At 38.4% G+C, this 288,358-nt stretch overlaps 5 protein-coding genes, 3 long non-coding RNA genes and 2 pseudogenes across 11 annotated transcripts; 3 read left to right on the forward strand and 7 right to left on the reverse strand.

Moving 5' to 3' along the window:
* Nucleotides 1-26,637: 26,637 nt before the first annotated feature.
* On the reverse strand, nucleotides 26,638-50,615 carry ADH4 (alcohol dehydrogenase 4 (class II), pi polypeptide). 2 transcript variants are annotated; one of them, XM_054485403.1, is made up of 9 exons: nucleotides 50,522-50,615; nucleotides 49,003-49,104; nucleotides 47,865-48,006; nucleotides 45,387-45,474; nucleotides 42,931-43,162; nucleotides 37,920-38,180; nucleotides 32,186-32,321; nucleotides 31,574-31,712; nucleotides 26,638-29,437 (listed from the first exon to the last, which is right to left on the reverse strand). In XM_054485403.1, the coding sequence occupies exons 1-9, from the start codon at nucleotides 50,537-50,539 to the stop codon at nucleotides 29,413-29,415; spliced, it is 1,143 nt and encodes a 380-aa protein (XP_054341378.1). In that variant the 5' UTR covers nucleotides 50,540-50,615; the 3' UTR covers nucleotides 26,638-29,412. The 2 variants fall into 2 exon arrangements, with proteins under 2 accessions (XP_054341378.1, XP_054341379.1); XM_054485404.1 differs by lacking the exon at nucleotides 50,522-50,615 and adding an exon at nucleotides 49,486-49,575.
* Nucleotides 38,121-44,404, forward strand: LOC134739540 (uncharacterized). Its single transcript, XR_010126319.1, has 2 exons — nucleotides 38,121-40,219; nucleotides 42,396-44,404. It is a non-coding gene; the product is annotated as an uncharacterized LOC134739540 (long non-coding RNA).
* Nucleotides 50,616-65,907: 15,292 nt separating the features above from the next.
* On the reverse strand, nucleotides 65,908-67,751 carry LOC129034575 (proliferating cell nuclear antigen-like; annotated as a pseudogene).
* Nucleotides 67,752-67,806: 55 nt separating this feature from the next.
* On the forward strand, nucleotides 67,807-213,626 carry LOC129035188 (uncharacterized). 2 transcript variants are annotated; one of them, XR_008502133.2, is made up of 9 exons: nucleotides 67,807-68,027; nucleotides 115,030-115,104; nucleotides 180,371-180,501; nucleotides 198,864-198,937; nucleotides 199,171-199,406; nucleotides 201,045-201,165; nucleotides 203,308-203,376; nucleotides 212,791-212,978; nucleotides 213,278-213,626. It is a non-coding gene; the product is annotated as an uncharacterized LOC129035188 (long non-coding RNA). The 2 variants fall into 2 exon arrangements; XR_008502134.2 differs by having other exon boundaries at nucleotides 67,910-67,928.
* On the reverse strand, nucleotides 113,304-130,396 carry ADH6 (alcohol dehydrogenase 6 (class V)). Its single transcript, XM_054485411.2, has 9 exons — nucleotides 129,972-130,396; nucleotides 127,013-127,114; nucleotides 124,462-124,603; nucleotides 121,304-121,391; nucleotides 120,964-121,180; nucleotides 119,550-119,810; nucleotides 118,328-118,463; nucleotides 115,596-115,734; nucleotides 113,304-114,916 (listed from the first exon to the last, which is right to left on the reverse strand). Exons 1-9 carry the CDS (start codon nucleotides 129,987-129,989, stop codon nucleotides 114,892-114,894), a joined length of 1,128 nt encoding a protein of 375 aa, XP_054341386.1. The 5' UTR covers nucleotides 129,990-130,396; the 3' UTR covers nucleotides 113,304-114,891.
* Nucleotides 137,829-138,430, reverse strand: LOC129035187 (rRNA-processing protein FCF1 homolog; annotated as a pseudogene).
* On the reverse strand, nucleotides 188,969-203,357 carry LOC129035183 (alcohol dehydrogenase 1A). Its single transcript, XM_054485406.2, has 9 exons — nucleotides 203,268-203,357; nucleotides 199,949-200,050; nucleotides 199,226-199,364; nucleotides 197,096-197,183; nucleotides 196,779-196,998; nucleotides 194,707-194,967; nucleotides 192,502-192,637; nucleotides 191,783-191,921; nucleotides 188,969-188,998 (listed from the first exon to the last, which is right to left on the reverse strand). Exons 1-9 carry the CDS (start codon nucleotides 203,283-203,285, stop codon nucleotides 188,974-188,976), a joined length of 1,128 nt encoding a protein of 375 aa, XP_054341381.1. The 5' UTR covers nucleotides 203,286-203,357; the 3' UTR covers nucleotides 188,969-188,973.
* Nucleotides 213,627-218,168: 4,542 nt separating the features above from the next.
* Nucleotides 218,169-233,591, reverse strand: ADH1B (alcohol dehydrogenase 1B (class I), beta polypeptide). Its single transcript, XM_054485405.2, has 9 exons — nucleotides 233,205-233,591; nucleotides 229,856-229,957; nucleotides 229,117-229,255; nucleotides 227,289-227,376; nucleotides 226,972-227,191; nucleotides 224,897-225,157; nucleotides 223,026-223,161; nucleotides 222,316-222,454; nucleotides 218,169-219,528 (listed from the first exon to the last, which is right to left on the reverse strand). The coding sequence occupies exons 1-9, from the start codon at nucleotides 233,220-233,222 to the stop codon at nucleotides 219,504-219,506; spliced, it is 1,128 nt and encodes a 375-aa protein (XP_054341380.1). The 5' UTR covers nucleotides 233,223-233,591; the 3' UTR covers nucleotides 218,169-219,503.
* Nucleotides 233,592-235,890: 2,299 nt separating this feature from the next.
* LOC129035189 (uncharacterized) lies at nucleotides 235,891-273,246 on the forward strand. Its single transcript, XR_008502135.2, has 3 exons — nucleotides 235,891-235,987; nucleotides 267,198-267,266; nucleotides 269,903-273,246. It is a non-coding gene; the product is annotated as an uncharacterized LOC129035189 (long non-coding RNA).
* On the reverse strand, nucleotides 252,288-268,444 carry LOC129035185 (alcohol dehydrogenase 1C). Of its 2 annotated transcripts, XM_054485409.1 has the most exons (10): nucleotides 267,887-268,444; nucleotides 267,158-267,232; nucleotides 263,554-263,655; nucleotides 262,812-262,950; nucleotides 260,972-261,059; nucleotides 260,655-260,874; nucleotides 258,582-258,842; nucleotides 256,372-256,507; nucleotides 255,356-255,494; nucleotides 252,288-252,570 (listed from the first exon to the last, which is right to left on the reverse strand). In XM_054485409.1, the coding sequence occupies exons 2-10, from the start codon at nucleotides 267,173-267,175 to the stop codon at nucleotides 252,546-252,548; spliced, it is 1,128 nt and encodes a 375-aa protein (XP_054341384.1). In that variant the 5' UTR covers nucleotides 267,176-267,232; nucleotides 267,887-268,444; the 3' UTR covers nucleotides 252,288-252,545. The 2 variants fall into 2 exon arrangements, with proteins under 2 accessions (XP_054341384.1, XP_054341383.1); XM_054485408.1 differs by having other exon boundaries at nucleotides 252,291-252,570; nucleotides 267,158-268,420.
* Nucleotides 273,247-288,358: the final 15,112 nt, after the last annotated feature.

Consider the following 288,358-nt stretch of genomic DNA (forward strand, 5'->3'; position numbering starts at 1 on the left):
TCTTTTCCCTATTGCAGATATATTGTCTATTTTCTGGAAAGAGACACTTGCATTTTTGTAGTACCTTGTTTAACAATAATAAGCAAGACTTTAGGTTTCTGGTCTGACATGTAAGGAGTTTAGAAGTCATCACTCCATCCTAACAACAACTAAAAAGCTAAACAAAATGAGAAATTAACAACTCTTGTTAGAGCTGTAAGTGAAGTGGGATCACAGAGAAAACAGCTTCCCCGAAATTAGAGACACAGATGGGTGGATTCAAAGAATCACAACTTACCATAGAAACACACTTTTGCAGGAACCGTTACTGGAGTAGGAAAGTCTGAGCTGTAACTGATGAATTGCCAGAGGCTCATTATGGATTAGTTTGAGAGTTAAAGATTCTTGGGGCACCCAGTCGTAGGGGGGCTTTCACACTTTTGTGAGTTTTACCTCCATGAATTCTCAGAGAAGATCAGAGAAAAATCCCCAATTGCTTCCTGCATGAGGAGTGTAAAAGGAATTATTTTGAAAAATTCTAGGGCGTTTTGTTCTTAAAAAGACTTGCCATCAAGAGAAACTATTTTACCAGAGCCTAGTGTACTGGGATTTTTACAAGTGGTTAACTGACCTGGGGGAAAGGAAATACCCAACTCCAGCTCCCTCTAGACATTCTGTACCACCTAAGGGGGTGAAAAAACAAACTGAGAACTGTGAAGTTTACAGCCTAGAGACACAGGCTCACTAAAAGACTGAGATAAAATGGTAGAACTATAGGACACTTTCCCTTCCCGTATATCTTACCACTACATTATTTACTGCAATTCCTTTGACCCAGTATATTATATCCGCCTTTCAATAAAAAATTACAAGGCATATTAAAAGGCAACATAGTTTGAATGGATAGAGCAAGCAGCGGAACCAAACCCAGGGGATGACAGGGATGTTGGTATTATCAGACCATGAATTTAAAACAACTATGATTAATATTGTTTGAAATGCTTGTTCCCTGGTGCCGTAAAGAAATAGTACTTGAACATAAATTTAATTTAGTAAGGCCATTTTTACTTCTGCAGAAAGGGTACACTGGCCAGCAGTTTTGCCACAAGAGTACACCAAACAAAGGAGACAGAGTCATTTATAACCTAATGTATCCACCCTACTGCTGTGTCCAGTTTCTATTGTCTGGAATGGGACCTCACATTCCGTATTTGTCCTGACTGGCTAGCAACTTAGAACTTTTTAAAAGAGGCAAAGGTAGAGGAGAACAAAGGAAGGAGGAGGTAACTTATGGAATGCTGAGAAAGGTAAAAACACTTTTAAAAAGGAAGAGGAACAGGCTATGACCTAATGCTTGCTTCGACTAGTATAAGCATGCCAGGGCAAATATTTAGGAGCACAGGTCTTTGAATAAGTTTTTCTTCTAAGAGAAGTTACCCATTTATTCCTAATTAGATGGGGAGGAAAGTCTTTGAAGAGGAACCTCTACTTTATTTTTTACAGTATGCTAAGGGCTTTAATGGGAAAAGTAGACAACATGCAAGAACAGATGGATAATGTAAGCAGAGAGACGGAAATTCTAAGAAAGAATTGAGAATAAATGACATAAAAAATACTGTAACAAATGAAAAATGTCTTCGATGGGCTCATTAGTAGACTGGATGTGACTCAGGAAAGAATCTTTGAGCTTGAGTATATGTTAATAGAAACTGTCAAAACAAGAAAGCAAAGAGAAGAAACCAATAAATGGAACAGGGTATCATATACATGTATGGGAGTACCAGAAAGAGAAGAAAGCAAAAGGAGCAGAAGCAGTATTCGAAGCAACTATGACTGAGAATTTCCCCAAATTAAAGTCAGGAAACAAACCACAGATCCAGGAAACTTAGAGAACACCAAACAAGTGTTCCTTCCAAAACAGAAAGCACAAAGCCCACATGGGTTCACTGATGAATTCTTCCAAACATTTAAGGAAGGAAATATACCAATTTTCTACAATCTTTTTCAGAAGATAGAAGCAGAGAGAATATTTCCTAACTCGTTTTATGAGGCCAGCATTACTGTAATACCAAAGCCACAGACATTACAAGAAAAGAAAACTACAGACCAATATCCCTTATGAACCTAGATACAAATATCCCCAACAAAGTATTAGCAAATTGAATCCAACAATGTATAAGAATAATTACATGCCACAACCACGTGGTATTTATCCCAGGTATACAAGGCTGGTTCAACATTAGAAAATCAGTTAATGTAATCCATCACATCAATGGGCTAAAGAAGAAGAAAATCACATAATTATAGCAATAGGTGGAGTAAAAAACATTTCACAGAATTCAACACCTAATCATGATGAAAACATTCAGCAAACGAGTATTAGAAGGAAACTGTCTCAATGTGATAAAGAACATCTACAAAAAGCCTGCAGCTAACATCATACTTAATGGTGAGAAACTAGATTTCCTGCTAAGACTAGGAACAAGAGAAAGGTGTCCCATCTCACCATTCCTTTTCAACATCTTGCTGAAAATCCTACCTAATGGAATAACACAAGGAGAAGAAATAAAATGTATACTGATTAGAAAGGAAGAAATAAAACTCTCTTTGCTTACAGATGACATTTATCTATTTGCAAAATCTGAAAAAATTGACAAAAGTCTCCTGGAACTAATAAGTGATTATAGCAGGGTTGCATGATACAGGTTTAACACACACATTTCAGTCATTTTCCTATATGCCAGCAATGAACAAGTGGAATCTGAAATTAAAAACCCAATACCATTTACATTAGCATCCCCAGAAATGAAATGCTTAGGTAGAAATCTAACAAAATATATACAGGATCTGTGAGGTAAATTACAAAACTCTGATAAAAAAAAACTAAATAAATGGGGAAATGTCTCATGTACATGGATATTCTGAAACAACATTGTCAAAATGTCATTTATTCCCACTTGCTCTATAGATTTAACTAAATCCCAATAAAAAACCCAGCAAATTATTTTGTGGATATTGACAAACTGATTTCAAAGTTTTTATTTTTATTTATTTTTTGAAGTACAGCATAATTTGTTGGAAAAGAAAAAAATGGAAAGTTAAGTGCAGAATACAGTACAACCTGAGAGAGATATTCCAGGGCGGGCTGCTCATAAGAGTGAGACAGTGTGGATTGTTGCTGGAGAAACCCTGTTATGGGAGTTTTGCATTATTATTATTATTTTTATTATACTTCTAGGGTACATGTGCACAACGTGCAGGTTTGTTACATGTGCGTACATGTGCCATGTTGGTGTGCTGCACCCATTAACTCGTCATTTGCATTAGGTATATCCCCTAATGCTATCCTTCCCCCCGCCCCCCACCCCACGACAGGCCCTGGTGTGTGATGTTCCACTTCCTGTGTCCATGTGTTCTCATTGTTCAATTCCCACCTATGAGTGAGAACATGCGGTGTTTGGTTTTCAGTCCTTGCGATAGTTTGCTGAGAATGATGGTTTCCAGCTTCATCCATGTCCCTACAAAGGACATGAACTCATCGTTTTTTATGGCTGCATAGTATTCCATGGTGTGTATGTGCCATATTTTCTTAATCCAGTCTATCATTGTTGGACACTTGGATTGATTCCAGGTCTTTGCTATTGTGAATAGTGCCGCAATAAACATACGTGTGCATGTGTCTTTATAGCAGCATGATTTATAATCCTTTGGGTATATACCCAGAATGGGATGGTGGGGTCAAATGGTATTTCTAGTTCTAGATCCCTGAGGACTTGCCACACTGTCTTCAACAATGGTTAAACCAGTTTACAGTCCCACCAACAGTGTAAAAGTGTTCCTATTTCTCCACATCCTCTCCAGCACCTTTTGTTCCCTGACTTTTTAATGATCACCATTCTAACTAGTGTGAGGTGGTATCTCATTGTGGTTTTGATTTGCATTTCTCTGATGGCCAGTGATGATGAGCATTTTTTCACGTGTCTGTTGGCTGCATAAATGTCTTCTTTTGAGAAGTGTCTGTTCATATCCTTTGCCCACTTTTTGATGGGGTTGTTTTTTTCTTGTGAATTTGTTTGAGTTCTTTGTAGATTCTGGATATTAGCCCTTTGTCAGATGAGTAGATTGCAAAAATTTTCTCCCATTCTGTAGGTTGCCTATTCACTCTGATGGTAGTTTCTTTTGCTGTGTAGAAGCTCTTTAGTTTAATTAGATACCATTTGTCAATTTTGGCTTTTGTTGCCATTCCTTTTGGTGTTTTAGATGTGAAGTCCTTGCCCATGCCTATGTCCTGAATGGTATTGCCTAGGTTTTCTTCTAGGGTTTTTATGGTTTTAGGTCTAACATTTAAGTCTTTAATCCATCTTGAATGAATTTTTGTATAAGGTGTAAGGAAGGCATCCTGTTTCAGCTTTCTACATATGGCTAGCCAGTTTTCCCAGCAGGATTTGTTAAACAGGGAATCCTTTCCCCATTTCTTGTTTTTTGTCAGGTTTGTCAAAGATCAGATAGTTGTAAATGTGTGGTATTATTTCTGAGGGCTCTGTTCTGTTCCATTGGTCTATATCTCTGTTTTGGTACCAGTACCATGCTGTTTTGGTTGGTATAGCCTTGTAGTATAGTTTGAAGTCAGGTAGCGTGATGTCTCCAGCTTTGTTCTTTTGACTTAGGATTGACTTGGCAATGCTGGCTTTTTTGGTTCCATATGAACTTGAAAGTAGTTTTTTCCAGTTCTGTGAAGAAAGTCATTGGTAGCTTGATGGGGATGGCATTGAATCTATAAATTACCTTGGGCAGTATGACCATTTTCACGATATTGATTCTTCCTATCCATGAGCATGAAATATTCTTCCATTTGTTTGTATCTTCTTTTATTTCCTTGAGCAGTGGTTTGTAGTTCTCCTTGAAGAGGTCCTTCACATCCCTTGTAAGTTGGATTCCTAGGTATTTTATTCTCTTTGAAGCAATTGTGAATGGGAGTTCACTGATGATTTGACTCTCTGTCTGTTATTGGTGTATAAGAATGCTTGTGATTTTTGCACACTGATTTTGTATGCTGAGACTTTGCTGAAGTTGCTTATCAGCATAAGGAGATTTTGGGCTGAGACAGTGGGGTTTTTTTAGATATACAATCATGTCATTTACAAACAGGGACTATTTGACTTCCCCTTTTCCTAATTGAATACCGTTTATTTCCTTCTCCTGCCTGATTGCCCTGGCCAGAACTTCCAACACTATGTTGAATAGGAGTGGTGAGAGAGGGCATCCCTGTCTTGTGCCAGTTTTCAAAGGGAGTGCTTCCAGTTTTTGCCCATTCAGTATGATATTGGCTGTGGGTTTGTCATAGATAGGTCTTATTATTTTGAGATATATCCCATCAATACCTAATTTATTGAGAGTTTTTAGCATGAAGGGCTGTTGAATTTTTCAAAGGCCTTTTCTGCATCTATTGAGATAATCATGTGGTTTTTGTCGTTGGTTGTGATTATATGCTGGATTACATTTATTGATTTGCATATGTTGAACCAGCCTTGCATCCCAGGGATGAAGCCCACTTGAACATGGTGGATAAAGTTTTTGATGTGCTGCTGGATTTGGTTTGCCAGTATTTTATTGAGGATTTTTGCATTGATGTTCATCAGGGATATTGGTCTAAAATTCTCTTTTTTTGTTGTGTCTCTGCCAGGCTTTGGTATCAGGATGATGCTGGCCTCATAAAATTAGTTAAGGAGGATTCCCTCTTTTTCTATTGATTGGAATAGTTTCAGAAGGAATGGTACCACCTCCTCCTTGTACCTCTGGTAGAATTTGGCTGTAAATCTGTCTGGTCCTGGACTTTTTTTGGTTGGTAAGCTGTTAATTATTGCCTCAATTTCAGAGCCTGTTATTGGTCTATTCAGAGATCCAACTTCTTCCTGGTTTAGTCTTGGGAGAGTGTATGTGTCAAGGAATTTATCCATTTCTTCTAGATTTTCAAGTTTATTTGCGTAGAGGTGTTTATAGTATTCTCTGATGGTAGTTTGTATTTCTGTGGGATCGGTGGTGATATCCCCTTTGTCATTTTTTATTGCGTCTATTTGATTCTTCTGTCTTTTCTTCTTTATTAGTCTTGCTAGCAGTCTATCAATTTTGTTGATCTTTTCAAAAAACCAGCTCCTGGATTCATTGATTTTTTTGAAGGGTGTTTTGTTTCTCTATCTCCTTGAGTTCTGCTCTGATCTTAGTTATTTCTTGCGTTCTGCTAGCTTGAGTGTGTTTGCTCTTGCTTTTCTAGTTCTTTTAATTGTGATGTTAGGGTGTCAATTTTAGATCTTTCCTGCTTTCTCTTGTGCGCATTTAGTGCTGTAAATTTCCCTCTACACACTGCTTTGAATGTGTCCCAGAAATTCTGGTATGTTATGTCTTTGTTCTCATTGGTCTCAAAGAACATCTTTATTTCTGCCTTCATTTCATTATGTACCCAGTAGTCATTCAGGAGCAGGTTGTTCAGTTTCCATGTAGTTGAGCGGTTTTGAGTGAGTTTCTTAATCCTGAGTTCTAGTTTGATTGCACTGTGGTCTGAGAGACAGTTTGTTATAATTTCTGTTCTTTCACATTTGCTGCGGAGTGCTTTACTTGCAACTATGTGGTCAATTTTGGAATAAGTGCGATGTGGTGCTGAGAAGAATGTATATTCTGTTGATTCGGGGTGGAGAGTTCTGTAGATGTCTATTAGGTCTGCTTGGTGCAGAGCTGAGTTCAATTCCTGGATATCCTTGTTAACTTCCTGTCTCATTGATCTGTCTGATGTTGACAGTGGGGTGTTAAACTCTCCCATTATTATTGTGTGAGAGTGTAAGTCTCTTTGTAGGTCTCTAAGGACTTGCTTTATGAATCTGGGTGCTCCTGTATTGGGTGCTTGTATATTTAGGATAGTTAGCTGTTCTTGTTGAATTGATCCCTTTACCATTATGTAATGGCCTTCTTTGTCTCTTTTGATCTTTGTTGACTTAAAGTCTGTTTTATCTGAAACTAGGATTGCAACCCCTGCCTTTTTTTGTTTTCCATTTGCTTGATAGATCTTCCTCCATCCCTTTATTTTGAGCCTATGTGTGTCTCCGCACGTGCGATGGGTTTCCTGAATACAGCACACTGATGGGTCTTGACTCTTTATCCAATTTGCCAGTCTGTGTCTTTTAATTGGAGCATTTAGCCCATTTACATTTAAGGTTAATATTGTTATGTGTGAATTTGATCCTGTCATTATGATGTTAGCTGGTTATTTTGCTTGTTAGTTGATGCAGTTTCTTCCTAGCCTCAATGGTCTTTGCAATTTGGCATGTTTTTGCAGTGGCTGGTACCGGTTGTTCCTTTCCATGTTTAGTGCTTCCTTCAGGAGCTCTTGTAAGGCAGACTGGTGATGACAAAATCTCTCAGCATTTGCTTATGTGTAAAGGATTTTATTTCTCCTTCAGTTGTGAAGGTTAGTTTGGCTGGATATGAAATTCTGGGTTGAAAATTCTTTTCTTTGAGAATGTTGAATATTGGCCCCCACTCTCTGCTGGCTTCTAGACTTTCTGCCGAGAAATCAGCTGTTAGTCTGATGGGCTTCCCTTTGTGGGTAACCCGACCTTTCTCTTTGGCTGCCCTTAACATTTTTTCCTTCATTTCAACTTTGATGAATCTGACAATTATGTGTCTTGGAGTTGCTCTTCTTGAGGAGTATCTTTGTGGCGTTCTCTGTATTTCCTGAATCTGAATGTTGGCCTGCCTTGCTAGGTTGGGAAGTTCACGTGGATAATATCCTGCAGAGTGTTTTCCAACTTGATTCCATTCTCCTCGTCACTTTCAGGTACACCAATCAGACATAGATTTGGTCTTTTCACAAAGTCCCATATTTCTTGGAGGCTTTGTTCATTTCTTTTTATTCTTTTTTCTCTAAACTTCTCTTCTCACTTCATTTCATTCATTTGATCTTCCATCACTGATACCCTTTCTTCCACTTGATCAAATCGCCTAAGGACTTTTCTGCATTGGTTATTCTAGTTAGCCATTTGCCTAATCTTTTTTCTAGGTTTTTAACTTCTTTGCCTTGGGTTCAAACTTCCTCCTTTAGCTCAGAGAAGTTTGATCACCTGAAGCCTTCTTCTTTCAAGTCGTCAAAGTCATTCTCCGTCCAGCTTTGTTCCATTGCTTGTGAGGAGCTGCATTCCTTTGCAGGAGGAGAGGCACTCTGATTTTTGGAATTTCAGTTTTTCTGCCCTGTTTTTTCCCCATCTTTGTGGTTTTATCTACCTTTGGTCTTTGATGATGATGATGTACAGATGGGGTTTTGGTGTGAATCTCCTTTCTGTTTGTTAGTTTTCCTTCTAACAGTCAGGACCCTCAGCTGCAGGTCTGTTGGAGTTTGCTGGAGGTGCACCCCAGACACTGTTTGCCTGGGTATCAGCAGCAGAGGCTGCAGAACAGCGGATATTGGTGAGCAGCAAATGTTGCTGCCTGATTGTTCCCCTGGAAGTTTTGTCTCAGAGGGGTACCCGGCCATGTGAGGTGTCAGTCTGCCCCTGCTGGGGGGTGCCTCCCAGTTAGGCTACTCAGGGGTCAGGGACCCACTTGAGGAGGCAGTCTGTCCATTCTCAGATCTCAAGCTGTGTGCTGGGGGAATCACTACACTCTTCTAAGCTGTCAGACAGGGACATTTAAGTCTGCAGAGGTTTCTGCTGCCTTTCGTTTGTCTATGCTCTGCCCCCAGAGGTGGAGTCTACAGAGGCAGGTAGGCCTCCTTCAGCTGCGGTAGGCTCCATCCAGTTCGAGCTTCCAGGAGGCTTTGTTTACCTACTCAAGCCTCGGCAATGGCAGGCACCCCTCCCCCAGCCTCGCTGCCACTTTGCAGTTTGATCACAGACTGCTGTGCTAGCAATGAGCAAGGCTCCGTGGGTATAGGACCCTCTGAGCCAGGCACATGATACAATCTCCTGGTGTGCCATTTGCTAAGACCATTGGAAAAGGGCAGTATTAGTGTGGGAGTGACCTGATTTTCCAGGTGCCGTCTGTCACCCCTTTCCTTGGGCAGGAAAGGGAATTCCCTGACCCCTTGCACTTCCCAGGTGAGTCAATGCCTTGCCCTTCTTTGGCTCACACTCAGTGTGCTGCACCCACTGTCCTGCACCCACTGTCCAACAATCCCCAGTGAGATGAACCTGGTACCTCATTTGGAAATGCAGAAATCATTCGTCTTCTATGTCACTCACGCTGGGAGCTGTAGACTGGAGCTGTTCCTATTTGGCCATCTTGGCTCTGCCCCCTAATTTTTACTCTTAAGTAAAGATTATTTTGGACTGAGGTACTCACTAAGTGAAAGTAATTCATCATTTCAGACTTTGTTACAGGGAGGTGATTATGCACTGAACATAGTCAAACATTTCAAAAATTTGAAAAATATTTTATAAAACTTACAAGAAAGGAAGACATGTACTGGATGAATTGAAGGAAGAATTCATAAAACCATATGTGTCTGCTTCATATTGAGGGAAACCTTTTTTTTTTTTCTTTTTTTAACCTCTCAGCACTAGTTGACATTGCTTGGCTACATACTCCATTAGAGACAGCTATGGCCATAGCTTGTGTGAATTGAAACAGGAAATTGTCTATAGTGGAGGCAGTCACAGATGGGTTAGCCATGAGGGAGTCAGAAGTGGTAGAACTAATTCTAAATACTGAGATTCCATACTGAGAGGTACCAAAGCTACCCAACAAACTCTTTTCCTCTTGGGAAACACACATACACATGACATAAAAATAAGGTAGGCATTTAATTTATAGCTGTAGATCTCAATAGCATTGTGCAATTTTTCCTGTTACTTTTCAAGACCCACACATATCACAGTATAGGGAGGTCAGAGACTCCTCAGGGCAGCTCTACAATTCTGAAGCAGTACGTTTCTTTTATATTTTTGTAGGTAATGATTTGTTGTAAGTTATCCATAGTTGTAAGTAACCTGAGCATATGTTTTCCTTGATACTATGGAGAACTTGACAGGTTGGAGAAATACAAGGTATGATTTCATGATTAAACATAACAGGAAATTTAAATGGGACTTTACATATGATCTCAATTTAGCTAAGAACTCAAGGCCAAGCTATACAGGCACCAAATTACCCCCACATTCTAAAGCAAGGGGCTAGACCACCTTGTGTAGGACATGCTAAGAGAGAAATCGCTTCTGCCAGCTTTAGCCTATCTCCTGTCTCTCATCTATATAAGGTGAGGCAAAGAATTCATGGGGAAGGGTGGAAGTATTTGGAAGTGAAGATTTCTTTGGAGATAGTTGTCAGTATGCTGTGTTTGCCCTTCCCGTCTCCACAGTGAGGGTGGTGAAAGCACTTCCCCTTCATCTGAAGCCAAGAGAAGAAAACTGCTCAGAAAGCTTGAAATGTTTTCTGTGGAATCTAGAAAATTCAAGGTCTGGTTTGTGAAAGAAAAAAATTAAGGCAAGAAGCTGCTGTCTTACTCTACTTTCTGCTGGTATAACAGAATACCTGAGATAACAGCATTAATTCATTCATGAGAGCAGAGCCCTCATCCTCTAATCACCTTTTATTTTTATTTTTTTGAGACAGCATCTCGCTCTGTCACACAATCTGGAGTGCTGTGGTGATTGTAGCTCACTGCAGCCTAGAACTCCTGGGCTCAAGTGATCCTCCTGCCTTAGACTCCTGAGTAGCTGGGACTACAGGTGTGTGCCACCCTGCCCTGCTTCTAATAATCTCTTAAAGATTCCTCCTCTTAATGCTACCACAATGGCAATTAAATTTCCCCATAGTTTTGGAGGGAACATTCAAATAGTAGCATCTAGCTAGAACAGCCTATCTGTTGGCAGAATGAAGTAGAGCAGTTTAGTGGGAACAAGGATACAAGTGTATTTTTTATGGACAAAATACAGACTCTGGAAAGGATACAGTTGTGGATCATCTGGAAAAGAACTTCATGAAAGAGATAGATGCACAGATGGATAGTGAAGGTCACCCTGGTGAAAGCCAAGGACTGAATGCAGTCTTAAATGGCCAGTTGTGGAAAGAATCATCCTTATAAAAGAATTGAGATAGGAGATCTCTAATAGAGGAGGAGTTCTTTGTGAAACCCGCAGAAATCCCCCAACTCAAAAAAAAAAACAACATAGTATCTAAAAGGTAGGGCACAAATATCAAATTGCAACTGTACTGGCCATATGCAATGTAGAGCACCAATATCAGATCGCAACTGTACTGGCCATATGCAATGTAGTCTTTTTCTCCAGGTTTCCCCCCTCTTCTAGGCTGGACAATGGAGGAAGCTTGAAATAGTAGCTGACAAGTGGTAGAAGAGATGGAGCAGAGAAGCAAGAAGAAGCGACTCCTCACTCCTTCACCAGGGTGGATTTGCTGGTTTGAAGCAGACCTGAGCTGGGAGAGGGGAGACGTGAGAAGTTTTAATTGGATGAAATATTTCTTTAGACTGATCTATACTTTTTTCTTTATATCTAAAATTCACTGGAAGAGCTATGAAATCTGTCCAAGATTTCATTCAGGTCAGGAAAAACCAAAACCAAAACCAAAACCAAAACCAGTGAGTTTATAAAGGAAGTTTATGGTGGATTTTTAAAAAAATTATTTTGATACCTGACATTGGGATATTCTCCATCTTATGAGTCTGAAAATATTTCTTCACAGCCAGGTAATACACACATGACTCAGATGCCACCAAAGAAGTATGTGTCCAAGACCTCAAGTTGAAAGCTGTGGACTGCAGAGGGACTCTCTGGTGAAGTTGTTGCAAGCATGATTAATTTATTGGGGCAGCAATGGCAGTCAAGCCAGTGGTGGTATCCTGTGTCCAGGAGTGGTATTGGTGATTCAGTTTGCAGCCTCTGAGGTATAAGGATAAGGAAAATGGTGACCAGATCAGTTTTGCTGCCTCAGATTAGACATAATTTCAAGCTGTATATCTCTAATTCTCCTAATAATTCTATGACCTACACGATATCCTTTAAATAAATGACTTGTCATTTAAAATAATTCCGAATTGATTTCTGTGACTTGCAATGAAATCAATAAAAAAAAAATACCGGAGTATTACTAAAAAATAGACCACCAGGGAAAAGGGTCAATCTGGGATTAATTTTCTGACCTGGTTTAGGCTGAAGGCAGTGATAATTCAGATGACTCTAAGGGTGGAGCGGCTCTAGACATGCAGGAGTGGAAAAGTTAATTAAAAAAAAAAAAAAAACAAAACTCTGACTTCCTGAAAGGAAATAAGAATTAAAGGCAAGGCCTTAGAGACAATAGGGTTATTGCCGTGGAAGAATATTAAAGTGCATGAGCTATTCAAAGTCTGTAAGTTAGGTGGTTACTTCATTAAAGTGCTGGGCAGTTTAGTTAAGGAGAATGGTAAGCTTAAAATTTCAGGTTCTTGGCTTATGGTATAAACTGAAACCTAAGGATGTTTTATGACATTAATTTCTTGAAGCCATAAGGTTAAACTAGCCAGAAGCCAAATTAAAAGTTTGAGCCTGTAGGTTTCCAGCTATAACACTGATTAAATTCATAGGAACAAGAAAGATCTCTTAGGTGAAAACCAGGGCATTGATTGGGAAATAATAGGATCTCAAATATTATAATGGGTATATATTGAAAGATTCAAATGTCCCTCAGATTATCCTGAACTCCCAGTCTCCACTGATCTTTCTTTGCCTACTGAAACATTTTCTTTTGCCTGTCTGATGAGGATGTCACTGCTTGATTTGAGGACCATATAAGGACCTTGGCTGAGCAGCGTCCCTGTAAGGGGAAGCCAATTTCCTCATGTCCTGTTCACTTCCATCTCTCATTGTCTTCATGCCTATAATTATAGTCAGACTAAGCAGTAAGGGGGCAAGTTGGAAGGAGAAGGGTTAAATACCAAAATAATAAGTATTATATTTTGCTGATGAATTCTGATCAAACTCTGACCAACTCTTGTGAAAATGAATTCTGTGGGTGCTAGGGCAAGTGGGGAAGGGCATAATTTTAGATCAGGCTAAATGGGTCACGATGGGTGCCTTTGTTAGAAATTCTGTATTGATCACACTAGCTCAACAAACATTAGAAGTTAAAATTGTTTGTTCTATTTATAGATAGAAATCCAAGCTCAAAAATGATCCATGTTCAATGAAATTGAGATGCCAGATATTTCTTTAGATAATATAAAAGAAGGAATACAAGGACACAGAGAGAGGAATGTAGGGGGAATTTATCATGTGCTACATGCTTACCTAACCCACATACTATGTTCCTTGAGAGAAGCCCAGAAAATAAACTTTCCAACAAGGGATTGAGAAATAAATTGTCAAGGGTGGGGGCTTTGGTTCATTTTTCCCTGTAGGTTGGCGGGGGATGCTTTGGTTGAGATGGGCTTCCTGATTTCAACCAGGATACCAGATACTGGGGTGGTAAAGGCTTAGTAGTGAGGCAGGAGAAGCCAGGTAGGCATGATCGCTATGACAGGTAGCTGGAGTAGTTTGGAAAATAGTATTATCTGATCTACTGCAATTTTTGGAGGTGGCAGTGGAGGTACCATATGTATCAATTAGATTGTTTTGCCTGAAAATAATAGAAATTTGAGTAAAAGAGGCTTAAAAAATGAAGATTTATTATTATTATTATTTTGCAGTTGCAAGATTTAATAGAGTGAAAACAGAGCTCCCATACAATGGGAGGGGACCCAAAGGGGGTTGCCCCCCAAAGGGGGTTGCCCACTCCTGGCTCGAATGCCTGGAGTTTATATCCCAATCATTGTCCCTCTCCCTGTGCCTTCAGGTGATATATGATTTGACTATGTCTTTACCTTCTGCTCTAGCCTAATTTGTATTTTAGTGAGCCCTCTTTACTACCTGAGTGGTTGGGTGTGAGCTGAATTACAAGCCCTGTGTTTAAAGGTAGGTGTGGTCACCTTTCCCAGCTAGGCTTAGGAATTCTTAGTTGGACTAGGAAATCCAGCTAGTCCTGTCTTTCAGTCCCCCCGTCAACAGGAAAGCCCAAGTGCTGTTGGCAAGGTTGGCTGACAACCACTCTTAACTGCTTCCTGCTGAATTGGGGTGTAGTAGGGGTCGTGCAGTTGAGATTTCCTTGGAAGGGGTGCCTTCAATGTCATTAACATCAGAGCATGGGCTAGCAGGCTGGAAGGGGTCCATGGTAGATCTTACTCATGGACTGCATCAGGGGCTCCATTTGAAGAACTATTTGCAGTTTTACAGCTTTGATTCTGGAAGAGACAAACTTAACAAGGAGGTTAAAGATACAGGGATTGAAATGTATGGCCTGAAGTGCAGAGGATTATTTCTTTGGCACACTTCACAGGCCCTGACTATCTGCTTTATAGTTTTGAAAAGGCCTGGTTCAGTAAATAATGATTTGGCCATCTGACGGGTGCTATCAATGCCTAAGTGAAAGGCTTGGTGAAGGGTTTTAAGTAATTTCCATTGGTTAGCTGCAGGCAGAAGTATTTTTCCTTCTTCAGTGGCTAGCCATCCTGAGGGGAGGAAACTATGTCCTTGTGAAGTTCCCCATTCGATTTCTTCTGCTGAGTACTGGGGCTTGGTTTCCTGGAGGGGATTACCCCATACTAGGGGTCCTTCTATAAGCTTTTCTAATGGAGGGTCCTGTCTTGTGGCTCTTTTTGCTTCAATATCCGCTTGGCAGTTCCCTTCTATTTCCCTTTCCTTTCTGATGATCCTGGCAATGTAAAACTGCCACATCTTTAGGTTTCTGTACTGCCAATAATAATCTCCTAATGGCTTCCTGATGTTTGATAGGTGTTCCCTTGGAAGTTAGGAATTCCCTTTCTCTCCATATTGCTGCGTGGGCATGGAGGACTAGGTAAGCATACTTAGAGTCTGTATATATATTTACCCTTTTTCCTTCTCCTAATTCTAGGATATAATGGCCCCTGCTTTTGCTAGGACGTCTCTCCCTAACAAAGAAGTAGAGCTTTCAGGCATAATTAGAAAGGCCTGTGAAAAGAGTGAAGTTCCCCAGTCACAACTTAGTGGCTGGGAGAAGTATCTAGTGACTGGCTGTTCTAGGACCCCTCAGATAGTGACAGATCTGGAGGACAGTTGTCTGGGACAGGAAAGTAAGACTGAGAAGTTCACGCCAGTGTCCAGGAGACAGTTAACGCCCTGGCCCTCAATGGTCAAGCATACCCAGAGCTCTGTGAGGGTGATGGCATGGGCTGGCACTTGCCCTGGGAACCCTCAGTCCTGCTGCTGGATCATCTGGTTAGTGGCTTCTGACTCAGAGGACCTTCATCCCCTGGGGCAGTGGGCCTTCCAGTGATTCCCTTGACATAAGGGGCATGGACGAGGGGGTGGCTTATTTCTATTTGGACAACCTTTTTTAAAGTGTCCTTGTAGACCACACTGGAAGCAAGCCCTAGTAGGCATTCAGTTTGCCCAGGCTTTCCCTTTTTCAGAGCCTCCAAAGTCTGCTTGCCTGAGGGCCATGACTAAAGCAGTGGGTGGCCTTTTTTGTTTTATCCCATTTGTCCCATTTTGCTTGCTCCTCCTGATCTCTATTATAAAAAAATTGAGGTTGCCAAGTTCAATAGGGTTTCTAAGTTTTGCTCCAGGCCTAAGGCAGGCTTTTGAAGTTTTTTCTAATGTGTGCAACTGACTGAGTGATAAACGTATCCTTTAAGATTAGTTGGCCTTCAGTAGAGTCAAGTGACAGAGAGATATGCTTCCTCAATGCCTCCCTTAGTCTCTCCAGAAAGGCAGTAGGATTTTCTTCCTTTCTCTGTGTTATAGTGGACATCATTGAATGATTTATAGGCTCCTTCCTAGTTTTCCTTAGTCCTTCTAGCATGCAAGTTAGCAAATGTCTGCAGCACCAATCTCCATGTTCTATTTCTGTGTCCCAGTGAGAGTCTACACTGGGAACTGCCTGCTGGCCTGTGGGGAATCATTCCCTTTCCTCCGTTGTCATCCTATCATTGACCTGACTGAGATACCAGAGATCACCAAACTCTTGGGCTGCAGTTATGGCAGCACTTCTCTCATTTGGGGTTCGTGTCTGATCTAGCAGTAACATTATATGTCTCCATGTCAGATCAAAGGATTGTCCTAACCCTTGTAAAACATCAATATAGCCATCAGGGTTATCTGAGAATTTACCAAGGTCTATTTTAATTTGCTTCAAGCCTGAGAGGGAAAGAGGTACATGCACTCTGACTGGGCCAAATTCTCCAGAATACATCTTAGGAGCTTTTTTGCCTTGCGGGGAACATTTCTCATCTGAAAAAAGAACATAGGGATGCCAGCACCCCTAGTCATTTTCTGATGAGCCTTAGTCCTAGAGCCTTCTCTATCGTCCTAATGTTTATTCCTTTCCAGGGTGTGTAACCACCCATGGACCTCTGCTTATTGGATTAGTTAACGTTCACTGATGTAGCAGTCCTGCACCCCTTTTCCCGCCTTTCTTGACCACAAAGAAAGTGGTCCAGGCTGCTGGATTCTAGTGGTCCTTTACCAGCATGCCCAACATTGCCTTTGTGCTCAGGGGTGAGTCCTAGAGCTGGGCTGGGTTCCTGAGTATTTCATAACAACCCAGTTGCCCCATCAAGATGCATTCCCATAAACAACAGTTCTTATGCAAATTCGTTTCAGAGAGGGTGTAGGTAACCTTTTGAGTCAGGATTGAGATGCAGTTTTTTGATTCTGTGATTACTTTAAGGCTTGGCCGAGTGCAAAGAGCTCACACGTTTGAGCAGACCAATTATTAGGCAATTTTTCTAACTCTGCTTCTACAAGAGTTTCCCTATCAATTACTGAATACCCATTGTGGTTTTTTTTCTCCATCACCTGGGAGGAACCATCTATTGTCCTGTTCTGAAGGGAGTTCCTCCTAGGTCTGGTTGGAACTTTGTATGGTAATTAAGATTTAAATCCCCTTTTAGGAACTCTGCTGGGTTAAGGGAAGTTTCAGTGGTTAATGTTAAATCACCTTTTTCTAACAGAATAGTCCTATACTTTAAGATTTTTGAGTCAGTAAGCTACTTTTTCGCTTTTTTTTTTTTTTTGACAGGGTAGTTCTCAACTGGTGAGGTGTGTTCACAATGAGGTTTTCTCTAAAAGTTATTTTTCTACTTTCTTCTGTTAGCAAAACAGTTGCCGCTACAGATTGAATGCATTTGGGCCATCCGCAGGTTACTGGGTTAAAGATTTTTAATAGGAAGGCTATGAGTTGTCGGTGGTCTCAGTGTTTTCAGGCTACGCCCTTGTTTACACTGACAACAAGGTAGTATTGAGTGTTATAGGGTCACGAAGAAGACCTTCAATTATCAATTATAGTTTCAAATTTACCCTGGCTTTTAAAGGAATAGGGCACACTGTTTTTTCTTTACTACTTCTGTCTTTCTCTTTCTTTCTCTCCCTGCCTCTCTTACCTGCCCCCCCACCTCTCTGTCTATCTCTCTTCTCTCTGTCTCTCTCCTCTCTGTCTCTCTAGGTGGATTTTGGAAACACAGTGGAGGGAAGTTCAGTTGTTACCCCCATTTGCCGCTATAGGATTATGTGCCTCCCTTTAATTTACTCAATTCATTTTCATCTTGATATATTGTGTTGTTGTAGACCCAGTTCCAGTTGTTAAAGTACTGGGTTATCAGTTCTAAGGCCCTGGCAAGGGTGGTGGGGAACAGGTCCCACATAACTGTCCATGTTGAGAGCTGTATGCCTAAATTGGGAGGGACACCAGGGATAAGACTCCCTGGATTCATAGCCTAGGTGCCCAAGGACACAGTGTAGAGCTTCCTTAGATCCCTTTAGAGATACAACTTGCTCTAATACTTGGGAGAGGAAGTGAAAGTCTGAAGCATTAGTTTCTAGGAGGCAGGGATTGGAGGAAGTAGATTCAGAAGTAAGAAGAATTTTTGGGCTACACTTTCAAGAAAGTTGTGGTTGGGACCCAGGAGGTATGGGTCAGAAGGAGAGGTAGGGGCGCACGCATGGGCGACTGTTGAGTAGAGACTTCTGGCTGCGCCATAATCTTGACCGTCCAATGCTGGGAGTTTGGGATGACAGCTTTCTGCCTCTAGTCAACCCTCAGCTTCCCCAGGAAAATTGTGAAAGTGGAAGCTGGTTCTAGGCAGACCAATGCTCCCAACCCAGAAAGGTTGGGGGTTGTTAGAAAGCCTTTTCCCAGGAAGCCTCACACCTGAGTCTTAAGTCCAGTGGCCACGCTAATCGTTTTTAACTGGCTGACAGGTGCCTGGTATTTTCCTCCAATTCTAAGGAAGGATAGGACAGAATAACAAGCAAATTATTGCTCACCACTTTGAAGAATCCCTGTATGGGCCACCAAGTATTATGGGTGGGTCTTTGTTCTTAGAGCTCCCAAGATGGTGATGGGCCACTCCCAAGATGGTGGTGAGCCACTCCCAAGATGGCAGCAAACCTTTTGTTCTCTGACCTGGGGTTCTTGGCTTCACGGATTCCAAGGAATGGAACCATGGGCCATGTGGTGAGTGTTATAGCTCTATTAGAAGCCGTGGGTCACGGAAGAGAACTGTGGAACCCAGCAACTAGTGTTCAGCTCGATTAGGACGAACCTGGGCACTTAGCTGCGCAGGAACAATGGCGAGCCTTTAGCCCGATTGGGAGTGGCAATGGGTGCCTCACTGGATCAGAGGCGCAGCAGACACTCTGCTGGATCTGGAGGGGTGAAAGTCAGCAGTGGGTCTGCGATGGCAGGAAAGAGCAGTGGTGGACGGCAAGCGAAAGCTCAGCTCAAGCCATAACAAATACAGACCAGAAGAGTGTGCAGTTGCAAGATTTAATAGAGTGAAAACAGAGCTCCCATACAATGGGAGGGGACCCAAAGGGGGTTGCCCCCCAAAAAATGAAGATTTATTATCTCACACAACCAAAAGTCTAGAGGATGTTGATAAATTCTCCTTTTCAATGATGCCAGGTCCCTAGATCGCTTCTCTGCCATTTTCTTGTCTTTCTCATCATAGTTGCAAGACAGCTGCTGCAACTCCAGCCTGTCATGTTTTTACATGATAGCATCCAAGGACAGGAAGGAAAGAGTCTTGTTTTCACCCTTCCCTATTCCTTCCCCCGCTTTTTTTTTAATAAAGAGGGAAATGGCTCCCAAAAGTCCTCCAGCAGACTTCCTTTTATGTCTCATTCACCAGAACTGAGTCACATGTTCATTCCAAATCAGTCACTACCAACAGGAATAGAATTAGACTAATCATGGATCATCTCCTGGAGCACTGGGAGAGTCCCATCTTCCCTGAGCTCATTATTGCCTGTTTCCTGAACAGAATTGGGGTTCTCTTTCTAAGGGAGAAATGAGGAATGGCTGATGAATGGGCAATCAGTGTAGGGAGCCTCCTTTTGGGGAAGTTCTCACCTATTTATAATGTAACTTAAAAGACTTCCAGCTTTGAGCAGAGCTTAGAGCAGAAAAAGGCTCTTTAGCTGGCCTAAATTGTCACGAGAACAACTCTGATGCCTTCCTTTTATGGAATAAATGGTTTTCTTTTCTTTTCTTTCCTTCTTTCTTTTTCTTTTTTTTTTTTTTTGCGACAAAATTTTGCTCTTGTTGCCCAAGCTGGAGTGCAATGGCACTATCTCAGCTCAGCTCACCACAACCTCCGCCTCCTGGGTTCAATCAATTCTCCTGCCTCAGCCTCCCGAGTAGCTGAGATTATAGGCATGCGCCACTATGCCTGGCTAATTTTGTATTTTTAGTAGAGATGGGGTTTCTCCATGTTGGTTAGGCTGGTCTTGAACTCCTGACCTCAAGTGATCTGCCTGCCTCAGTCTCCCAAATTGCTGGGGTTACAGGTGTGAGCCACCGTGCCCAGTGGGAATGAAAGGTTTTTAAGCATCTGTGGCAGGTGTTGAATGTAACCTGTGGGAAGATCCAATAATAGAAGCATGATGGAGAACCTTGAGTTTTAGAGCAAAGTAATACTCGTTTCAGTCCTGTTGTGATTAAACGCCTGGCTATGAGACACACTAGGTGATTGTGCTACCTGAATTTCTCACTGTGAACTGGGTATTACCTGATCCACAGAATTATAAGGCTGGACATGCCCAGGAGAATACTATTATCAAGTGGAAGTGATATATCTGTGCTATCTGAGTGGGCTCTCTCTCTCTCTCCCTCTCTCTCTGTGTGTGTGTATATATATGTGTATATATATGTACACACACATATATATATACATATATAAACTGGATCCAAGCAGATCCCAAAGGTGCTGGGCAGTTAACTCACACTCTTCCTTCACCTCCTCTCCTTGGGGGAATTTCCTATAAGCAGTTCAAAGAGCATGAAGAGAATTACAGCTTGGTTTAGAAATGCTCTGCCCAATATCCTGGTAGTTGGTAGTGGCAGACTTGGAAAAATCTTGCTGGGGTATAGAACTTCAAGCATTATATTTCTGTGAGCGCTTTTGGACAGGAATGAAATTGCCTGAAGTAAAGACTTACATTGACTTATGGTAGTAATTCATGATTTGGTCAGATGATCAGGGACTTTGAAGGAATATGATTGTAAGATTGGTAACAAGGAAATCTGGAGTAGTAGTGTGATGGACCTTTTGTAATGGTCACTGAGTGAGGAAAATTATGTTCCATGTGCTTCTGACCAAAAGGTCTGATTTTGCAGGACATTCTCAATAATTAGGTGAACAAGATGACCACCTTGGGGATGTTTTTGAGCAGGGCATCCAACTGCTTGCTCAGTGGGCTTGTAAATGTAGTGGCCATGGATATAAGCGTGGTCCCAACATCATAGATATTTTCTTGTCAAGGCTGTTCTAGCTCAGCCACTGCTGAATACCAGATTAAGAAGTAGCACCACCAACCCTGGGTCCCCAGTAAGGTATAATAACTCAAGGGGACTAGACAGTTTCTATGGGACAAGTTGGTCACATTTGATCTCTTTCATCATGGAGCAGGCAGAAATTTGTTCTCACTGGGACCAACACTTACTCTGGATATAGAATTGTTTTCTGGCTCTGTCATGCTTCTACTTCTACCATCATCCATGAATTTATTAATATAAATTGAACATAGACTCAGACTCTGAGACTTAAAAAATTAAGGCATAAGCTTTAAATTATTCCATTATGCATGTAGGGGGAAAGGAAAATGCTAATGATTTTCTTTTAACTTAGCAGAAAAACTAAAATACTGCTTAGAAATACAGAGATGTATTCCTACAACATTATTCCCAGGTCAAAACCTTGTCAGTAAGACAATCAGAATTACAGATTGTTTTTGGAGGTTATTTTCACAGGACAAAGCAACACTTTCTAACACTTTGGAGTCTTATAAGACATTTTGGTTCAAATAACATTTACAGAGAATGGATTTCTTTTTAGCAAGGAACAGAAGGTGTTCTAGTAACAGTTATGAATATTCACACAGCTCCATATTGCTGAGGAGAACAAATGGATATTTTTTGGAACATTCTTAATTTATTACCTTATCAAATCAGATTTTTTGAAATAGTTAATGATGCAGAATTGTATTTCTCTTTTCATAGCTGCAAGGAGAAGGGACATCTTTTTTCTCAGACTTCTTTGGTTAATTATAAAGACTTTCATTTTTAAGGCCAGCTTCTGAAATTTTATTAGCTATATTATAAGCAGGCCTATAGAAAATAATTTTATTGGCAGAAATGGAGAAAGTGATAAAAAGTTATTTAATACCAAAACATAGGATGATATTGTTTTTCTTCTATATTATTAAGTACCTTGTTTACCTATAATTTCTTTCAAAAAGAACTTGAAACTTCAGAGAAGATAAATGGTCTATCCTTGGGTTTTTAATTTAATTTAATTTTATTTTGAGATGGAGTCTCTCTTTTGTCACCCAGGCTGGAGTGCAGTGGCGGGATCTCGGTTCACTGCAAGTTCCGCCTCCCAGGTTCACGCCATTCTCCTGCCTCAGCCTCCCGAGCAGCTAGGACTACAGGCGCCCGCCACCACGCCCGGCTAATTTTTTGTATTTTTAGTAGAGACGAGGTTTCACCGTGTTAGCCAGGATGGTCTCGATCTCCTGACCTCGTGATCTGCCCACCTCCGCCTCCCAAAGTGCTGGGATTACAGGGGTGAGCCACCGCGCCTGGCCTATCCTTGGGTTTAAAGTTATAGAATAATAGTGCCTAAGAGATATGAAAGAAAAAAATTAAAAAGTAAAGTTATATAATAAGAGCAGTCTGGTTTAATAGCATTTCAGAGTGGATATATTTAGGAATTTTATAAAGCTCAATATTTGTCAACAATAGGAGATGGCTGGCAAGAGAATACATAGAGACTGCATTTACTGGCATATTTTTCCAAATAAGGATGTTATTCAGACTGTATATAGAATATTGAGTTTAAGTTATACTTAGAGACATTTAATTAGGAATAAAGAGGACTTGGTGGTAGTGGGAAGAGTAGGGGAGAGGCATGCCAATTGTCTTCAACTCTCCAAGGGACTGGGCTTATTCTGTGTTACTCCAGAGAGCAGAACTAGGAAGGCAGAGCTCAGCTTTAGCCATAAGGAAGAAATTGGCCTGTGTATGTGTTAAGCCCAAGGTTGGCTGACCTGCCAGACATATTTTAAAAAGTGATTTCTTTATTGCATTTGGAGTTGGAAACCATCCATGTTTCTTCACCCAACTTTTTACTTTGAAAAATTTCAAGATTTCAAAATTTGAAAAATAGGACCATAGACATCTCTATGTCCTTCACCTAGGTGTAGCAATATTTTTTGCCACACTTACTTTCTCTCTCTCTTTCACACACACACACACACACATATTTTTTGATGAACCATTTGAAAGGAAGTTGCAAAACTCATGAAATTCACCCCTATCTTCTTCAGCAAGTATCCCCTAAGAACAAAGACACTTTCCTACTGTTCCCATTCATCCTTAAGATAATGTTCAGCTTGCAGGTGCTATGATTCTCATAAACCAGTAAGAAAAATAGTGCCTGTTTTCCCTGTAATACAGGATTCATTCAATAAAGTTCTTGCCTGTCACAAGGTGCATTGCTGGAGGCCTGCTCTCTGCAAGCCTCTCAAAGAATATGAAAATAGTCCTGCCCTCAAGAAGCTCATCAGATGAAATAATATGTATGAAAATACTTAAAATGTCAACTATGGTATAAGTGAAAGATGCTATTTTATCTCTTTGCAAATTCTTTTTCTCAAAGAAAATAGGATTTAGCAGATGGAAAAACGTAAAAAAAAAAAAAAAGAAACAAAACAAAACAAAACACCAGAGGGCACTATAGTAGCAGTTGTAGTAGCATTTGAAAAGCAATGTTTGAAGGCATTATAAATATATCTTAAAACTGCATTATTTTTTCTTCTTAGAGTAATATACTGTGATTGTATTGCCTTTTAAATTCAACTATTGTGCACCCTATTAACTGGTGTTCTTAAATATTTGTAATAATTTCAGACCAAAAAATAAGTTTTTTTTTTACGTAGACCCATGTATCTTATTATACTGAACAATATAATTTTTTTCCTGAAAATTTAATACTCTTTAACATACTGAAGGTCCATGGCTTATATGCCTTGGACAGATTTCCAGTGTTTGGTCCAGAGCATTGGGGGAGGGGGAGCAGTAATTCTGATGAAGTGTTTAGAACAAGGGAAGGTAGATCATCCATCAAACCTTTAAATTACCACTTTTTGTTTTTTTCCTTTGGAGGGGTCAAGTTCCATTCCAGTTTTATTTCACTGGCTTAACTTTTAATTTGTGTTGCCCCTACTCTTTCAAAAGGCAATATTCTTTAAGTGAAGAATGAATATGAGAATACTCAGGAAAAGTGGACAACTGTCAGTAGTTTACAAACTTTTAAAAATGCCTTTGAAGCATAGTTCTTAACTGGAGGTTTTCTACATATTGCCAATGGCATCATTGATGTATAATTTTTGTTTTCTCTGGAGTATCATAGAGATTCAGCATTCATTCCTCATTTTGAAAGAGATATATTTGAGCAACTTAGGCATTTGGTGTGCATTTTGAAAAATTATACTATAGGCCAGGTGTAGTGGCTCATGCCTGTACTCCCAGCATTTTGGGAGGCCAAGGTGGGCAGATCACCTGAGGCCAGGAGTTCAAGACCAGCCTTGGCAAAATGGCAGAAACCCATCTTTACTAAAAATACCAAAGTTAGCTGGGGGTGGTGGCACATGGCCTGTAATTCCAGCTACTTGGGAGCCTGAGGCAGGAGAATCACTTGAGCCTGGGAGGTGGAGATTGCAGTGAGCAGAGATCGTGCCACTGCCCTCCAACCTGGGTGACGGAGACTCTGTCTTAAACAGTAACAACAACAAACAAAACAAAACAAAAATTATACTATACATTACTAGGAATTTCAACTGGGTGCATGGAGGAGAAAAAAAGCCTCTGTTGCTGAAGGAATGATGGAGGTGAAGCCTTAAACTCCATACATCTCACTCTGGGGTTTCTCAGTTTTATTTTTGCTTCTGCGGCAGGGTCTTGCTCTGTTGCCCAGGCTGGAGTGCAGTGGTGCAATCACAGCTCACTGCAGCCTCGATCTCCTGAGCTCAAGTGATCCTCTTTCCACCTCAGCCTCCCAAGTGGCTAGGACTACAAGCACACACTGACATGCTCAGCTATTTTTTATTTTTACTTTTGTTTTTAGTAGAGACAAAGTCCTGCTATGTTCCCTAGGCTGGTCACAAACATCTGAGCTTATGCCGTTGTCCTGCCTCAGCCTCCCAAAGTGCTGGGATTACAGATGTAAGCCACTTTGCTCAGTCTCATTGATTTTACGTATAATTATAACAGCTCTGCCAAGGATAATCAGAATTTTTTTTTGAATCACAGAACTAGATATGAAAATTAGAAGACTGATAGAGACAGGGACATTTACTGCAGCAGTGATTGCTCAGAGAGAGACGGGGGGAGGAGAGAGAGACTGAGACTACTGAATCACAATTTAGCATAAAAATTAATAATCATAATAATATGTACAAGAGACAGGGAAATACTGGATAGAAGAAGGTAGTTCTCCAGCAAAGGCCCCACCCTCAAGCCTGGAGACCCTCGGCCCTAAGTGGGAATGGGCATTTCTGTTTTTGTGCCCTGAAAGTTGCCTTTTGACTTGCTATGCCCCCCCATCTGGTACCCATATGAACTCTGAACCTCAGGCTCCAGAAGCAGATGAGCAGATGAGGAAATGAGGAAACAAGCAGATGAATGGCAGAATGATGTGGCAGAGAAAGAGAGAAGAGGAGGAACATCTAAACGCCAAGAGGAGTTAGGCTGGGGGCGGTGGGAGAGGAGTTTGGCCTCTGGATGGTCAAACTCCAGGGGAAGATAATCTTCCCACTCCATCCCCACTTCCAGCTCCCCATCCATCCTGCTGAGAGCCACCTTCACCACTCAGTAAAACCCTGCATTCATCCTTCAAGTCTGTGTGCAACCTAATTCTTCCTGGATGCTGAGCAAGAGCTTGGGATACAGAAAATTGTCACACTGGCCCTCTGCCCTTGCAAAAAGGCAGAGGGTCCATTGAGCTGGTTAACAGTTATGCCGTCTGTGGACAGCAAGGCTAAAAGAACCTTGTAACACTGGGGCTGCAGGCACCCACCCCTGGACACTACTGTGGGGCCGGAGCCCAAAGCACTCGCCCTGACTCCTGCACCTGCAAGTCTGCATGCTCGCCTTCTTGTCAGGGGTTTGAGCAATGGTGACTGAACAGGCGAGTCACACCCCTGTTGCACATCCTGTGAGGGGGATCAGGGAACTCTCCCATTTCAATAATGACTATTCTGAGTTGCTAAGATTAGATTTGGGATTATCTATTTAGGAAAAAAAGGAAATATAGGAAATGTTTTGGAAAAATTCCATTCAAAAGGGTGAATATAAACTATTCAGACATGAGGATAGACTTTTGTTATCAAGCAACGTATATTTATTGACCATCTCTGATAGAGGGATGGATTCAAAGATTGTTCTGCCTTCAGGGATTTTACAAACATGTACTTGAAAAACTAGCAGTGGAAGCGGCGTGTGATAGGATTTTGATTAAAAACACCGAGCATCAAAGGAGATCAGGGAGTGAAAACAGCTTTGTGGCTGCAAAGATCTGAAAAACAGGTGGGTCTGAAATGGAATCTAGAAAGGATTCACTGAAGCAAAGGAAAGGAGGAAAGGGATGAGGAGAGAGAAAAGAACTGATATAGGGAATTGCATGAGAAAGGCCAACAGCCTGTGGGGTGCATTTTAGTCCCACAATGCCAACAAAGAAAGCATTTACAGATAAAGTGTCTGGCTTCCATTTCTAATGAGAGAGAATCTTAAATAAGTAAGAATATAAGTTTCTACTTTGAGGTATTAATTACTATCCTTTCAGCCAAAACTTTCAAAGATGTTTATCTTCTCTCAGAATTCAATATGTGGTAAATCATTTTAAAGAAAACTGATAGGTTTCAGAAATTGCTCCAAGGTGAAAGCTAGTCTTTATTACTCTGATCTAAATTATTATATATCTTACCTGTTTTTTTTTCCTTCAACTTTTATTTTAAGTTCTGGTCCAAGGTGAAAGCTAGTCTTTATTACTCTGATCTAAATTATTATCTATCTGATCCTTTTTTTTTTCCTTCAACTTTTAAGTTCTGGGGTACGTGTGCAGGATGTGAAGGTTTGTTACATAGGTAAACGTGTGCCATGATGGTTTGCTGCACAGATCAACCCATCACTTAGGTATTAAGACCAGCATCCATTAGCTATTCTTCCTGATGCTCTCCCTCCTGCCCCCAGGACAGGCCCCAATGTGTGTTGTTCCCCATGATGTGTCCATGTATTCTCATAGTTCAGCTCCCACTTATAAGCGAGTACATGTGATGATTGTTTTTCTGTTCCTGCGTTATTTGCTGAGGTTAATGGCTTCCAGCTCCATTCATGTCCCTGCAAAGGAAATGATCTCATTCCTTTTTATGACTGCATAGTATCCCATGGTGTATATGTACCACATTTTCTTTATCCAGTCTATCACTGATGGGCATTTAGGTTCTATGTTGTCCTTTTAAACTGTTCACTGTAACATCTTGAGTATAATAATTTGAAACTTTCCATTTTGCTATTTTTATATAAATCTTTTTATCTGTTAAATCTTATAACTATAAATGTTTACTTACATTATTTTATAAATACATCAATTTTTGTAACTTTTAATTGACTATTGAAAATAGCATTAATTAGTGCCAGTTACAGATCAATAACATTACAGATCATTAAACTCAATTACAGATCATTAAACTCAACATTATGTGTTGTAAAAATTATGAAAGATCACTGATCATTAGAGAAATGCAAACCCAAACCACAATGAGATACCATCTTATGCCAGTCAGAACGGTGATTATTAAAAAGTCAAGGAACAACAGATGCTGGTGAGGTTGCAGAGAAAAAGGAATGCTTTTACACTGTTGGTGGGAATGTAAATTAGTTCAACCATTGTGGAAGACAGGGTGGTGATTCCTCAAAGATCTAGAGGCAAAAATACCATTTGACCCAGCAATCCCATTACCAAGTATATCTCCAAAGGAATATAAATTATTCTATTATAAAGATACATGAACATGTATGTTCATTGCAGCACCATTCACAATAGCAAAGACATGGAATCAAACCAAATGCCCATCAATGATAGATTGGATAAAGAAAATGTGGTACATATATGCTATGGTATACTATGCAGCCATGAAAAGGAATGAGATCATGTCCTTTGCAGGGACACGGATGGAGCTATAAGCCCTTATCCTCAGCAAACTAACGCAGGAACAGAAAAACAAATACTGTGTGTTCTCATTTGTAAGTGGGAGCTGAACAATGAGAATACATGGACACATGGTGGGAAACAACACACTAGGGCCTATTGAGGGGGGTAGCGGGAGGGAGAGCATCAGGAAGAATAGCTAATGGATGCTGGGCTTCATACCTAAATGATGGGTTGATCTCTGCAGGAAACCACCATGGCACACATTTACCTATGTAACAAATCTGCACATCCTGCACACATACCCCAAAACTTAAAATAAAAGTTGAAGAAAAAAAATTATCAAAGATGAAAAGGCAGTTATTTTATAGAGATAGAAACTTTCATATGTAGAGAGTAGATATGCTTTTATTCTTTTTAAAATATTCACTTAAATAGATTCTGCTATCTCCTTCCATGTGATTGCAGTTAATGATAGAGTGGGGCCAAGAGAAAAGAAATTAGCAGATGTTAAAAAGAAAATTATTTAGCAACTTATTTTTAAAAAGTAACTTGTGGCTTATTGGAACACAAAGTATATAATAATGTTTTATGTATACATATGTGTACATATTTATATATATTTATATATATACACACATGATCACAATTACTATATATTTCATATATATAGTGTGTATATATATAGTGTATATATGTACACATATATGTGAAATATAGTGATTTTTTCCAGTAAAAATCTTTTTATTGTGGGAAATCTTTTTCTTTTCTTTATTTTTATTAAAAAATTTTTTTATTTTAATTTTTGTGGGTATTAGGTGTATATATTTGTGGAGTACATGAGATGTTTTGATATAGGCATGCAATGTGTAATAATCACATCATGTAATATGGGGTGTCCATCCCCTTAAGCATTTATTTGTGTTACAAACAATCCATTATACTCCTTTAGTCATATTAAAATGTACAATTAAATTACTGTTGACTATAGTCTCCCTGTTGTGCTATCAAATACCAGGTCTTATTCATTCTTTTTAAAAATTTCCAACTTTTATTAAGTTCCAGGGTACATGTGCAGGATGTGCAGGTTTGTTACATAGGTAAACATGTACCATGGTGCTTTGCTGCACAGATCATCTCATCACCCAGGTATGAAGCCCAGCATCCATTAGCTATTCCTCCTGATGCTCTTTCTCTGCCGACTCCCTGCCATCAACAGGCCCCAGTGTGTGTTGTTCCCCCTCATGTGTCCATGTGTTCTCATCATTTAGCTCCCAGAAAATTTTCAACATAGACAAAAGTGGAGAGAAAAGTATAATGAAACTCCATGTATTCATTACCCAACCTAAAAAAATTATAAACATATGGCCAATCTAGTTTTATTTATTATTTCTTCATTCCCCACTTTCAACTTCCCAGAACTAATTTTAAGCAATTTCTAAAGATGATATGATTCTATTCATAAACACTAGTTATTATTATTATTTAACAGGGAATATTCATGTATATAACAAGTACAAAGGCTGTAATATTTAAAGCTCTTTTATGTTCCCATATTAAATGTAAATATTTGTTTAAACTCATGGCTTTCCTTGTTTCATAAAATTAGGTAATAAATTAACCAGGCAGGTTCACATTCAATCAGATAGTATTCCAAATTGCTCCTGGCATCTTCAAAAGATGAGGATGGTTCGGATGCTGTTAATAACAATAAAACATTGATAAGTATAATTTTCATGATAAATTTAACCAAAGCTCACAAATAAGTTTTGCCTTTTCATTTCAGGATCTGGTCTTTCTTTATAGACATTCACTTTATTAAGCCTAATTTCTTTTATCCTGTCATCCTCTTCCATTCATGGTGTTAATAATGTTTTATGCATGTGCTAGTAAACTTGGGGGCAATTGAGGACCCTCACTCACCTTAGGCAGTGTCCTTGTTACTCAGTGGTGCTGTTGAGGAGAATTAGAATGTACTAAGGAGGGAGTCAGGTTTTAGTGTTGGAATAGTCACTGTTCTCAGATCTCCTATAGCTGAGGGCAAAGTTGAGCATCGCAGGAGGGAGTGGGCATCAAAGTTGGTGTGTTGGGATGCTACTTTTTAAGAACCCAGATGTTCTTATTTCTGGATAACTCCAACATGTAGACACAAAGAGGGGGATAAGCCTCAAGGACAGAGCAGTCCTTATCTCAAACATTACTGCTGGAACTGTGGAACCCCTGCTATCAGCAGGGTGCTATGCATAAATGTTTTCTTCACCCAGGACTGGAAGACACCCCTGCCTGTGGGAGGAGAATCTCTGTGTCCTTTCCTCACTCTGGGGCAGGATCACTATACCTCAACAGGCTAGTCAGTCATTGTATCCCATCCCCTTCCCCCCACTTCCTTGCTTCTTTGCAGTTGGGTGGTAGGAGGGCCTGCCCTCTCTTGTGCTTCCTGTGCCCATATGGTGGACACACCTGAGGAGGCCTCTCATCATGTGTGTCTCTGCCTTTCCCATTGCCTCTACCTTCCCCATTGCCACCTTTCCATCTGTGTGGGCAGTCAAGTGGTATTCTCAGTGGGCCAGAGAAGGAGCAGGAGGCCTCACTCTGGTGTCTACCCTGAGGGTGATTACCAGGGAAGCCTCCTTGGAGAATGTGGGAGACTTGCCCATAAAGCAATGCAGCATTTTCCACCTGGCTGCCACTTAGCATGCCTTATGGGTGTATTCCATAATTGAGAATTCTAGGAGAAAAAGTTTGTGTTAGAGGATATGAAGGCTCAAACCCCACTCCAACCTCTATCTCCTAACTTGAGGTGTATTCCTTATGGGGATATTGAGATTGTATAATACATTGCAGGGCTTATATACTAAGTTTACATGGTATAGCTTAAAAAATAATGCTTGTATTTTCTTTTTATTGAACTTCCCTTTGATATGTTATGACTGACACGTTTGCAAATTGGGGAGTTCATGTCAGTGGGGATATTTCCTCAGGTTTCTTCCCCAAGAAGTAGTCTGGGTCCTCACACCATGAAACTATCTTCTTCTTCTGCAACATTTATTCCCTGCTTCAAATCCCAGTTATTTTAATTTTACTTTAGCCTTTTCCTCCTCTCTTTTGTTGTATCTTCTGTTTTCTTCTTGGTCCTGCATCTCCTCTATGTAACATTGTTCCTAATGTTTTTGACCTTTGTTTCTATTGATCAAGGCTGTGCTTGAACATTTTACCTAGAATCATTGATCCTAGTCTTACTAATCTCCCAACCCCTAAGAATCTTCCAGGTGGAACATTTCTATACATCATTTCCTGGGATCCCTGACATGGGAGCACTGTATAACTAAAATAGTGGATCAGAAGGTATCTTAGAGGAACTCCATGACAAGAGAATGAGACAGTTGGAGCATCCTTTACATGTCTGATCCCTGCCACATAGCCATGGTTTTCACCCCATTCTGATTGTGAAGGGTCTGGGGTAGGCACTCTGTGTCAAACTGCAGAACACCATGGTGCTAAACTCAGGGGTACACTGTACTAGAGGGATCTAACATTATACTACACAGAAACCTCTCTTTCTAGGGAGCAGCCCCAACTGAGTTAATGGTTTGTGAAATGGAAATTGTATCAATTTATACCACCATTCTATATTGTAACAGTGTACAGATGTGCATTATTGAAATGGAAGCTTTTTCCCTCTGAAATGGCCACTATTTAATCTTTTAAGCACATCTAGTACCTGGGATGTGGAAAATGTCAGAAAAAACAAGCTGGTTAGTTCTTAACATAAAAAAAAAAATAGAATCATTGTAAACGTTTTTTAAATCATTCAGTCATCTATTAGTAATGTACCTTTTTCCTTGGTTCATTAGGTCAAATGCCTCACTGATTTTGTCAAAAGGCAGGGTATGGGTCACCAATGCATCCAGATTGAATTTCTTATTCTTATAGTCAGTGACCAGCTTTGGGATAGAATCTACACTTTTCCATCCTGTAATGTGGACAAAATGCAAAATAAAGACATGGCATTTGACATGAAGTAGTTTAATCAGCATTTGCTGAACGAATGAAATTATTAGGTCAGATTTGGTTTGCTTCAAGTAGATTAAACTCCTTCCATCTTTAATTTTCTGTACTTATACCTATTTTAAAAATTTTCTTTATAAGAAAAATTTAAGATTATTTTCCACTCTATATAAGAAATTATCTCAATTAGGTCAATGTTTATTTTTTGTTCCTCCATGTTGGTTCATTCAAATGCAAATTAAATTTCAATTGCAAATTATAATTACCTTTTATATAAATTACTTATAAGTAATTAATAGTTTTTATGTAGTATTTGGATATGCTCTAGGGATTCAATGGTTGAATAAATTATTTTTATTTCCTTTCAATAATCTTCACTCTAAGAATTTCAGAACTACTAGGAAAAAAATTTAAAGCTATGAAGAAAAAAAAACTGACCACCAAAGAATGTTCCATTTATAGTACGGCCGATTATTAGCTCTTCTGGAAAAATAGTCAATCCTTTGCTACCAGCAGCTACTCCAATGAAAGTACATGATCCCCAGCCTGCGGTTGTACAGTCCAGGGCTGCTTTCTGTGATCGAACACAAAAGAATACTTGAGTCAGTGGAAAAGTAGAATATGAACTCCAGTGTGGGAATGTACAATGCTTAAGAAAACAATTAATCCAACTCTGCATGTGAGATAATGGGATTCAAGCTAATGACATCATAGTATCATTGTAGATTGAGCCTTGAGGGTCCAGTGTTCCATTACAAATAGAATGTTCAGCACAGTCCGGGTGCAGGTGACTCATGCCTGTAATCCTAGAACTTTGGGTGGCCAAGGTGGGTGGATCACTTGAGGCCAGGAGTTCGAGACCAGCCTGGCCAGCGTGGCAAAACCCCGTCTCTACTAAAAATACAAAAATTAGCTGGGTGTGGTGGTGCCTGCCTGTAGTCCCAGCTACTTGGGAGGCTGAGGCTGGAGAATTGCCTGAACCCAGGAGGAGGAGGTTGCAGCGAGCTGAGACCACACCACTGCACTCCAGCCTGGGTGACAGAGTGAGACTCTGTCTCAAAAAAAAAAAATTATTAGTAAAATAAAAATAAAGATGTCTAAAAAATCAGCATACATTTGTGTGTAAGTAAATAAGTTTTATATTTGCCTCTGCTAAATGTTTAAAGTGTCAGGGTTTGGCACAAAGGTTGTGAGACTGTAAACCCAGCCAAATCTATCATTCTGTGACTTTTTTTTTTTTTTGACAAATAAGACTAATTTAAAATTGTTAGGTCAATAACAGCAACTGAATCACCTAATTTATCAGCAAAATACCTATGTTTTTAACCTTACAGTTCTTACTTAGGTTTTCACCTAATGTTTAGACTTTAAAAATAGTTAACAAGGGCCAGGCATGATAGCTTATGCCTGTAATCCCAGCACTTTGGGAGGCCGAGGCAGGTGGATCACTTGAGATCAGGAGTTCAAGACCAGCCTGGCCAACATGGAGAAACCCCGTCTCTACTAAAAATACAAAAAAGTAGCCAGGCATGGCAGCATGTGCCTGTAGTCCCAGCTACTCAGGAGTCTGAGGAAGGAAAATTGCTTGAGCCCAGGAGGTGGAGGTTGTGGTGAGCCAAAATCGTGCCACTGCACTCCACTGGGTGACAGAGTGAGACTCCATCTCAAAAAAAAAGTTAGCAAGGAAATAACTTTAAATAATGGCTAGTTCTGCATAATATCTCAGTTATCAAAAGTTATCTAGATAACTATTAAAAATGAAAAAGTGTATGTAAATGAAATAAATGCTTATAAGTGGACTTTTTGTGTAATATAAAATCTGAAAATTATTTTAAATTAAATAATAAATGCTGGATATGTGAGTCATTTACAATTAAAAAATTATGATATAGGAAAACATGTTTCTAAAATTGTGAAATGATTTCATCTATAAAATGCTTACATCTAACAGTTCAGGATTTCTTGCTTTCTAAGTTTTCATGAAAATTTAAGGTGACTAGGAATAAGAATTCTAATTCATATATAAATATATAATTGTATTCTCTTTTTTTTTGAGGCAGTCTCAGTCTGTTGCCCAGGCTACAGTGGAGGGGTGTGATCATAGCTCACTGCAGCCTCAACTTCCTGGGCTTAAGTTATTTTCTCACCTTACCCTCCCAAGTAGCTGGTACTATAGGCGTGTGCCACTACACCTGACTAATTTTTGTATTTTTAGTAGAGGTGGGTTTTTGCCATGTTGCCCAGGCTGCTCTCGAACTCCTGCTCAAGCAGTCTGCCCACCTCAGCCTCCCAAAGTGCTGGAATTACAGGCGTAACCCACTGTGCCTGGCCTGTATTCTTATTAAAGAATAATTTTATATAATTTGGAGATTATTTTAAAGTTACTTACTTAAAAAGATAAAAAAAGTAAGTAGGGGAGAGAAATATAAAGTTATAAATATAAAAATGTATTTTTAATAAAAGGGTTATTAAAAAAGAATAATTTCATAAAAAAAGAATCTTATGGTAAAATCTTGTCCTAAAATAAAATGACTGATTATTTAAAAAGAAAAAATTAGGATAAGTCAAAAGTCCAAGCATGTCATAGATCATCTGTGTAAGTCATAATAAGTTTCATGAAGAGGAATTTATAAAAAGATTTTGTATGTGATTAAATTTGCTGTAATTAAAAGAGGATTATTTAGAATAGTCTTTCTAAGATTATTCCCCTATGTTAAAACAAAGTTTCTTTACAGTATTGATTTTCTCTTAATAAAATTAAAAGAAACTTAACTTTTAGTTTTATAACATGTTTCTTTTGAAAACTTCTCAAAATCATATGTCAGTTCAACTTTTGCCAAGTCTCCCTGCTTTCAGATTTGTCTCCCCTTGGGCTGAGATAACTCTTTTCTTTAGCTTTTTCATCAGCTATTATAAGTTTTTTTCCTCCAGTTCTAACTATTCTTATGGCCTGATACTAAAATGTTTTATCTTAAAGGTCTAGGAGTGAATGTTTTCCTTCAGTACAACTTGATTCTGTACTCTTGGCTTTTCTTGATATGTTTAAATTTTTCAATATAACCAGAAAATTTCTCATGCAGTTACTAAGAATTATGTATTCCCCTGCTGTACTCATAATCCTGAACACCCTTTTCCCATGTCTGATTAAATTCAAGCACTTTGCCCATCAGGTTTATTGAAATGGGCTTCCCATAAGGAGAAGCAGTCATGCTACCAGTTTTTCTTTCCATTTCTGGTAACTGACTCAAGAAACAACATTTTACATTTTATCAAAATAATTCCCATGTTGTCTATATTAGGTTTTTAATTTCTTAAAAAAACAGGGTTAAGGTTTTTACATCCATATATCCTCATGTATTGCCTTTAAAGTCTTTTGATGATCTATTTGGCTAAATAAGTAACTATTGTTTTACAATGACCTGTGGTTCTGTTTTAATCAAATGTTTTGAGGCCTTTAACATTTTTGACAAACACTTTCAAAATTAAATTCTAAATTAAGTCTCTGACTTATTGCTGGGGCTTATCAAAGCTCTAAAAAATTAATCACTGCAAGATTATAAAATCTTTCTACAGCTTCCAGTCAGGTCATAGACTCCAGTATCACTACATTCAGCTCCTTAAAAGGGTCCTTAGCAGGTGTTAGTAAACAATCCTTGTGCTGGTAAGCTACAGGGTGTTGACCCTTGGTTTAGAGGGTTAGAGGTCATTGAAACCTAGAAACATAGCTTTTCCTAGCTATAGAAACTTTTGGTGGGAGAGTAGGTGACTCATCTTTTGGTGATTAAATAAATCCTTCTCTTTCCATTTGGATTCTCTAATGTAATTCTGTTCCATAATTGAAAATGACTTTCATGGTATAATAAGTCAGCTTAATAATAGAAGATGCTAACTTTTAGGTCAGTGGTTCTCAACTTGAGAAATTAATTTTTAAAATGTTGTCAGTGGGCCCCCAGCACACAAGAATATCCTGGGTTTGGCCCATTCATTGGTATTAAAAAAGCAACAAAACAACAAAAAACCCCTCAGGAAATTCTAACATATAGCTAGTGCTGAGAATCTCTGTACAAGAAAAATGTGAATAGGCTAAATTTTAGTGTTTGTAAAAAAAGGAGCCACGGGAAGAGGAGTGATGGATGTGGCATGCTGCAGACTGCAGGTACTAACATGAATTCAAAAGCAGGGCCTGAAGCCTTGAACACAGGTGAGCAGTGCCAGATATGGAGCCCTTAATGCATGCATTTTCAATAACAGCTAATGTTTATTGCATGCTTAGTACGTGCCAGATCCTGTTTTCAGCAATTTGCATATATTATAATGAAACTGTTCAGAGAAGAATGACTGAGGAACAGCAGCCTGTGGCTCTCATCATAAGTCTTCCTTGGTCTCATTCTCTTCTGAGGAATACACCAGTCATGTAAGAACCAAGGGGGAAGAACCAGCACAAAATTTGCTTCTGGGAAGTATAGAATTTTATGGTTTATATCTTGCCTAGAGGAGGGCTTGGGAGCTAGGCTGAGTGAAGGTGTAAGTAAAAGGAATAACATCACAACTACTACATGGCTCTCACTAATGAAATAAGAAGAATCTATAGGCACATAATTCAGTTGATGAATTCTTTGGTCATTTCATTAAAAACAAAAACAAACAAACACAAAACAAAACTCCCAAAATCTGCTTAGTGTCTTTGAGTAAATACACATTAGGTGATTATTTGCTGATTCTCTGGAGAATAAGGCTGGGCACTCCAGTAAGGTAACTTTTCAGTATATTGCCTGTATGTTGTAGCTGGTTCTTTATGCCACTTTTTGGAGTAAAATAGACAGGCCAGCTTCATAGGTGTGCAACCAGTGCAGTCACTGAGGGCACTGTAGCCTGTCCTGAGTCGAGAAGAAATCAGAATGATACAACATTGTAGTGTTCAGGAAAAAAAGATGATTTAAATTTTGTGGTGTGTTTTTTTTGAAATATAGAAAATTTCAAATGTGTAATTTGGACTAATTTTGCAGCCTATTTATTGAGATCTGATGGACAGAGCTGGGCTGTGTGCAGGTTGCTAGCCTTTCCCTGTTCTACTTTAATATGGGAGCGAATGTGTTATAGCTGGTAGGAAACACCAGTCACCCTCTCTTATTTCCTCCTCTAAATCTGCCTTTTCTATGTTTTTTTTGTGGGGGGAGGGCTCACTTCTCATAAAACACAATTCTTTTAAAATGTTCATTTCTAAGTTTTCTCTTTATTTTTTTGCTGCATTTCATATAGAAGAATGAACAAATATTAATAACATTAATATTAAAGACTAATAGAAATAGTTATTTACACATTAATAAACATTACTTACAATAGATTATTATATAATGTATATCTAAGTATTAACAAATGTTATTGTTTATTATCATCTGTAAATATGTTAATATTAACACATTAATAAACATTACTTACAATAGATTATTATATAATGTATATCTAAGTATTAACAAATGTTATTGTTTATTATCATCTGTAAATATGTTAATATTAAATATAACAACACATGCACATATTGTTTATTAATTTTAAATATTTATTATATGCTGTTATAAAAAATATATTCTACATTAACAAATATTAATATTAATAATGTATATAATGCATAAGATAGCTAAGCAAAATAGCTGTTTATTCCTATGTATGCATTGCAGTTAATTCATCCCTTAAACTTTTGCTAAAGAATGCTGTCTAGTTAATGCACTTGTCATTTTATTTGATTTAATAGTCAAAAGGAACATTAATTAAAAATGAAAAAACCCCTAAAATTGTCTCCAAGGAATAGGAATTGGAATTATCATAGAAAACAAAATTAGAAAATATTGTCTCCAGACAAATAATATTGAGCTTTTTAAAGGGATCTCAAAAGAAAAATCAACATCTACAAATAATGCTGGTATGGCTTCTTATCACAAGAGAAGACTGAACTCACCAAGATAGTACTGGCATTTGGGGGGACACATTCATGGGCATTGAAGGAAATGGAGTATAGCTGAGGGAATGGGAAATGATTTGTGGCTTGTAGTTCTACTACCCTGTCATCCATTTGGAAGTACCAAGTACCATAATAAACATAACCCACTTTCCCCTATTATTTGACAGCCAAAGAATACATTGAAAATATGATCCAAGAAAAAAATATACATACCATGGTTTCAGATCCACCTGCACAGTCAAGGGCAAAATCCACACCTCCCTTGGTCAATTCAATGATAACCTCCTGGATCGGTTTATGTAAGTCTCTAGGATTGAGGCAGTCAGTGGCTCCCAGGGCTTTAGCCTTCGCAAACTTCTCACTGTTGATGTCAATACCTATGATTCTGGAAGCTCCTGCCGCTTTACAACCCATTACAGCAGAAAGACCCACACCTCCTAGGCCAAAGACAGCACAAGTCGAACCAGGGGTGACCTGCAAGCAGGAAAATTATAAAGTAACTTCTAAAGCAGCCAGTCCCACTTTTTTTCTTTTAAGAGTCAGGAGGAAGTGGGGGCATGAACATATGAGTTAAAGACAGCCTGCTATTAAACTCTATGATATAGCCAATGGAGGAAATCTGCCAATGTGAAAATGGATGCATTACTACCTAAATTTGGAGAATTATTTAGTGTTCATTAAGATTATAAGAAACAAACCCAAGTAAAAATAATTCCCTTGTTTTACTTTTTCCCTTCAGTGTTATCTGAACAAAATTTGAACACCCACACATTCTGAAGGGTTTATTGCTTTCCTTTTAAAATTGGATCACTATTAATTTGACATCTATATTTTGAATAGGCCTCATTTTGTTGTATTAATATTACAGTGATTTACTTGATCACTGCAAATCACCAGTTTCGAATGAAGTCCAATTTGTTTTGCATGGCATGAAAGGATTTTTATTGTCTGACCTCTGTTTACTTTCCAGCTGCATCCCCATGATATTCCCAGTACAAGAACTGCGAACAGATTGTTGCACTTTCTTCTCCTCATGCCGTAGTTGACGCTGCTCCCTCAGACTGATGTACTTTTCACCTTATTTTCTTTAATTAAAGTATAACCTATACTCCTAGGCCTGACTTCGAGGACATTCTATGAAATTTTTCTTGATTTTTCAATCAGAAATCAATGCCTGTCTTTCTGCTTTTCCTGTATCATATAATTTATAACCTGCCTTGATTGTGTGTGTATGTGTGTTTCTTTAAAAGACTGTAAATTTTATGAAGGCAGAAACTTTTTAGATTCCACATTATTATGAAAGAGTCTTCTGTATATTGAGTCTTTAATAAATATTTGTTTCATTGCATTAAATGGAAATAATAGCTAAGATGGTAAGAAAAGATGCTGTAACTGGAATATGTTATTCTACAGACTAGTATAGCGATAGAAAAATACTACATAGAGAGATACTTAATATTTCCTAATGAGGATGCAAAGCTGTTAGGATTAAAACATAAACAAAAGGAAAAGAGAAAATCTGCTCAAGGTAAGTATTAATACATTCTAAATTGGAAACAAAATTACTAAGCAACAGGTAAACTGCAATATTTTCCTTATTTACTATAATATTAGGTATACACACCCCTGGCTTTTGCTACTCAGAGGAAATAATAAATATGTATATATATTGCAAATAGTAAGAATATTGTTCTTATGATGGCTTCTTTACTATAATGTTGTGGCATGTGTTCAGTATGATTCTCAATATATTTCTCCAGAGTCTCAGTTAAAAAGAGCCTGTGAGTCTCTTAGGAAGTGGAAATGCATTTTTCCCATTGCAGCAATGTAACTAGTAGTTGGATTCTCAGGCTAGCTCACAACAATGTGTAAATATAATATGCTGCATTACTTGTATTATACAACTGGACCCCTGTGTGTAAAAGTGCCTTTGCTTGCAGAACTTAGGTGGGGTCACTATAAATTGCCCCCACAATTTGCAAGTAGGTCTACACACAGTAGATGATTATCTATCTGCAAGTACCACTGTTAGAGGACATTTCCACACTTCCGAAGGTCTCTATGTAATGTTGTTTAATTGGCAGTAAAGGATACAAGCACATCAAAAAGAAAGAGGGGTTCTGGTGATGCTGGTGTGTTCTCAATAATTATACAGAGAGGTTGCTTCACTTTTCTTCCCAGAAGTAAGTTAAATTTTACTAAAGCTCTTGCCTTTTGGGCAGAATTACTGATACTTCACTTTCCTTAATTTCTTCCTATCAGATTCATTTCTCTCTGAGCATCTCATGAGGTGGCTTAGCAGCTAGAATCTCTTCCTTAACAGTGGGAAGAACAACTCCTGGAAATTTAGGTGGACTTTGACTGGATTTAAAAGAAAGCTGTACAATTCCACTTCTGTATATACACCCAAAGGAAATGAGATGTGTATATCCATGTTCAATGAAGCATTATTCACAATAGCCAAAATGTGGAACCAATCCTTAAACAAAAGGAAAACAGAAAATCTGCTCAAGGTAAGTTTAATACATTCTAAATTGGAAACAAAATTACTAAGCAACAGGTAAACTGCAATATTTTCCTTATTTATCAATAATATTAGGTATGCACACCTCTGGCTTTTGCTCCACGAATAGATGAATAGATAAGAAAAATATGATACATATACGCACAATGGAGTACTAATTATGCTTTAAAAAAATGAAAATCCTGTCATGGTGAAAACATGGATGAACCTGGAGGACATTATGTCAGGTGAAATAAGCCAGGCACAGAAAGACAGACACTGCATGATCTCACTTATATGTGGAAAAGACAAGCTCACAGAAGCAGAGACTAGGATGGTGGTTACCAGAGTCTGGGGGGATAAATGAGGAATGAGAGGATGTTGGTCAAAGGATACAAAATTTCGGATAGAGAGGAGGAATAATTTCTGGAATTTCATTGTACGCTATGGTGACTATAATTAATAATAATGTATTGTATATCTGAAAATTGCTAAGATAGTAGATTTTTAATGTTCTCTCCACAAAAAGATAAGTATATGAAGTGATGGATACTTCGCTGTATCCATGAAGTGATGGATAAGTATATGAAGTGAATTATTATCTTGATTTAATTATTCTACAATGTATATATATATCAAAACATTAATTGCACTTCATAAATGTATACATTTTTTCAATTAAAAATAAATAAGTAATTAAAAAAGAAAGCTGTAGCTGAATCTCTAGTGCTAATGGCCCTTAAAAGGACTGGAGTAGTAGAAGAGGATGGACTGCACGGAGCCCAGCAAAGGAAGACTTGAAGAGTGATACTTCTTCCCTAAGTCTCTAGCGCCATACAGCAGAAAACAGGCTTTGACTGCCATGTGCACATCTGCTGTCAACTCCACCCAGCTACTAGTACCCTTCTCTGATTGTAGTTTGGTTTCTAATACAATTTTTAAATTTTTTTATTAATGAGTAATTGCGTGCGTAAATACATTTTTAAAGGGAGATAACATGCTGATAGCAAAGGGTAGCATTTTTGTCTATGTGGCAGATAAAATTCTCAATGAAGAGTCATACTTTGGTATCTTGGCTACTAGATCAACCTCTTATTGTAGTGAGGCTGGCTTTGTTTCCTTGACACTGAACAACTCTAGGTAACCTGATAAAAAGGACTTTCTGGATTACAAAGCCGAGGACCAGGCCTCATCAGGATGTTTTATGCACCTGGTTTTATTTATTCATTCGTTGAAAAATTATGAAGCTCCTATTATGTGCCAGGGACAATTCCAGGTTCTGGAACTATCACAATGAACAACAGAGAGTTCTTGCCCTCAAGGAACAAATAGTACAATAGGACAAAAAAATAAATGGGAGATTTCTCTATAGTGTGATAAGAATGAAGACAGAGGCTGGTGGTGGCTCATGCCTGTAATCCTAGCACTTTGGGAGGTTGAAGTGGGAGGACTGCTTGAGCCTAGGAGTTCAAGACCAGCCTCGGTAACATAGGGAGACCCTGTCTCTATAAAAAATTAAAAAAATAGCCAGGCATGGTGGTGCATGCCTGTAATCCCAGCTACTTGGAGGGCTGAAGTGGGAAGTTCACTTGAGCCCAGGAGGTCAAGGCTGCAGTGAGCCATGATCATGCCACTGCATTTTAGCATGGGCAACAGAGTGAGACCCTGTCTCAAAAAAGAAAAAAATTTGGGGTGAAAACTGGGAGGGATACCCAAAGCATGGCTGAGAGCCTGAAGTAGATCTCTGAGAGGAAGTGATAAGTGGAGTCAGCCTGAAGGAGGTTGGGCAGTCTTCTCTGCATTGTTGCTGGAAGCCAAGCGTGGAAAGCCTAGAGACCACAGTGACTGAAGCCTGGAGACTCAGAGTGGAGCCAAGGGAACAGTGCACGGTGGAAAGGGAGAAGTAGGAAGTCACTGTAGCCTACTGAGGAATTTGAGCTCATCCTGAGGGAAAAATGAAATAATGCAGTAAAAATGAAATAATGCAGGAAAAGTAAAATCTTCAGACTTGTTTGAAAGATCACTCTGGCTGCATTTTGCGGTTTTGAGTCAGGAATAAAGATTGATGTCAGGGAGGTTCAGATAAGCAGATTGAGATGGCCAATTGTGAGATCCCTCTTTGATATCTCTCTAGTTCTAGATCAGATGCTTTGTAAGAGTTTCTAAATTCTAACATGGGATTCCAGGGACACATCGGGTCAACATTACGGCTGCTACCAGAGACCCTCCTTTGAAGCCACAAAGGGACATGATGAGTAGCAGAAATGAATTACTACTGATGGAGGAAGATAAATCTGTAGCATCAGGGAGAAGACAGGGGTGGTTGTGTGAAGATGGAAGTGAGTTTCTGTCATTTTTGTTGCCCTTTGACTGAGTCAGCTGTCTTAGGATAAGCATTCATCCTTAGGAGACATATTTAAGCAGGCTGTATTTAAATCAGGGAAGATCTATAACCTAATATGTTAGTATAGTATAAGAACATATGCTGGGCCAATTATATGTAGGCTACTGGGCCAGATGTTTTACATATGTAATATGATTCAATTATCCTCATAAGTATTTGTAGTAGATATTATTCTAGAGGGATTAAATAACTTGCCTAAAATCACAGAGGTAATAAATGACACAGCCACAGTTTGAAGATAACTAACTCTAGTTCATCTGTATCACACTGCCTCCTAGTAACTTCTGTTTTACACAAACTGGTGTTTAACCGTTTACCTTGGCATTGTTGATTGCAGCCCCATAGCCAGTTGAAAACCCACATCCAAGCAGACAAACTCTCTCTAAATTTGCATCATCATCTATTTTGGCAAGATTGATATCTGACACCACAGTGTACTGAGAGAATGTACTGATTCCAAAGAAATGGTAAACTGGTTTTCCTTTGCAGGTAAACCTGCTGGTTTTGTCTTCCATTAGTTGTTGATCACTAGCAGGACTTTTGAGATTACTAGAAAATTAAAAAAAAGAGTGATACAAATAAAGAGAAGTTATAATAAATGGAACACTGATCATTTTCCTACAAAATATGTTGAGCATTATATATTTTTGAGGACAATTTACAAGACAGAAAAATTAGGGAAACAACAAGACTTTTCACAAAATATAGTTCATTGGATAACAGCAGATTTTAAAAATAACAACAACAATTTTTAAAAAAGTGACAGGATGTCATTTTGTCACTCAGGCTGGAGTGCAGGGAACAATTTTTTTTTTTAGATGGAGTTTTTGCTCTTGTTGCCTAGGCTGGAGTGCAGTGGCACAATCTCCGTTCACCGCAACCTCCGCCTCCCGAGTTCAAGCGATTTTCCTGCCTCAGCCTCCCGAGTAGCTGGGATTATAGGCATGCACCACCACGCCCGGCTAATTTTGTATTATTATTATTATTATTTTTGAGATGGAGTCTTGCTCTGTCACCCAGGCTGGAGTGCAGTGGCGTGATCTCAGCTCAATGCAACCTCCGCCTCCCGGGTTCAAGCAACTCTCCTGCCTCAGCCTCCTGAGTAGCTGGGATTACAGGCATGCACCACGAGGCCTGGCTAATTTTTGTATTTTTAGTAGAGATGAAGTTTCATTGTGTTGGCCAGGCTGGTCTCGAACTCCTGACTTCACTATCCACCCGCCTCGGCCTCCCAATGTGCTGGGATTGCAGGCATGAGCCACCGTACCCGGCCAGGGAACAAACTTTTATTGAATGCTTTTGTGTACCAGAAATGCTTTTAAGGGCTTTACGTGTATTAACTCTTAAACATTTTTATTGTGGAAAATTTGAACATGTATAAAAGTAGAAGGAATAGCATAATGAACCCTTATGTGTCCATGTCCCAGCTCCAGTAACCATCAACTCATGGCCAGTCAGGTTTCATCTATTATTCCTCCACAATACCTGCTCCCTCCCCCACATTGGAATATTTTGAAGCAAATCCCAGATATCACGATTTCATCTGTAAAAACATTATCATGTATCTCTAAAGGATTATTTTAGGTCCACATTTTTGTTGTCTCTTAATTATCTTAAATTATAGATCCCTTCTCCCTCTCTTTTTCCCCTTGCAATTTATTTGTTGAAGAAATTGAATCATTTGTCCGATAGAGTTTTCCTCATTCTGGATTTTGCTCATAACATTCCTGTAATCTGGTTGAACATATTTCTCTATCTCTGTATCCCCTCATAAATTAGTATTTTTGATCTAAACACTTGATCTGATTCAGATTTTATATTTTTTGTGGTAATACTTTATAGGTGGTATTGTATATTTCATTTGGAATATCTAATTATCTCTTTTTATAACATTTATTAGAAAGAATTTATTGGTATTGCCTAAATCCATTATTTCATTAAAGCTTTGCAAAAAAAATTAGTTCTTTGAATATCTAGAAGAAATCTATGAAGCAGGAATTATTTTGCTCCTCATTTTATAGATGAAAAAATTGAGGCACAGTAATAGATGTAAGAGTAGTACAGTTTTAGCTTCTTAAATAACTGCTTTCAATTAGTGTTAAGGATGAAAGGATCCTTCTGTAGTCTCAGTAAAGCAAAAACAAGATGATTAAGATTTTAGACTCTAGAGCCATACTGCCTGGGTTAAAAACCTGGCTCTAAGACTTATAACTATGCTGCCTTGGAGTAAATTACTTTACTGTGCCTTATTGTATCCCTCTCTCATCCCTGTAGAAGTAGCTATTATTCTGAATTTGGCGTTTATTATTTCAGTGATTTATTTATGCTTTTACTACATATACAAATAACCATAAGAAAGTACAGTATTGTTTTTGTATATGACACTTTACTAAATATTCCTTCAGCAATTTGCTTATTTCCCTTAACATTATGTGTGTGAGATTATTTTATGTTAATACATGCAGCTCAAGTTTAGCCATTTTTATTGTTGTGTAGTAGTCCATTGTGCTACTACATAGCAGTTTTAAAATTCATTCTCTTTCTGATGGACGTTTGTGCTGTTTTAAATTGCTTACTCTAATAAACAGTGTTACAAAGAACATTCCAGCACATGTTTCTTTGTGTGCACTTGCAATAGTGTCTTGTACACACCTAGGATTAGAATTAGTGGGTAGAAGGTTGGCACCTCTTCAAGGCCATTTAGGTAATGTCAATATGCTTTCCAAAATATTCATTCAAATTTATACTAATACTAACAGTGTAGAGTGCTTACCTGATTTTTCCACACAAATTTGTGAGTGGACTCAGACAAAACTTGCATTTTCTACATAGAGGTGCATAAAGTGGAATTACTTTGTCACCTAGAAAGAAAGGCCATATGTTGGATGGTGCCTAAGATGTTACTTACAGCTTCTACCAGATAAATCAGTGGAAAACACCTTTTCTTTATAGTATACATTTTATATTCAGTGGAAAGTATAGGCGGCTACAATATTTCATTACCTTACAAGACTGCAGATTCCCCAAAGTATTGCATATATTGTATTTTTTTAAAAAATTACTCTGCTAGACAGTCCAGCAACAAATCTGTGTTGATATCATCAGATACAGAACTCTGGGACTTTGCTGTCATTGCGACTCTCTGCATCATGACTGTTGTGTATTACATTTCCAAACACCATGTATGAAACATAACATCCTTAGATAATAGGAGAGGTAAACAATTATAGGCTAGGTATAAACTTTATATCATTGCCATGTTTCACCTTTAGATTCACTTTCAAATTCCACATTTTTCCACTTTTTAATAAATTCCAATTTCATAGTGACTTCTGTGCTTTGATGCCTGAGGTCTAATGATGATAATTCACATTCCTTCAACATTTAATACATACCACGCACCATTATAACTACTTACATGTATTATTTCAGAACTTAATTCTCAGAACAACTCTTTGAGATAAGCCCTATTTTTATTCACACTATAGAAAACAGAAATCTGAGCTGAATCACAGAAAAGTGACATAACTGGCCAAGATCACATAGCCAGTAAGTGGCAGAGCTGGGGCTAAAGGGATTATATTGGCCAGACTCCTTCATTGACACAAAATTTTGGGAAGCAATTTGTTTGTACAATCTTTTTTGGAATGGAAAGATACGAATATACCTCTAACTTTGGAGCATTCTCATTAAAAGAGAAAAGAGTGGCATGGTTCATCTGGCCTGCCAAATGAGGATTACATAGCCCATATTCCAGTATCTGGAAGATCTGTTGTAAAATGTGGACTAAATAATTTCAGCTATTGACGTGCTTCATTTAGGGATTATCTTTATCTTACAAACTTCCAAAAAGACACTTCAGCTAACATTGACATATATATAATATTTCTCGTTAAAGCTACCTCTAAGTCCTCATTCTTTACATAGTTTGCTGTTAATATTAAAATAGTTTGCTTTTTTATGTAGAAGTTGTTATAACATGTCATTAAAAAACCTTTTATTTTACACTAGGTGCAGTGGCTCACATCTGTAATCCCAGTGCTTTGGGAGGCTGAGGTAGGCAGATCACCTGAGGTTGGGAGTTCAAGACCAGCCTGGCCAACATGGTGAAACCCTGTCTCTACTAAAAATACAAAAATTAGCCAGATGTGGTGGCTCATGCCTGTAATCCCAGCTACTCTGGAGGCTGAGGCACAAGATTTGTGTGAACTCGGGAGGTGGAGGTTGCAGTGAGCCAAGATTGTGCCACAGCAGTCCAGCCTGGGCAACAGAGTGAGACTCTGTTTCGAAAAAAAAAGTCTGGGCAAGGTGGCTCATGCCTGTAATCCCAGCACTTTGGGAGGCCGAGGTGGGTGGATCACCTGAGGTCAGGAGTTCGAGACCAGCCTAGCCAACATGGTGAAACCCCATCTCTACTGAAAATACAAAATTAGCCGGGTGTGGTGGCACATGCCTGTAATCCCAGCTACTCAGGAGACTGAGGCAGGAGAACTGCTTGAACCCAGGAGGCGGAGGTTGCAGTGAGCTGAGATGGTGCCACTGCACTCCAGCCTGGGTGACAGAGCAAGGCTCCATCTCAAAAAAAAAAAAGGAAAAACAACACCTTTAATTTTAGATTTAGGGGTACATGTGCAGGTTTGCTATATAGGTAAACTTGTGTCATGGAAGTTTGGTGTACAGATAATTTTGTCACCCGGGTACTAAACATAGTACCCGATAGTTATTTTTCTGAGCCTCTCCTCCCTCCATCCTTCATCCTTAAGTAGGTCTCAGTGTGCCTGTCATTGCCCTATTTGTGTCCATGTGTTCTCATTATTTAGCTCCTACTTGTAAGTAAGAACATTCAGTATTTGGTTTTCTGTTCCTACAATAGTTTGCTAAGGATAATGGCTGACAGCTTCCATATTTCTGCAAAGGACATGATCTTGTTCTTTTATAAGGTGTCATTTGTTAAACATGGAAGTTTCAGTTAGAGCTAACCTTGTAACTTTGCTTCATGGGACAATTTCTCAGTGCTATATGTAAATAAAGTGACCACATTTCCCAGATTTTATTAGACAGTTCTGATTTCAAATATTCTGTCCTATTGCTAGACTGTGATAAATTGTGTCTCTCAGTTTTACTTTGGAAAAGATGGTCCCCTTTTGTAAACAGAGATCAATTATAGCATGCCAAGCCAGGACTCTGTCAAGAATTATCTCTGAAATATTGTGACATTTCCATTTTTTCTGAATAAAATAAAATAAAATACCTGGTTTGACGTTGGTCACTCCTGGCCCAATACTTTCCACAATCCCTGCAGCCTCATGGCCAACGATCACTGGGAAAGCTAGGCCCTCAAATTTAGAATCGATAACAGTGGCATCAGTATGGCACAGGGAAGTGGCAATGATCTACAAGGCAATCACAGACTTGAATTGTGTTTCTGCAACTATATTATTGGGGTGGATGTTACATATAATATTAGGCTTGATATCATTTTAAAACTTTATAAGACTTCTAGAACTCAATAAAAGAATCACCTTTTGAAAAAAAGAACCAATAAAAATATACTAGGTTAGATTTTTTCCTCTTATAATTCATCTTTGTTTTCTACCTTTTGCTGTTGTCAGAAAATCATAAAAGAGACAGGATTGGCAATTATTGCCTCCAGGAGAGGAAAAAATAAAAGGTAATAGGGCTTATTGAAATGAAGTTGAGGTAATATACCTTTTACAGTTGAGAGAACAATAGCAAATCAAGGATTGTCTGAATTAATTACCAATGTATACCTATATTCTTCTTTAAGGTTCTGTCAGTGAGGATGTCCCATTCACTGTCATGTACAGACTCTTAATGTGGGGGTCCTCAGGGAAAATATAAGCCTGGTCAGCTTGGGAAAAATGGGGAAATTGTCCAAACTTGCCATCGGTGATCTCACTCCATTCCATGCACTCTCTTCTCCCTGTGACCTACTCCTGTCCCTTCCTCTGGATACCCAGGACCCTTCGGCTGCCTAGGGCAGCACGTCAGGTTTTTTCTTCTGTCTTGTTTTCCATCAAATTCTCTGTCTTCCTTTTAATAACACTTTCAAATAATTAGCAATTGGAAAGCAAAAACAAAACCTAACTAATTCAAATCCAAAGTGAATTCCTTTGTCTGATTCTTAGGGTAAATGATTAATGTTAAGATCAATTAAATTTTAAGCCCATTATTTGAAAATTACTAAAATAATGGATGATTTATTCCTTTTTGGGATAATGCCTGTTTTTGACTGAACCTAAAAATACAACTTCCCTGTACTAGAAACTCCAAGGCCTCTGAATCATAGCACAGAGGACTGACCTGACAGAAGCCAGGTCTCCACTTGGGGTCTTGTCTGTTCCTATCCAAGGAAAGTCTCCAGTTACCTGAATGCGAACTTCATGAGCCTTGGGGGGAGCTACTTCAACCTCTTCAATGCAAAGGGGCTTGCCTGCTTCCCAGGCGATGGCTGCTTTGCATTTAATAACCTGAAAGAGAGAAAGAAAAGGAAGAAGGAGATAGAGAGAGATTTTCACAGGGTTGGGGGTGGGAGAGAGGAGATGAGAAAAAATTAGAATATATTGATACTGTAATTTCATGACAAAGAGTTAAAGAGTTTGTAGCTGGATCTTATAGATATTATTTTAAAGACAAGGGATCTTAAAGAAAAATAAGAAGTTGAATTCTACATTATAGTTATTACATTTTTTATTTCTTGAAAAAAATAACAGATGTATTAAAGTTTACCTTGATATAATGCCTCAAGTTTTCCCCTCTATAACAGAGAGGATAGATTTATAGAGTTTGAATAAGGTAGATGGCCTATAAAAATCTATTGAGTGAACTGTTTGAAATCAGCTCTGAATTACCTGAGTCAGATAATTGCTGGAGAATAGGTGTGTTTTACATCTTTGCAACTCGAAGTGTGGTCCTCGGACAAGCATTTATTCACATCACTTGGGAATTTGTTAGAGATGAAAGCCCTGCCTCAAATCCACTAAATCAAAATCTGCATTTGAACAATATCCCCAGAGAATTCATTAAAAGTCTGAGAAATGAGGCTTACATCATTACTAAATTTATCTGTAGGATATAAATTAAATAAAAATTTCATCTAATTGTAAGAATTTGGGTAAAGATGAATGAACAGAAATTAAGTATTTAGGATTCTATAATCCCAATTTTTTCTAGCCTCAAATTATATTTTTAATTTCAAATATAAGCAACATTGAAAGAAAGTAGAAAAACAAACCTATAATCTTCTGTTCTAACACTACTATGCTTACATTTGGTATACTTTTCCCAAAGTCTTTGACCACATGAATATCTATTTTTCAATAGTTACCTAATTTTGAATTATGTTTTTGAATATTATTTATTTTGTTTCAAATGAAGTATATATTAATTACAGGAATTTTCAAAATGCCAAGGCCTATCAAGTTTTTAAAGACAAAAAATAAAATAAGATTCATCTGTAAGCTCATCACCCACTTTATGCTTTTGATGCAAATTCTTTGAGTATCCCCAAATAAGATACATTGTCCATAGTATTTTGTAATATACTTTTTCTACTATTAATATACTATGAATATTTTCCTATATTCTCCTGCAACATTATTTGTAACATATGCATATTCTATTTTATGGTTACAGCACAGTTACTTAAATCTCTCTTCTTTTGGCCATTTAAATAATATTAATATTAACTGAACACCCTTGTAATAAACATTTTGGCAATCCACAGTTCATTTCCCTAGAATAAGTTCCTGGCATAGGGGCCACTCATATCCTTTTGATCAACTGTAAGTCACTGCTTCCTGAGTTCCTGAAGGAAGCTTCTTTTAGCCAAACGTACAAAGACACAGAAAAGCACAAACTGAACAAAGATAAAGCTTATTTGCTTACTTTGCCATTGGTGCCCATTTTTCTTTGGGAAACTGTGTTGGAAGTTTCTTTCTGAGTTAAGAAGGCTTCAAACTCCCACTCAGGGAGTTCTGTGTCCTATAATGAGCTGTTTTTGAATAAATACCGTTCATGTTGCTTAATTCTCCAATCACTTTTTCTCCTTTGTTGCTGTAATTAACAGCCCTGCCAGCCTCTTACCACATCATTTGTACTACTGGACTTCAGCTGCAAACCCCATTGCCCCCAGTGAGCTCCAAGATTTTTTAAATTCTTTTTTCTTTTATTAAAAAATATAAAATAATAGAGAAAAGCCCATTAAACATATAAAGATGAATTAACAAATAATTATGAAGTAAAAAAAATTTCTACTCCTCAGAATCGCCCATTTAACTTACCTGTTCTTCTCCTTCACAACCCTGATAATCACTTCCTTGCATATTTAGTGGTTTACTACCTATTTAAGCTTCTCTATCCAATAGTTTAATCTAGCAAAGCCTTTTTGAGAATGGAATCATAGTGTATGTATTGTTTCATGTCTTTTTTCTCCCCTCTACTCTATGTGAGAATCATTCACATTGCCTGTGGCTATAGCTTATTTTCATTACTCTAGAATATTCCACTGTATGAATTGAACATAATTTATTCATCCATTTTCCTTTTTGCTGTTTTTTTTCTCTTTGCTTATGATGAATTAGTGGTTACATACAAATTCTTTTCATGTACTTGGTTGCACATATGCTTGAGTTGCCTTAAAGAAAATTCAGAACTGATATTCAGCCAGTACCCACTATGAAGGCCATGCCAATTATCAAAATATTGAAATATTTTTATTCAGCTTGGTAAAAAGTCACTATCCCAAATCCCCAAGTTCCCCTTCAACTCTGTTGCAGCCCTGCGGGCCCCTATTTAGTCACTGCTAAGGAGCTACTCTTTTTGTCCCGCCTGATGTGTGAGTCCATCAACCAGCCCTGATGGTTCTGGGTCTCTGGCTGTCCCCCCAAAACAGAGTAGTCCCTGGATCCCCAGTAGATAAGTACCTAGTGTCCATCTGACCTCCTGTGGCTGTGGCCACCAGTGCTGTGGGTCAGAACTCCCCTGGAGTCACATGTGTATGGCCATTTGTGAGAAATGGAGTTTCCTGTCTGTACTGGTTGTTAAATATTTTTTGACTAGTAGTGGAATTAAAGTCTTCAACTTTAATAGGCAAGGCCAAGGAATTTTACAGAATGGCTTCACCTACCAGCAGCAGTGTATGAGAGTCCTTGTTGCTCCACATCCTCACCCATGCTTGGAATTGGCAGACTTTAAAAATCTTCTTAATCTGATGGTGCGTAAAGATATCTAATTGTGTTTTTAATTTGTATTGATCTGATTATTAATAAGGATAAGCACCAGTCCAGTACTGGAGTCAGCTCATATTGATTTTGTTGTGCTTATTCTATTAACTACTGAGAGATGTTTAGAAATCATTATGTTTACTCTAATTTGATCATTACACATTGTATGTGTGTACTGAAGTATCATAGGTACTTCACAAATATGTACAATTCTTTCTGTACATATTAAAATTAAAAATAAAAATGAATAAATAACAATAAAATTATTTTAAATAATAACTAAAAATAAAAAGAAACAAAAATACATCATTATTATGAATTTGTTAATTTCTGATAGTACTTTTTTTTACTTTACATATCTTGAAGCTTTATATTACGTGCATGCAAGTATTCTGTGTTCCATGTGTTTTAAGAAATTTAACAACATTTTTACTATCTTTCCCTGGCAGTGTGTTTTCATTGTCTACATTATTTCTTTTAATAGTCCCCTAGTATTCCACCATCTCTTAAATATTTCAGTTGTTCTATTAAACTTTTGGAAAGCATAATTTATACTCTTTGTTTCCACTTTTTCACTAACCACGTTTCACTCAACTCGTTTGATTTCCATCTCTTTGTTCTATTGAAACTGTTTTCCCCAATGCAATGCATGAGTTTTTTTCAGTTTGCTCTGATTGGAACATCTACTGTGGCCAACGAACTCCTTTTATTTCCTGAAGGTGCGTCTCCAGGTTCCTATCTTGCATCCCCACTCTTTCTATTTGGATATGGTCTTTTTCCTTTTTGAATCTCTGTAGCACTCATGTTTGCATAACTCTTCAGGCTTATACCTAAACAGGCAAATGAAGCAAAGTAAGTTTTGCTTCATTTTGTCTCGTGTTCTGTTACTTGTGCCTTTTTTGACAACCTGTTTCCTACCTGTAGCCTCCTTAACTGTAGAGATTGTATTTTATTTACATTTCATATCCTGAAAAGTATACTTCAAAGCCCCGAAAAAATACTAGGTGATTACTAAATGCTGGTCAAATTGAATAATGACCTTGGAAACACAATTGGAATTAACACTCTTTTCTGAATGCTTGATATGCTCTTTTCTGAATGCAGATATCAAGCACTTTGATAAACTTCTTTGAAGGTAAAGATGGTCTTTTCCTTTCTATAAATATCAAAGGACCTGCTGAGAATTGTTTTGAGAGGAGAAGGGAGAAGAGGTTTCAGAATAGTAAATCCTGGGCATTTGAATGTGAGGGCTTCTCCTAATGGAAAAAAAGAAAATCATGGATTCTTCTTATGAGAATGATTTTACCTTTTGTGACTTTTCATTTTTGGGCTTCTAGATGTTTTCAAAATTCCCAATGTTATATATACCTTTAGAAATATAATTTCTCTTCCATTATATTAGCATAAATAATAATATTTTATAATATTCATCATTCTCAACTTGAATACCCAAATAGCACATTTGAAACCCAAGATGATTCAAATTGAACTCGCTGGGTTTCTGCACCAACCATTCCTTTTTTTTTTGAGAAAGAGTCTTGCTCTGTCACCCAGGCTGGAGTGCAGCGGCGTTATCTCGGCTCATTGCAAGCTCCACCTCCTGGGTTCACGCCATTCTCCTGCCTCAGCCTCCTGAGTAGCTGGGACTACAGGTGCCTGCCACCACGCCCGGCTAATTTTTTTTTTTTTTTTTTTTGTATTTTTTAGTAGAGACGGGGTTTCACCTTGTGTTAGCCAGGATGGCCTTGATCTCCTGACCTCGTGATCTGCCCGCCTCGGCCTCCCAAAGTGCTGGGATTACAGGCATGAGCCACTGTGCCTGGCCTCCTTTCTCCTTATTTTTAAAATAATTGTTTATTTTCTACATCTAATGACATCTCTCCTAGATTCTAAAACACTTTCCTTTTCATGTTAAAATCTCTGTAATCAGTTGCTTCTTACTATTGATGGCATGTCATAGTTTAATTGGCAGCATTTTTCTTTCATAATGGTACATAAAATTATGGCATATCTGACAATCGATGTCTTAGCCCTCATAAGGTAGAGTAGTTGTAAAAATGTATAGATTGCAAATCCTCAGCATTTCACCCATTTGTCTTTTTTTTTTTTTTGAGACAGAGTCTTGCTCTGGCACCCAGGCTGGGGTGCAATGGTGCAATCTTGGCTTACTGCAACCTCCGCTTCCCGGGTTTAAGTGATTCTCCTGCCTCAGCCTCCTGAGTAGCTGGGATTACAGGTGTCCACTACCATGCCCAGCTAATTTTTGTATTTTTAGTAGAGACGAGGTTTCACCATGTTGGCCAGACAGGTCTCGAACTCTTGACCTCAGGTGATCCGCCCACCTCGGCCTCCCAAAGTGCTGGGATTACAGGCAAGTCACCATGCCTGGCCCATTTGTCTTTTTCACCCTATACTTCTACATTATGGTTCATTTCCTCACTGTTTCTTTTTTTCCTGTTTTAAAAAAAATTGAGATAAAATTTACCATTTTAACCATTTCAAGGTGTACAACTTAATGTTTTCAAAATATATTTACAATGTTATGCAACTATCACCACTACTAGTTCTAGAACATTTCTTTTTTTTTGAGATGGAGTCTTGCTTTGTCACCCAGGCTGGAGTACAGTGGTGTGATCTCGGCTCACTGCAACCTCTGCCTCCTGCGTTCAAGCGATTCTCGTGCTTCAGCCTCCTGAGTAGCTGGGACTACAGGCACCCGCCACCATACCTGGCTAATTTTTGTATTTTTAGTAGAGACAGGGTTTCATCATGCTGGCCAGGCTGGCCTTGAACTCCTGACCTCAGGTGATCCACCTGCCTCGGCCTCCCAAAGTGCTGGGATTATAGGCATGAGCCACCATGCTCGGCCAGAACATTTCAGTCACCCAAAAGAGGCCCCATATGTGCTAATTCCTCCTTCCATTTAGCTTCTGGCAACCACTAATCTATTTGCTGTTTCTATTGATTTGCCTATTCTGGACATTCCTTGAAAGGGACTAATAATGCTGGAGAGTGCTGAAAATGCTGAAATGCTGAAAAGTGGTGGACATGTTAGGGCAGCAGGAGCCTAGGAGAGCCAGAGTAACATCATTTTCAAATAAGCTCTATCTTAAAACTAGCAAGGCGTATTCCTTGCCAGTCATGACCTATGGTCCTAAGATGTTTACCACTAAGGAAGCAGCTTGGTAATGCCTGCAAGGACAAACTCTTGCAACAGAAAAGTCCAGATGTTACAACACCTATAACAATATATGCTTTCAAGATATAGTTATGCTTCGATGGACTTACACACTAAGATATCAAGGATAGTTTTCTTTAAATCAATAGAATAATACATTTAGTCATGCTGTCAGCCCACCTGCACATAGGCACAGCTTAGTTTAATGTTTACATAGGCAAGACCCCTATATAAGAAAAACTTAAAGACAGTGCATTCCTCTGCTTTCATTTTGAGGATGCTTTACTGGGTGAGAGAGTGGCTTTCAGTAAACTATCTCTTCTCACAGAACTCTGAGACTTACCTTGAATTCCTTCCTGTGTGAGATCCAAGAACCTTTTCTTGGGGTCTGGATCTTGAAAAGACCCCTTTCTAGCATCATCTTCTGGGGACACTATAAAAGGACCTTGAGATGTGACCTAATGCCGAGGAAATTCAGTCTGCACAACACTCATTGGCCCCTCTGGTAAGTTGGGTCCATCTGGGTGTCCTCTATTAGGTTTAGGCAAAGCTGATATTCAGGTTAGAGTCTAAGCCCATGAGGTTAGAGCCCCTGGGGTGTAATAAAAATGGAAGTAGCCTTGCAAGATCTTTGCCATTGTGTGCTTTGGATTAATCCACCTGATCCCCTTTGCCAGGTATGGAAAAGCTATAGTTCTCATCATTTTCCAGCTTGATGCCTTTGCTTTTACTGCAGCTCTATGCTGGCCTTGTATGGCTGGCCCAGAGCTTCACTACTTTCACTTTTCATGCTTGCCATCTGATTACCACATCTGAAGTTCTTTGTTTCTCTCTTTTCTTTCTGCCTGTTTTGAATCTGCTGTTACTAGGCTACTGGCATTGAGATAAAGCTTATTGTTCAAAGTTACTTGGAGATTTTGTTTTTCTTGTAGAGATCAACCAGTTCTGGCTAAAATGTGAACATTAGAAACTCATTTGAAACTGAAGGAAAAAAAAAGGCGAAAAAGCCCTTTAAAAAAAAAAAAACCCAAACCCCCACCAAAGACCACTTTACCCAAAGTTTTGGTTTACATCTTTCCTTGGATTACTTGTTGGATGTCTGGGTGATTTCCAATTAAGAAAGTTTATGATATGGGAAAAGATGTTTCTGAAATTGTGGAATGGTTTTATCTGTGAAATGCTAACATCTGACAAATGTTTCAGGATTTCCTGCTTCCTAAGTTTCTGGATTCATGGATGAGTGAGTGACCTTTGCTGTCCCTTCTCTTCCCTTTCTTGTCCCTTTTCCTTTTTGCACTCTGCTTAGCCTTCTGAACCCAAAGAGACACAGAGATACCCATGTTCCTTTTATTCCCCAGGGATTGGGCGTTAGGGGTCCCTGGTTGTTGGATCCTTTGGGCCACGTCTGTGGAGGAACCTGGAGTTATGGGATCTTCCAGGTCGGCTGCCACCCTGTTGGGCAGGGTTTTTCAGCCTTTAGGGGTCTAGGGTTGCAATGTCTCCCTGATGGATAAAGTGTTTGAGGTACAGAGAGATATTTGTCAGCACCTACTGCTTCTTGGTCCCCCTTGTCCCTTTTTTCTGTTGCATACTTGCTGTCTGGGCCTCACTAGTGATGGATGTCGATCTATGCTTGCATGCCCTGAAGTTAATAGCTATCATTTTCTTTCTGATCTTGATGATTTTTGTTCTTTGGGTTATTTAATTTGGCATCTCTCTGGACAGGATTGGAGAGAAAAGCCTCCTGGGATCTAGTCTTATTGAGAAAAAGAATCATTTTGTCAAATTCAGAAGTTATCTAAAGGTCAACTCAAATTATGAACTTGAAAATGATTACTTATGAAACAAAGTGAGAAAGAACCAGTAAGTAGGGAAGAGAGAGAGAGACATAAAGATATGGATATGAAGATATATTTTTTGGTAACTCAGGTTATAAAGAAAAGAGAATAATTTTGCATGAGAAAGGAACTTGTATGGTAAATTTCTGTCCTAAAATAAAATGACTGATTAAGAAAAAGGGAAGTTTAGGACAAGTCAGAAAGTCCAAGCTTGCTGTAGCTGGTCTGTATAAGTTGTGATAAGCTTTGTGAAAGGGAATTTATGAAAGGAATTTTGTATGTGATTAAGTTGGTTATAATTAAAAGGGAATAACTTATAATACTCTTTCTAGGGTTAGTCCCCTATGTTAAAACAAGATTTTCTTAAGGTGTTGATTTGCTCTTAATGAAATTGCAAGAAATTTTACTTTTAATTTTATAATCTGTTTCTTTTAAAAATTTCTCAATCATGTCTCAGTTCAACTTTTCTGTGTCCTGCTGCTTTCAGCTTTTTCTCCCCTTGAGAAAGCCTGAGATAATAACTCTCTCCTTCAGCATTTTTGTTAGCTCCTGTAACTTTTTTCTTCCGGTTCTAACTGTTGTTATGGCCTAATGCTAAAATGTTTTATGTTGCAAGTTTAGAGAAGCAATGCTTTCCTCCAGTATAATTTGATTTTGTACTCTTGGCTTTTCTTGATATGTCTAAATTTTCAATGTAATCAGAAAACTCATGCTCTTCCCAAGAGTCACATACTCCCCGCTCTACTGATAACCTTGAACATACCTGTGTCTTGTTAAATTCAAGCACTTTTTTTCCCATCAAGTTTGACTTCCAGACTATCTAAGTGAGCTTCTCACAAGGAGAAGCAGTCATATTGCAGAAGTTCTTTTTCGACTTTTTGGTAACTGACTTAAGAAACAGGATTTCGTATTCCTATGTCTTTATTAGGTTTTCAACTGCTTTTAAAAAACTTGCGATTTAAAAGGGCTGAAGTTTTTACATCCATATGACCTTCTGTAGGTTCTCTTTAAAGTCTTTTAATTACCACTTTGGTACATGAGTAACTATTATTTTACAGTGACCTGTTCTTCTGTTTTTATCAAATGTTTTAAGCCTTCATCATTTTTAACAAACTTCTTCAAAATTAAACCCTAAATGAAGTCTGACTAATTGCTGGGGATTATTAAAGCTATAAAAACCAATCAAACAAAGTTATAAAATCTTCTTACAGCTTCCAGTCGGGTCATGGACTTCATTATCACCATCTCTAGCTCCCTTGTAAAAGGTTCTTATCAGGTACTATTAATTAATCCTGTGCTATTAAGTTACAGGGCTTTGACTCCTTAGTACACATATGTTATCTAAAGAAGGCACTGACTCATGCAAGTATCTGACATCAAACTCAAGTTAACCAAAGCCTTGTGTCTGGACCTGGGCAAAGGCAACAGAGTAAACAGCTTTCATGAAACACAGGGACAGGCCTGTATAAATAACCATTAAGATTTATTTAATAATTTTGCCTTTACCTGAAATCATCCTTATGTTTTGTTTTACCTCCAGAATTTGAAACTATTAAATCCTGCCAGGCCCAGAGACTATCACATGAGATTGTAAAGGCTGATTTTAAGGAGTAAAATTAATTCAGACCCTCCAAATCAAGGATGGTACACAGATTCCTAAATAGCTGAACAAAATGCTGTGATTTGTATAACTAATTGCTAAAAGCCCAGATTGCAGTAGGTTGACGCATAGAATTTATAGATAAGTCAATTTTGTAACTTTGCTTTTTGGCTTTTGGTTTTGGGATTTATTTTGCTTAAAAGAGGTTTCAAGGTTAATGAGTGTCTACTCACTTCCATTCCCATCTGGCCTAGTGCATTAGTTGGCTATAAGTCTTTTGACTCTAAGTCCCCTAGCCATAGAGTTTCCACCAAGGGCCATGATGGATCTGGGACAGATAACACATCTTTGGGACATGATAACACACATTCAGCATCAATATGGGACAAAATAAAAGCTTGGCATACCTTGACAAAAAGGACGGAATATAAATGTAAAAAAATAAAATAAAATCCTAAGACCCAACAGAATGGACCCCTCTCTTGATAAAAAGAAATAATAATAATAATTTAAAAAGCCTTTAAAGTGTAGTTTAGGCCATGAAGGGAAGCTGGGGGTCACATATGTCTCACTATACATCTCCCCCACCTGGAATTCAGGCACAATCGACGAGCATTAACTTTGAAATAGTGATCATAAGATTGACAGAACAGACCCTTCCTTTTTTAGGTATTTATTTATTTATTTTTAAAATTTTGATAGTTTTTGGGGAAGAGGTGGTTTTTGGTTACATGGATAAGTTCTTTAGTGGTGATTTCTGAGTTTTGGTGTACCCATCACCTAAGCAGTGTAGAGTGTACCCAATATGTAGTCTTTGGTCCCTCAACCCCCTTTCACCCTTCCTCCCAAATCCCCAAAGTCTTTCTCATGCCTTTGAGTCCTCATAGCTTAGCTCCCACTTATCAGTGAGAACATACAGTATTTGGTTTTCCATTTCTGAGTTACTTCACTTAGAATAATGGCCTCCAACTCCATCCAAGTTGTTGCAAGGGCCATTATTTCATTTTGTTTTATGGCTGAGTAGTATTCCATGGTGTATATGTTCTACATTTTCTTTATCCACTTGTCAATTGATGGGCATTTAGGTTGGTTCCATATCTTTGCAACTGTGGATTGTGCTGCTATAAATGTGTGTGCATATGTCTTTTTCACTACTGACTTTTTTCCCTTTGGATACTGGGATTGCTGGATTGAATGGTAGTTCTACTTTTAGTTCTTTAAGGAATCTCCACACTGTTTTCCACAGTGGTGGTAGTAGTTTACATTCCCACCAACAGTGTAAAAGTGTTCCCTTTTCACCACATCCACACCAACATTTATTACTTTTTCATTTTTAAATTATGGCCATTCTTGCAGGAGTAAGGTGGTATCTCATTGTTTTTTTAAAATTTTTATTTATTATTATTATTATTTTTGAGACGGAGTCTCACTCTGTCACCCAGGCTGGAGTGCAGTGGTGTGATCTCAGCTTACTGCAACTTCTGCGTCCTGGGTTCAAGCGATTCTCCTGCCTCAGCCTCCCGAATAGCTGGGACTACATGTGTGTGCCACCACACTCAGCTAATTTTTATATTTTTAGTAGGGATGGGATTTCACCATGTTGGCCAGGCTGGTCTCAAACTCCTGACCTCAGATGATCCACCTGCCTCGGCCTCCCAAAGTACGGGGATTACAGGTGCGAGCCACCGCGCCCAGCCAGAAAAGATTCTTTATGGCAATAAGATGTCAAATTATAAGCAGGATCTAAGACCATGCCAGGTAAGGGTTAAGTCTCCACCCCAAGTAAACAATGTCATATGTTACATGCACGTTCGTTCAATATACATGCATCAGGACCACGTCCATAGATATTCATAGCTCTCCTGTTCAATGAGGGGACTTAGTCTTATGAAAAACTTGGAAAGAGGGAATCCCTCAAAGATTACTTACAACCCAAATGGAAGGGCCCCTATCAGGTTATTTTTAAGCACCTCCACTACTGTTAAATTTCAGCTGAATGACTAGCTGAGTACACATGTCCAAAATTAAACCTGTTTCTTATGAGTCCCTGCAGGCACCTGAGAAAATCACCACAACCCACGCTTGCGAACCCCTAGGAGACCTAAAGCTGTGGTTTTAGAGATAAACAGATAAGTAACATTCCTACTCTTTCCTATAGGTACTCAATATTCTTAACAACTCCCATCCCACACAGGTTTGCATCCCCAACAGATACCTATGGCTATGTGGTCACCCATTAGATCAGCCTATAAAAGACTTGTTTCATTTGATATTGTGAAACCCATGGTTATCAGTGTATATGAAAATGTTTGGTTCAGGGGTCAGTGTACAATATGACAAGCAAAGTCCTCTAATATACGGTTATATAACATCACTCACCTGAGAGCTAAGTGGACAATTGGCCGTATATTGGCTGGAGTTGGAGCCCCAGAGGGAAAATTTGCCTATTATTAGGCAACTCTTCAAAACTTTACTTCTTCATTTCTAAACACTGTCTCATAAAATGGGGGATGCTTTAGATGAATTAAGATTAGCACTAGATTACTTGTTGGTTGAAAATTAGCACTAGATTACTTATTGGTTGAACAAGGAGGAGTGTGCACCATAATCAATATAACCTGCTGCAGTTATATAAACATCTCAGGTCACATAGAAGAAGATATACAGAAAATACATGAACAAGCTGTGTGGTTGCATAAATATAACCAAGGCGCCAATCCCAACTGTATCTGGTCAGCCATTAGAAGCACCCTCCTGAGTCTCACTTGGTTGTTGCCCTTCCTAGGACCTTTGATAGTTGTCTTATTATTAATCTTTGGCCCTTGCTTGTTTAAATTCTTGGTAAAGTTTGTGTTTTTTAGATTACAACAATTCCACATAAAGATGATACTGACACAAAGCTTCCAATCCATCACATCTTCTGAACTGGGAAATAAAGACACCCTGCCTTTAGGTGTCTTTAGATCTGGATCAGGCATCTAGAGATTTTTATTCCTCCAATACTTGGCAGGGTCTATGCCCGTAGACTCATCAGGATACCATGTAAATGAGGACCTCCCTTGGTACCCCAGAGGCCAACTGTAGACCCTTGTGAGAAAATCCTGTCCCAAAAATGAACATCCACTGTCAGCAGGAAGAAGTTACAGAAGACCAGCCTTTGCCCTTATGATTAAGGGTCCTCTTGTAAGTAGAGAGGGGAATGTTAGGAAAGCAGGAGCCTAGGTGATCCAGAGTGACACCATTTTAAAAGAAACTCCACCTGAAAACTAGCAAGGCATCTGCACACATCTGGTTAGCAAGTATATCCTTCTGTAACTGGAATAAAAAGCGTTATTTTAGAATATGCCTATAGTTCGTAATGATTAGCCGAGGGAAAAAAAGTTCACATTGGTGTAGGAAAAGTGCCCTAATGGTCATGGGTAATAATGGGACAGTGGTTCTGGTCAGTGATTTGATGGAAGAGGTGTAGATAATATATTGTTGTAAATAATAAAAATAAAAAAATTGTTGTAAGTAATAAAAATAAAATAATATTGTTGTAAGTAATAAAGTAGGAGAAATATTTGGTCTTTTGCTTTTGGGTTAGTGCAACAGTAGTTACCATTACTTGGAGGAGAAGATAGAGAAGGACAAGAATAGGCTTGAATAAGATGAGTGAGAAGAGAGAAAAATTCTGTAAGTGGAGATGGCCAGGGAACACCAGGGCAGCAGAATCTAACTCTGAATTTAATGCTGTTGTCTGTTCATATTGCACTACACTGTAATCTCCCTATCTTTCCTAAACCATCGGCAAAGTCTGCTATCCACTAGGGCCTTGGGTCGGTGGTGCTTTGGGAAATACCAGAAGAGGGAAAGTACGGCAAATGTGCAGTGTCACAGAATGTAGGAGGAAAGCTGGCCAGTGGGATGATTAAAACAATTTCAGTGGGAGTGGGAATTCAGACCATGTAAATGGTCTGAATTAAGAAAATTTCAAGAAATAAAAAAATGTTTCTAATGAGCCACAGTGAAAGCTCTTTATGATTTCTTTATAGAGGCTCTCTAGTGCTTGTCCTCATTTCCTGAAATCTCATGTGTATCTTACTCTCCTGGTGCCTGCCTCAAACATTCACTGTAGCAATTATATGAGCAGCCTGGAGAATCCCAATCCCAGTGGTCTCGCTCCCTGGATCTACTTTCTCTTAAAAATCATTCCCCTAAGTTTCCGTCACTTGGTTGAAGTTTAGTAGATATCTCCACATCTCCAGCTAGAACAGCACCAGAATTTCAGGACTAGAGCAATAGAGTCTGATATTAAATTCTATATCTATCTATCTATCTATCTATCTATCTATCTATCTATCTATCTATCTATCATCTTCTACAGAACAATTTGTGGGATAGTAGCTTTGGGGTCCCAGATATAGGATGGGCCTGGTCCTCCATGCTGGTTCTCCTGGGTGATATTTCTGTTAGTTTGAACAGTAATCACACTTTTATTACTGTTTCATCTTTTTTTTTCATTCTTAGACTAATTTTATCATGTGTATAAAACATACACACACCTACATCTCAAGAATAAACGTTAATCCTTGAAAAATATGTGGTCTAAAACTACATTGAGGAGAGAAAGAGAGGACACTTTAATTGCCACATGATTACCACGAGGTCACCACACAGCTTTCACAAATCTACAAGTCATTCTATTTAGGCTGAGTCAAGTTCTCCCTTGGGCCAGCCAGAGTACAAATAATGGAGCAATTTGACTCTTCAATGACAGATCTCTGATTTCCAGAAAAGAGACTTTGAAATACCCAATTCTAGTAAATATGCAATTAAATTTCCAGCTAAATGACCTTTGCTCCTGTAGTCTTCATCTTGGGGAAGGGAAAGAAGAAGTCTTATTCTGTTTAATAGTTTGATTTTTATAATAGGGTTTGTCTCTGTTATAATTCTTATTTGATATTTAAAATGTTAGCTAAGAGAAAACTTCTGTTTGTTTTTATTTAGTGGGAAGAAACTAACCCTCAGTGAGTGCCTAGTTAACATCAGGCACTTTGTACACATAATCAGTTTAATCTTGACCACAACCCTGTGAGGTAAGTTTTATGTACCATATTAACAAATAAGGCAACATGCTTACCCTGTTTGATCTTTTCAGTGTTTGTTAGGGAAGCGGAGGTTTGATTTGAAGTCTGTTTGATTACAAAGTTCACGTTTGCTGTCAAATTGCTGATCTGGAAAGTTTTAGGCTGTTTGATGAAATTTGGGCTTTGTAGTCTCCCCTCTCTTACTGTTATCTGTAAATCGAACTTTGAGAAATTGTTCAGTTTTATGTTTGAGAGATTGTTTACATTTGAGATTTTGTACTGTTATTGTTGTAAAGTTGTTACTCTATGGGATTACTACTCTAGGTCATAGAATGCAGGAAAAATGTTTTTTCATCATTAGATGAGTATCTGTGAGTCAACAATTCATACTAATATAATTATTTTAGTATTGAGATACCAGGCAAATATAACTTTTCTGTATTACTCAGATTTTACTTAAACATTACCTCTTCAAGGTGGGCCTCCCTAAATCTCTCAGACTAGGTCGGGGACCCTGAGTTACAAGCCATCTATACTTTTCCTTCATAATACTTTAAACTTTTATTAATACTTTCAAAATTTGGTGGGCTCACTTTTATCTCAGTTTCATCTTGCGATTTCTCTGGGATGAATATAACATGCAAGACTGAAGTGCACTTGCAGAATAGCAGGGAAACATCCACAGAATGGACCTGAGCTGCCCTGAGGCAGGGTCAGTGTAATGGGTTATTCCTCAAGAAAATGAAGGTCAGAGACTGGAAGATAATGCAGAAAGAGACACTGAGTTGTCAAACATCACGTATGTTTTATTGGATATTAATGAAATACGAAATGAGTGATCATATGTCAAACACCTTCACATTCTGCTAGTGGTAGAAACAAAGCACAATCGTCAAATCAAATAAAAAAACCTAAAAGCCAGAGAACATAGCTCTAAAGACAATGAATGCCATATTTTCTAAAAGGCTTAGTATAAATATAAAAATATCTAAGTATTTTATACACACACATTGCTATTTTAGTATTTACAGTTCACCTTAGGACTGTACTTTCAGAGTTCATTTCTACAGTTCGTTACAGCTTACCTCGAAAACTAAAATGTGCTTTCCAATCTAAAATAAGTCTACCTTTTCATTCTGGCTTGGAACAGCCAATAATCTTTTTCTAATATTTACCACAATTTGTAATCATCTATTATTTGTGTGTTTATGTGTTTAATGTCAATTCCCCTTATAAGACTGTAAGCTCTGTGAAGGTAAGGACCGTGTCTGTTCTGTTCAAATCATGTACACAGTGCCTCCCTACTAATAATGCCTGACCTACTGTCATTTTATAGACTACTTGTTTACTGAATGTTGAGTGACTAGAGCCAGGAATGTCTGCACACTGAGCCAGCTTGAAATAATGACAGAATAAATTTGGCCTCTGTAGCATGAACGTTAATATTGCTTAAAAACCTTTCTTGTTGGCCGGGCTTGGTGGCTCATGCCTGTAATCCCAGCACTTTGGGAGGCCGAGATGGGCGGATCACGAGGTCAGGAGATCGAGACCATCCTGGTTAACATGGTGAAACCCCGTCTCTACTAAAAATACAAAAAATTAGCCGGGCTTGGTGGCAGGCGCCTGTAGTCCCAGCTACTCGGAAGGCTGAGGCAGGAGAATGGCCTGAACCTGGGAGGCGGAGCTTGCAGTGAGCCAAGATTGCGCCACTGCACTCCAGCCTGGGCAACAGAGCAAGACTCTCTCTCAAAAAAAAAAAAAAAAAAAAAAAAAGAACAAAAACACTTTCTTGTTAAAAATCGTTTCCTTTAATCTTAGATCTGCATTTAGTCATTGTACGTTTTGCAGATCCATGGATGATTCTGCGTTTAGTTCTTTGTGAGACTGCCAGAAACTCCCAGAGGCTGGATCTATGCATAAAGAGAGGCCATTGGAGAGAATGTCTACTGAATTGCTGAAGACAATTGCTACTGAGAATAGATCGTAACTTAGGAAGAAACAATTCAGTACCAAAAGAGTAATTGGAGGCCTTCTGAAAAACACTAATAAGGTACCTCAAGACTTGTAAATGCTAGATAAAAATAGCATGCCGTTGAAGAGTTTTAAAGGCTGAATTTTACATTGTGCACATGTACCCTAAAACTTAAAGTATAATAAAAAAATTACATAAATAACGTTTGTTATAGATGTAAGTTAGGGTGGTTTTGATCTATCTTCCCCAGGTAAATAACTGTGTATAATTATCTTTTGATAATGACCAGCAGGTCTTTACATTCTTCAGGTTTTCTCTTCCAGATGTATGTACTATCTCTTGGTCTGTAGATGGCACTCTAGCTATCAGGATACCATGAAAAAAATCTGGGATATTGGAAAGGGCACATTTATTTTTGAGGTCATCAGGTGCTCAATGCAAACCAGGGTTGAACACTTAAAGATGTCCAGTAGCTGCTTGAAGATTTCCTGATAAAGAGCTACAAGCACCATGTTCTGCCAGCAGTCATAGGCACTTGGATTTTCTCTCTTCAGATTTAGCTCTTTCTCCTTTTGTCAAACTGCCTGGACAGAGATGCAATTGCTTCCTGGTCCTAGAGTCTGTCCACTGGCCTCAACTTTCTAGTTGTTATCTCCCCAGAGATAATATGAGTTGTAATCTTCCAAAGATGCTAGATGTCTAGAATCATTTCCAGAATGCTCCCTGGACCATCATAAAAATAAAACACCTGCTAATTCTCCCCAGGACTCAAGTCATGCCTGTTCATGTATCTTCCATTCAATTTGCAGCATATCTGTGGTTTAGGACAGTCTTTCTCGAGTGATCCACAGTGAAGGATGACTTTTTGTTTGTTTTATTTTCAGTGTATTGTGGACTGGTACTTTGTGTAAAATATAATAAAATTAGTTATTAGAAATGTGAAATCGTAAATAAAAACAGACATACAAAATACAAACTGCATTTTTTATTAGTAGCTTCAAAAGACAAAATTACTCTGCCAATGTGCTATAGTAGTTTCTTTTTTGACATTTAAAATTCAGATTAAACTTTATTTAAATCAGAAACACAATTTTTAAAATTGCATTTAGAGTCAAGATCCCTTTTATAACCCTCTTGCTATAAAAATCAGAAGGAATATTTGTAAGTAAAGCAGATATCTCTCTAGGTTAATGAGACCAGATTTGACTTTGGATTTTGTACTTTAAACAGATTCTAGAAGATAGACGAAAAAATATGTTATTTACAGAAAACAGTATCTACCTGTGTATTTAGAGGCATAAATTTTTTGATGGAAATGACTTCAGTACACACTGGAATCTCAGAAGCAATTTTCAAAGAGCTTAGTTTTGTTTTCTTGGATTTTAAGAATTTCTAAAATCCTTTTTCATCATCAATTTTGGGAGCCAAATAATACTTTAAATGTTCCATATCTGGCAATCTTATACTCTACAACAAGGGGTGCATCTGCAGACATACTGAGTGTTACTGGGAAGAGAGAGTGGAGTGCCTGTTATAAAGAAATTTAAGTACCTTAGTGCAAAAGTTAGCTGAACTGGCACATTCATCATTATGGCAACAGCCTCCTCTTCTTTATTGTAATTACTTGTTTGTGACAATGTTTCCATGTCCAAGTTCTCCATTTGCAGAAAATTTCACTCCATCTTTTGGACAGGAAATTATAACAGACTCTCCAATATGACTGAGATCTTGGCATATATGAACAAATTCACTAGAATGCATCTTTATTTACACAGCTGTACTCTTGTTCTGGAATTTCAAGTTGCTCAACATCTAGAGTCATTAACTTCAATTCATAGTCTAAAAGTTCTCTTGATTTAGTGCTTCAAATTCTAGCACCAAGAGGTCCATGGTTACCTTCAGCCCTCCATGTAATGATGTCTTCACTGCCATCGTTGTATTTTAGCATTTTCGACATGCTGGTGAGGCTCATGCTCATGGCTAGGTTGTGGTCACAGTGGTATGTGTTGAAGCCCTGGTCACACAGGGTGAGCTGCACTAAGGAAATGTGTGATACTTTCATGCTGTGTAGGTTCACCTGCTTCAACTGTTGTCCCAGCAGGCCTCTCTCTCACGTTGAATAGGGCTGACTGTGCAACTAATAAGATGTTGTGGAGATGACAGTGTGTGACATCTGAGGCTAGGTCATAAAATACATTGTGACTTCTCACTGTTTCTGGGAGAAGTCAGCTTTCATATCACAAAGACACTCAAGCAGCACTATGAAGAGGTCCAGGTGGTAAAACTGAAGACCTTCACAAACAGCCAGCACTAATTTACCAACCAAATGACGGTCTTTGGAAAACATATCCTCTGGCCTCAGGCAAGTCTTCAAGGACTACAGTCCCAGTCAACCTTTCACTGCAACCTCATGGTAAACCCTGCACTAGTACCATCGAGCTGCTCCTGAATTCCTGACTCACAGAAACTGTGAGAGAATAAATGTGGTTGTTCTGGGACACTAGGTTTTGAGGTAATCTGTTATGCACCAATAGATAACAAATAGAGACCAGAACATAAATCAATACATTACTTCCATCTGCGTGATAGGTGTTATGATAGAAGTAGAATACAAGGTGTGGTACAGACAGAGCGTATCTGAAGTAGTAGCCTGTTGTCTTAGTCTGTTTTGTGCAGCTATAGTGGTATACCACAGAGTGGGTAATTTATAAAGAACAGAATTTTATTCTCTCACAGTTCTAGAGGCTGGCAGGTCTAAAATCAAGGCACGGTCAGGTTAGGGCTCAGTCTCTTTGCTTTCAAGATGGTGCCTTGAGCACTGCATCCTCCAGAGAGGAGAAACATTGTGTCCCCACATGGCAGAAGAGCAGGAGAGGAAAGGAGACAAATGAGAATTGGGCTTACCCTTTTATAATAGCATTAATTAATTCATGAAGGTGGAGCCCTCATGAGCTAAACACCTCCTTTTAGGTTCTATCTTCCAACACTGTTGCTTTGGAGATTAGGTTTTCAACAAGTTAGCTGAACTGGCTCATTCATCTTTATGGCAACAGCCCCTTCTTTATTATCATTACTTGTTTGTAACAATGTTGCCACTTCCAAGTTCTCCACTTGCAGAAAATTTTACTCCATCTTTTGCACAGGAAATTGTAATTTTGGGGACATATTGAAACTATAGCATCTACCAAATTAGTAATTCTACCGAGGCAATGCTACAATTCAAGTTTTCACATTTTCCGCAAGCCTGTTATAAATTAGTACTTGTTGATTACAAAATAATCAGCAAAATACAAGTATTTATTCCTTTGTACATGGAAGCAACCAAACACTTTTTTTTGGTATGAAGGTCTACAAGTGATGACAATCTATATTTGTCTTCCTCGTTAAGTACATCTGTAACCAAGAGGGTGGACTCTTGAATTCACGTTTCTCTTTATTTTTTCAATGTTGAGACAGTAACCAACAATACATGTGGCCAAATGAAAAGCTTTCACATAAAACATTTCAAAAATTTTTAATTCATTGATCCTCTCCTTCCCGCACCCCCAATAAATTTTTTAGTAAACTGGGATGCCTCCTCATTCACAGAATGAAGGACCCATGCTAGCATTTGGGTTACTTTGGTATCAATGTCAGCTCAGACTCTGCATCTGAGAGTTCCTTAAGGATATGGGTATTTCTGACCAGGTGTGGTAGCGCAGACCTGTAATCCCAGCACTTTGGGAGGCCAGTTTGGGAGAATTGCTTAGGGTTCAAGACCAGCCTGGGCAAAATAGCAAGATCCTCCCTCTACAATAAAAAAAATTAGCCAGGCTTTGTAGCAAGTGCCTGTAGTCCCAGCTACTTGGGAAGCTGAGATGGAAGGACTGCTTGAGCCCGGGAGTTTGAGGTTGCAGTGAACTATGAATGTGCCACTACACTCTAGCCTGGGTGACAGAGTGAGACCCTATCTCAAAAAAAAAATGATAATAAATACAAGTATTTCCCCTTTCCCCATATATAGTAATACTGGTTTATCAGCCTAGGGAAGGTCTGAGGGAATTGATAGTGTATACAATTACTGTGTGTTGGGTTCTTTCTGCAGAGGATCCAGCCTTGCTTCAATTGATGGGCTCTGGATTTGAGAACTGGCTTAGGTTTGGAAACTGGATAGAGAGATTATAATTTTCTGTTGCGGCAGCTGACATCAGCCTTTGGCTCACCCATTATTGATCTTTTGGGTGTGTAGGTCAGGCAGTACCCTCATCCATCTTAGCTCTAGACATACCATGATCTATTAACCATCACTACAGATCTGTGTACATCACAGCCCCCTGGTTTCCATTCAACCTTTGTTATCTATTTGGATAATTACATCTACCTTGCTCCTGATGGCTAAGTGGTGCCTCCTGGCCTCTGCTGTTTCATAATCTTATCATCCCTGAATCCTAGGGGCTTCCCTACCATTATCCCTGGTATACAAAGCATAGACACTGCCAAGCCTCTCAATGAGGCCAGTGCCCTTCATCCCCAGCCCTTGCACCACTTTGCATTTCTTATTGCTTTAGTAAAAGGGGTGTCCCCTTTTGATTCTCTTGAGAAACACAGTCATCTTCTGGATTTTCAGGTCTTATATGATAGGTCCAGTTGAACATTCCCACCTCTCTGAGCCTCTTGAATTCTTCCTTAGCACTCTTCCAAAGCAGTTCTGGAATCTTCACCTTATTTGTTGTAGGCCATAATTTCCCCTCTGCCCCCAATTTTAAAGGAGCTATCCCAGTAGCACAGAACTGATTCCAGGTGTCTTTCTTGGGGTACTACTTCCTCAGTTGCAGGAGATTGCCCCGATTTCAACAACCTCTCCCTTATATTCTGCTCCCCTGGCTAAGCATGCTCATGATTGATATCTAATATGGTTTTTCTATTCCTTCAGGTACATATGAGTTGGGTCCTACAGTGACTTTTTGGTGAACTGTTTCCCTAGTCAAGCTGAGATTTGATTGTTGACCTTATTTATTGGCCTAGAAACCATGTGGGGACATGAGGACATATCCTGAGGAGGATAACATCATCTTTTATTTTAAAAAACATTATTTTAAATTTTTTATGGGTGCATATTAGGTATACATATTTATGGAGTACATGAGATATTTTGATACAGGCATACAGTGTGTAATAGTCACCTTAAGGTAAATAGGATATCTATCACCTCAGGCATTTGTCATTTCTTTGTGTTAGGAACATTCAAATTCCACTCTTTTGGTTATTTTAAAATATACAATAAATTATTGTTGACTCTCCTGTTGTAGTTTCAAATACTAGATCTTATTCATTTTATCTAACTATATTTTTGAGCCTATTAACCATCTCGGCATCCTCTGCTACTCTTTCCCACTACCCTTCCCAGCCACCGGCAACCATCATTCTAATCTCTATTTCCATGAGTTCAATTGATTTAGTTTTTACTTACCATGAATCAGTGAGAACAAGTGAAATTTGTCTGTTTTGGGCCTGGCTTATTTCATTGAACATAATGTCTTCCAGTTTCATCTATGTTGTGGCAAATGACAAGACTTCATTCTTTTTTATGGCTGAATAGTACTCCATTGTATATATATATATATATATATATACTCCATTTTCTTTATCCATTCATCTGTTGATAGACACTTAGGTTGATTCCAAACTTGGCTACATTAATAGTGCTGTGATAAAAATGGCAGTGCCGATATCTCTGGGATATATTGACTTCTTCACTTTTGTGTATATACCTAGCAGTGGGATTGTTGGATCACATGGTAGTTCTGTTTTTAGTATTTTAAGGAAACTCCACACTGTTCTCTATGGTGACTGTACTAATTTACATTGCCACCAACAGTGACCAAAAGTTCCCTTTTCTCTACTTCCTCAACAGAATTTGCTATTGCCTGTCCTTTGGATAAAAGCCATCTCATTGAGGTGAGATGATATCTCATTGTACCTTTGATTTGCATTTTTCTGATGATCAATGATATTGAGCACATTTTTATATACCTGTTGGCAATCTTTATGTCTTATTTTAGAAATGTCTATTCAGACCTTTTGTTTATTTTATTATTTGTTTAATTTCTATTTTTTAAAAATATTTTTATTTCAATAGCTTTTGGGGAACAAGTTGTTTTTGGTTACATGGATGAATTATATAGTAGTGAATTCATTTTTTTTTAAATGAGAGCAAATTTATTAAGAGAGTACAGGAATAAAAGAATGGAAACATGGGCTGTTCAACTGAGTATACTTTTAGTTATTTCTTAATTATATGCTAAACAAGGGGTGGATTATTCATGAACTTCCCGAGAAAAAAGTGGGAAATTCCTGAAACTGAGGGTTTCTCCCTTTTTTGACCATTTAGGGTAACTTCCTGATGTTGCCGTGGCATTTGTAAACTATCATGGCACTGGTGGGAGTGGCTTTTTAGCATGGTAATGTATTATAATTAGTGTATAATGAGCAGTGAGGACAACCAGAGATCACTTTCAACACCATCTTGGTTTTGGTGGGTTTTGGCCAGCTTCTTACAACAGACTGTTTTATCAGCAAGGTCTTTGTGACCTGCATATTGTGTCAACCCTCTGTCTTATCCTGTGACTAAGAACACCTAACCTCCTGGGAATGCAGCCCTATAGGTCTTGGCCTTATTTTACCCAGTGCCTATTCAGGATGGAATCTCTCTGGGTTGAGACTGGCAATCATCTGACATATTCCCCCCCTCCCTTTTACAAAAGAACCCTTAATCCTAACGGTTTTTCAGGGACAAAGATCCATCTTCTGTAACTTCTTCTTCAGGCTGAATAGGGGCAATGATATTCTTGCCTAACTATTGGGATCTCTTGTATTTGAGGTAGAGAGGAGCTCAGTCACAAGGCATCCATATGCTGAGGGTCATTCATAACTCTGAATTCTGACAAAAGATGATATCTGGAAGATTAATAAATGTTCAGTTTAAGAAAACATTGAGTAAGCTTATCCTGCATTCCTACACAAAGAGTACAACAGCAATATATTCCACAACAGTAAAGCAAATAAGCAAAACTATCCCAAATAAACCAAATGAGAAGGCTTTCCATGAACTGAGCAACTGTTGAAACCAAGCTGATATGGGATTGCTAGCTAATTCTAATATGTGCCCAGAACTAGAATATTGATCCAGGTTTTTACATTACCCATCCCTCTTGTTTCTTTTGAGCAGCAGCCAGAGATCACTGTTGGTTTACGGGAATAAGCAGAGTCAGTCTAAAGTGCAGAAAAAAACCTAAAAAACAACTGATGAGACTAGAATGTATTATAATAACAGGTGTGCCATAGTTTTTGAAACATAACTTTTCTCTTTCCAGTCTTCCATTTTTACTAAAGACAAATCATAATAGGACCGATCTGTTTGCAAAAATAAGCTTTAGACTTATACTTGGCCTGATTATTTGTATAAAGTGCAGCAAGAAGAATTATTTGCCACATAGGGTTTTAAAATTAGCTTTGATGGAGCTTTGTTCCATAAAAGGAATATCAGATAAGACTTTTTTTTTAAAGCAGAACCCAGCCATGGGTTTGTACTATCAAATTCCTATACTTTAAAGGTAAATTTCTCTCCTCTTCAGATCCCAAGATAACTTGGGGCTCCTGGGCCTGTCAGAAAGTGACATTCTCCACTTACCACAGGTCAGGATCACTGTACAGGGATTGTGTAGACAAGGTATGAGGCTAGTTTTCCCAAGCGTTTTTTATTTGCTCTGTAAGTCAAGTTTGATTCCTTATGAGTCTCCAAGTTCATTATAGCACTCTGTATGCCTTCGTGTATTCATAGCTTAGCGTCCAGTTATAAGTGAGAACATATGCTATTTGGTTTTTCATTCCTGAGTTACTTCACTTAGAATAATCAATGGCCTCCAACTCCATCCAAGTTGCTGCAAAAATAAATTATTTTGTTCCTTTTTATGTCTGAGTAATATTCCACAGTGTGTATATACCACACTTTCTTTATCCACTCATTGGTTGATGGGAACTTAGGTTGGTTCTATATCGTTGCAATTGTGAACTGTGCTGCAACAAACAAACACATGCAGGTGTCTTATTCCTATAATGACTTCTTTTCCTTTGGGTAGATACCCAGTAATGAAATTGCTGAATTGAATGGTAGATTGACTTTTTTTTTAAAGACTCTCCATACTGTTTTCCATAGTGGTTATACCAATTTACATTTCCACTAGCAGTGTATAAGTGTTTCCTCTTCACCACATCCATGCCAACGTCTATTTTTTTTTGACTTTTTTTCACTTTTTAAAAAATTAATTAATTAATTAATTAATTAATTATTATTATTATACTTTACATTTTATGGTACATGTGTGCAATGTGCAGGTAAGTTACATATGTATACATGTGCCATGCTGGTGCGCTGCACCCACTAACTCGTCATCTAGCATTAGGTATATCTCCCAATGCTATCCCTCCCCGCTCCCCCCACCCCACAACAGTCCCCGAAGTGTGATGTTCCCCTTCCTGTGTCCATGTGTTCTCATTGTTCAATTCCCACCTATGAGTGAGAATATGTGGTGTTTGGTTTTTTGTTCTTGCAATAGTTTACTGAGAATGATGATTTCCAATTTCATCCATGTCCCTACAAAGGACATGAACTCATCCTTTTTTATGGCTGCATAGTATTCCATGGTGTATATGTGCCACATTTTCTTAATCCAGTCTATCATTGTTGGACATTTGGGTTGGTTCCAAGTCTTTGCTATTGTGAATAATGCCGCAATAAACATACATGTGCATGTGTCTTTATAGCAGCATGATTTATAGTCCTTTGGGTATATACCCAGTAATGGGATGGCTGGATCGAATGGAATTTCTAGTTCTAGATCCCTGAGGAATTGCCACACTGACTTCCACAAGGGTTGAACTAGTTTACAGTCCCACCAACAGTGTAAAAGTGTTCCTATTTCTCCACATCCTCTCCAGCACCTGTTGTTTCCTGACTTTTTCATGATTGCCATTCTAACTGGTGTGAGATGGTATCTCATTGTGGTTTTGATTTGCATTTCTCTGATGGCCAGTGATGGTGAGCATTTTTTCATGTGTTTTTTGGCTGCATAAATGTCTTCTTTTGAGAAGTGTCTGTTCATGTCCTTTGCCCACTTTTTGATGGGGTTGTTTGTTTTTTTCTTGTAAATTTGTTGGCGTTCATTGTAGATTCTGGATATTAGCCCTTTGTCAGATGAGTAGGTTGCGAAAATTTTCTCCCATTTTGTAGGTTGCCTGTTCACTCTGATGGTAGTTTCCTTTGCTGTGCAGAAGCTCTTTAGTTTAATTAGATCCCATTTGTCAATTTTGGCTTTTGTTGCCATTGCTTTTGGTGTTTTAGACATGAAGTCCTTGCCCATGCCTATGTCCTGAATGGTAATGCCTAGGTTTTCTTCTAGGGTTTTTATGGTTTTAGGTCTAACATTTAAGTCTTTAATCCATCTTGAATTGATTTTTGTATAAGGTGTAAGGCAGGGATCCAGTTTCAGCTTTCTACATATGGCTAGCCAGTTTTCCCAGCACCATTTATTAAATAGGGAATCCTTTCCCCATTGCTTGTTTTTGTCAGGTTTGTCAAAGATCAGATAGTTGTAGATATGTGGCATTATTTCTGAGGGCTCTGTTCTGTTCCATTGATCTATATCTCTGTTTTGGTACCAGTACCATGCTGTTTTGGTTACTGTAGCCTTGTAGTATAGTTTGAAGTCAGGTAGTGTGATGCTTCCAGCTTTGTTCTTTTGGCTTAGGATTGACTTTGTGATGCGGGCTCTTTTTTGGTTCCATATGAACTTTAAAATAGTGTTTTCCAATTCTGTGAAGAAAGTCATTGGTAGCTTGATGGGGATGGCATTGAATCTGTAAATTACGTTGGGAAGGATGGCCATTTTCACGATATTGATTCTTCCTACCCAGTTTTTTTGACTTTTTAATAATGGCAATTCTTGCAGGAGTAAGGTGGTATCTCATTGTGGTCTTAATTTGCATTTCTTTGATGATGATTAATGATGCTGAATATTTTTTATATGTTTATTGGCCATTTGCATATCTTCTTTTGAGAAATGTCTATGTCACTTGCACACTTTTTGTTGGAATTGTTTGTTTTTTCTTATTGATTTATTTGAGTTCCATGTACATTCTGGATATTAGTCCTTTGTGGATAGACGGTTTGCAAATATTTTCTCCCATTCTGTGGGCTGCCTGTTTGCTCTGATGATTATGTCTTTTGCTGTGCAGAAGCTGTTTAATTTAATTAGGTCCCATTTGTTTATTTTTGTTTTTGTTGCATTTGCTTTTGGGGTTTTAGTCAAGAATTCTTTGCCAAGACCAATATCTGTTGAGTAGCTTGTAAGCTTTTGGGTCTCAGATTTAAGTCATTGATCTATCTTGAATTGATTCTTGTACAAGATGAGAGATAGGGATCCAGTTTCATTCTTCTACATGTGACTAGCTAGTTTTCCCAGCACAATTTACCAAGTAAGGTGTCCCTTCCCCAGTTTGTGTTTTTGTTTGCTTGAAGATCAGTTGGTTGTAAGTATTTGGCTTGATTTCTGGGTTTTCTATCTGTTCCATTGATCTATGTGCCTACTTTTATACCAGTACCATGATGTCTGTTAACTATAACCTTGCAGGATACTTGAAGTCTGGTAATGTGATGCTTCTAGATTTGTTCTTTTTGCTTATGATTGTTTTGGCTATTTGGGCTCTTTTTTGGTTCCATATGAATTTTAGAATTGTTTTTTCTAAGTCTGTGAAAAAAATGTTAGTATTTTGATGGGAATTGAATTGAATCTGTAGATTGCTTTGGGCTGTAAGGTTATTTTCACAATATTGATTCTTCCCATTCATGAGCATGGAGTGTGTTTCCATTTGTTTATATCACCTATGATTTCTTTCATCAGTGTTTTTTGGTTCTCATTGCAGACATCTTTCACCTCCTTGGTTAAGTATATTCCTAAGTATTTTATTTTATTTTGGCAGCTGTTGAAAAAGGGATTGAGTTCTTTATTTGATTATCAGCTTAATTGTTGGTGTATAGCAGTGATAGTGATTTGTGTACATTGATTTTGTAGCCTGAGAGTTTACTGAATGTTTGTCAAATCTAGTAGTCTTTTGGAGGAGTCTTTAGGGTTTTCTAAGTATACGTTCATATCATTGGTGAACAGTGATAGTTTGACTTCTTCTTTTCTGATTTGGATGCCTTTTATTTCTTTCTCTTGCCTGATTGCTCTGACTAGGACTTCCAGTACTATGTTGAAGAGAAGTGCTTGTCTTTTTCCACTTCTCAGGGAAAATGCTTTCAGCTTTTCCCCATTCAGTGTAATGTTGACTGTGGGTTTGTCTTTTATTGGCTTTTATTACATTAAGGTATGTCCCTTTTATGCCGATTTTGCTGAGAGTTTTAATCATAAAGGGATGTTGGATTTTGTCAAATGCTTTTTTCTGCACCTATTGAGATGATCATGTGATTTTTGTTTTTAATTCTGTTTATGTGATGTATCACATTTATTGACTTGTTTATGTTCAATCATCCCTGCATCACTGAGATGAAACCCACTTGATCATAGTATATTATCTTTTTGATGTGCTGTTGTATTTGTTTAGCTAGCATTTTGTTGAGGACATTTGCATCTATGTTCATCAGTAATATTGATCCACAGTTTTCTTTTCTCATTGTGTCCTTTCATGATTTTGGTATCAGGGTGATACTGGCTTCACAGAGTCATTCAACAAGGATTCTCTTTTTCTCAGTCTTTTAAATAACTTTAATAACATTGGTACCAATTCATTCAATGTCTGGTAGAATTCGGCCATGAATCCATCTGGCCATGGGCTTTTTCTTGGTTGGCAGTTTTTTTTTTTTTTTTTTTTTTTACTGATTCAATCTCTCTGCTTGTTATCGGTCTGTTCAGGGTTTCAATTTCTTCCTGATTTAATCTAGGAGGATTATATGCTTCCAATAATTTATCCATTTCCTCTAGGTTTTCTAGTTTGTATGCATAGAGGTGTTCATAGTAATCTTGAATGATCTTTTATATTTCTGTGGTGTTGGTTGTCATGTTTCCAGTTTCATTTCTAATTGAGATTATTTGAAACTTCTCTATTTCTTCATTAATCTAGGTGGTCAATAAATTTCATTTCTCTTTTCTCTTTTCTTTTTCTTTTTATTATTATTTTTTTAAGACAGAGTTTCATTCTGTTACCCAGACTGGAGTGCAGTGGTGTGATCTTGACTTGATCTTGACTTGATCCACCTCCAGGATTCAAGCAATTCTCCTACCTCAGCCTCCTGAGTAGCTGGGATTACAGGCACCGACCACCACACCTGGCTAATTTTTGTATTTTTAGTAGAGACAGAGTTTTGCCATGTTGGCCAGGCAGGTCTCAAACTCCTGACCTCAGGTAATCCTCCCATCTTGGCCTCTCAGAGTGCTGGGATTACAGGTGTGAGCCACCATGCCCAGGCAATTATGTTTTTCTTTTCAAAGAACTAGTTTTTTGTTTCATTTATCTTTTGTATTTTTTTCTTGTTTCAGTTTCATTCAGTTCTGCACTGATCATTGTTATTTCTTTTCTTCTGCTAGCTTTAGGTTCAGTTTGTTTATGTTTCTCTAGTTCCTTGAGGTGTGATGACAGGTTGTTAATTTGTGATCTTTTTGATGTAGGCATTTAGGGTGCTATACATTTTCCACTTAGCACTGCTTTAGCTGTATTTTAGAAGTTTTGAGAACTCGTGTCATTATTATCATTCATTTCAAAGAATTTTTAAATTTCTATCTTGATTTCATTGTTAACCTGAATATCATTCAGGAGTAGATTTTTAAATTTCCATGTATTTGTATATTTTTGGGTGTTCCTTTTGCAGTTTCTTTCTTTATTTTTTTATTATATTTTAAGTTCTAGGGTACATGTGCACAACGTGCAGGTTTGTTACATATGTATACATGTGCCATGTTGGTGTGTTGCACCCATTAACTCATCATTTACATTAGGTATATCTCCTAATGCTATCCCTCCACCCTCCCCCAATCCCACGACAGGCCCTGGTGTGTGATTTTCCACTTCGTGTGTCCAAGTGTTCTCATTGTTCAGTACCCATCTATGAGTGAGAACATGCAGTGTTTGGTTTTCAGTCCTTGCGATAGTTTGCTGAGAATGATGGTTTCTAGCTTCATCCATGTCCTACAAAGGACATGAACAAAGCCTTTTTTGTGGCTGCATAGTATTCCATGGTGTATATGTGCCACATTTTCTTAATCCAGTCTATCATTGATGGGCATTTGGGTTGGTTCCAAGTCTTTGCTATTGTGAATAGTGCCGCAATAAACATACGTGTGCATGTGTCTTTATAGCAGCATGATTTATAATCCTTTAGGTATATACCCAGTAATGGGATGGCTGGGTCAAATGGTATTTCTAGTTCTAGATCCTTGAGGAATTGCCACACTGTCTTCCATAATAGTTGAACTAGTTTACAGTCCCACCAACAGTGTAAAGTGTTCTTATTTCTCCACATCCTCTCCAGCACCTGTTGTTTCCTGACTTTTTAATGATCGCCATTCTAACTGGTGTGAGGTGGTATCTCATGGTGGTTTTGATTTGCATTTCTCTGATAGCCAGTGATGATGAGCATTTTTTCATATGTCTTTTGGCTGCATAAATGTCTTCTTTTGAGAAGTGTCTGTTCATATCCTTCACCCACTTGTTGATGGGGTTGTTTGTTTTTTTCTTGTAAATTTGTTTAAGTTCTTTGTAGATTCTGGATATTAGCCCTTTGTCAGATGGGTAGAATGCAAAAATTTTCTCCCATTCTGTAGGTTGCCTGTTCACTCTGATGGTAGTTTCTTTTGCTGTGCAGAAGCTCTTTCATTTAATTAGATCCCATTTGTCAATTTTGGCTTTTGTTGCCATTGATTTTGGTGTTTTAGACATGAAGTCCTTGCCCATGCCTATGTCCTGAATGGTATTGCCAAGGTTTTCTTCTAGGGTTTTTATGGCTTTAGGTCTAACATTTATGTCTTTAATCCATCTTGAATTAATTTTTGTATAAGGTGTAAGGTAGGCATCCAGTTTCAGCTTTCTACATATGGCTAGCCAGTTTTCTCAGCACCATTTATTAAATAGAGAATCCTTTCCCCATTGCTTGTTTTTGTCAGGTTTGTCAAAGATCAGATAGTTGTCGATGTGTGGTATTATTTCTGAGGGCTCTGTTCTGTTCCATTGGTCTATATCTCTGTTTTGGTACCAGTACCATGCTATTTTGGTTACTGTAGCCTTGTAGTATAGTTTGAAGTCAGGTAGCATGATGCCTCCAGCTTTGTTCTTTTGGCTTAGGATTGACTTGGCAATGCGGGCTCTTTTTTGGTTCCATATGAACTTGAAAGTAGTTTTTTCCAATTCTGTGAAGGAAGTCATTGGTAGCTTGATGGGGATGGCATTAAATCTATAAATTATCTTGGGGAGTATGGCCATTTTCACAATATTGATTCTTCCTATCCATGAGCATGGAATGTTCTTCCATTTGTTTGTGTCCTTTTTTATTTCATTGAGCAGTGGTTTGTAGTTCTCCTTGAAGAGGTCCTTCACATCCCTTGTAAGTTGGATTCCTAGGTATTTTATTCTTTTTGAAGAATTGTGAATGGAAGTTCACTCATGATTTGGCTCTCTGTTTGTCTGTTATTGGTGTATAAGAATGCTTGTGATTTTTGCACATTGATTTTGTATCCTGAGACTTTGCTGAATTTGCTTACCAGCTTAAGAAGATTTTGGGCTGAGACTATGGGGTTTTCTAAATATACATTCACATCATCTGCAAACAGGGACAATTTGACTTCCTCTTTTCCTTATTGAATACCCTTTATTTCTTTCTCCTGCCTGATTGCTCTGGCCAGAACTTCCAACACTATGTTGAATAAGAGTGGTAAGAGAGGGCATCCCTGCCTTGTGCCAGTTTTCAAAGGGAATGCTTCCAGTTTTTGCCCATTCAGTATGATTTTGGCTGTGGGTTTGTCATAAATAGCTCTTATTATTTTGAGGTATGTCCCATCAATACCTAATTTATTGAGAGCTTTTATCATGAAGGGCTGTTGAATTTTGTCAAAGGCCTTTTCTGCATCTATTGAGATAATCATGTGGTTTTTGTCTTTGGTTCTGTTTATATGATGGATTACGTTTATTGATTTGCATGTGTTGAACCAGCCTTGCATCCCAGGGATGAAGTCCACTTGATCATGGTGGATAAGCTTTTTGATGTGCTGCTGGATTCGATTTGCCAGTGTTTTATTGAGGATTTTTGCATTGATGTTCATCAGGGATATTGGTCTAAAATTCTCTTTTTTTGTTGTCTCTGCCAGGCTTTGGTATCAGGATGATGCTGGCCTCATAAAACGAATTAGGGAGGATTCTCTCCTTTTCTATTGATTGGAATAGTTTCAGAAGGAATGGTATCAGCTCCTCGTTTTACCTCTGGTAGAATTTGGCTGTGAATCCGTCTGATCCTGGACTTTTTTTGGTTGGTAGGCTATTAATTATTGCCTCAATTTCAGAGCCTGTTATTGGTCTATTCAGGGATTCAACTTCTTTCTGGTTTAGTCTTGGGAGGGTGTGTGTGTCCAGGAATTTATCCATTTCTTTTAGATTTTCTAGTTTATTTGTGTGGAGATGTTTATAGTATTCTCTGATGGTAGTTTGTATCTCTGTGGGATTGGTGGTGATATCCCCTTTATCATTTTTTATTGCGTCTATTTGATTCTTCTGTCTTTTCTTCTTTATTAGTCTTGCTAGCAGTCTATCAATTTTGTTGATCTTTTCAAAAAACCAGCTCCTGGATTCATTAATTTATTGAAGGGTTTTTTGTGTCTCTATTTCCTTCAGTTCTGCTCTGATCTTCGTTATTTCTTGCCTTCTGCTAGCTTTTGAATGGGTTTGCTCTTGCTTCTCTAGTTCTTTTAATTGTGACGTTAGGGTGTCAATTTTAGATCTTTCCTGCTTTCTCTTGTGGGCATTTAGTGCTATAAATTTCCCTCTACAAACTGCTTTGAATGTGTCCCAGAGATTCTTGTATGTTGTCTTTGTTCTCATTGGTTTCAAAGAACATCTTTATTTCTGCCTTCATTTTGTTACATACCCAGTAGTCATTCAGGAGCAGGTTGTTCAGTTTCCATGTAGTTGAGCGGTTTTGAGTGAGTTTCTTAATCCTGAGTTCTAGTTTGATTGCACTGTGGTCTGAGAGACAGTTTGTTATAATTTCTTTTCTTTTATATTTGCTGAGGAGTGCTTTACTTCCAACTCTGTGGTCAATTTTGGAATAAGTGTGATGTGCTGCTGAGAAGAATGTATATTCTGTTGATTTGGGGTGGAGAGTTCTGTAGATGTCTATCTGGTCCACTTGGTGCAGAGCTGAGTTCAATTCCTGGATATCCTTGTTAACTTTCTGTCTTGTTGATCTGTCTAATGTTGACAATGGAGTGTTAAAGTCTCCCATTATTATTGTGTGGGAGTCTAAGTCTCTTTATAGGTCTCTAAGGACTTGCTTTATGAATCTGGGTGGTCCTGTATTGGGTGCATATATATTTAGGATAGTTAGCTCTTCTTGTTGAATTGATCCCTTTACCATTATGTAATGGCCTTCTTTGTCTCTTTTGATCTTTGTTGGTTTAAAGTTTGTTTTATCAGAGACTAGGATTGCCACCCTTGCTTTTTTCTTTGTTTTCCATTTGTTTGGTAGATCTTCCTCCATCCCTTTATTTTGAGCCTATCTGTGTCTCTGCACATGAGATGGGTTTCCTGAGTATAGCACACTGATGGGTCTTGACTCCCTATCCAATTTTGCAGTCTGTGTCTTTTAATTGCAGTATTTAGCCCATTTACATTTAAGGTAAATATTGTTATGTGTGAATTTGATCCTGTCATTATGATATTAGCTGGTTATTTTGCTCATTAGTTGATGCAGTTTCTTCCTAGCATCGAGGGTCTTTACAATTTCGCATGTTTTTGCAGTGGCTGGTACCGGCTGTTTCCTTCCATGTTTAGTGCTGCCTTCAGGAACTCTTGTAAGGCAGGCCTGGTGGTGACAAAATCTCTCAGCATTTGCTTGTGTGTAAAGGATTTTATTTCTTCTTCACTTATGAAGCTTTTCCTGTTTGGCTGGATATGAAATTCTGGGTTGAAAATTCTTTTCTTTAAGAATGTTGAATATTGGCCCCCACTCTCTTCTGGCTTGTAGAGTTTCTGCTGACAGATCAGCTGTTAGTCTGATGGGCTTCCCTTTGTGGGTAACCCGACCTTTCTGTCTGGCTGCCCTTAATATTTTTTCCTTCATTTCAAGTTTGGTGAATGTGACAATTATGTGTCTTGGAGTTGCTCTTCTCGAGGAGTATCTTTGTGGCATTCTCTGTATTTCCTGCATTTGAATGTTGGCCTGCCTTGCTAGGTTGGGGAAGTTCACCTGCATAATATCCTGAAGAGTGTTTTCCAACTTGGTTCCATTCTCCCTGTCACTTTCAGGTACACCAATCAGACATAGATTTGGTCTTTTCACATAGTCCCATATTTCTTGGAGGCTTTCTTCGTTTCTTTCCTCTGTTTTCTGTAAACTTCTCTTCTCACTTCATTTCATTCATTTGATCTTCAATCACTGATATCCTTTCTTCCAGTTGATCGAATCGGCTACAGAAGCTTGTGCATGCATCACGTAGTTCTCGTGCCATAGTTTTCAGCTCCATCAGGTCATTTAAGGACTTCTCTACACTGATTATTCTAGTTATCCATTCATCTAATTTTTTTCAAGGTTTTTAGCTTCTTTGCTATGGGTTCGAACATCCTCCTTTAGCTCGGAGAAGTTTGATTGTCTGAAGCCTTCTCTCAACTCCTCAAAGTCATTCTCTGTCCAGCTTTGTTCCATTGCTGGTGAGGAGCTGCGTTCCTTTGGAGGAGAAGAGGCACTCTAATTTTTAGAATTTTCATCTTTTCTGCTCTGGTTTCTCCCCTTGTTTGTGGTTTTATCTTTCTTTGGTCTTTGATGATGGTGACGTACAGATGGGGTTTTGGTTTGGATGTCCTTTCTCTTTGTTAGTTTTACTCTTAACAGTCAGGACCCTCAGCTGCAGGTCTGTTGGAATTTGCTGGAGGTCCACTCCAGACCCTATTTGCCTGGGTATCACCAATGGAGGCTGCAGAACAGCGAATATTGCAGAACAGCAAATCTTGCTGCCTGATCGTTCCTCTGGAGGCTTTGTCTCAGAGGGGCACCTGGCCATGTGAGGTGTCAGTTGGCCCCTACTGGGAGGTGCCTCCCAGATAGTCTACTCGGGGGTCAGGGACCCACTTGAGGAGGCAGTCTGTCCATTCTCAGATCTCAGACACCATTCTGGGAGAACCACTACTCTCTTCAAAGCTGTCAGACAGGGACGTTTAAGTCTACAGAAGTTTCTGCTGCCTTTTGTTCAGCTATGCTTTGCCCCAGAGGTGGAGTCTACAGAGGCAGGCAGGTCTCCTTGAGCTGCAGTGGGCTCCACCCAATTAGAGCTTCCTCACCGGTTTGTTTACCTACTCAGGCCTCAGCAATGGTGGGTGCTGCTGTAGTTTATTTCAAGTTTTTTTCCACCATGCCTGGCTTCATTTTGCCAATCTGCAAAGATACTTGATATAATTTTGATATTTTAATATTTATTGAGACTTGTTTTGTGGCCTATCATATGACCTGTCTTGGAGAATGTTCCATATGCTGATGAGAAGAATGTATATTCTGCAGTTCTTGGGTAGAATGCTTTGTAAATATCTGTTAGGTTCACTTCTTCTAGAGTGTAGTTTAAGTCTGTTGTTTCTTCATGGACTTTCTGTCTCAATGATCTATCTAGTGCTGTCAGTGGGATATTGGAGTCCCCCATTATGATTGTGTTGATGTCTACCTCATTTCTTAGGTCAATTAGTAATTGTTTTTTTGAATATGGGAGCTCCAGTGTTGGTGCATACAGATTTAGGATTGTAGTATCTTCTTGTTGGAATGATCTTTTTATCATTATATAATAATCCTTTTAGTCTTTTTTTGGTTGTTGCTTTAAAGTCTGTTTCATCTGATATAAGAATAGTTACTCCTTCTCACTTTTGGTTTTCATTTGTGTGGAATATCTTTTACCATCCCTTTACTTTGAGTTTATATGAATCCTTATGTTTATGTGGGTTTCCTGAAGATAGCAGTTATTTAGTTTGTGATTTTTAAAGTCAATTCTGCCAACTTACATTATTATTATTATTATTATTATTATTATTTTTTTTTTTTGAGACAGGGTCTGGCTCTGTCACCCAGGCTGGAGTGCAGTGGCAAGTTTATGGCTCACTGCAACCTCCACCTTCTGAGGTCAAGCCATGCTCCCACCTCAGCCTCCTAAGTAACTGGGACTAAAGGTATGTGTCACCATGCCAAGCTAATTTTTGTATTTTTGGTAGAGACGGGGTTTCACCATGTTGCCTAGGCTAGTCTTGAACTCCTGGGCTCAAGCGTCTCACCTGCCTTGGCCTCCTAAAGGGCTAGGATTCCAAGGGTGAGTCACCATGCCTGGCCTCATTCTGCCAATCTGTATCTTTTAAGTAGAGCATTTAGGCCATTTACATTCAATGTTAATATTGAGATGTGAGGTGCTGTTCCATTCACCATGTTAATTTTTACCTAGATACTTTGTTTTCTCATTGTATTGTTTTATAGACCTTGTGAATTTTCAGGAGGTTCTATTTTGGTGCATGCTGAGCTTTTGTTTTGAGACTTAGAACTTCTTTTAGCATTTCTTGTGGGGCTGGTCTGATAGTAACAAATTCACTCAGTGTTTGTCTAAAAATGACTTTGTTTTTTCTTCATTTATGAAACAGTTTTGCTACACACAGAATTCTTAGCTGACAGTTATTCTGTTTAAGGAGGTCAAAGATAAGTCCCCAATCCCTCTGGCTTGTAAGGTTTTTGCTGAGAAGTCTGCTGCTAGTCTGACAGGTTTTTCTTTATAGGTTACCTAATGCTTTTGTCTCACTGCTCATAGAATTCTTTCCTTCATATTGACTCTAGATAGCCTGATGACTATATGCCTTGGTGATGATGTTTTTGCAATGAATCTCCCAGGAGTTCTTTATAATTCTTGTATTTGGATATCTAATTCTCTAGCAAGGGCAGGGAGGTTTTCCTCAATTATTCCCTCAAATAAATTTTCCAAACTTTTTGCTTTCTCTTCTCCCTCAGGAACACCAATTATTTTTAGATTTGACCATTTTACACAATCTTATATTTCTTCATGACTTTGCTCATTTCTTTTTATTCTTTTTTCTCTATTTTTATGTGACCGTGTTAATTTGAATGCCTTGTCATTGAGTTCTGAAGTTCTTTCCTCTCCTTGTTCTAGTCTACTGCTGAAACTTTCCACTACATTTGGTAATTCTGTAAGTGTGTCTTTCATTTCCAGAAGTTCTGATTGGCTTTTCTTTAACATATCTATCTCTTTGGAAAATTTTTTATTTATATCCTGAATTTTAAAAAAAGTTTCTTTATATTGGTTTTCACCTTTCTGTGTTATCTCCTTGAATAGCTTAATAATCAACCTTTTAAATTCTTTATCTTGTACTTCAAAGATTTAATCTTGGTTTGGATTCATTGGTGAAGGGCTAGTGTAATATTTTGGGGGTGTCATAGAACCCTGTTTTGCCATATTACCAGAATTACTTTTGTAGTTCCTTCTCATGTTGGTAGACTATTTTTCATGATTATTCTTGAATTTATTTTTGCTTTGATTGTTTTTTTTTAAATTTCTTTTTCCCCCCCTAAGGTTGTGACTTTAATGTTTATAGTTTACTGTAGCATAATTTGGCTCTTGGTGCTCTCAGGGGTGAAGACTGTCTATGAGTTACTTAGTTACAGACCGTCTTTGTATGATGAATTTCTCAGATGCTGGTTGTAGCAGCACTGTGCTCAGTGTGTGAGCAAGTTCACTGTCTCCTATACTGTTGAAATGGCAGAGGTCTCTTGAAGCTTATCTAATTCTTCCATGTTGTACACTTCCTTATTTATTAATTTTTTTCCCACAGTATTATATTTACTGGGTTGAATAGTTCAGGCTTCAGCCCAGTAGGGGAACTTTCCACAGGTGAAAACCAGCTGTGTCTAAAGCAGGTGGGTAAATGCAATACCTAATGGTGGGCAGAGGTCCCAGACTTGACAGATGTGACTGGGGGAGCACTCAGTGAAACACACAGAGGTCTTCTCAGAGAGAAGGACTGGAGCCACTTTACCTCCCCTGCCAGGCCCACAGGAAAGTTATTCACCTCCCAGATACACTCCTGACCCAGTGTTCTGGCTATTCAAATCAGAGAGGTACCTCCTTTCATCTGCAGGAATATTGATGTTCCAAGTGGAGAGAAACTGTGACTCTGCCTCCTGTGTAGGCCTGCATTTGGAGGGTGCTCCTCCTGTGGTGATGCAGTCACCTTGAAGTGTTCCAGAGAAGTCTGTAGGTGCATCCATACCGATCTCTTGTGAGAAAAGCCCCAGCTGTATCTACAGTGGTGGATAAGGGGAAAAAGAAATCTTCTCCAAGACTCTTCACGAGCACCAGGGCTGCCTGATTGTTGAGGTGGAGCTGCAGACTTTCCCTGCTGAGCCCAGTACCGCCAAATGTGCCTCTGCTGAAAGAGACTTCCCGCCACCGGAAAGATTTGGGACTCAAGGCCTGCTGTCTGTGTTCTTTTGTCTCAGGCGATGTTCCTTGATATGGTAAACTTCTCTTTCCTCTAGGAGTAGAAGTCCCTGTGAATGCTGTTGCTCCAATGGGTCTAGCTGCCCATTCCAGGCTGGTGCTGGGGAATGTCTGCAAGAGGTCTAGAGGTATGACCTGTCATCAAGTCTCCCAGCAGTGGGTACCAGTACTAGCTCTGTTGGGGGTGCCAGAGGAGTGACATAGACTCTGTGAGTTTCCTTGTTTATAGATAGCCTTAGTGTGTTGGCTTTCTCAAATGTTGGTTGTAGTAGTAATGAAGAGTTCATGTGGACAGACTCAGGGCCTCCTGGTTAGCCAGAGTGCTGCAGTCAGTGGTGATAGCTGAGGTCATGCACAAGTTTTATCCTTCCTGGGTGCAATGTTATTCTACCTTGAAATGCTGTAATGCTGTGTTGATTGGCCTCCAGCCAGGAGGTGGCACTTGCAAAAGAACAGCAGTTGCTGTAGTAGCAGTGGGATTTTTGTTTGCCTTATGTTACCCAGGAGCAGTAATCTGGTTTTTCATGTGATAGATAGGGCCATAAAGCTTCCAAAAGTTTCTATCCTTTGTTTTAAGCTACCAGGGCTAGTGAAGGGGGAAAGTGAGGTTGGGGCTGTGTCAGGCAGGCTCGTGCTTTTACTCTCCAAGTGTGGAGCAGCCCTGGTGTGAGTTGTGGGGTGGTTCTCTGGCTACTGGGATAATGTTCCAGACAGAAGCATTACTGCTTCTGCTGCACAGAAGTGTTTGTGCAGGGAGTGGGGAGTAACAGATGCCAGTAAACCTCATCTAGCTCCTCAGCACTTGGTAAGCCACATCTCAGACCCGCAGTTTTCTGCTAGCAGCAGCGAGCTAAGTTCCAGGCATCTATGCTCAGAACTCAAGACTTACCCAGCTGTACACTTTCCCAATGGAGAGGGCAACCATGGCTTTGAGGCCTTGCCCCTCCCAGTTTTCCCACAGAGCCAATGTGTCTAGCTCCTGTGTTCATGGCTGCAGTACACTTGCCACTTGCCCCTTGGTTCTGTCCAAGGGAATTCTTCCCCACTTGAGGTTATATTGTGAAATTCGGTTGACAGCTTCTTTCAACCAGTGACTACTGCCTGAGTAACTTGGCAGACTTCCATGAGGTCTCCTATGAGGCAAAATAAGGAGTAGCTTTCCCCAGTTTGTCCTGGACACTGGGAATAAATTGAAGGATCTTTCTGCTGCCATTTCTACTTTTAGTTTTCTCACTGCCCCCTAAATGAGTTCCAGTGCTGAGTAGCACTAATGCCTTCCCTCTTGGCCTGGATTTCCAGTTTCCCCAGTGGGGGTGTATATCCTGGAGGCAATCTCTCAGTCTCTCACACTCTGGAAACTTACAGTTTTCCACCTGGCTCGTGGTGTAGGCTACAGCCTGTCACTTCTTTTAAATAATCTATGAATTTCAGTTTCCCTGTTAAGTTCCTGCACTGCTTCTTGGAAAACAGTTCACAGCATGAACATCTGCACACTATCATGTCTTTCCAAGTGGAAGAGGCATGCTAACACTGCCTCCAATCTGCTATCTTGGAAGACAAAAATCTTTTGCCCATTTTAAAATTAGATTATTAGATTTTTTTTTCTATTGAGATGTTTGAGCTCCTTATGTATTCTTGTTATTAATCCCTTGTCAGATGGAGAGTTTGCAAATATTTTCTCCCATTCTGTGGGCTGTCTCTTCACTTTGTCAATTGTTTCCTTTGTCGTGCTGAAGATTTTAACTTGATGTGATCATTTCTGTCCATTTTGTTTGTTTGCCTGTGCTTTTGAGGTACTACTTAAGAAATTTTTGCTTAGACCAATGTCCTGGAGAGTTTCCCCAAAGTTTTCTTTTGGTAGTTTTGTAGTTTGAGGTCTTAGATTTAAGTCTTTAGTTGATTTTGATAGATTTTTGTATATGGTGAAGATAGAGATCTAAATTTATTCTGCTGCATATGCATATTCAGTATTTTTGTTGTTTTTTGAGACACGCTATCACTCTGTCAGCAAGGTTGGAGTGTGGTGGTAGGATCATGGCTCATTGCAGCTGTGACCTTCCGGGTGCAAGTGATCTTCCCATCTCAGCTTCCTGAGTAGCTGGGACTATAGGCATGCACTACCATGCCCAGCTAATTAAACAAAAATTTGTAGAGACAGGGTTCCACACTGTTTCCCAGACTCATCTCTAACTCCTGGGCTCAAGTGATCCTCCCACTTCAGGCTTCCAAACATTTTTTTTTTCTTTTCAACTTTAATTTTAGGTTCAAGGGGGTACATGTGCAGGTTTGTTACATGGGTAAATTGCATGTTGTGGGAGTTTGTTATACAGATATTATATTATATTATATATTGTACAGATAATTATGTCACCCAGGTAAGCAGCATAGTACTGATAGGTAGTTTTTTTATTATTATGCTTTAAGTTCTGGGATACATGTGCAGAATGTGCAGGTTTGTTAGATAGGTATACATGTGCCATGGTGGTTTGCTGCACCTATCAACCCGTCATCTAGGTTTTAAGCCCAGCGTGCTTTAGGTATTTGTCCTAATTCTCTCCCTTCCCTTGCCCCCAACCCTCCCACAGGCCCTAGTGTGTGATGTTCCCCTCCCTGTGTCTATGTGTTCCCATTGTTCAACTCCCAGTTGTAAATGAGAACATGCAGTGTTTGGTTTTCTCTTTCTGTGTTAGTTTGCTGAGAATGCTGGTTTCCAGCGTCATCCATGTTCCTGCAAAGGACATGAACTTATCCCGTTTTATGGCTGCATAGTATTCCGTGGTGTATATGTGCCACATTTTCTTTATCCAGCCTATCATTGATGGACATTTGGGTTGGTTCCAAGTCTTTGCTATTGTAAACAGTGCCACAATAAACATATGTGTGCATGTGTCTTTATAGTAGAATGATTTATAATCTTTTGGGTATATACCCAGTAATGGGATTACAAGGTCAAGTGGTATTTCTGGTTCTAGATACTTGAGTAATCACTGCACTGTCTTCCACAATTGTTGAGCTAATTTACAGTCCCACCAACAGTGTAAAAGCGTTCCTAGTTTTCTTCATCCTCTCCAGCTTCTGTTGTTTCCTACTTTTTAATGATTGCCATTCTAACTGGCATGAGATTGTATCTCATTGTGGTTTTGATTTGCATTTCTCTAATGGCCAGTGATGGTGAGCTTTTTTTCATAGATTTGTTGGCCACATAAATGTCTTCTTTTGAGAAATGTCTGTTCATATCCTTTGCACACTTTTTGAGGAGGTTGTTTTTTTTTCTTGTAAATTTGTTTAAGTTCTTTGTGGATTCTGAATATTAGACCTTTGTCAGATGGATAGATTGCAAATTTTTTCTCCCATTCTGTAGGTTTCCTGTTCATGCTGATGATAGTTTCTTTTGCTGTGCAGAAGCTCTTTAGTTTAATTAGATCCTGTTTGTCAATTTTGGCTTTTGTTGCCATTGCTTTGGTGTTTTAGTCATGAAGTCTTTTCCCATGCCTATGTCCTGAATGGTATTGCCTGGGTTTTCTTCTAGGATTTTTATGGTTTTAGGTTTTACATTTATGTCTTTAATCCATCTTGAGTTAATTTTTGTATAGGGTGTAAGGTGAGGGGTCCAATTTCAGTTTTCTGCATATGGCTAGGCAGCTTTCCCAGCACCATTTATTAAATAGGGAATCCTTTCCCCATTTCTTGTTTTTGTCAGGTTTGTCAAAGATCAGATGGTTGTAGATGTGTGGTGTTATTTTTGAGGCCTCTGTACTGTTCCATTGGTCTATATATCTGTTTTGGTACCAGTACCGTGATGTTTTGGTTACTGTAGACTTGTGTAGTTTGAAGTCAGATAGCGTGATGACTCCAGCTTTGTTCTTTTTGCTTAGGATTGTCTTGGCTGTATGGGTTCTTTTTTGGTTCCATATGAAATTCAAAGTAGTTTTCTCTAGTTCTGTGAAGAAAGTCAATGGTAGCTTGATGGGAATAGCATTGAATCTATATATTCTCTATATTACCTTGGGCAGTATGGCCAATTTCACAATATTGATTCTTTCTATTCATGAGCATGGAATTTATTATTATTATTATAGTTTAAGTTCTAGGGTACATGTGCACAACGTGCAGGTTTGATACATAGGTATACATGTGTCATGTTGGTTTGCTGCACCCATCAACTCGTCATTTACATTAGGTATTTCTTCTAATGCTATCCCTCCCCCAGTCCCCCACCTCCTGACAGGCCCCAGTGTGTGATGTTCCCTGCCCTGTGTCCAAGTGTTCTCATTGTTCAATTCCCACCTATGAGTGAGAACAGAGCATGGAATGTTTTTCCAATTGTTTGTATCCTCTCTTATTTCCTTGAGCAGTGGTTTGTAGTTCTCCTTGAAGAGGTCCTTCACCTCCCTTGCAAGTTGTATTCCTAGGTATTTTATTTTCTTTGTAGCAATTGTGAATGGGAGTTCACTCATGATTTGGTTCTCTGTTTGTCTATTATTAGTGTATAGGAATGCTTGCGATTTTTGCACATCAATTTTGTATTTTGAGACTTTCCTGAAGTTGCTTATCAGCTTAAGGAGTTTTTGGGCTGAGATGATGGGGTTTTCTAAATATACAATTATGTCATCTGCAAACAGAGACAATTTGATTTCCTCTCTTCCTATTTTAATACCCTTTGTTTTTTTTCTCTTGCTTGATTGCCCTGGTCAGAACTTCCAATACTATGTTGTATAGGAGTGGTAAGAGAGGGTGTCCTTGTCTTGTGCCATAGGTAGTTTTTAAAACCTCTCCCTTCTCCCTGTCTATACCCTCAAGCAGGTTCTGAGTCTATTGTTTTCTTCTTTGTGTCCATGTGTGCTCAATATTTAACTCCTCCTTATAAATGAGAACATGCAGTATTTGGTTTCTGTTTGATGAGCATCTAGATTGATTCCATGTCTTTACTATTGTGAATAGTGCTGTGATGATCATACAACTGCATATGACATTATGGTAGAATTTCTTTGGATATATACCCAATAATGAGATTGCTGGGTCAAATAGTAGTTCTAAGTTCTTTGAGAAATCTCCAGACTGCTTTCTGCAGTGGCTGAATTAATTTACATTGCCACCAGCAGTGTATACGCATTCCCTTTTCTCTGTAATCTCTCTAGCATATGTTATTTTTTGAATTTTTAATCATAGCCATTCTGACTGGTGTGAGCGGTATCTCATTGTGGTTTGATTTACATTTTCCTAATGATTAGTGCTATTCAGCATTTCTTCATATGCTTGTTGGCTGCATATATGTCTTCTTTTAAAATGTCTGTTTATGTCTTTTGCCCACTTTTCTATAGGGTTGTTTGTTTTTGCTTGTTGGTTTACATTCCTTATAGATTAGGATTTGGATCTGGATATTAGAGCTTTGTCAGGATGAACTTCATTAAATGAATAGTTTGCAAATATTTTCCCTCATTATGTGGGTTGTGTGTTTACTCTGTTGATAGTTTCTTTTGCTGTGTAGAAACTCTTTAGTTTACATAGGTCCCATTTGTCAATTTTTGTTTTTGTTGTAATTTTTGTTTTTAGCATCTTTGTCATGAAGTCTTTGCCAGGGCCTTTGTCCAGAATGGCATTTCCTAGGGTTTCCTCAAGGATTTTTATAGTTTTAGGTTTTACAGTTGAGCCTTTAATTCATCTTGAGTTGTTTTTTGTATACGATTTGAAGAAAGGATCCAGTTTAATCTTTTGCATATGGCTAGCCAGTTATCTTGGTACCATTAATTGAATAGGGAGTTCTTTTTCCATTGCTTGTTTTTGTCAACTTTGTCAAACATCAGATGGCTGTAGGTGTGTAGATTTATTTCTGAGCTCTCTATTCTGTCTCATTTGTCTATGTGTCTGATTTTGTATAAGTACTATGCTGTTTTAGTTACTCTAGCTCTATAGTATAGTTTAAAGTTGGGTAGGGTGATGATTGCAGCTTTGTTGTTTTGCTTGGGATTGCTGTGTTGGTTAATATTAGGGGTCAACTTGATTGAATTGAAGGATACTTAGATAGCTGGTAAAGTGTTTCTGAGTGTGTCTGTGAGGGTGTTTCCAACATTTGAGTCAGTGGACTGAGAGAGGAAGACCCACCCTCATTGTAGGTGGTCACCACCCAACTGGCTGCCACAGCAGCTAGAACAAAGCAGGTGGAAGAAGGTGGGATAAGCCAGCCTGTGAAGTCTTTCATCTTTCTCTGTGCTGGATGCTTCCTTCCATTCTTCCTGCCCTTGGACATCAGACTTCAGGTTCTACAGCCTTTGGACTCTTGGGCTTACACTATTGGTTTGCCAGGGGCTCTCAGGCCTTCTGCCACAGGCTGAAGGCTGCACTGTTGGCTTCCCTACTTTTGAAGCTTTTGGACTTGGACTGAGATAATACTGGCTTCTTTCTTCCTCAGCTTGAAGATGGCATATTGGGGGACTTCATCTCATGATCGTGTGAACCAATTCTCTTTAATAAACTCTCTTTCATATATACATATATCTTATTAGTTCTGTCCCTCTGGAAAACCCTAATACAATTGCTTTGGCTATTCAGGCCCCCCCTTTTTTGGTTCCAAATGAATTATAGAATGGTTTTTCTAATTCTGTGAAGAATGTCATTGGTGGTTTGATAGGCATAGCATTGAATCTGTAAATTACTTTGGGCAGTTTGGCCATTTTAACAATATTGATTCTTCCTATCCACAAGCATGGGATGTTTTTCCATTTGTTTGTCATCACTGATTTCTTTCAGCACTGTTTTGTAATTCTCATTGCAGAGGTCTTTCACCTCCATGGTTAGCTGTATTCCTAGGTGTTTCATTTTTCTTGTGTGACTCTTGTGGATGGGATTGTATTCTTGCTTTGACACTCAACTTGCATAGTGTTGGTGTACAGAAATGCTACTTGTTTTTGTATGTTGATTTTGTATTCAGAAACAACTAAAGTTGTTTGTCAGATCTACAAATTTTTGGACAGGAACTGTGTGGTTTTCTGGGTATAGTATATCATCTGCAAACAGATTGTTTGACTTCTTCTTTTCTTCTTTGGATACCTTTTATTTCTTTCTCTTGCTGATTGCTATGGCTAGCACATCCAGTACTATGTTGAATAGCAGTGTTGAGTGTGGGCATTTTTGTCTGTTCTGATTCTCAATGGAAGTGCTTCCAGCTTTTGCACATTCAGTATGATTTTGGCTGTGGATTTTTTTTTTTTTTTTGAGATGGAGTTTCACTCTCGTTGCCCAGGCTGGCGTGCAATGGCATGATCTCAGCTCACTGCAACCTCCACCTCCTGGGTTCAAGTGTTTCTCCTGTCTCAGCCTCCCAAGTAGCTAGGATCACAGGCATGTGCCACCATGCCTGGCTAATTTTGTATTTTTAGTAAAGATGTGGTTTCTCCATGTTGGTCAAGCTGGTCTTGAACTCCCAACCTGAAGTGATCCACCCACCTCAGCCTCCCAAATTGCTGAGATTACAGGCAGGAGCCACCATGCCTGGCCTGGCTGTAGATTTGTCATAGACAGTTCTTATTATTTTGAGGTATGTACCTTTAATGCCTACTTTTTTGAGGGTCTTTCACACAAAAGGATGTTGAATTTGATCAAAAGCCTTTTCTGCATCTATTGATGCTGAGACCAGCTCAGGCGGGGAGACCCTAACCCAGCAGTGCTAGAGGAATTAAAGGCACACATACAGAAATATAGAGGTGTGGAGTGGGAAATCAGGGGTCTCACAGCCTTCAGAGCTCAGAGCCTCAAACAGAGATTTACCCAAGTATTTATTGACAGCAAGCCAGTGATAAGCATTGTTTCTATAGATTATAGATTAACTAAAAATATTCCTTATGGGAAACAAAGGGATGGGCCGAAATAAAGGGATGGGCTCTGGCTAGTTATCTGCAGCAGGAGCATGTCCTTAAGGCACAGATCACTCATGCTATTGTTTGTGGTTTAAGAACGCCTTTAAGTGGTTTTCCGCCCTGGGTGAGCCAGGTGTTTCTTGCCCTCATTCTGATAAACCCACAATCTTTCAGCATGGGCATCATAGCCATCAAGAACATGTCACAGTGCTGCAGAGATTTTGTTTATGGCTAGTTTTGGGGCCAGTTTATGGCCAGATTTTGGGGAGGCCTGTTCCCAACACATCCCCCTTCTTTGATTTGCAAAGTGATAAAAGCAAAGACAGCTTTGTCACGGTGAGCTACTGCTTGCAGGAGTCAGGATCCACATCTGCAGACTATACAAAGACAAACAACACACATTAAAAACACAATCATCATTGAAATCACAGAGCTTCCAAGTGTTTTATCCATTTTAATGGGTTGCTAGCTGCTAATCTGTCTGCAGCTCCTTCAAACATTCCAGTTCCTGGCATTAAGGCCAGGTGTGCCTGGGATGCTTTAAATATTTGTTCTTTTAATTTTGCAACATCTAAAGACAAGTTTGTAGAGTTTCCTTCTAGATTTTCTTTATTCTTTCCCAAATTTTGATCTTATTAAGAGCTATTAATAGTTTCCACAAATCTTTATGTTTAGTTCCTACAATGGGCCATATCATTTGAGATTGAGGTGCCACTATACCGCCATGGTTCCAGATAATAGAAACTCTTGCCATACTTCTTACCATTTCTACCGTCTGACGATTTTGTTCAGACTAGCTGAACATAGTGTGGCCATGGCATGCAGACTGAGAGGTGCAATTCAGGCTAAACATCCTCGTAGGGGACCAATCAATAATAATTCCTAGGAATCATTGTGCAGCACCTCTGCCTGTTTTGCAATCTTCCTAAACAAGTACATTCATTTTTTTCTGGCCAGGTTCAATTTTGTTTACAAATAGGTTTTTGAGAGCAGTATGCCTTAATTATAGGAGCAGATTTATTATGATAAATACTGAGATCAGAAAGCATTTGTAACTGTGTCATAAAGTGATTACATCCAGGCATTATTGCCAGCTAATATAGATAGATATGACCAATAAGTATAATTGTTCTCTGTGTCAGCCCTTGTTGAAGGAATACACATGGCAATGGTGATCACCGCTATCATAGCTACCATTAAATTGCTCATTGTGACTGGTTGTCCCACTTTCCTCAGGTTTTCTTCTGCCGTCTGTGACAGCTTCTTGATCTGTCCCCAGGTTGGTGGTTGTGTTCAACAGGTATCGCTTGTGACAGTTGGGGTCCTCTTCAGCGTCAGTCTCGACATGGCTGCAACTGGGGGGTCCTTGGGATCCTCCTGGAATCTCTTCCTCAGCATCTGGCTCATGATAAGGTTTCAGGTGTCTTGATGGTATCCAAATCAGCTGTTGATTTTGGCCTGGAGAAACACAAGCATAACCTCTACCCCAGGTTATTATTTTACCTATTTCCCAACTTTTTGTTTTCAGATCTCTCCACCAAACCAGTTGTTCTGCTTCTGTTTTTGCAGCTGGTTTCTGTAGATGCTGTTCAGCTGCTGATAATGTCTGGCCTTTAGGCAGGCTCAAAAAATTTAAAGTTAACAATGTTAGATTCAATTGTATATGGGCTGTCCCATAATCCCTGTTTCTCCCCCTTTTTTGTTTTTGTCATCAGTTGTTCATCTGTATGAAATTGTAACTGAGCATTTTCAATTAATTGTGTGGAATGAACCACATATGAAGAATCAGAAATCACATTAACAGGCATATCAAAAGCAGTCAATACCTCAATTACAGCTACAAGCTCCGCTTTTTGAACTGAAGTATAGGGCGTCTGGAAAACTTTACCTGTCGAGCCAGAATAAGAAGTTTTGCCATTACTAGACCCATCTGTAAAAACATTCTCAGCACCTTCAATTGGTTTAAATTTAGTAATTTTAGGGAGAATCCAGTTAGTTAATTCCAAAAATTGAAACAGTTTCATTTTTGGAAAATGATTATTGAGAATTGTTCAGTAACCAAGTCCTCTAAAGCCTCCAGTTTCTCTTTACTCAGTGGCCATTGTTCTATCCAAACTGGCTTATCTGTTAACCATTTTAAAGGTATAGGTTCTGGAGGCTTAACAATGGCCGCCATAAAAAATGATATCCTAAACCTTGGCAGGAACTTTGTCTTTCTGCTTGAAGTGGTTCTTTCAAACCTTGCAAATTTTTTCCTAGTCCCATACCAGAGAAATACCCCATTTCATGCATCATATGTTGACTTTGAGGGCTATATAATTGTTCAGGAATTAGAACTTGTGCTCCCCATTGTTGTAATAAATCTCTCCTCCATAAATTTGTAGGTACAGAAGTTATAATTGGTTGAATAGTCCCAGGTGGTCCATCAGACCCTTCACAATGCAAAATATAACTACTTTGATATACTTCAGAGTCTTTACCAACTCCAACTATGTTAAAATGAGTGGGTGGAATTGGCCATGCAGACGGCCAGTGCTGTAGAGAAATGATTGAAATGTCCATTCCTCTATCTACCAAACCTTTAAATTTCTTTCCCTGAATAGTTATTTCACAGGTAGGATGTTTATCAGTAATTTGATTTACCCAATAAGCTGCTTTGCCTTGTTAATTTGTGCTTCCAAATCCTTCTGTTCATTTAATTTCACTTTTCCCCATTCCCACATATGACACAATAAGGAGTTGTGCTATGCATTCTCCTGGCTCTCCTTTCCTTGGAACAGAAGTAGATATAACAGTTTGAATTTTGCTATTGTAATCTGAGTCAATGACTCCTGTTTGTACTTGTACCCCTTTTAAACTTAAACTAGACCTTCCTAAAAGTAATCCTATCATTCCTGCTGGCATGGGTCCACAGACTCCTGTTGGGACCTTTTACAGGGGTTCCCCAGGCGGAAGGCTCACAGCTTTTGTGCAGCATAAATCTACTGCAGCACTACCAGCTGTGCTGGGGGACAGATATTGTATATGGGTGAGGGAATGGCCTGAGCTGGAAATACCCCAGTTTGGAATGGGGCCCGGGATGGGCCCCTCATGGTGTTTCCTGAATTTAAAAGGAAAAGGCTCAAACGTAGCTATAATATTTCCTGTTGATCAGGTGGGTGTGTTCTAACAGAGAACTGCCTGCCAAGCCTCTAAATCACCCTCTCATCTAGCTTGCTGAATTCCTGCCTGAACAGAACTGAGAGTGGTCACTTGAGGCACCACTCAAACAGTCACTGGGGCAACTACTTTTTGCCTATTGTCCTCCGGTGGTAGGTGAGGCCACTCTTTCTTCAAGATAATAATGAGGGGGTGCAGAAGGATAGGGATAAACCTCTCCCCCCTTTGCCACTTTAGCTTTAGCTGGCAAACAAACCTACTCTGTCACTTCTTCTGTTACTTTGTTATACTCTCCTTTCCCCTTATTATTAGTGTGAAAAGGTTCCAAGGTGGAAAGAACCAGAGCCCACACTTGTCCCATTGTTACCCTGATGCTTCTGAGCTCCCCTTCTTACTCACCATGAGGATTGCTTTAAGAGTACTCGGGTGTCCTCCAGCTTAGTTCCATGTTCTCCAACCATCACTCTGGCGACCCTTCAACCTGGATGCGAGCCCCCATGTATAGGTGCTGCTTGCTGAGACCAGCTCAGCTGGGGAGACTCTAACCCAGTGGCGCTAGAGGAATTAAAGACACACATACAGAAATATAGAGGTGTGGAGTGGGAAATCAGGGGTCTCACAGCCTTCAGAGCTCAGAGCCTCAAACAGAGATTTACCCAAGTATTTATTGACAGCAAGCCAGTGATAAGAATTGTTTCTATAGATTATAGATTAACTAAAAGTATTCCTTATGGGAAACAAAGGGATGGGCTGAAATAAAGGGATGGGTCTGGCTAGTTATCTGCAGCGGAGCATGTCCTTAAGGCACAGATCACTCATGCCATTTTTTGTGGTTTAAGAATGCCTTTAAGTGGTTTTCCGCCCTGGGTGAGCCAGGTGTTCCTTGCCCTCATTCTGGTAAACCCACAAGCTTCAGCGTGAGTGTCATGGCCATCACGAATATGTCACAGTGCTGCAGAGATTTTGTTTATGGCCAGTTTTTGGGCCAGTTTATGGCCAGATTTTGGGGGGCCTGTCCCAACACATTGATATCATCATATGGTTTTTGTTTTTAGTTCTGTTTATGTGATGAACCACATTTATTGATTAGAATAGGTTGAACCAGCCTTGCATTTTTTGGATAAAGCCTACATGATTGTGGCGGATTACGTTTTTGATGTGCTGCTGGGTTTGGTTTGCCAGTATTCAGTTGAGGACTTTTACATCTATGTTAATCAGAGTTATTGGCCTGAACTTTTCTTTTATTGTTGTGCCTCTGCCAGGTTTTGGTATCAGAGTGACCCTGGCCTCATAGAATGAATTAGGGAGGAGTTCCTCCTCCTCAATTTCTTGGAATAGTTTCAGCAGGAAGGGTACCAGCTCTTCTTTATACATTTGGTAGCATTTGGCTGTGTATTCATCTGGTCCAGGGAGGTTGTATAAGGGGCCAAATGCAGCAACTTATCCTGCACTTTAGAAGAAATATCTTGACAGGCTCCACACCACCAGGCCTCTAGAAATTTTTACTGAGGTAGAAGTTTCCTGAATTTTAGTCAGATTTATTTCCTATTCTCTGGCACACAAATGTCTCACCAATAAGTCCAGTGTGTTGCTACTTCTTGCTCACTGAATCCAGTCAACCTAATGTCATCAATATAATGGACCAGTGTGATATCTTGCAGAAGCTAAAAGATATCAAGGGCTCTCTGAATAAGGTTATGACACAAAGGTAGAGAGCTGGTAAACCCCTGAGGTAGGACAGCAAAGGTATATTGCTTGCCTTGCCAGCTGAAGGCAAATTGCTTCTGGTGGGCCTTATGGACAGGAATGGGAAAAAAAGGCATTTGCCAAAGCAATGGCTGCATACCAGGTATCAGGATATGTGTTAATTTGCTCAAGCAATGAAACTACAGTTTCAATTGTGTCACCCCAATTGGAGTCACCACTTGATTAAGCTTGCAATAATTCATTGTTATTCTCTAAGATCTATCTGTCTTCTGCACAGGCCAAATAAGAGAGTTGAATGGCTATGTGGTGGGAATCACGACCCCTGCATCTTTCAAGTCCTTGATGGTGGCACTAATCTTTGCAATCCCTCCAGGGATGTGATATTGTTTTTGATTTACTATTTTTATAGGTAGAGGCAGCTCTAATGGTGTCCATTTGGCCTTCCCAGCATAGTAGCCCTCACTCTACAAGTCAGGGAGCCAATTTGGGGTTCTGCCAGCTGCTAAGTATGTCTATGCCAATTATGCATTTTGGCACGGGGGAAATGACCACAGGATGTGCTCAGGGACCCACTGGACCCACTGTAAGTCAGACCTGAACTAAAACTCTATTAATTACCTGACCTCCATAACTGCTACTTTAACTGGAGGACCACAATGATATTTTGGGTCCACTGGAATCAACATCAACTCAGAGCCAATGTCCAGTAGTCCCTGAAATGTCTGATTATTTCCTTTTCCCCAATGCAGTTACCCTGGTAAAATGCTGGAGGGCTCCTTGGGGAAGGATGGGAGAAAGATTCACTGCATAAATTGTTGGTAATGTAGTGGGGTCCTTTCTTTTTTTTTTTTTTTTTGAGATGGAGTCTTGCTCTGTCACCCAGGCTAGAGTGCAGTGGGGCGATCTCAGCTCATTGCAAGGTCTGTCTCCCGGGTTCATGCCATTCTCCTGCCTCAGCCTCCTGAGTAGCTGAGACTACAGGCGCCCACCACCATGCCCAGCTAATTTTTTTGTATTTTTAGTACAGATGGGGTTTCACCATGTTAGCCAGGTGTGGAGTCCTTTCTTAAGAAGACCTGGCCTCCCTACCTCTGCCTCCTGGGTTCAGGCAATTCTTCTGCCTCAGCCTCTCGAGTAGCTGTGATTACAGGCATACTGTGGCCACCCTGATTGGCTAACGGGGTTTCTCCTTGTTGGTCAGGCTGGTCTCGAACTCCCGACCTCAGGTGATCCACCCGCCTTGGCCTCCCAAAGGGCTGGGATTACAGGTGTGAGCCACCATGCCCATCCTGGTTTTAATTTTTATCTTAAATTTATTTTTAGTTTTGTCTTTAGAGATAGGGTCTCACTCTGCTTGTAGTGGTAGAATCAGAGCTCACTGCAACTTCAAACTCCTGGGCTCCAGTGATCCTCCCTCTCCAACCTCCCTAAGTAGGTGGGAGCAAGTTTGTCCAAACCTCAGTCCACAGGCTGCATAAGATCCAAGACAGCTTTGAATGCAGCCCAACACAAACTTGTAAACTTTCTTAAAACATTATGGTATTTTCTTTCCAATTTTGTTTTTTCTAGCTCATCAGCTGTTGTATTTTACGTAGAGATGGGGGTCTCACTGTGTTGCGAGGCTGGTCTCCAACTCCTGGCCTCAAGCAATCCTCCCACCTTGGCTTCTCAATGTGCTGAGATTTCAGGTGGGACCACTCTCAGCCCATTTGCCTGTTAATGGGTATTTGCATTCCAGGTTTTTTTTTTTTTTTTTTGAGACAGGGTCTTGTTGTGTCACCCAGGTTGGAGTGCAGTGGTGCGATCATGGCTCACTGCAGCCTCCATCTCCCAAGCTCACACGATTGTCCTTCTTCAGCCTCCCTAGTGGCTGAGATTGCTATGTATTTTTTTATTTTTATTTTTTATTATTATTATACTTTAGGTTTTATGGTACATGTGCGCAATGTATTTTTAGTAGAGACAGGGTTTCACCATGTTGCCCAGGCTGGTCTCCAACTTCTCGCCTCAAGCAATCCTCCTGCCTTGGCCTCCCAAAGGGTTGGGATTACAGGCAATTACAAATACAGTTGCTATGAACGTTTGTGTACAAGTCCTTCTGTGGACATGTGCTTTCATTCCTTTTGAGTAAATACCTAGGGATGGAACATCTGAATCACATGCAAATAACTATATGCTTACCCTTTTAAGAAACTTCCTAAGTTTTTTCCAAAGTGGTTGTACCATTTCATATTCCCAATAGTGTATGAGTTTCAGTTGCTCTATGTTCTGACAAATTCTTGGTATGACTAGTCTTTTGGAATGTACCATCAAATAGGTAGGGTATGTTGTTGAGGTCTTAATTTGTATTTTTCTCTTAATCTGTATTTCTCTAATGACTAATGATACTGCACATCTTTTCATGCCCTTATTTGACATTGATATATGGCTTCTTTGATGAAGTGTCTCTTCAAACCTTTTGCCCATTTGTTTTTTGGGTTATTATTGAGGTATGAGAGTTCAAAAAATAGACACTCTGGATATAATTTTTTTTTTTTTGAGACAGAGTCTTGCCCTGTCGCCCAGGCTGGGGTGCAGTGGTGTGGTCTCGGCTCACTGCAACCTCTGCCTCCTGGGTTCAGGTGATTCTCCTGCTTCGGCCTCCCGGGTAGCTGGGACTGCAGGTGCCTGCCACCATGCCAGGCTAATTTTTGTATTTTTAGTAGAGACGGGGTTTCACCACCTTGGCTGGGCTGGCCTCGAACTCCTGACCTTGTGGTCCACCCACCTGGGCCTCCCAAAGTGCTCGGATTGCAGGCATGAGCCACTTCACCCGGCCTGGATACAAATTATTTACCAGGGCCCAGCGTGGTGGCTCACACTTGTAATCCTGGTGCTCCGAGAGGCTGAGGCAGGTGGATTGCTTGAGTCAAGGAGTTTGAGACCAGCCTGGGCAACATGGGGAAACTCCATCCTCTATAACAAATACAATAATTAGCCAGGCATGGTGGTGCACACGTGTGGTCCCAGTTACTAAGGAGGCTGAGGTGGGAGGATTGCTTGAGCCTGGGAGGTCAAGGTAGTAGTGAGTCGTGAGCATGCCACTATACTCCAGCTCTTTTGAGACACAGCGAGACCCTGTCTAAAAAAAAAAAAAAAAAAAAAAAAGAAAAGAAAAAAAGAAAAAACCAAAACACAAACACATTCTTATCAGATATGTTGATTTGCAAATAGCTGCTTCAGTTTTTGGCTTGTCTTTCCATTCTCTTTCTGGGGCTGCAGTGAGCTATCATACTCCTGGGCTCAAGTGATCCTCTGCCTCAGCCTCTCAAGTAGCTGGGACTGCATGTGCATGCCACCATGCCTGACTCAAATATTTTTGATGCTGTTGTAAATGCTATTTTAAATTTCAATTTCAGATTGTTCATTGCTGGTATACTACAAATGCAATTGACATTTGTGTATTGATTTTATGACCTGTAGTCTTGGTCATTTATTTGATCTGATAGTTTTTTGTAGATTTTGTGCCAGAGTTTTCAATAAATAAAACAATAAAACCAGTTTTACTTAAAAAAAAAAAAAAAAAAGACCTGGCCTCCCCTTCATTCAAGAGGTTCTGGGTCTGTAAACTGGCCCAAGTCTGGAAATTGCTTGAGGGGCTGTGATTCTCTGTTTTTATAACTCAAATTAGTCTTTTGTCCATTCAATCTGAAAGTTTTCTGCTTATATAAATTAAGTAGGAATGCAGTAGGTTTCCTATCAATTTTGCTTCTAGGAAAACCATGATTAATTAGCCAATGCCAGAGCTCTACATGAGGCAGACTATTCTGATTGCTGCTTTGCCTTTGCTGTCGATTACAGTAGTTACGCACACCTTGTCTTTGATGGTTGAGTGCCACCACTTGGCCCCTGCCACCTCGGGATCCAATTATTCCCATTGTATTTAAATTTTGTAGTTGAGTGACTGTCGATCCCACTGTTAGATCTGACATACAGTGAAGAGCAATCACAGGGCTCTTCAAGGATGCAAGTGCTATCCTCACAAATCTATTTCACAAAGCATTGGTTACAGGTATATCTTCTGCACCCTCCCAGTTGGGATGAGTAGATCTAAAGTGACTAATCCACTCCACCATCCCAATTTCTGTGAGCCTTTTGATCCCCTCCTCTACATTAAACCAAGGGAGATCAGGCATTTCCAGCTCACTCATAGTGGGCCATCTTTTAATCCATATTTCAGCTAACCAAGCAAATAAATTATTAGAACTTTTTTAACTCCCCAAGCTGCAACATTAACTGCAGAATCCCTACTTAGTAGGCCCAAATCAATAAATTCAGCCTGACCCAGTGCTATGTTCCTTTCACCATTATCCCACACCCTTATTATCCATTCTCATGCCTGTTCTCCAGATTTCTGCTTATATAAATTAGAAAACCCAAGCAGTTGTTTTTGAGTGTAGTGCACCTCCCCATGGGTCACACTCAACCTTACCTCTAGGGCTCTGCTGGGACTTTAGTCTAATTATAGGTCTAGAAGCAAACAGGGGTGTTGGGGGTGGCTCCTGAGGTGAATCAACATTATCTTGCCTGGCAACTGCTTCAAGGGAGGCCATCACTGTTGCCTCAGGCAGTGCAGGGTTTATCTCTTCAGACAAAGGTGGAAAGGCTGATGGCAGCATGGGTTGCGGAGGAGTGTTGCCACCACTGGAGATGGGGAAGCTGTTTCTTCTGGCAAAGAAGGTTCATCAGAGTTTACCAGCTCAGTGTCCCCAGCTTCATCACAGTCATCCCACACATCCCCATTCCAGTTTCAGGGTCTCATTCTTTTCAAATCAATGCCTTCACTTTAACAGGAGACACCTGGCGGGGCTCTGCATGCACCTATCATTGCAGGTCAGTCACTCGCATGATAAGAGCTTGTGTCTGTTTTTCCACAATTTCAGCTATTCTCTACAGGAGATAAGACTCTCAGGGCAATCTTAGCAGATTTGAGGCTCAGTATCTGCTTCTGATGCCTGGAGTTAGAACCCCTGAGTTCATCATTTTCTTTCTTCACTCTGTCCAGTGAACTTAGGAGCAACCAACCAACTTCATTGTGTCTCTTGGTTCTCCACATATAGTCAAAGGTATTACTTGTAGAGTCACTAAACTCCTTGCCTCTCATGAGTGGTGAATCAGTAGTGTCAAATGCATTTATTTTGCATAACTGTCTAAACGGTTCATACCAAGGACTACCAGTATTCTCCATACTATTAGAAGTACAGTCCTTAGCATTTTTGGGTGTAATTGTATTAAGCAGCCAACTCCAGAAATCCCAAAACCAATGAAAGAACTCCATCCTTAATATTCTGTTCCTCTAGAACCACTCCTGGTACCAAAATCTGTATTAGTTAGGGTTCTCTAGAGAAACAGAACTAATATGTAGGTATTTTATACACACACACACACACACATATATATAGGAGTTTATTAAGAAGTATTAACTCACATGATCACAAGGTCCCACAATAGGCTGTCTGTAAGCTGAGGAGCAAGGAAGTCCGTCTGAGTCCCAAAGCTGAAGAACTTGGAGTTTGATGTTCGAGGGCAGGAAGCATCCAGCATGGGAGAAAGATGTAGGCTGGGAGGCTAAGCCAGTCTAGTCTTTTCACATTTTTCTGCCTGCTTTTAAATTCTGGCCATGCTGGCAGCTGATTAAATGATGCCCACCCAGATTAAGGCTGGGTCTGCCTTTCCCATCCCACTGACTCAAATGTTAATCTCCTCTGGTAACACCCTTACAGACACACCCAGGATCAATACTTTGCATCCTTTCAATCCAATCAAGTTGACACTCAGTATTAACCATCACACTGCCTTTTTCTATTTTTCATTTGCTCGGTTGATTTCTCTCCATCTTTTTACTTTGAGCCTCTTCTGTCTTTGTATGTGAGATGAGTCTCTTGAAGACAGCATATAGTCTAGACCTGCTTGTTTGTCCAATTTGCCAATCTGTGCCTTTTAAGTGGGGTTTTTAGCCCACTTACATTCAAGGTTAGCATAGATAGGTGGAGATTTGATCCTGTCATTGTGTTGTTAGCTGGTTATTATCCAGACTTGATTGTGCAGTTGGTTATAATGTCAATTGTCTATGTACTTAAGTGTGCTTTTTTGGTGGCCAGTAATGGTTTTTCATTTCCATATTTAACATTCCTTTAAGTACCTCTTGTAAGGCATGTCTGGTGGTAACAAATTCCCTTAGCATTTGCTTGTTTAAAAATAATCTTATTTCTCCTATACTTATGAAGCTTAGTTTCGTTGGATATGAAATTCTTGCTTGTAGTTTCTTTTCTTTAAGAATGCTGAATGTAGGCCCCCAATCTCTTCTGGTTTGTAGGATTATTGCTGATAGGTTTGCTGTTAGCCCAATGGGCTTTCCTCTATATGTTATTTGCCCCCTTTTTCTAGCTGCCTTTAATTTTTTTCTTTTGTGTAAACCTTAGAAAATCTGATGACTATATGTTGTATTATTTAGTTCTAGCACTGCTATAAAGGAATACCTGAGACTGGGTAATTTATAAAGAAAATATGTTTAATTGGCTTATGGTTTTATAGGCTGTATAGGAAGCATAGCAGCTTCTGCTTTGAGGGATGATTAAGAAAACTTACAATCATGGTAGAAGGCAAAGTGGGAGGGAAGCATGTCACATGGATGGAGCAAGAGGAAAGTTGCAGGGGATGTGCTACACATTTTTAAACAACCAGACCTCATGAGAAGTCATTCACTATCATGAGAACAGGACCACGGGGGAAATCCATCCCGATGATCCAATCACCTCTGATCAGGCCCCACCTCCAACACTGGGGATTAAGATTTGACATGCAATTTGGGCAAGGACACAGATCTAAACTATATCATTCTGCCCCTGACCCCTCTCAAATATTATATCTTTCTCACATTTTGAAATACAATCTTGCCTTCCTAACAGCCCCTCAGAATCTTAACTCATTCTAGCATTAACTCAAAAGTTAAAGGTCCAAAGTTTCATCTGAGACAAGGCTAGTCTCTTCTACCCATTAACCTGTAAAATCTAAAACAAGTTAATGATTTCCAAGATACAATGGGGATACAGGCATTGGGTAAATACTCCTATACCAAAAGGGATAAATTGGCCAAAAGAAAGGAGCTACAGGCCCTACGTAAGTCCTAAACTGAGCAGGGCAGATATTTAAATCTAAAAGCTCCAAAATAATTTTCTTTTGGCTCTATGTCTCACATCCAGGTGGGCTCCCAAAGCCTTGGGAAGTTCTGCCCTTGTGGCTTGCAGGGTTCAGCCCCTGTGGCTAGCCTAGCTATGCTGTGACTCTTGCAAACTTGTAGAGGTACTGCCTTGGTGGTCTTAGATAACTGCTGGGAGAATTGTCTACATTACCAGGCTGAGTCTCTTGTTATCTTCCCCTACTTTTTTCCAAACAGTCTCTCTTTGTGTACCAGGCTGCCTAGAGTTGGGGCAGGGGTTATGCAATTACTCCTTTGTCCACCACAGGTGGGACTGTGTTGGGTCACACCTGAAGCCAGCATGGTACTGAGTCTTGCTCAAAGCCCATGGTGACTATTTCCTGGCTACTGCTGATGCTTTTTCAAGGCCCTGGATCTTTTTAGTCAATTGGTGATGAATCCTGCCAGGCCTAGATTTTTCTCTTCAGGGCAGTAGGTTCCCTTCTGGCCCAAGGTGGGCCTAGAAGTGCTGTCTAGGAACTAGGACCTGGTATCAGGGACTTTATACTGATGAGTCTGTTTGGTGCTTTATTTTACTGTGGCTGGGTTGGTACCCAAGTTGCAAGACAAAGTCTTTTTTACTCTTTCTTCTTTCCTCAAGCAGAAGGAGACTTTTCCTGTGGCCACCACAGCTGGAACTGTGCTGGGTCATACCCGAAGCCAGCACAGTCTGGGTGTCACTTAAGGCCTATGGTGACTACTGCCTGGCTACTACTGATGTTTATTCAAGGCCCAAGGACTCTTTAGTCAGCAGGTGGTGAATCCTGACAGGCTTAGTTTCTTCCCTTCAGGGTAGCATGTTCCCTTATATACATCTAGAGGTGTCATATGGCAGCTAGGGCCTGAAATTGGGGTCTCCAAGATCCTGTTTGATGCTTTATTTTATTGTCCCTGAGCTGACATCCAAGTTGCAAAACAAAGTCCTCTGTACAATTCCCTCTTTTTTCCTCAAGCAGAAGGAATCTCTCCAGGAGCTGCAAGCTACATTGCCTGGAGTTGAGAAGTGGGGTGACATAAGCACTCCCTTGGCTGCCACAGCTGGTGTCTTACTAGATTATGTGTACCCCCCTAAGTCCACTGGCTTTAAGCCCAGCACAGTACCTAGGACTTGCCCAAGGACTGCTGTCTTTGTGGCCTATATTTCCTTTCAATTGACTCAGAATCCTAGGGCACTTTAGCCTGCAGTGGTGGGGATAGCCAGAACTTAGGTTTCTGCTGCTGAGATGCAGGCTTTCTCTCTGGCTAGGGCTTGTCCAAATGCTTCCTCCATGGGCTCTGGCTGAATTCAGCCCTGTGTTGTGTTCAGCTGTGACAGGGCAGCAGTGAGTTCCAATGCACAGTCCCACAATCACTTCAACCTCCCTCACACAAGCTCACAAATATTCTCTCCGTGTTGCCAGGGGATGGGGGAGAAGTGGTGAAGGCAATATAAGACTGTCTTTCCTACCTTCCTCAGTGCCTCTTTCCTTGATATGATGTCAAAACCAGGTACGGTAATCACTCACCTTGTTTTTGTTCTTATGAAGGTAGGTGTTTTCCTGTATGGATAGTTGTTCAACTATCCATTTTTTTGGCATTTCTAAGGGTGGCATTCCTGAAGGAGGGGTGATCACTGGAAGGTTTTGTTTGGTCATCTTGCTCTGACTCCTCTCTGGTGCCTTTCTGTCTTGTGACCCATTCACCTTAGGAAGGATCCACGTGCCATCTAGGTAAAGAGAGACTGCTATGCTATAGCAAGGGGGAGTGGGCCACTTCTTTAGTCCTAGAGGGCTTGGAAGAATCTGGGGTTCAAGACTCCCAAAATGATCCCAGTTGAGTTTCAAGATTCCACTCTTTCTCTATTAGGACCCTCATTTTAGTTTCAGAGATTTGTGGGGGGACTGTAGAATAAAATTTCTCTGCAATGTCTAATCTCATGATCAAATCCCAAATATGATTTTCAGCCTAATCTGTCCTCTGATTGTGGGAGATAAGGGAAAATTTAAATGCTGTCAAAGAGGTCTCATGATTTTCAGTTATGCCCCTAGTTGGTTATTGGCTGACTCAAGACTGCCATTTTTTTTCTTCAGCACATTGGTCACACTTAAAAATAACCCACTAAACTCACAGTCCTTGTAATTACCATTACCATCTTATCTCTCAAGTACTCATGATAGCACATAAGGTAGTGCATACCCTTCAATCTGCATTCCATCCCAACTCACCATCGGTGAGACATTGATGTAATTGTGTTACAACAGCCTGCTGAGGGGATTCTTAACCCGCTTATCACCATGCATTAGTTATCTATTGCTTAGCAGCTTAAAACACACATTTGTGTTCCCAAAGTTTCTGTTGGTCAAGAATCCAGGGACAATTTAGCTGGTGGTTTGGTTCAGAGTCTCTCACAAAGCTGTAATCAAGTTGTTGTCCAGAGTTGCAGTCATCTCAAGGCTTGACTCAAGAAGAATCCACATTCAATTTTATACACCTGGTGTTGACAGGCTTCAGAAAATCAACTTCCAGGCTTACTCAGGGCTCTCTCCAGGGCAGCATCTGGCTTCTCCCAGAGATAGTGATCCAAGGAGAAACTCCCCAAATGGAAGTCATGGTCTTTTTATAATAAGAGTTCTAATCTTAGAAGTGACATTCTATCATTTCTGCTGTTAAAATTGAGTCAATAAGTCCAGTCCACACATAAAAAGAAGGGATTATGTACGGGCATGAATACCAGGAGGCGGAATCATTGGGGACCATCTGGCCACGACTTGCAATGGTGTCCTTTTGCCATCTTGCTGGCAAGTGATCCAGTTTCAGAATCCCATCCTTAGGCTCTGCTTTCTGCAACTACTTCTGGTACTACTTTCCTAGTTTGAGCTCTTTCAGAAGCAGGTATTGAGACAAAAATTATACTTCTAGTGATTCTACTAACAAGCAGAATGGGACCCCAATAGGGATATGGGGAAGGAGATACAAAGAAGGAAATACTGCCAATAAGAGTGCATTAAAAAATTATGATAAAATGTATGTAACAAAATTTACCATTTTGACATTTTTTAACAATTTTGACAGTTTGGTGGCATTAAGTACATTTATGTTGCTGTGAAACCATCACACCACCCATCTCTAGAAATTTTTTTTACCCAAACTGAAATTTCCTGTCTATTAAACACTAATTCCTAACTCTCCCCTCCCCCTAGCCCCTGGAGACCACCATTCTACTTTTTTTTTCTATGAATTTGACTGCTCTAGGTACCTCATGTAAGTGGAATAATATAGTATTTGTACTTTTGTGACTGGCTTATTTCACTTAGCTTAATGATATTAACATGTCACTTAGACATTATGCTAAGTGAAATAAGCCATCCATGCCATAGCATGTGTCGGAATTTCCATCCTTTTTAAGGCTGAAAAATATTTTACCATATGTACACACCACATTTTGTTTATTGGTCTGATATGATTTGGATCTGTGTCCCCACCCACATCTCATGTCGAATTGTAATCCCCAGTGTTGGAGATGGGGCCTGGTGGGTGGTGATAGATCATGGGGGTGGTCCTTTTTGAATGATTTAACACCATATTCTTGGTGCTGTTCTCATGATAGTGAGTGAGTTATTGCAAGATCTCATTGTTTAAAAGTGAGCAGCACCTCTCCACCCCCTGCTCCTGCTCCTACCATGTGAGATGACTTGCTCTCCCTTTGCTTTCTGCCATGATTATGTTTCCTGAGCCTCCCCAGAAGCTCAACAGATGCCAGCATCATGCTTCCTGTATAACCTGTATAGCCTGTGGAACTGTGAGCCAATTAAACCTCTTTTCTTTATAAATTACCCAGGTGTTTATTTATAGCAACTCAAGAATGGACTAATACACCATCTATCCATCAGTTAATATTTGGGCTGTTTCTACCTTTTGGCTATTGTGAACAATACTGTTATAAACATGGGTATAAGAGTACATTTTAAAACTGCCTACCAAAGGGGGCAACTAGAGTTTAATCTCATGGAAAACTCTCTGGCCTTGTTTATTTTGTAGAGACTTCTACCAGTCACTTGTGGAGGGCTGCTTGGTGGGGTATAAATTCCCTAGGTCTTCTGGACTGTTTTAACAGAAGTAGGCAGATCAATCTTCTATAGTTCTGGCAAAAGCCCTCAGACATGAGAGTGCTGACACCAGCAGCTGAAAGCTAATGGGGCACAGAGAAGTGGTAAGGTCCTAGGAATATGGATGAGGTACTGATGGCAGCAGCTACAAGAACCTTTCATGTAACTTGTACTCACAGCCATTGGCTTTAGATGCAAAATTTTTCTCCTTAATTGCACCTTAATACACAGCTTCTCAATTGTGCCTTAACGCACAGCTTGTCAATTATTTTTCCTACTTCCAGTCTCTGTCCTCTTCATACTATCCTCCACAGTGCTGCCAAAGGCATTTTTTTTTTCTTTTTGTGAGACAGGGTCTCGCTTTTTTGCCCAGGATGGAGAGCAGTAGTGTAATCCTGGCACACTGCAGCCTCCAACTTCTTGGCTTTAGGTTCTCCTACCTCATCCTCCCAAGTAGCTGGGACTAGAGGCATGTACCACCATGTCTGGCTAATTTTTTTTTTTTTTTTTTTACTTTTTGTAGAGAACAGGTCTTGCTATGTTGCCCAGGCTGAAAAGTCATGTTTTTCTGAAACACAGATTTGGGCATGCCAATCCTTTCCTTGAAAACCTCTGTAACTATCCCTGGTCTATAGAACTAAATCCTTCCCCCTCTTCATTGTTTGGTCCAGCCACACCTCTCTCTCACCTTTCTCGTATACACCATCACAGACCATACTCTTTCACCAACTTGAACTTTTCTCATGCTATTACATAGGCTCGCAATATTCTTTCTCCACTTGGCAAAACCTGATGCACCCATTGAGGCTCAACTCGAGGTTTCCTTCTCTGTGTGTTTTTCTCTAATCTCTCCTAGATAGGACTAATTTTTTCCCTCTGTTTATTGGTTGATTGTTCCTCTGACATAATAGTTACTATATTGCATTTTAATTACTTTCATATATGTGTCCCTAGATGTCAAGCTGTATGAGTCTTCAATACTATGTACATTACTAAATAAATGTTGGTTGAGTGAGTGATTAGTTAAGAGACTATCAAAGCTCATCAAAAAGGCAAAAACAAAACAAAACAGAGAACGAAGTTCATACTTTTGTCAGTCCCCCAGTGATTGGTCATCTGGCTTATGAATGATGTTAGAGAGAAATAAGTGGGAGAAATCAAATTCTTTTGAAATTATTGTGTAGGCAAATGTCAAATTTTCACCACTAGAGAGAACCCTAGTGTTAACTTACAACATTTAATAGGAAACTGAGGGTGTGTATAGGATTTAAAACATTTTCAGAAGCTTGTGCCAATACCAATATAAAGGCTTCGTTGTGAATATGTAGGAGCTGATGGTTCTCACTTGAAAATTATCAGGGAACATTAACTCTCAATGTCTGGTAGTGCATATTCCTGGTGGTGCAATAATGGGCTTTTGCATGTACCTTTTGTGTTAGTATGGGGCATTTATATTGCATGGACACTTATTATTTTATTATTGTTGGGTGATAGCCTAGAATGTAATTATTCTTGTTCTCAGGTAAAAATATGAAAAACTTAAAGCTTCTCATTATGCAGGCAAAAGCTGTAAAAAACTGTAGCTCTCCCTGAAGGCTGGACTCTTATAGTGTGGATCTGGAGTTAGGTAAACATTGCTGAAGTCCATAAACTGCCCCATGTAGTGACTGTCTAGGGAAGTGCAGTGACAGGGATTGGAAAGAAAGATTTTACTTTGTGCTTCGAACAAGACACTTAATGTGGACAAAACAGTGGGATTTAGAGACAGTTCACAGAGTCTATTCACAGAGTTTACTGGGCCTGATAGGATTCAAATGTGGGCTTGAAGCTGGCAACAACAGTGAATGGTTATACAGTGATATAGATAGTCTCCAGTACTTGGTAATATGTTTGATTGTATATTAACAGGAAGGAAAAAAAGTTCCTGCATTTGTGATAAAATTAGGTGAATTTTGCAATGAACTACAACATAACAAGACATTCAAAGTGGTTTAAGGAACCGAGCTTTATTGGAGCAAAGAGTGTGGACACTGTTTACAACAAAACATTTCTGGGAAAACTTGGATTTCCCAAGACCCGAAGACTCCGCCAAGTTCTCACTGTTAGTAAGGTTAATTTGGGGGCAGAACAGGAGCATGCCTTAGCTGCTGTCAGGAAATAGAAGAGCAGAGCAGATTTGGGCATGGAGGCTCCAGCTCAGACTTGGGAAGATGGAGAAGAGCCATCCCAAGTCCAGAGTGAATAGGTTTCATAGCACCCATCTCCTCTATTTGAAAGAAGCAGGCCCCTAAAGGGAAACACAGGATGCCCAACTCATGAGAATCAGACTCTTATGAGAGTCCTTTGATATCATGTGAAAACCATGACGGGAGAGAGAGATTGAGGGTGCAGCCCACCTTCCTGGCCAGTGTTAAATCAGGAAACTATTTTGTTTAGATCAAAAAATGATATTCCATTTTTTGGTCTCCCAAGGTCAGCCAAAGTTTGCTGACATGCAGGGGCCCCTGTGTGATCTAGTGGGAGCCCAGAGCTAGGGGAGTCCAGCTGGAGCAGGAGAGTCTGCAACTAGGAAGGGAACTCTTGTTGTGTGTATGAGGGTTGGTAATAGGCTCTTTTTGTACCAAGAGGAAAGGAAGGAAGTCATATCTCAAGAGGGCACTTAACCTTGGTCCTGATTCTAGGAGAACTAAGAGGGGCTGGGGCAGAAAGTCAAAGGGTCAGGGTAGAAGGATTGGATGCCACAAAGCATTACTGGGGCTCATTTTCCCCTAAGCCACTTCTTGGAGGAAAAACTCCATGGGACACATTAGTAAGAAAGTATACAATTATTCCTGTTTTATGTGAAGATTCGAATAAAAAACAGTTTTGTTGTTTAATATTACAACCGCTTTGTAGGAAGTGTGGATCCTGGTAAACGATCCACCTCATGTATGATGACTCCCCTCACCCCTTTTTTTTCTGCTGGATCCCTAGGTGGCTTAGTTATGAAGATGGGTACTATGAACTGCTGATAGTCAAATCATCCTGACCAATTGAAGAATAATTTGAATTTCCTTTGGCAATCCAGGAGAGGAGAGATTTGTGCCAAGGAGATAGGAGAAATGAGCATTTGAGACTGGGTTAACTTGATTCAGGTTAACCTGAATCTTCAATAAACTCATTAACGAGGAGTTTTGTTTCTTTAGAGTAAAATGGCAGAGTTTCATGTCTAGGCCTGTGAGAGAGACATAGTGTACAAGAATATAAATGTCCACAGGTAGAGGAACTATGAAAATGGGAGCATCTTGCATTGACCTTTTATGTCTGAAGGATGAGGAGTTGGGTGATTCAAGTCAACCGTAATCTAGCTCTGAAAAGGAGGCTGATCCTCGGTGACACTGGGTTACATAAGAACAATTTTGATGAAATGGTTAGGTCAGAAGCCAGATATAGGTCCACCGCAGAGTGAATCAGAAGTCAGAATATAGAAATGGGATTGAGTGAATAATTCTTCTAAATCATGAAAATTACATTGAATGCCATTGAGTTGGTGAAATATCCTTTGGGTCTTGCATATATTATATTGTACTTAAAGTAACAGGATACAGTGGATACTGAAAAAAAGAAGAAGAGAAAAAAGGTTGGAACATTTTTAGAGCAACATTTGTGTTTTGGATTTCAAATTCTCACTTTGTAGAGCAGTAAACTAGATTTTTTTTCTCTTTAGGTGAAAAATGAGAAGATTAAATAAGCCATGGGAAGATTTTTAAAAAAGACATGAAACTCCAAGGGTAAAAAGTAGGTAAGCAAGCTTATACTCATGGGGGAATGCCAATTTCTGGGTTATGGCTGGTTTCTGTTTTTTGGGCCAAAGATAGGATTCAGAATTTGGAATCCTATGAATAATTCCTCTTCTCCCCCAAAGTAGAACAACAAATACAACAATGGCCTATTTGTGAACTACATTCTTATGTTTTTAAACTTGAGCTACAATTTTACAAGCTGACTTCCATTAATGTGTCACATAAAAAAAAAATCCATATTGGAAATAAATGCTAATGGCAAAGGTAATGGTAGGTGAACACTTAAATACTTTCAGGATTATGTATTTTATTAGCTAGAAATAAAACAAAATGCAGAGGGGAAGGAGATGCTTTACAAATTCCTGAAAGCCTCTTCAATTATCTGTATACAGCTTCTGCAGCAGGGACGACCCTTCTTCTACTCCCAAGCGAATACACCCTTTCTCTTGGTCTCAAACACACAGACATAAAATTTATGTGGGCAGTTTACCATTTTCCAGTTTTCATTAATTCAACTGCTTCATTGATTTTATCAAGATTCAGAGTGTGAGTAATTAGTGGATCTAGATTCAACTTCTTTGCCATATAATCAGCAACCAGTTTAGGGATGTGCTGTCTGCTCTTCCAGCCTGGAAATACAGATTAATGATGAATTTTATACATGAGGCTTCATTATAAAGGAAAGGTCATTCACAGTAACTGCTGAAGTTGTTGGCTTTGACTGAGAAAATCTAAGGCTGTCCCGTTTACTTGCCTCAGTCATCAGGAGAATGCCTACCCCAACCACACACCTTATGTAGAGGGTTGTGTTCCTAAAGGAGACTTCTGGTACTACAAAGGAGAATTAATTCAAAGCAGATAGAATGTGGACCTTGCCTTGAGGTGTTCCTGGTGTCATGTTGCAATCTCTGGGGAGCAGTGAATCTATATCTAATGTATAACAAAGGCCAAGGTCTTGGGAATCATGAAAAGAAGGAATTCAGATGTTAAATATAGCACATTTTTTTTGTGTGTGCATTCCCTCATGTGTATGTTTTGATCTGCTGCTTCATAAGAGTCAAATAGCTTAAAGGAAAAGAAGAACTCTCACTGTGGCAGCGGTCCCAGTGAAAGCTCTTGGGAAAAGAATGTGTACAAAGCAATATAAGAATAAAATGTTCTTTCTGGAAGTAAGAATTGCACAAGCAAAGATGGAGTTAGCTAAGGTAAGATAAGTTTAGCATTGTATTTTCTCTATTCCCGTGATTTTCAAGATATGCATTAAATTTAGCACTGTGCTAAGTGCCACGCTCAGTGAGTTACCACACAGAATTTGGCAGTCTGCTCATTGGTAGAATGGGTGGGTGTGGTGTAATTGTGCAAAGTGTAATGTGGCATAATCTGCTCAGTGTTCTATGCAGATTATTCTGTGATAGGATCTTTTTTTTTTATTATACTTTAAGTTTTAGGGTACATGTGCACAATGTGCAGGTTAGTTACATATGTATACATGTGCCATGCTGGTGTGCTGCACCCATTAACTCGTCATTTAGCATTAGGTATATCTCCTAATGCTATCCCTCCCCCCGCCCCCCACCCCACAACAGTCCCCAGAGTGTGATGTTCCCCTTCCTGATCCTATCTCTGATAGGATCTTGACAATTACTTGCTTTTCTTGGTTCTAGCTTAGGTTAGGCTCCCCAACTCATTCTCCAAACTACCGCAAGCTCTTCTAATAGATTTATTTTTAATTTGAGTTTGTTTCTGTTACATGTAACCAAGAATTCTAATTACTGTTCTATGTCATGACATGAAGGGCCAGTGTATATTTCTATTTGTTTTTATATTTTGATTGGTGATCTGATAAAGCATTTTTACATCTATGTCAACCCTCTGCTTTTTTTCTTATTTCAACCAAATGACATAGGAAAGAAAATTCTAGGACCACAGACGGGACTAGGCAGTGTTTCTCAGCAAGGGCACTACTGGCATTTTGGGTAGGGAACATTCTTTGTTTTGCACATTGTAGCAGGTTTAGCAGGACTGTCCAACACCCGTTAGATGCTATTGTTGATTGAAAATCATTGAACCAGAGGACTGTACTATTTGTGGAATAAACTAATTTACATTAATGATCACTGTATGAGTGCTAGAGTGGCCAGTGAATTAGTTTCATTCACTGAGGGTTTTAAGAATATTGGTAATCTTATTTTTACAAGACTTAGCTGAGTATGTGTATTTTGAATTAACATTATCATCTATAAATACAATAGAGAGAAATGGCAATGGATGTATTCAATGATCTTAAATAGAGGAACTGAAATTACAGTTCCTCTATTTAATAGATTATATATATAACTGGATTATTACTTTTTTTTTCTTGCTGGTCCTGCCATGTATCTACTCTTTATAAATGAATTAGGTAAGGCTTCTAATATCTGTAATAACATGCTGCCATAGCTTCCTTGGGGACTACAGACAGCTCACTTGTGCAAGTAATTCAGGCACTCCTCTAATTCTCATCTCTTTTTGCCCAGGCATTCAGATTGCCCAGAGTTTCTGGATAAATACATTTCTTCATAAATTTCAGATTTCTTGCTTATGAGCCCAGAATCTTAAGCAGGTTTATTTAATTTAGTTTGTCTTCTACTTTTTCAATAAAATACTCTTCTAAAGTCTATAAAAATGTTCCAGGACAGGTAAAAAACAGAAAATCAAAGGATTCTATAAGATATTTTTCCTCTGGGTAAAATAATTCTTATTTTTTTAATCAATAGTATTTCTTTTAAATCAAGAATCCATTGTGTTTAATATATTTGAGTTGGTAGCATGACAACTCATTTGTTTGGGATAAGATTTTACATGAGTTGAACAATGACAACTACTGGCTAAGTATATTCTCCAAAGAATCCCAGCTGGCAGGTGTATAATTTTGCTGAAGTATAGTTATAGATTACAATATTGCCTTCTTTTCAGTTTAGAGTTTGCTTTAAACGTTGGACACTGAATTCTTTACCAATCAATTAAGAAACCTCTTCTCCGTCTTTGCATGAGAGAAAGCTTTCCAAGAGGCACTAGATACACCCACTATCCATCCCTTTATATTGGGTATTCATATATTGAAAAAAAATCTGTAATATAAAGCTGTTGTTTTATGTCCTTTCTTAAGCATTTATGGTACATTTTTCTATTTCCCACCTTCACCTCCTCAGGCATTTCCACATTTCCCTGCTTCATCCATACCTCCAAAAACAGAACCCTTCAAAGAACGTCCTGAGAAGAACAACTGGCCACTGATTTTGAGTTGAACACTGGCAGGCAACAGCCCAACAACCACACAGACCCCATAGCTCTCATTGCAGGAGGCGAGGGCAGCTGCCTGTTAGAAAGTGATGCAATACAGTATGGGGGTTAAAATATGTATGTGAGGATTGAGCCTACGTCTTAATTTCAGCTTAACTCCTAAATGGTCTATGACTTTCTTTTCTGATTCTCCCTATTCTCATTTGAAGTAACATTTATCTTGTAAGAATGCTATGAAACACATATAAGACGTTGTATGTTGCCTAGTATAGTACCTGGCAATTTAGGACTCAATAAATGGAAATAACAAAAATGAAAATAGTAAAAACATCCACAGTAGTGATAATAATAAAAATAATTTTTATAAAAATTATTACTGATGCAGGTGGCTGGTAAGAATTGACATTTTTCTTTTAGACATCTAAGAAGACAGATATTTATATAATAAGATGATAGCAAAGTGAGAAACAGACACCGTTACATTCGTTATGTTCAAAGGCTATTTCTCAGAGTAAGAGTGTGAGAAAGGTTATGCTGTATCTTCTTACAGATAAAGGAATTTATGTATGATGAATCATGAAAAGATTTTTTATGCAGGGAAAAGGGCCCAAGTTGGAAGAGGCAGTTGTTGAGTTTCCATACAGCTGACTAGAAGATAGAGCCATGCAACCTAATAATACACTATTTCTTCAAATCCCCAAAGAAAACAAGCCGCAGATTTTTAAGTAACTTCCCCTCACTTTCTATTCTTTTGTATAAACCATGTTTAGCCAGAAAAACCACCACTTTTTTTCCCCTTCATTTTTGAAATGAACCCTTTTAATCATGACTAGTAAATATTTTTCTTGGAAACTTATCTCAGATCTGACATGAAAGACAACTGAAAGTGAAAAGCACATTGATTTATAAGGTCATTAATCAAATTTTAACTTTATCTTTTTAAAACTTCTGGCTTTGAAATTATATGAAAGTTCTAGATTTAGTATCTGGGATAGTGAACAAATTTGTAGGAGTACACAGAGGGCACCAGCTGAGATGTCATAGAACACAAGGAAAATTAAATAGAGCAAAGTGGAGGGAATTTTAAAAAGCTCATTCAACTATAATCTAAAACGATGACTGGTAAAAGTATTGGTAATTTTCACTCCAGAGGATTACATACCAGAACGTCCAGATTTCCAATGGCCTCAAAGCAGAAGTCTATACCAGCATCTGTCATATCAAATAAAACTTCTTGAATGGGTTTCTTTAAGTCCTGAGGGTTGAGGCACTCAGTAGCACCCAATTCCTGTGCCTTCTTAAATTTCTCCTTGTTGACATCCACTCCAATGATCCTGGTTGCTCCTGCCGCTTTACAACCCATGACAACAGACAAGCCGACTCCTCCCAGGCCAAACACAGCACAGGTAGAACCTGGAGTCACCTAAACACATACAGGCAGAAAACCCAGAAAACAAAAAGCAAAGTGAACATACACCTTTACTCGGTTGGGAAGGCTAAGTCTATATGCATGTATTTTTTAATGATTCATAAGCAAATGATGTTTACATACATAACATATTATAACTAGAAAGTTTTGATTTTTCAAAAATATTTCTAGATATGGAATACTCTTGTCACAGGAACAAAAAACTACCTGAAAGTAGAGTTTCAAGTCCCAGGAATTAGTCTGAGTAGTAGTTTAAATGAATTTTCATTGAATCTTAAGACTTACTTGACAGTGTATTTAATTCCAGATATTTTTGAGTTCTTTAAAATTATCTCTATCTTCCTACAACCATTTCTCTCTGCCTCTCTCTCTCTCTCGGTATCTGTAAATTTTTCATTACTTATAGGGTCAATGCCTTGTGAAGGCAAAGGCTTTTTTTTTTATTGAGTACTGTCCTACATAGGACTAATTTAAATAATTTTTTTTCCATTCTATCTCTCAGTATAGTATTGGGACTGATGGACACTGGAAAATTCAAAGTCCTAAAATTCAACGGCACCTTTAAGAAGGGAGCCGGGAAGGTTTGAGTGATGTTTTAGAAACAAGAGTTCAATAGCAGCCCATTCAGCCAGAGTGGGATCCCCTGGTCAATCTGTCTAATGTAGTAACACCTACTTCATCACTTGGTTCCTTTACTCTCCTTTTCTTTTTATTAGCATTTATCACTACCTAATATATCATGCAATATAATATTAGCTTCATGAGTTTTGTTAGCTGCTGAATTCTAGCACCTGGGACAGTGAATGGCTCTGAAAATATTCGTATAAGGAAAGAAAGGATAAACTGGAATATGAAAGGCCACAGAGTCATGTTGTAACTATGTTAGATTTAATTTCCAGTAATTCCTGATCTTTCCACTTGTGAATGGTATCCAGACTTAATCTGTCATTTACTACTCACCAAGAGGGAATGGGAAAAATGTTGAAGATGGTGTGGGATGACTAGGTAGATAGCAGAGAACTCAAGGATGTTTGGAGTCAGGCTTGGGATTTTTCCTTTGGTATGATAAGACATGACCAAGATGCAAGAGGCCTTTCAACTCCATATCCCAATAATTCCCTTCCAAATGGGTATAAATGCCCCTCACCTTGGCAGTATTGATTGCAGCACCAAACCCAGTGGAAAAGCCACAGCTAATTAGGCATACTTTCTCCAGAGGAGCGACTGCATCAATCTTGGCAACTGAGATTTCCTTTATCACTGTGTATTCACAGAAGGTGCTGGTATTACCAAAGTGATATATTGATTTTCCCTTGCAGGTAAACCTGCTGGTACCATCAGACATCAGTTGGGTTTCTGACTGTCTTTTATAGACAAAACAAAAAACAAAAAACAAAACACAAAGTTTATTTTGAATTAGAAAGCTTAGATCTTCTCCAAAGAAAGTGAATTAAGTTTTCAAAAAGAAAATATTAGTAAAAACTTACTTGAATTGTATACAAAAATTGCCCTCAGAATTCAGGCAAGAGGTACATTCTCCACACTGTGGCAGAAAGAGTGTGATAACTTTGTCACCTAAAAGAGCAAAATCATGTCTTATTAACATATTATTTTTTGAAGTAAAGAGATAGCTGTCTTTCAGGATTTTGACAGCAAGGCACCCAAGAAGAAATGACAGCTGAGAATTATTTCCACATTCAATTGTGCTTGACACCACAAAGAATATCAAATACTTACAAAAAGAGAGAATGTCTTTAGCATCTGGGCCCAGCCCTGGGCTCAGTGGCTGAATCTTGAGGAACTGGCCCCAGATTTGCCTCTTTTGTAAGCTCGTTTTGGAGTATGAAATGGTTTTTTGTCATATATCCATTCAGTCAAGTCTTATCTCTTCTTACATTTTCAACACTAATTTCCTCTCTCAGGGATTGAATTTAAAATAGTATGGATATCACATACTCACAGAGTAAGCTCTGGATTAGGGAGAAAAAAATTGCTTCTATGCTATTCTCTGTTTGACATCAACCCTTTCTTCTTGACCTTAGAGATCAAAGGTAGGCAAATTTCTCTAGTAGTGGTCAAAGTATCAGGACATGATTAGAAGAGCTTGCCTGTGATGTATTTTACTGGCTGCCCCCATGGTCTAACACTGTAAACCAGAGAAATTTGTTTTATACTTTTAGTTAAAAACCTTATTAAGATTTAGTTTCTTCTATTTTATTTATTTTTATTTTTAAAACAGTAACACATACATACGGTAAAAATTTAAACTGCACAAAAGTGAAAATTATCACTCCATTCCCCAGTTCCCCATCTTAGAGACAGGTACTCTGACCAGTAACCATGATATTTTTCAGCACTGTAACCCCTTTAAAAATGCAAAGGTAAGCATGCTATCTATCCTGGTTTGGGCCTAGCTTTTTTACTTAACACTGTATCATGGAGCTTTCTATTTTAGTACATATAGTGCTCCATCATTAACCAGTGCCATGAACACTGATAGATATTTAGGTTGTTCTTTGTTTCTCTCCACCCCAACACTAAAACCAATAATGCAATGAGTATCTTATTGTAGACAGAGTTCTAAAATGCCCTCCCAAAGATATCCTGCACAAATCCCTAGAAACTGTGACTATGTTGTGGTGTCATGCCTGTGAGTATGTTATGCTACATGGCAAGGGATACTCCGTAGATGTAACTAAGGTTACTAATCAGTTGTCATTAAGATAGGGAGATTATACTGAATTATCCAGGTGGACCCAAGGTAATCACATGAGCCCGCAAAAGAAGAAGAGCAGAGGAAGGCAGAAGAGGAAGTAAAAGTGACTTAACACCTGTGGAAGGATTTAGTGGGCCATGGCTGCTTCGAGGCTGGAAGGTGCCACAGAAGAAGTGTGAGCAATTTCAGGGAGCTGACCACTGGTGAGGAAATAAGGATCTCAGTCCTACCGCCTCAAGGAATTGGATTCTGAAAACTACTTAAATGAACTTGGAAGTGGATTTTTCTCCAGAGGCTGCAGATAAGGACCCAGTTGTCTACTCCCTTGATTTTGACCTTGAAACGTGAGCAGAAAACTCAGCCAAGCCCACTCAGATTTCTGACCTATAGAAACTGAGATAATAAATTTGTGTTGCTTTAAACTGTTATATTTGTGGTGATTTTTTCCAGCAGCAATAGAAAATGAGTACATGAACATATATCTATGGAATAAGTTTCTAGAATTGAAACTGTTGTGTCTGAGAATATATACATTTAAATGATATTACATATTGCTGCATTTAGAGTTGAGCAAATCTACATTCCAAACAATAAGATATGAGGGAGCTGTCTGCCTATATTCTTGTCAACTCTATATATTATCAAACTTCTTAATCTTTGCCGCTCTGCTAGGGAAAAAGTGTTTTTTCAATGCATTTTAAAATTTTATTGTAAATTGACAAATTATATATTTATGGGGTACAATGTGATATTATGTGTATATAATATGGGATGATTAAATCAAAGTAATTAACATGTTAAACACTTGAAGACTTATATTTTGTGGTGAGAACATTTGAAATGCATACTCTTAGCAATTTTGAAATATAGTATAATTGATTATCAACTGTAATCACCATGCTGTTCAATAGATCTCAAAAAACTTATTTTTCCTATCTAGCAGAAATGTTATACCATTTGACCACATCTCTCCATTTTTCCCACCCCTAGCCTTTTAAAATGTTATTTATTTTTAATATGTCTGAGGTTGGGCATATTTTAATGTGTTTAAAAGCATTCATATATATATTTCTTTAAATTAGACATGTATTTTGTTTGCCCATTTTTTTACTCAGCTTTTAAAAATTGCTTTTAAAGAAATTATTTCTATATTAAGAAAATTGGTCCATTGTCATACTGGGTTTTGACTTTTGGGGTTTTTTTTAAACATGCAGAATCTATGTAATTTTTACGTTGTCAAATTTATTATATAAATATCTATTTTACATCTTCTGGGTATTTTTTTGTATTGATTAAAATTTCCTTCCCTCCTCCGAGATAATACAGTGTTCTCCCATGTTATTTTATAGTACTTCTATGGTTTTACTTTTCACATTTAATTTTTAGATGCATGTATAATTTTTTTATATAAAGAATGAGATGGCAACCCAATTTACTTTTTTAGCCTGGATAACTATCTGGTTGTTTCAACACAATTTGTTGAATAATCTGTTTCCACTCTTGAGTTTGAAAGACAAACCTCATGCTGCATTAACTTCTTATGTTTATTTGGATTCAATTCTGGACTGCTTCTTTATTTGGTTCCACTAATGTGTTTGATTATGTATCATATGCCTCATTTAAATAATTGTTCAATAGTTTACCGCAGTCAACCTTTTTTTCATAAATTTTTGTCTCATTTGTACTTTCAAGTCCAGGTTCAGTGCATTCTACTTCTTGTTTTTCTTATTTTCAAAATGTAAATGCAAAGAATACAATATATTTAGTATTTTATGTAACTTACAAGTAATTATCCCTCCTTTTCTAAGAAGTTGGCAACATTTCACCTTTTATTTCACTTGATCCTGACATACTTAAGGGGTGCTTATCATTTTCTTGATGTTGGTTCCAAGTTGTTGCTGTTTCCTATTACCAGGTGCTAATTCCTACCTGGTTTCACTGTGCTTACTCCTTCTCCAATACTCTCAACGATTCCAGCCCCTTCATGGCCCAAGATGGTGGGATACAAGAGGTCCAAGTGTTTACTCCCCAACACTTTCATCTCTGTACCACACAGTCCGGTGGCCACAACCTGTATGGAAGGCAAAGAGTACTGCAGTTCCTGCTGTTTCAGATAATGGTGTTTTAGAGTTGTTGACTGTAAGGCTTTTTGCTAGTTTGATTTTCTCCATTTATACACTGCATTCATTTCTTATCAGTTTTAATTCTAGGGAAGGGTCAATAATAATTTGTTAAAGCAATGAAATATTTTTCATTAGCTGATTTCAGAATCAAGATCATGATTGAAAATTTACTGGGGAGGGTGGGTAGAATGGGGTCAGAAGAGAAGCTGTAAAATTGCAGTGTGACTTGATGTCTGAGGTCTCAATTGGCTTCACTGATCTTGCAGATGGAAGTGTGGAGGAGAAAGACTGACTATAAAAATAAAGGAATTGAGCTGAGTGCAGTGGCTTATGCTTAAAATCCCAGCATCTCGGGAGGCTGAGGCAGGAGAATCACTCAAGGGCAGGAGTTTGAGACCAGCTTGGGCAAAATAGTGAGACCCACATCTCTACAATAAATAAATAAATTAGCCAGGCATGGTGGCATGCACCTGTAGTCTAAGCTGCTTGGGAGGCTGAAGTGGGAGGATCACTTGAGCCCAGTAGTTCGAGGCTGCAGTGAGCTATGATTTTGTACCACTGCACTCCAGTCTGGGTGACAGAGTGAGACCCTGTCTCTAAAATGAAATGAAATAAAGAAATTGGAACACAGGAGGCAAAGGAATAATGTTTCCTATTATAATTTAATTAAAACCTTAATTTATTTTACAAGTGAGCTTTATAGTTTTGTTATTTGTACAAGTCATAATCCCACTTTATTGTAAGTTAGCCAGACAGTTTAAAATGAAGGCACTCCAGAACAGTGGTTAAGAGTTCAGGAATGAAATACTGGCTCTCCCCCTTCTCAGCTGTGTGAACTTGGGGATACATTTTTCTTTCTGGGTCTCAGTTTCTTCATTTCTAAAATAAATATGAAGTTTCCATACACATAGCCACACATTCGCATGCACACACTCTTTAGTCAAGAAATGAAATATATTGAAATTTGTGCATGTAAAAGGAGGATTATTGGAACAACACCATAAAATTGCCTGAATTGCCTGCAATCCAACTGTAGAAAGTGCTATCAGACCTCATAGACCTAGACATTTACCAAATAGTCATTCTCTTTATCTCTTTACTTTGATTCAATATGGGCATAGTTGCATTCACTTATTATTCTCTGCAGATTGGCTTTCTCCATTTATTTTGCTGATCATGGTTAAAAACAGTTACAAGTGATGAGTCTGCCCAACCTCACCATTGCCTGCCATCACTTACTCTGCTACAGTGCCCATATCTTGGTTCAAATTCACTGGTGAGAGATTCAGATGTGTAGCTTGTCTGATAATGGTTGAATGTCTTTGAGTGAGGGTCCAAACCTGGTTGCATGAGTTGTGACCCTGTGGGTGGGGAGTGGATGTGGACAACCCAATAGCTCACTGCTTACTCCATAGGGGATGTAGGATGGAGAAGGCTCTCTGAGAAGAAGGCAAGAACTGTGCAGATGAGATGACTTAGAAAATGACTGTCTCTTTGTAATCTGTCATTAAACTGTACTTATTCTTTATTGTTATAATGAAAATAATAACAAAGGACTCTGAACTGCAAGTCAGGTAAACTATTTTCTAGTTTGGAGGAGGCCTATAGAACCATCTGGAGACAATTTAAAAACTTTCTGTGTCCAGGCTGCACCCCAGACTAATTAAATCACAATTTCAGAATTTCTGGGGATGGGACTTGGTTATCAGCATTTTTCAAAGCTTCCAGCTGATTCCAAATAGGTAACCAAGGTTGAGAAAAACTGTTCTCATCTTCTGCACTCAAGCAATCTTCCTGCCTCTGCCTCCCAGAGTGCTGGGATTACAGGGATGAGCTATCACGCTCAGCCGAGAAAAATTAGTCTATATTTTTACTCTTCTAGCTGTGTGACCAGTCACTAAACCGCAGCTGGCTTCAGTCTTCGCATCTGTAAAATATTAGGTATCCCTAAGGCCCTTCCAGCTCTAACTTGAGTTTCCAGATTCAGAGATGATTTGTCTGTAATCAAACAATTTTTATTCAAAATATTTCAAGACAAGTATTATGAATGATGCCATAAAAATTTACAAGTACAGATTAAAATAGGGTTTGAGGGTAGAATTTTTTAAAATTAATAATTAGTACAATACCTGTAAATAAGCCTGAGTTTTATCCTTTGGGCAGTTAGCCTATGCTTTACCTCCGTAACCTTTTATCTGGCTGGATTTAAAAATTGATGGAAATGTTTAATGAAAAAGAAATACAAAGATATGTAGTTTTATTATTTTTTTTTCTGAGTTGAATATCCTGATAAGATATATAACTTACAGTAAGAAGCTCCGGCTTTTGGCTTTTGGTGTGATTTTTTTTTTTTTTACCTTTATGCGAACTTCCTTTGCCTTTGGTGGGGCCACTTCTACCTCCTCAATAGAAAATGGTGCACCAGGCTTCCAGAGTATGGCTGCTTTGCATCTGATAACCTGGGAAATAGAATACAGGGGCAGAAAGAGAAACTCCTTAAGCTTGGGAGTTGGAAGATTGCTATATTAGTGATTATAGAATCACTAAATTGGATTAGTCCAATTTTCTGCACTCAAGAAAAAAAAAGAATAAATATATGCTGAAGGTAGTCTTTCTGACCCCAATTTAAGTTTTCTTGTACTATCAGCCTCTGTATTCAAATTAGTTTTGAAAATACCAACTATATTTACAAAATGTAACATAACCAAGAGGATAGATGTTATACTTCTAAAGATTTTAATTAAAAAAATTGTGCCTATTGGCCAGGCACGGTGGCTCATGCCTGTAATCCCAGCACTTTGGGAGGCCCAGATGGGCGGATCACCTGAGGTCAGGAGTTTGGGACCAGCCTGACCAACATGGTGAAACCCTATCTCTACTAAAAATACAAAAATTAGCCAGGTGTGGTGGCCTGCACCTGTAATCCCAGCTACTCAGGAAGCTGAGGCAGGAGAATCGCTTGAACCTGGGAGACGGAGGTTGCAGTGAGCCGAGATCATGCCACTGTACTCGTCTGTCGACAGAGCGAGACTCCATCTCAAAAAAAAAAAATTGTGCCTATTTATGGGGTACATGAAAAATTTTGTTACATGTATATAACGTGTAGTGACCAAGTAAGGGTATTCAGGGTGTCCATTATCTGAGTATAATACATTTTTGTTGAACATAGTGATCCTACTCTGGTATCAAACATTGAATTTATTCCTTCTATCTTATTGTATGTTTGTACTTTTTTTCTTTTTTTTTTTTTTTGAGACGGAGTCTCGCTCTGTCTCCCAGGCTGGAGTGCAGTAGCACGATCTCGGCTCACTGCAAGCTCCACCTCCCGGGTTCATGCCATTCTCCTGCCTCAGCCTCCCGAGTAGCTGGGACTACAGGTGCCCGCCACCATGCCTGGCTAATTTTTTTGTATTTTTAGTAGAGACGGGATTTCACTGTGTTAGCCAGGATGATCTCGATATCCTGCCTCCCAAAGTTCTGGGATTACAGGCGTGAGCCACCACGCCTGGCCATGTTTGTACCTTTTCACCCACTTCTCATCATCCTCTCCACTCACCCTTCTCAGTCTCTGTTATCTATTTTTCCACTCTCTACCTCCATGTGTTCAAACTTTTTAGCTCCCACATATGTGTAAGAACATGTGATATTTGTCTTTTTGTGCCTGGCTTATTTCACTTAAGATAATGATCTTCAGTTCTACCCCTGTTGCTGCAGATGACAGGATCGCATTCTTTTTTATGGCTGAATAGTACTCCATTGTGTATATGTACCACATTTTGTTTATCCATTCATCCGTTGATGGATACTTAGGTTGATTCTATATCTTTGCTATTGTTAATAGTGCTGCAATAAACAGGCAAGTTCAGGTATACCTTTAATATACTATTTTCCTGTGGGTAGGTACCCAGTAGTGAGATTACAGATGTCACACTTTTTATATTACTATGAATAAACTGGCCTGGTGGCTGTTTCAGGGTAGGAATGGCATTACAGTGTGGGAGTTATTTGTGATCCTAAGCATGGGAAAAATCAGTTTTGGGGTGGAAGGGTGAGTTATGGAGCAAGGAATGGAGGCAATCATCAAATGGTGTCTACTGGCAGATTGAGGTTGGAGAAGTTGTTGTTGGCAAGGTAGTTCTTAAAGGTTCTGATTTCAGGCCACCACTGTTGTCACTATAAATTCTCTTTCTGTGTGGTCTTATCTATTTTTGCAGATTCAACCACTACCTTTATGTGAGTAATCTATATTTATGGGACATATTTCTCCCTAAGTTATAGGCTAATGTATTCATTTGCTGTTTGAAGGTACTGGAGGTATCTTAAACTCAACATGTTAAAACATGAACATATCATTATTTCTTTTTCCCATCTCCACCTTCCACCATGCACTAGTGGAAAAAACACTCAATATATTCGTCCCTCTGCTACCTCTATTTCAACTAGCAGCCATGCAATGTGTTCACTCACCCAAGATAGAAACCTGGGAAGTAGCCTCAATTTTTCTGTCCCTCAATCTTCACAGTCTAAATTTTTCTGGGATATGTCTCCTTTTCTCCACTCCTGCTAGTACTGAAAAGCTTTCTGCTTTATCTCTTTCTTGCTTTTACCACCTTCGAAATCACCCTTTATACCATTGCCATTTGAAATATAATCCTAATCACACCAATCTCCTATCTAAAAATGATGTTGTTACCATTTGCTTACCTGGATCCGCTGACATCAGGATTTTCTCTCTGTCAGTCTCTCCAACCTTATTTCCTGTCACTTTGTGTTTCAGGCTTTACCTTTCAGCCCCCAAACATATTCTGAAGCTTCTGGCATGGGATATTTTCTCAGTCTCTGTATTACTCCTTATGTTGTTTTATCTGCCTGCACACACTTCTCCTTTACCTGGTGAATTCATATTTCTCCAGTGATTTCCCCTTCGGTATCACCTCTGGGAAGCCAAACTAGGTTATGAGCTTTTCCTTGAGGCTCCCATTCTCTTTCTCCTTTACTATCCTTGTATATTGCTTTATAATTGCTCTTTTATAATTATTGTCTCTCTGTGAGATCCTTGGAGAAGGGGATATATCTTTGACTCTGGAAATTCTGATAAAGGGCTTGGACATTACTTATTGAAGAGACGAGAGAACTGAGGAAAGTCAAAAGGGAATTAAGGAAAAAGGAGAGGAGGAGGAGGAGAGATACTATGATTATGACGGCCTCTCACCTTTAGGAGCCCAGAGACTAGCTGGGCAATGAGATGTTGGTAAAGAGATGAGCACACAAACTGAGAAAGATATGACACAACATAAAGAATAAGACTGCACCTACTTGGCCTGTAGTACTCATGCTGATTTTCTCCACCACAGATGAATTTATTGAGAAAGGGAGATCCTGTTGCAACTTTCACTGTAGAAAGTACAAAGGTACACAGGTGACTGGTAGATCAGAAGGCTGGATCCTGAGCTTTCTCTGTAGTCTGGTGATTATTAAACAGGAAAAGCAGGCTGTCCTGCTGCTTGAGGGAAGTTCCTAAGTGTAATCTGAAACAGGCTCAGCTCAGTGAAAGAGCACAAAAGGTGAAAATACAAACTATTTTTTTCTCCTTTAATCAAACAGGTCCCCTCTTAGTATCCACTTTTTCGAGTTTTAAATTTGGACGTTTAAATGTCCAAACTTAAAATTTCTAACAGATTGTATAAAATTGTTTCTTTTCTGTTGTTTTCAAAATACAAAAATAGTCATATTTGTCTCTAAACTTGAGTAATTCTTTCGGGTTTCTGAATGTAGGCTGCTTGTTGACAGATTAGGATGGTATCAGATTTTCTCTAGTAGTTTATCAAGAGCTCCTCACTCTTTGGTATGCAGAGCTGGTTACTCAGAGGAAGTGAAACTAATTTGCATACAGGGCCTACCAACTTGGATTTGGACCTCAGAAAATCTCTGTGTGTGGACCTGGGTCTTGACCCAAGGCCCAAGGATCTTGATGAAGAATGGAGATAAAATACATTTCCAATAAAAGGCAACACCAGTGGGCAGGGTTTAGCTAGAAGACAAGAGAGAATAAGTAAATGCTTGTTCTGTGTCAAATAATACAATCATATGATTTTTCATTTTTAGCATGTTGATATGGTAGATTACATTGATTAATTTTCAAATGTTGAACCAGCCTTGCATACCTGGAAAAAAATCACACTTGGTGTATCATTCTTTTTTATATATCAGTCACTGGATTCACTTTGCTAACATTCTGTTAAAGATTTTTGTGTCTATATTCATAAGAGTTATTAATGTTAGTTTTCTTCTTTTTTTGGCACCATCTTTGGTTTTGGTGTCACAGTAATACTAATTTTATAAAATGAACTTGGAAGTATTTTCACCTCTTCTATTTTATGGAGGAGATTGTGTAGAACTGTTATTTCCTTTTCATTTTTTCTTTTTAAAGATAGGTTCTTGCTTTGTCACCTAGGCTGGAGTCCAGTGGTGTGATCATAACTCATTGCAGCCTCAACTTCCCAGGTTCAACTGATCCTCCCACCTCAGCCTCCTGAGTAGCTGGAACTACACATGTGTGTCACTAAGCCCAGCTAATTGTTGTATTTTTTGTAGAGGTGGGGTCTCACTATGTTGCCCAGAGTGGTCTGGAGCTTCTGGGCTCAAGTGATCCACCCACCTTGGCCTTCCAAAGTGCTGGGATTACAGGCATGTGCCACCATTCCCAACCTATGTTAATTCTTTAAGTGTTTGGTAGAGTCTCCTTTTTGAGATGTCTTAAGTTATAAATTAAATTACCTTAATAATTATAAGGTTATACAAATAATCTTTTTCCTATTTGATGAGTTTTCATAGTTAGCAATTTTGAGGAATTGGTCAACTTTACCTAAATTGTCAAATTTATCTGTGTAGAGTTGTTAATAGTGTTATTCCCTTATTATCTTTTTGATGTCTGCAGTGTCTGCAGCCATATTGTTTTATTCTTTTTTTTTGAGATGGAGTTTCACTCTTGTCACCCAGGCTGGAGTGCAGTGGTGCAATCTCTGCTCACTGCAACCTCCGCCTCCCGGGTTCAAGTGATTCTCCTGCCTCAGCCTCCCGAGTAGGTGGGATAACAGGCGTCTGCCACCATGACCAGCTAATTTTTGTTTTTTTTTAGTAGAGGCGGGGTTTTGTCATGTTGACCAGGCTGGTCTTGAACTCTTGACTGCAGGTGATCCACCCGCCTTGGCCTCCCAAAGTGCTGGGATTACAGGCATGAGCCACCACGCCAGGCTGTTTTATTCTTAATATTAGTTATTGTGTCTTCTTTTTTTCTTAGTTTATTAATTTTGTTGATCTTTTCAGTGCTCTTGTTTCTTCAATTTTTCTTTTCTGTTTCATTAATTTCTGTTGTTATTTTTCTTATTTTCTTTCGTCTATTTGTTTTGGGTTTATTTTGCTTTATTTCTTTTGTTTATTTCTGTCTGGGAACTGAGAGAAAATGTATATAACCTAGATTTCTGAGAACTTAGAGGCCTTGCTAAACTGTGATTTGGACAATGGCTAGGAGTTAATGAGACATGGAATTTGGTGGGGTTGGGGTATGGCATGGGTGGGTTCCAAAACAAAGAACTACAAGTGTGAAGGCTCAGAGAAAAGAGAGCCTGAGATCATTCTTTGAGGGGCAGACTTTGGGGGAAGCATTGAAAGGACCTCAGTGTGATTGAGGCATTGAATTCAAGGGGTGAAATGACAAAATGTGAGTATAACATAGAAAGTTGATGTAGAGAAAGGAGTCGCAGGCTGGGTGCAGTGGCTCACACCTGTAATCCCAACACTTTGGGAAGCCTAGGTGGGCTGATCACCTTAGGTCAGGAGTTTGAGACCAGCCTGGCCAACATGGTGAAGCCCTGTCTCTACAAAAAAAATACAAAAATTAGCCAGATGTAGTGGTGCACCCCTATAATCCCAGCTATTTCGGAGGCTGAGGCATAAGAATCGCTTGAACTCAGGAGGCAGAGGCTGCAGTGAGCCAAGATCATGCCATTGCACTCCAGCCTGGGTGACAGAGTGAGACTCCATTTCAAAAAAAGGAAAGGAGTAGTTGAGAATCCAGGAGAATCTGCTCAATTGGTAACTGGCTATGTAATTCTGGAAAGTCACTGTACTTCTTTGGGTCTTGATTTCCCTCTCCATAAATGAAAGAGGCAGTCAAGTGATTTCAGAGCTTACATCAGCTCATATCCTATAAATGCTAAGTTCAAGAGGTTCCTCTAACAAATGACTTCTGTTTGTGGGGTGGAGTGGGTTAATACCATTCTTGCCTAAGAGTCTTTGCATAAGCTCTGGAAGCTTGGTCTGCATTTTTTTCTTCCTCTCAGGGAATTTTATCCCAGATCCTCTATAGCACATTTTATTCTGTTACCACACATCGTGCTAATGTTACAAAGGCAGTATTAATGTTTTACCACTGGTGCCAACATCAAATGTTCCTAAGTCATAAAAAAAAGAATTATCAAGTCAATTCCAATAAAGTGTATTTAAACAGAAGCAGTACTTCCTGATAGCTATTTCAGCAATGTAAATTGCATGAGGTCTTTGTGAATAAGTTAATGAAAAAAACCTTCTTCCAGGGTTAAGTTCTGGAATTAAGTTTCAAGGTAGGGATAATACTGTTCAAAATAAATTTCTGGGGCTCATTAGTAGTCACTACCTATTAGTTATAGTTAATGTGAGTGGTAGAAATGGCAGATTTTCTGTTCTTTTTATTGCTTCTCAACTTTGCAAAAGTGGCCATTCCATAAATAAAAGCATGCTTTCCATCAAATTATTATCAATACCTATCTCATCTCCTCAGATAATTAGATTTACTCTTTGCATTTACCCCAAAACTTTGGTGACTTTGGTCTTTAAGTATTTTTGAGAATTAATTTAAAAAATGCACGATAACTGTATGTGTTTTCTTTTTTTTATTATTTATTATTATTATACTTTAGGTATATCTCCCAATGCTATCCCTCCCCCCTCCCCCCAACCCACAACAGTCCCCAGAGTGTGATGTTCCCCTTCCTGTGTCCATGTGTTCTCATTGTTCACTTCCCACCTATGAGTGAGAATATGCAGTGTTTGGTTTTTTGTTCTTGTGATAGTTTACTGAAAATGATGATTTCCAATTTCTTCCATGTCCCTACAAAGGACATGAACTCATCATTTTTTATGGCTGCATAGTATTCCATGGTGTATATGTGCCACATTTTCTTAATCCAGTCTATCATTGTTGCACATTTGGGTTGGTTCCAAGTCTTTGCTATTGTGAATAGCGCTGCAATAAACATACATGTGCATGTGTCTTTATAGCAGCATGATTTACAGTCCTTTGGGTATATACCCAGTAATGGGATGGCTGCGTCAAATGGTATTTCTAGTTCTAGATTCCTGAGGAATCGCCACACTGACTTCCACAATAGTTGAACTAGTTTACAGTCCCACCAACAAAGTGTTCCTATTTCTCCACATCCTCTCCAGCACCTGTTGTTTCCTGATTTTTTAATGATTGCCATTCTAACTGGTGTGAGATGGTATCTCATTGTGGTTTTGATTTGCATTTCTCTGATGAGCATTTTTTCATGTGTTTTTTGGCAGCATAAATGTCTTCTTTTGAGAAGTGTCTGTTCATGTCCTTTGCCCACTTTTTGATGGGGTTGTTTGTTTTTTTCTTGTAAATTTGTTTGAGTTCATTGTAGATTCTGGATATTAGCCCTTTGTCAGATGAGTAGGTTGCGAAAATTTTCTCCCATTCTGTAGGTTGCCTATTCACTCTGATGGTAGTTTCTTTTGCTGTGCAGAAGCTCTTTCGTTTAATTAGATCCCATTTGTCAATTTTGGCTTTTGTTGCCATTGCTTTTGGTGTTTTAGACATGAAGTCCTTGCCCATGCCTATGTCCTGAATGGTAATGCCTAGGTTTTCTTCTAGGGTTTTTATGGTTTTAGGTCTAACGTTTAAGTCTTTAATCCATCTTGAATTGATTTTTGTATAAGGTGTAAGGAAGGGATCCAGTTTCAGCTTTCTCCATATGGCTAGCCAGTTTTCCCAGCACCATTTATTAAATAGGGAATCCTTTCCCCATTGCTTGTTTTTGTCAGGTTTGTCAAAGATCAGATAGTTGTAGATATGCGGCGTTATTTCTGAGGGCTCTGTTCTGTTCCATTGGTCTATATCTCTGTTTTGGTACCAGTACCATGCTGTTTTTGTTACTATAGCCTTGTAGTATAGTTTGAAGTCAGGTAGTGTGATGCCTCCAGCTTTGTTCTTTTGGCTTAGGATTGACTTGGTGATGTGGGCTCTTTTTTGGTTCCATATGAACTTTAAATAGCTTACCAACCAAAAAGATCCCAGGACCAGATGGATTCACAGCCGAATTCTACCAGAGGTACAAGGAGGAAGTGGTACCATTCCTTCTGAAACTATTCCAATCAATAGAAAAGGAGGGAATCCTCCCTAACTCATTTTATGAGGCCAGCATCATCCTGATACCAAAGCCGGGCAGAGACACAACCAAAAAAGAGAATTTTAGACCAATATCCTTAATGAACATTGATGCAAAAATCCTCAATAAAATACTGGGAAACAGAATCCAGCAGCACATCAAAAAGCTTATCCACCATGATCAAGTGGGCTTCATCCCTGGGATGCAAGGCTGGTTCCATATAGGCAAATCAATAAATGTAATCCAGCATATAAACAGAACCAAAGACAAAAACCTATGATTATCTCAATAGATGCACAGAAGTCCTTTGACAAAATTCAACACTCCTTCATGCTAAAAACTCTCAATAAATTAGGTATTGATGGGACGTATCTCAAAATAATAAGAGCTATCTATGACAAACCCACAGCCAATATCATACTGAATGGGCAAAAACTGGAAGCATTTGCTTTGAAAACTGGCTCAAGACAGGGATGCCCTCTCTCACCACTCCTATTCAACATAGTGTTGGAAGTTCTGGCCAGGGCAATTAGGCAGGAGAAGGAAATAATGGGTATTCAAGTAGGAAAAGAGGAAGTCAAATTGTCCCTGTTTGCAGACGACATGATGGTATATCTAGAAAACCCCATCGTCTCAGCGCAAAATCTCCTTAAGCTGATAGGCAACTTCAGCAAAGTCTCAGGATACAAAATCAATGTACAAAAATCACAAGCATTCTTATACACCAACAACAGACAAACAGAGAGCCAAATCATGAGTGAACTCCCATTCACAATTGCTTCAAAGAGAATAAAATACCTAGGAATCCAACTTACAAGGGAGGTGAAGGACCTCTTCAAGGAGAACTACGAACCACTGCTCAAGGAAATAAAAGAGAATACAAACAAATGGAAGAACATTCCATGCTCATAGGTAGGAAGAATCAATATTGTGAAAATGGCCATACTGCCCAAGGTAATTTACAGATTCAATGCCATCCCCATCAAGCTACCAATGACTTTCTTCACAGAATTGGAAAAAACTGTATGTGTTTTCTAACCTTTAACTTAGTTTTTCTCACAAACACTGTTGTGAAACATTGTGTTAGCCTGATGCTTTGAATATGAATACTTGCAATTTTGCTAAATTCTCAGCATGTTTGTCTTTTCTATAAAGGTGCAGTTTCTAATCCACTGTTAGCAATGTAGGGGTGTCTTTTGCCTTTCTAGGACTGGTGATGGATGGATTTCAATACTCCCTTGCTATTGGTGACTGATGGAATGCACCCATTTGAATACCGCCTGGGTGTAGGAGTCAAATATTTAGCTAAAGATTTTTAAAGATAGCTAATTAAAGGTGAATTTAAAAATTCTAGAAATGTATTTGATTACATTGTTATAGAACCCACAACACTAGTCTCATTTGCTCTCATCTCAATATACATAGAGATACAGGTGGTATCACCAAGCTGGAAAGTGACTTTAAGGTCAAGCAAACCAACATCTATATTTTTCAGATGCTTTGGAGCTCTACTGATTTCAGCCAATCCACTCAGTGGACACTAATAATTTCAACTGAAACTATTGTTGATTTTTGTCAGTCACTACTAGGTGGGGTCTCATAGCAATATCATATACTTAGGCTCAGGAAAAGCAAGATCATATGCTAGGGAAACCTAGTTGTTTTTAGACGTAAAAGTTCTTGCACTCTAATTTAATTAGATTAAAAATATACTTTGCAATCAAGACCTTTAAACTCACTATTCTACTCAAACACAGTGTGGTCCTTGCAAACTATATTGTTTGCTATTTTCTGTATGCAAATTTTATTTTCTGTTCTATGGATTCTTGTCCCAATTTCTATGATGCTTTTCACCTAGAAGTTTGCGTTATAGATCTACAAGCTCCCAAGGCCTAGCTGAGTGGTGTTTTCCCAGCTCTATCGAGTTAGTAATGAGGTCCCCATGCCCTGAATCTTGAGTCTTAGCTTTTCTGACCAGACATCACATCCAGCCCTCTATTGTAGTTATGCAGCCATGTAGCGCCCTAAGCTCCAGGACTGATCCATCAACAACCTGAAGACAGTGATTACATTCAATTTTGTTTTTCCAGTTGTCTAGAATAGAGTCTTGTTGTTAGGCACTTAAGGAATGTATGCTGAATAGAAATACTTCTGAAATGTCAAATAGTAAATGCTTGATTGAAAATAAACCCTTAGAAGTAGCACACATTGTAGCTTTTCCTTTTTTTCCCTAAAAAGATGCAACTAATTTTTATTGTAAATTGACAATTTATAATTGTATAAATTTATGGGTTACAAAGTGATGCCATAATTTGTGTATACGGTGTAGAATAATTAAATCAAGCTAGTTAACATATACATCACTTCAAATATTTAACATTTTTGTAGTGGGTCCATTTGAAATTTAATGTCTTAGCAATTTTGAAATGTCTAATCCTCTATTATTAACTATATTCACCAGCCATACAACAGACCTCAAAAAAGGGAGTAAAACAGATCCTTCCTGTCTGAGATTTTGTACTCTTTGATCATCATTTAAAATTTTTAAATGAGACAAAATACCAATTTCAAAACAGCATCAAAAAGTGAGTGTATTTACCCATACTTAGCTCATAATAGAGAGCATGGGTGAATAGAATAATAATTCATGGTATTGCATGTTTAATGACCTGGCAGCAAGAGAAAGTTGGTAGAAGAAAGGCAGAAGAACTTTGTCTTGTACGTATTAGAACTGAGGGGCTCCATAATCATCTGGCATCTGTTCAATATTTTATCTATGGTAAGAAATGCACATGATTACCAACGCTTGGAATCTTATGTATTCATCTTTTAAGGTCCAGTCAGTCATGGCCACAATGTAACACTGATGATGCTGAATCAGTCATCTGCTAAGCAGTCATCTGCATAGGTTCCTTTGTGTGTGCATGGTCATTGTTCAGATCTTGGATCTTGGCAATCTGTAGAATCACTTGACACTTCTGCCCCAATTTCTCAATTTCAGCCATTACACAATCAGTTATACAAGGAATACACTTGGCATAGAGACAGCCCATCATTGACTGTATGTACTAAGTGCAGTTTGGCTTTAATGGAAAAGTTGATAAAGTTGGTATCAACAAAATTACCAATGTGATAAAGTGGGCCCAGCTGTGTAATTTATTGGAAAAATAAGCAGGACGGGTGTTGGAGAACTTCTCTTTCCTTTAGCATGCTGAGATCTTTCTTTTCTTTATTTTTAGGTTTTATTCTATCCTTTTCTTCAAGCCTCTGATCTCTGACACTAAGTATTCACTTCATGGTCACATGCTTCCCTGTTTCCTTTTGCTTCTCTATGCTCACACCACACTCTTGTTTCTTCCAGAATCCCACTGTAGCTTGTTAGTTTTGTAGGTAGCTAATTAAGATATAAGTTTTCTTTGTCATATCTACTAGCACTCAATATAATAACAAAGACAATTTTATTATAATATACTTTGGTAGCATGTTTTCTTTCATTGGTCATTTTTGTTTTCACATTTGGTCTTCATAGAAGTCTCTCAAAAGATGTGGTATCATTATCTCCATTTTATAAATGAGGACATGGGCAAAAGGCTGAAGGCACCTCACAACTGACTCAAAGCTCTTTTTTTTTTTTTTTCTATTCTCTAAACCATTTCCCACAACTGCTCAGTTTTACACTTAATCTGAGCCCTCTCATTTTTCATGAAACTTCAGGTAAAAGTCACATGTATAAGATCTCTCACATAAATTCTTCACACACGCACACACACACACACACCACTCATGCACAATCACCAATGTCCACCTTGGAGCAATTCAAATGCCTTGCTGATTCTTTCAAAAGGAAACATATGGATTATAAGTGCGTCTTTGTTTATTTATTTATTTATTTTTGTTATGTAGTCGGTTATCAGTTTAGGAATAAGGTCTTTGGTTTTGAACTCTGTAGAAAGAAAGGTCAACAATAACAGAACCTGAAAAATATCAAAACCAATCACAGAATCCAATGAACTATTCATTCATAAAGTTGGCAAAAGCATTCATGGTAAATGGTAAATTTTGATCCTTTTCCCAATTACCATCAGTGAGGCAATTTATTGCATAGTAGAATCCAGTTGCTGCTCAGGAGTATTAAAATCACCCAGTGTCATAGATGAGCCCTGTATACGTGAGCCTAGTGGACTGTCAGAGCAGACCCAACACTGTCATGATGGCAGCCCATCAACCCGCAGCTCTCCATGTCTTCAGGGCACTAACAATTTCCTGTAACAGCATACTTTCCCGTGGTCTGATTTGAGTTACCGCATTCTCCCTTCTCCTTCTGTATGTATCTGCTTCACAAACCTAACATTTCAACCTCAGAAATGACTCTCTTTAGTTCTATAGCACTGTTGTGGAGAGTGGTGGGGTAGAGTAGTTGTAGCAGGTGCTCGCAACACCCTGCCAAGATCCCATTTATTATTTGATCACCATGATTAAGGCAGGGATTGCTTTATTCACTTTTGTAACTTTGAGGAAGCTGAGGATTAGAGAAGTTAAATATTTTTCACTGATGTATTAATCATGTTTATTTTCTATATATTATGATGCTTTGATATTTTGGGACCTTGGGGAGCTGGGGAGAGATTGCTCCTCCCAAGGTTAGTGATTTTCTAGAGTTACCAATCAGATTGCTGAGAGCATACATTTGTCATGTGAACCAGCCAATCTGGAGTCCATATACCCGCTTCCACCTGTCTCTTTTTTTAAAATCTTTTTTTAAACCTTTTTTTAAAAAGGTTCCAATTGTTAGGGACATTATCCTCCTTCCCTAACTCACCATAGTGCCAGTTACTAGAAAGCAAGGGACCACCTCATATATTCCAGAACAAATGGAAATTACTCAAATTATCTAATCCTAATTTATTTAGCTTGCCTGCTCTGTCTTGATTTTTTTTCCTGTGAAAGCCACAATAAAGACTCAGACCCATGCTTTCTACTACACCTCTTTTGCCTCTTGACTGGCCCCAGTGCTTTGCTGTGTGGCTCCGCATGGTGTGACATGCACCCTCCTGTTGGGAACCATAAGCCATAAGCTCTTCTTTCAAGGTAGCTGTGTGTGTGTCTGTCATCTTACCATACCTGATTAAAACAAATCCTGGGTATATTTTAAAATACTGATGGATTTCTAGAAAGTGACAAGGCTGAACCTAGAACCTGAGTTTTTATATTCCTAGCAGAGTTCTTCATAACTCATTTATAAAGAATATTATGTTCTTTATAAATGCCACTTAAAATTTAATTTAAGGTAATTATACGATGTTAAAATAAAGTTAAAAGTTGAGGCCGAGTGTGGTGGCTCATGCCTGTAATCCCAGCACTTTGGGAGGCTGAGGCGGGTGGATCACCCGAGGTCAGGAGTTCAAGACCAGCCTGATCAACATGGGGAGACCCTGTCTCTACTAAATATACAAAAATTAGCTGGGTGTGGTGGTGCATGCCTGTAATCCCAGCTACTCGGGAGGCTGAGGCAGCAGAATCACTTGAACCTGGGAGGCAGAGGTTGTGGTGAGCTGAGATGGTTCCATTGCACTCCAGCCTGGGCAACAAGAGTGAAACTCCATCTTAAAAAAAAAAAAAAAAGGTTGAGCTTTTTTTCCCCCACATTCTAAAGTGCCTTTATTCTGTTTGCCTTATTCTATTTGATCATAAGCAGCCTTAGCTTTCTTTCTGGGTTTGGTGGCCTCCTTGAGGGTTGTCAGGGCCCAGCTGCCCACAGCTTCCTTGACCATCAATTATGAGGCAGAAATGCTGATTACAACTCTGCCCAAATTGCTGATGCTGCTGTCATATTTTGAGTCCTATCCTTGGCTTTTTGATGACCTCTTCCTCTCTCCTTTATATGAGAATGGAATTCAATGTGATGTTGTGGTTTTACCATCTAGAAACATCAGAACAAAAGTGTGTTCAGGATCTTTATTATTATTATTATTGCTAAATTCAGTAGTGTTTCCATTGTTGAAATATACCACAATTTATTTACCCATTAACCTACTGAAAGACATTTGGGTTGTTTTCTGTTATTAGTGGTTATGAATAAAGCTGCTATAAACATTCATGCATAGGTTTTTGTGTGAACATGAGTTTTCAGTTCACTTAGCATTGTTGGGTCATATGAGAAGTGTGTGTTAAGCTGTAGAAGAAACTGCCAAGTGGGGCTGGGCACAGTGGCTCACACCTGTAATCTCAGCACTTTGGGAGGCTGAAGCAGGAGGACAACTAGAGGTCAGGAGTTCAAGCCCAGCCTGGGCAACAAAGACCCTATCTCTACCAAAAAAAGTTAAAAAATTAGCCAAGCATGGTGGCATGCACCTGTAGTCCTAGCTACTCGGGAGGCTGAAGTGGAAGGATCCTAGAGTGGCTGTGCAATTTTGCATTCCCATTGGCAATGTACAGGAGTTCCAATCACTTTGTATTATTGTGAGCACTTAGTATTGTCATTATTTGTTTTTGTTATTACTATAGTTTTTGAATAATTATCATTATTATTATTTCAGAAAATTTTGAAATATTATTAAACAGTTCATGTTTAATTACATGGATGTGTTCTTTTTTTTTTTAATCTCTTAAGATGTTTCCATGGTTTTCTTTTTTTTTTTTGCTTGTTTTCCTTCTTGTTATTATTATTATTTTTATTATTATTATACTTTAGGTATATCTCCCAATGCTATCCCTCCCCCCTCCCCCCACCCCACAACAGTCCCCAGACTGTGATTTTCCCCTTCCTGTGTCCATGTGTTCTCATTGTTCTCTTCCCACCTATGGGTGAGAATATGTGGTGTTTGGTTTTTTGTTCTTGCAATAGTTTACTGAGAATGATGATTTCCAGTTTCATCCATGTCCCTACAAAGGACATGAACTCATCATTTTTTATGGCTGCATAGTATTCCATGGTGTATATGTGCCACATTTTCTTAACCCAGTCTATCATTGTTGGACATTTGGGTTGGTTCCAAGTCTTTGCTATTGTGAATAGCGCTGCAATAAACATACATGTGCATGTGTCTTTATAGCAGCATGATTTATAATCCTTTGGGTATATACCCAGTAATGGGATGGCTGCGTCAAATGGTATTTCTAGTTCTAGATCCCTGAGGAATCACCACACTGACTTCCACAATGGTTGAACTAGTTTACAGTCCCACCAACAGTGTAAAAGTGTTCCTATTTCTCCACATCCTCTCCAGCACCTGTTGTTTCCTGACTTTTTAACGATTGCCGTTCTAACTGATGTGAGATGGTATCTCATTATGGTTTTGATTTGCATTTCTCTGATGGCCAGTGATGATGAGCATTTTTTTCATGTGTCTTTTGGCTGCATAAATGTCTTCTTTTGAGAAGTATCTATTCATATCCTTCACCCACTTTTTGATGGGGTTGTTTGTTTTTTTCTTGTAAATTTGTTTGAGTTCATTGTAGATTCTGGATATTAGCCCTTTGTCAGATGAGTAGATTGCAAAAATTTTCTCCCATTCTGTAGGTTGCCTGTTCACTCTGATGGTAGTTTCTTTTGCTGTGCAGAAGCTCTTTCATTTAATTAGATCCCATTTGTCAATTTTGGCTTTTGTTACCATTGCTTTTGGTGTTTTAGACATGAAGCCCTTGCCCATGCCTATGTCCTGAATGGTATTGCCTAGGTTTTCTTCTAGAGTTTTTATGGTTTTAGGTCTAACATGTAAGTCTGTAATCCATCTTGAATTAATTTTTGTATAAGGTGTAAGGAAGAGATCCAGTTTCAGCTTTGTACATATGGCTAGCCAGTTTTCCCAGCACCATTTATTAAATAGGGAATTATTTCCCCATTTCTTATTTTTGTCAGGTTTGTCAGAGATCAGATGGTTGTAGATATGTGGCATTATTTCTGAGGGCTCTGTTCTGTTCCATGCTGTTTTGGTTACTGTAGCCTTGTAGTATAGTTTGTAGTCAGGTAGCGTGATGCCTCCAGCTTTGTTCTTTTGGCTTAGGATTGACTTGGCAATGCACACTCTTTTTTGGTTCCATATGAACTTGAAAGTAGTTTTTTCCAATTCTGTGAAGAAAGTCATTGGTAGCTTGATGGGGATGGCATTGAATCTATAAATTACCTTGGGCAGTATGGCCATTTTCACAATATTGATTCTTCCTACGCATGAGCATGGAATGTTCTTCCATTTGTTTGTATCCTCTTTTATTTCCTTGAGCAGTGGTTTGTAGTTCTCCTTGAAGAGGTCCTTCACATCCCTTGTAAGTTGGATTCTTAGGTATTTTATTCTCTTTGAAGCAATTGTGAATGAGAGTTCACTCACGATTTGGCTCTCTGTTCATCTGTTATTACTGTGTAAGAATGCTTGTGATTTTTGCACATTGATTTTGTATCCTGAGACTTTGCTGAAGTTGCCTATCAGCTTAAGGAGATTTTGCGCTGAGACGATGGGGTTTTCTAGATATACAATCATGTCATCTGCAAACAGGGACAATTTGACTTCCTCTTTTCCTAATTGAATACCCATTATTTCCTTCTCCTGCCTGATTGCCCTGGCCAGAACTTCCAACACTATGTTGAATAGGAGTGGTGAGAGAGGGCATCCCTGTCTTGTGCCAGTTTTCAAAGCGAATGCTTCCAGTTTTTGCCCCTTCAGTATGATATTGGCTGTGGGTTTGTCATAGATAGCTCTTATTATTTTGAGATACGTCCCATCAATACCTAATTTATTGAGTTTTTAGCATGAAAGAGTGTTGAATTTTGTCAAAGGACTTCTGTGCATCTATTGAGATAATCATATGGTTTTTGTCATTGGTTCTCTTTATATGCTGGGTTATGTTTATTGATTTGCATATGTTGAACCAGCCTTGCATCCCAGGGATGAAGCCCACTTGATCATGGTGGATAAGTTTTTTGATGTGCTGCTGGATTCTGTTTGCCAGTATTTTATTGAGGATTTTTGCATTGATGTTCATCAGGGATATTGGTCTAAAATTCTCTTTTTTGGTTGTCTCTCTGCTAGGCTTTGGTTTCAGGATGATGCTGGCCTACTTTCTATACTATTTCTATATGGCTGCAACATTTAAAATTACTACCCGCCTGTAATCCCAGGACTTTGGGAGGCTGAGGCAGGCAGATCATGAGGTCAGGAGATCGAGACCATCCTGGCTAACATGGTGAAACCCCTTCTCTACTAAAAATACAAAAATTTAGCTGAGCGTGGTGGCAGGTGCCTGTAGTCCCAGCTACTCAGCAGGCTGAGGAGGGGAATGGCATGAACCTGGGAGGCAGAGCTTGCAGTGAGCCAAGATCACGCTACTGCACTCCAGCACTTCAGTCTGGGTGACAGAGCAAGACTCCGTCTCAAAAAAAAAAAAAAAAATTACTACCAACAGTGTGCAAGGATTCCTGTTTCTCTGTATCCTCACTAACACTTGTTATCTTTGATTTTTGATCATTGTGACCTAACAGGTGTGCGCAATAGCTCATTGTGGTTTTGATTTGCATTTCCTTGATAATTAGTGATATTGAGAATTTTTTTCATATACCTGTTGGCCATTTGTATGTCTTCTTTGAAAGAATGTCTATTCAGGTTCTTTGCCCATTTTTAAGTTGGTTTATTTGCTTTCTTGCTATTAAGCTGTTTGAGTTCTTTATGCATTTTGGATGTTAACCCCTTAGGTGTATGGTTTGCAAATATTTTCTCCCATTCCATAGACTGTGTCTTCAGTCTGTCAATTGTTTTATTTTCTGGGCAGGAACTTTTTAGTTTGATATAATCCCATTTGTCTATTTTGCTTTTGTTGCCTGTGTTTTGGGGTCATATCCAGGGAATCATTTCCTAGACAAAAATTGTGGAGCTTCCCCTCTGTTTTTTTCTAGTGGTTTTTGTAGTTTTACAAGTTTCAATCTTACATTTATGTTTTTATTCCATTTTGAGTAGATTTTTGTGTGTAGTGTGAGATAAGAGTCCAATTTTATTCTTTTAAGTGTGGATATTCAATTTTCCCTACACTGTTTATTAAATAGATTATCTCTTCTGCATTGTATATTCTTGACACCCTTGTCAAAGTTCAGTTGATTATATATACAGAGTTTTATTTCTGGACTCTTTATTCTGTTCCATTGGTTTATATGTCCGTTTTTAAGCCAGTAACATTCTGTTGTGACTTCTGTAGATTTGTAATATGTTTCAAAATTAGGAAGTGTGATACCTCAAGTTTTGTCCTTTTTCAATATTGCTTTACTATTTGTAGTCTTTTGTGCTTCTATATGAAATTTATAATTTCTTTCTATTTAAAAAATCCAATTGGAATTTTGATAGAGATTGTATTGAATCTCTAGATCTCTTAGGGTAGTATGGGGACCTTACCAATATTAATTCTTCCAATTATTGAACATGGGATATCTTTCCATTTGTTTGTGTCTTGTTTGTTTTTCTTCAGTGTTTTGTAGTGAATGGTGTTCAAATCTTCACCTCCTTAGTTAAGTTTATTTCTAGGTATTTGATTCTTTTTAGTGTCATAAATGGGAATAAATGGGATTATTTTCTAATTTCCTTTTTAGATAGTTCATTGTTAGTGTATATAAATGTGACTGTTTTTTTAAAATTATACTTTAATTTCCAGGGTACATGTTCAGAATGTGCAGGTTTGTTACATAGGTATACACAGGCCATGGTGGTTTGCTGCACCCATCAACCCACCATGTACATTTTGTATTTCTCCTAATGCTATCCCTCCCCAGCCTCCCACCACATGACAGGCCACAGTGTGTGATGTTCCCCTCCCTGTGTCTATGTAGTTCTCATTGTTCAACTCCCACTTATGAGTGAGAACATGCGGTGTTTGGTTTTCTGTTCTTGTGTTAGTTTGCTGAGAATGATGGTTTCCAGCACCATTCATGTCCCTGCAAAGGACATGAACTCATCCTTTTTTATGGCTGCATAGTATTCCATGGTGTATATGTGCCACATTTTCTTTATCCAGTCTGTCATTGGTGGGCATTTGGGTTAGTTCCAAGTCTTTGCTATTGTGAATAGAGTCACAATAAACATATGTGTGCATGTGTCTTTATAGTAGAATAATTTACAATCCTTTGGGTAGATACCTAGTAATGAAATTGCTGGGTCAAATGGTATTTCTAGTTCTAGATCCTTGAGGAATTGTCACATTGACTTCCACAATGGTTGAACTAATTTACACTCTCACCAACAGTGTAAAAGCGTTCCTATTTCTCCACATCCTCTCCAGCATCTGTTGTTTCCTGACTTTTTGATGATTGCTATTCTAACTGGCATGAGACAGTATCTCATTGTGGTTTTGATTTGCAGTTCTCTAATGACAAGAGATGATGAACTTTTTTTCATATGTTTATTGGCTGCATAAATGTCTTCTTTTGAGAAGTGTCTGTTCATATCCTTTGCTCACTTTTTAATGGTATTTTTTTCTTGTAAATTTAAATTTGTTTAAGTTCCTTGTAGATTCTGGGTATTAGCCCTTTGTCAGATGGATAGATTGCAAAAATTTTCTCCCATTCTGTAGGTTGCCTGTTCACTCTGAAGATAGTTTCTTTTGCTGTGCAGAAGCTCTTTAGTTTAATCAGATCCCATTTGTCAATTTTGGCTTTTGTTGCCATTGCTTTTGGTGTTTTAGTCATGAAGTCCTTGCCCATGCCTGTGTCCTGAGTGGTATTGCCCAGGTTTTCTTCTAGGGCTTTTATGGTTTTAGGTCTAACGTTTAAGTCTTTAATCCATCTTGAGTTAATTTTTGTATAAGGTGTAAGTAAGGAGTCCAGTTTCAGTTTTCTGCATATGGCTAGTCAGTTTTCCCCAACACTGTTTATTAAATAGGGAATCCTTTCCCAATTGCTTGTTTTTGTCAGGTTTGTCAAAGATCAGATTACTTTAGCTGTGTAGTGTTGTTTCTGAGGCCTCTGTTCCATTGGTCTATATATCTGTTTTTGTACCAATACCATGCTGTTTTGGTAACTGTAGCCTTGTAGTATAGTTTGTAGTCAGGTAGCATGATGCCTCCAGATTTGTTTTTTGTTTTTGTTTTTGTTTTTTTTTGCTTAGGAGTATCTTGGCTATATGGGCTCTCTTTTGATTCCATATGAAATTTAAAGCATTTTATTTTTTCTAATTCTGTGAAGAAAGTCAGTGGTAGCTTGATGGGAAAAGCATTTAATCTGTAAATTACTTTGGAGAGTATGACCATTTTCATGATATTGATTCTTTCTATCCATAAGAATGGAATGTTTTTCCATTTGTTTGTGTATTCTCTTATTTCCTTGAGCAGTTGTTTGTAGTTCTCCTTGAAGAGGTCCTTCACACCCCTTGTAAGTTTTACTCCTGGGTATTTTATTCTCTTTGTAGCAATTGTGAATGGGAGTTCACTCATAATTTGGCTCTCTGGCTATTATTGGTATATAGGAATGCTTGTGAGTTTTACACATTGATTTTGTATCCAGAAACTTTGCTGAAGTTGCTAATCAGCTTAAGGAAATTTTGAGCTGAGATGATGGGGTTTTCTAAATTTACAGTCATGTCATCTGAAAACAGAGACAATTTGACTTCCTCTCTTCCTATTTGAATACCTTTATTTCTTTCTCTTGCCTGATTGTCCTGGCCAGAACTTCCAATACAATGTTGATTAGGAGTGGTGAGACAGGGCATCCTTGTCTTGTGTTGGTTTTCAAAGGGAATGCTTCCAGCCTTTGCCCATCAGCATGATATTTGCTGTGGGTTTGTCATAAATAGCTCTTATTATTTTGAAATATGTTCCGTCAATACCTAATTTATTGAGAGTTTTTAACATGAAGCACTGTTGAATTTTATTGAGGGCCTTTTCTGCATCTATTGAGATAATCATGTGGTTTTTTTCATTGTTTTTGTTTATGTGATGGAGTTTGTTTATTGATTTGTGTATGTTGAACCAGCCTTGCATCCAAGGGATGAAGCTGACTTGATTATGGTGGATAAACTGTTCAATGTGCTGCTGGATTCAGTTGGCCAGTATTTTATTGAGGATTTTCACATCAATGTTCATCAGGGATATTGGCCTGATCTTTTCTTTTTTTGTTGTGTCTCTGCCAGGTTTTGGTATCAGGATGATGTTGGCCTCATAAATTAGTTAGGGAGGACTATCTCTTTTTCTATTGTTTGGAATAGTTGTTATTGGTATATTCAGGGATTCAGCTTCTTCCTGGTTTAGTCTTAGGAGAGTGTATGTATCCAGGAATTTATCTATTTCTTCTAGGTTTTCTAGTTTATTTGTATGGAGGTATTTATAGTATTCTCTGATGGTAGTTTGTAATTCTGTGGGATCAGTGGTGATTTTCCCTTTATCATTTTTTATTGTGTCTATTTGATTCTTCTCTCTTTTCTTCTTTATTAGTCTGGCTAGTGGTCTATTTTGTTGATCTTTTCAAAAAGCCAACTCCTGGATTCATTGATTTTTTTAAGGGCTTTTCGTGTCTCTATCTCCTTTATTTCTGCTCTGATCTTAGTTATTTCTTGTCTTCTGCTCGTGTGTGAATTTGTTTGCTCTTGCTTCTCTAGTCCTTTTTTTAGTTTTTATTTTTTTGAGATGGAGTCTCAGTTTGCCACCCAGGCTGGAGTGCATTGGCATGATCTTGGCTCACTGCAACCTCTGCCTCCCAGGTTCAAGCAATTCTCCTGCCTCATCCTCCTGAGTAACTGGGACTATGGGTGCATGCCACCATGCCCAGATAATTCTTCGTATTTTTTTTTTTTAGTAGAGATGGGGTCTCACCATGTTAGCCAATATAGACTCAATCTCCTGACATTGTGATTCACCTGCCTTGGCCTCTCATAGTGTTGAGATTACAGGTGTGAACCACCACACCCAGCCAATCTCTATTTCTTTTAATTGTGATGTTAGGGTGTTGATTTTCAATCATTTCTCCTTTCCCCTGTGGGCATTTAGTGCTATAAATTTCCTGCTAAACACTGCTTTAGCTGTGTCTCAGAGATTCTGGTATGTTGTGTCTTCATTCTCATTGGTTTCAAATAGCTTATTTATTTCGGCCTTAATTTATTTATTTACCCAGTATCTATTCAGGAGCAGGTTCTTCAGTTTCCATGTAGCTGTGCAGTTTTGAGCGAGTTTCTTCATCATGAATTATAATTTGATTGCTCTGTGGTCTGAGAGACTGTTTGTTATGATTTCTGTTCCTTTGCATTTGCTGAGGAGTGTTTTACTTCCAATTATGTGGTCAATTTTAAAATAAGTGCTATGTGGTGCTGAGAAGAATGTATATTCTGTTGATTTGGGGTGGAGAGTTCGGTAGATGTCTGTTAGGTCCAGTTGTTCCAGAGCTGAGTTCAAGCCCTGAATATCCTTGTTAGTTTTCTGTCTCATTGATCTGTGTAATATTGACAGTGGGGTTTTAAAGTCTCCCACTATTATTGTGTGGGAATCTAAGTCTCTTTGTAGGTCTCTAAGAACTTGCTTTATGAATCTGGGTGCTCCTGTATTGGGTGCATATATATTTAGAATAGTTAGTTCTTCTTGTTAAATTGATCCCTTTACCATTATGTAAAGGCCTTCTTTGTCTTTTTTGATCTTTGTTGGTTTAAAGTCTGTTTCATCAGAGACTAGGATTACAACCCCTGCTTTTTTTTTTTGCTTTCTATTTGCTTGGTAAGTATTTCTCCATCACTTTATTTTGAGCCTATGTGTGTCTTTGCACATGAAATCTGTCTCCTGAAAACAGCAAACCAATGGGTCTTGACTCTGTATCCAATTTGCCAGTCTGTGTCTTTTAATTGGGGCATTTAGATCATTTACATTTAAGGTTAATATTGTTATGTGTGAATTTGATTCTGTCATTATGATGCTAGCTGGTTATTTCACCCATTAGTTGATGCAGTTTCTTCATAGTGTCAATGGTCTTTACAATTTTGTATGTTTTTGCAGTGGCTGGTATCATTTTTTCCTTTCCATATTTAGTGCTTCCTTCAGGAGTTCTTATAAGGCAAGTCTGATGGTGAACAAATCCCTCAGCATTTGCTTGCTGGGAAAGGATTTTATTTCTCTTTCACTTATGAAGCTTATTTGGTTGGATATGAAGTTGTGGGTTGAAAATTCTTTTCTTTAAGAATGTTGAATATTGTCCCCCACTCTCTTCTGGCTTACAGGGTTTCAGCCAAAAGATCCACTGTTGTCTGATGGGCTTCCCTTTGTGAATAATCTGACCTTTCTCTCTGGCTGCCCTTAACATTTTTTCCTTCATTTCAACCTTGGTGAATATGATGATTGTGTATCTTGGTGTTTCTCTTCTCAAGGAGTATCTTAGTGGTGTTCTCTGTATTTCCTGAATTTGAATGTTGGCCTGTCTTGCTAGGTTGGAGAGGTTCTACTGGATAATATCCTGAGAAGTGTTTTCCAATTTGGTTCCATTCTCCCCACCACTTTCAGGTACACCAATCAAATGTAGGTTTGGTCTTTTCATATAGTCCCATATTTCTTGGAGGCTTTGTTATTTCCTTTTCATTATTTTTCTCTAATGTTGTCTTCGTGTTTTATTTCATTAAGTTGATCTTCAGTTTCTGATATACTTTCTTCTGCTTGATCCATTTGGCTATTGATACTTGTGTATGCTTCACAAAGTTCTCATGCTGTGTTTTTCAACTTCATCAGGTCATTTATGTTCTTCTCTAAACTGGTTATTCTAGTTAGAAATTCCTCTAACCTTTTTTCAAGGTTCTTAACTTCCTTGCATTGGGTTAGAACATTCTCCTTTAGCTTATTTGTTATTACCCACCTTCTGAAGCCTACTTCTGTCAATTCATCAAACTCATTCTCTGTCTGGTTTTGTTCCCTTGCTGGCAAGGAGTTTTGATCCTTTGGAGGAGAAGAGGCTTTCTGGTTTTTGGAATTTTCAGCCTTTTTGCACTGGCTTTTCCTCAACTTCGTGGATTTATCTACCTTTGGTCTTTGATGTTGGTGACCTTCAGATGGGGTTCCTGTGTGGAGGTCTTTTTTTTTTTTTTTTTTTTGATGTTGATGCTATTCCTTTCTGTCTGTTAGTTTTCCTTCTTACAGTCAGGGCCCTCTGGTGCAGGTCTGCTGGAGTTTGCTGGAAGTCCACTGAAGACCCTGCTTGCCTGGGTGTCACCAGTGGAGGTTGCAGAACAGCAAAGATTGCTGCGTGTTCCTTCCTCTGGAAGTTTCATCCCAGAGAGGCACCCATCAGATGTCAGCTGGAGCTCTCCTGTATGAGGTATCTGTTGGCCCCTACTGGGAGGTGTCTCTCAGTCAGGAGGCACGGGGTCAGGGACCCACTTGAAGAGGCAGTCTGTCCCTTAGCAGAGCTTGAGTGGTGTGCTGGGAGATCTGCTGCTCTCTTCAGAGCTGTGCAGCAGGAATGTTGAAGTCTGCTGAAGCTGTACCCATGGTCGCCCCTTCCCCCAGGTGCTCTGTCCCAGGAAGATGGGAGTTTTATCTATAAGCCCCTGACTGGGGTTTCTGCCTTTCTTTCAGAGATGCCCTGCCCAGAGAGGAGGAATCTAGAGAAGCAATCTGGCTACAGTGGCTTTGCCAAGCTATGGTGGGCTCTACCCAGTTGGAACCTCCTGGCAGCTTTGTTTACACTGTGAGGGAAAAACCATCTACTTAAGCCTCAGTAATGGCGGATGCTCCTCTCTCTAAGGTCGAGTGTAACTGTTTACTTCAGACTGTTGTGCTGGCTGTGAGAATTTCAAGCCTGTGGATCTCAGCTTGCTGGGCTCCATGGGGGTGGGATTCACTGAGATACACCACTTGCCTCCCTGGCTTAAGCCTTCTTTTCAGGTGAGTGAATGGTTCTATCTCACTGGCATTCCAGGTGCCACTGGGGTATGAAAAAAAAAAACTTTTGCAGCTAGCTTGGTGTCTGCCCAAATGGTCACCCAGTTTTGTGCTTGAAACCCTTGGCCCTGGTGGCACAGGCACCCGAGGGAATCTCCTGGTTTGCAGGTTGTGAAGATCATGGGAAAAGAATAGTATCTGGGCCAGAGTGCACCGTCCCTCAGGGCATGGCCCTTCTCTGCTTCCCTTGGGTAAAGGAGGGAGTTCCCTGACTTCTTGCACTTCCCAGGTGAGGCAACGCCCCACCCTGCTTTGGCTCGCCCTCTGTGTGCTGCATCCACTGTCTAACCAGTCCCAATGAGATGAGCTGAGTACCTCAGTTGAAAATGCAGAAATCACCCACCTTCTGCATTGATCTCACTGGGAGTAGCAGACCAGAGCTGTTCTTATTCAGCCATATTGCCAGCTACAGTCAATTTGTCAGCTTTTTAACATATTCATCTCTCTCTTATTAAAAAGGAAAACATAGAAACCAACAACAAACTCCCCATTGCCCCACATCTTTCCAGCTACCACTGGGAGAGTCAAGAGGGATATTTACATGCTCTCTGAATTGAGGGTTGAGAGCTCTAGGCCAAATACTACCTCTAGTGTACTAGAAGTAGTAATACCACTTCTAGGCCAAATTTGGGCTTCCATTGGTGGGCCTTGAGAAATTGTAATTATCCTGAGGTAATTGGGATTTTGTAATTTGACTAACTTATAAATTGACTTACAAATGGGAGTAATTTGAATTTGACTTTGTAATTTGAGTCGTCAAGTGCCAATATATATTTTGATCTTGTAATTGGGATTTTGTAGCTTCTGGAAGTTTAAATGGTGATTCAGGAGGTGTCTGGCTGTGACTGCAAAGCCAGCAATAAACCAGGGTCATATTGTTTAAGAAAAGACACAGTTTAAGAAAAGATCCTTCATACTCATTGCATCCTTTTCCTCACCTCCCTCTCACTTCTCCATGCTGCCATTCTATTGGACACCTCCAGCCCTTCATTGAAACATTTGCTGATGCCTTCACTTTGGGCTTCTAGCCTCCAGAACTGTCAAAGAATAAATTTCTGTTGTTTTAAGCCACTCAGTCTATGGTAATTTCTTACAGTAGCACTAGAAAACAAATACAGAATCTGTGTTTATCATTCCCTGTATCTTCCTATTTCCTTGATTCTCTTCTCTCTCCTGACTTAGTGGGAGTGCTTCTTCTCCACTCTTTATGTGTCTGCTCCACTGTCCTTTAGCTCTCTCTCCACATTACTAACGTGGTGCTTCTTGTTTATGTAACTCATTTGGAACTTAGCATGCACATCCTGTTTTGTTGTCTGTTTTATATGCAGAGACTGTTTTCTAGGTTAGATTTGAGTCAAGAAATGCAGAAGTCAAAATTGAAGAGTGAAGCTTTCTTCTTTTTTTTTCTTCTCTTTCTCTTCTCTCCTGAGTAGCTGGGATTACAGGGGCATGCCACCATGCCTGGCTAATTTTTGCAATTTTAGTAGAGACGAGGTTTCACCATGTTGGCCAGGCTGGTCTTTAACTCCTCACCTCAGGTGATCCACCCTCCTCGGCCTCCCAAAATGCTGGGATTATGGGCATGACCCACCACGCCTAGCCGGTTTTGAATCTTTACCTCAGCATCTTAATAGTTATTCTTAGGAATTAAGTTCACTAATATATTTTTAGTCTTGATTTCAGTGCTGAATTACATTGGTGTTCATTCATATCAATTTCTATTTCACTCTTGTAACGTACTGCCAGTCAAAACATTTCGATAGTGAAATTGACATGCACTAAAATATGCTAAGAAATATTCAATTGAAATGTATTTTTTTACAATTCATTTTTATAATATAGCCTTCAGTGTTTTTCATATCATATACATTGGAAATAATAAAAATAATTATGTCTAATTTTATAGATGAAAAGACTGAAGCTTAGAATGAATAAGCAATTTTCCCATGATCACATGGCTGATAATTTACAGATCTGAGGTAGAATTCAGCATTACCTCGATCCAAAGTTCTATTATTTCCTTTATCCCATGATCTGTTTAAACACTGTATTGAAAAGTTAAATAATAATGACAATGCTAATAGCTAACACTTATTTATCTCTTACAATATGCCAAGCACCTTATGCTTTATTCTATTCAATCATTTAATCCTCATAGTAACTCTATGAGTTATTATTAACTTTTGAAGGAGTAGAGGCCTTGTGAAGGCAAGCAGTTGTGAAAGGGTTAAACAAAGATTACTAATGTCTGATGCAGTTTATAGATGGGGAGGATTTAGCACCTATTTATTCCTCTGTTCTCCTCATCAACATTTATGCTTTTCCTTTTTTAGTTCTTTGTTGATACTTTTGTCATCTAGACTTTGGTGTATTTAATTTTTCTTTCTGCCAGTTATTTTTCTACCTCATTTGGAATTCACTAGTCAACTATAAATGCTAATGAGCAATGAATACTTAAATAGAGTTGGAATAAGACAATTGAAAACTGGTCACTTGTTAGCTGTTTCTAACTACCTTGCTGTGCCTTTGTGTCTGCTTAAAAACCATAGGAACTCTTTGACTTGAATTGTTATGGCTATGTGATCAACTTTCAGTACAACAAATACACTAGAAAGAGCTTCAAGGCTCTTGGAGCTTAGTAAAACATATTTTATGAATTGAATGTGTATAGAATGTGTATAATCTATGTACGTGTGCATCTATATATGTATATTTTATAAGTACCTGTCTACATGAAATTGAAGCATAATATGTTTTTAATGCTAATAAGTTTTCAAAATTGTATTACTATTCATGTACTGTAAGAACTATGATGACTTTTAAGAATGAGAATATTGCTATATATATATAAGCTCTGTGGAAATTTTATTAACTATGTTAAAATATGTGTAATAAAACTTTTTATACTTATTTGGCTTACTTAATTATGACATTTCTAATGCTTTGATTTGCTGTGCTTTAGTAATTTGATATGAAATTTTGGAGAAATAATTCAAAGCCCTCTGATTCTAAGTCCTTATATAAAACCATTTGTCAGTTTGAACTTTCAAGTGTATAAGACCTCAAAGTATAGTTCTTATAAATTTCAGCTTCTTCATACAAAGATAAATTCATGATTAGAGACTTTAATAATCTTAGATTTACCAGGACAGTTATATTTAATTTGGCATAAACCCACAATAAAATTATTTTTATAGACACAGAAGAAAGATGATGATAAGAAGCCATACATTGTGAGACATTTAGGTAAACTGTTTTACCAAAATAAGTCAACATAATATGTGTTATTTCTTACTTAAATAAAAATATTAAGCCACTCTTTAACTCTGTATTACTTTATCTGTTACACTTATAGAGAACCTTATTCCACATGAAACTCTTGCATGTACTTTTCCTGCTGCACATATGTGATTTAGTTCCTCTCTGCATTCCAGGAGACTTCAAAGAATTATTTGCCTTGGTCAGCAAAGCAGAAATATTACTTAATTCTACGCATGATATCTGGAGTCTTTAAACCACATACATCATGTATTATTCAATCAACATCATTTCAGAATGAATGGGTACTGAATCAGCACTTGAAATCTGGATATTGTTTGCAAATTACCAATTTTAGATAATATCTTGATTAGATTAAATATTTCCCAATATATAAATTTTAATCTCTCTTTTTTTACTTGCTAGACTTTGTATGTGTCCTTCAGGCTCACTCAGGTCATTCAGAGTTCTGTTTTTCCTTTGACTGGACTAAGCTCCAGCTTTGAATCCAAGTGGTGCAGTTAAGAAGGAGGAGCAAGAAAGCAGGACAAATAAAGCAGAGAGCTAGGCACCAGAGGGATGTGTTTGATCCAGCACACCCCTTCTCTTCATAGCAGAGAATCAGACACCCAATCAATCACAGCAAAGGTGCTCACTGTGCCTGACATTTCTGTTCTACCTAAAATTAATCAGCATTGACCGAGCATCTCCCTAGGTCAGGTACCAAGCTGGGTCCAGTGGAGTGGCAGTTATAAGACATGACCGCTACCCATGCCAGAAGCAGTATGGGGCTGTGGTGATGGCATGACTTTTGAGACCTGGCAGACCCTATTCCTTACTAGTTCTGTGTGCTTGCACTTATTATTTCATTTTTTTTCCCTTAGTTTGCTTATCTGTAAGATGAAGAGGAATAACAGCACCATTTTAAAGGACTGCTTAGTGAATAAATGAAATATTCCATTTAGAGTACTGATCACAGAGTTTAGCAGGTAGAAGCACCCTCCTAAATGTTAGCTACAATTATTATTCATAAAAGGAAGCTCACTGTCTCTGAAGAAAAGACACACAGGCAGTCAAGTCTACCTATCAGCCTGGCTGGGAAGTGTCCTATCACAGGGATCAGTTAGTGCTTTGAGAGTAGAGACAGAGGTGCTATTTGGAATGAAGGACTTGGGGAGGCAAGGTAGAGGAACAGGCATAAAACTTGTTTTGTCTTTCACAAAAACTGGATCATACAATACAAATTACTGTGTAGCTTGCTTTTTATAGTTGGTGATTTATGATATTAATACTGCCAGGTTTTAAGATATAATTTTTTTTAAGACAGGGTCTTTCTCTGTTGCCCAAGCTGGAGTGCAGTGCACAATCATGGCTCCGTGCAAACTCTGCTTCCTGGGATCCAGTGATTCTCCCACCTCAGCTTCTCAAACAGCTGGGACTACAGTCACATGCCACTATGCCTGGCTAATTTTGTAGAGACGACTTTTTGCCATGTTGTCCAGGCTGGTCTTGAATTCCTGAGCTAAGGTGATCCTCACACAGTGGCCTCCCAAAGTGATGGGATTACAGGAATGAGCCACCACACCCAGCCCCCTGTTTTTAAAGAAAGATCCACTTACCATTCAAAATAGGGAGTTATCTTTCCATGTTTAGTGCTTCCTTCAGGAGCTCTTTTAGGGCAGGCCTGGTGGTGACAAAATCTCTCAGTGTTGGCTTGTCTGTAAAGTATTTTATTTCTCCTTCACTTATGAAGCTTAGTTTGGCTGGATATGAAATTCTGGGTTGAAAATTCTTTTCTTTAAGAATGTTGAATATTGGCCCCCACTCTCTTCTGGCTTGTAGAGTTTCTGCTGAGAGATCAGCTGTTAGTCTCATGGGCTTCCCTTTGTGGGTAACCCGACCTTTCTCTTTGGCTGCCCTTAACATTTTTTCCTTCATTTCAACTTTGGTGAATCTGACAATTATGTGTCTTGGAGTTGCTCTTTTCGAGGAGTATCTTTGTGGCATTCTCTGTATTTCCTGAATTTGAATGTTGGCCTGCTTTACTAGATTGGGGAAGTTCTCCTGGATAATATCCTGCAGAGTGTTTTCCAACTTAGGTCCATTCTCCCCCTTACTTTCAGGTACACCAATCAGATGTAGATTTGGTCTTTTCACATAGTCCCATATTTATTGGAGGCTTTGCTCATTTCTTTTTATTCTTTTTTCTCTAAACTTCTCTTCTTGCTTCATTTCATTCATTTGATCTTCTATCACTGATACCCTTTCTTCCAGTTGATCAAATCAGCTACTGAGGCTTGTGCATTCGTCGCATAGTTCTCTTGCCATGGTTTTCACCTCCATCAGGTCCTTTAAGGACTTCTCCACATTGTTTATTCTAGTTAGCAATTCATCTAATTTTTTTTCAAAGTTTTTAACTTATTTGCCATGGATTCAAACTTCCTCCTTTAGCTCAGAGTAGTTTGATCATCTGAAGCCTTCTTCTCTCAACTCATCAAAGTCATTCTCTGTCCAGCTTTGTTCCATTGCTGGTGAGGATATGCATTCCTTTGGAGGAGGAGAGGCACTTGATTTTTAGAGTTTTCAGTTTTTCTGCTCTGTTTTTTCCCCATCTTTGTTGTTTTATCTACCTTTGGTCTTTGATGATGGTGACGTACAGATGGGGTTTTGGTGTGGATGTCCTTTCTGTTTGTTAGTTTTCCTTCTAACAGTCAAGACCCTCAGCTGCAGGTCTGTTGGAGTATGCTGGAGGTCCACTCCAGACCCTCTTTGCCTGGGTATCAGCAGCGGAGGCTGCAAAACAGCGAATATTGGTGAACAGCAAATGTTGCTACCTGATCGTTCCTCTGGAAGTTTTGTCTCAGAGGAGTACCTGGCCATGTGAGGTGTCAGTAGGCCCCTGCTGGGGGGTGCCTCCCAGTTAGGCTACTCAGGGGTCAGGGACCCACTTGAGGAGGCAGTCTGTCTGTTCTCAGATCTCCAGCTGCATGCTGGGAGAACCACTACATTCTTCAAACCTGTCAGACAGGGACATTTAAGTCTGCAGAGGTTTCTGCTGCCTTTTGTCTGGCTATTCCCTGCCCCCAGAGGTGGAGTCTACAGAGGCAGGCAGCCCTCCTTGAGCTGTGGTGGGCTCCACCCAGTTCGAGCTTCCCAGCCACTTTACGTACTGAAGTCTCGGCAATGGCGGGCGCCCCTCCCCAAGCCTCGCTGCCGCCTTGCAGTTTGATCTCAGACTGCCCTGCTAGCAATGAGTGAGGCTCCGTTGGTGTAGGACCATCCAAGCCAGGTGCGGGATATAATCTCCTGGTGTGCCATTTGCTAAGACCATTGGAACAGTGCAGAATTAGGATGGGAGTGATCTGATTTTCCAGGTGCCATCTGTCACCTCTTTCTTTGACTAGGAAAGGGAATTCCCTGGCCCCTTGCACTTCCTGGGTGAGGCGATGCCTCACTCTGCTTTGGCTCACACTCAGTGCACTGCACCCACTGTCCTGCACCCACTGTCCAACAATCCCCAGTGAGATGAACCCAGTACCTCAGTTGGAAATGCAGAAATCACCCATCTTCTGCATCGCTCATGCTGGGAGCTGTGGACTGGAGTTGTTCCTATTTGGCCATCTTGGAACCGCCCTCAATTTCAAAGTTTATGTGGAGAAGCAAAAGACCCAGATTGGTCAATTGAATATTGAAAGAGAAGAACAAAGTTCATGGAAAGGAACAAGCCATACCAGCCACGGCAGAAACATGCCAAATTGTGAAGACCATCAAGGGTAGGAAGAAACTGCATCAACTAATGAGCAAAATAACCAGCTAACATCTTAATGACAGGATCAAATTCACACATAACAATATTAACCTTAAATGTAAATGGGCTATATGCTCCAATTAAAAGACACAGACTGGCAAATCGGATAAAGACTCAAGACCCATCAGTGTGCTGTATTCAGGAAACCCATCTCACATGCAGAGACACACATAGGCTCAAAATAAAGGGGTGGAGGAAGATCTACCAAGCAAATGGAAAACAAAAAAAGGCAGGGGTTGCAATCCTAGTCTCTGATAAAACAGACTTTAAACCAACAAAGATCAAAAGAGACAAAGAAGGCCATTACATAATGGTAAAGGGATCAATTCAACAAGAAGAGCTAACTATCCTAAATATATATGCACCCAATACAGGAGCACCCAGATTCATAAAGCAAGTCCTTAGAGACCTACAAAGAGACTTAGACTCCCACACAATAATAATGGGAACTGTCAACATTAGACAGATCAACGAGACAGAAAGTTAACAAGGATATCCAGGAATTGAACTCAGCTCTGCACCAAGAGGACCTAATAGACATCTACAGAACTCTCCACCCCAAATCAACAGACTATACATTCTTCCCAGCACCACAACACACCTATTATAAAATTGACCACGTAGTTGGAAGTAAAGCACTCTTCAGCAAATGTAAAAGAACAGAAATTATAACAAACAGTCTCTCAGACCACATTGCAATCAAACTAGAACTCAGGATTAAGAAACTCACTGAAAACTGCTCAAGTACATGGAAACTGAACAACCTGCTCCTGAATGACTACTGGGTACATAATGAAATGAAGGCAGAAATAAAGATGTTCTTTGAAACCAATGAGAACAAAGACACAACATACCAGAACCTCTGGGACACATTCAAAGCAGTGTGTAGAGGGAAATTTATAGCACTAAATGCCCACAAGAGAAAGCAGGAAAGATAAAAAATTGACACCCTAACATCACAATTAAAAGAACTAGAGAAACAAGAGCAAACACATTCAAAAGCTAGCAGAAGGCAAGAAATAACTAAGATCAGAGCAGAACTGAAGGAGATAGAGACACAAAAAACCCTTCAAAAAATCAATGAATTCAGGAGCTGGTTTTTTGAAAAGATCAACAAAATTGATAGACCACTACGAAGACTAATAAAGAAGAAAAGAGAGAAGAATCAAATAGATGCAATAAAAAATGATAAACTGGATATCACCACCGATTCCACAGAAATACAAACTACCATCAGAGAATACTATAAACACCTCTATGCAAGTAAACTAGAAAATGTAGAAGAAATTGATAAATTCCTCAACACACCCTCCCAAGATTAAACCAGGAAGAATTTGAATCTCTGAATAGACAAATAACAGGCTCTGAAATTGAGGCAATAGTTAACAGCTTACCAACCAAAAAAAAGTCCAGGACCAGATGGATTCACAGCCAAATTCTACCAGAGGTACAAGGAGGAACTGGTACCATTCATTCTGAAACTATTCCAATCAATAGAAAAAGAGGGAATCCTCCCTAACTCATTTTATGAGGCCAGCATCATCCTGATACCAAAGCCGGGCAGAGACACAGCAATAAAAGAGAATTTTAGGCCAATATCCCTGATGAACATCGATACAAAAATCCTCAATAAAATACTGACAAGCTGAATCCAGCAACACATCAAAAAGTGTTTCCACCATGATCAAGTGGGCTTCATCCCTGGGATGCAAGGCTGGTTCAATATATGCAAATCAATAAACATAATCTAGCATATAAACAGAACCAATGACAAAAACACATGATTATCTCAATAGATGCAGAAAAGTCCTTTGACAAAATTCAACAACTCTTCATGCTAAAAACTCTCAAGAAATTAGTTACTGATGGGATGTATCTCAAAATAATAAGAGCTATCTATGACAAACCCACAGCCAATATCATACTGAATGGACAAAAACTGGAAGCATTCCCTTTGAAAACTGGCACAAGACAGGGATGCCCTCTCTCACCACTCCTATTCAACATAGTGTTGGAAGTTCTGGCCAGGGCAATCAGGCAGGAGAAGGAAATAATGGGTATTCAATTAGGAAAAGAGGAAGTCAAATTGTCCCTGTTTGCAGATGACATGATTGTATATTTAGAAAACCCCATCGTCTCAGTCCAAAATCTCCTTAAGCTGATAAGCAACTTCAGCAAAGTCTCAGGATACAAAATCAATGTACAAAAATCACAAGCATTCTTACACACCAATAACAGACAAACAGAGAGCCAAATCATGAGTGAACTCCCATCCACAATTGCTTCAAAGAGAATAAAATACCTAGGAATCCAACTTAAAAGGGAGGTGAAGGACCTCTTCAAGGAGAACTACAAACCACTGCTCAAGGAAATAAAAGAAGATACAAACAAATGGAAGAACATTCCATGCTCATGGGTAGGAAGAATCAATATTGTGAAAATGTCCATACTGCCCAAGGTAATTTATAGATTCAATGCCATCCCCATCAAGCTACCAATGACTTTCTTCACAGAATTGGAAAAAACTACTTTCAAGTTCATATGGAACCAAAAAAGAGTGTGCATTGCCAAGTCAATCCTAAGCCAAAAGAACAAAGCTGGAGGCATCACACTACCTGACTTCAAACTATACTACAAGGCTACAGTAACCAAAACAGCATGGTACTGGTACCAAAACAGAGATATAGACCAATGGAACAGAACAGAGCCCTCAGAAATAATTTCACATATCTACAACTATCTGATTTTTGACAAACCTGATAAAAACAAGCAATGGGAAAAGGATTCCCTATTTAACAAATGGTGCTGGGAAAACTGGCTAGCCATATGTAGAAAGCTGAAACTGGATCCCTTCCTTACACCTTACACAAAAATTCATTCAAGATGGATTAAAGACTTGAATGTTAGACCTACAACCATGAGAACTCTAGAAGAAAACCTAGGCAATACCATTCAGGACATAGGCATGGGCAAGGGCTTCATGTCTAAAACACCAAAATCAATGGCAACAAAAGCCAAAATTGACAAATGGGATCTAATTAAACTAAAGAGCTTCTGTACAGGAAAAGAAACTACCATCAGAGTGAACAGGCAACCTACAAAATGGGAGAAAATTTTTGCAATCTTCTCATCTGACAAAGGGCTAATATCCAGAATCTACAATGAACTCAAACAAATTTACAAGAAAAATACAAACAACCCCATCAGCAAGTGGGCAAAGGATATGAACAGACACTTCCCAAAAGAAGACATTTATGCAGCCAAAAAACACATGAAAAAATGCTTATCATCACTGGCCATCAGAAAAATGCAAATCAAAACCACAATGAGATACCATCTCATACCAGTTAGAATGGTGATCATTAAAAAGTCAGGAAACAACAGATGCTGGAGAGGATGTGGAGAAATAGGAACACTTTTACACTGTTGGTGGGACTGTAAAGTATTTCAACCATTTTGGAAGTCAGTGTGGTGACTTCTCAGGGATCCAGAACTAGAAATACCATTTGACGCAGCCATCCCATTACTGGGTATATACCCAAAGGATTATAAATCATGCTGCTATAAAGAGACATGCACTCGTATGTTTATTGCAGCACTATTCACAATAGCAAAGACTTGGAACCAACCCAAATGTCCAACAATGATAGACTGGATTAAGAAAATGTGGCACATATACACCATGGAATACTATGCAGCCATAAAAAATGATGAGTTCATGTCCTTTGTAGGGACATGGATGAAGCTGGAAACCATCATTCTCAGTAAACTATCGCAAGGACAAAAATCCAGACACTGCGTGTTCTCACTCATAGGTGGGAATTGAACAATGAGAACACATGGACACAGGAAGGGGAACATCACACACTGAGGCCTGTTGTGGGGTTGGGGGGAGGCAGGAGGGATAGCATTAGGAGATATACCTAATGCTAAATGACGAGTTAATGGGTATAGCACACCAGCATGGCACATGTATACATATGTAACAAACCTGCGCATTGTGCACATGTACCCTAAAACTTAAAGTATATTATAATAAAATAAAATAAAATAAAGAAAATAAAGAGAACCATAAAGACTCATCCAAAAATCTCCTAGAACTCGTAAAATGAATTCAGCAAAGTTTCAGGATATAAAAGTAATGTACAGAAATCAATAGCCTTGCTACATACCAACAATGACCAAGCTGAGAATCAAATCTAGAACTCAACCCCTTTTACAACAGTTGCAAAAATTTAAATACTTAATTATATATTTAACCAAGGATGTGAAATACCTCTACAAGGAAAACTACAAAACACCACTGAAAGAAACGTAGATGACACAAACAAGTGGAAACACAACCCATGCTCATGAATGGTGGAATCAATACTGTGAAAATGACCATACTGCCAAAAGCAATCTACAAATTCAATGCAATTCCCATGAAAATACCACCATCATTCTTCACAGAACTAGAACAAACAATCTAAAATTCATGTGGAACCAAAAAAGACCCCACATAGCCACCGCAAGACTAAGCAAAAAGAACAAATCTGGAGACATTACTTTACCCAACTTCAAACTTTTCTACAAGGCTATAGTAACCAAAACAGCATGGTACTGGTACAAAAATAGGCTTGTAGACCAATGGAACAGAATAGAGAACCCAGAAATAAAGCCAAATATTTATAGCCAATTGATGGTCAACAAAGCAAAGAAAAACATAGAGTGGGGAAAGGACACTCTATTCAACAAATGGTGCTGGGTTGGCTAGCCCCATGTAGAAGAATGAAACAGAATCTTCATCTCCCATTTTATACAAAAATCAACTCAAGATGGATCAAAGACTTAAATCAAATACCTGAAATCATAAAAATTCTAGAAGATAACGTGGAAAAACCCTTCTAGACATTGGCAGAGGCTTCATGATCAAAAACCCAAAAGCAAATGCAACAAACACAATGATAAATAGACAAGACTTAATTAAACTAAAAAGTTTCTGCACAGCAAAAGAAATAATTAGCAGATTAAACAGACATCCCAGAGAGTGATAGAAAATCTTGGCAATCTATACATCTGACAAAGGAGTCACAAAGAACTCAAACAAATCAGCAAGAAAAAAACAAACAATCCCATTTAAAAGGGGGCTAAGGACATTAGTAGAAAATTCCCAAAAGAAAATAAGCAAATGGACAACAAACAAATGAAAAAATGCTTAGTATCACTAATGATTAAGGAAATGCAAATAGAAACCACAATGTTATGCCACCTTACTCCTGCAAGAATGGCTGTAATCAAAAAATCAAAATAATAGATGTTGGTGTGGATACGGTGAACAGGTAACACTTGTACACTGTTGGTGAGAATGTAAACTAGTACAACCACTTTGGAAAACAGTGAGGAGATTCCTTAAAGAACTAAAAGATCTACCATTTGATTCAGCAATCCCACTACTGGGTATCTACCCAGAGGACAAGAAGTCATTATACAAAAGAGATACTTGCACAAGCATGTTTATAGCAGCACAATTCACAATTGCAAAAATATGGAGCCAGCCCAAATGCCCATCAATCATTGACTAGATAAAGAAAATGTATATTTTCATGTTATACACACACACACACACACACACACACACACTATGGAACACTACTCAGCCATAAAAAGGATCTAAATAATGGCATTGGTAGGATACTGGGTGGAATTGGAGAACATTGTTCTAAGTGAAATAACTCAGGAAAGAGAAACCACGTATATTTTCCCACAAGTGGGAGCTGAGCTATGAGGATGCAAAGGCAAAAAAATAATACAATGGACTTTGGGGACTAAGTGACAAGGGAGGGAGGTGTATCAGGGATAAAATACTACACATTGGGTACAGTGTACACTGCTTGAGTGATGGATGCACCAAAATCTTGGAAATCACCACTAAAGAACTTATTCATGTAACCAGACACCACCTGTTCCCCCAAAATCTATTAAAATAGAAAAGTAAATAAATAAAAATCTGTTATCAATCCCAAAATAATATTATCGATCACAAAAAACGGATTTATCAAGAAAGATGAGGTGCAATTGAGAGGTATACATGCAATCAACAGTATAGACAAATAATATTGAATACCTTTTTTCCTTTAATACACACTTTTATACATTTTTCTGTTTAATCCTCTCTCACATCTGGAGACCTAGCATTTAAGGGAATTGTAGCCACTACCACCTTGTTTTCAAGGCCCAAATGAATTTGGAAATGTGGTATTTGCTTATGAGCTTCTATCACTTTGTGAACACATGGCTCCATGAACGGCCAAAAGTACTTTGGGAAAAACTCCATAGAGTCAGTAGACCTTTGTTTGTTTGTTTGTTTGTTTTTTTTTCTTCTCCTTCTCCTTCTTCTTCTTTTTATTATTCTTTAAGTTCTGGAGTACATGTGCAGAACATGCAGGTTTGTTACATAGGTATACACATGCCATGGTGGTTTGCTGCACCCATCAACCCATCATGTACATTTGGTATTTCTACTAATGCTATCCCTCCCCTAGCCCCCCCCCCCAAAACAGGCCCTGGTGTGTGATATTCCCCTCCCTGTGTCCATGCATTCTCATTGTTCAACTCCCACTTAAGAGTGAGAACATGCGGTGTTTGGTTTTCTGTTCTTGTGTTAGTTTGCTGAGAATGATAGTTTACAGCTTCATCTATGTCCCTGCAAAGGATATGAACTCATCTTTTTTATGGCTGCATAGTATTCCATGGTGTATATGTGCCACATTTTCTTTATCCAGTCTAACATTGATGGGCATTTGGGTTGGTTCCAAGTTTTTGCTGTTGTGAACAGTGCTGCAATAAACATACGTATGCGTGTGTCCTTATAGTAGAATGATTTATAATCCTTTGGTAGATACCCAGTAATGGGATTGCTGGCTCAAATGGTATTTCTGGTTCTCGATGTTTGCTGGCCACATAAATGTCTTATTTTGAGAAGTGTATGTTCATATCCTTCACCCACTTTTTGATGCAGTTGTTTGTTTTTTTCCTGTACATTTGTTTAAGTTCCTTGTAGATTCTGGATTTTAGCCATTTGTCAGATGGATAGATTGCAAAAATTTTCTCCCATTCTGTAGGTTGCCTTTTCACTCTGATGATAGTTTCTTTTGCTGTGCAGAGCTCTTTAGTTTAATTAGATCCCATTAGTCCATTTTGGCTTTTGTTGCCATTGCTTTTGGTGTTTTAGTCATGAAACTTTGCCCATGCCTATGTCCTGAATGGTATTGCCTAGGTTTTTTTCTAGGGCTTTCATGGTTTTAGGTCTTACATTTAAGTGTTTAATTCATCTTGAGTTAATTTTTGTATAAGGTGTAAGGAAGGAGTCCAGTTTAAGTTTTCTGCATACAGCTAGTCAGTTTTTTTCAGCAACATTTATTAAATAGGGAATACTTTTCCCATTGCTTGTTTTTGTCAGGTTTGTCAAAGATCAGATAGTTGTAGATGTGTGGCATTATTTCTGAGGCCTCAGTTCTGTTCCATTGGTCTATATATCTGTTTTTGTACCAGTACCATGCTGTTTTGGTTACTGTAGCCTTGTAGTATAGTTTGAAGTCAGATAACGTGATGCCTCCAGCTTTGTTCTTTTTGCTTAGGATTGTCTTGGCTATATGGTATCTTTTTTGGTTCCATATAAAATGTAAGGTAGTTTTTTCTAATTCTGTGAAGAAAGCCAATGGTAGCTTAATGGGGATAGCATTGAATCTATAAGTTACTTTGGGGAGTGTGGCCATTTTCATGATATTGATTCTTCCTATCCATGAGCATGGAATGTTATTCCACTTGTTTGCATTCCCTCTTATTTCCTTGAGCAGTGGTTTGTAGTTCTTCTTGAAGAGGTCCTTCCTATCTCTTGTAAGTTGTATTCCTTGGTATTTTATTCTCTTTGTAGCAATTGTGAATGGGAGTTCACTCATGATTTGGCTGTTTGTCTATTATTGGTGTGTAGGAATGCTTGTGATTTTTGCACATTGATTTTGTTTCTTGAGACTTTGCTGAAGTTGCTTATCAGTTTAAGGAGATTTTGGGCTGAGATGATGGGGTTTTCTAAATATACAATCATGGCATCTGCAAACAGAGACAATTTGACTTCCTGTCTTCTTATTTGAATACATGTTATTTCTTTCTCTTGCCCTGGCCAGAACTTCAAGTACTATGTTGAATAGGAGTGGTGAGAGAGGGCATTCTTGTCTTGTGCAGGTTTTTAAAGGGAATGTTTCCAGCTTTTGCCCATTCTGTATGAAATTGTATTGGCTGTGGGTTTGTCTTTCTTCAGTACCATCTGGCAAGTACTCTGTGCTTACTCTTTGCCCCACCTTCTAAATGTATACATGAGCAGGTGGAAAGAGTAGGGGACACATGATTAAGTGTCAGTGTTCTAGTATCAGAGCACTATGGCATGCCTGGAGCAACATCTGGAGTGTCCAAAGGTAACCCTATCAATCTCTAGGGGTCACAGGACATCACTTTCCTCTGCTTCCCTCTCTGTGTGTGTCTCTGCAAGCCAGCTCAATTCTATATTCCATTTCCACCAAGTACTGTATTCTAAATTCAGCTTATCCAGAGAGATGATATGCTCAGTTCCAGCTGGGTCAGTGATCTCCTGTGTTGTAGGCAGAATAATGGCCCTCAAAGCTGCCTACTCCTAATCCCTGGAATCTAGGATTATGTTGCTTTACATGGCAAAAAACAGATTTTGTTGATGTGATTCAGTTAAAGGTCTTGAGGTTGGAAGATTAGCTTGGATTATCCAGGTGGACCTAATGTAATCTTATGGCTCCTTAAAATTGGAGAGCTTTTCCAGGCTGTGGTCAAAGAGGGAGATGTGTCTACCCACAAACCTTAGCTGATCATGTCTGCAACAGGGGTGTGTTAATTTTCTATTGCTGATGTAACAAATTACCACAAGTGCTCTTGGAAAGTTAGTGGAAGGCAAGGACTGGCATCTCTAATATAATTATACAGGTAATGATGAGTAGTGCAGAGATGTGACTCCAAAGCCTGGAGAAGGACAGACCAGCACCTCTGCAAGAGATCCAACTGTATCCTTTAACCCAAGAGGTCCATAATTTACATGGACCCAAGAAAGAATATTGTAACTGGCAGAAACTATCTTCAGTTCAAATCCTTCATTTTTGGGGTTAAATAACTTGGCAAAATGGCGAGATTAATAATATTTTAAATATTGCTAGAAAAAATGTAACATTTTATGTATGTGCATAAATAGCAAACTTTATAGCATGTTTGGACATGAGGTGCCAAATGAAGAGTGGGAGAGGGACTTTAGTAGCAATAAATAGAACTTGAGAAAGGAATAAATAAATACTCTATAGAATATTACATTAAATAGAATAAATTTTAAGTTCCTAGAGCAATTTTTGAAAATCTCACATTCAAAGCCATCAATTCCTACTCAATTAGCATTTCATTTTTATTTTGGTACTGAAGCCCAAGATGTTGAAGGAACTGAAATGCTTGCTGGTCTTCCAGTGGCTGTGGAGCCTGGAATCCTGCCAAGAAGAGCATGTGTCAGAGATCAAAATGTTTCTTTACATTCCTCCTGTGAAGGAAGTTGGGAAATAATCTAAGAAACCCAATCCAAAAGCAAAGATGTTCCATCCAGGCTTCTCTGTTAAAGCCAAGCTACAAATCATCTGAATGTTCCAAAAGTGTTTTGATGATGTATTGATGTATTTTAAATTATCTGATAATGTGCTTGACAGATGCTTAAAAGTATATTTACTGAGATGATGTAGAAATACCGAGTGTTTATTAAAACAATACAGAGTAATACAAATGCTATGGTTGTCACGATATAAAAATTTCTGAAAACTAAAGAGTTCTTTAATGGTAAAGATTTTTTTCATTTTTGAAGCTAAAAGTATAAATTTTTGTAAAATACAGATGATTACTGTCTATATCTAACATTTACAGAGTGCTGATTTTGCTCGCTTTTGCACATACATTGCCTCATTTTGTGCAATGTTTAGCATTAACTTATGAGGTAGATACCATGCCACGAGCATTGTACAGATGAAGACATTGAGGTTTAGAGAGATTGCATCAGTTTCCCTATGTAACACAGCTAATGTTGGGCCAGGATTCCAGGAAGCCTAACTCTAGAGTTTAATAACCTGAAGAAGAATAATAGCTAATATCTTTGTCACTCTCAGCATGTGCCAATTGCTGTTCTATATGTTTCACATTTATCCACTAACATAAAACTCAGAATAACTCTACGAGGCAGATTCTATTATTATTATCATTTTATAGACATATATTTTGTATGTCTATGTCATCCTTAAAGCCACTTTTGAGTTTTTTAGCATATTTTTTGAGAACATGTCAACTTTATTTCCATTTAAATTGCTTGAGACACAGCATGATTGTTGATATAGTCTCTGGAAATTTTATTCCCAGCTGCGTATCTCTCTGGAGTCTTTGACTTACTCCCATGTAGGCAGGAGGTGCTTTGCATCTGGCCACACCTACCATCCTGGAGCCTCCTCACCCTCGTCCTGGGGAATCCCTTCCCTCTCCCCAGGGTGAGGGCACCAGCTTGTCAGATACCACATCTTTCTGAATTAATTATCAGTTTGGGTGGATTTCATTAGTAATCTTCTGAAGAAAAGGTACACCGAGGGGTAAATTTATCATGATCTTTTATGCTTCTATTGGATTTCTACTCTGCTGTGATGATTTTTAGTTCTCAAGAGATTTTTTATGGTGTCATGTTCTTTCATGCATGTAGTATCTTTTCTCTTTGCAAATAATAACAGCTTTTAAAAACATTTTGTATTTTTTCACTTCATGGATTATTTCTCTTAACTTCTTTTTTCTTTGCTTTGTTTCTATCTTTCCAATTACAAAGCTAGAATCACTCCACATTTCTGATGATTTTGGTTGTCTTCTGTTGTAGGATGGGGCACTAATAAGGTATCGGGAAGCTCTGAATTCATGGGAAGCTCTGAATTCATGGGTGGCATCTGTGTCATGTGAGATTCGCTATAGAACTCTCTGGTGGGATTAATTGCTGGGGAATATAATGTCAGTAAGGATAGGTATTTTCTTTTGGGCTGGTCAGATTTTTCAAAGGATGATTTTGGAAATTTCTGTGTAGAAGACACATGCCCAGCTGCCAACACTCTGGGGCCTAAGAGGGCAATTGAAAATCCAATTATAAGCCACTTGGGAGAAAAAGGCAAAATCCAGGACTACCTAGGTAATTCAAAAGCTTGTTCGCATTAATCTAGCAAGACTGTAGCCAAAAATCTATTGGACCTTATAATAATCTCATGTTTAACAGCTCTAAAACTCTTATATTAAGGTCTGTGAGAATTTTCTTACATCCAGCCTTATATGTCTGCCATTGATAATCTTAGCTTCCTAAATGATCCATTAAGAAAAACATTTCTATGACTCTATGAGGAATTTCTTCCCAAGGCTTTTGACATGGCTGAGATAGTTTATATTATTTTGAGCTTTATTTGGTCAGAAGTTTTTTTTTTTATTTTTAAAAAATTTCATTTATTTATTTTTTATTACACTTTAAGTTCTAGGGTACATGTGCACAACACGCAGGTTTGTTACATATGTATACATGTGCCATGTTGGTGTGCTGCACCCATTAACTAGTCATTTACATTAGCTCTATCTCCTAATGCTATCCTTCCCCCTTCCCCCACCACACTGCAGGCCCCAATGTGTGATGTTCCCCACCCTGTGTCCAAGTGTTCTCATTGTTCAGTTCCCACCTGTGAGTGATAACATGCAGTGTTTGGTTTTCTGTCCTTGTGACAGTTTGCTCAGAATGATGGTTTCCAGTTTCATCCATGTCCCTACAAAAGACATGAGCTTATCCTTTTTTATGGCTGCATAGTATTCCATGGTGTATATGTGCCACATTTTCTTAATCCAGTCTATCATTGATGAACATTTGGGTTGGTTCCAAGTCTTTGTTATTGTGAGTAGTGCTGCAATAAACATACGTGTGCATGTGTCTTTATAGCAGTATGATTTATTTGGGTATATGCCCAGTAATGGGATGGCTGGGTCAAATGGTATTTCTAGTTCTAGATCCTCGAGGAATTGCTACACTGTCTTCCACAATGGTTGAACTAGTTTACAGTCCCACCAACAGTGTAAAAGTGTTCTGATTTCTCCACATCCTCTCCAGCACCTGTTGTTTCCTGACTTTTTAATGACTGCCACTCCAACTGGCGTGAGATGGTATCTCATTGTGGTTTTGATTTGCATTTGTCTGGTGGCCAGTGATGATAAACATTTCTTCATGTGTCTGTTGGCTGCATAAATCTCTTATTTTGAGAAGTGTCTATTCATATCCTTCACTCACTTTTTGATGGGGTTGTTTGATTCTTTTCCTGTAAATTTATTTAAGTTCCTGGTAGATTCTGGATTTTAGTCCTTTGTCAGATGGATAGATTGCAAAAATTTTCTCCCATTCTGTAGGTTGCCTTTTCACTCTGATGATAGTTTCCTTTGCTGTGAAGAAGCTATTTAGTTTCATTAGATCCCATTAGACCATTTTGGCTTTTGTTGCCATTGCTTTTGGTGTTTTAGCCACAAAGTCTTTGCCCTACATGCTTATGTCCTGAATGGTATTGCCTAGGTTTTCTTCTAGGGTTTTTATGGTTTTAGGACTTACATTCAAGCATTTAATTCATCTTGAGTTAATTTTTGTATAAGGTGTAAGGAAGGGGTCCATTTTCAGTTTTCTGCATATGGCTAGCCAGTGTTTTCAGCAGTATTTATTAAATAGGGAATCCTTTCCCATTGCTTGTTTTTGTCAGGTTTGTCAAAGATCAGATGGCTGTAGATGTGTGGCATTATTTCTGAGGCCTCTGTTCTGTTCCATTGGTCTATATATCTGTTTTTGTACCAGTACCATGCTGTTTTGGTTACTGTAGCCTTGTAGTATAGTTTGAAGTCAGGCAGTGTGATGCCTCCAGCTTTGTTCTTTTTGCTTAGGACTGTCATGGCAATGCAGGCTCTTTTTTTGTTCCATATGAACTTTAAAGTAGTTTCTTCCAATTCTGTGAAGAAAGTCATTGGTAGCTTGATGGGGATGGCATTGAATCTGTAAATTACCTTGGGCAGTATGGACATTTTCACAATATTGATTCTTCCTACCCATGAGCATGGAATGTTCTTCCATTTGTTTGTATCTTCTTTTATTTCCTTGAGCAGTGGTTTGTAGTTCTCCTTGAAGAGGTCCTTCACCTCCCTTTTAAGTTGGATTCCTAGGTATTTTATTCTCTTTGAAGCAATTGTGAATGGGAATTCACTCATGATTTGGCTCTCTGTTTGTCTGTTATTGGTGTATAGGAATGCTTGTGATTTTTGCACATTGATTTTGTATCCTGAGACTTTGCTGAAGTTGCTTATCAGCTTAAGATTTTGGGCTGAGATGATGGGGTTTTCTAAATATACAATCATGTCATCTGCAAACAGGGACAATTTGACTTCCTCTTTTCCTAATTGAATACCCTTATTTCTTTCTCCTGCCTGATCACCCTGGCCAGAACTTCCAACACTATGTTGAATAGGAATGGTGAGAGAGAGCAGAGAGGGCATCCCTGTCTTGTGCCAGTTTTCAAAGGGAATGCTTCCAGTTTTTGCCCATTCAGTGTGATATTGGCTATGGGTTTGTCATAAATAGCTCTTATTATTTTGAGATAAGTCTGTTCAATACGTAGTTTATTGAGAGTTTTTAGCATGAAGCATTGTTGAATTTTGTCGAAGGCCTTTTCTGCATATATTGAGATAATCATGTGGTTTTTGCCTTTGGTTCTGTTTATATGATGGATTACGTTTATTGATTTGTGTATTTTGAACCAGCCTTGCATCTCAGGGATGAAGCCCACTCGATCATGGTTGATCAGCTTTTTGATATGCTGCTGGATTCTGTTTGCCAGTATTTTATTGAGGATTTTTGCATTGATGTTCATCAGGGATATTGGTCTAAAATTCTCTTTTTTTGTCGTGTCTCTGCCAGGCTTTGGTATCAGGATGATGCTGGCCTCATAAAATGAGTTAGGGAGGATTCTCTCTTTTTCTATTGATTGGAATAGTTTCAGAAGGAATGGTACCAGCTCCTACTTGTAACTGGTAGAATTCGGCTGTGAATCCATCTGGCCCTGGACTTTTTTTGGTTGGTAGGCTATTAATTATTGCCTTGATTTCAGAGACTGTTATTTGTCTATTCAGGGATCAACTTCTTCCTGGTTTAGTCTTCGGAGGGTGTATGCATCCAGGAATTTATCCATTTCTTCTAGATTTTCTAGTTTATTTGTGTAGAAGTGTTTATAGTATTCTCTGATGGTAGTTTGTATTTCTGTAGAATCGGTGGTGATATCCGCTTTATCATTTTTTATTGCATCTACTTGATTCTTCTCTCTTTTCTTCTTTATTAGTCTTGCTAGTGGTCTATGAATTTCATTGATCTTTTCAAAAATCAGCTCCTGAATTCATTGATTTTTTTGAAGGGTTTTTTGTGTCTCTATCTCCTTCAGTTCTGCTCTGATCTTAGTTATTTCTTGCCTTCTGCTAGCTTTTGAATGGGTTTGCTCTTGCTTCTCTAGTTCTTTTAATTGTGATGTTAGGGTGTCAATTTTTTATCTTTCTTGCTTTCTCTTATGGGCATTTAGTGCTATAAATTTCCCTCTACACACTGCTTTGAATGCATCCCAGAGATTCTGGTATGTTGTGTCTTTGTTCTCATTGGTTTCAAAGAATATCTTTATTTCTACCTTCATTTCATTGTGTACCCAGTAGTCATTCAGGAGCAGGTTGTTCAGTTTCCATGTAGTTGAGTGGTTTTGAGTGAGTTTCTTAATCCTGAGTTCTAGTTTGATGGCACTGTGGTCTGAGAGACAGTTTGTTATAATTTCTGTTCTTTTATATTTGCTGAGGAGTGCTTTACTTCCAACTCTGTGGTCAGTTTTGGCATAAGTGCAATGTGGTGCTGAGAAGAATGTATATTCTGTTGATTTGGGGTGGAGAATTCTGTAGATGTCTATTAGGTCTTCTTGGTGTGAGCTAAATTCAAGTCCTGGATATCCTTGTTAAGTTTCTGTCTTGTTGATCTGTCTAATACTGACAGCGGGGTGTTAATGTCTCCCATTATTATTGTGTGGGAGTCTAAGTGTCTTTGTAGGTCTCTAAAGGCTTGCTTTATGAATCTGGATGCTCCTGTATTGGGTGCATATATATTTAGGATAGTTACCTCTTCTTGTTGAATTGATCCCTTTACCATTATATAATGGCCTTCTTTGTCTCTTTTGATCTTTGTTGGTTTAAAGTTTGTTTTATCAGAGACTAGGATTGCAACCCCTGCTTTTTTTTTTTTGTTTGTTTTCCATTTGCCTGGTAGATCTTCCTCCATCCCTTTATTTTGAGCCTATGTGTGTTTCTGCACATGAGATGGGTGTCCTGAATACAGCACACAGATGAGTCTTGACTCTTTATCCAATTTGCCAGTCTATGTCTTTTAATTGGAGCATTTAGCCCAGTTACATTTAAGATTAATATGGTTATGTATGAATTTGATCCCGTTATTATGATGTTAGCTGGTATTTTGCTCATTATTTGATGCAGTTTCTTCCTAGCATCAGTAGTCTTTACAATTTGGCATGTTTTTTAAATTTTTTTATTATACTTTAAGTTCTAGGGTACATGTGCACAACGTGCAGGTTCGTTACATATGTATACATGTGCCATGTTGGTGTGCTGCACCCATTAACTCGTCATTTACATTACGTATATCTCCTAATGCTATTCCTCTCCCTTCCCCCCACCCCATAACAGGCATGGGTGTGTGATGTTCCCCTTCCTGTGTCCAAGTGTTTTCATTGTTCAATTCCCACAATTTGGCATGTTTTTGCATTGGCTAGTACCAGTTTTTCCTTTCCATGTTTAGTGCTTCCTTTGGGAGCTCTTGTGAGGCAGGCCTGGCAGTGAGAAAATCTCTCAGCATTTGTTTGTCTGTAAAGGATTTTATTTCTCCTTCACTTATGAAGCCTATTTTGGCTGGATATGAAATTCTGGGTTGAAAATTCTTTTCTTTAAGAATGTTGAATATTGGCCTCCACTCTCTTCTAGCTTGTAGAGTTTCTGCTGAGAGATCAGCTGTTAGTCTGATGGGCTTTCCTTTGTGAGTAGTCTGACTTTTCTCTCTGGCTGCCCTTAACATTTTTTCCTTCATTTCAACTTTGGTGAATCTGACAATTATGTGTCTTGGAGTTGCTCTTCTAGAGGAGTATCTTTCTGGCATTCTCTGTATTTCCTGAATGTGAATATTGGCCTGCCTTGCTAGGTTGGGGAAGTTCTCCTGGATAATATCCTGCAGAGTGTTTTCCAACTTGGTTCCATTGTCCCTGTCACTTTCAGGTACCCCAATCAGATGTAGATTTGGTCTTTTCACATAGTCCCATATTTCTTGGAGGCTTTGTTCATTTCTTTTTACTCTTTTTTCTCTAAACTTCTCTTCTCACTTCATTTCATTCATTTGATCTTCCATCACTGATACCCTTTCTTCCACTTGATCAAATTGGCTACTGAAGCTTGTGCATGCGTCACTTAGTTCTCATGCCATGGGTTTCAGCTCCATCAGGTCATTTAAGGCCTTCTCTACAGTTTTTATTCTAGTTACCCATTTGTCTAATCTTTTTTCAAGGTTTTTAGCTTCTTTGTGTTGGGTTCGAACATCCTCCTTTAGCTTGGAGAAATTTGTGTTACAGATCATCTGAAACCTTCTTCTCTCATCAAAGTCTTTCTCCATCCAGCTTTGTTCCATTGCAGGTGAGGAGCTCTATTCCTTTGGAGGAGAAGAGGCACTCTGATTTTTAGAATTTTCAGCTTTTCTGCTCTGGTTTCTCCCCATCTTTGTGGTTTTATCTACTTTTGGTCTTTTGTCATGGTAACATACAGATGGGGTTTTGGTGTGGATGTCCTTTCTGTTTGTTAGTTTTCCTTCTAACAGTTAGGACCCTCAGATGCAGGTCTGTTGGACTTTGCTGGAGGTCCACTCCAGACCCTGTTTGCTTCGGTATCACCAGTGGAGGCTGCCGAACAGTGAATATTACAGAACAGGAAAGTTGCTGCTTGATCCTTCCTCTGGAAGCTTCATCTCAGAGGGGCACATGGCTGTATGAGGTGTCAGTCGGCCCCTACTGGGAGATGTCTCCCAGATAGGCTACTCAGGGGTCAGGGACCCACTTGAGGAGGCAGTCTGTCTGTTCTCAGATCTCAAACTCCATGCTGGGAGAACCACTACTCTCTTCAAAGCTATCAGACAGGGACTTTTCAGTCTGCAGAAGTTTCTGCTGACTTTTGTTCAGCTATGCCCAGCCCCCAGAGGTGGAGTCTACAGAGTCAGGCAGGCCTCCTTGAGCTGCGGTGGGCTCCACCCAGTTCAAGCTTCCTGGCCGCTTTGTTTACCTACTCAAGCCTCAGCAATGGCGGGCGCCCCTCCCCCAGCCTCACTGCTGCCTTGCAGTTGGATCTCAGACTGGTGTGCTAGCAATGAGCTAGGCTCCGTGGGCATGGGACCCTCCAAGCCAGGTGCAGGATATAATCTCCTGGTGTGCCGTTTGCTAAGATCGTTGGAAAAGCGCAGTATTAGGGTAGGAGTGTCCCGATTTTCCAGGTACCATCTGTCACAGCTTCCCTTGGCTAGGAAAGGGAATTCCCCAACCCCTTGCACTTCCCTGGTGAGGTGATACCCCACCCTGCTCCATGGGCTGCACCCACTGTCTGGCAAGCCCCAGTGAGATGAACCCAGTACCTCAGTTGGAAATGCAGAAATCACCCATTTTCTGCATCACTCATGCTGGGAGCTGTAGACTGGAGCTGTTCCTATTTGGCCATCTTGGAACCTCCTCCAGAAGTTTTTTAAAGTAATTAAAATCTCAATTACAGTACCTTTAAATTATTTCACAATTACATATATATGTTGGCAGCTAGAATCTTTCATTACAATTTTTTATAAGGTAAAAAAGTAATAAAATCATAAATCTCATCATAACTGACAATCTCGATTTCAGGTTTCTATAAATTGTTAAAGAATGTGATTGATATTCTTGAAGAAATTATTAAATAAATTTGATTGTCCTGACTCTATTCAAGACTTTCAAGAATAGTATGTAAAGAAATTACATAATGTTAGTTTGAAACAGTTATGGTTCAAAAGTTAACTTTAGTTCTTCAACTCTTTTCAGATCCAGGTTTCTGAGGTGAACAGCCAGTTTTGTACATTTCTGTGTCTTTATGCTCACATCAACCTATATACCAATAAATAAGAATTTGGTTTGTTTCATTTTGTCTTTCACAAAAATTGGGTCATATAATACACATTATTCTTTACCTTGTTTTTTATACTTTCTAATGTATCATATTAATTTCTCTAGGTTTTAAGATATAATTTGTTTTTGTTTTTGTTTTTGACATGAGGACTTGCTTTGTTGCCCAAGCTGGAGTGCAGTGGTGCCATCATGGCTCACTGCAACCTGTGCCTTCTGGGCACCAGCAATCCTCCCACTTCAGCCTCCCAAGTAGCTGGGACAACAGTTGGGTGCCACTATGCCTGGCTAATTTTTGTGTTTTTTTGTAGAGACAGGTTTTTGCCATGTTGCCTAGGTTGGTCTTGAACTCCCTAGCTCAAGGGATCCACATGCCTTGGCTTCCCAAAGTGTTGGGATAATGGGCATGAGCCACCATGCCCGGCCCCCTGTTTTTTTTTTTTAATAAGATCCACTTACCATTCGAAATAGGGAGTTATCATTCCTTATTCTGTCAATCAAACAGATAGTTTAAAATTTTTTGTTTCTTCTACAAGTAGGGCTGCAGTAAGTAGCCTTGTTTCTGTATCCTTTTACACAGATACTTATAATTATGGAGTTGATTCCCAAGTGTGATATTGCTTGGGACATGCATTTTGTAAATTTTAATAAATATCACAAATTTCTTGTCAGAAACCTAGGACAGTGCACATTTCTACCAACAGTGTAAGCTAATAGGTAAGCAGTAATATCTCATTTTGCTTTATTTTGTATTTTTTGACCACCACCAAGGCTCAATGCCATTTAATATGCTTTTTGGCCATTTTAATTTCTCCTCCTATGAATTTCCATCATTGTTCATTTTCTCTTTGAGTCGTCTATTTTTAAATAGAAAAGCATTAGGATTTGGCCAGGCATGGTGGCTCACACCTGTAATCCCAGCACTTTGGGAGGCTGAGGTGGGCAGATCATGAGGTCAGGAGATCGAGAGTATCCTGCCCAATGTGGTGAAACCCCATCTCTACTAAAAATACAAAAAAAATTAGCTGGGTGTGGTGGTGTGTGCCTGTAATCCCAGCTACTCAGGAGGCTGAGGCAGGAGAATCACTTGAACCTGGGAGGTGGAGGTTGCAGTAAGCCGAGATTATGCCATTGCACTCCAGCCTGGTGACAGAATGAGACTCCATCTCAAAACAAAGAAACAAACAAAAGCACTAGGATTTTAGAAAGATCATTTTTTTGGTCAATCATATATGTGAAAATATTTTTTTCTTATCTATATTTTTAGTTTATGCGTTTACACCAAAATTTGAATTTTTTCTCCAAGCTCAGAATTTCATTTTAAATACTTTTATGATATTATTGAAGTCAATCCCCTACTTTATTTATTTTATTTTATTTATTTTTTTGAGATGGAGTCTCGCTCTCTCACCCAGGCTGGAGTGCAGTGGAATGATCTCAGCTCACTGCCACCTCCGCCACCCAAGTTGGAACGATTCTCCTGCCTCAGCCTCCCTAGTAGCTGGGACCACCAGCATGTGCCACCATGCCCAGCTAATTTTTGTATTTTTAGTAGAGACGGAGTTTCAGCATGTTGGCCAGGCTGGTCTCTAACTCCCAATATCAGGTGATACACCTGCCTCAGCCTCCCAAAGTGCTGGGATTACAGGGGTGAGCCACTGTGTATTTGTTTTTATATATCATGAAAAGTCAAAGAATCAAAGCAATATATTCTCACAACCATGCACATTTTCTCCCTGTCCTCTTCAGCCCTGTGTCTGTCACTCCCATAATCCTGTTTCAGCAACTATGAAGGCACTTCTGTGGAATACTTGATTACAGACCTATATATATATATACACACACCTATATATATATACACATTCACTTAACTTTATAAACCACTTGCCCCATAGTAAAAATTTCTTTACCTAATATTTGTTAAAGTCTTGAATAGAGGCAGGACAATCAAACTTCTTTAATAACTCTTTAAAGAATGTCAATTACATTTTTTAATAATTTATAGGAATTTGACATTGAGAGCTTCCTCATGAATTCTATTGTCACGTTGTGTTCGTATTCCACCAAAATTCACATGTTGAACTCTAATTCCCAATGTGATGGTATCTGGAGGTGGGGCTTTTGGGAGGTGATTCCACCCTCATGAATGGGGTTAGTGCCCTTATAAGAAGAGACACAAGGTGATCATTCAGTCAGTCATGTGAGGATACAGAGGGAAGGCATCTGTCTACAGGCCAGGAAGTTGGCTTTCACCAGGCACCAGTTCTTTTGGCCCATTGGTGTCGTACTCTCCAGCCTCCATAATGGTGAGAAATAAATGTTTTTTGTTTAAGCCACCCAGTCTGCTATGTTAGTATAGCAGCCCAAACTTATTGAAACATGATGGTAGACAGAATTCTAAGCTGACTCCCAAGATTACAGCTCCCTGGTATACATGCCTTATATGATCCCTTATGCTTAAATGAGTATGAAACCTTTGAATATGATGGGAAAGCCACTCCATGGATTAGGTTGTGTTACAGAGCAAGTGCTGATGGAATAGTCGCATTTGTGATTATCTGACATTATATGAGACTCTGTTGTGTTAGACTTGAGGGGTTTGTGAGTCAAGATGTTGGCAGCATGAGAGGGTGTACTGAGGGAGCCATGCTGTGATTGTTCCCTGGTCGACAGTCAGCAAGAAACCAGAAGCCTCAGTCCCACAGCCGCTGGGAACTGAATTCTGGCAACAGCAATGTGAGCCAGAAAGAGGGCCCCAAGCTTCAGAAAGGAACACAGGCCAGCTAACACTGTTGACACTCCAGTTGGAGCAACTAGTTTAGCTGTTTCCAGAGTTTTGACCTGCAGAAACCGTGAGAGAATAAATGGTGTTCATTCAAGCCAATAATTGTGTGGTAGTTTGTTACTCAGAAATAGAAAACTAACATACGTGTGAAGAAATGTTTTATACAATTAACTCCCTTCATCTGTGTTTATTTTTTCAAGTACATTTCAAAAATTTGGAGTAAACTTTTATGTGTACTCAAGGGAGATGTTCAGAAAGGGTTATCTTCGAAGAGATGCTTCAGAAAGGAGAGAGAATTTGGGGAACCTTTTCCATGATTTGAAGAAGACAGGTGAGTAGAGATGGGAATGTCACTTGGGATAAGATTTTGACTTGTAGGAAGGCATGGAAGAAACTGAAAATGTGATGCTACATGCTAAAATTATTTAAAAATGAACAATTCAGTTTCAAATCGAAAAGATTATAGAATAGAAACAAGGTCTAGCATAATTTATGAAAGATTATGATGTATCATTTAAACATGGTATAATATAATTTAAAAAGTCCTATATACAGGATATTGCCTAAAATTATGTTTATTTCTCCTCCGGATATGAACATTAAGGAGTTTTTTTTATCTTTTATTTTTTTATTTTTTATTTTTTATTTTTTCCTTTTTATTATTATTATTATTGTTATTATTATTATTATTATTATTATACTTTAGGCTCTATGGTACATGTGCACAACATGCAGGTAGCTTACATATGTATACACGTGCCATGCTGGTGCGCTGCACCCACCAACTCGTCATCTAGCATAGGTATATCTCCCAATGCTATCCCTCTCCCCTCCCCCCACCCCACAACAGTCCCCGAAGTGTGATGTTCCCCTTCCTGTGACCATGTGTTCTCATTGTTCAATTCCCACCTATGAGTGAGAATATGCGGTGTTTGGTTTTTTGTTCTTGAGATAGTTTACTGAGAATGATGATTTCCAATTTCATCCATGTCCCTACAAAGGACATGAACTCATCATTTTTTATGGCTGCATAGTATTCCATGGTGTATATGTGCCACATATTCTTAATCCAGTCTATCATTGTTGGACATTTGGGTTGGTTCCAAGTCTTTGCTATTGTGAATAATGCTGCAATAAACATACGTGTGCATGTGTCTTTATAGCAGCATGATTTATAGTCCTTTGGGTATACACCCAGTAATGGGATGGCTGGGTCAAATGGAATTTCTAATTCTAGATCCCTGAGGAATTGCCACACTGACTTCCACAATGGTTGAACTAGTTTACAGTCCCACCAACAGTGTAAAAGTGTTCCCATTTCTCCACATCCTCTCCAGCACCTGTTGTTTCCTGACTTTTTAATGATTGCCATTCTAATTGGTGTGAGATGGTATCTCATTGTGGTTTTGATTTGCATTTCTCTGATGGCCAGTGATGGTGAGCATTTTTTCATGTGTTTTTTGGCTGCATAAATGTCTTCTTTTGAGAAGTGTCTGTTCATGTCCTTCGCCCACTTTTTGATAGGGTTGTTTGTTTTTTTCTTGTAAATTTGTTGGAGTTCATTGTAGATTCTAGATATTAGCCCTTTGTCAGATGAGTAGGTTGCAAAAATTTTCTCCCATTTTGTAGGTTGCCTGTTCACTCTGATGGTAGTTTCCTTTGCTGTGCAGAAGCTCTTTAGTTTAATTAGATCCCATTTGTCAATTTTGGCTTTTGTTGCCATTGCTTTTGGTGTTTTCGACATGAAGTCCTTGCCCATGCCTATGTCCTGAATGGTAATGCCTAGGTTTTCTTCCAGGATTTTTATGGTTTTAGGTCTAACATTTAAGTCTTTAATCCCTCTTGAATTGATTTTTGTATAAGGTGTAAGGAAGGGATCCAGTTTCAGCTTTCTACATATGGCTAGCCAGTTTTCCCAGCACCATTTATTAAATAGGGAATCCTTTCCCCATTTCTTGTTTTTGTCAGGTTTGTCAAAGATCAGATAGTTGTAGATATGTGGCATTATTTCTGACAGCTCTGTTCTGTTCCATTGATCTATATCTCTGTTTTGGTACCAGTACCATGCTGTTTTGGTTACTGTAGCCTTGTAGTATAGTTTGAAGTCAGGTAGTGTGATGCCTCCAGCTTTGTTCTTTTGGCTTAGGACTGACTTGGTGATGCGGGCTCTTTTTTGGTTCCATATGAACTTGAAAGTAGTTTTTTCCAATTCTGTGAAGAAAGTCATTGGTAACTTGATGGGGATGGCATTGAATCTGTAAATTACCTTGGGAAGGATGGCCATTTTCATGATATTGATTCTTCCTACCCATGAGCATGGAATGTTCTTCCATTTGTTTGTATCTTCTTTTATTTCCTTGAGCAGTGGTTTGTAGTTCTCCTTGAAGAGGTCCTTCACTTCCCTTGTAAGTTGGATTCCTAGGTATTTTATTCTCTTTGAAGCAATTGTGAATGGGAGTTCACTCATGATTTGGCTCTCTGTTTGTGTGTTATTGATGTATAAGAATGCTTGTGATTTTTGCACATTGACTTTATATCCTGAGACTTTGCTGAAGTTGCTTATCAGCTTAAGGAGATTTTGGGCTGAGAAAATGGGGTTTTCTAGATATACTATCATGTCATCTGCAAACAGGGACAATTTGACTTCCTCTTTTCCTACTTGAATACCCTTGATTTCCTTCTCCTGCCTAATTGCCCTGGCCAGAACTTCCAACACTATGTTGAATAGAAGTGGTGAGAGAGGGCATCCCTGTCTTGTGCCAGTTTTCAAAGGGAATGCTTCCAGTTTTTGCCCATTCAGTATGATATTGGCTGTGGGTTTGTCATAAATAGCTCTTATTATTTTGAGATACGTCCCATCAATACCTAATTTATTGAGAGTTTTTAGCATGAAGGGTTGTTGAATTTTGTCAAAGGCCTTTTCTGCATCTATTGAGATAATCATGTGGTTTTTGTCTTTGATTCTGTTTATATGCTGGATTACATTTATTGATTTGTGTATATTGAACCAGGCTTGCATCCCAGGGATGAAGCCCACTTGATCATGGTGGATAAGCTTTTTGATGTGCTGCTGGATTCTGTTTGCCAGTATTTTATTGAGGATTTTTGCATCAATGTTCATCAAGGATATTGGTCTAAAATTCTCTTTTTTTGTTTTGTCTCTGCCAGGCTTTGGTATCAGGATGATGCTGGCCTCATAAAATGAGTTAGGGAGGATTCCCTCTTTTTCTACTGATTGGAGTAGTTTCAGAAAGAATGGTACCAGTTCCTCCTTGTACCTCTGGTAGAATTTGGCTGTGAACCCATCTGGTCCTGGACTTTTTTTGGTTGGTAAGCTATTGATTATTGCCACAATTTCAGCTCCTGTTATTGGTCTATTCAGAGATTCAACTGCTTCCTGGTTTAGTCTTGGGAGGGTGTATGTGTTGAGGAATTTATCAATTTCTTCTAGGTTTTCTAGTTTATTTGTGTAGAGGTGTTTGTAGTATTCTCTGATGGTAGTTTGTATTTCTGTGGGATCGGTGGTGATATCCCCTTTATCATTTTTTATTGCATCTATTTGATTCTTCTCTCTTTTTTTCTTTATTAATATTGCTAGCGGTCTATCAATTTTGTTGATCCTTTCAAAAAACCAGCTCCTGGATTCATTTATTTTTTGAAGGGTTTTTTGCGTCTCTATTTCCTTCAGTTCTGCTCTGATTTTAGTTATTTCTTGCCTTCTGCTAGCTTTTGAATGTGTTTGCTCTTGCTTTTCTAGTTCTTTTAATTGTGATGTTAGGGTGTCAATTTTGGATCTTTCCTGCTTTCTCTTGTGGGCATTTGGTGCTATAAATTTCCCTCTACACACTGCTTTGAATGCATCCCAGAGATTCTGGTACATTGTGTCTTTGTTCTCGTTGGTTTCAAAGAACATCTTTATTTCTGCCTTCATTTCGTTATGTACCCAGTAGTCATTCAGGAGCAGGTTATTCAGTTTCCAGGTAGTTGAGTGGTTTTGAGCGAGTTTCTTAATCCTGAGTTCTAGTTTGACTGCACTGTGGTCTGAGAGATAGTTTGTTATAATTTCTGTTCTTTTACATTTGCTGAGGAGAGCTTTACTTCCAACTATGTGGTCAATTTTGGAATAGGTGTGGTGTGGTGCTGAAAAAAATGTATATTCTGTTGATTTGGGGTGGAGAGTTCTGTAGATGTCTATTAGGTCCGCTTGGTGCAGAGCTGAGTTCAATTCCTGGGTATCCTTGTTGACTTTCTGTCTCGTTGATCTGTCTAATGTTGACAGTGGGGTGTTAAAGTCTCCCATTATTAATGTGTGGGAGTCTAAGTCTCTTTGTAGGTCACTCAGGACTTGCTTTATGAATCTGGGTGCTCCTGTATTGGGTGCATATATATTTAGGATAGTTAGCTCTTCTTGTTGAATTAATCCCTTTACCATTATGTAATGGCCTTCTTTGTCTCTTTTGATCTTTGTTGGTTTAAAGTCTGTTTTATCAGAGACTAGGATTGCAACCCCCGCCCTTTTTTGTTTTCCATTTGCTTGGTAGATCTTCCTCCATCCTTTTATTTTGAGCCTATGTGTGTCTCTGCACATGAGATGGGTTTCCTGAATACAGCACACTGATGGGTCTTGAGTCTTTATCCAATTTGCCAGTCTGTGTCTTTTAATTGGAGCACTTAGTCCATTTACATTTAAAGTTAATATTGTTATGTGTGAATTTGAGCCTGTCATTATGATGTTAGCTGGTTATTTTGCTCGTTAGTTGATGCAGTCTCTTCCTAGTCTTGATGGTCTTTACATTTCGGTATGATTTTGCAGTGGCTGGTACCGGTTGTGCCTTTCCATGTTTAGCACTTCCTTCAGGAGCTCTTTTAGGGCAGGCCTGGTGGTGACAAAATCTCTCAGCATTTGCTTGTCTGTAAAGTATTTTATTTCTCCTTCACTTATGAAGCTTAGTTTGGCAGGATATGAAATTCTGGGTTGAAAATTATTTTCTTTAAGAATGTTGAATATTGGCCCCCACTCTCTTCTGGCTTGTAGGGTTTCTGCTGAGAGATCCGCTGTTAGTCTGATGGGCTTCCCTTTGATGGTAACCCGACCTTTCTCTCTGGCTGCCCTTAACATTTTTTCCTTCATTTCAACTTTGGTGAATCTGACAATTATGTGTCTTGGAGTTGCTCTTCTCGAGGAGTATCTTTGTGGCGTTCTCTGTATTTCCTGAATCTGAATGTTGGCCTGCCTTGCTAGATTGGGGAAGTTCTCCTGGATAATATCCTGCAGAGTGTTTTCCAACTTGTTTCCATTCTCCCCGTCACTTTCAGGTACACCAATCAGACGTAGATTTGGTCTTTTCACATAGTCCCACATTTCTTGGAGGCTTTGCTCGTTTCTTTTTATTCTTTTTTCTCTAAACTTCCCTTCTCGCTTCATTTCATTCATTTCATCTTCCAGGGCTGATACCCTTTCTTCCATTTGATCGCATCGGCTCCTGAGTCTTCTGCATTCTTCACGTAGTTCTCGAGCCTTGGTTTTCAGCTCCATCAGCTCCTTTAAGCACTTCTCTGTATTGGTTATTCTAGTTATACATTCTTCTAAATTTTTTTCAACGTTTTCAACTTCTTTGCCTTTGGTTTGAATATCCTCCCATAGCTCAGAGTAATTTGATCATCTGAAGCCTTCTTCTCTCAGTTCGTCGAAGTCATTCTCCGTCCAGCTTTGTTCCGTTGCTGGTGAGGAACTGCGTTCCTTTGGAGGAGGAGAGGTACTCTGCTGTTTAGAGTTTCCAGTTTTTCTGCTCTGTTTTTTTCCCATCTTTGTGGTTTTATCTACTTTTGCTCTTTGATGATGGGATGTACAGATGGGTTTTTGGTGTGGGTGTCCTTTCTGTTAGTTTTCCTTCTAACAGACAGGACCCTCAGCTGCAGGTCTGTTGGAGTACCTGGCCGGCCGTGTGAGGTGTCAGTCTGCCCCTGCTGGGGGGTGCCTCCCAGTTAGGCTGCTCGGGGGTCAGGGGTCAGGGACCCACTTGAGGGGGCAGTCAGCCCGTTCTCAGATCTCCAGCTGCGTACTGGGAGAACCACTGCTCTCCTCAAAGCTGTCAGACAGGGACATTTAAGTCTGCAGAGGTTACTGCTGTCTTTTTGTTTGTCTGTGCCCTGCCCCCAGAGGTGGAGCCTACAGAGGCAGGCAGGCCTCCTTGAGCTGTGGTGGGCTCCACCCAGTTCAAGCTTCCAGGCTGCTTTGTTTACCTAAGGGAGCCTGGGCAATGGTGGGCGCCCCTCCCCCAGCCTCGCTGCCGACTTGCTGTTTGATCTCAGACTGCTGTGCTAGCAATCAGTGAGACTCCGTGGACGTAGGACCCTCTGAGCCAGATGTGGGCTATATTCTCCTGGGGCACCGTTTCCTAAGCCCATCGGAAAAGCACAGTATTCGGGTGGGAGTGGCCCGATTTTCCAGGTGCCGTTTGTCATCCCTGGAAAGGGAACTCCCTGACCCCTTGCGCTTCCCGAGTGAGGCAATGCCTCGCCCCTGCTTCAGCTGGCGCACGGTGCACTCACCCACTGACCTGCGCCCACTCTCTGGCACTCCCTAGTGAGATGAACACGGTACCTCAGATGGAAATGCAGAAATCACTCATCTTCTGCGTCGCTCGCACTGGGAGCTGTAGACTGGAGCTGTTCCTATTCGGCCATCTTGGCTCCTCCCCCTCATTAAGGAGTTTTAAGTAGAAAATTTAACCAACAGTTATGGCAGTTATGAAAAGTTAACAAAGAGACTGTGAGAACTCCATTATTAATTGGCATCACATATCTTTGTTCCACAAAGGTGACTAAGCATTGGTCCTGCAACAATTGTATCTCCCATTTTTAGCTCCAGACTGTATAAACAACTACATTTGAAAATCCTAGAGGAACTTCAAACTCAAATCCATTTTCCTACTTAACCATTGCTATGGCTTGAATGTCTTTCTCCTTCAAAACTCATGTTGAAATTTGGTTGCCATTGTAATAGTATTAAGAGGTAGAACAACTTAAAAAAGAAGTAGGTCAGGAGGCTCTACCATTATGGGTGTGGTTAATTACATTGCAAAAAGATGAATTCAGCCACTTTTTGTTCTCTCTCTTACCTTCTACAATGTGATGATGTAGCAAGAAGCCTCTCAACACATGTTGGCACCTCCATATTGAAATTCCCAGTGTCCAGAACTGTGAGCTAATAAATTTCTTCATTGTAAATCACCCAGTCTCAGTCTCAGGCATTCTGTTACAGCAGCACAAAACGGAATAAGACAACCACCTTCACCACAAATACCTGATAATGTCTTGAGATCACAAGTTGGTGAAGGGACCAACCATCCACACCAAGTTGTCAGGCCAACATTTTGGAATTAGCCTCCTCCCTATCCCTTGTCTCTCTCTCTCTCTCTGTCTCTTTTTTTTTTCTGAGACAGAGTTTCGCTCTGTTGCCCAAGCTGGAGTGTGGTGGCACAATCTTGGCTATTTTACTTTATATCTAAGGTCTTTCATAATATGAAATAGAATGTAGATATTGCAACAAGTAGCAGTTTTGGAGACAACTGTAACTCCTTTACCAGGAATGACCTTTGCATGTCACATTTAGAGATAAAGCTCAAAATGCAAATCTTTCCCCTGAGAGTGGGAAAGCATTAACAAACAGGCACCACAGGTCTTTACATATTCAAAATATTAAACTAATTCTAGGATTGCATACTTGATTGAAGACATGGTAGTTAATACAAAAGTTCTAGATTGAAAACAATTTTGCAAAAATATACGTTTGTATATGTGTATATATGTATGTCTCTATGTATATCTACTAGGAAAATATATTGCTTAATGTGTTTGTGCCATTTCTTAGTTACCAATTTTACATTGTGTTCACAGCTTTTGCTACCCCATCTCTACACTTAAAGCCACCATATTACTTTTAATCACTTTATACTCATTTTCAGTTATCATCTAAATAATCATTTATAGCGATAAACTAATACTGTTTAGCCAATGAAGCACTTTCATGAGCAAAAATTATAGATTTTTTGACCATAATTCCAGGAATAGTTCAGTTTTTGCAATTAGTAATTGTACCTTAGTCATGTGAAGCATGAAATCAGCTATTATTTTAAAAAATCAATTGTATATTGATCACAAAGAAATAGTATAAAAGTCAGAAAAACACTCCCCTTCACTGTAAGAAAACATGTGACATTTTATTTGAGTTCCTAAGAAATTTCCTGGATTTACAACTCTTGGACTTTCACCATTCGTAAATATGAGTATATCCTTTAACCTACTATAGCTTTTACCCTAGAGATTTGTTACATTTTATTAAAAAAAAAAAAGTGGAAAATGCCGATGGTGAAAATTGAGATAGAAGCAGGAGACTACAAGCACAATAGCCCAGCATGTGTATATTCAGGGCAAGTGGAGGGTCCCCTCCATGGGGATTCCATGACTAAAGATTATGAAGATGCCAAAAATGCAAGAAGTCATAGGAAATAGCTTTTCTCAATGGCAAAGATGACACAAGTAGAATGGTTAAGAAAGAAGGTTTATTGGCTTCAATTCCCCAGTTGATGTTCAACACTTTATTTAGTTCTCATTTGGATTTTAAACATTTGCTTGAAAAAATAATTTTACATCAATTTCCATTTCTTTGGAAAGCCCCCACATGTAATTTATTGATAAAATCTCTGACGAGCAGAATTAATGATATTTCCCAGCTGCTGCTCCAGATCATGTAGGGTAGAGGAGGCTGAAGACTGCCACAAGGGAAAACATCTGTATTGTCTCAAAACATGAGAATGGTACGGATACTGCAATAGGAAAGAAGAGACATTGTATTAACATTTAGACAACCCACATGCTTCCATGTGAGAGTCCAAGGAGCATTTGAAATGACTAAGTGAAAATCTGTCTGTTCTCAGCCACTCTAATCCCACCCCCATGCGTTTGGGTCAAGTGAAGTCAAAGGAAAGTTCATCTTTTTTGGTTTTCTCTTGTGTTTTCTTCAACTTTAAGCTCACTCACAACATTCTGAGTATGCCTGTCATTTAGACTTCAATACTACGTTAGCATCTTCAAAAAAATCATTCTTGTGTGCCCACATTCCTGGTATAATAAGGAATATAAAACAACAATGGATAATTTGTGATAAGTTTTTGCTATTTGTCACATTCTTCATGCATTTTCTGTCTTAAACTTCAACGTAAACATCAACACTAGGAAGTAGATTTTCATATTATTTTGATTTTAGAGATTATAAACACTGAGACTTAGAAAGATTTGTAACTTGGTCTGGTCGCACATCTAGTATAGAGTTTTGGGATTAAAACTCAAATACAAATTTGTACAAATTATAAGATGATAAATAACTTGCCCGAAAGAACTGATAATTTAACAAAGTTAAAACCATGCTGGAAGTTTAAAAGACCTTTGATACAAATATGTTTAAGGATTCTTAGAAGTAGAGAATAAAGTCGATTTGTATTAATTCTAAGATACTTCATTCTTGGGAAGATTACGAATGGAACATTTACACTAGAACTAATGCCCTTTCTATAAACCAACTTCTCATGAATAAATATTTTTAGAAAATGATGGTCTTTGTGACTCTTCAATAATTTTTAAAATATATATGTATATGCATATGCATATATAAGAAAAATATATGCACATAATTCAGAGAATATAAGACAGCAGAAAGAAGAAAGTAAAGGTAATCCATAATCCCTCAAACTAGAAGTAATCATTCTCAATGTTTTCTTGAATTTCTATCAACTTTTTACTAGGCATATGTACAAGTTTTACTGCTCTTGTTGAAAATTTGAGATATTGTATATAAAATTTATATTCTTTATTATATGAGCCTAAATTATATCATGAGAATTTCCCAATGATGTCATTTCTTCTTGATGGCTTCATTCATTTCTAATAGATGATTGGAATTTATTAAATCATTTTCCTCATGTTGAAATTTAGAATGTTTCTAATGTTTGATATTACAGAAACAAGTAAACATGCTGAAACACATATGTATGTTTGAATAGTTGATTATTTCTGTAGAATAGATTTCTAGAAATGGAATTGCCGGAACAAAAGATCCATTTTTTTTAAGGGTTTCTGATACATATTACCAAATTGCTTTCCCAAAAGGATCTATCAATTACTACTGAAAGTACATGAAAGTGCCTAGTCACCTTAGTCTTACCAATATTGAGTGTTACAATTTTTAATCTTATTGATAGGATTAATTATATTTACATATGCATATTACTATATGACATCCTCATAAAGTGAATTTAGGCATGCTTCATGACTTCTTATGTTGCTCAACACTGTCTTCTGGTTTTGTTCATCTCTATATTTGCCTTCATCTTTTCAATCCTATGATGATGATGATGATCACGATGATAATGTCAATGATAACGATGACAATGATAACTAACCTTTGATGGCTACTGTGTTCCATATATCCATGCACTCTTGAGGGGCGTTGTGGGTTAATAGAAGTGAGATATTTGCTAACAACATGATCTGCCTTTGAATTCTGGCTCTCCTTCCTACCATCTGATGATTTTGATCAAGTCATGCCTTCTGTGAGTCTCAGTTTTCTCTTCTCTAAGATAGTGAGATTGAGACTGACACCGAGCATTGCCTGGGAATCACATAAGATAATGCAGGTAAGACACTTAGTAGAACAGCTGGTGCTCTGTGGGTGCTAGTTTCTTTCCCTCCTCAAGAATGTTGTCGGTTAAAGTATCTACTATAATAATTTTGTGAGCGCCAAAGAAACACTATTAAAAGTTGAAAATCTCGTGAAAATAAGAATGGGATAGCAGAAAAATCTCAGACTCTGGAGCTAGAAGGCAGAGGTTAGATGCAACTGCCTGTTTCCAGTTGTGCCTCATGTAAATGCAGGTGACAAAATTCATTTTATTAGCTGGTTGTGAGAGTTAAGTGTTAGAGACAGGAAATAGAACTGGCTTAGTTTTCTAAGCTTCAGACAAAAAGTAAGCCAAACATTTACAATAGTGTTTAGTATACTTCTCTTTTATAATAACTTTTATTGATAAAAAAATTTTTGTAAACAGCAAAAGAAAAAAGGAAAAAGAAAAAACTAGTAGTATCTACTTAGAAAACAAACTAAATATAGTTTCACATACTCCAATAATGAAAATGTTGAGGATGTCCTGAAAATTATTTAAATATACAACCACCTAATGTCAGCTTTATATAGGTGGCAGGCAGAGGCTTCAATGACACCATGTTATAATTGCGGTTGTTTAAAAAGACTTTTTTTTTTTTTTTTTGGCAAAGGTGATTTTTCTCTTTTAAAGAAGGCTGAGTGGCTCTGATCATTCAGATTTGCTGTAATCAACATAATTTGGCTTCAGCAGAATAGGAAATGCAAAGCAACTGTTTTTAGCATCTCACAGAAGTTTTAAACTTCTCTTACAAGCTCTCCATGTAAAGACTGAACTGGTAATGGAAAAACCAAGGCACTCTAATTTTTCTCATCCTTCCACCTTTTCATTTTCTGCTAGACAATCCCTTATGGTAGAAAAAAAAGCAAAACAGAAAACTAACTTAAAATTTACCTTTTCCCAGAGTGAAGCAGGTCAAATCCTTCATTTATTTTTTCAAAAGGTAAAACATGGGTTATTAATGCATCCAATGAAAACTTCTTAGCCATAAAATCAGCCACAAGTTTTGGGACACATTCTTTACTCTTAAAGCCTGAAAAGAAGACGGTATCATTGTTAGATTCAACCAGGGTAAGTAGGAGAATTGAAGAGAAGATTTTCCAAATAAATGAAAGTTTAGAAAAGGTGCTGCTTCCAGACTGCAACGACTGAGGTTAATAAGAGATAGAGTACTTCAACAAGCTTTTACAGAGCTCAGACTTAAAAAAAAATCACAGATAAACAAGGGTCCCTGGTTATTCTCTCTCCCACAGAGAAATCATAGTACAGATGTTATGCCCAAAGGAACAAGTTTAACAGTTGTCTAAATTTGGGTGTAGATATGAAATATCGTTGTAGATTTCTGTGTCTTACTAGAAATTCCCATGCCTTACACAGTTACAAGTACGAAAACAGATGGCGATGAACAGTCTTTGTTAATGGTGACATCATAAATGTCTCTTTTGGGACCTTCTGCCTGCATTAGTTTCATATCTAGTTGATTTGGAGACTGTAGATAGAAAAGGAATTTTAATTTATTTTTGATCTGCTTTTCAAAACCTTGCCTTGTCACTTGTAAAAGGGGAGATATGCTGAGGTTAATGAGAATTTGGCTCTGAAGCCTAACTACATACCACCAAGAACAGCTCCCTTCCAGGTACGTCCAGTCAGTAGCAGCATAGGGTTCATTGAGAGGTTTTGGGAATCAGGAGGTACCCCTACGATCACACTTGTGCCACATGCCTCATGACAACATAACAGGGAAGCCATCTGGAATAAAGTGAACACTTAGCATCTTTAACGTGGAGTCGCATAGTTCCTACTCATAATGCACAATATCATGTAATAGGCTTAACTGGATTGTGAGTGTGTAGAGGGAAGAGATTATGTCTTTTGCTCCTTCAGTCCCCTTTTTTTGCATAGGATAGTGCTGTAGATTTAGGAAATGCCCAGAAAATGGTTGTTTAATGAAAGAATGGATGAATAAATTGGAGTGCGCTTAATTCTTCCTAATAAAGGAATAAAGTGGTAGACATCATCACAAATATATATTAAGTCCAGTTCCTTATAGAAGCATACAATTTCATCATCACATAATTCTTAGGCAATCTGTGAGTTGGTTAATTCATTTTTCATTGATTTATTACATAGGTATTTTGAACCCATTACTTTCAACCACATATTTTAACGGGAAACAAGATAAATCATTATATCACCAAAAGTAGTCTCTTCTCCACTTGATGGTCTCCTTTTTTAATGGATTCCTATTCTACTGTCCATTTCTCAAATGGACATGTTTTAAACATTGTTTTTATCTCCCCAAATATATATAGGTTTTACATTAAAATACACTGATTATTAGGGAACCTCAAAAGACAGTTCAGAAAGTCTTTTACAGTCAGCTTTCTGAACATGTTCTGTAGTTAGAAAATGGTTTAGGATTGCCCCAAGATATGTAATGATTAGTTCTTTGATTTTGGATTCTGATCTTTGGGAGACCAGACATCCTCAGAACATGTGGCTGTCAGATATTTGGTATCTTGAGATAAGGTACACTCCAGTTCCACATGAGAAAATGGAGGAAGATATAGAAAAAGAACATTAGGAGAAAAGCTATAGCCCTGGAAAAAGTTGGAATCTCTTGACACTTCATTCATCTGTGGCATTTGTCCCAGGTCAAGGCTGCTGAGAGCATTGATCTCAGGGTGCTGCTCCCCATTACCCACACTGCTGGACCTTCTAGAAAATCTCGGCAATGGAAACGTGTTGGTCTCTGGAGACTTTTTCAGTAGGATTCTAGAGAATTCGGGGTAGGTGAAATATAGCTAGAGATGTGTTTCCCATTGCCTTTGATATTTGTAACTGTTTGAAAGCAATAACATGTAGTAAGCCAAAGATGATGTAAGTACTGCAAGATTGGAAATAGTATTTCATATCAATAATGCCATCTGAGGCCGGGCGTGGTGGCTCGTTCCTATATTCTCAGCATTTTTGGAGGGTGAGGTAGGAGATTTGCTTGAGCCCAGGAAGTTGAGGCTGTAGTGAGTTATAATTATGCCACTGCACTTCAGCCTAAGTGACAGAGTGAGACCCTGTCTCAAATAAAAAGAAGACATTTATTGGGAGCTTACCATATGACAGGCTTCACTGTGCTAAGTATATTACATGCATTGTCTCATGTAATCTATAAACAATGCCATGAGTATGTAGCTTTGAAATTTGGGGGGTGATAAAAATCTGTTGACTTTTCAAAGTATTCAGTCCTACTTGTATTGGACTCTAGTTTTCTGCCAGGTACTGTCCAGTTTCTGTGATAAAATATAGTGATGCATCTGAGCTTCACTTTCCTTAGGGCCTATTTTTGTTAATAAAACAATAGTTGGCCTAAAATTGCTCATTTCTTTTGGCCAAATACTAATATGTTAAAAAGAATTGGAATTTATTAAGAACATATGCAAAATTATTAAATCATTTTTGTTAAGAATGTGGGAGAAAAATAAAACATTCCAATTTGAGAACAGAACTTGTATTATTTATGTTTACTTTAACTTATAGTTTTTAACTAAAAATTAACAAAGTAATCTATAATTGCTCAGTTAAGAAAAACAAGCCCTTTGCTTTTCCTCTAGAGGAAATATGACTTGAGACACGTCTGCATAGTTGATAGAATAAAAGATTCCTCATAAGAATAAATTAAACAAGCCAGGTAACAAACAGATGATGGGAAATTTGCATTCATCATTAAAAATATCTTTTATACATAAAACATATATTCTGCAGCCTAAATGCATCTTCCAGGTTGCAGAGGCAGAAATCTCAGGGCATGTCATGGTACATACCATGGTGTCGAGCCGACCGATGACTTCAAACGAAAAATCCACACCTCCATCAGTCATTTCCTTTAGCACTTCCTGGATGGGTTTGTTGTAGTCTTGAGGGTTGATGCATTCAGTGGCACCCAACTCTTTGGCCTTTGCAAATTTGTCCTTGTTGATGTCCACTGCAATGATCCTGGCTGCTCCAGCTGCTTTACAGCCCATAACAACAGATAGGCCAACCCCTCCCAGGCCAAACACAGCACAGGTAGAGCCTGGGGTGACCTATGTTTTCAGAAAATGCAAAAATGGATTAAGCAATGGTTGTTTGAAAGTGCCTAAGCTGTATAAAGTGCCATTCCTAGGGGTTTATCAAGAGCTGCTCAAACTCTTCTGTTCAATCTGTTATCAAAACTTCTTTTGGCTTCAGTTGCTTTATTTTTAAATTCAGGGAGTTGAACTAGTTGAGTGGTTCTCAAACTGCTGCATATTGGATTCATCTGGTCAGGTTTAAAAATATCCCACAGTCCAGGTCACAGCCCATGCCAATGAAATGAGAAGCTCTGCAGGTGGACTCAGTCCCCAGGTGAATCCAATGGGAAGGTCAGGCTGGGAACCAGGGGACTGGATAATCTTTGAGATCCAGATGGCAGTGATTACAATCTTGAAGGGACTCTCGATTGCTGAAATCCCTTGATAGCCAGCTTCAGTATCTCATACAAACACAAAGGCAATATTTGGAAAACAAAATAAGTGGAAAAAGCTACTCCAGGAGACTGAAAAATATTCCACTTAAACCCTCAGTAATGAACTCCTTGGTTCATTTATGTTCAGTAGTCAAGATCAGTATATCCCTGCTTTAAAAAATACACTAGTGAATAACACAGTAATGAAATATTAGTCTATATTTTTATAATAAAATCTATTGTTATGAGTATCCTCATCTTCTGTTCTTGGGTAGGCTCACTTAGATCACCTGTTAAAATAGATGAAGCAATTGAACAAGGGACTAAGAGCTAAAGTCACAGAAATTTGGAAAAGATGCCATCTAAATTTTTTTAGTTGGCCAGGGGATATTTATTAAACCTAGTCTCCCATAGTCTGCCTTCATTTTGCGTAACATGCTCTTCCTGTTCCAAATAATCTCATTCTTATATTCCCTTAAGGGTGTCCATTCATTCATTCATTCATTCATTCACCAAGTGGTATGCAATACTATGGGGGACAACACCATTTTCTAACTTACTTAGAAAAATACAAGGCTTGTGACTGTGATTTAAAAGTGCTAATAATTATGTATCGTGATCTAAGATTCAGCAGGAGATTTGTAAAAGATATTTTAGTCTCAGCTCTCATATTAACCAGCAGTGAGACTTTGGGCAAATATCTTTATATCTCTGGACCTCGGTTTCGTAAAATAAAGACTACTACTAGATTTTCAGCCTACTCAGATGAGGAGCCTTTAAAGAATTTCTGCTTGAAATTTACCACTTCTGAATACATGTGTGTGTTCATGCCAGGGGGGTTAGTTTTAGCAGTGAAATGTCATAATGAGTGAATTACACATCACTGAAGAGTTATTACTTTCAGTCTAAGAATCCACAGAGTGGGTGAGCCTTGGTTTGGAAGTGCATCAGGTAAGGTTTTGGACTCTACTGTTGATCCTAATTCTGGGAGTAGAGGATCCACAGACTAGCTGCTCCTCAAGGGCAAATGCTTCATTTCATTTACTTTTGCTGTCTCAGAACCTAGCAGAACCTATGGTGCCTGAGGCGTGTGTAGGTGCTCTCTAATTGTGGAATGAATTACTAAATGAGTTCTCAGGCCTAATATTTCATGATCTCATAAAGAGCAAATACAGAAGAGTAATTATTGAAAATGACATCTTTACATTTTCTAAACTCTCAACAACTTCTTAATCTGATAAACACGTGAAATTTCTAGCATGGCTCTCAATTCTTTCTGGATTGTGTTTCTATTCTTAGTCGACATTCAAAATCTACAAAAATAATCTTTGATTCTTGGGAGAAATTGCTTCCCTTTGGGCTCCTGACAGTCTGCGTGTAACTGTTTTTATCACCCACTGTCATTCTTACCTTGGCAACATTGACTGCAGACCCATAACCAGTTGAAAATCCACAGCCAATGAGACAGACTTTCTCCAGAGGCGAGGCTGCATCAATTTTGGCTACTGCATTTTCATCCACCACTGTGTACTGTGAGAAGGTGCTGATGCCAAGGAAGTGGTGGATGGGCTTCCCCCTGCAGGTGAACCTGCTGGTGCCATCCTGCAGGGTCCCCTGAGGATTGCTCACACTGGGCAGTGCAATACAAAGACACACAAAGGCATGAGACAGGAGTATAACTAATGTGCAAACTCAATGTCTGCGCAAGGAGAGCATCAGAAACCTACTCGTTTTTCAAGCAGTAGTTGCTCTCCGGGTTTTTACAAATTCTGCATTTTCCACACTGAGGAACAGCGAGTGGGATGACTTTATCACCTGGAGAGGGATAAAAAAAATTCTTTTACAATTTCTATCCAGGTATTAATAGAGCAAAAACATAAAGCTCACATGTCTTTAAAACATTAGAAACATGTGTCTTTAAAAGTCTCCAAGAAATACAGTCCAATCACAACTATGTCATTTGTCATTGCCTGCCACAACCTTGTTTCCAGTTTGGGTTTATAAGTGCCTGAAGATTCCTAAAGAGGACACGCCAATATGGGAAACAACATGGACTAGAAAAATTGCTTCCACTGTATTAATAGTTACTTTTATGTAGTGTACCAATTTCTCCTGGAGGCTTTACATTTAATTTAATCCTTAACTATTTAAATCTTACTGTAAGTATAAATGTAAACTTTAGTTGAAAGTAGGGTATAATAGTTCCACTAGATGTTGGTAAGACCTGTTTTTTGTTATAGTTTGATTTACAATAAAAATGAGAATTTTGAACTAATTCTTTTCTTTTCAAAGTGACTAGGTTTATCTTTATTATGAAATGAATGCTTTTAAAGTGATCTTAGTTCTTTTTTTGAGGAAAACTATCAAAGATGGGACAAAGAACAATTCCAGAAATTCCTCTGGAAATTTCAACCCTCCACAATAAGTTAGGCACTTTTAGGATAAGAACTGAGTTTGAAATGTTTTTAGCTGATAATTTGTGAATTATCTACTTTTCCTGTTACAGTGGAGGGAACATGGGTAAAAAGTAAGGGTGTCATTTTGTTATTAACTTATTACTAACTAATTAGTTATTATTAGTATTATTTAGTAGTTATTATTAGTAGTAGTTTAGTAGTTATTAGTTATTATTTAGTAGTTATTAATTTATTACTACTAAAGAAATTAGTAGGAGCTGAAACCCAAATTGGACAGTTCATTTTATTTTTCTGTTCGCAGTTCAAATAAGTATTTGGTAAAGTGGCATGTCCAATCTAGTGCCTAAAGTGATTTTTTAGACTGTAATCCCAGCACTTTGGGAGGCCGAGGCAGGCGGATCATGAGGTCAGGAGATCGAGACCATCCTGGCTAATATGGTGAAACCCCGTCTCTACTAAAAATAGAAAAAATTAGCTGGGTGTGGTGGCGGGCACCTGTGGTCCCAGATACCCAGGAGGCTGAGGCAGGAGAATGGCGTGAACCCGGGAGGTGGAGGTTGCAGTGAGCTGAGATCACGCCACTGCACTCCAGCCTGGGCGACAGAGCGAGACTCCGTCTCAAAAAAAAAAAAAGTGATTTTTTAGAATTAAACATAATTTTTATTTTAAATTACCTATGCTGTCTATTCCACAAGACCAAGAAAAATGGTTGGCCCATAACATTTTATAGGTAAAATTTATGTGAAAATGATGGTATGGAAGTGTCCTAGTTATTCTCCCTTTATAATTAGTAATCTGTAACCAGTCACATTTAAGCATGGCTGAAGGTAATGAGGCAGACATTGTTGATGGTGGATGGCTCCTTCTATGTTTCTTTCATTTCCTTTCACCTAGTCTGCTTCATTGATTCCATGCTCAGGAAGAGAGACCATGTTGGAAGAGGAAATTGGTGAAGGGGCTGCATAGATCACCTAAGAACAGGTCATGCTCATTCAGCCGTAGCCATGTAGCCTCCATTTTGTGAACTCAGCACAGAACAGTGTCCATACTTATGTTTTTTCCCTCCTCCCATTTCTAGTTGTCTGGGCCCTGACAGAAGACCGTGTTCACCGACACTAACACGGAAGTTACTGGATTATGAATGCCACACTGGTAGGCACTGTGTCCCTCTTGATCCTCACATATCTCCAGGCTCCAACCTGGTGCCTGGCGTCTAGCAGATGCTCAGTGCATAATTGTTGAAGGGGAGAATACATGCTTGCCTAAAGACATACATGCTTGAGTCAGCCAGGAAGAGAGGGAAAGAGGAAATCCCTGAAGTCCTGGCTGCGCGGTGACCTTGTTCAAGCCCGTTCGTCCCTCATTGCCTCTGTTTCGTCATTCAGGCTGGGAAATCCTGGATGGTGAACCACACGTGTTCCCTGAGTGTGAATCCTGTACCTGGTTTGACTGTAGTCACCCCTTCTCCAACACTCTCCACGATGCCGGCTGCCTCATGGCCTAAAATCACAGGAAGTGGGGTCACCATCGTACCACTAACCACGTGGTCATCTGTGCCACAGATTCCTACAGACACCATCTGCAGAGTGAAGAGATATTTAGAAAAGATTATGAGTCTCAGGTGAATTTAAAATTCCCAGCTTCCTGAAATTGCGCTTCCAAAATGTTTTCAAGGGTTTTGCTAATAATCCCTACTATCCCAAATATGAAAGATTCGGTTTATCCTCAAGGTTGACCAGGCTGAAACCCTCCTCTACCTTCCATTCTTGCAGTAAACAATTTAGAATAATCTGTGAAGTAACTGATCCTGAAATAGTTAAGTCTTAAATAATATAAAAGAATGCATGCTTTTAAAAAATAGAAGTAGAAATTGCAAATTAATACATAAAAATATCTAATGTTAATTGATTTTGAAGTCTTGATATATATCCCTTTGAAATGTTTTTTCTGTACAAACACATAAATTATTTTGTATTTTACTGGAATTACACTGTGTGCACTTTTTTAAAATTTAAAAATTTATATTTATACCTTTCCTTGACAACAAGTATATTCTATTTTCTGGATGATCATATAAAAATGACTCGGGATTTTTGGTTGTTTCCGTTTTTTAACTTTTCTGAGTTTTTAAAACTTAAATACAAATGGAAAAATGTATTTCACCTTAATACGAACTTCCTGGGCCTTAGGAGGTGCAACCTCCACCTCCTCAATGGAAAAGGGTTTCTTTAACTCCCATAGCACAGCTGCTTTGCATTTGATTACCTAGAAAAGCAAACAGAGAGATGGTACCAGTGTTCTCCCACGCTTGCAGTCAGATATTGTGTCATTTCATCTTTGTACATGCAACATCTAGTCCCATGTCTGGTACCTAACAAGTGCTCTATAGAAATGATCACCTCTGATTTATAAAAAGAAAAAAATATATTTTTAAAAAGCAATAACATAAGGAAAGATAAACAGTTAACTATAATAACACACTGAGATTAAATGGAATATATTCATTAAGGCCATCCTTATGTTGTTGTTGCTTTTCTCCAAAGTTGTTTAATCCTGACATTTCCTAATGCTGTGCTGAAAACGTCTCTTCACCCACAATTATTGGCTGGTACATCAAATTCTAAGTCACCTTCATTTTGCTAACAGAGTCAGTGTCTGTTCACATAAAATACACTGTTTTCTTTCTCAATTTTCTGCTTAGGCCAAAAGGATCCGAGTTTATAAGGATATATTTATCTTCCTGCCTGGGATGACGTCTCTTTCTCTCTCTTTTCCTATTCTCCTCTTTTAATTTTCTCTCTCCACCACTTCTGTATGTTACTTGTTCCAACACCCATTTGCAACTTAGCTTTGAGAGGCTGTACTGTTATCTGATCTATGTGCAGAGACTCCTTCCAGCTTTGATTTGAGCCCAAAATTACAAAGGTTAGAGTTGGTTGTGTGTGTGTGTCTATGTGTGTGTGTGTATACACTCAGATCTACACATACATATTTCAAAATTGGAGACACTGTGTGTTTGAATTTCTAGCTAGCAGATCTTATCCATAGATGTTCTTAAAAATAAAAGATGAACACATAATTTCCAGTGCTTGGCAGTGAACTGTAATATCTGTCTTCATTGTGGTTAAGCATGTACAATTCACAGAACTCTTTCCAGAGAGAATCAACAAAATTGCAATTATGATAAAAATTCAATTGAAATTTATTCTTCTTACAATTCATTGTCATTATTTATTTGTCAAATTATTCAACTTTGCAGGATGTTCAACATGATCAATGCCAAAATAAATATCAGAATACTTGAAAGTAAAGTACGAATAGTAGGAGTTCCTGATTATCAGGTGCCTATGATGTGACAGGCACATTGTGGCCTGTGCTCGGTGAGTTATTTGCATTATATTTATTTATAAAATTTATTTTAAATTTCAATAGTTTTTGGGGTGCAGGTGTTTTCTGGTTACCTGGGTAAGTTCTTTAGTGGTGATTTCTGAGATTTTGGTGCACCCTTCACTCCAGCAGTGTACACTGCACCCAATATGTAGTCTTTTATCCCTAACCTCCCCTTTCAACCTTCCCCCTCAAGTTCCCAAAGTTCATGATATCATTCTCATGCCTCTGCATCCTCATAGCTTAACTCCCTCTTACAAATGAGAACATAGGATGCTTGGTTTTCCATTTCTGAATTACTTAGAATAATGGTCTCCAGCTCTATCCAAGATGCTGCAAAGGCCACTATTTTATTTTATTCTGTTTAATGGCTGAGTAGTATTCCATGGTATATGCACACTGTATTTTCTTTATCTACTCATTTGTTGATGGGCATTTAGGTTGGTTTTATATTTTTGTAATTGCAAATTGTGCTGCTATAAACAACATGCATTATTTTAAAATCTCGTAAGGATGCTACCAGGACAGTACTATTGAATTATTGGCTTTATTTTACAGCTGAAATAATTGAGGATCCATTGACTCAGTGATTAACTCATTTCTCTAAAGTCTCAAAGCTGGCTTTCCAGAGAATAAAGATGAATCTAGCCTTATGTTTTCACTACTTGGTGGCAGTAAAAAGTTAGCAAAAAGTTAAATAGCAACAATAATAATAGTGGCTAATAGTTATTGACTTATTTCTATATCCCAAATACGATTTTAAGTTCTTCATACTATTAATTTATTGAATTATCACAACACAACTACTTTATGAAATAGATGTTAGTATTGTCACTATTTAGCATTTGAGGAAAATATAATGCTGGATGGATAAACATAAATGAAATGCTGACAACAAGCTAAGTTATTGATGTTGTGCCCAAGAGGGGAGGTAATTGTCTATTTCATCAGTTATTATTTTCATTAATATGATTGGTTTATACTTTTGCTCTAGGAACTCATTATTTCTTTTAAGTTGTGTTTGGTAAATTTAATTTTTTTGCTAATTGTTTTCTATGTGGACTGTACATATTAATCAGTAATGAATGAATGTAAAGTGAGGTGGAATAAGAACAGTAACAATGGGCCACCCATGTGATTTCCAACCAGTCTTATTGATATGAACCTGTTTTGTCACAGAGTGTATAGAGAAACCTCAGAGCCTTTAAACTGAGTTATCATAGTGAGATATTTTACTGTGTAATACACTCCTAACACAAAAAAGGACTGGAAATAGTTGCACAAATTTTTGTAATTAGGCAATTAAAATATCAATTGATTATATTGTATTACCACATGCATTTTTGTGCACCTATAAACACATTGAACAACTAAGATATTTATGGAAGGCAAAACCAAAGATCTGTGTTCCTAGTGCTAATAAGTGATTCAAATTGTATTATTAATTTTCTGTAAAACCATATTGACTTTTATATGGGGAAGATACTGTTCCATAGGATTACTCTGGAAATTACCTGAATTGTGTCCTTTTAAATCAGAATTTGAATGTTGATGTTATCTTGCCTAACCTTGATGATTCTAATGCTGTGAGACCAATGAGCATTTTGTAAAGTATTTTACGTTAAGGTTAAAAGGGTATTTCAAAGTCTTCTAAATCAAATCCTCTCACAAAACTTTCATCAGTCTTAAATTTCTTGTATTCACAAAAAATATAAATACAAATAATAATACATTTAAATTATGGTATCTTAATATAAAAAAAACTTCTTGATGAAAGACATTTTTAACTTTGGCTTTACAAATTAATCATGATTAGCTTGGAATAAACTATCACTTTACTGCAAATGTCTTTAATGTGGGAAATAAACACTTCATAGATACAGATTCTATACATTCTTTTTGAAGGTATTTAGGAATAGCTTATTTCCACTGTAGTTCAGTATACATTACATATTATAGCATATATTGCATATCATATTTCAGTGTATCATTTCTAATTTAGATATGAATTTTAAATGATTCATCAAATACTGTGTTACTTTCTTTGTTATATTGATGAGAATATAGTTCCAACAGTAATATATTTTTTGCTTACTTTTCCTGCTGTGCTCATGTTGATTCTGTCTTCTCTGCAGACCAGGAGACTGGTGAGTCCTTGTGAATTTCTTCCCTGCTCAAGTGCATAAAGCAGGTGTATTGCACAGGTATTTATTTATTTTTTTTGCTTGAATAACACCCAATTCCAGTTCCACACATGATCTAGGTCTTTAAGCCACACCCATTAGATTATTCTCAGACTGTCAAATCATAAAGAAGAGGGCAATGAACAAGCAATCAATACATTGATTTTTCCAATTTCAGATAAGACTTTGTTTTCATTAGGTTAAATATTAAGTTAAAGTGATAAAGCCTAATCATTTTCTTTTCTCCTCACTTTATTCCTCGTCTGTCAAATTTCTTGTTTCTCCTCTCTTAGTCCCACAGTGGTCATTCAAAGTTCTGTTTTCCCTTTGTCTGCATTAAGCTCCAGCTTTGAATCCAAATGGTGCAGTTAGGAAGGAGGAAGAGCAAAGAAGCAGGGCAAATAAAGATGACAGCCAGGAGCCAGAGGAATGTGTTTGACTTAGGACTCCCCTTCTCTTCATAGAGAATCAGATACTCAGTCACAGTAAAGGTGCTCACCCTGCTAAGCATTTTTGCTCCACCTCAAACCAATCAGCATTGACTGAGCCCCTCTGTGTGTCAGGCACTAAGCTGGGTCCAGTGGATGGCAGTGATAAATAAGACATTACCTCTATCTGTACCAGAGGCAGTATGGGGCAAAGGTGATGGCATGTTTTTTGGGACCTGGCAGACCCTATTCCTTACTAGCTCTGTGTACTGGCACTTATTATTTCACTTTTTTTTTTTGACTTAGTTTGTTTACCTGTAAGATGAAGAAGAATAATACCATTTTAAAGGACTGTTTAGTGAATAAATGATATAATCTATGTAAAGCACTCATCATAGAGTTTAGTAGGTAGGAGCACCCTACTAAATGCTAGCTACAATTATTATTCATAAAAGGAAGCTCACAGTCTATGGGGAAAAGATACACAGGCAGCCAAGTCTACATATCAGCCTGGCTGGGAAGTACGCTATCACAGGGATCAGTTAGTGCTTTGGGAGCAGAGACAGAGGTACTATTCAGAATGAAGGCCTCAGGGGAGGCATTGTAGATGAACAGGTATTTGAGGTAGATTTTAAATAATTGTGGGAAATTCAGACAAATCCTCACTGGATCATTTCTATTGCCCTTTGATCAATGTAACTAGTCTACGCATGGCTGTCCAAGATTATGAGTTTAATTTTTCTTTTATCCACACTCGGAGGCATTGCACAGGCAGCTATTTAATCAGATGCAGTCTGTCAACATGAACATGTCAACATAAAGCACATATCTCTCTAGAATTGCAAAGGGAACATTTCAGTAAGCTTTAACTACATAGGCCTGAGACTCACACCAAGACTGAGAAACATTCACCCAATAGAGAAGCAAGGAAGGTCCTACGATTTCAGTTGCTTCTGAAATGTATCAAGGTAAGAATATAGCCCCAGATCTGATGTTCAGCATTCAAGGCTTCATAATATGGCTTCAACCTTCTCATCCACCTACTCCTCCCCATTCTCCAATACAGGGTGTATGTGCTTTAGAAGCTTGTATCTCCATGGTCCCCCAAAGAGGAATCTATTTAACATTCAAGCCCTTGCTCATCATGCTCTTTCTCTTTTTTTTCTGTCCCTCTGGCCCATTCAAATCCTACCCAAAATTTGAGATGCAGGTCAAGGTCACCCTCGTGGAGGTATATTAACTCCATCTCACTGTTGTGCTTTATGTCTCTGCATCCGTGTCATACTAGCATCCCTCCTGTGGTTTTGGGTCTGTTCCCATTTGCCGCCCTCTATATTTAGTGTAGAGATCAGTCTCCTAATTTCTACTGGAAATTTCTAGTCAGGGATGTTCTTAAATTTCATTTATATCATCAACTATACCAAGCTCCATGTATACATAGGTGTTTAATGAGTGATTGTTGAATTCTTTATGCTCATTTATGTTAGGACAGGCACTGTTCTATGAGCAGTCCCATAATCCAGAAGATCCAGTGTCTCCTCTTTAAGAGTTTACAGATTAGCAGTGGGATTGGCTGTGGTCAGGTAGACAAGACAGAGAACCCTCCTGTGAAGCAGGAAGTGGTCGTGCCAGCAGAAGAGTTCAACGTGGAATTCAAAGGAGGAAGATCCTACTCCGTCTTTTCATTATGCATTCTCAGCTCTTAACTCAATGTCTGGCACAGAGTGAATGCTCAGATATTTGTTGATTAAATTAAAGAAATGACTTCTACTTTTAGGGTGAGGAAACCTTGAAAGAAAGATATTTTATTAAGATGTATCAAGAAAAATGGGTCATCAGGAGGCAAAATGGAAGAAGATCGGAGGCAGGACTAACTTGCACCTGCTACTTGGATGAACAGAGCAGTTCATGGAGACCCACATCATGAACTTTTGCTCCAAGAACTACTGCAGGGACATACCAGGAAAGCAGAGAGAATCCACAGACCCTTTGAAGGCGGTGGACTGCTGCTCCAGGCTCTGTGGGACAGCAGAGGAAATGTGAGCCAGCTTGCTTTCTCAGTTGCGGGGCTTATAGCCTGGGGCAATTTCTCAGCTCTGCTCACCAGCTGACGGGAAGGAAATAAACACATTTTTGTTGAGGGTTCACGGTGGGAGTGAGACCGGCCCTTCAGACTATGGGCTGCATGGGAGCTGTGTGAGGCCTGTGGCTGCCAGCTTTCCCCCACACCCCTGATGACCTATGTGACACAGCAGAGACAGCTGTAATCCCCCTGAGAACATAACTCCATTGGCCTGGGAACTACACGCTCATCTCCCAAATCAGCCACAGCAAGCCCTGACCAAGGAGAGTCTAAGCTCAGACATGTCTAGCCCTGCCCCTAGTTGATGGTCTTTCTCTACCCAGCCTGGTAGCTGAAGAAAAGGACGTAATCTATTGGGGGTGCTATGGTCCTGCCCACCACCTGATCCTCCCTAGACTACCATAGCTGAGGCACTCTTGAAATCATCACCTCCTGGCTGGAGGCCAACCAACATAAAATCAGCACACTTAACAAAAATACATCCAAGGACCCTCACAGAATCCACTTCACTCTCCTGCTGCCTCCACTGGAGAAGGTGCTGGTATCCATGGCCAAGAGACCTGAAGATGGATCACATCACAGGACTCTGAATACACTCCCCAGTACCAGTCCAAAGCCAGGTAGCTCCACTGGGTTGCTAGATCCAGAAGAGAAAAAGCAATAACTACAGTTCAGCTCTCAGGAAGCTCCATCCCTTGGGAAAAGGGGAGAGCACCACATCAAGGGACCATCCTATGGGACAAAAGAATTTGAACAGCAGCCCTTGAGTCCTAGATCTTCCCTCTGATGTAATCTACCTAAATTAGAAGAAACCAGAAAAACAATTCTGGTAATATGACAAAATAAGATTCTTCAACACCCCCAAAAGATCCCGCTAGATTACCAGCCGTGGATCCAAACCAAGATGAAATCTCTGAATTGCCATAAAAAGAAATCAGAAGGTTGATTATCAAACCAATCAAGAAGGCATGAGAGAAAGGTGAAATCCAACTTATAGTAATCCAAAAAACAATACAGGGTGTGAATGGGAAAATATCTAGTGAAATAGATAACATAAGAGAAAAACAATCGAAACTTCTGAAAACGAAGGACAGAGAGAATTGCAAAATGTATTGGAAAGTCTGAGCAATAAAATCAAACAAGTAGAAAAAAGAACTTCTAAAAAAAAAGGTTTTTAAATTAACACAATTAAACAAATACAAAGAAAAAAGAATTTTTAAAAAAGGACAAAGCCTGTATGAAATTTGTGATTATGTTAAATGACCAAACCTCAGAATAATTGGTGTTCCTGGAGAAGAAGAGAAATCTAAAAGTTGCAAAACATATTTGAGGCAATAAACAAGAGAAACGTCCCTGGCCTTGCTAGAGACCTAGATATCCAAATATAAGAAGCTCAAAGAACACCTGAGAAATTCATCACAAAAAGATCACCACCTAGGCACACAGTCATCAGGTTATCAAAAGTCAAGACAAAGGGAAAAATCGTAAGAACCGTGAGGCAAAAGCATCAAGTAACCTATGAAGGAAAACCTGTCAGATTAACAGCAGATTTCTCAGCAGAAACCCTACAAGCTAGAAGGGATAGGGGTCCTTTCTTTAGTCTCCTTAAACAAAACAATTATCAGCCAAGAATTTTGTAACCAGCAAAACTAAGCTTCATAAATGAAGGAAAGTTACAGTCTTTTTCAGACAAACAAGTGCTGAGAGAATTCATCATTACTAAGCCAGCACTAAAAGAACTGCTAAAAGGAGCTCTAAATCTTGAAACAAATCCTGGAAACACATTAAAACAGAACCTCTTTAAAGCATAAATCTTACAGGACCTATAAAACAACAACACAATGAAAAAAAAAAAAACAAAGTATACAGGCAACAATGGCATGATGAATAGAAGGCACCTCACATCTGAATACTAATGTTGAATGTAAATGGCCTAAATGCTCCACTTAAAATATATAGAATGGCAGAATGGATAAGAATTCATCAACAAAGTACCTACTATCTTCAAGAGACTCACCTGACACATAAGGACTCACATAAACTTAAGGTAAAGGCATGGAAAAAGATATTCCATGCAAATGAAAACCAAAAGCAAGGAAGAGGAGCTATTCTTATATCAGACAAAACAAACTTGAAAGCAACAGAGGTTAAAAAAGACAAGGAGGTACGTTATATAATGATAAAAGAAAGAACTATTTCGACAGGAAAATATCACAATCCTAAATATATAAGCACCTAATACTGTAGGTCCCAAATTTACAAAACAATTACTACTAGACCTAAGAAATGAGATAGACAGCAATACAATAATAGTAGGAGACTTCAATACTCCACTGATAGCACTAGACAGGTCATCAAGACAGAAAGTCAACAAAGAACCAATGGATTTAAACTATAGCCTACAACAAATGGACTTACCAGATATTTATAGAACATTCTACCCAACAACTGCAGAATATACATTCTATTCATCAGCACATGGAATATTCTCTAAGGTAGACCGTATGATAGGTGAAAAAACAAGTCTCAATAAATTTAAGAAAATTGAAATTATGGCAAGTACTCTCTCAGACCACAGTGGAATAAAATTTGAAATAAACTCCAAAAGGAACCCTCAAAACCACGCAAATACATGAAAATTAAATTATCTGCTCCTGAATGGTCACTGGGCCAACAGTGAAATCAAGATGGAAATTAAAAAGTTATTTGAACTGAATGATAATAGTGTTACAACCTATCAAAACCTCTGGGATACAGCACAGTGATACCAGGAGGAAAGTTCATAGCATTCATTAAATGTCCACATCAAAAAGATTGAAAGAGCACAAACAGACAGACAATCTCAAGTCACACCTCAAGGAGCTAGAGAAACAGTAACAAACCAAACCCAAACCCAGCAGAAAAGAAATAACCAAGATCAGAGCAGAACTAAATGAAATTGAAACAAAAAAATATGAAAGACAAATTTTAAAAAGCTGTTTCTTTGAAAAATAATATTGATAGACCATTGACAAGATTAACCATGAAAAGATGAGGGAAGATCCAAATAAGCTCAATTAGAAATGAAATGGGAAAAATTACAACCAATACCACAGAAATACAAAAGATCATTCAAGGCTACTATGAACAAGTTTTTGTGCATAAACTAGGAAACCTAGAGGAGATGGATAAATTCTTGGAAAGATACACCCGGCCTAGATTAAACCAGGAAGTAATAGAAACTCTGAACAGACCAATAACAGCCCTGGACCAGACGGATTCACAGCTGAATTCTATGAAACATTCAAAGAAGAATTGGTACCAATCCTATTGACACTATTCCAAATGATAGAGAAAGAGGGAATCTTCCTTAAGTCATTCTATGAAGCCAGTGTCACCCTAATACCAAAACCAGGAAAGGACATAACAAAAAAAGAAAACTACAGACCAGTATCTCTGATGAACATAGATATAAAAATTCTCAAGAAAATACTAGTGACCTGAATCCAACAGTATATCCAAAAGATAATCCACCATGAAAAGTGGGTTTCATACCAGGGATGCAGGGAAGGTTTAACATATACAAGTCAATAAATGTGAGACAAGTCATAAACAGAATTAAAAACAAAAATCACATGATCATGTCAATAGATGCAGAAAAAGCATTTGACAAAATCTGGCGTCCTTTCAGATTAAAACCCTCAGCAAAATCAGCATAAAAGGGATATACCTTAAGGTAATAAAAGCCATTGACAACAAACCCACAGCCAACATAATAATGAATGGGGAAATTTGAAAGCCTTCCCCTGAGAAATGGAACAAGACAAGGGTGCCCACTTTCACCACTTTTATTCAATACAGTACTGCAAGTCTTAGACAGAGCAATCGGATAAGAGAAAGAAATAAAGGGCATCCAAACCAGTAAAGAGGAAGTCAAACTGCTGCTGTTTGCTGATGACATGATTGTATGCATAGAAAACCCTAAAGACTCATCCAAAAAGCTCCTAGAACTGGTAAATGAATTCAGCAAAGTTTCAGGATGTACACAAATCAGTAGCCCTGCTGTATACCAACAGTGACCAAGCTGAGAATCAAATCAAGAAATCAACCCCTTTTACAATAGCTGCAAAAAAACATTTAAATACTTTGGAATATTCCTAACAAAGGAGGTGAAATACTTCTACAAGGAAAACTACAAAACACTGCTGAAAAAATCATAGATGACACAAACAAATGGAAACACATCTCCTGCTCATGAATGGGTAAAATCAATATTGTGAAAATGAACATACGCCAAAAGCAATCTGCAAATTTATTGAAATTCCCATCAAAATAGCACTGTCATTCTTCACAGAACTAGTAAAAACAATCTAAAATGCATATGGAACCAAAAAAGTCCCCACATAGCAAAAGCAAGACTAAGGGAAAAGAACAAACCTGGAAGCATTACATTACCCAACTTCAAATCATACTATAATGCTATAGTCACCAAAACAGCATGGTACTCATATAAAAACAGGCTTGTAGACCAATGGAACAGAATAGAGAACTCAGAAATAAACCCAGATACTTACAGCCAACTGATCTTTGACAAAGCAAACAAAAACATAAAGTGGGGAAAGGACACCCTATTCAACAAATGGTGCTGGGATAGTTGGCAAGCCACACGTAGAAGAATGAAACAGGATCCTCATCTCTTAACTTACACAAAAATCAACTCAAGCTGGATCAGACTTATATCAAACACCTGAAATCATAAAAACTCTAGAAGATAACATTGGAAAAACCCTTCTAGACATTGGCTTAGGCAGAGACTTCATGACCAAAAACCCAAAAGCAAACGCAACAAAAACAATGATAAATGGATGAGACTTAATTAAACTAAAAAGCTTCTGCACAGCAAGAGAAATAATTAGCAGATTAAGCAGACAACCCACAGAGTGGGAGAAAATCTTGGCAATCTATACATCTGACAAAGGACTAATATCAATAATCTACAAAGAACTCAAACAAATCAGCAAGCGAAAAACAAACAATCCCATTCAAAAGTGGGCTAAGGATGTGAGTAGGCAATTCTCAAATGAAAATAAACAAATGGCCAACAAACATATGAAAAAAATGCTCAATATCGCTAATGATCAGGGAAATGCAAATCAAAACCACAATGTGATGCCTTTCTACTACTTCAAGAATGGCCATAATCAAAAAATCAAAAAATAATACCTATTGGTGTGGATACAGTAAACAGGGAACACTTTGACACTGTAGGTTGGAATGTAAACTAGTGCAACCACTATGGAAAAAAGTGAGGAGATTCCTTAAAGAAGTAAAAGAAAATCTACCATTTGATCCGGCAATTCCATTACTTGGTATCTACCCAGAGGAAAAGAAGTCATTATAAGAAAGAGATACTTGCACACGCATGTTTATAGTAGCACAATTCACAATTGCAAAAATATGGAGTCAGCCCAAATGCCCGCGAATCATTGACTAGATAAAGAAAACACATACACACACAAACACTATGGAATACTACTCAGCCATAAAAAGGAACTAAATAATGGCATTGGCAGCAAGATGGGTGGAATTGGAGACCATTATTCTAAGTGAAGTAACTCAGGAATGAAAAACCAAATATCATATTTTCTCACTCATAAGTAGGAGATGAGCTATGAGGACACAAAGGCAAAAGAATGATACAATGGACTTTGAGGATTCAGTGGTAAGGGTGGGAGGGAGGTCAGGGATAAAAAACTAGTCATTATGTACAGTGTACATTGCTCGAGTTACGGGTGCACCAAAATCTCAGAAATCACCACCAAAGAACTTATTCATGTGACCAAACACCACCTGTTCCCCCAAAACCTATTGAAATAGAAAAAGTAAATAAATAAAAGAAAAAACCTGTTATCAATCCCAAAATAAAATTATCAGTCACCCCCAAAAAAGTATTTATCAAGAAAGATGAGATGGAATTGAAAGATATATATGCAATCAACAGTATGGACAAATAATATTGAATACCTTTTTTCCCTTTAATACACCCTTTTATTCATTTTTCTGTTTAATCATCTCTCGCATATGAAGACCTAGCATTTAAGGGAATTACAGCCACTACCACCTTGTTTTCAAGGCCATAATGAATTTGGAAATGTGGTATCCACTTATGAGCTTCCATCACATTTTGAGCATATGGCTCCATGAAATACCGAAAGCACTTTGGGATAAACTCCATAAAGTCAGGAGATCTTTCTTAATACCATCTGGCAACTACTCTGTGCTTACTCTTTGTCCCACCTTCTAAACGTTTAGATGGGCAGGTGGGAAGAGCAGTTGTTACATTATTGAAAGCCAGTGTTCTAGTATCAGAGGGCCATAGCAGGCCTGGAGCAACATCTGGAATGTCCAAAGGTAAACCTGTCAATCTCTGGGGATCACAGGGCATCACTTTCCTCTACTTCTGTCTCTATGTGTGTCTCTGCAAGCCAACCCAATTCTATATTACATTTTCACAAAGTACCATATTCTAAATTTAGCTTATCCAGGGAGATGATATACTTGATTCACTTTAGGGGAGTGATCTTCTGCCTGGTAGGCAGAATAATGGCCCTCAAAGAAGTCCACTCCCAATCCCTGGAATCTAGAAATATGTTGCTTTACAGGGCAAAAATGGATTTTGTAGATATGATTCAGTTAAAGGTCTTGGGATGGGAAGATTAGCTTGGATTATCCAGGTGAACCTAATCTAATCTTATGGCTTCTTAAAATTGATGAGCTTTTCCAGGCTGAGATCAAAGAGGGAGATGTGTCTACCCGCAGATCTTAGATGGCCATGTTTGCAACAGGGGTGTGTTAATTTTCTATTGCTGATGTAACAAATTACCACGAGCTCTCTTGGAAGGTTAGTAGAAGACAAGGATTGGCATCTCTAATATAATTATACAGGTAATGATGAGCAGTGCGAAGATGTGACTCCAAAGCCTGGAGAAGGACAGACCAGCATCCCTGGCAAGAGATCCAACTGTCTTCTTTTCCGCAGAGGTCCACAATTTACATGGACCTGACAAAGAATATTGTAACTTGCAGAAATTATCTTCAGTTCAAATCCTTCATTTTGGGGGTTAAATAACTTGGTAAGATAATGAAATTAACATTATTGTAAAGATTGCTAGAAAGAATTGTAACATTTCACGTATGTGCATAAATAACAGCCTTAAAGCATGTTTTGGGATGAGGTGCAAAATGAAAATTGGGAGAGGGACTTTGGTAGCAGTAAACAGAACTTGAGAATGGAATAGATACATAAATACTCTATAGCACATTGCAATAAATAGAATACATTTTAAGTTCCTAGAGAAATTTTTGAAAATCCCACATTCAAAGCCATCAATTCCTACTCAATTAGCGTTTCATTTTGATTTTGGTACTGAAGCCCAAGATGTCGAGGGAGCGGAAATACTTGCTGGTCTTGCAGCGGCTGTGGAGCCTGGAATCCTGCCAAGAAGAGCATGTGTGAGAAATCAAAATGTTTCTTACATTCCTCCTGTGAAGGGAGTTGGGAAATAATCTAAAAAGCCCAATCCAAAAACAAAGATGTACCATCCAGTCTTCTCTGTGAGAGCCAAACTACAAACCATCTGAATGTTCCAAAAGTGTTTTGATGATGTATTGATGTATTTTAAATTATCCTGAAAATGTTCTTGGCAGATGCTTAAACGTGTAATTACTGAGATGATGTAGAAATACCAAGTGTTTATTAAAACAATACAGAGTGATACAAATGGTATGGTTGTCGCAATATAAAAGCATCTAAAAACTAAAGAGTGCTTTAATGGTGGAGATTGATTTCCTTTTTGAAGTTAAAATACAAATTTTTGTAAAAAACACAAATTATTACTATTTATAGCTAACATTTATGGAGTGCTGACTATGCTCATTTTTGAGCATACATTGTCTCATTTAGCGCAATGTTTAGCATTAACTTATGAGGTAAATGCCATTGCCATGCACATTGTACAGATGAAGACATTGAGGTTTAGAGAGATTGCATAAATTTCCCAATGTAACACAGCTAGTGGTGGGGCCAGGATTCCAGGAAGCCTAACTCTAGAGTTTAATAACCTAAAGAATAATAATAGCTAATATCCTTGCCACTCTCAGCATGTGCCAGTTGCTGTTGCAAATGGTTGGTTCAAATTATGTACTCATGTAAACCTCAGAAAAACTCTATGAGGTAGGTTCTACTATTATTTTCATAGACACATATTTTATATGTCTATGTCAGCCTTAAAACCACTTTTGAGTTTTTTAGCATATTTTTCAAGAACACTTCAACTTTATTTCCGTTTAAATTGCTTGAGACACAGCATGATTGTTGATATAGTCTCTGGAAATTTTATTCCCAGCTGCGTATCTCTCTGGAGTCTTTGACTTACTCCCATGTGGGCGGGAGGTGCTTTCCATCTGGCCACACCTGCCACCCTGGAGCCTCCTCACCCTCCTCCTGGGGAATCCCTTCCCTCTCCCCAGGGTGAGAGCATCAGCTTGTCAGATATCACATCTTTCTTTGAATTAATTATCAGTTTGGGGGCCCTTCATTAGTTATCTTCTGGAGAAAAGGTACACCATGGCATAAATTTATTGAGATCTTTTATGTTTCTATTGGATTTCTACTCTGCTGTGATGATTTTCAATTCTCAATTGGCCTCTTGGGCCCCAGAGTGTTGGCAGCTGGGCATGTGTCTTCTGCACGGAAACTTCCAAAATCATCCTTTGAAAAATCTGACCAGCCCAAGAGAAAATACCCACCTTTACTGACATTATATTCCCCAGCAATTAATCCCACCAGAGAGTTCTATAGCAAATCTCACATGACACAGATGCCACCCTTGTATTCAGAGCTTCCCGATAGCTCGTTAGTGCCCCATCCTGCAACAGAAGACAACCAAGATCATCAGAAATGTGGAGTGATTCTAGCTTTGTAATAGGAAAGACAGAAACAAAGAAAAAAGAAGTTAGAAGAAATAATCCATGAAGTGAAAAAATACAAAATGTTTTTAAAAGCTCTTATTATTTACAAAGAGAAAATATATTATACGCATGAAAGAAGACTATGATAAGACTATGATATCATAAAACAATCTCTTGAGAATTGAGGCCAGGCGCGGTGGCTCACGCCTGTAATCCCAGCACTTTGGGAGGCCGAGGCGGGCGGATCACGAGGTCAGGAGATCGAGACCATCCTGGTTAACACGGTGAAACCTCGTCTCTACTAAAAATACAAAAAAAAAAAAAAATTAGCAGGGCATGGTGGTGGGCACCTGTAGTCCCAGCTGCTCGGGAGGCTGAGGTAGGAGAATGGCATGAACCCGGGAGGTGGAGCTTGCAGTGAGACGAGATATCGCGCCACTGCACTCCAGCCTGGGCCAGAGCGAGACTCCGTCTCAAAAAAAAAGTCCAATTATAAGGCTCTTGGGAGAAAAAAGGCAAAATCCAGGACTACCAAGGTAACCAGGTAACTCCAAAAGCTTGTTCGCATTAATCTTGCAAGTCTACAGCCAAAAATCTATTTGACCTTATAATAATTTCATGTTTAACAGCTCTGAAAGTTTTCTATTAAGGCCTAGGAAAATTTTCTTATATCCAGACTTATATATGTCTGCCATTGATAATCTTAGGTTCCTGAATGATCCAGTAAGAAAAACATTTCTATGACTCTATGAGTAATATCATCCCAAGGCTTTAGAGGTGGCTGTGATAGTTTATATTATTTTGACCTTTATTTGGTCAGAAGTTTTTTTTTAAGTGATTAAAATCTCAATTACAGTACCTTTAAATTAGTTCACAATTACATATACATGTTGGCAGCTAGAATCTTTCATTACTGTTTCTTTATAAGGTAAAAAAGTAATAAAATCATAAATCTCATCATAACTGACAATATTGATGTCAAGCTCCTACAAATGATTAAAGAATGTGATTGACATTCTTGAAGAAATTGTTAAAGTTGATTGTCCTGCCTCTATTCAAGACTTTCAAAAATAGTATGTAAAGAAATTACATAATATTAGTTCAAAACAGTTATGGTTCAAAAGTTAACTTTAGTTCTTCAACTCTTTTCAGATCCAGGTTTCTGAGGGGAACAGCCTGTTTTATACATTTCTACGTCTTTCTCCATGCTCATATAAACCTATATACTAATAAATAGGAATTTTAATTTGTTTTTTTCTTTCACAAAAATTGGATCATATAATACACATTATTCTGTACCTTGCCTTTTATACTTTCTGATGCATCGTATTAATTTCTCCAGATTTTTAGATAAAATTTTTTTTTGAAATGAGGACTTGCTTTGTTGCCCAAGCTGGAGTGCAAAGGTGCCATCATGGCTCACTGCAACCTGTGCCTCCCGGGCTCCAGTGATCCTCCCACCTCAGCCTCCCAAGTAGCTGGGAATACAGTTGCATGCCACTATGCCTGGCTAATTTTTGTGTTTTTCTGTAGAGACAGGTTTTTGCCATGTTGTCCAGGCTAGTCTGGAACTCCTGAGCTCAAGTGATCCACCTGCCTCGGCCTCCCAAAGCACTGGGGTTACAGGTATGAGCCACAGTGCCCAGTCCCCTATTTTTTTTTTTAATAAGATTCCCATTCAAAATAGAGAGTTATTGTTCCTTATTCTGTCAATCAATCAGAGAGTTTAAAAATTTTTGTTTCTTCTACAAGTAAGGCTGCAGCTAATAGCTTTGTTTCTATATTCTTATACACAGATAATTATAATTATGGAGTCGATTCCCAAGTGTGATATTACTTGGGATATGCATGTTTAAAATTTTAATAAAAATTACAAATTGTTTATCAGAAACCTATGACAATGCACATTTATTTCTACCAACAGCATAAGCTAGTAGGTAAGCAGTAATATCTCATTTTGCTTTTTTTTTTTTAATCACTACCAAGGCTCAGTGCCATTTAATATGCTATTTTGCCATTTTAATTTCCTTTTCCATGAATTTCCATCATTGTTCATTTTCCTCTTCGGTTGTCTATTTTTAAATGAAAAAGCACCAGGATTTTAGAAATATCTTTTTTTTTGGTCAATCATATATGTGAAAACATTTTTTCCTTATCTATATTTTTCGATTATTTGTTTATACCAGAATTTGAAATTTTTCTCCATGCTCAGAATTTCATTTTAAATATGTTCATGATATTATTGAAGTCAACCCCCTGCTTTATTCATTTTCATATATCATGAGAAGTCAAAGAATCAAAGCAATATATTCTCACAGCCATGCACATTTTCTCCCTGTCTTCAGTCCTGTATCTGTCACTCTCATAATCCTGTTTCAGCACCTATGAAGGCACTTCTGTGGAATACTTGATTACAGATCTAGCCAATACTTTCTACACTGGAATACGTATATATATATACACACAATCACTTAATTATATGAACCACTTGCCCCACAGTAAATTTTTTTTTCATAGTGCATGATGCAGAAGGCTCCCACATGCCACTCCCATCCCATGGAGGACTTGCCACTCTATGACAACACTGGCAGAGCCCACCTAATGCCTCCCACTCTACCTGCTCCCTGAACCTGGGAGGAAGGAGGGTGGGAGCTGGATGTCAGCTTCTGTGTCACTAGCAGGATTTGATGACCCTGCTGTGAGATGGGCATGTAGAACTCCATTTTCTTTTTCTGGATCTCACACCATCAGTATCAGTGTAAAAGCCGCAGAGCACCCAGCAACAGGTAGTGTCCCATGATGATGTTATCTTAGGGACATTCTGAAAACTTTCTTTACCCTGAGTAACTCCTTCAGCATTTTGTTTTCTTTTTTTTGACAGAGTTTTGCTCTTGTCGCCTAGGCTGGTGTGCAGTGGCAAGATTTCTGCTCACTGCAACCTCTGCCTCCCGGGCTCCAGCGATTCTCTTGCCTCAGCCTCCTGAGTAGCTGGGATTACAGCCACCCGCCACCATGCCTGGCTAATTTTTGTATTTTTAGTAGAGATGGGGCTTCACCATGTTGACCAGGCTGGTCTCGAACTCCTGACCTCAGGCCATCCACCCATCTTGACCTCCCAAAGTGCTGGGATTACAGGGATAAGCCACCGCGCCACCCCCCACCCCGCTTTAGCATTTTTGACAAAACAATCAGGTTACCCACATTTACATGGCCCTTCTTAATTGGTGAAGTTCTTTCATTAACATCATTCCATTTAATCTTGGTTAAGCTGTAATGGGTTGGTTGAGTAATTTTTTCAAAACAAAGGATGAACAAGCTCAGAGAGCCTGAGAGACTTACTGAAGATCACACAGTAAATGATAAACTATTTTACTTTATGTCTAAGGTCTTTCATAATATGAAATAGAATGTAGATATTGCAACAATAGCATTTTTGGAGACAGCTACCTCCTTTACCAGGAATAACCTTTGCATGTCACATTTAGAGATAAAGCTCAAAATGCAAATCCTTCCCCTGAGAGTGGGAAAGCATTAACAAATGAGAGTGGGAAAAGCATTAACAAAGCATTAACACAGATCTTTACATATTCAAAATATTAAACTAATACTAGGATTGTGGACTTGATTTTAAGACATGGTAGTTAATAGAAAAGTTCTAGATTGAAAACAATTTTGCAAAAATATACATTTGTATATGTGTATATATGTATGTGTATATATATCTACTAGGAAAATATATTGCTTAAGGTGTTTGTGCCATTTCTTAGTTACCAATTTTACATTCTGCATTCACAGCATTTGCCACCCCATCTCTACACTTAAAGCCACCATATTACTTTTAATTACTTTATACACATTTTCAGTCATCATCTAAATAATCATTTATAGCCACAAACTAATACTGTTTAGTCAATGAAGCACTTTCATCAGCAAAAATTACAGATTTTTTGAACATGATTCTGGGAATAGTTCAGTTTTTACAATTAGTAATTGAGGCTTTGTCATATGAAGCAAGAAATCTGCTATTATTTTAAAAAATCAATTGTATATCGACCATAAAGAAATAGTATAAAAGTCATAAAAACACTGCCCTTTACTGTAGTAAAATGTGGGACATTTTATTTGAGTTCCTAGGAAATTTCTTGTATTTGGAACTCTTGGACCTTCACTACTTGTAAATGTGAGTCTATCCTTTACCTTACCCTAGCTTTTACCCTAGGGATTTGGTACATTTTATTAGAAAAAGGAAAATGTCGACAGTGAAAACTGAGACAGAGTTAGAAGACTTCAAGCACAATGGCCCAGCATGTGTATGTTCAGGGCAAGTAAAAGGGTCCCCTCCACTGGGATTCAATGACTAAAGATTATGAAGATACCAAAAATGCAAGAAGTCACAGGAATATTTTTCCTCAATGGCAAAGGTGACACAGTAGAATGGTTGAGAAGGAACGTTTGTTGGCTTCAATTCTCCAGCTGATGTTCAACACTTTGTTTACTTCTCACTTGAATTTTAAATTTTCCTGAAAAATAATTTCCCATCAATTTCCATTTCTTTGGAAAGCCTCAATGTGTAATTTATTGATAACATCTCTGAAGAGCAGAATTAATGATATTTCCCAGCTGTTGCTCCAGATCATGTAGGGTAGAGGAGGCTGAAGACTGCTACAAGGGAAGGCATCTCTATTGCCTCAAAACGTCAGGACGGTACGGATACTGCAATAGGAAAGAAGAGACATTGTGTTAACATTTAGACAACCCACATGCTTGTTGTGAGAGTCCATGGAGTATCTGAGGTGTCTTAGTGAAAATCTGTCTGTGATCCCAGCTACCCTATTTCCATCCCCATACATTTGGTTTAAGTAAAAGGAAGTTCATCTTTTTTGGTTTTCTTTTCTTTGTTTTTTTCCTCCAATCTTAATCTCACTCACAACATCCTGAGTATGCCTGCCATTGCAATTCTACATTAATTCTACATTAGCATCTTCAAAAAATCATTTTTGCGTGCCCACGTTCCTGGTATAATAAGGAATATAAAACAACAATGGATAATAACTTGCAGTAAGTTCTTACTATTTGTCACATTCTTTGTGCATTTTCTTAAACTTCAACCTAAACATCAACACTAGGAGATAGGTTTCCATATTATGTCCATTTTAGAGATTATAAAAACTGAGACTTAGAAAGATTTGTAACTTGCTCCGGTAGCACATCTAGTATGGAGTGTTGGGATTCAAACCCAAATACAAATTTGCAAAAATTATAAGATGATGGATAACTTGCCTGAAAGAATTGATAATTTAACAAAGTTAAGACCATGCTGGAAGTTTAAAAGACCTTTGATACAGATGTTTAAGGATTCGTAGAAGTAGAGAATAAAGTTGATTTGTATTAATTCTAACATAGTTCATTCTTGTGAAGATTACAAATGGAACATTTACACTAGAACTAATGCCCTTTCTATAAACCAACTTCTCATAAATAAATATTTTTAGAAAATGATGGTCTTTGTGACTCTAATAATTTTTAACATATATATGTATATGCATATGCATATATGAGAAAAATATATGCACATAATTCAGAGAATACAAGACAGCAGGAAGAAGAAAATAAAAGTAATCCATAATCCCATAACCTAGAAATAATCATTCTCAATGTTTTCTTGAATTTCTATGAACTTTTTTCTAGAAATCTGTGCATGTTTTACTGTTTTTGATGAAAATTTGAGACATTGCATATACAACATATACAATTTATATTCTTCATTAAATGAGCCTAAAATTACATCATGAGAATTTCCCAATGAAGTCATTTCTTTTTGATGGTTTCATTTATTTCTAATAGATGACTTGAATTTATGAAATTATTTTCCTTATGTTGAACTTCAGAATGTTTCTAAAGTTCTAACAAGTAAACATATATGTATGTTTGAATAGTTGATTATTTCTGTAGAATAGATTTCTAGAAATGGAATTGCTGGGGCAAAGGATTCAGTTATTTTTTTAAAGGTTTCTGATATATATTACCAAATTGCTTTTCCAAAAGTATGTATCAATTACTACTGAAAGTACACGAAAGTGCCCAACTCGCCTTATTCTTACCAATATTGAATATTACAATTTTTAATCTTTGCTTATTGATAGGATTAATTATATTTACATATGCATATTACTATATGACATTCTCATAAAATGAATTTAGGCATGCTTCATGACTTCTTATGTTGCTCAACACTGTCCTCTGGTTTTGTTCCTCTCTATATTTGCCATCATCTTTTCAATCCTGTGATGATGATGATCCCAATGATGATGTCAATGGTAATAATAATGACAATGATAACTAACCTTTGATGACTACTGTTTTCCATATGTACATGCACTCTTGAGGGGCAGTGTGGTTTAATAGAAAGTGAATAGATTTGCTAAAAACAAGATCTACTTTTGAATTCTGGCTCCCCTTCCTACCACTTGATGATTTTGGCAAAGTCATGTCTTCTCCGAGTCTCAGTTTCTGTTCTCTAAGATAGTGAGATTGAGACTGACACTGAGCATTGTTTGGGAATCACAGGAGATAATGCAGGTAAGACACTTAATAGAACAGCTGGTGCTTTGTGGGTGCTAGTTTCTTTCCTTCCTCAAGAATGTTGTCAGTTAAAGTATCTAGTATAATGATTTTGTGAGTGCCATAGAAACACTATTTACAGTTGAAAACCTCATGAAAATAAGTGTGGGATAGCAGAAGAATCTAAGACTCTGGAGCTAGAAGGCAAAGGTTAGATGTAACTGCCTGTTTCCAGTTGTGCCTCATGTAAATGCAGGTGACAAAATTCATTTTAATAGCTGGTTGTAAGTATTAAATGTTAGAGGTAGGAAATAGAATTGGCTTATTTTTCTAAGCTTCAGAGAAAATGTAAGACAAACATTTAAAATAGTGTTTACTACTCTTCTCTTTTATGATAACTTTCAGTGGTAAAAAATTTTTTCTTAAACTACAAGAGAAAAAGAAAAAGAGAAAAACTAGTAATATCTACCTAGAAAACAATCCCAATGTAGTTCCACCTACTCCTGTAATGAAAATGTTGAGGATGTCCTGAAAATTATTTAAATATGCAGACACTTAGTGTCAGCTTTATATAGGTAGAAGGAAGAGGCTTCAAAGACACCATGTTATAATTATGGTTGTTTAAATAGACTTTTGTTTTTTTGTGGGTTTTTTTTATTTGGGCAAATGTGAGTGTTCACTTTTCAGGAAGGCTGAGTGGCTCTGATCATTCAGATTTGCAGTAATCAACATAATCTGACTCCAGCAGAATAGGAAATGCAAAGCAACTGTTTTCAGCTTCTCACAGTATGATCCTACATACGCTCCATGCAAAGACTGAACTGGTAATGAAAACCAAGGGACTCTATATTTTCTCATCCTTCCACATTTTTCATTCTCTGCTAGACAATCCCCTATGGTAGAAAAAAAAGCAAAACAGAAAACTAACTTAAAATCTACCTTTTCCCAGAGTGAAGCAGGTCAAATCCTTCATTTATTTTTTCAAAAGGTAAAACATGGGTTATTAACGCATCCAGTGAAAACTTCTTAGCCATAAAATCAGCCACAAGTTTTGGGATACCTTCTTTACTCTTAAAGCCTGAAAAGAAGACAGTATCATTGTTGGATTCAACTAGGGTAAGTAGGAGAATTGAAGAGAAGATTTTCCAAATAAATGGTGCTGCATTCCAGACTGCTATAACTGAGGATAAGAAGAGATAGAGTACTTCAATATGCTTTTACAGTGTCTTGACTTAAAAAAAATCACAGATAAATGAAGGTTGTTAGTTATTTTGTCTCTTCCATAGAAATAATAGTACAGAAGTTTATGCCCAAAGTAGAGGAGCAAATTTATCAGTTGTCTAAATTTGGGTGTAGATATGAAATATTATTGTAGGTTTCCATGTTCTACTAAAAATTTCCATGCCTTACGCAGTCACAAGTACAAAAACAGATGGAGATGAAAGGTCCTGGGTTATGGTGACAACAGAAAAGTCTATATTGAGACCTTATGTCTGCATTAGTTCCATATCTAGTTGATTTGGAGACTGTAGATAGAAAAGGAATTTAAATTTATTTTTGATTTGTTTTCAAAACCTTGCCTTGTCAATTGTAAAAGGGGAGCTATATTGAGATTAATGAGAATTTGGCACTTGAGCCCAACTACATACCACCATAAACAGCCCCCTTCCAGGTGCGTCCAGTCAGTAGCAGCATAGGGTTTATTGAGAGGTTCTGGGAAGCAGGAGGTACCCCTACGATGACGCTTGTGCCACATGCCTCATGACAACATAACAGGGAAGCCATCTGGAATAAAGTGAATATTTAGCATCCTTAACGTGGAGTCGCATAGTTCCTACTCATAATGCACAATATCATGTAATAGGCTTAACTGGATTGTGAGTGTGTAGAGGGAAGACATCATGTCTTTTGCTCCTTCATTCCCCTTTTTTGCATGGCATACTGCTGTGGATTCAGGAAATGCCCAGAAAATGGTTTTTTAATGAAAGAATGGATGAATAAATTGGGGTGCACTTAATTCTTCCTAATAAAGGAATAAAGCAGCAGACATCATTACAAACATATATAAAGTGTAAAATTTCATCATCACATAATTCTTAGGCAATCTGTGAGTTGGTTTCTTCATTTTTCATTGATTTATTACATAGGTATTTTGAACCCAGTACTTTCAACCAGATATTTTGATGGTGAACAAGATAAACAATTACATCACTGAAATTTGTCTCTTGTCTACTTGACGTTCTCCCTCTTAAGTGGATTCCTATTCTCCTGTATTCTGGGTAGGTGAAATATAGCTAGAGATGTGTTTGCCATTGCAATTGATATTTGTAACTGTTTGGAAGAAATACCATGTAATAAGCCAAAGATGATGTAAGTACTGCAAAATTGGAAATAGTATTTCATATCAATAATGCCAACTGAGGCTGAGTGTGGTGGCTTGTGCCTATACTCTCAGCATTTTTGGAGGCTGAGGTAGGAGAATCGCCTGAGCCCAGGAGGTTGAGGCTGCAGCGAGTTATAATTATGCCACTTCACTTCAGCCTTGGTGATGGAGTTAGAACCTGTCTCAAAAAAAAAAAAAAAAAAAGACAGCTGACATTTATTGGGAGCTTCCCATATGACAGGCGGCACTGTGCTAAGTATATCACATGCGTTGTCTCATGTAATCTATAAGCAATGCTATGAGATACGTAGCTTTTAAATTCTGGGGGTTGGTAAAGTCTGTTGACTTTTCTTTTTTCTTTTAGACAGAGTTTCACTATGTCACCCAGGCTGGAGTGCAATGGCGCGATCTTGGCTCATTGCAACCTCCGCCTCCTGGGTTCAAGTGATTCTCTTGCCTTAGCCTCTGGAGTAGCTGGGATTACAGGTATGCGCTACACCACCATACCTGGCTAATTTTTGTATTTTTAGTAGAGACTGTTGACTTTTCAAAGTATTCAGTCCAACTAATATTGGGTACTAGCTATGTGCCAAGCACTGTCCAGTTCCTGTGATAAAATACAGTGATGTCTTAAAGCAGTCAATTTCCTTAGGGCATATTTTTGTTAATAAAACAGCAGTTGGCCTAAAATTGCTCATTTCCTTTGGCCAAATACTAACATGTTAAAAATTTGAAATTTATTAAGAACATATGCAAAATTGTTAAACCATTTTTGTTAAGAATGTGGGAGAAAAATAAAACATTCCAATTTGGGAACATAATTTGTATTATTTATGTTTACTTGAACTTACATTTTTTAACTAAAAATTAATGAAGTAAATCTCTAATTGCTCAGTTAAGAAAAAACAAACCCTTTTCTTTTCCTCTAGAGGAAATACGACTTGAGACAGGTTTGGGTAGTTGATGGAAGAAAAGATTTCTCATAACAAAAATTAAACAAGCCAGGTAACAAACAGATGATGGGAAATTTCCATTCATCATTAAAAAATCCTTTATACAGAAAACATATATTTTGCTGCCTAAATGCATATTCCAGGTTGCAGAGGCAGAAATCTCAGGGCATGTCATGGAACATACCATGGTGTCAAGCCGACCGATGACTTCAAACGAAAAATCCACACCTCCATCAGTCATTTCCTTTAGCACTTCTTGGATGGGTTTCTTGTAGTCTTGAGGATTGATGCATTCAGTGGCACCCAACTCTTTAGCCTTTGCAAATTTGTCCTTGTTGATGTCCACCGCAATGATCCTGGCTGCTCCAGCTGCTTTACAGCCCATAACAGCAGATAGGCCGACCCCTCCCAGGCCAAACACAGCACAGATAGAGCCTGGGGTGACCTGTGTTTTCAGAAAATGCAAAAATAGATTAAGTGATGATTGTTAGAAAGTGCCTAAGCTGTATAAAGTGCCATGCCTAGGGGTTTATCAAGAGCTACTCAGACTCTTTTGTCCAATCTTTTATCAAAACCTCTTTTGGCTTCAGTTGCTTTATTTTTAAATTCAAGGGGATGAACTAGTTGAGTGGTTCTCAAACTGATGCATATTAGATTCATCTGGGGAGCTTTACAAAATATTCCACTGTCCAGGTCACAGCCCATGTCAATTAAATGAGGAATCTCTGCAGGTGGACTCAGTCCCCAGGTGAGTCCAATGGGAAGGTCAGGCTGGGAACCAGGGGACTGGATGATCTTTGAGATCCAGATGGCAGTGATTACAATCTTGAAGGGACTCTCGATTGCTGAAATCCCCTGATAGCCAGCTTCAGTAACTCATATATACACAAAGGCAATATTTGGAAAATAAAATAAGTGGAAAAGGCTACTCCAGGAGAATGAAAAATATTCCACTTAAACCCTCAGTAATTAACTCATTGGTTCATTTATGTTCAGTAGTTGTGACCAGTATATCCCTGCTTTAAAAATACACTAGCGAACAACACAGCAATGAAACGTTTGTCTATATTTCAATAATAAATACAATCTATTGTTATGAGTATCCTCATCTTCTGTTCTTGGGTAGGATCACTTTGACCATCTGCAAACATGTATGAGGCAACTGAACAAGGGGCTAAGTGCTAAAGTCACAGAAATTTGGAAAAGATGCCTTCTGAATTTTTTCTTTTTGGTTGGCTAGGGGCTATTTATTAAACCTAGTCTCCCATAGTCAGTCTTCATTGTGGGTAACATGCTTTCCTGTCCCAAGTAATCTCATCCTTATATTCCCTTAAGGGTGTCTATTCACTCATTCATTCACCAAGTATTATTCATACTATGGGGGACAACACCATTTTCCACCTTACTTAGAAAAACACAAGACTTGTGACTGATTTAAAAACACTAATAATTATGTATTGCGAGCTAAGACTCAGCAGGAGATTTGAAAAAGATATTTTAGTCTCAGCTGTCATATTAAAAATATATTTTAGTCTCAGCACTGAGGCTTTGGGCAAATATCTTTATATCTCTGAACCTCGGTTTCATAAAATAAAGCATACTACTAGATTTTCAGCCTACTCAGATGAGGAGCCTTTAAAGAATTTCTGCTTTAAATTTACCACTTCTGAAGTATATATGTGTGTCATGCCAGGGGAGTTAGTTTTAGCAGTGAAATCCCATAATGAGTGAATTATGCATCACTGAATCTTTATTACTTTCCGTCTAAGAATCCACAGAGTGGGTGAGCCTTGGTTTGGAGGTGCATCAGGTAAAGTTTTGGACTCTACTGTTGATCCTAATTCTGGGAGTAGAGGATCCACAGACTAGCTGCTCCTCAAGGGCAAACGCTTCATTTCATTTACTTTTGCTGTCAGAGCCTAGCAGAACCTATTGGTGCCTGAGGCATTTATAGGTGCTCTCTAATTGTTGAATGAATTACTAAATGAATTCTTAGGCCTCAAGTTTCATGATCCCATAAACAGCAAATTCAGAAGAAAAATTATTATAAATGACATCTTTATTCATAACAACTTTTTATCTGCAATAAATTGGTGAAATTTCTAGCATGTGTACTCAATTCTTTCTGGGTCATTTTTCTACTCATAATCGACACTTCAAATCTACAAAAATAATTTCTGATTCTTGCAAGAAATTGCTTCCCTTTTGGTTTCTGACAGTCTGCATGTAAGCAGTTTTATCATGCATTGTCATTCTCACCTTGGCAACGTTAACTGCAGACCCATAACCAGTCGAGAATCCACAGCCAATAAGGCAGACCTTCTCCAGGGGCGAGGCTGCATCAATTTTGGCCACTGCATTCTCATCCACCACCGTGTACTGGGAGAAGGTGCTGGTGCCAAGGAAGTGGTGAATGGGCTTCCCCCTGCAGGTGAACCTCCTGGTGCCATCCTGCAGGGTCCCCCGAGGATTGCCTAGACTGGGCAGTGCAATACACAGACACACAAAGGCATGAGACAGGAGCATAAGTAATGTGCAGACTCAAAGTCTGTGCAAAGAGAGCGTCAGAAACCTACTCATTTTTCAAGCAGTAGTTGCTCCCTGGGTTTTTACAAACTCTGCATTTTCCACACTGAGGAGTAAAGAGCGGGATGACTTTATCACCTGGAGAGGAATAAAACAAGTTCTTCTTAAATTTCTATGCAGGAATTAATACAGCAAAAACTTAAAGCTCAGATGTATTGATTAGAAGCATGTTTCTTTAAAAGTCTTTAAGGAATACAGTTCAATAATAACTATGTCATTTTTCAGTGCCTGCCACAGCATTGTTTTCAGTTTGGGTTTATAAGTGACTGAGGATTCCTAATGAGAAAACGCAAATGTGGGAGACCACACAGATTAAAAAAATTACTTCCTCTGTACTAATAGTTAACTTTTACGCAGTGTACTGATTTCTCCTGGAGGCTTTGCAAACATCATTTTATTTAAACTTTAACTAATTAAATCTTCAATATTCTTACTATAAAATATAAATATAAATTTTAGTTGAAAGTGATCTATTGTAGTGCCTGTAGATATTAGGAAGATGTGGTATTTTGTAAAAGATTGATTTACAATAAATATGAGAATTTTTAACCAATTCTTGGCTTTTCAAAGTGACTGTGCTTATCTTTTTTTATGAAATGAATGCTTTAAAAAATCCTAGGGTTTTTTTTTGAGAAAAACTAACAAAAATGGGACAAAGAAGAATTCCAGAAATTTCTCTGAAAACTTCAGCACTTCACTACAAGTTAGGCACTTTCTTTTAGGATAAGAATTGACTTACAAATATTTTTAGCTGATAATTTGTGAATTATCTACTTTTCCTGTTATGGTGGAGGGAGTAGGGGTAAAAAGTAAGGCTGTCATTTTGTTGTTAATTTATTTCTAACTAAAGCAAATAGAGCTAAAACATACTTTGGATAGTTTATTACTTTCTGTTCACAGTTTAAATTGGTATTTGGTAAGGGGGCAGGGTGAATCTACAGGCTAAAGCGACTTTTTAGAATTAAACATAATTTTTATTTTTAATCACCTATGCTATACATTCCACATGATCAAGAAAAATGGTTGGTGCATTAATATTTTATAGGTAAAGTTTATGTGAAAATGATGGTATGGCAATGTCCTAGTTATTAAACCTTTACTTCTAAAAGTATTTACATTAATACATAAGTTTAGGGTAAAATAAATATTGAAAATAAAATAATTACTAATCTGTAACCAGTTGCATTTAAGCATGGCTGAAGGTAATAAGGCAGACATTGTTGATGGCGGGATGGTTCCTTCTATGTTTCTTTCATTTCCTTTCACCTAGCCTGTTTCATTAATTCCATGCTCAGGAAGAGAGACCGTTTTGGAAGAGGAAATTGGTGAGGGAGCTGCATAGATCACCTAAGAAAAGGTCATGTTTATTCATCCGTAGCCATGTAGCCTCCATTTTGTGAACTCAGCACAGAACAGTTTCCATATTTACTTTTTTTCCCTCCTCCCATTTCTCCTCCTATCTGGGCCCTGACAGAAGACAGTATTCAGCAACACTAACACGGAAGTTACTGGATTATGAATGCCACACTGGTAGGCACTGTGTCTCTTTTGATCCTCACATATCTCCAGGCTCTAACCTGGTGCCTGGCGTCTAGTAGATACTCAGTACATAATGGTCGAAGGGTACAACGCATGAGTGCCTGAATGCATATATGCTTGAGTCAGGCACACAGAGAGGGAAAGAGGAAACTCCTGAAGTCCTGGCTGCGCGGTGACCTTGTGCAAGCCCTTTCGTCTCTCATTGCCTTGGTTTCCTCATCCAGGCTGGGAAATCCTGGATGGTGAACCACACGTGTTCCCTGAGTGTGAATCCTGTACCTGGTTTGACTGTAGTCACCCCTTCTCCAACACTCTCCACGATGCCCGCTGCCTCATGGCCTAAAATCGCAGGAAGGGGGGTCACCAGGTTGCCACTAACCACGTGGTCATCTGTGCGACAGATTCCTACAGCCACCATCTACAGAATAAAGAGAAGCTGTTCAGATTCAGAAAAGAGTGTAACTAGATGAATTTAACATACCCAAATTCCTGAAATTGTGTTTCTAAAATGTATTCAAGAGTTTTGCTAATAATCCCTACTATTCCTACATATGAGAGATTCAGTTTATCCCCAAGGTTATTCAGTCTAAAACCCTTCTCTACCTTCCCTTCTTGAATTAAACAATTTAGAATAATCTGTGAAATAATTGATTCTGAAATATTTAAGTCTTACATAAGAATGCATGCTTTAAAAAATAGAAGTAGAAATAGCAAAGTAACACATGGAAAATATCTAACGTTAATTGATTTTGAAGTCTTGATATATATCTTTTGGAATTTTTTTCTGTACAAACATAAATTCTTTTGTATTTTACTGGAATTATACTGTATGTACTCTTTGATCGCCTTTTAAAAATTTAAAAATTACATTTATACCTTTCCTTGACAACAAATGTAATTTTATTTTCTGGGTGATCATATAAGATATGCCTCTTAGTGGATTATTGGATGTTTCCATTTTTAATGTTCTCTGAGTTTTTTAAATGTAAAATGAAATACAAATGGAAAAATACTTCACCTTAATGCGAACTTCATAAGCCTTAGGAGGTGCAACCTCCACATCCTCAATGGAAAAGGGTTTCTTTACCTCCCACAGCACAGCTGCTTTGCATTTGATTACCTAGAAAATCAAACAGAGAGATGGTGACAGTGTTTTCCCACTCTTGAAGTCATAAAATTGTGTCTTTTCATCTTTGTACATGTAATATTGTGTCCCATGTCTGGTACCTAACAAGTGCTCCATGGAAATGAAGTACTCTGGTTTATAAAGAGAATAAAAGTATCTTTTAAAAAGCAATAACATAAGGAAAGATAAAGTATAATAAGACATTGAGAAAAATGGAATATATTTATTTAGGCCATTCTTATGTTGTTGTTGCTTTTCTCTGAAGGTGTTTATTCCTGATATTTCCTAATGCCGTCCTGAAAATGCTCGTTTACCCACAACTATTGGCTGATACATGAAGTTAGAAGTCACCTTTATTTTGCTGACAGAGTCAGTGTCTATCTACATAAAATATACTGCTTTATTGCTCAATTTTCTGCTTAGGCCAAGAGGATCTGACTCTATAAGAACAGTTATACATTTACCTTCCTGCGTACGATGACATTTCTTTCTCTCCCTATTTGCTTATTGTGCTCTTTTAATTTTCTCTCTCCACCACTTCTGTGTGCTACTTGTTTCCTACTCATTTGAAACTTAGCTTTGGCAGCCTGTTTTGTAATCTGATTTATGTGTAGAGACTCCTTCCAGCTTAGATTTGAGCCAAATATTATAGAGATTAGAGTTGGTGGTGTGTGTGTGTGTGCACGTGTGTGTGTGTGTATACACTCAGACCCACGCATGTATATTTTAAAACTGGAGAAACAGTGTGTTTGGATTTCTGTTTAGCAGAGCTTATCCATAGATGTTCTTAAAAATAAAGTTCAGCATATATTTCTAGTGCTTGGCAGTGTACTGTAAAACCCATCTTCATTGTGGTAAAGCATGTATAATTCGCAGAGCCCTTTCTAGAAAGAATCAACATAATTGCAAATATAATTTAAAAGTTCAATTGAGATTTATTTTTCTGCCAATTCATTTTCATTATTTATTTGTCAGATTTTTCAACTTTGTAGGATGTTCAACATGGTCAATGCCAAAATAAATATCAGAATACTTAGACACAAGGTACTAACAGTAGGAAGATTCTTATTATTAGGTGCTTATGATGTGACAGGCACATTGTGGCCTGTGCTGGGTAAATTACATGCATTATTTTTATCTTAAAATGTATTCATTGATTGATTTTTAATTTCAGTAGTTTTTGGGGTGCAGGTGGTTTTTGATTACACGGATAAGTTCTTTAGTGGTGATTTCTGAGATTTTGGTGCACCCCTCACACAAGCAGTGTAGACTGAACCCCAATATGTCGTCTTTTATGTCTTATTCCTCCTACTGCCCTTTTCCCTCGGTCCCCAAAGTCCATTATATCATTCTTATCCTTTGTGTCCTCATAGTTTAGCTACCACCTTTAAGTGAGAACATTGGATATTTGGTGTTCCATTCCTGAGTTACTTCACTTAGAATAACGGCCTCTAGCTCCATCCAAGTTGCTGCAAAGGCCATTATTTCATCTGTTTTATGGCTGAGTAGTATTCCACGGTGTATATGTACCACATTTTCTTTATCCAGTTGTTAGTTGATGGGCATTTAGGTTGATTCCATATTTTTGCAATTGCAAATTGTGCTGCTATAAACAATGTGCATTGTTTTTAAACCTGACAAGGCTGCTACCAGGACAGTACCATTGAATTATTGGCTTATTTTACAGGTGAAACAATTGAGGATCAATTGACTCAGTGATTGAATAATTTTCCCAAAGTCTCAAAGCTGGCTGTACAGAGAATAATGATTAATCTAGCCTCACGTTTTCAGTATTCTGTGATGTTAAAAAGTTATCAAAACGTTAAATAGTAATAATAATAATAGTGGCTAATATTTATTTAAATTTTAATATTTAATAGTGGCTAATATTTAATCATGTACCAGATATGATTCTAAGTGCTTTACAGTATTCATTTAATTCTCAAAACTACTTTATGAAATAGTATTGTTACCATTTAGCATTTGAGGAAAATAAAATGCAGGACGGGTAAACACAGATGAAATGCTGTCAAAAAGCTAAGTTATTGATGTTGCACCCAAGAGGGGAGGATTGCCTATTTCATCAGTTATTATTTTCATTAATATAGTTAGTTTATACTTTTGCTCTATGAACTCATTATTCTTTTAAGTTGAGTTTGGTAAATTTGAATTTTCTTTTTTTAAATAATTTTCTATTAGGAGTGTAAATATTAATTAGTAATACATGGAAGTAAAGTGAGATGGAATAAGAACAGTAACAATGGGCTATTGGTGATTTCCAACCAGCCTTATTGATATGAGCCTGTTTGTCACACAATGTAGAGAGAAGCCTCAGAACCTTTAAATTGAATTATCATAGTGAGATATTTTACTGTGTGGTACACTCCTAACACAAAAAAAGACTGGAAATAGTTGCACAGGTTTATGTAATTAAACAATTAAAAAATATCAATTGATTATATTGAATGACCACATGCACCTGTAAACACATTGAGCAAATAAGTACAAATTTATAGAAGAAAAAACCAAATATCTGTATTCCTAGTGCTAAGTGATTCAAATTGTATTATTATTGAAATTGTATCATTAATTTTATGTAAAACCATATTAACTTTTAAAAGGGGAAGATACTGTTCCATAGGATTTTTGTGGAAATTCCCTGAACTGTATCATAATGGACCCCTTTTAATCAGAATTTGCATGTTGATTTCTTGCTTAACCTTGATGATTCTAATGCTGTGAGATAAATGAGTATTTTGTAAGATATTTTATAGTAAGGTTAAAGGATATTTCAGTCTTCTGAGTCAAATTCCTCTCATCAGACTTCTGTCAGACAACTTTCTGTGTTCATAAAAAATTTGAATAAAAATAATAACACATTTTAATTATGGTTTCTTATTATAAAGATAACTTGCCATTAAAGACTCTTCTAACTTTAGATTTACAAATCAGTCATGATTAGCTTGGAATAAACTATCATTTTACTGTACATTTATTTAATGTAGGAAATAAAGACTTAATAGATACAGGTTCTATACATTTCTGTTAAAGGTATTTAAGAATAGCTTATTTCCACTGCCGTTCAGTATACATTACTTATTGAGGTGTATATTGCATATCATATTTCAGTGTATCATTTCTAATTTAGATATGAATTTTAAATTATTCATCGAATACTGTATTCCTTTCTTTGTTATATTGATGAGAATATATTACCAACAGTAATATATTTTTTGCTTACTTTTCCTGCTGTGCTCATGTTGTTTCTGTCTTCTCTGCAGACCAGGAGACTGTGAGTCTTTGTGGATTTCTTCTCTGCTTGAGTGCATAAAGCAGATATATTGCACAGATATTTATTTTGTTTGCTTGCGTAACATCCAATTCCAATTCCACACGTGATCTATGTCTTTAAGCCACACCCACTGGATTATTCTCAGACTGTCAAAACAGATAAAAGGGTACTGAACCAGCAATCAAAATATTGACTTCCAAATTCTAGATAAGATTTTGTTTTCATTAGGTTAAATATTAAGTTAAAGTGATAAATTGTAATCACTTTCTCTTTTCCTCACTCTCCCCCCCAGGCTCTGGAATTGCTTGTTTCTCTTCTTTCAATCCCACGTAGGTCGTTCTGCCTTGTATTCCCTTTGTCTGCACTAAGCTGCAACTTTGAATGCACATGGGGTGGCGAGGAAGGAAGAGGAGTAAGGAAACAGGAAAAACGAAGTAGGATAGAGAGAGCACCCTCGTTGTCTTTACAGCAGAGGATCAGACACCCAATTAGTCACAGCAAAGGGGATCACTGTGCCTGGCAATTCTGCTCCACTCAAAACTAGTAAGTATGGACTGAACACCTCCCTGTGTCAGGCACTAAGCTGGGTCCAGTGGAGTAGCAGTGATGAATAAGACATGGCCTCTGCCTGTGCCAAGAGGCAGTATGGGGCAGCGGTGATGGCATGGCTTTTGGGACCAGGCCAACCCAGTTCCTTACTTGTTCTGTGTACTTGGACTTATTATTTCACTGAATTTTTTTTGCCTTAGTTTCCTTATCTGTGAGATAAAGATGAATAATGGCATCATTTTAAAGGACTGTTTGTGAATAAATGAAATAATCCTTGTAAAGCACTCATCATGGAGTTTTGCAGATAGGAACACCCTCCGAAATGTTAGCTACAATTATTATTCATAAAAGGAAGCTCACAGTTTATAGGGAAAAGACACACAGGCAACCAAGTCTACATATCAGCCTGGCTGGGAAGTGCCCTATCACAGGGGTCAGTTAATGCTTTGGGAACAGAGACAGAGTTGCTATTCAGAATGAAGGACTCAGGGGAGGCATTGTAGAGGAACAGGCATTTGTGGTAGATTTTAAATAATTGTGAGAAATGGAGCAAAATCCTCACTGGATCATTTCCATTACCCTTTGATCAATATAACTAGTATCCTCATGGCTTTCCAAGCATAGGAGTTTGATTTTTCTTTTATCCACACTTGGAGGCATCATAAAACTATAAACGCAACTATTTAATTAGATACAGTCTGTTAATGTGAACATGTTAGCATAGAGGACATATTTCTCTAAAATTGCCAAGGGAACATTTCAGTAAGCTTTAATTATGTAGGCACTGAGACTCACACCAAGACTGAGAAACATTCACCAAATAGAAAAGCAAAGGAGGTCCTATGATTTCAGTTGCTTCTAGTTTGGTATGAACTAGAAGCATTTGGTTGCTTCTAAAAAGGTATGAGGGAAAGAAGATAGCCCCAGATAACCTGGCTTTAGCCTTCTCATCCAACTATTCCTCCCCATTCTCCAATACAGGGCCTATGCTCTTTAGAAGCATGTATCTCTGTAGTCCTCCAAAGAGGAATCCATTCCTCATTCAAGCTCTTGCTCATCATGCTTTTTCTCTTCTTTTCTGTCCCTCTGCCCCATTCAAATCCTACCCAAACTTTGAGACCTAGGACAAGGTCGCCCTTGTGGAGATATGTTAACTCCATCTCACCGTCGTGCTTCACTTCTCTCCATCCCTGTCATACTAGCATCCCTCCTGTGGTTTTAGGGCCTATTCCCTTTTGTTGCCCTTTATATTTAGTGTAGAGATCAGTCTCCTAAATTCTACTGGAAATTTCTGGTCAGAGATGTTCTTAAATTTCATTTAAATCTTCAACTGTACCTAGTTTCATGTGTACAATAGGTGTTTAATGAGTCATTGTTGAATTCTTATGCTCATTTATGTTAGGACAAGCACTGTTCTATGAGCAGTCCCATAATCCAGAAGATCCGGTGTCTCCTCTTTAAGGGATTACAGATTAGCAGTGGGATTGGGTGTGGTCAGGTAAAGAAGACAGAGAACCCTCCTGTGAAGCAGGAAGTGGTCAGTGCCAGGAGAAAGTTCAACGTGGAATCAAAAGAGGAAGACTCTACTCCGTCTTTTCATTGTGCATTCTCAGCTCTTAACTCAATGAGTGGCACAGGGTGAGTGCTCAGATATTTGTTGACTAAATTAAATGAATGACATCTAATTTGAGAATGAGGAAGCCTTGAAAGAAAGATATTTTATTAAGATTTATTAAGAAAGATGAGTTGCAATTGAGAGGTATAGATGCAGTCAGCATATGGACAAAGAATCTTGAAAACATTTTTCTCCCCTAGTACCCTCTTTTATACATTTTTCTGTTTAATCCTCTCTCACACCTGTAGACATAGCATTTCAGGGAATTATAGCCACTACCACCTTGTTTTCAAGGCCCTAATGAATTTGGAAATGTGATATCCACTTATGAGCTTGCATCACTTTGTGAACACATGGCTCCATGAACTGCCAAAAGAACTTTGGGACAAACTTCGTAGAGTCAAGAGATCTTTCTTAATACCATCTGGCAACTACTCTGTGCTTACTCTTTGCCCCACCTTCTAAAAGTTTAAATGGAGGGGAAGAGCAGTTGTCACATGATTGAGTGTCAGTGTTCTAGTATCAGAGGGCCATGGCAGGCCTGGAGCAACATCTGGAATGTCCAAAGGTAACCCTATCAATCTCTAGGGGTCACAGGGCATCACTTTCCTCTGCTTCTCTCTCTGTGTGTGTCTCTGTAAGCCAGCCCAATTCTATATTACATTTCCACCAAGTACTGTATTATAAATTCAGCTTATCCAGAGAGATGATATGCTTGGTTCAGTTTGGGTCAGCGATCCCTTGTGTGCCAGGCAGAATAATGGCCCGCAAAGAGGTCCATTCCTAATCCCTGGAATCTAGGAATATGTTGCTTTACATGGAAAAAAACGGATTTTGTAGATGTGATTCTGTTAAAGGTCTTGAGATGGGAAGACTAGCTTGGATTATCCAGGTGAACCTAATCTAATCTTATGACTTCTGAAAAAACCTGGAGAACTTTTCCAGGTTGTGGTCAGAGACGGAGATGTGTCTACCCACAGCCTGTAGTTGGCCATGTTTGCAAGAGGGGTATGTTAATTTTCTATTGCTGATGTAACAAATTACCACAAGCTCTCTTGGAAGGTTAGTGGAAGGCGAGGACTGGCATCTCTAATATAATTATACAGGTAATGATGAGTAGTGCAGAGATGTGACTCCAAAGCCTCGAGAAGGACAGACTAGCATCTCTGTAAGAGATCCAACTGTCTCCTTTTCCCCATGGGCCAATAATTTACCTGGATCTAAGAAATAATATTGTAACTGGCAGAAAGTATCTTCAGTTCAAATTCTTCATTTTTGGGGTTAAATCATTTGGTAAAATTGTAATATTAATATTATTGTAAAGATTGCTAGAAAAAAATTGTAACCTTTCAAGTATGTGCATAAATAACAGACTTTAAAGCATTTTTGGGGATGAGATGCAAAATGAAGAGTGGGAGAGGGACTTTAGTAGCAATAAATAGAACTTGAGAATGGAATAGTTACATAAATAATCTATAAAATATTACAATAAATAGAATAAATTTTAAGTTCCTAGAGGAATTTTTGAAAATACCCACATTCAAAACCATGAATTCTTACTCAATTAGCATTTCATTTTGATTTTGGTACTGAAGCCAAAGATGTTGAGGGAACTGAAATCCTTGCTGGACTGGCTGTGGCTGTGGAGCTTGGAATTCTGACATGAAGAGCATGTGTGAGAGAACAAAATGTTTGTTTACATTCCTCCTGTGAAGGGAGTTGGGAAATAATCTAAGAAGCCTAATCCAAAAGCAAAGATGTTCCATCCAGCCTTCTCTGTGAGAGCCAAACTGCAAACTATCTGAATGCTCCACGAATGATTTACTGATGTATTTTAAATGAGTTATTGATGTATTTTAAGTTATTCTGATGATGTGTTTGGCAGATGCTTAAAAGTATATTTACTGAGATGATGTGGGAATACTAAATGTTTATTAAAACAATACAAAGTAATACAAATGGTATGGTTGTCACAATATAAAAATATCTAAAAGCTAAAGAGTTCTTTAATGGTGGAGAATTTTTTCCTTTTCAAAATTAAAAATATTTTTTTTGTAAAAAATACAACTGATTAGTATCAATATCTAACATTCATGGAGTGCTGACTTTGCTAATTTCTGTGCATACATTGCCTCACTTATAGCAATGTTTAGCATTAACTTATCAGGTAGATACCATTGCCATGCACATTTTACAGATGAAGACACTGAGGTTTAGAGAGATTGTATAAATTTCCCAATGTAACACAGCTAGTGGTGGAGCCAGGATCCCAGGAAGCCTAACTCGAGTTTAATAACCTAAATATCAATAAAATAGCTAATATCCTTGTCACTCTCAGTATGTGCCACTTACTGTTCTAAATGCTTTACAATTAACAGATCATGTAAACCTCACAATAACACTATTAGGCAGATTCTACTGTTATTACCATTTTATACAAAATGGTATAATACATACAAAATATGTATTTTGTATGTCTTCATCAGCCTTAAAGCCACTTTTGAGTTTTTTTAGCATATTTTCCCAGAACATGTCAATTTTATTTCCATTTAAATTGCTTGAGATATGAGATGATGACATAGTCCCTGGAAATTTTATTCCCAGCTGTGTATCTCCCTGGAGTCTTTGACTTACTCCCATGTGGGGAGGAGGTGCTTTGCATCTGGCCACACCTGCCATCCTAGAGCCTCCTCTCTCTCATCCTGGGGAATCCCTTCCCTCTTCTCAGGGTGAGAGCATCGGCTTCTCAGATACCACATCTTTCTTTGAATTAATTTATCAGTTTGGGGGCACTTCATTAGTAATCTTCTGGAGGAAAAGGTACACCAAGGAGTGAATTTATTGAGATCTTTTGTTTCTACTGGATTTCTACTGTGCTGTGATGAGTTTTAATTCTCAAGAGTTTTTTATGGCAACATATTCTTTTTTCATGTATGTAATATCTTTTTACAAATATTAATAACAGCTTTTAAAAAAATTTTGAATTTTTTTATTTCATGGATTATTTCTTCCAACTTTTTTCTTTGCTTTGTTTCTATCTTTCCTATTACAAAGCTAGAATCACTCCACATTTCTGATGATCTTGGTTGTCTTCTGTTGCAGGATGGGGCACTAATGAGCTATTGGGAAGCTCTGAATACAGGGGTGGCATCTGTGTCATGTGAGATTTGCTGCAGAACTATCTGGTGGGATTAATTGCTGGGGAATATAATGTCAGTAAGAGTAGGTATTTTCTCTTGGGCTGGTCAGATTTTTCAAAGGATGATTTTGGAAGTTTCCATGTAGAAGACACATGCCCAGCTGCCAGCACTCTGGGGCCCAAAAGGGCAATTGAAAATTCAAATATAAGCCACTTGGGAGAAAAAAGGCAAACCCCAGGACTACCCAGGTAACTCCAAAAGCTTGTTTGCATTAATCTTGCAAGACGATAGCCAAAAATCTATTAGACCTTATAATAATCTCATCTTTAATAGTTCTGAAATTTTCTATTTAGGCCTGTGAGAATTTTCTTATATCCAGACTTAAATGACTGCCATTGATAATCTTAGATTCCTGAATGATCCAGTAAGAAAACATTTCTATGACTCTATTATTCCATAATGAATAACATCTTCTTAAGGTTTTAGAGGTGGCCGAGACAGTTTATATTATTTTGACAATTATTTGATCAGACTTTTTTTAAATAATAAAAATCACAATCACATACCTTTATTTTACAATTGCACGTACATGTTGGCAGCTGGAGTCTTTCTTTGTAGTTTCTTTATAAGTTAAAAAAGTAATAAAATTATAAATCTCATCCTAACTAGTAAAACCAAACAGTTATGGTTAAAAAGTTAACTTTAGTTCTTCAACTCTTTTAAGATCCTGGTTTCTGAGATGAACAGCCTATTCTGTACATTTCTTTTTTTATTTTTTTAAATTTATTTTATTTTATTATTATTAAACCTTAAGTTTTAGGGTACATGTGCACAACGTGCAGGTTAGTTACATATGTATACATGTGCCATGCTGGTGTGGTGCACCCATTAACTCATCATTTAGCGTTAGGTATATCTCCTAAAGCTATCCCTCTCCCCTTCCCCCACCCCACAACAGTCCCCAGAGTGTGATGTTCCCCTTCTTCTGTCCTTGTGTTCTCATTGTTCAATTCCCACTTATGAGTGAGAATATGCGGTGTTTGGTTTTTTGTTCTTGCGATAGTTTACTGAGAATGATGATTTCCAATTTCATCCATGTCCCTACAAAGGACACGAACTCATCATTTTTGATGGCTGCATAGTATTCCATGGTGTATATGTGCCACATTTTCTTAATCCAGTCTATCATTCTTTGACATTTGGGTTGGTTCCAAGTCTTTGCTATTGTGAATAGTGCCGCAATAAACATACGTGTGCATGTGTCTTTATAGCAGCATGATTTATAGTCCTTTGGGTATATACCCAGTAATGGGATGGCTGGGTCAAATGGTATTTCTAGTTCTAGATCCCTGAGGAATCGCCACACTGACTTCCACAATGGTTGAACTAGTTTACAGTCCCACCAACAGTGTCAAAGTGTTCCTATTTCTCCACATCCTCTCCAGCACCTGTTGTTTCCTGACTTTTTAATGATTGCCATTCTAACTGGTGTGAGATGGTATCTCATTGTGGTTTTGATTTGCATTTCTCTGATGGCCAGTGATGGTGAGCATTTTTTCATGTGTTTTTTGGCTGCGTAAATGTCTTCTTTTGAGAAGAGAAGTGTCTGTTCACGTCCTTCGCCCACTTTTTGATGGGGTTGTTTGTTTTTTTCTTGTAAATTTGAGTTCATTATAGATTCTGGATATTAGCCCTTTGTCAGATGAGTAGGTTGTGAAAATTTTCTCCCATTTTGTAGGTTGCCTGTTCACTCTGATGGTAGTTTCTTTTGCTGGGAAGAAGCTCTTTAGTTTAATTAGATCCCATTTGTCAATTTTGGCTTTTGTTGTCATTGATTTTAGTGTTTTAGACATGAAGACTTTGCCCATGCCTATATCCTGAATGGTAATGCCTAGGTTTTCTTCTAGGGTTTTTATGGTTTTAGGTCTAACATTTAAGTCTTTAATCCATCTTGAATTAATTTTTGTACAAGGTGTAAGGAAGGGATCCAGTTTTAGCTTTCTACATGTGGCTAGCCAGTTTTCCCAGCACCATTTATTAAATAGGGAATCCTTTCCCCATTGCTTGTTTTTATCAGGTTTGTCAAAGATCAGATAGTTGTAGATGTGCGGCGTTATTTCTGAGAGCTCTGTTCTGTTCCATTGATCTATATCTCTGTTTTGGTACCAGTACCATGCTGTTTTGGTTACTGTAGCCTTGTAGTATAGTTTGAAGTCAGGTAGTGTGATACCTCCAGCTTTGTTCTTTTGGCTTAGGATTGACTTGGTGATGCTGGCTCTTTTTTGGTTCCATATGAACTTTAAAGTAGTTTTTTCCAATTCTGTGAAGAAAGTCATTGGTAGCTTGATGGGGATGGCATTGAATCTATAAATTACCTTGGGCAGTAAGGCCATTTTCATGATATTGATTCTTCCTACCCATGAGCATCGAATGTTCTTCCATTTGTTTGTATCCTCTTTTATTTCATTGAGCAGTGGTTTGTAGTTCTCCTTGAAGAGGTCCTTCACGATTCTTGTAAGTTGGATTCCTAGGTATTTTATTCTCTTTGAAGCAATTGTGAATGGGAGTTCACTCATGATTTGGCTCTCTGTTTGTCTGTTATTGGTGTATAAGAATGCTTGTGATTTTTGCACATTGATTTTGTATCCTGAGACTTTGCTGAAGTTGCCTATCAGCTTAAGGAGATTTTGGGCTGAGACAATGGGGTTTTCTAGATATATAATCATGTCATCTGCAAACAGGGACAATTTGACTTCCTCTTTTCCTAATTGAATACCGTTTATTTCCTTCTCCTGCCTGATTGCCCTGGCCAGAACTTCCAACACTATGTTGAATAGGAGTGGTGAGAGAGGGCATCCCTGTCTTGTGCTAGTTTTCAAAGGGAATGCTTCCAGTTTTTGCCCATTCAGTATGATATTGGCTGTGGGTTTGTCATAGATAGCTCTTATTATTTTGAGATATGTCCCATCAATACCTAATTTACTGAGAGTTTTTCGCATGAAGGGTTGTTGAATTTTTCAAAGGCCTTTTCTGCATCTATTGAGATAATCATGTGTTTTTGTCTTTGGTTCTGTTTATATGCTGGATTACATTTATTGATTTGTGTATATTGAACCAGCCTTGCATCCCAGGGATGAAGCCCACTTGATCATGGTGGATAAGCTTTTTGATGTGCTGCTGGATTCGGTTTGCCAGTATTTTATTGAGGATTTTTGTATCAATGTTCATCAAGGACATTGGTCTACAATTCTCTTTTTTGGTTGTGTCTCTGCCCGGCTTTGGTATCAGGATGATGCTGGCCTCATAAAATGAGTTAGGGAGGATTCCCTCTTTTTCTATTGATTGGAATAGTTGCAGAAGGAATGGTACCAGTTCCTCCTTGTACCTCTGGTAGAATTCGGCTGTGAATCCATCTGGTCCTGAACTCTTTTGGTTTGGAAGCTATTGATTATTGCCACAATTTCAGAGCCTGTTATTGGTCTATTCAGAGATTCAACTTCTTCCTGGTTTAGTCTTGTGAGGGTGTATGTGTTGAGGAATTTATCCATTTCTTCTAGATTTTCTAGTTTATTTGCACAGAGGTGTTTGTAGTATTCTCTGATGGTAGTTTGTATTTCTGTGGGATCGGTGGTGGTATCCCCTTTATCATTTTTTATTGCGTCTACTTGATTCTTCTCTCTTTTCTTCTTTATTAGTCTTGCTAGTGGTCTATCAATTTTGTTGATCCTTTCAAAATACCAGCTCCTGGATTCATTCATTTTTTGAAGGGTTTTTTCGTCTCTATTTCCTTCAGTTCTGCTCTGATTTTAGTTATTTCTTGCCTTCTGCTAGCTTTTGAATGTGTTTGCTCTTGCTTTTCTAGTTCTTTTAATTGTGATGTTAGGGTGTCAGTTTTGGATCTTTCCTGCTTTCTCTTGTGGGCATTTAGTGCTATAAATTTCCCTCTACACACTGCTTTGAAGGTGTCCCAGAGATTCTGGTATGTTGTGTCTTTGTTCTCGTTGCTTTCAAAGAACATCTTTATTTCTGCCTTCATTTCATTATGTACCCAGTAGTCATTCAGGAGCAGGTTGTTCAGTTTCCATGTAGTTGAGTGGTTTTGAGTGAGTTTCTTAATCCTGAGTTCTAGTTTGATTGCACTGTGGTTTGAGAGACAGTTTGTTATAATTTCTGATCTTTTACATTTGCTGAGGAGAGCTTTACTTCCAACTATGTGGTCAATTTTGGAATAGGTGTGGTGTGGTGCTGAAAAAAATGTATATTCTGTTGATTTGGGCTGGAGAGTTCTGTAGATGTCTATTAGGTCCACTTGGTGCAGAGCTGAGTTCAATTCCTGGGTATCCTTGTTAACTTTCTGTCTCGTTGATCTGTCTAATGTTGACAGTGGGGTGTTAAAGTCTCCCATTATTATTGTGTGGGAGTCTAAGCCTCTTTGTAGGTCACTCAGGACTTGCTTTATGAATCTGGGTGCTCTTGTATTGGGTGCATATATATTTAGGATAGTTAGCTGTTCTTGTTGAATTGATCCCTTTACCATTATGTAATGGCCTTCTTTGTCTCTTTTGATCTTTGTTGGTTCAAAGTCTGTTTTATCAGAGACTAGGATTGCAACCCCTGCCTTTTTTTGTTTTCCGTTTGCTTGGTAGATCTTTGTTCTGTACATTTCTATATCTTTCTCCATTCTCATACAAACCTATATATAATATTTACAAATTTTAATTTGTTTTGTCTTTCACAAAAATTGGATCATATAATACACATTACTGTGTACCTTGCTTTTTATACTTAGTGATGCATTATATTAATCCCTCCGGATTTTAAGATATAATTTTTTTTGAGATGAGGACTTGCTCTGTTGCCCAAGCTGGAGTGCGGTGGCACGATCATGGCTCTGCCTCTGCCTTCCGGGCTCCAGTGATCGTTCCACCTCAGCCTCCCAAATAGCTGGGACTACAGTTGCATCCTACTATGCCTGGGTAATTTTTGTGTTTTTCTGTAGAGACGGGTGCCGAGACCAGCTTGGTCAGGGAGACCCTAAGCGAGCGGGCCTGAGCATTAGAGGAATTAAAGACACAGACACAGAAATATAGAGGTGTGGAGTGAGAAATCAGGGGTCTCACAGCCTCCACAGCTGACAGCCTCAAACAGAGATTTACTCACATATTTATTAATAGCAAGCCAGTGATAAGCATTGTTTCTATAGATTATAGATTAACTAAAAGTATTCCTTATGGGAAACAAAGGGATGGGCCGAAGTAAAGGGATGGGTTTGGCTAGTTATCTGCAGCAGGAGCATGTCCTTAAGGCACAGATTGCTCATGCTATTGTTTGTGGTTTAAGAAAGCCTTTAAGCGGTTTTCTGCCGTGGGTGGGCCAGGTGTTCCTTCCCCTCATTCCGGTAAACCCACGGCCTTCCAGCGTGGGCGTCATGGCCATCATGAACATGTCACAGTGCTGCAGAGATTTTGTTTATGTCCAGTTTTTGGGCCAGTTTATGACCATATTTTGGGGGCCTGTTCCCAACAGACAGGGCTTTGCCATGTTGCCCATGCTGGTCTTTAATTCCTGAGCTCAAGGGATCTCCCTGCCGCAGCCTTCTAAAATGCTGGAATTACAGGTGTGCCCCCCGACATCCAACTCCCTGGTTTTTAAAAGATTTGCTTACCATTCAAAATAGGGAGTTATCATTCCTTATTTTGCCAATCAGTTTAAAATTCTTTTTTCTTCTACAAATAAGGCTGCAGTAAGTAGCCTTGTGTCTATATTCTTACACAAAGATACTTTTACTTTTATGGAGTTGATTCCCAAGTGTAATATTGCTTGGGTCGTGCATGTTGTAAATTTTAATAAATATCACAAATTGCTTGTCAGAAACCTAAGACAATGCACATTTCTACCAACAGTGTAAGCTAATAGATAAGCAGTAATATCTCATTTTGCATCATTTTGTATTTTTTGACCACTTCCAAGGCCCAGTGCCATTTAATATGCTTGTTGGACATTTTAAATTCCTCTTCTATGAATTTCCATCATTGTCCATTTTCCTATTGAGTTATCTATTTTTAAATAAAAAAGCACTTGGATACTAGAGATATCATTTTTTGTCAATCATATATGTTGAAAATATTTTTCCTTGTCTATTATTTTCTTTCATAGTTTGTTTATACCAAAATTTGAAAATTTTATCCATGCTCAGAATTTGATTTGAAATACTTTTATGAAATTATTGAAGTCAACTTCCCACTTTGTTTTTATATATCATGAGAAGTCAAAGAATCAAAGCAATATATTCTCACAACCATACACATTTTCTCCCCATCCTCTTCAGCCTTGTGTCTATCATCCTGTTTCAGCACTTATAAAGTCACTTCTGTGGAATACTTGATTACAGACCTAGCCAATAATTTCTATGCTGGAATACATATTTATATATAAATACAATCTCTTAACTATGTAAACTATCTGCCCTATAGTACAAATTCCTTTACATAATATTCTTGAAAGTCTTAAATGGAAGCAGGCCAATCAAATTTCTTTAATAACTTTTTAAAGAATGTCAATCACATTCTTTAATAATTTATAGGAACTTGACATCGAGAGCGTCCTCATGAATTCTATTGTGATGTTGTGTGCTATGGACTGAAAGTTCATGTTCCACCAAAATTCACATGTTGAACTCTAATCCCCAGTGTGATCGTATTTGGAGGTGGGGCTTTTGGGAGATGATTTCACTCTCTTGAATGGGGTTAGTGCCATTATAAGAAGAGACACAAGGTGATAATTCATTCAGTCATGTGAGGATACAGAGGGAAGGTGTCTGTCTACAGGCCAGGAAGTTGCCCTTCACCAGGCACCAGTTCTGTTGGCCCCTTGGTCTTGTACTCCCCAGCCTCCATAACTGTGAGAAATAAATGTTTGTTGTTTAAGCCACCCAGCCTGTTATGTTTGGTATAGCAGCCCAAGCTTATTGAACATGATGATAGATGGAATTCTAAGCTGACTCCCAAGATTCCAGCTCCCTGGTATACATACCTTGTATGATCCCTTATGCTTACATGGGAATGGAACCTTTGAATATGATGGGACAGCCATTCCCTGAATTAGATTGTGTTGCAGAGCAAGTGCTGATGGAATAGTCATGTGTGTGATCATCTGACATTATAGGAGACTCTGTTGTATTAGACTTGAGGGGTTTTAGAGTCAGGAGTTTGGGAGCATGAGAAGGTATGCGGAGGGAACCATGCTGAGATTGTTCCCTGGTCAACAGCCAGCAAGAAACTGGAAGCCTCAGTCCCACAGCCACTAGGAACTGAATTCTGGGACCAACAATGTGAGCCAGAAAGAGGGCCTCAAGCTCCAAAATGGAACACAGGCCAGCCTATACCATTGAGACCACAGTTGGAGCAACTAGTTCAGCTGTTTCCAGATTTTTGACTTGCAGAAACCATGAGATAATAAATGGTGTTCATTCAAGCCAATAATTGTGTGGTAATTTGTTACTCAGAAATCTAATATACATGTGAATAAATGTTTTATCTAATTAACCACCTTCAACTCTGGTTATTTTTTCAAGTACGTTTTCAAAAAATTTAGAGTAAACTTTTATGTGTAATTAAGGGAGATGTTTAGAAAGGGATCTCTTCCAGGAAAGCCTTCAGAAAGAAGAGAGAATTTGGACAACCTTTTTCATGATATAAAAAAGACTGGTGAGTAGAGATGGCAGTGTCACTTGGGGTAAGATTTTCACTTGTAGGAAGGCATGGGAGAAACTGACAAGATAATGTAACTTACTGAAAGTGTTTAAAAATAAAAAATTCAGCTTCAAATAGAAAAAAATTATAGAATAGAGACAATATTTAGCATAATTTATGAAAGATTATGATGTAAGAATTGAAACATAGTGTAACATAATTTTAAAAGTCCTATATACTAGCTTCTGATATTCACATAAGGAGTTTTAAGTGGAGGGTTTAGCCAATAGTTTTTGTAGTTATGAAAAAGTAACAAAGATACTGTAAGGACTCCATTATTAATTGAGGTCAGAGATTCTTGCCCCACAAAAATGACTAAGAGTTGGCCTTACAACAACTGTACCTCCCATTATTTTCTTTTCTTATTTTTTTTATTTTTATTTTTTTGAGATGGAGTCTTGCTCTGTCGCCAGGCCAGAGTGCAGTCTCGCAATCTCGGCTCCCTGTAACCTCTGCCTCCTGGGTTCAAGTGATTCTTCTGCCTCAGCCTTCCAAGTAGCTGGGACTATAGGCGTGTGCCACCACACCCAGCTAATTTTTGTATTTTTTTAGTAGAGGCGTGGTTTCACCATGTTGGCCTGGATGGTCTTCATCTCTTGACCTTGTGATCTTCCTGCCTCGGCCTCCCAAAGTGCTGGGATTACAGGCATGCACTTCCCATTCTGAATGGGAGGTAGACTTTGCATAAACAACTGCATTTGAAAATCCTAGAGGGCCTTCAAACTCATCAAGTCTATTTGCCAAACTTTACCATTGTGATGGTTTGAATATTTGTGTCCTTCAAATCTCAATTTGAAACTTACTTGCCATTGTAATAGTATTAAGAGGTGCCATTCCTAAAGAAGGAAGTAGGCTGGCCAGGCCCAGTGGCTCATGCCTGTAATCCCAGGACTTTGGGAGGCTGAGGTGGGCAGATCACTTGAAGTCAGGAGTTCGAGACCAGCCTGGGCAACATAGTGAAACTCTGTTTCTACCAAAAAATACAAAAATTAGCCGGGTGTGGTGACGGAATCCTGTAATCACAGCTACTCAGGAGGCTGAGGTAGGAGAATCAGATGAACATGGGAGGCAAAGGTTGCAGTGAGCCGAGATCATGCCATGCACTCCAGCCTGGGTGACAGAATGAGACACTGTCTCATAATACATACATACATACATACATACATACATACAAAGTAGGGCATAAGGCTCTGCCATTATGGGTGAGGTTAACTACATTACAAAAAGGTAGATTTAGGCTTTTCTTACTCTGTCACACTCTCTCACCTTCTACCATGTGATGATCTAGCAAGAAGGCCTTCAACAGGTGTTGGCACCTTGATATTGAACTTCCTAGCCTTCAGAACTGTGAGCCAATACATTTCTCTGTTCATTATAAATCACCCAGTCTCAGGTATTCTGTTATAGCAGCAGAAAATGGACTAAGACAACCAGCTTCCCCACAAATACCTGATACTGTCTTTAGATCCTAAGTTGGTAAATTTGGACAACCTTTGGACAACCACATCAAGTTATTAGGCTGACGCTTTGGAATTAGCTTTCTTCCTCTTCCTTGTGTCCCACACTCTCTTGATATTGATGACATGTCACTGATACATTCTAAGAATGTCTCATTTATCTGGTTCCCTGCTTTTCCTTTGTCACTACTTGAAACAGAATCCATTCTGTCTTGTTCACAGCTAAAACCTCCTCATTCTCTCTGTTCTTCTCCTCATCCTCTCTGTTCTTCTCCTCATCTCTAATACACTCTCCTTAAGGCCAAAAGAATGAGTTTAATATGCCAATCTGATCATATCATCAATCTTCTCCAAAAAATTTTAACAGCGTTCTTGTTCTTAGAGGGTAAAATCTAAACTTCTTGTAAGGAATCCGGGAATCATTGTTACTTGACCATAGACCTTTCCCATTGTGAAGTTTACAGGCCATTAATTCTAAGTTCTTATAATTCCTTAATATGCTCTGCTGTTTCCTGCTGAACCCTTGGTCTTGGATGCCCTCCTCTAGTTTTGCTTCCGTCAAACTCCTCCTTATTCTTTAAATTTAGGCATAAATATTTGCATTAGGTACCAATCAATAGAATGGAACTTTCAGGTTAAACATTGCCATTTTCTCTTTTAGGTATTCATTTTGGATCTAATACTTATCCCTGCCTTGCCTCACTCTTCCTTTTGCTCAGAGCTATTGTGAGAGATGGAGAGCAGATAGCTCAGAGAACCACAAACCTCTTTGACTCTCAGAAGTCAACTAGCACATTTTGAATGTCCTCTGTCTTTAAATGTCCCTGAAGAAGGAGAAGATACCAAATGTAAAATGAATGGTATTTGACTGCTCCAAATTATTTCTGCTATTCATTACAGTTTGAAGATTTTGGAAAGATTAAATCAAAAGCCTTAGAATTTCCTTCCATTAATGAAATAATTTATTCTGGCTTTTGTTTTGCTTCCAATTTCCTGAGGCTTTAATTAAGGTTCAAAATAAGTATTAATCTCGAAGTTATTTCTCAGCTCTTTTCTCCCACCTACCCTAAAACATGGTATCATCTAAGTGATGTTTATTATTTAAATTTACAATAACCTAAAAATGTTTCAATACTGTAGCTATAATTTAACTTCCACTTATAAATGAATACATGTGGTATTTGGTTTTCTGTTCCTTTGTTAGTTTGCTAAGGATAATGGCCTCCAGCTCCATCCATGTTCCTGTAAAGGACATGATCTCTTCCTTTTTTATGGCTGCATAGTATTTCATGGTGTATATGTACCACATTTTCTTTATCCAGTTGGCCATTGATGGGCATTTATGTTGATTCCATGTCTTTGCTATTGGGAATAGTGCTGCAATAAACATATGCATGCATGTGTCTTTATGGCAGAACAATTTATATTTCTCTGGGTTTATACCCAGTAATGAAATTGCTGGATCAAATGGTAGTTCCGTTTTTAGCTCTTTGAGGAATTGCCACATTGCTTTCCACAATGGTTGAACTAATTTAAACTTCCACCAACAGTGTATAAGTATATCCTTTTCTTTGCAACCTTGTCAGACCTAGCCATTCTGACTGGTATGAGATGGGAACTAAATGATGAGAACATATGGACACAAAGAGGGGAACAATGGACACTGGAGCCTCCGTGAGGGTGAAGCATGGGAAGGAGAGGAACAGAAAAAAGAACTATTGGATACTAGACCTAGTACCTGGGTGACAAAATAATCTGTACAACTGCCTATGACATGAGTTTACCTACATAACTAACCTGCACATGTACCCCTGAATCTATAATAAAACTTTAAAAAATAAAAATAGAAAAACCAAAGAAACAAACAAGAAACTCAAAAACTGTAGTTATGTCTCCTTAAGGCAATTAGATATCTTCCAAAACACAGTACATTATTGGTTTCTGAGTGAGTAGTAGTCTTTAAATATATTTCCATAAGAATTATCTGTTGATCTGTCTCTGACCTGCTTTCACTGATAACTACGGAGTTATTTGCTGAAGTGTCAAATACCTCAAAGAGCAAGCCTGGAAACAATAGAAACCAGATATTTTTATCTCTCTGGTTATCTTTGTTTATTAGTCTTATTGGTAAGGTGTTAAGCAACCTGTGGGTTCTATGGTGATTGCGATAGTGCCGTGTAGGTGATCTGGACCCTGAGATATAAGTAAAAGAAATGAGAAAACCAAGTTAATATATGTAAACATCCATCTCATCAAAACAGTGTTTGGTACCAGCTCCACTTTTACTTTTGTCCCACCAATTTTTCTTTCTCTTTTTATGCAATGGACCACTTCCTGAATGTTGCTAGATATTTGACAGGCAAATAGAATTTAATGTACTTTAATAAAATAGTTACTTTAACAGTTTCGAGGAACACCTAACTAGAGGTTATTTGTGTAATAAACATTTGGTTACAGAAATGAATAGTCAGGTGTCTAAGCATGTATTTATCAGATATAGATTTGCTCTTACTATACTTCAACATATGAGCAATTTTCTAATAATTCGGTTGGGATGACTTTCTTTCTAATCCCAGGGCAGCATGTATGATTTATAAAGTAGCAAAAAGTTAATTCAGAGTTTTGTTTGTGTTTCTGGAGGTGCTAAGTCAGTGCACCTCACATAGTTATTAATTAAACTGTCAACATAAACTTTTCTCTTTTTAAAGTTTGAAGTTTCTTTATTTTGACAAAGCCTTTGGCTGCTGGCTAAAATGAGTGCAAACTATGTACATTCACAGAGTTACATTATGGAGGGGGTGATCAGCATATATAGAAGTCCTTGATTCTAGAGTCAAAATTTGCTGGAAGTCACCCAGATCATGTGCACTACTTTAGGTCCACCAGGACACAAGCCACTCTGGGGTTCCATTTTGATGTTTTGCTTTTGACTTGCCTTTTTAGACCCACCATTGTCAATGTAACTAGGAGCCAGTGCATGGTGCAGAAGGCTCCCAGGTGCCACTCTCACCCCATGGAGGACTGTGCCACTGTATAACAACACTGGCAGTGCCCACCTAATGCCCCCAACTACCTGCTCCCCTAGCCTGGGAGGAAGGAGGGTGGGAGCTGGATGTCAGCCTCTGTGTCACTGGCAGGATTTGATGACCCTGTTGTGGGGTGGGCATGTAGAACTGCTGCTTCTTTTTCTGGATCTCACACCATCAGCGTCAGTGTAAAAGCCACAGAGCACCCAGCAACAGGTAGTATCCCATGATGTTATCTTATGGAAATGCTGAAAAGTGTCTTGACCCTGAGTATCTCCTTCAGCATTTTTGACCAAACAATCACATATTCTCTACATTTAGGAGGCCCTTCCCAGTTGGCAAAACTCTTTCATTAATATCATCACATTTAGCCTCGGTAAAGCTGTAATGGGCTAGTTGAGTACTTTTTTCAAAACAAAGGATGAACAAGCTCAGAGAGATTGAGTGACTTACTGAAGGTCACACAGTAAATGATAGACTATTTTACTTTATGTCTAGGGTCTTCCACAATATGAAATAGATTGTATGTATTGCAACAAGCAGCATTTTTGGAGACAGCTGTAACTCCCTTACCAAGAATCATATTTGCATGTCACATTTAGAGATAAAGCTCAAAATGCAAATCTTCCCTTGAGAGTGGAAAAGCATTAACAAATGGCCACCACAGGCCTTTACATATTCAAAATATTAAACTAATTCTAGGATCATAGACTCGATGTAAGACATGGTAGTTAATAGGAAAGTTCCAGACTAAAAACAATTTTGCAAAAATATACATTTGTGTGTGTGTGTCTACTTGGAAAACACATTGCTTTAGGTGTTTTTGCCATTTCTTAGTTACCAATTGTACTCTCTGTGTTCACAGCATTTGCCACCCAGTATCTACATATAAAGCCACCATAATACTTTAAATTACTTTATACTTCATTTTCATTGAATTGGAATCATAAACTAAGACTGTTTAGCTAATGAAGCACTTTCATGAGCAAAAATTACAGATTTTTTGAACATGATTCTAGGAATAGTTCAGTTTTCACATTTAGTGACTGAACCTAAGTTTGTCACATGAAGCACAAAATCCACTTTTATTTTTTAAAATCAATTATATTTTCACTGTAAACAAATAGCATAAAAGCAATAAAAACACTTCCCTTCATTGTATGAAAATGTGTGGCATTTTATTTGAGTTACTAATTAAAATCCTGGATTTAGAACTTCTGGATCTTCTTCACTTATAAATTTGAGTCTATTCTTTACTATACTGTAGTTTTTACCCTAGGGATTTGGTACATTTTATTAAAAAAGGGAAAATGCAGACAGTGAAAAGTGAGGTAGAGTTAGAAGACTTCAAGTACAATAGCCCAGCATGTGTATATTCAGGACAAGTGAAGGGTCCCCTCCACTGGATTAAATGACTGAAAATTATGAAGATATCAAAAATGCAAGAAGTCATAGGAAATATTTTTCCTCAATGGCAAAGATGGCACACAAGTTAAATGGTTAAGAAGGAAGGTTTATTGGCTTCAATTCCCCAGTTGATGTTCAACACTTTATTTAGTTCTCATTTGGATTTTAAACACTTGCTTGACAAATAATTTCCCAACAATTTCCATTTCTTTGGAAAGCTCCCAAGTGTAATTTATTTTCAACATCTCTGAAGAGCAGAATTAATGATATTTCCTAGCTGTTGCTCCAGATCATGTAGGGTAGAGGAGGCTGAAAACTGCTACAAGGAAAGGCATCTGTATTGTTTCAAAACGTCAGGACTGTACGGATACTGCAATAGGAAAGAAGAGACATTATGTTAACATTTAGACAACCCACATGCTTCCATGTGAGAGTCCAAGGAGCATTTGAGGTGACTTAGTGAAAATCTGTATGTGTTCTCAGCCACTCCATTCCCATCCCTATGCATTTGGGTCAAGTCAAGTGAAGGGAAGTTCATGTTTTTTGGTTTTCTCTTGTGTTTTCTTCAATCTTAAACTCACTCAAAACCTCCTGAGTATGCCTGTCATTTAGACTTCAGATCTACATTAGCATCTTCAAAAAATCATTTTTGCATGCCCACGTTCCTGGTAAAATAAAGAATATAAAACAACAATAGATAATAACGTGCAATAAGTTTTTGCTATTTGTCACATGCTTCATGCATTTTTTTCACTTAAATCTCAACCTAAACAATGACAATAGGAAGTTGGTTTCCATATTATTTCCATTTAGAGATTATAAAAACTGAGTCTTAGAAAGATGTGTAACTTGCTCTGGTCGCACATCTAGTACAGGGTGTTGGGATTCAAACCCAAATACAAATTTGCACAAATTATAAGATGATAGATATCTTGCCTGACAGAACAGATAATTTAATAAAGTTAGGACCATGCTGGAGGTTTAATAGACCTTTGATACAGAGATGTTTAAGGATTCTTAGAAGTAGAGAATACAGCTGATTTGTATTAATTCTAAGATACTTCATTCTTGTGAAGATTAGAAATGTAACATTTACACTAGAATTAATGCCCTTTCTATAAACCAACTTTTGATGAATACTTTTAAGAAAAGATGATCTTTGCGACTGAGAATTTTATATATATATAGTGTGTGTGTGATGTGTGTATGTATATACACATATAAGAAAAATATATGCACATAATTTAGAGAATACAGGACAGAAGAAGCCGGTAAAAAAAATCTGTAATCTTACAAACTCAGAGTAATCATGGTCAATGTTTTCTTGAATTCTATCAACTTTTTCTAGACACAGATACATTTTCTATTGTCCTTTTTGAAAATTTGGGATCATCTTATAAATACAATTTATATGATTTGTTTTATGAGTTTAAAATTACATTTTAAGAATTTGCCAATGAAGTCTTTTTTTCATTTCTAACAGTTGGTTGGAATTTATGAAATCATATTCTTAATGTTGGACTTTTCGAATGTTTCTAAATATTTATATTACTGATAACAAGTAAACATGCTTAAACATATATGTATGTTGGAGTTGATTATTTCTATAGAATAAATTTTTAGAAATGGTATTGCTGGAACAAAGGATCTAGGTTTTTTTTGGAGGTTTCTGATACAAATTACCAAATTGCTTTCCCAAAAGGATGTATCAATTACTATTGAAAGTATATGAAAGTGTCCAAGTCACCTTACTCCTATCAATATTGATATCACAATTTTTAATCTTTGCTTATTGATAAGATTTTATTTACATATGCATATTACTATATGGCATTCTTGTAAAGTGAATTTAGGCATGCTTCATGCCTTCTTTTGTTGCTCAATAGTGTTCTCTGGTTTTGGTCATTTCTATTTGCCATCATCTTATCAATTCTATGATGATGATATCAATGATAATAATAATGACAATGATAATTGTGACGTAATAATAATGACAATGATAATTAACCTTTGATGAATACTGTTTTCCATATATATATATATATGCACTCTTGAGGGGCGGTGTGGTTTAATAGAAAGTGAATAGATTTGCTAACAAGATCTTCCTTCGAATTCTGGCTCCCTACCACCTGATTATTTTGACGAAGTCATACCTTCTCTGCTTCTTAGTTTTCTCTTCTCTAAGATAGTGAGATTGAGACTGACACTGAGCGTTGTTTGGGAATCACATGAGAAAATGCATGTAAGACACTTAGAAGAACAGCTGGTGCTCTGTGGGTGCTAGTTTCTTTCCTTCCTCAAGAATATTTGTCGGATAAAGTATCTAGTATGATAGTTTTGTGAGTTTCAAAGAAACACTATTTGAAGTTGAAAACCTCATGAAAATAAGTGTGGGAGAGCAGAAAAATCTCAGACTCTGGAGCTAGAAGGCAGAGATTAGATATAACTGCCTGTTTCCAGTTATGTCTCATATAAATGCAAGTGACAAAGTTCATTATATTAGGTGATTTGTTAAGTGTAAATGTTAGAGGTAGGAAATAGAATTGGCTTATTTTTCTAAGACTTAGAGAAAATGTAAGACAAACATTTAAAATAGGGTTCAGTACCCTTCTCTTTTACAACAACTTTTCTTTGTAAAATTTTTTTTCTAAACTGCAAAGACAAAAAAAGAAAAAGGAAAATCTAGTAATATCTACTTAGAAATCAATCCCAATGTAGTTCCACCTACTCCCATAATGAATATGCTGAGGATGTCCTGAAAATAATTTTAATATACAATCATTAGATGTCACACTTACTTATATGACAGGCAGAGGTGTCAGTGATTCCATGTTATAATTATGGTTGTTTAAACCTTTTTTGGAGGGGGATGGGGGCGAAAGTGAGTGTTCTCTTTTAAAGAAGGCTGAGTGACTGATCATTCAGATATGCTGTAATCAATATAATTTGGCTTCAGCAGAATAGGAAATGCAAAGCAACTGTTTTTAGCTTCTCACAGTATTACCTTACATGTGCTCCATGCAAAGATTGAACTGGCAATGGAAAACCAAGGCACTCTAATTTTTTCTCATCCTTCCACCTTTTCATTCTCTGCTAGACACACCCCCCGCTACTGTAGAATACAAAGCAAAACAAAAAAACAACTTAAAATCTACCTCTTTCCAGAGCGAAGCAAGTCAAATCCTTCATTTATTTTTTCAAAAGGTAAAACATTTGTTATTAATGCATCCAGTGAAAACTTCTTAGCCATAAAGTCAGCCACAAGTTTGGGGACAGATTCTTTACTCTTAAAGCCTGAAAAGAAGAAAATATCATGTTAGATTCAACCAGGGTAAGTAGGAGAACTGAAGAGAAGATTTTCCAAATAAATGAAAGTCTAGAAAAGGTGCTGCATTCCAGACTGCTATAACTGAGGATAATAAGAGATAGAATACTTCAATATACTTTTACAGTGCTTTGACTTAAAAAAAAATCACAGATAAACAAGGGTTCTTAGTTATTCTGTCTCTCACAGAGAAATTATAGTACAGATGTTATGCCCAAGGTTAAGAAGAAAATTTATTAGTTGTCTAGATTTTTGTGTAGGTATGATTTATTGTTGTATATTTCCATGGCCTACTAGAAATTTCCTTGCCTTATGCAGTCACAAGTACAAAAAGAGGTGGAGATGAAAGTCCTGGTTAATAGTGACATCAGAAAAGTCTATCTTGGGGTTGGGCATGATGGCTCACACCTGTAATCCCAGCACGAGCATGTTGGGAGGCCGAGGCGGGCAGATCATTTGAGGTCAGGAGTTTGAGACCAGCTTGGCCAACATAGTGAAACCTCATCTCTACCAAAAAAATTAGCTGGGCACAGTGGTGCATGCCTGTAATCCCAGCTACTCTGGAGGCTGAGATAGGAGAATCACTTGAACCTGCGAGGTGGAGGTTGCAGTGAGTCAAGATTGCGCCACTGCACTCTACCTTGTGTGACAGAGCAAGACTTCATCTCCAAAAAAAAAAAAAAAAAAAAAAAAGAAAAATGTTCTGCATTATTGGAGACTATAGATAGAAAAGAAATTTTAATTTATTTTTAATTTCATTGCTTTTCAAAAACTTGCCTTGTCACTCATAAAAGGAGAGAAATTCTTAGGTTAATGAGAATTTGGCTCTGAAGCCTAACTACATACCTCCAAAAATAGCTCCTTTCCATGTGCGTCCAGTCAGTAGCAGCATAGGGTTTATTGAGAGGTTCTGGGAATCAGGAGGTAACCCTACAATGACACTTGTGCCACATGCCTCATGACAACATAATAGGGAAGCCATCTGGAATAAAGTGAACATTTAGTATCCTTAACGTGGAGTGGCATAGTTCATACTCATAATGCACAATATCATGTAATAGGCTTAGCTGGATTGTGAGTGTGTAGAGGGAAGAGATCATGTCTTTTGCTCCTTCATTCCCCCTTTCTTTGCATAGGATAGTGCTGTGGATGTAAGAAATGCCCAGAAAATGGTATTTTAATGAAAGCCTGGACGAATAAATTGTTGCGCCCTTAGTTCTTCCTAATAAAGGAATAAAGAGGCAAACATCATTACAAACATATATAAAGTCCTGTTCCTTGTATAAGTGTACATCATTCTTAGGCAATCTGTGAGTTGGTTCATTTTTCACTGATTTATTACATAGGTATTTTGAACCCAATACTTTGATTCAGCTATTTTGATGGTGAACAAGATAAATGAGTATATCACCAAAATTAGTCTCTTGTCCACTTGACAGCCTCCCTTTTTAACAGATTTCTATGTCCATTTCTCAAGTGGACATGTTTTAAACATTGTTTTTACCTCCCCAAATGTACATTGGTTTTACATTAAATTACATTGATTATTTGGGAACCTCAAAAGACAGTTCAGAAAATCTTTTCCAGTCAGCTTTTGGAACATGTTCTGTAGTTAGAAAATGGTTTAGGATCCCTCTAGGTATATAATGATTAGTTCTTTGGTTTTGGATTCTGACCTTTGGGAGACTGACATCCTTAGAACATGTGGCTGTCAGACATTTGGTGTCTTGAGATAATGTACACTCCAGTTCCACATGAGAAAATGGAGGAAGATATAGAAAAAGAGCATAAAGAGAAAAGCTATAGCCCTGGAAAAAATTGGATTCTCTTGACACTTTATTCCTCTTTGGCATTTGTCCCAGGTCAAGGCTGCTGGGAACTTTGACCTCAGGGGGCTGCTCCCTGTTACCCACACTGCTGGACCTTCTAGAAAACCTCAGCAATGGAAACTTTTTGGTTTCTGGAGACTTTTTCAGTAGGAGTCTAGATAATTCTGGGTAGGTAAAATATAGCTAGAGATATGTTTCCCGTTGCCTTTGATATTTGTAACTGTTTGAAAGTAATATCATGTAATAATTCAAAGATGACGTAAGCACTGCAAGACTGGAAATAGTATTTCATATCAATAATGCCAACTGAGGCTCAGCATGGTTGCTTATGTCTGTACTCAGCATTTTTGGAGGCTGAGGTAGGAAACTCGCTTAAGCTCAGGAGGTTAAGGCTGCAGTGAGCTATAATCATATTACTGCACTCCAGCCTGGTGACAGAGTGAGACCCTGTCTCAAAAAAATAAAATAAAATAAAATAAAATAAAAAAGGGGGCAGCTGACATTTATTGGAAGCTAACCACATGATGGGTTGTATTGTGCGAAGTATTTTACATGCATTGTCTCGTGTGTTTCATAAACAATGCCATGAGATATGTAGCTCTTAACTTTTGCGGGTGGTAAAATCTGTTGACTTTATTTAAAGTATTCAGTCCAAGTAGTACTGGGTACTAGTTTTGTGTCAGGCACTGTCCAGTTTCTGTGATAAAATATAGCAATGTATTAAAGCAGTCACTTTCCTTAGGGCATATTTTCCGTTAATAAAATAATAGTTGGTCTAAAATTGTTCATTTCTTTTGACCAAAGAATACTATGTCAAAAAGTTTGGAATTCATTAAAAGCATACATAAAATTGTTAAAATATTTTTGTTAAGAATGTAAAAGAAAAATAAAACTTTTTAATTTGAGAAAATGATTTGTATTATTTATATATATTTAAGTTTGCATTTTAAACTAAAAATTAATAAAGTATATTTGTAGTGGCTGTGTTAAGAAAAACAAGCCCTTTTTCTTTTCTTGAGGAAATATGACTTGAGACAGGTTTGCTTAGCTGATTGAATGGAATATTTTTCATAACAATAAATTAAACAAGCCAGGTAACAAAAAGATGATGGGAAATTTCCATTCATCATTAAAAATATCCTTTATACATAATACGTATATTCTACTGCCTAAATGCATCCTCCAGGTTGCAGAGGCAGAAATCTCAGGGCATGTCATGGAACATACCATGGTGTCGAGCTGACCGATGACTTCAAACGAAAAATCCACACCTCCATCAGTCATTTCCTTTAGCACCTCCTGAATGGGTTTCTTGTAGTCTTGAGGGTTGATGCATTCAGTGGCACCCAATTCTTTAGCCTTTGCAAATTTGTCCTTGTTGATGTCCACCGCAATGATCCTGGCCGCTCCAGCTGCTTTACAGCCCATAACAACAGATAGGCCGACCCCTCCCAGGCCAAAGACAGCACAGGTAGACCCTGGGGTGACCTATGTTTTCAGAAAAATGCCAAAATGAATTAAATAATGTTTGTTAGAAATTGCTTAAGCTTTATAAAGTGCCATGTCTTGTGTGTTATCAAGAACTACTCAGACTCTTCTGTCCAATCTGCTATCGAAACCTGTTTTGGCTTGAAATGCTTCATGTTTAAATTCAAGGGGTTGAACTAGTTGAGTAGTTCAACCCCTCTGAAACTGCTGCATATTAGATTCATCTGGGGAGCTTTAAAAACATCCCACAGTCCAGGTCATAGCCCATGCCAATTAAATGAGAATCTCTGCAGGTGGAACTAAGTCCCCAAGGGACTCCAATGGGTCAGGCTGGGAACCAGGGGATTGGATGATCTTTGAGATCCAGATGGCAGTGATTACAATCTTGTAGGGACTCTCAATTGCTGAAATCCCTTGATAGCCGGCTTCAGTATCTTATACATACACCAAGGCAATATTTGCAAAATAAAATAAGTGGAAAAGGCTACTCCAGGAGACTGAAAAATAGTCCACTTAAACTCTCAATAATTAACTCCTGTGTTCATTTTTGTTCAGTAGTCGTGACCAGTATATCCCTGCTTTAAAATATACACTTGTGAACAACACAGCAATGAAACATTAGTCTATATTTTAATAATAAATAAAATCTGTCGTTATGAGTATCCTCAGCTTCTGTTCTTGGGTAGGCTCAGATTACCCATTAAAATAGATGAGGCAATTGAACAAGGGAGTAAGTGCTAAAGTCACCAAAATTTGGAAAAGACGTCCTCTAAATTGTTTAAATTGGCTAGTGGTTATTTATTAAACCTAGTATCCCATAGTCAGCCTTCCTTTTGGGTAACATGCTGTTCCTGTTCCAAATAATCTCATTCTTATAGTCCCTTAAGGGTGTCTATTTCACTCATTCATTCACCAAGTGTTATTCAATACTATGGGGGACAGAACCACTTTCTACCTTACTTAGAAAAATACAAGGCTTGTTTGTGACTGTGGTTTAAAAGTGCTAATAATTATGGATGGTGATTTGAGATTCAGCAGGAGATTTGTAAAAGATATTTTAGTCTTAGCACTCATATTAAGCAGAAGTGAGATTTTGGGCAAATATCTTTATATCTTTCGATCTAGGTTTCATAAAACAAAGCATACTACTAGATTTTCAGTCTACTCAGATGAGGAGCCTTTAAAGAATTTCTGCTTTAAATTTACCATTTCTGAAGTATATGTGTGTGTTCATGCCAGGGAAGATAGTTTTAGCAGTGAAATGTCATAATGAATAAATTACACATCACTGAAGCTTCATAACTTTCCTTCTAAGAATCCACAGAGTGGGTGAGCCTTGGTTTGGAGGTGCGTCAGGTAAGGTTTTGGACTCTACTGTTGATCCTAATTCTGGGAGTAGAGGATCCACAGACTAGATGGTCCTCAAGGGCAAACGCTTCATTTCATTTACTTTTGCTGTCTGAGCCTAGCAGAACCTATGGTGCCTGAGGCATGTATAGGCGCTCTCTAATTTTCGATTGAATTACTATATGAGTTAGTTCACAGACCTAAAATTTCATGATCCCATAAACAGCTAATTCAGAAGAAAAATTATTGAAAATGACATCTTTACATTTTCTTAACAACTTTTTATCTGCGATAAATTGGTGAAATTTCTAGCCTGTGCTCTCAATTCTTTCTGGGTCGTTTTTCTACTCTTAATCGACACTTCAAATCTACAAAAATAATTTCTGATTCTTGCAAGAAATTGCTTCCCTTTTGGTTCCTGACAGTCTGCGTGTAACCGGTTTTATCATCCATTGTCATTTCTACCTTGGCAACTTTGACTGCAGACCCATAACCAGTCGAAAATCCACAGCCAATGAGGCAGACCTTCTCCAGGGGCGAGGCTGCATCAATTTTGGCTACTGCATTCTCATCCACCACCGTGTACTGGGAGAAGGTGCTGGTGCCAAGGAAGTGGTGAATGGGCTTCCCCCTGCAGGTGAACCTCCTGGTGCCGTCCTGCAGGGTCCCCCGAGGATTGCTCACACTGGGCAGTGCAATACAAAGACACACAAAGGCATGAGACAGGACCATAACTAATGTGCAGACTCAAAGTCTGTGCAAAGAAAGCATCAGAAACTTACTCATTTTTCAAGCAGTAGTTGCTTTCTGGGTTTTTACAAATTCTGCATTTTCCACACTGAGGAGTAAAGAGCGGGATGACTTTATCACCTGGAGAGGAATAAAATAAATTCTTCTTAAATTTCTATGCAGGAATTAATAGAGCAAAAACTTAAAGCTCACATGTATAGATTAGAATTATGTGTCTGAAAAGTTTCTAAGAAATAGGGTCTAGTCACAACTATGTCATTTGTCATTGCCTGCCAAGGCCTTGTTTTTTGGTTTGGGTTTATAAGTGCCTGAAGAATCTTAAAGAGAAAATGCAAGTGTGGGAAACAAGATGGATTAAAAAAATTCCATCAACTGTATTAATAAACTTTTACACAGTGCACTAATTTATCCTGGAGGCTTTGCAGATATAATTTATGTAATCCTTGTCTAATTAAATCTTAATTAAATATTTTTGCTGTAAGTATAAATATAAATTTTAGTTGAAAGTAGCCTATTTTAGTCCCAGTAGATGTTGGGAAGATCTGGTATTTTGTAAGAATTTGATTTACAACAAAAATGAGATTTTTAACATAGATCTTGGCTTTTCAAAGAGACTAGGTTTATCTTTATTATAAAATGAATGTTTTCAAAAAGATCTTAGTTCTTTTTTGAGAAAAACTAACAAAAATAGGACAAAGAAGAATTACAGAAATTTATCTGAAAATTTCTACCCTCCAAAATAAGTTAGACACTTTCTTTTAGGATAAGAATTGACTTTCAAGTGTTTTTAGCTAGTAATTTGTGAATTATCTATTTTTACTGTTATGGTGGAAGGAGGAGGGGTGAGAAATAAGGCAGTCATTTTGTTATTAATTTTTTTCTGAGTAAAGGAAATAGTAAGAGCTAAAACTCAAATTGGACAATTTATTTTATTATTTTCTTTTCACTGTCTAAATTAGTACTTGCTAAGTGGACAGGTCGAATCCACTGGCTAAAGTGATTATTTAGAGTTAAAGACAAATTTTATTTTTAATCACCTATGCTATCTATTTCACAAGACCAAGAAAAATGATTGGTGCATAACATTTTATAGGTAAAGTTCATATAAAACGATGGTATGGAAATGTCCTAGTTATTCATCCTTAATTAATATAGAAATATTTCTATTAATACATAATAAGATTAGGTAAAATAAATATTGAAGATAAAATAATTTGTAATCCATAATCAGTCACATTTAAGCATGGCCGAAGGTAATAAGGCAGACATTGTTGATGGTGGATGGCTCCTGCTATGTTTCTTTCATTTTCTTTCACCTAGTCAGTTTCATTGATTCCATGCTCAGGAAGAGAGACCATGTTGGAAGAGGAAATTGGTGAAGGAGCTGCATAGGTCACCTAAGGAAAGGTCATGTTTGTTCAGACGTAACCATGTAGCCTCCATTTTGTGAACTCAGCACAGAACAGTGTCCATACTTACGTTTTGTTTTCTCCCCTCCCATTTATAGTTTTTTGGGCCCTTACAGAAGACAGTGTTCAGCTAACACTAACATGGAAGTTACTAGATTATGAATTCCACACTGGTAGGCACTGTGTCTCTTTTGATCCTCATATATCTCCAGGCTCTAACCTAGTGCCTGGCATCTAGTAGATAGTACATAAAGGTTGAAGGGTAGAATACACGCACGAGTGCCTGAAGTCATACATGCTTGAGTCAGGCAAGCAGAGAGGGAAGGAGGAAACCCCTGAAGTCGCAGCTGCCCTGTGACTTTGTGCAAGCCCTTTCGTCTTTCATTGCCTTGGTTTCCTTATCCAGGCTGACTAATCTTGTGATGGTGAACCAAGGCATGTTGCCTGAGTGTGAATCCTGTACCTGGTTTGACTGTAGTCACCCCTTCTCCAACACTCTCCACGATGCCGGCTGCCTCATGGCCTAAAATCGCAGGAAGGGGGGTCACCACGGTACCACTAACCACATGGTCATCTGAACGACAGATTCCTGCAGCCACCATCTACAGAATTAAGAGAAGATGTTTAGATTCAGAAAAGATTATGACTGTCAGATGGACTTAACAAACCCAATTTTCTAAAATTGTTATTCTAAAATATTCTCAAGGGTTTTGCTGATAATCCCTACTATTCCCAAATATGACAGATTCAGTTTATCTCCAAGGTTATCCAGTCTAAAACCTTCCTCTGCCTTTCTCCCTTGAATTTAACAATTTAGAATAATCTGTGAGATAATTGATCCTAAAATTTTTGTCTTGTATAATATAGAAGAATGCATAGTTAAAAGAAAAAGAAGTAGAAATTGCAAATTAACACCAAGAGAATATCTAATGCAAATTGATTGTGAAGTCTTGATATATATCCCTTTGCATTTTTTTCTGTACAAACCTATAAATTCTTTTGTATTTCGCTGGAGTTATACTTCATGTACTGTTTGCCCACTTTAAAAAACTGAAAAATTTATACTTTCCTTGACAACGAATGTAATTTTATTTTCTGGATAATTATATAAAAAATACCTCTAGTGGATTTTGGATGTTTCTATTTTTAGTATTTTCTGAGTTTTTTAAACTTAAAATTAAATACAAATGGAAAAAGTATTTCACCTTAATGCGAACTTCATGAGCCTTAGGAGGTGCAACCTCTACCTCCTCAATGGAAAAGGGTTTCTTTAACTCCCATAGCACAGCTGCTTTGCATTTGATTACCTAGAACATCAAACAGAAAGATGGTACCAGTGTTTTCCCACACTTGCAGTCAGATATTGTGTCTTTTCATCTTTGTACATGCAACATTGAGTCCCATGTCTGGCACCTAACAAGTGTTGCATAGAAATGAAGTCATCTGGTTTATAAAGAGAATAAGAGTATCTTTTAAAAAAGCAATAACATAAGGAAAGATAAACAGGGTTAAGTACAATAAGGCACTTAAATAAAATGGAATGTATTCATTTAGGTTATTCTTTTGGCTTTTTTTTTTCTCCAAAGATGTTTAATCCTGATATATTCTAACACTGTCCTGAAGACACCTGTTTACCCACAACTATTGGCTGGTACATGTTCTAAGTCACCTTTACTTTGCTGACAGAGTCAGTGTCTGTCCAAAATACACTGCTTTCTTGCTCAATTTTCTGCTTAGGCCAAAAGGATCTGACTCCATAAAAACAGTTATACATTTACCTTCCTGCTTAGGATGATGTCTCTTTCTCTATTTGCCTATTGTCCTCTTTCAATTTTCTCTCTCCACTTCTGTGTGTTACTTCTCTCAAACACCCATTTGAAACTTAGCGTTGGCAGCCTGTTTTGTCATCTCATTTATGTGCAGAGACTCCTTCCAGCTTAGATTTGAGCCCAAAATTACAGAGGTTAGAGTTGGTGTTGTGTATGTGTGTTTGTGTGTGTGTGTGTGTGTGTGCACGCAGACCACACACATGTATTTAAAAACTGGAGAAACTGTGTATTTGAGTTTCTAGCTAGCAAGCTTATCCACGGATGTCCTTAAAAATAAAAGCTGATCACATATTTCCAGTGCTTGGCAGTGTACTGTAAAACCCATCTTTATTGTGGTAAAGCATGTACAATTCACAGAGCTCTTTCTATAGAGAATCAACATAATTGCAAATATAATAAAAATTCAATTGAAATTTCATCTTCTGCCAATTAATTTTCATTATTCATTTGTCAAATCCTTCAACTTTGCAGGATTTTCAATGTGGTCCATGCCAAAATAAATATCAGAATACTTGGAAATAAAGTTCTAATAGTAGGAATTTCTGATTGTCAGGTGCCTATGATGTGACAGGTGCACTGTGGCTTGTGCTGAGTGAGTTAGATGCATTATTTTTATTTCTAAAATTTATTTATTTTTAATTTCAATAGTTTTTGGGGTGCAGGTGGTTTTTGATTACATGGATAAGTTCTTTAGTGGTGATTTCTGAGATTTGGTGCACCTGTCACCCGAGCAGTGTACACTGTACCCAATGTGTAGTCTTTTATCCCTAACCAAAGTCCACTATATCATTCTTATGCCTTTGTATCCTCATAGCTTAGCTCCCACTTGTAAGTGAGACCATATGGTATTTGGTTTTCCATTCTTGAGTTACTTCACTTAAAATAATGGCCTCCAGCTTCATCCAAGTGGCTGCAAAGGCCATTATTTTGTTTCATTTTATGGCTGAGTAGTATCTCATGGTGTACATATACCACATTCTCTTTATCCACTCATTGGTTGATGGGCATTTAGGATGTTTCCATATTTTTGCAATTGCGAATTGTGCTGTTGTAAACAATATGTATTACTTTTAAACCTAAAAAGGATGCTACCAGGACAGTACTATTGAATTATTGGTCTTACTACATCTGAAATAATTGAGGATCAACAGACTCAGTGATTGAATAATTTTCCTGAAGTCTCAAAGCTGGCTATCCAGAGAATAAAGATCAGGTCGGGTGTGGTTGCCCACCCCTTTAATCCCAGCACTTTGGGAGGCCGAGGTGGGCGGATCACCTGAAGTCAAGAGTTGGAGACCAGCCTGACCAACATGGTGAAACCTGTCTCTACTAAAAATGCTAAAATTAGCCAAGCGTGGTGGCGTGCACCTGTAATCTCAGCTACTTGGGAGGCTGAGGCAGGAGAATCACTTGAACCCGGGAGGCAGATGTTGCAGTGAGCTGAGATCACCATTGCACTCCAGTCTGGGCAATAGAAAGATACTCCGTCTCCAAACAAACAAACAAATGAAAAAATTAATGTAGCCGAACGTTTTCAGTACTCCGTGGTAGTAAATATCAAAAAGTTAAATGGCAACAATAAAAATAGTGGCTAATATTTATTGACTTATTTTTATTTACCAGGTACTATTCTAAGTGCTTTTCACTATTAATTTATTGAATTCTCACAACTACCTTATGAAATAGACATTAGTATTGTCACAATTTAGGATTGAGGAAAATAAAATGCAGGATGGGTAAACATAAATGAAATGCTGTCAAAAAGCTAAGTTATTGATGTTGCACTCAAGAGGGGAGGATTAATTATCTATTTCATCAGTTATTATTTTCATTAATGATTGGTTTCTACTTTTGCTCTATGAACTCATTATTTCTTTTAAGTCGAGTTTAGTAAATGGTAAATTTAAATTTTCTTTTTTCTAATTATTTTCTATGAGGAATGTAAATATTAATCAATAATGAATGAAAGTAAAGTGAAGTGGTGTAAGAACAGTACCAATGGGCCACTCATGTGATTTCCAATCAGTCTTATTGATATGAGCCTGTTTTGTTGCACAGCATAGAGATAAGCCTCAGAACCTTTAAACTGAATTATCATAGTGAGATATTTTATTGTGTGATACACTCCTAGCACAACAAATGGCTGGAAATAGTTGCACAGGTGTTTTTTAAATTAGGCAATTAATAATATCAATTGATTATATTGAATGACCACATGCATTTCTGTGCACCTGTAAACACATTGAAAAAATAAGTATAAATTTATAGAAGAAAAAAACAAATATTTGTGTTCTGAGTGCTAATAAGTGATTCAAATTGCATTATTATTTTTCTGTAAGATCATATTGACTTTTATATAGGGGAGACAGTGTTCCATAAGATTTCTGTGGAAATTGCCTGAATTGTGTCATAATGGGCCCCCTTTAAACGGAATTTGCATGTGATGTCTTGCTTAACCTTGATGATTCTAATGCTGTGAGATCAATGAGTATTTTGTAAGATATTGTATAGTAAGATTAAAAGTATATTTCAAAACCTTCTCAAATTTCTCTCATAAAAGTTTTGTCAGACTTAACTTTCTTGTGTTCACAAAAAATATGAATACAAATAATAACACATTTAAATTATGGTTTCTTAATATAAAGATAGCTTCTGATTAAAGACTTTCCTAACTTTAGATTTACAAATCAGTCATGATTAGCTTGGAATAAACTATCACTTTACTGCAAATTTATTTAATGTAGGAAATAAAGACTTAATAGATACAGATGCTATATATTCTTTTTGAAGGTATTTAGGAATAGCTTATTCCCACTGTAGTTCAGTATACATTACATATTATAGCATATATTGCATATCATATTCCAGTGTATCATTTCTAATTTAGATATGAATTTTAAGTTATTCATCAGATACTGTATTCCTTTATTTGTTATATTGAATCGAATATATTACCAACAGTAATATATTTTGTGCTTACTTTTCCTGCTGTGCTCATATTGATTCTGTCTTCTCTGCAGACCAGGAGACTGGTGAGTCCTTGTGGATTTCTTCTCTGCTTGAGTACATAAAGCAGGTATATTGCACAGGTATTTATTTTGTTTGCTCATATAACACCCAATTCCAACTACACACGTGATCTAGGTTTTTAAGCCACACCCATCATATTCTTCTCAGACTATCAAATCATAAAGAAATGGGCACTGAACCAGCACTCAAAACCTTGACTTTTCCAATTTCAGATAAGATTTTGCTATCATTTGGTTAAATATTAAGTTAAAATGATAAATTTTAATTATTTTCTCTCTTCCTCCTCTCTCAAGTTCCTGCTTCTCTTCTCTCAAACCCACAGGGGTCATTCAGAATTCAGTTTTCCCTTTGGGGTCATTCAGAGTTCTGTTTTCCCTTTGTCTGCACTAAGCTGCAATTTTGAATCAACATGGTGCAGTTACGAATGAGGAGGAGTAGGGAAATGTGATAAACAAAGTAGAACAGAGAGAGCTAGGAGCCAGAGGAGTGTGTTGATACAGAACTCTCCTTCTCTTTATAGCAGAAAATCAGACACCCCATCAGTCACAGCAAAGGGGCTCACTGTGCCTTGCATTTCTACTCCACTCAATAACAATCAGCATTGATTAAGCATCTCCCTGTGTCAGGCACTAAGCTGGGCCTGGTGGGGTGGCAGTGATGAAAAAAACTTGACTTTTACCTCTGCTGAGAGGCAGTATAGGGAAGCAGTTATGACATAGCCTTTGGGATCAGACAGACTATTCCTTAGCAGCTCTGTATACTTGGACTTATTAGTTGACTGTTCTTTGCCTTAGTTTCCTTGTCTTTAAGGTGAGAATGAATAGTATTGTGTCCAGAAGCTGCAGACATTTGCAGTGAGTGTTAGAGCTCTTAAAGGTGACATGTCCAGAGTTGTTCATTCCTCCCAGTGGTTTCGTGGTCTCACTGACTTCAGGAGTGAAGCCACAGACCTTCACAGTGAGTGTTACAGCTCTTAAACATGGCACGTCCGGAGTTGTTTGTTCCTCCTGGTGGGTTCGTGGTCTTGCTGGCTTCAGGAGTGAAGCTGCAGACCTTCGCGGTGATTGTTACAGCTCATAAAGGTAGTGGGGACCCAAAAAGTGAGCAGCAGCAAGATTTATTGCAAAGAGCAAAAGAAGAACTGTTCCATGGCATGGAAGGAGACCGGAGCGGGTTGCTGCTGCTCTCTTGGGTGGCCAGCTTTTATTCCCTTATTTGGCCCCACCCACATCCTGCTGATTGGTCCATTTTACAGAGTGCTGATTGGTCCATTTTACAGAGTGCTGATTGGTCCGTTTTTACAGAGTGCTGGTTGGCACGTTTACAAACCTTTAGCTAGACACAGAACACTGATTGGTGCATTTTTACAGAGTGCTGATTGGTGCATTTACAAACGTTTAGCTAGACACAGAGCACTGGTTGTTGTGTTTACAATCCTTTAGCTAGACAGAAAAGTTCTCCAAGTCCCTACCTGACCCAGAAGTCCAGCTGGCTTCACCTCTCAATAGACAGAAAGTCAGAGAGAGAGAGAGGAAGAGACAGAGACAAAAAGGGAGTCAGAAAGAGAGAGACAGAGAGAGGAAGAGAGGGACAAAGAGGGAGTCAGAGAGAAAGAAAGAAAAAGACAAAGTCAAAGAGAGGGAGGGAGAGACAGACAAAAAAGGGAGTCAGAAGGAGACAAAGAAGAAGTCAAAGAGAAAGAGAGATAGAAGTAGTAAAGAAAAAACAGTGTACTCTATTCCTTTAAAAGCCAGGGTAAATTTAAAACCTATAATTGATAATTGAAGCTCTCTCTGTAACCCTATAACACTCCAATACCACCTTGTTGTCAGCGTAAACAAGGGTGTAGCCTGACAGCACTGAGGCCACTGACAACCTGTAGCCTTCCTATCAAAAATCTTTAAACCAACAAGTTTCCTAACAGGGGATCTAAATCTTAATTAATTACCATACAAAGGTCCTACCAGATCTAGGAGGAACTCAGAACAGGATGATAGATGGTTCCTCCTGGGTGATTAAGGGAAAAAGACACAATGGGTATTCAGTAAGTAATAAGGAAACTCTTGTAGAAGCAGAGTTAGAAAAATTGCCTAATAATTGGTCTGTTCAAACGTGCGAGTTGTTTGCACTCAGCCAAACCTTAAAGTACTTACAGTATCAGGAAGGAGCCATCTACACCAACTCTAAGTTAATACGGACTGAACGAGGTCTTATTAATAGCAAAGTGTAATTGAAATCCCAAACTTACAAGTTTTTCAACGAAAGTAAACTTTGCTAAAAGTTAACAGTATAACATGTATTATCCTACTACCACACACTCTAAAAGGATCTCTCAGACAGTTTACAAGAAACAATGAAATCTATCCTTACTCTACAATCCCAAATAGACTGACAACAGTGACACTCCAAAACCTCTGAGGCCTAGACCTCATCACTGCTGAGAAAGGAGGACTCTGCACCTTCTTAGGGGAAGAGTGTTGTTTTACACTAACCAATCAGGGATAGTATGAGATGCCTCCCAGCACTTACAGGAAAAGGCTTCTGAAATCAGACAATGCCTTTCAAACTCTTATACCAACCTCTGGAGTTGGGCAACATGGCTTCTCCCCTTTCTAGGTCCCGTGGCTGCCATCTTGCTATTACTTGCCTTCAGGCCCTGTATTTTTAACCTCCTTGTCAAATTTGTTTCCTCTAGAATCGAGGCCATCAAGCTACAGATGCTTTTACAAATGGAACCCCGAATAAGCTCAACTAACAACTTCTACTGAGGACCCCTGGATGAACCCACTGGCCCTTCCACTGGCCTAAAGAGTTCCCCTCTGGAGGACACTACAACTGCAGGGCCCCTTCTTCACCCCTATCCAGCAGGAAGTAGCTAGAGCAGTCATTGCCCAATTCCCAACAGCAGTTGGGGTGTCATGTTTAGAAGGGGGATTGAGAGGTGAAGCCAGCTGGGCTTCTGGGTCAGGTGGGGACTTGGAGAACTTTTCTGTCTAGCTAAAGGATTGTAAACACACAAATCAGTGCTCTGTGTCTAGCTAAAGGTTTGTAAATGCACCAATCAGCACTCTGTAAAAACACACCAATCTGCGCTCTGTGTCTAGCTAAAGGTTTGTAAACGCACCAATCAGCACTCTGTAAAAATGCACCAATCAGTGCTCTGTGTCTAGCTAAAGGTTTGTAAATGCACCAATCAACTCTCTGTAAAAATGGACCAATCAGCACTCTGTAAAATGGACTAATCAGCACTCTGTAAAATGGACCAATCAGCAGGATGTGGGCCGGGCCAAATAAGGGAATAAAAGCTGGCCACCCAAGACAGCAGCAGCAACCCGCTCTGGTCCCCTTCCATGCCATGGAAACTTTCTTTTGCTCTTCGCAATAAATCTTGCTGCTGCTCACTCTTTGGGTCCACACTAGCTTTACGAGCTGTAATACTCACCACGAAGGTCTGCAGCTTCACTCCTGAAGCCAGCAAACCACGAACCCACCAGGAGGAACAAATAACTCTGGACACGCCACCTTTAAGAGCTGTAACACTCACTGTGAAGGTCTGTGGCTTCACTCCTGAAGTCAGTGAGACCACGAACCCACCGAGAGGAACAAACAACTCTGGACGTGCCACCTTTAAGAGCTCTAACACTCACTGCAAAGGTCTGCAACTTCACTTCTGAAGTCAGCGAGACCACAAACCCACCAGAAGGAAGAAACTCCGGACACATCTGAACACATCTGAAGGAAAAAACTCTGGACACACCATCTTTAAGAACTGTAACACTCACTGCGAGGGTCTGCGGCTTCATTCTTGAAGTCAACAAGACCAAGAACCCACCAGAAGGAACTAATTCTGGACACAGTAGCACCTCTTTAAAAGATTGTTTAGTGAGTTAATGAAATAATCCATGTAAAGCATCTATGGCAGATAGGTGAATCTTCAACAAATATTAGCTACAATTATTATCCATAAATGGAAGCTCTCAATCTAGGGAGGAAAAAGGCACACAGGTAGGCATGTCAGCCTATCTGGGTAGTACTGTGTCAGGGAGAGGACATTCTGATCAAAGAACTTAGAGGAAGAAGGCTTTGTAGAGAGAAGATGTTTAGAAACTCAAAGTGATCACTTTGGCAAACAGACCAAAAAACTCACTTGGGCACTCCATTGTTCTTTGTTTAATTCCATGAATATAAGTGAATAAGAGTTTGAGTTTTTAAAAATAAATCTCAAGTCTTTTACCAAGACTTGAGGACTACAATGCATTTAACTATTCAATCGGATGTAGTCTGTCAACATATATACATAAACTATATTTTTCTAGAATTGTCAAGGGAACAACATTATTGTCTGTTTCTAACTACACCAATTATGCAGGTGTAGAGAGTCCTGCTAGGGGTGCACTACTCCACCTAGCAGAGAGGTGAGAAAGGTTTTTCATTTCCTCATTGTAGTCTTATGGTGATTGAGTAGGCATCACTTCTAGAAAATTGCCATCACTCTGCTCACCCACTTTGTGGAGAGCAGTGTAAAGGAAGGAAGTCTAGCTACTTAGTCTGGATAGCATCAAGGAGTTCACTTGTTGCAACCAATTTGAAAGACTCATTGGATTGGCGTGTTTACAGAGTGATGGACAGACATGGTAGGGTATCAGAAATAATTTGAATTCATAATATATTGGTGGTTTATTTATGAGGCATAAATTTGCAGGAAGTTAATGGCCATAATTTATTGAGCACCTGCTATGTTTTCAGAACTCAGAGTTTTCCACACATTATTACACAGAATCCTCAGTGCAATCGTACAAGGAAGGTATTATTATTAGTCTCATTTTATAGATGAGGTAAAAGAAGCTCAAAAGTTATAGATCTCTGAATGTGCTTTTTAAGTCAGGGATGTTGGCTTCAAGAACAGAACTGCAGTCAGGCTGGTGTTAATGAGTTTTATAGTATAATATAACAGACAGTCACAGAAACATCAAAGGACAAGAAGTGGGTGGTATATCTTGAGCAACTGGACATCAGGGGCTGTCTCTCCTCATTGCTTCTCTCTTTTTCTCTTCTTTCTGAATACACTCTGGCCCTGATTCTTCTATCTTTTAACTAGAGTCTCTCGATCACACCGTTGAGTCAGGGGTCCAACCTGGGTCTGATGTCTGGCCGTGAAGCAATCAGTGAAAACCAGAGGGTTGAGGTTATGCAGGTGTAGAAAGCCACATCAACTTGAAAGGTGTCACAAAGCTAGTAAATGGCAGAGGGAGAACGCCAAGTCACATCTGTCTGATGCCCATATTCTTTCCACTAAAAAAAAGGAGTGGGGCAGAACAGAGTTTGAGTAAGACATTCAGCTATCTACCCTGAATGATAGCTCCACACTGCACAAGGCTTGAGGAAAAACACTGTAACTGGCAAGGAGCTCAGAAGTAATACTCTTCAAATTCCTCATTTTATTGGCCAAATGACTTGGCAAAACAATGTGGTTAATATTTATTTAAATATATTTGGATAGGGAAAATATAGGATTGTTCTCACAGTTGCATAGTCTAACATCTTTCAAATATTGTGAGGTTGAAGCAGGCTAAGGAGCAAAAAGTCTAAGCTTCTAGGGCAGTATGTTTAATCTACCCAAATCCAACACCACAAATCAAGTATTCACTTCATTTCACTTTGACATTGAAACCAAAGTTGGTGAGAGAGTTAAAGTTGTCTCCTCTACCCTTGGGTTAGAAAATATTTTTCCAAATTGGTCCTAACTCTCTCATAAAACACATATATACAGAATGTTGGAAATGCTTATTCATATCTCTCCCTGTGAAAGTTTTTGGGAAATAATCTCAGAAAAGCCAAAAGACAAAGTTGTACACATATTCCTGGCAGCTTCCTCTGAGTACCAAATTAAAATTTAATGTTCAGCAAATGGTTTAGTGAAATATTGTAGATTGGTATAAGAAAATGCTATGCCAATAATCCTTTTAACATGATGGGGAAAAATATTATATAATAATTTAAAATAATAAAAAATGGCATGAATTCCACAATTAAAGAATATATACAAATGAAGGGTACCATCTGATTTTGTTTGACTCTGTGATTCCACCCAAATCTCACCTTGAATTGTAATCCCCATGATCCCCATGTGTCAAGGGTGGGACCAGGTGGAAGTTATTGCATCATGGGGGTGGTTCCCCCATGCTGTTCTCATGATGAATGAGTCTCATGAGATCTGATGGTTTTATCAGCATCTGGCATTTCCCCTGCTGCACTCACTCTGTCCTGCCACCCTTTTAAGAAGGTGTCTGCTTCTCCTTTGCTTTCCACCATGACTGTAAGTTTCCGAGGCCTCCCCAGCAATGCAGAACTATGAGTCAATTAAACCTCTTTCCTTTATAAATTACACAGTCTCAGATATTTCTTCATAGTGTGAGAAGAGACTAATAAGCCATCTATATATTGAAAATAGTTTTTTAAGGATGAAGAATCTACAGTGATTTCCCATAGAATCATATTATTTTCATTGATAATCACATTATATTACCAACAAGGCCAAAATGTATTGAGTGATTACTTTATTAAGTGCTTTACTGATATCTTTTAACTTAATTCTCTTTAGGAAAATAGTATCATAAGTCACACTTTGTAAGGAAACTGAGGAAAAAAGAGGTTAAGCAAATTCCTGAGATACAATTCTAAGAAGTTTTCCCCAGAGTTCAAGTTCCTAACTAAGGAATAATAATGATGATAATAATGAGAGGTGATAACGTGCTTGCAGCCCTCGCTTCCTCTGGGTGCCTCTTCAGCCTCGGCGTCCACTCTGGCCACACTTCAGGAGCCCTTCAGCCCACTGCAGCACTATGGGAGCTCCTCTCTGGGCTGGCCAAGGCCAGAGCTGGCTCCCTCTGCTTGCAGAGAGGTTTGGAGGGAGAGACTCAGGCAGGAACCAGGGCCATGGCACTCATGGGCCAGCGTGAGTTCTGGGTGGGCATAGGCTCAGTAGGCCCTGCACTCAGAGCACTTGGAGTGGCTGGCTGGCACCACCAGCCCCAGGCAGTGAGGGGCTTAGCACCCAGGCCAGTAGCTGCAGAGGGGGTGCCGGGTCCCCTAGCACTGCTGGCCTGCCCGCGCCATGATTGAATTCTTGCCGGGCCTCAGCCACCTCCCCACGGGGCAGGGCTCTGGACCTGCAGCCCACCATGCCCGAGCCCCCCCACAGTGGGCTCTGGCATGGCCTGAGCCTCCCTGATGGGCACCTACCCCTGCTCCATGCCCAGTCCCATTGACCACCCAAGGGCTGAGGAGTGCAGGCGCACAGCGCGGGACTGGCAGGCAGCTCTGCCCATGTCCCTGGCACGGGATCCACTAGGTGAAACCAGCTGGGCTCCTGAGCCAGGTGGGGACTTGGAGAACTTTTATGTCTAGCCAGAGGATTGTATATGCACCAACCAGCACTCTGTGTTTAGCTCGGGGTTCGTGGATGCACCAAACAGCACTCTGTGTTTAGCTCGGGGTCCGTGGATGCACCAATCAGCACTCTGTATCTAGCTAATCTGGTGGGGACTTGGAGAATTTTACATCTAGCTAAAGGATTGTAAATGCACCAATCAGCACTCTGTGTCTAGTTCAAGGTTTGTAAACACACCAATCAGCAGCCTGTGTCTAGCTCAAGGTTTGTAAATGCACCAATCATTGCTCTGTGTCTAGCTAATCTAGTGGGGACTTGGAGAACTTTTATGTCTAGCTAAAGAATTGTAAATACACCAATCAGCACTCTGTGTCTAGCTCAAGGTTTGTAAATGCACCAATCGGCACCCTGTGTCTAGCTCAAGGTTTGTAAATGCACCAATCAGTGCTCTGTGTCTAGTTAATCTAGTGGGGACTTGGAGAACTTTTATGTCTAGCTAGAGGATTGTAAATACACTAATCAGCATTCTGTGTCTAGCTCAGGGATTATAAACGTACCAATCAGCGCCCTGTCAAAATGGACCAATTAGCTCTCTATAAAATGGACCAATCAGCAGGATGTGGGTGAGACCAGATAAGGGAATAAAATCAGGCTGCCCACCAGCAGCAGCAACCCACTTGGGTCCCCTTCCACACTGTGGAAGATTTGTTCTTTTGCTGTTTGCAATAAATCTTGCTGCTGCTCATTCTTTGGGTCTGCACTGCCTTTATGAGCTGTACCACTCACTGCAAACGGTCTGCAGCTTCACTCCTGAGGCCAGTGAGACCACAAACCCACCAGGAGGAATGAACAGCTCCAGATGGGAGGAACAAACAATGCCAGACGTGCCACCTTAAGAGCTGTAACACTCACCGTGAAGGTCTACAGCTTCACTCCTGAAGCCAGCGAGACCATGAACCCACCAGAATGAAGAAACTCCGAACATGTCTGAACATCAGAAGGAACAAACTCCAGACACACCATCTTTAAGAGCTGTAACACTCACTACGAGGGTCCGTGGCTTCATTCTTGAAGTTAGCGAGACCAAGAACCCACCAATTCTGGAAACAATAACAACAGCTAACAATTAAGTGGCATTTAATATATGCCAGGCAGTGTTCTAAGTGCCTTATGTTTACTAACTCATTTAATCCTCAGATGAATCCTATGATTTAGGTAGTAATATAATTCCTTTTTTCAGGTAAGAAAACCATAGCCCAGAACCAGGGCCCCCAGCCAGGGTGTGGCTGAATCAGAGTTAGAACTCAGACTGTCTGCTTCCAAAGTCTGTACCTTCATCTGCTTACTGCTCTAGTTCCAGGACTTAGTAGAAATAGCAAGGAAGGAATGAAGAAATAAATTTTAAAGAAAAAATCAAAGAACTTGTGATAACTCCAAAACAACTCCAAACATTCCTGCCTGAAGGAATGGGAGGAAAGTAGCTTTATTGACTAACAAAGGAGGTTAATATAAACATGTTAAATTTTAGGTAACTTTCAAATATGCTGAGTGAAAATTCCAGATGGGTGCTGGGAAGCATGGGGATGTTGTATGCAATATAAAATGACTCAATACATGGATTTGAGACCAATAATGTGAGAGGTGATAATTTCTAACTCTCAATATGAATTAATTTTTTGAGAGAGAAATTTTAGAGGGAAGAGCAGTCTTCAAGAAAATTGACAGTAAAAAGTGAAGAGATGGACAGCAATCTGAAAATTACATAAGGCAGGGTCATGAAAAGAAGATAACTCTGCAGCAGGAAGTCAGGAGGAAAGAAGCTGAAGGAAGCCTTGGAATTGGTTCCCAGAGGTCCTTCATGACTGTAGAGGGAGGGTGGGACTGCAGCCACAGGCTGAGGAATCGGAAAGGGTCAGAAAGGGGAGCAAGTTATTCTTTAGGAAATTTGTCATCCAAGGGAAGGAAACAGTAGAGCAGCTGGAGGGAAAATTAGATTAAGTGGGAGTTTCTTTCACAGCAATTAGTTGTCTGTGCAAGACCCATGGCAGTCTGGAAAGATTATTTACTCTATTGTCTCACACAGTTTATTTATTTGCCTATTGTTTCACAGGATCATGGCAGTCTGGAAAGATCTGGGGGCCCTGGTTCTGGGCTATGGTTTCCTTACCTGTGAAAAGGAATCAGATTAGTACCTACATCATAGGATTGATCTGAGGATTAAATGAGTTAGTAAACATAAAGCATTTAGAACAGTGCCTGGCATATATTAAGTGCCACTTAATTGTTAGCTGTTTTTATCATCATCATTATTATTCCTTAGTTAGGAACTTGAACTCTGAGGAAAACCTCTTAGAATTGTATCTCAGTCAGGAAAGATCAGGGGTGTCTGAAGATGGTGGAGAAAGGAAAGCCTCTTGAAACAGTGCTGGGAAGGATCAGAGGGAGGAGTTTCATTTTCTAAAAGGGAGATGTCATGTATGTGGCCATTGGAGGGAAGCAAGTATGAGTGTAGGTTGGAGTTGAAGTAAACAAAAATGCAATGTTGTTTATTTACCTATTGTCTCACAGTTTATCCTTTTATAATTTGTTCTACATTGCCAGTGCTGTGACTCTCCAAATTTGATTTCCCAATCTCCCTTGACATCTGGCTTTTCTAATGGTTCCGCCAATGAGAGGTACTAGAGAGATTTGAAAGCAGTGGAGGGGAGAAGGGACTTACTTTCCAATTCCCACTAGTGTCACTCCATGTCACATGGTTGGGTCAGCTGCTTTAGGCCCTCTTGGCACCAGCCTTGCCTTACTCTCACAGGGACCAGCCACAGCTGGGCCACACTCTGTTGGCAGTGTAAGTATGAGCTTTGCCTTCTGAGCAGCCACTGGGCTATATCCTTTCCTCTGAGATTTTAGTTCTGGTAACCGTACCACTTTTTTTTTTGTCCTCCCTCGGGAGCTTAATGTTCTTAACGTTTTGGGTGACCTCAGTTAGCCCTTTGTAATTTTTTCACCTTCCAACACATCAATAACCAACTTTCTGTATTAAATCAGCTTTGTTTGAAAGAATTTTCTTTCTCTTTCCTAACTGGACACATTGATATAGTTCTTGGCCCCAGCAGTGGTTCCAGAAGCAGACCCTCAAGTAAACATGTGTTTACACAGATTTACTTTCTATTTTTTTCTTATTCTTTCTTTTTTGTTTTTTTCCATATCTATCTGAGTTGATGTCTTTTTAATGATTATAATTTGCTAATATAGAAAGCAGTGGAGTGAATTAGCTTAAGGGATGTGAAAAGAGAGGAAAAGATCCAGAATAGTCAACCAAGGGGAAGCCAGTGGAGCTGACTAATGGGCCCCAGTTGCTCTCTTCTATTATAGACTTGATATAGCTCTGCTCTGCAATTTTCTACACACCCTGCATTGGCTTTCAAGTAGAAGTTTTCCAGAGCACTTCCAAGGTGTGTGAAATGTAGTATCTTCAGAATTCTTATACAATATAGTCACTGAAAATGTTATCCCCAGCCATATATACTTATTTGCATAATGCTATGAACTTTGTTCTACAATTTTTATTTATTTTGTATTTTGTGAATTTTGGAATGTAAGCAGCTCTTTTTTTGAACACTAAAATAATCTTAATTTTCAATTTTCATGGCTACCCAGTAGACGTATATACTTATGGGGTACATGAGATATTTTTGTATAGGTATGCAATGCATAAAAATCACATCATGGAAAAGTAGGTATCCATCCCCGTAAGTATTTATCCTCTGTGTTACAATCTAATTATACTCTTTTAGTTATTTTAAAGTGCATAATTATTATTGATTATAGTCCCCCTGTTATGCTGTCAAATACTAGGTCTTATTTATTTAACTATTTTTTTGTACCCATTAACCATCCCCACCTTCCTCCATCCCTCTCACTCCCCTTGCTGGCCTCTGATAACCATGCTTCTATTCTCTCTCTCTGTAAGTTCAATTGTTTTGATTTTCAGATCCCAAAAACAAGTGAGAAGATGTGATGTTTGTCTTTCTCTGCCTGGCTTATTTTATTTAACATAATGACTTCTAGTTCCATCCATGTTGTTGCAAGTGACAGGATCTCATTCTTTTTCATGGATGAATAGTACTCCATTGTGTATATGAAGCACATTTTATCTATTCATCTGTTGATAGATACTTGGGTTGCTTCCAAATTTTTGCTGTTGTCAACAGTGCTGCAGTAAACATGGGAGTGCAGATATCTCTTTAATACACTGATTTCTTTCTTTGGGGTATATGCCCAGCAGTGGGATTGCAGGATAACATGGTAGCTATATTTTTAATTATTTTGAGGAACCTCCAAAATGGTCTCCCTAGTGGTTGTACTGGTTTCCATTCCTACCAACAGTGTATGAGGTTTCCCTTTTCTCTACATCCTTGCCAGCATTTGTTATTGCCTGACTTTTGGATAAAAGACATTTTAGGCTGGGTGCAGTGGCTCATGCCTGTAATCCCAGAACTTTGGGAAGTCAAGGCAGGCGGACCATGAGGTCAGGATATTGAGACCATCCTGGCCAAAATAGTGAAACCCCGTCTCTACTAAAATACAAAAAGTTAGCTGGGCATGGTGGTGCATGCCTGTAGTCCCAGCTACTTGGGAGGTTGAGGTAGGGGAATCACTTGAACCCAAGAGGCGGAAGTTTCAGTGAGCAGAGATCATGCCACTGCATTCTGGCCTGGTGACACAGCAAGACTCCATCTGAGAAAAAAAAAAAAGAGCCATTTTAATGGGGGTAGGATGATATCTCATTGTAGTTTTGATTTGCATTTCTCTGATGATCAATGATCATCATCATATGCATGTTTGCCATTTGTTTGTCTTTTTGTGAGAAATATCTATTCAAACTTTTGCCCATTTTAAAATTGAATTATTAGATTTTTTTCCTATAGAGTTGTTTGAGCTCTTTATATATTCTGGTTATTAATTATTTATCAAATGGGTTTTTTTCAAATATTTTCCCCATTCTGTGAGTTGTCTCTTCACTCTGTTCATTGTTTCCTTTGCTATGCTGAAGTTTTTTTTTTTTAACATGATGTGACCCCATTTGTCCATTTTTGTTTTGGTTGCCTGTGCTTGTAGGGTGTTATTCAAGAAATTTTTGCCCACACCAATGTCCTAGAGAGCTTCCCCAATGTTTTCTTGTAGTAGTTTCATAATTTGAGGTCTTAGATTTTAAGCCTTTAATCTATTTTGATTTGATTTTTGTATATGGCGAGAGATGGGGTCAAGTTTCATTCTTCTGCATATGAATATTCAATTCTCCCAATTTTCTTGAGGAAAAGACATTTTTTCCTCAATGTATGTTCTTGGTGCCTTTGTTGAAAATGAGTTTACTGTAGGTATGGAGATTTTTTTCTGGGTTCTCCATGCTGTTTTATTGGTCTATGTGTCTGTTTTTATGATAGTATCATGCTGTTTTTGTTACTATAGCTTTGTAGTATATCTTGAAATCAGATCATGTGATTCCTACAGCTTTATTCCTTTTTCTCAGGACAGTTTTGGCTATTCTGAATATTTTGTGATTCCATATAAATTTTAGGATTCTTTTTCTATTTCTGTGAAGAATGTCATTGGTATTTTGATAGGGATTGCATTAACTCTGTAGATTGCTTTGTGTAGCATGGACATTTTAATAATGTTGATTCTTCCAATCCGTGAACATGGAATACCTTTCCATTTTTTGTGTCCTCTTCCATTTTTTTACATCAATATTTTATAGTTTTCATTTTCATTGTGAAGATTTTTCACTTCTCTGGTTGATACCTAGGTATTTAATTTTATTTGTAGTGGCTATAAATGGAATTACTTTTTTGATTTCCTTTTCAGATTGTTCACTGTTGATATATAGAAATGCTACTGATTTTTGTACATCGATTTTGTGTCCTAAAACTTTACTGAATTTGTTTATCAGTTTGAGTGGTTTTTTGGGGGAGTCTTTTGGTTTTCCCAAATATAAGATTATATCATCCGCCAACAGGAAAATTTGACTTTTTTTCCAATTTGGATTCTCCTTATTTCTTTCTCTTGCCTGATTGCTCTTGCTAAGAATTCCAGTATTATGTTGGATAACAGTGGTGAAAGTGGGCATCCTTGTCGTGTTCCAGATTTAAGAGGAAAATTTTTCAGTTTTTCCCCATAAAGTATGACACTAGCTGTAGGTCTGTCATATATGGCTTTCATTATGTTGAGGTATGCTTCTTTTATACCCAATTTTCTGAGGGTTTTTTTTTCTTAATCATGAAAGATGTTGATCTTTATCAAAAGAGTTTTCAGCATCCATTGAAATATATGGCTTTTGTCCTTCATTCTGTTGATATGATGTATCACATTGACTGATTTGCATACATTGAACCATTCTTGCATTCCTGGAATAAATCCCACTTGGTCATGATGAATGATCTTTATAATATATTGTTGAATTTCACTTGCTAGTATTTTGTTGACAATTTTTGCATCAATATTCATCAGAGATGTTAGCTTGTAGTTTTTATTTATTTATTTTAATATGCCTTTGTCTGGTTTTGATATTAGAGTAATGCTAGCCTCATAGAATCAGTTTGGAAGTATTTCCTCCTCCTCTGTTTTTTAGAACAGTTTGAGTAGGATTAGTATTAGTTCTTTAAATGTTTGGTAGAGTTTAGCAGTGAAGCCGTTGGGTCCCAGGCCCTTCTTTACTGGGAGATCTTTTATTATGGCTTCAATCTCATTACTTTTTATTGGCCTGTTCAGGTTTTGGCTTTCCTCATGGTTCAATTTTGGCATGTTGTATGTTCCTAGAAATTTATCCATTTCTTCTATATTTTCCAGTATATCAATATATGGTACCTAATAATGATCCTTTGAATTTCTGTTGTATCAGTTGTAATGTGTTGGGAACAAGCCCCCAAATCTGGCCATAAACTGGTCCCAAAACTGGCCATAAACAAAATCTCTGCAGCACTGTGACATGTTCCTGATGGCCATGACACCCACGCTGAAGGTTGTGGGTTTACTAGAATAAGAGCAAGGAACATTTGGCCCACCCAGGGCAGAAAACTGCTTAAAGGTATTCCTAAACCACAAACAACAGCGTGAGTGATCTGTGCCTTAAGGACATGTTCCTGCTGCAGATAACTAGCCAGCACCCATCCCTTTGTTTCAGCCTATTCCTTTGTTTCCTGTAAGGAATACTTTTAGTTAATCTATAGTCTATAGAAATAATGCTTATCACTGGCTTGCTGTCAATAAATATGTGGGTCAAACTCTGTTCAGGGCTCTCAGGTCTGAAGGCTGTGAGTCCCCTGATTTCCCACTCCACACCTCTATATTTCTGTGTGTGCGTCTTTAATTCCCCTAGCACCACTGGGTTAGCTCCATGACTGAGCTGGTCTTGGCAAGCGGTGCCCAATGTGGGGGCTTGAACCTGGGTCAAATGGTTGCTGGAGCAATGGTTGGAGAATGTGGAACTAAGCTGGAGGACACCTGAGTACTCTTAAGCAATCCCCATGGTGAGTAAGAAGGGGAGCTCAGAAGCAACAGGGTAACAATGGGACAAGCGTGGGCTCTGGTTCATTCCACCTTGGAACCTTTTCACACTGATGATGAGGAGGAAGGAAAGTATAACAAAGTAACAGAAGAGGTGACAGAGCAGGTTTGTTTGCCAGCTAAAGCTGAAGTGGCAAAGGAGGAAGAGGTTCATCCCTACCCTTCTGCACCCCCTCATTATTTTGAAGAAAAAGAGTGGCCTGACCCTCCAGATCTTTCTTTTCTGGAGGACACTGGGTGAAAAGTAGTTGCCCCAGTGACTGAGCAGTATCTTGATTGACCGCTCTCAGTTCTATTCAGGCAGGAATCCAGTAAGCTATATGAGAGGGTGATATAGAGGCTTGGCAGTTCCCTGTTAGCATACAACCCCCAGATCAACAGGGAAATATTATAGCTACATTTGAGCCTTTTCCTTTTAAATTTCCTTTTAAATTTAAATCCAGTAAGCTATATGAGAGGGTGATATAGAGGCTTGGCAGTTCCCTGTTAGCATACAACCCCCAGATCAACAGGGAAATATTATAGCTACATTTGAGCCTTTTCCTTTTAAATTTGGGAAATGCCATGAGGGGCCAGTCCTAGCCCCCATTCCAAACCAGAGCATTTCCAGCTCAGGCCCTTCCCTCACCCCTGTACAATTCCTGTCCCCTGCCACAGCCAGTAGTGCCACAATAGATTTATGCTGCACAAAAGCTGTGAGCCTTCTACCTGGTGAACCCCCACAAAAAGTTCCAACAGGGGTCTGTGGACCCTCGCCAGTGGGGATGATAGGATTACTTCTAGGTATATCTAGTTTAAATTTAAAAGGAGTGCAAGTACATATCAGAGTCATTTGATTCAGATTACAATAGGGAAATTGAAATTTTTATATCTACTTCTGTTCCCTGGAAAGCAGAGCCAGGAGAGTGTATAGCACAGCTCCTGATTGTGCCACATGTGGAAATGGGAAAAAATGAAATTAAATGAATAGGAGGATTTGGAAGCACAAATAAACAAGGCAAAGCAGCTTTGGGTGAATCAAATTACTGATAAACATCCTACCTGTAAAATAACTATTCAGGGAAATAAATGTAAAGGTTTGGTAGATACAGGAGCAGAGATTTCAATCATTTCTCTACAGTACTGGCTGTTCGTGTGGCCAATTCAGCTGCCTCAATTTAACATAGTTGGAGTTGGTAAAGTCCCTGAAGTACACCAAAGTAGTTATATTTTGCATTGTGAAGGGCCCAATGGAAAACCTGGGACTATTCAACCAATTATAACTTCTGTACCTATAAATTTATGGGGAAAGGATTTATTACAAAAATGGGGAGCACAAGTTCTAATTCCAGAACAATTATATAGCCCTCAAAGTCAACATATGATGCATGAAATGGGGTATGTCCCTGGTATGGGACTAGGAAAAAATTTGCAAGATTTGAAGGAACCCCTTCAAGTGGGAAGACAAACTTCTCACCAAGATTTAGGATATCATTTTTGATGGGGGCCATTGTTAAGCCTCCAGAACCTATACCTTTAAAAGGGTTAACAGATAACCCAATTATCTGATACAACAACGGTCACTGAATAAAGAGAAACTGGAGGCTTTAGAGGACTTAGTTACTGAACAAGTAGAAAAAGGACACATAGCTCCAACATTTTCCCCTTGGAAATCTCCAGTTTTTGTAATTAAGAAAAAATCAGGTAAATGGAAAATGCTAACTGACTTAAGAGCCATTAATTCAGTTATACAACCTAGGGGGACATTGCAGCCAGGACTGCCTTCTCCTACTATGATTCTGAAAAATTGGCCTTCAATAGTCATAGATTCAGAAGACTCTTTACTATCCCCTTAGCTGAGCAAGACTGTGAATGGTTTGCATTTACAATTCCTGCAGTAAACAACCTGCAGCCTGCTAAGCATTTTCACTGGAAAGTGTTGCCACAAGGGATGTTAAACAGTCCAACAATTTTCCAGACTCATGTAGAGCAAGCAATTGAACCTACTCATAAAAAATTTTCAGTGTTACATTATTCATTATATGGATAATATACTTTGTGCTGCCATCACTTGAGAAATATTAATCCAATGTTATGATCTCTTGCAAAACTTGATTTCTTATGCTGGTTTAATTATAGCTCCTGACAAAATTCAGACTACTACTCCTTACTTCTTTCTTGGGGACCTTAGTAAATGATACTACCATTGTGCCACAGAAAGTAACCATATGTAGGAATCAACTGAAAACATTAAGTGACTTTCAAAAATTACTTGGAGAAATTAATTGGATACAACCCTAGGCATTCCTACCTATGCCCTGAGTAATCTATTTTCTACCCTTAGAGGAGATCCTAGTCTCACTAGCCCCCAGCAGTTAACAAAAGAAGCTGAGGCAGAGCTGCAAGTAATCAAAAAGCAAGTCCATAAAGCTCAAATCAATAGAATAGATACAGAGAAGACTCTACATTTGCTAATTTTTTCAACTCAGCATTCACCTACTGGTGTTATTGTTCAAGAGCAAGATCTTGTACAGTGGCTTTTTCTTCCACATAATAATTCACGGACTTTGACCCCTTATTTGGATCAAATTGCTACTATGATAGGAAATGGGTGAACTCAGATTGTTAAATTACATGGATATGATCCTGAAAAAATTATTGTCCCTCTCATGAAGGCACTAATACAGCAAGCCTTTATAAATAGTCTTACTTGGCAAACCCATTTAGCTGACTTTGTGGGTATTCTCAATAATCATTTTCCTAAAATGAAACTGTTTCCATTTTTGAAATTAACTAATTGGATTCTCCCTAAAATAACTAAATTCAAACCAATTGAAGGTGCTGAGAATGTTTTTACTGGTGGGTCTAGTAATGGTAAAGCTTCTTATTCTGTCTCAAAAGGTAAAGTTTTCCAGATGCCCTCTACTTCAGCTCAAAAGCAGAGCTTGTAGCTGTAATAGAGGTATTGACTGCTTTTGATATGCCTATTAATGTGATTTCTGATTCTTCATATGTGGTTCATTCCACACAATTAATTGAAAATGCTCAGTTATGATTTCATACAGATGAACAACTGATGACTTTATTTACCCAATTGCAAACAGCAGTCAGGAGTAGAATGCACCCTTTTTATGTCACTCACATTAGGGCTCATACACCTCTTCCAGGAACTTTGACTGCAGGGAATCAAATGGCTGATCACCTAGTTGCTACTGCAATATCTAATGCCAGACACTTTCACAATTTAACCCATGTTAATGCCTCTGGTCTCAAAGTCAGATACAGCATTACCTGGAAACAAGCTAAAGCTATTATCCAGTGATGTCCAACTTGCCAAATAGTGCATTCCTCATCTTTTACAGGAGGAGTTAATCCTTGAGAATTGGAACCTAATTCTCTTTGGCAGATGGATGTCACACATGTTCCCTTGTTTGGGAGACTAGCTTATGTACATGTATGTGTGGACACCTTTTCTCACTTTGGGCTACATACCAATCAGGAAAGTCTTCTGCCTGTGTTAAATGCCACCTTTTGCAGTGTTTTGCAGAGATGGGCATTCCAGCTTCTACTACAACAGATAATGCCCCAGGCTATACTAGCCAATCTCTACCTACATTTTTCTCTATATGGAATATTAAACACATTACTGGCATCCCATATAATTCTCAAGGACAAGCCAGAGTAGAAAGAATGAATCTCTCCCTGAAACAGCAGTTGCAAAAGCAAAAGGGGAGAAATAGGGACTATGGGACAACCCATATTTAATTGAATCTAGCATTATTGACTTTAAATTTTTTGAGCCTGCCTAAAGGCCAGATGCTATCAGCAGCTGAACAGCATCTACAGAAACCAGCTGCAAAGACGGAAGCAGAACAAGTGGTTTGGTGGAGAGATCCAATAACAAAAAGTTGGGAAATAGGTAAAATAATAACTTGAGGTAGAGGTTATCCTTGTGTTTCTCCAGGCCAGAACCAGCAGCCGATTTGGATACCATCAGGACACCTGAAGCCTTATCATGAGCCAGATGCTGAGGAAGAGATTCTGGGAGGACCCCAAGGACCCCTCAGTTGCAGCCATGTTGAGACTGATGCTGAGGAGGAACCCAACTGTCACAAGCAACACTCGTGGAACACAGCCACCTACCTGGAGACAGATCAAGAAGCTGTCACAGATGGCAGAAGAAAACCATGGAAATGGGACAGCCAGTCACAATGAGTAATTTAATGATAGCTATGATAGCAGTGATCACCATTGCCATGAGTATTCCTTCAACAAGGGCTGACACAGAAAACAATTATACTTATTGGGCATATTTATCAATCTTGGTGGCATAATGGCCTGGATATAATCATCCTATGACACAGTTACACATGCTTTCTGATCTCAGTATTTACCATAATAAATCTCCTCCTATAACTGAGGCATACTGCCCTCAAAAACTTATTTGTAAACAGAATTGGACCTGGCCAGAAATAATGAATGTACTTGTTTGGGAAGATTGCATTGCAGAACAGGCAGAGGTGCTGCATAATGATTCCTATGGAATTATCATTGATTGCTCCCCTAACGGGATGTTTATTTTGAATTACACCTCTCAGTCTGTGTGTCACAGCTACACTATGTTCACCTGGTCTAAACAAAACAGTTGGATGGTAGAAATAGTAAGAAATACTGCAAGAGTTTCTATTTTTCTGGAAACATGATGGTATAGTGGTACCTTAACCTCAAATGATATGGCCCACTGTAGGACCTAAACATAAGGATTTGTGGAAACTATTAATGGCTCTTAATAAGATCAAAATTTGGGAAAGAATAAAAAAGCGTCTAGAAGGAAATTCTACAAACTTGTCTTTGGATATTGCAAGATTAAAAGAACAAATATTTAAAGCATCCCAGGCACACCTGACCTTAATGTCAGGAGCCGGATTGCCTGAATGAGCTACAGACAGATTAGCAGCTAGTAACCCATTAAAACGGATAAAAACACTTGGAAGCTCTGTGATTTCAATTATGATTGTGCTTTTAATCTGTGTGGTTTGTCTTTGTATAGTCTGCAGATGCAGATCCCAACTCCTGCGAGAAGTAGCTCACTGTGACAAAGCTGCCTTTGCTTTTATCGCTTTGCAAAACAGAAAAGGGGGACATGTTGAGAACAGGCCCCCAAATCTGGCCATAAACTGGCCTCAAAACTGTCCATAAACAAAATCTCTGTAGCACTGTGACATGTTTGTGATGGCCATGATGCCCATGCTGAAGGTTGTGGGTTTACCGGAATGAGGGCAAGGAACACCTGGCCCACCCAGGGTGGAAAACCACTTAAGGCGTTCCTAAACTGCAAACAATAGCATGAGCGATCTGTGCCTTAAGGACATGTTCCTGCTGCAGATAACTAGCCAGAGTGCATCCCTTTGTTTTGGCTCATCCCTTTATTTCCCATAAGGAATACTTTTAGTTAATCTATAATCTATAGAAATAATGCTTATCACTGGCTTGCTGTCAATAAATATGTGGGTCAAACTCTGTTCGGGGCTGTCAGGTCTGAAGACTATGAGTCCTCTGATTTCCCACTCCAGATGCTGTATTTGTGTGTGTGTCCTTAATTCCTCTAGTGCTGCTGGGTTAAGGTCTCCATGACCAAGCTGCTCTCAGCAGTAATGTCTTTTCATTCATCTCTGATTTTACTTATTTGAGTCTTCTTTTGCTTTTTCTTAGTCTGGCTAAAGATTTGTCAATTTTGTTTACCTTTTCAAAAAAATCAACTTTTTGTTTCATTGATCTTATGTATTGTTTTCTTCATTTAAAATTATTTTATGCTCTGGTCTTTATTATTTATTTTCTTCTACTAATTTTGAGTTTGTTTTGCTCTTGCTTGTATAGTTCTTTAAGAGGCATCATTAGATTATTTATTTGAAGTTTTTCTTCTACTGCTTTCACTGTATTCCATAGATTTTGGTATGTTGTGTTTCTATTATCATTTGTTTCAAGAAATTTTTGAATTTCCTTCTTAATTTCTTTATTGACATACTGGTCATTCAGGAGCATATTGCTTAATTTCCATATATTTGTATAGTTTTAATAATTTCTCATGCTATTGATTTCTAGTTTTATTTCACTGTTGCAGAGAAGATGCTTAATATTACTTTAATTTTTTGAATGTTTTGACTTGTTTTGTGACCTAAAATATGGTCTACCCTGGAGAGTGATCCATGTGCTAAAGAG

Source organism: Pongo pygmaeus, chromosome 3 (genome assembly GCF_028885625.2).
Source record: "Pongo pygmaeus isolate AG05252 chromosome 3, NHGRI_mPonPyg2-v2.0_pri, whole genome shotgun sequence".
NCBI lineage: Eukaryota > Metazoa > Chordata > Mammalia > Primates > Hominidae > Pongo > Pongo pygmaeus.

What these genes read in the sequence shown, in the direction of transcription:
- ADH6 (XM_054485411.2), bottom strand. An exon ending in CAAAGGAAGTTCGCATAAAG is followed by an intron (nt 124,604 to 127,012) that starts GTAAAAAAAAAA and finishes CCTTCCATACAG; the next exon opens with GTTGTGGCCACCGGACTGTG. An exon ending in AGTAAGCACAGTGAAACCAG is followed by an intron (nt 121,392 to 124,461) that starts GTAGGAATTAGC and finishes TTGCTCTTTTAG; the next exon opens with GTGACAAAGTTATCACACTC.
- LOC129035185 (XM_054485409.1), bottom strand. An exon ending in CTGCAGTCAAAGTTGCCAAG is followed by an intron (nt 258,843 to 260,654) that starts GTAGAAATGACA and finishes CTGAAAACATAG; the next exon opens with GTCACCCCAGGGTCTACCTG. An exon ending in GAAAGGAGCTATTTTTGGAG is followed by an intron (nt 255,495 to 256,371) that starts GTATGTAGTTAG and finishes TCTTCTTTTCAG; the next exon opens with GCTTTAAGAGTAAAGAATCT.
- LOC129035183 (XM_054485406.2), bottom strand. An exon ending in CCCAGGAAGTTCGTATTAAG is followed by an intron (nt 199,365 to 199,948) that starts GTGAAATACATT and finishes TTCACTCTGCAG; the next exon opens with ATGGTGTCTGTAGGAATCTG. An exon ending in CTGCAGTCAATGTTGCCAAG is followed by an intron (nt 194,968 to 196,778) that starts GTAAGAATGACA and finishes CTGAAAACATAG; the next exon opens with GTCACCCCAGGCTCTACCTG.
- ADH4 (XM_054485404.1), bottom strand. Translation starts at nt 49,560, where the DNA reads ATGCTTGTCCGAGGACCACACTTCGAGTTGCAAAGATGTAAAACACAC. An exon ending in CCAGCAATTATCTGACTCAG is followed by an intron (nt 49,105 to 49,485) that starts GTAATTCAGAGC and finishes TCTCTCTTTCAG; the next exon opens with GTTATTAAATGCAAAGCAGC. An exon ending in AATTTGTGTGGAAAAATCAG is followed by an intron (nt 43,163 to 45,386) that starts GTAAGCACTCTA and finishes TTAATTTTCTAG; the next exon opens with TAATCTCAAAAGTCCTGCTA.
- ADH1B (XM_054485405.2), bottom strand. An exon ending in CTGCAGTTAACGTTGCCAAG is followed by an intron (nt 225,158 to 226,971) that starts GTGAGAATGACA and finishes CTGAAAACACAG; the next exon opens with GTCACCCCAGGCTCTATCTG. An exon ending in TCGGTCGGCTTGACACCATG is followed by an intron (nt 223,162 to 224,896) that starts GTATGTTCCATG and finishes ACTTTATTCCAG; the next exon opens with ATGGCTTCCCTGTTATGTTG.